Genomic DNA, 253,485 nt, shown 5'->3' with positions numbered 1-253,485 from the left:
ACCTTTTGAGAAGTCCAAACTAAAGCCACCGGAACTTATACTCAAAGTAGATAATATTATACCAGTGTGGAAAGTCGTGTTCGTCTAACAATAATATAACAATTTCGCATATAATTTTTTAAAATATAACAATTTTAAATCCCTAAATATTAATTTATAATTAATTTTTGTAGTTTAACATTTGTGACCATTTTATTTTCTACCGTATAGAATTCTATTAAATATGAAATATTAATTAAATTATTACTAAATTATTTTTTTTCTTAATTAATTAATTAATTATTTACGGTATAAAATCGGCCTATTTATTTCCAAAACAAATATTATATCTATTTTTTACTATTTTTTTTCAAATCTAATGTGATCGACGTGCTATTGATATAAATTAGAGAAATTTGCAAATATGGTCCTTAAACTATAGGATTATTGCCATTACACCACAAACATGTTATTCGAGAAATTACCCTCGATATTACAAATGATATATGTCATAAGAGTATAGATTACTATGGACCACAGTTCAAGCTCACCATTAATAGATGTTTGTTTTAAGTATCACTATCTGCGTCACAGTTTTAAAACGCGTCTACTAGGAAAGAGGTCTCCACTTCCACACACTTAGTAAGAAATGTTTTGTTCCCCTCTCCAACCGACGAGTGATCTCACAATATAATGGTATTAGAGTTAGACATCGGACGGTGTGCCTCACCAAGGGAGGTGGATTGTGAGATCTCATGTCGGTTGGAGAGGGGAACGAAGCATTCCTTATAAGGGTGTGAAAACCTCTCTCCGCATTTAAAACTTTGAGGCTGACGACAATACTTAATGTCACTACCCCAAAAGAAATTTAACCTCGAGTCGTGACTAACAATAATTATGACATGTAGTGTGCAAGCACGAGTTTCAAAGGGAATCATTATTTCAAAAATGAATCGTTTATTTTGTAAGGAAAACGTTTCGATACAAAGAAGATTTATGTGACTAGTTATAGACAAGGAAAGAAAACATGAAAGACAAAGTGTACTAATTAGTAAAACTAGACTGACGCCCCGGGACACGCTTCCTTTGTGACAATCCACATCGTTCAACGTGCCCACTCTTGACCCGACGCCTCACGTACCTGAAAAAGAAAGGTATAGCAAGAATGAGTATAAAATTATACTCAGTAAGCCACCTACTTGTAAGCTCTTATCGCACCCTAAACTTAACAAACAACCACGGGCCTTCCTTTGGCTCTAGAACATCTGGTTCTGGTCTTAGCTCATTAGGGCTTCCCCCTTGGGACTTGTCCCTCGGGGCTTCTTTGGTTCTTAGTCTTTTCATTTATACCCGTAGAGTTCCTCTTATGCTAACCTGTGTTGGACTGGTGCCCTGCGAGTGGCTACCTCGGCATGGCTATGAGATTACCTGGGTCTTACCTAGGAAGTGAGCTGCAACCCCCTAGTCCCATGCTAATCCCCTGTATTTGGGAGGGCTACCTCCCCTATCCCATCCAACTAAATGGTCAGTTATGATGTGGGTATCCCGTTTCCCATGCTAAAATAGCTATCGAGCAGTCGAGTCCTAATCAGGAACCCGCTAGTCCCCCATGAAGCTATAACACCATCCACACACAAGTAGCCTAAGGGTACTCTAGAGGTGGTTCGTATGTCGTGGTAGTTTCTTAGGCTCCTAGGGAAAGGTTGGGTCTACACTTACTGACTTGTCACTTTAACAACATATCTCTAGACTTTATCAATCCTTTGGGTCATGAAAATTAACTGAGTGTACACAACTACCATCCATCATCATTATACAAAATCCATGCAAAGTAAACATACATGCTCAACGAGGCGATAACATCCATCAACTCTCGGAGCGTAGAATTCACAAGTTCCCATCCTCCTTTCAGCATGAATTGAACATATATATATAGCGGAAGCTTAAAGTATAACAGCAATACTCAAATAATTCTCATAATATTTTACACAATACATCTTACTTTTAACAATCAAATACCTACATTCAATCACGAAAAGCTAAGACCTAAGATAATTAAACTAGCATGCATACATTCCAAGCGACTCCTACTAGGGGTGTACACCCAACCCGGAAACCAGAGAACCCAACCAGACCTAACCCAAAATATAAGGGTTGGGTTGGGTTCATTTTTTTTAACCCGATCTGATTTGGGTTGGGTTCGGGTACCAAAAGAAAATGATTGGGTCAACCCAGCCCAACCCGAAAATATTAAAAAAAAAATAATTAAAGTCCAAAGGCCCAAAGTCAAAGCCCAAGCTAAAGCCCAATAATTACTTGGGAAAGAAATTTCTCACTCCCTCTATGCTATGTGCTCGGAGTCCTTGTGAGTAAGCACTCTCCCTTGCGAGAATGACTATTATTTTAAATAAGTTATTTTAAATTTTTACCCAAATCTCATCCATTCCTCTTTGCAATTCATTTTGGTCTGCAATTCATTTTACTCTGCCATCCATTCCCTGCAATTCATTTTACTCTGCAATCCATTCTTCTGTCATTCATTTTACTCTGCAACCCATTCGTCTGCAATTCATTCCTCTGCCATCCATTCTTCTGCAATTCACTCTCCAATTCATTTTACTCTGCAATCCATTCCTCTACAATTCATTTTATTCTGCAATCCATTCCTCTGCAATTCATTTTACTCTACAATCCATTATTCTGCCATTCATTTTACTTTGCAACCCATTCCTCTGCAATTCATCATTATTCTGCCATTCATTTTACTTTGCAACCCATTCCTCTGCAATTCATTTTACTCTGTAATCCATTCCTCTGCCATTCATTTTACTCTGCAATTCATTCCTCTGCCATTCATTTGACTCTGCAATCCATTCATCCATTCCTCTCCCTACAATCCATTCCTCTCTCTACCTCTCTGCAATCCATTCCTCTCAGCCTCTCCACTCTCAGCCTCTCCACAAAATACAAATCTCTCTCGATACTTAGCGTGTTCTTTGTCTTGTTTCTTTCTCGTGCGCCGTCTTTCTCTTTTTAGTCTCCTTGAACGCTACAATGGGTAAGCTTTTTCTCTTTTTGTTATATCCCCTTGCAAAGACTGATTGTATATTTTAACCTTGATGCATTCTATGATAATTGTTCATATTGGGTTAAATGTTTGAATCATAATAGTTCTATTTTACTTTTTATAGATGGAAAACAATAGTGCAACTGTACGTGGAAATAGCTCTAGTAATTATAATGCATCGAAACCACCATTGGCTACACAATCTGAATTTAAGAAGAGAAACCCAGTAAATCAACCGTGTGGGATCACTTTACAAGATTAGAGAACAATAATAAGAGGTGCAAGTGCAACTATTTTTCTAAGGAGTATGCTTGTGATACTAATTATTGTGGAACTAGCACATTATGGAAGCACTTAAAAAATCAGTGTAGGAAGTACACATATAAGGTGGAGGACAAAGGACAAACCACTCTAAGTTTTCAACGTTCAATAGATGGAGAGGGTGGTAGTAATATTGTTACTTCATTGTTTAGTCAAACAAGATGTAGAGCAGCATGTGCCAAGATGATAATTATGGATGAATTATCATTTAAATTTGTAGAGAATGAGGGTTTCAAATTGTTTTGTAGTATTGCATGTCTTTAAGTTTGACCCTCCGTCAAGATTAGCCATTGCTAGAGATATATTTCAGCTCTATCTAGAAGAAAAAAAAAATTGAAAGATTTTTTAGTCAGTCATTCCAAGAGGGTTTGTCTTACCATTGACACATGGACTTCGTTGCAAAACATTAATTACATGGTAATCACTGCACATTCTATTGATTCAGAATGAAATTTGCATAAAAGAATTCTCAACTTTTGTCAAGTTGCTAACCACAAGGGAGAGACTATTGACAAGATTATTGAGAGTTGTTTATTGGAATGGAGAATCGATAAGGTTTTCTCTATCACAGTTGATAATGCAAGTTCAAATGATATAGCTATTTCATATATTATGAGAAGGCTTAGAAGTTGGAATTCACTTGTCTTACATGGAGAAATATTACACATGAGGTGTTGTGCTCACATAATTAATTTGATTGTGAATGAAGGGCTTAAAGAAATGCATGACTCCATTTCTAGTGTTCGCAATGCCGTGAGGTATGTTAGATCATCCCCAAGAGATTGATAAAATTTAAAGATCGTGTTAAACAAGAAAAAGTTAAATGCAAAGCACTTGTTTGTTTGGATGTGGCGACTCGATGGAATTCCACTTATTTGATGTTTGATCATGCCTTGAAATTTGAAAAAGCTTTCAAAGTATTAGAGAAGGAAGAATTAGATTAGGTTGATTACTTCAAAGAGGGGATCATGGAAACAAAAGAATAGGGCCACCAACCATTGATGATTGGAAAAATGTTGCACTGTTTGTAAAGTTTTTTTTGAAGGTTTTCTATGATGTCACTACGAAGATAAGTGGTTCTTTATATGTGACTTCTAATTCTTATTTTCATTAACTTTGGGGTATTCGAGAACTTTTAATTCAGTGGAATACAAATTTGAACTCTGTTTTAAGTAACATGAGTTCAAATATGAAAGTTAAGTATGACAAATATTGGGGCTCAGTGGAAAGAATTAATAAATTGATATTCATAGCAGTGGTACTCGATCCTCGTTACAAATTGGATTACATATCATTTTGCTTTTCGAATATTTATGAAGATGCTATGGCTAAAGTGATGGTGGATGACATAAAGAATTATTTAATTCGTTTGTATGATTACTACAAATTTTATGATAATGCTTAAGATCATCATCAATCTGAATCAAGACTCGCTTCTAAGTCCATGAGTATGGAGATGGACACAATTGATGAAGAGAATTTGAGTGGTTCAATATTAGTATTATCAAGATACAAAGAAGAAGAGAAGAGCAACATTCACTCGAGTTAAAGAAAGATGTGGATCGATATTTATCTGACCCTAGTGAAGAACTTGATGATAATTTTGATGTTTTGGCATGGTGGAAAGAAAATGAGTTTAAATATAGAGTTGTATCGAAAATTGCCCAAGATGTTTTGGTCGTTCCAGTGTCGATTGTATCTTCTGAATCAGCATTTAGTACGGGTGGGAGGATTCTTGATTCTTTTAGGAGTTCTTTGACACCTAAAATAGTGGAAGCTCTGATATGTACACAAAATTGGATCGGTAGAAAATCAGCATGGTTAGATATTCCTCAACAACTTGAAGATTTGGAGATTTGTTCTAAGATTGAGAGGTAACTCCAAACCTATTTATTGTCTATTTGTTAAGATGTATTCTATATTGTTATATCACAATTTATATTTTATTTTTCATATGATTTAAGACCTTCAAGTTCCAACGTCATATGCAAGAATAATTATTTTTCAATGTAAGTAAAATATTTGAAGTTACACTGTGCTTTATCCAAACAATCTTAAGACGGTACTAACTTTCAAGATGCTATTTTTCTTTTGTAGTTATTAAGAATGCAATACAGGGTTTGATAATTTTAAATTTTTAAGTATTTTGTTGAATTTTGTAACTTTGGAATTAATTCATTGAATATTCTTTACCTATTTATAAGTGAATTTTTAGGCATTTTGTTGAATAATTATATATTGTGAATGCAGATAATTTAATTAGATGTGGTAACTTTAGAATTGATTCATTGCATATTCTTTACATATTTATAGGTGATAATATGAATGCAACAGAGAGTTGATATTTTTGATCTACAACTTATGGGTAGTAATTGTTTTATCATTTTAGGTCATACAAATTAAATTCTTTTAAATTTTTTTGGACCAACCCGAACCCAACTCGAAATTTTTTTGGGTTGGGTTGGGAAATTTTTTGGGTCGGGTTGGGTCAAAAAAATCCTCCAACCCAACCCAACCCAACCCGGACCATGTACACCCTTAACTCCTACAAGTATTTCTTCCTAAAGTTTCGTGTGGTGACTTACTTGGATGATGCATGCCCTTACGCAGCGTTTCCACACAATTGGCGTATCGAAAGGTAGTGATTTTTCCTCAATTAGGTCCTATTTCATATAAAATAGGGTTAGGATTGGAATCGGGAGGAAAATAGAGAAAACAAAAGTCAAACGGGACGAAAACGGGCTTTACACGCGCTTCCACGCGCCGGGATAGAATCACTCATAGGTTCCACACGCGAGTGTCACGCGCCCAAGATTTTCTACAGCTGTGGGTCGTCGGTTCGATTCGGGTGGACCGCGGGTCGTGGCGGTTCGTTTTGCCGCGCGGGTACCGAGTCAGTCGAGGGACGCGGGTCGGGTTGCATGGTCGGGGACGCGTGTCGTTGGAAGGGTGGAGCCGCGTCTTCCCAGGCGACATCGACGCGTGTCTGATGGTTGTTGGCGCACGCGGTCCTCTTGCCAGTTGGCACGTGGTGCGTCGTTGGCTTCTCTCTCCTCCTAGCAGAAAAACAAGGTTTCCGATTAGTTTTCCGACGTTCTTCTCATTTTTCTATCTCTCAATTTTAATACAAAATGTAATGACTTTTTCAACAAAGTTTTAGATCATACTTCAACCTACATGCCAATACTTTTTTCTTAATTTTTACTTAATCATACGACGAGTTATGAGCGTCGGAAAGAAGTCCGATAACATCCTTACCGTTCTTGGAAAGGTTCTCAGATCTCGACGTTTCGTCCGATTTCCTCACAAAATCAGTGGCGGATCTTCCATAGATAAAGATAGTAAACTTTAACACTCTATTCCCAAACGAAAATCTCAGATCTGAAGAGTAACGTTCGAGATCTTACCTTGCGGATTTCTCTCGGATCTTGACGAAAAGGAGGAACCTTGATAAACGAGTCTTTCTTCTCTCCAAGAAGAAACTCTAGAGTGTAAGTCTTAGTAGAGGATGAATTTCGTTGGTGATTCTCTAACGAGGACTTCGACAATGCACTTTTCTCTCTCAAGTTTTCTCTCCACCTTCTTTCTCACGCTTTTCTCTTTTGCAGGTACTCTCTGGAGAATCCTCAAGACCCTTATAATAGGTTGAGGGGTAAAATGCCAATTTTGCCACTTTGACTTTGACCGACTTTATTTATTTATTTTTTTTTAGCGTTACAAACTCTCCCCTCCTTAGAAACTTTCGTCCCGAAAAGTTGGTATCTCTTGGAAGAGTTCGGGATAGGCTCTCCTTACATCATCTTCTTGTTCCCAGGTTGCCTCCTCGTTTCAATGGTTACCCCATGCGACTTTCACCAAGGGGATAACTTTGTTGCACAGTCGCCTAGTGTCTCTTGCCAGGATTCTACTAGGTCTTTCCTCGTAGGACAGATCTTCCCGAAGAGGAAGGGTTTCGTGTTCAATAACATAAGTAGGGTATGGGGTGTACCTTCGCAGCATAGACACGTGGAACATGTTGTGAACGGCAGCAAGGTTTGGTGGTAGAGCAATCCTCTAAGCCACAGCCCCAACTCTCTCTAAAATCTCGAAAGGGCCTATAAACCTTGGGCTTAACTTTTCCTTCTTTCCAAACCACAACACCCCCTCATAGGGGCTACCTTCAAGAACACATGGTCACCCACCTCGAACTCGAGGTCCCTTTTACGCAAATCTGCATAGCTCTTCTGTCGGCTCTATGCAGTGAGGATTCTTTGCTTAATTTTCTAAACTTGCGTTGGTGACCTGAACCAACTCTGGTCTCAGTAGTTGCTGCGTGCCTACTTCTTCCCAAAATACCGGTGTTCGACACCTACGCCCATACAGTGCCTCAAAAGGGGTCATTTAGATGATTGCTTGATAACTATTATTGTAAGCAAACTCTATCAGAGGTAGATGTTCGTCCCAGCACCCAGCGAAATCCATGACACAGGCTCACAACATATCTTCTAAGATTTGGTTCAGTCTTTCGATCTGTCCGTCTGTCTGAGGTTGAAATGTTGTACTAAACCTTAGCTGAGTTCCTAATACTTTTTGGAGGCTTTTCCAAAACTGAGAGGTGAACCTAGTGTCTCGATCAGATACTATGGACACCGGTATGCCATGCAGGCGTACTATCTCTTTGATATACAGCTGAGCCCACCGATCCACACGATAAGTGGTTTTGCTTAGGATGAAGCGAGTCATTTTGGTAAGTCTATCAACAACTACCCAGATTACGTTGAAGCTGTGCTTGGTCTTGGGCAAACCCGAGATAAAATCCATACACACTGCTTCCCATTTCCATTGAGGGACCTTTAAGGGTTGTAGCAGTCCTGCTAGGCGCTGTCTCGGGGCCTTCACCTGTTGACAGGTCAAGCATCGACTTATGAAATCTGCTATATCCTTCTTCATCCGTGGCCACAAATAACATCCCTTAAGATTCTGTTACATCTTTGTACTTCCAGGGTGGAACGTGTAAGAAGTATCGTGAGCTTCCATCATAATATCCTTCAACATTTTCTTGTCATGGGGAACACACAAGCGGTTTTTCCACAGCAGGCCCCCGTCTGAAGAGATAGAGTACCCTTCTGATCTTTTTGTCTCTGTCTGATTCCACACTTTCCCAAGGTGTTCATCAGACCTCTGAGCGTCAATAATTCGTTTTCGCAAGGTGGGTTGCATGGTCATCTGTGTTATCTGAGCAGTACCATTTTTAATTACAACATCGATTCCAACCCTCTAAATCTCATCCTGTATCTTTCCTACTTGGTGATCATCGCGGAAGTATGAACAACCTTTCTGCTCAATACATCCGCCACGATATTGGCCTTACCTGGATGGTACAGGATCTCAATGTCATAATTCTTTACTAGTTTCAACCATCTCCTCTGTGTAAATAGGTACCTGAGGCTCTTGTGATAAGTGAATACTTGGATTTTCTCTCCATACAGATAATGTTGCCATGTTTTTAGTGCAAACACCACTACTGCTAACTCGAGGTCATGAGTGGGATAATTTCGTTCATAATCCTTCAGTTGTCTATGTAACGACCCAAAATTTTCTACTTAATTTAAGGTCGCTACTGTATACGTACCATAAACATTGAATGCGGAAGACTTCATTTAAATTCCATAAAACATAACCTTTAACTTAAAACACAGCCATGGACTTACGTGTTTCGAAAAAATCTTTAAAGCGATACAACAAAAGGCCCGAAATAAAATAAATAAGCGTCTAAGTTTAAAACATCATATTCTATCCTAAGTCTAAGAAAATAAATACCACTATCCTATGCATGTGCCATGATCTCGAGTTGCGATGTCGTCGTCAGCCGTACAGGAATGCCTTGCCTTAACCTGAAAAATGTAGTAGCACATGGCTTGAGTATTTTAAGAAATACTCAGTAAGTGACCCCACTATTGGGGTTAAATGCAACAATCACATGCAATGAAATGATGGGATCTATCTTTCGTTTCGTTTCATTTCGTTTCGTTTTCTCTACAGTGCTGTCCTAACAGGTAATCATGGACGTGTACCATATACTCTACACACAACCCATACATGCGAGTATGGGCTCACCAGCTAGTTCGCACACCGCTGGGCCACTGTCCTTATCCGGTGGGCATACTCTGGGAGCCCCTCATGCCGGGACCCGTTAAAACTAGAACCGTCACGGCAGCGCTATGCAATGCATAACGATCGTTGTCCTGCCATTGGATGTACGCGTCCGTACCCTCGTGATGGGATCGGGGTATCCACCCAGATGCATGAACACACATAATGCATGAGGTCCCCCTATTTCTACATTTATCTTTAATGACCATAACCCCCTTGTCACGTTCCAGACTTCATGTCATTCTCATTTTCATTTCACATTTCATACACATTTCTATCGGGGTTATGGTTCCAGACAGTTTACCGTATTTCATGTCATACAATTCATGTTGTTCACGTTCACATGTTCCATACAAACATGTCATAATCATTCAAGGACCTCATATCGTTACATGCATTACACATCACATCAGACTAAAAGCATACATTCACGTTCACATAACTACGTACTTAAGCACAATAATCTAGCATACAATGTATCATATCATAAACAAGTCATAACGTAAACACTTCATAGTCATATCGTTCTCTAACTTACCATAGCCTTAACGTTCTTATACCTATCACAGACATATCATTACGTAACGTACCTTAGTCATATCGTTACAAGAACATACCCTAACGCTATCGTTCTATCAATATATCACAAACTTATCCCTTTCTACCCATAACCTAACCGTATTCTTTCATCAATCTCTCCTATCCATATCACTCCGGTATGTAACCTAACCTTAACGTTTCATGAACGTATCTTACTCCTATCGTTACATTTCGTTTTGTGCATCCTTCTCGTATCCTATCTCAAACATATCCTTGAGCACATCGTACCATAATTATTATCATACAAACCATATATTATAACATAACATAACATATAGGAAGCATATCGATCCACAGACAATTCACACATATTAATATATATGAAACGTGCAGAACCACAGGGCACGTGTCAACATCAAATATGACCATGCCGATAGTAAGGTCACTTACCTGGTTAGCTTAAGTCGTTGTCACGAATATATCTTTAATGAAAGTTCGATTCCGTCGTTATCCTTAATGAAAGTCCATTGAACTCCAAGTCAACCTATGTGAGCCCATGACATCAGTTTCGAGTTTGAATTTCTACAAAATTGTTTCTCTAATTTATATTGATCCATGTGTTATACTTCATGCGAACGTTAGTCTTTGCCTGAGTTAGGTCTGGAAATATTTATATATGTTTGTTATAGTATTATTTTTCATACAAACCATTTAATACTCTTTAACATTTTCCAGATAATTTCAATTATATTCACAATCTTCCCTCCCTATCTCTTACTCTATTTCATTTCTTTTAATTATCCCCTGTGTTTGAGCAAATATCTCTTACTGGAAAAACTAAATCTTAACCTTTTTTTGTGTTTGTTTTTGTTGGAGAGAAGAAATTATGATATGTTAAATTTGTTTAACCCTTTTTATTTTTGTTGGTTACCTTCTCTCAATTATTTTGGCCAATTTAATCGATTCTATTTTTTTTTCTGATCCTGACGATTTTCCTGACATAAATGGCTAAATAAAACTAAATAATTGGATGAAGAAAAGGAGATTTGAGATATAACTGACAAAGAAATCTTAAATCTCTCTCCCATGTAAATCTTGATCATCTCTCCAAACCCATTTACTTTTGATGCAGGCATTTCTGTTTTCTTCTTACATTTTTCATTTCTATTTCATTTTTTCAGGAACTGTCAGGTATATTGAGGAGAGATTATTGGGGAAAGTGACTGCAGTTAGTGGAGGGATGAGGGAATAATTATTTTTATTTACTTATTTATCAATTTATTATTTTTTTTTTTTACATAATAATAATTTTTTTTGTTTATAATAATTTTATTTATTTATTTTTGGGCTGTTACAGTCTAGAAACGTAAGCTATCACCTTACCTTTCTACATGAGCACGCACCCTACACCTTTTCCTGATGCATCGCTGTACACCACTAGATTCCCAGATCCATCTAGAACTGTGAGGACTGGTGCTGTCACCAACCTCTCCTTGAGTTCCTGGAAGCTCTGTTCGCAGGTTGATGTCCACACAAAAGGCTTGTCGTTCTTGGTTAACTGAGTTAGCGCCAAAGATATTTTGGAGAAATTCTGGACAAATCAAAGATATTTTGGAGAAATTCTGGACAAATCTTCTGTAATATCCAGCTAGTCCTAGAAAACTTCGTACTTCAGTGACTGTGGTCGGTCTCGGCCACTTCATCACTGCCTCTATCTTAGCTAGATCCACTGTGATTCCTCTGCTTGACACCACATGACCCAAACACGCTACCTCAGACAACCAAAACTCACACTTTGAAAACTTGGCGTACGGTTGTTGCGTTCTTAGTACGGTCAGAACTTTCCTCAAATACTCTTCATGCTCTGCTTCTGACTTAGAGTACACCAGAATGTCATCAATAAACACCATAACAAAAGTGTCTAACAATTTCTTAAACACCATGTTCATTAGCCCCATGAAGCGGGCTGGTGCATTGGTAAGTCCAAAGGACATGACGAGAAATTCATACTGTCCATAGCGACTTCTGAAAGCTGTTTTGGGTATATCTTCTTCTCTTATTCTCAATTGATGATATCCTGACTTCAAGTCAATTTTGGAGAATACCATAGCTCCCTGCAATTGATCAAACAAGTCGTCGATTCTCGAGAGGGGGTACTTATTCTTTATGGTGACCTTGTTCAGTTCTCTATAGTCTATACACAGACGCAGGGATCCATTCTTCTTCTTGACAAACAGAACAGGGGCTCCCTAGAGCGATACACTGGGTCATATGTGTTGTAAATTGTCATAAGTTTTTTTTAATTTAATTTAGTAATTAAAGTCATTCAAAATATAACCATTTTGATTAAATAAGAATATTAATTTGGTGGTTTAGTTTATAACCATTTTAATTAATATCTTATTTATTTCGGTTATAAATCCACATTTAGTATGCAACGTTTTTTTTTATATTCTACATGACTTATCCCTTTATAAAGGGTGTGCCTAGGAGGTTGAGGATATCGGGATTTAGGAGAGTTTTGTTAGGAGTTACTAGTTTGGACTTATGTAGTTGATATAGTTCTGGTTTAGGGAGTCCTATTTTTTTAGGACTGATTAGTCCTATTCTTTGAGACTTCAAGTTTCTTTCTGCTTATATTTTTAGGTTCAACCATGATTCTAAAGGCTATATAATGTCATGCTTAGAATTAATAAAAGAAGCACTTGAGATAAAAAAAAAAATATCTTGGTGTCTCTTTGTGTAATTCCGTTCATTGGTGTTGTGAGTACATTGGTGTTGTGAGTACATTTGTTCTGCTTTCGGCGCACAACAGTATGAAACCCTTATCTAATAGCTCCTGTAACTGTTCCTTCAATTCCCTGAGTTTTGCAGGTGCCATTCTGTAGGGTGCCTTGGAGATCGGCGCAGTTTCTGGTTCTAGGTCGATCCCGAAGTCAACTTCCCTAACTGGGGACAAACTTGTCAAATCCTTAAGGAAAACATCAATGAATCCCCTGACAATGTGTACTGACGAGACTGTCTGTTTATTTCTGCTGTCTAGGATCACACTGGCTAAAATGCATTTGCACCCCTGCGAATCATCTTTGTAGCCTTTAATGCAGTTACAACACCTAGGGTTATTTTGGAAGTGGCTCCCTTATATGTAAAACTATCCCCGGATGGGAGTCTGAGAGTAACTATTCGAGTTTTCCAATCTATTAGAGCGCGATTCTCGCCTAGCCAATTCATACCCAAAATGACATTGAAGTCTTGCATGCTTAATACTATTAAAGCAACTTCTATGACACGTCCCAACACTGTCATACTACCTCCCTTAACTCTATGAGTAGCCATTAATAACTCGTGAGCCGAGGTGAATAGTGATAGAATGGTCTCTAAAGGTTCTTTTTCTAGGTGCGCTAAGTCAACGAATTCCTCAGACCCAAACGAGTGTGTAGAACTCGAATCAAATAGTACAAAAGCCAAATGACCAAAAACGGGTAGTGTATCTATAACAACTGCGTCAGGCGCGTCGGCTTGCTTGCCTATGGTTGCATGGGCTACAGCTCGCCCTTGCTGCTGTTGGGTGTCATGGTCATGCCTGTCCAGGGCTTGTTGCCCATGGCCGCATGCCCATGACAAGCCAAACCCTTGTCATGTCTTTTCATTCTAGTGTTTTTCCCTTTGTAATTCTAGAGCGTATGACACCTCAAGAAAATCATGTCTAGGCCTGCCAGAACTAAAATGGCCCAGAATGTACAATAGGGGGATATGACTAGTCGTCAACTTCTCCCTACCCAAGGTTATATATGCTAAGCCGTTGTTATCTTTCTCTTGCTTGCTTATATAACGTCTCTTTCTAAAAATCTCTCTTTCCAAAATCTCTCTCTCCTCGTTTTCTAAAACCTTCTTTTAAAACCGAGGCTAGAGGCTCGACCGTACGTCGCTTGGCCGTAGGCGACGCAAGAACAAATTGGCTTAACTCACTTGTCGCTGGAAAGTGAGTGCCGCACAATCGCTAGTCCGCTGCCTTCGAAAGTGCGATTGTGTCAAGTGGTATCAGAGCTTTGTTAGCTCCGTAACGTCATACAGACTGAGATCATGTCGACGACAAAGTCGACACCCAAAGCACAAGCCGACCGGCTTACGCTAATAGAGGAGGAAATGCTGTTCCTTAAAGAAGTCCCTGACACCCTCCGTTTCCTGGAAACGCGGGTGACCGAACTGAGTGAGAAAGTCGTCCAAGTCGACGCAATGGGCAACCGCCTGGATGGGTTGCCAATCGCAGAACTGTTGTTTCGAGTGACCTCGCTCGAAGAAAGAGTTGCTCCTACGAGCAGCCCAAAACCTTCTGATAGTCCGGATAGCTCTGTCGCACACAAAGAGGGACGTGGCGAAGAGTTCGACGTACTACAAAACACAATGATGAGTTTGTTCAATGGATTGGCTGATGAATTCAGAACAACAGTCGACGACCTCCAAGAAAGGATGGCCGCCATGAGCACTCGAATTGAAGTTACCATGAAAGCCGTAGAAGGTGTCACGGCTGGACAAACTAATGCAGGATCCAACAAACTAAGGTTCCCAGACCCTAGAGCCTTCAAAGGGAATCGGGACGCCAAAGAGTTGGAGAACTTCATCTTTGACGTCGAACAGTACTTCAAGGCCACAACGGCTTGTACCGACGACAAGAAGGTGACTGTAGCCGCGATGTATCTCGTAGACGACGCCAAACTGTGGTGGCGTACAAAGGTGCAAGACATCGAGGATGGATTGTGCACCATCGACTCATGGGAGGACCTCAAGAGGGAATTGAGGGAACAATTCCTCCCCGAAAATGCGGGACACATAGCAATGGAGAAAATAGTAGCCCTGAAACACACTGGAAACATACGGGACTACGTCAGACAGTTCTCAACCCTGATGCTGGATATCAGGGGCATAGCAGAGAAGGACAAGGTGTTCTTCTTTATAAATGGCCTACAGCCGTGGGCCAAAACAAAGATACATGAGAATAGGGTCCAAACCCTAGCTGCCGCAATGGCCTGCGCCGAGAGACTTGTGGACTGTGGGAACGAAGCAGGATCCCAAAGAAGAGCGACACCAGCCCCAAACAACGGGGGCAAACCATACAGACCACCAGGCCATCGAAATGGAAGCCCCAACCGATCGAATAGATGGACGGATAGACCTCCTCAGAACAATCAAGCGGGGACATCTCGAGGGCCTTACCACCAAAAGAACCACCCAACGACGCCTTTGCAATGCATACTGTGCAAAGGGCCCCACAAGGTATCCTACTGTCCTCATCGAGCCTCTCTCACTGCACTCCAAGTGTCCATTCAAGAGAGCAATGAAGCAAGGGTCGAGACTTTGCTAGACAAGAAGGAAGATCACGACAACCCCCGAATGGGCGCACTCAAATTCTTGTCAGCCCTCCAACGGAAAGTCGAACCGAGGGAGATAATAGAGAAAGGGCTCATGTTTGTGGATGCCACAATAAACTCTCGATTGAGCAAGAGCACTTTGATAGACTCTGGAGCAACCCACAACTTCATTGCTGATCAAGAAGCCAGAAGATTGGGACTCACCATAGGAAAGGACCCGGGGAAAATGAAAGCTGTCAACTCCGAGGCCTTGCCTATTGTGGGAGTTTCCAAAGGAGTCCTCTTCAAAATAGGGAATTGGACTGGAGAACTAGACCTTGTCGTGGTTCGCATGGACGACTTCGACGTGGTACTTGGGATGGAGTTTCTCCTAGAACACAAGATCATCCCAATGCCATTGGCAAAATGCTTGGTGATCACCGACCGTAACCCCACAGTAATACCTGCAAGCATCAAGCAACCAGGTAATCTTCGAATGATCTCGGCCATGCAGCTAAAAAGGGGACTCTATCGAGAGGAACCTACATTCATGGCCATACCACTGATAGAAGAGGCAACCACCGAAGAGACTGTCCCAGAGGAAATCAAGGAAGTACTAGACAGCTATACCGACATCATGCCAGAGAGTCTACCACAAACACTACCACCTCGTCGAGGCATTGACCACGAAATCGAACTCCTCCCCGGGGTTAAGCCGCCAGCAAAGAACGCATATCGGATGGCTCCGCCCGAGCTAGCCGAATTGAGGAAACAACTAGACGAGTTGCTGAAGGCGGGATTCATTCGCCCGGCAAAGGCCCCTTATGGAGCCCCCGTACTATTCCAGAAGAAGAAGGATGGGACGTTGCGTCTGTGCATAGACTATAGAGCCTTAAACAAGGTGACAGTACGCAACAAATATCCTCTGCCGATAATATCCGACTTGTTCGACCAACTTCACGGGGCCAAGTACTTCACGAAGTTGGACTTACGATCAGGATATTATCAAGTACGTATTGCCGAAGGGGACGAACCCAAGACGACGTGCGTAACAAGATATGGGGCCTTCCAATTCCTAGTAATGCCCTTTGGCTTGACAAACGCCCCAGCTACGTTCTGCACGTTGATGAACCAGGTTTTCTACGAATACCTGGATCAGTTCGTCATAGTATACCTCGACGACATTGTTGTTTACAGCACAACCCTCGAGGAACACAAAGTGCACTTGAAGTTAGTGTTTGACAAGCTCCGGCAGAACCAGCTGTATGTGAAGAAGGAGAAATGTGCATTTGCACAAACATGCATCAACTTCCTTGGACATGTCGTCAGATGTGGACAAATCAGTATGGATAGCGACAAGATAAAAGCTATCCAAGAATGGAAGGTTCCTACTTCCGTATCTGAGTTGAGGTTCTTCTTAGGACTAGCCAACTACTATAGGCGGTTCGTCGAAGGGTTTTCACGACGAGCCGCCCCATTGACAGAGCTGTTGAAGAAAGACCACCCTTGGTCGTGGTCGAATGATTGTCAAATGGCCTTTGAAAATCTGAAAACAACCATGACGAGGGGTCCTGTCCTCGGGTTGGTTGACGTCACAAAGCCATTTGAAGTAGAAACCGATGCTTCCGACTTTGCTCTCGGTGGGGTCCTTATTCAAGAAGGCCACCCCATCACTTACGAAAGTCGAAAGATCAACGATGCCGAACGAAGATATACTGTCTCCGAGAAAGAAATGCTGGCTGTAGTCCATTGCCTTCGAGTCTGGAGACAAGCCCGGTGGCAGGAGTCGTTGGCTGAATTCGACTTCAAGTTCGAACACAAAGCGGGGAAGAGTAATCAAGCAGCCGACGCGCTGAGTTGGAAGGGCGAACATGCGGCCCTGTGCATGTTAGCCCATATTCATTCAAGTAAGATCGATGGATCGATGCGCGACATCATCAAGGAACATTTACACAAAGACCCATCGGCCAAAGCTGTTGTCGAACTAGCTAAGGCTGGAAAGACACGGCAGTTTTGGGTTGAGGGGGACCTTCTGATAACCAAAGGAAACAGATTGTACGTCCCAAGAACGGGGGAACTGAGGAAGAAGCTCATTCAGGAATGTCATGATACCTTATGGGCCGGACACCCGGGGTGGCAAAGAACATACGCCCTAATAAAGAAGGGGTACTTCTGGCCAAACATGCGAGACGACATCATGCAATACACCAAGACATGCCTCATCTGCCAACAGGATAAGGTCGAGAAAGCCAAAGTCTCTGGACTCTTGGAACCTCTACCTATACCAACAAGACCTCGGGAAAGTGTATCTCTGGACTTCATAACACACCTCCCAAAGGTCGGGGAATATGACGCCATCTTGGTTATTGTGGACCGGTTCTCAAAATATGCGACGTTCATCCCCACTCCCAAATTATGCTCAGCAGAACTCACAGCCCAACTGTTTTTCAAACACGTTGTAAAGTTATGGGGCATTCCGTCGAGCATCATCAGTGATAGGGATGGCAGATTCATTGGGACATTCTGGACTGAGTTATTCGCTTTCTTGGGAACAACCTTAAACATCTCCTCGAGTTATCACCCTCAAACCGATGGACAGACAGAACGGTTCAACTGCTTGCTCGAAGAATACTTACGTCACTTCGTCGACGCTCTTCAAAAGAACTGGATACAATTGTTAGATGTCGCCCAATTCTGCTTCAATTGTCAAACAAGCTCGTCTACAGGGAAGAGTCCCTTCGAAATTGTAAGTGGACGACAACCGGCCTTACCCCACATTATTGATCATCCTTATGCAGGAAAAAACCCTCAAGCTCACAACTTTACAAGAGAATGGAAGCAGACGACAGATATAGCCCGGGCATAGTTAAAGAAGGCTTCCAAGCATATGAAGAAATGGGCGGACAAGAAGCGTCGCCCCCTTCATTTCCGTGCAGGAGATCAAGTCCTTATCAAGCTGAGACCAGAACAGATCAGATTTCGTAGCCGAAAGGACCAGAGACTAGTTCGTAAATACGAAGGCCCGGTTGAAGTCCTTAAAAAGATTGGGGCTACCTCCTACCGAGTTGCACTACCCGCATGGATGAAAATCCACCCGTCATTCATGTGAGCAACTTGAAGCCCTATCACCCTGATCCAGACGACGATCATCGAAATGCAACCACAAGACCGAACATCGATCTGAAACAAAAAGAAACAAAGGAAGTGGAAGAGATCCTAGCCGACAGGATTAGGAAGATAGGAAGACCTGTACGGACGATTCGTGAATTCCTTGTCAAATGGAAGAATCTCCCTACAGAGGAAACAAGCTGGAAACGCGCCGAAGATCTGAACTCCGCCGCCACCCACATCGCAAGGTATGAAAGTAGTCGGTTGACAGGGACGTCAACCAATTAGGTGGGGGAGGATGTCACGGTCATGCCTGTCCAGGGCTTGTTGCCCATGGCCGCATGCCCATGACAAGCCAAACCCTTGTCATGTCTTTTCATTCTAGTGTTTTTCCCTTTGTAATTCTAGAGCGTATGACACCTCAAGAAAATCATGTCTAGGCCTGCCAGAACTAAAATGGCCCAGAATGTACTATAGGGGGATATGACTAGTCGTCAACTTCTCCCTACCCAAGGTTATATATGCTAAGCCGTTGTTATCTTTCTCTTGCTTGCTTATATAACGTCTCTTTCTAAAATCTCTCTCTCCTCATTTTCTAAAACCTTCTTTTAAAACCGAGGCTAGAGGCTCGACCGTACGTCGCTTGGCCGTAGGCGACGCAAGAACAAATTGGCTTAACTCACTTGTCGCTGGAAAGTGAGTGCCGCACAATCGCTAGTCCGCTGCCTTCGAAAGTGCGATTGTGTCATTGGGCACCCCGGCCCCTTTGATTCCTTATTGCAGGCCAGTTAGTGTTATCATCTCTCTTTTGAGGACAATTTGCTGCAAAGTGTCCCATTTGGCCACAATTATAGCATACATCAGTTCCCAGACGACATTCTCCCAGGTGAGACGCTAACACTTAGGACATTGATTTCTGTTTGGGGCTCTTCCGTGATTGGTAGTGCCACCTCAAGGTGGTCTGCCAGTCTTGGAATAGTTCCGGTTTATCTATTTCCCCTGAATTGCATTATGGGATTTTTAGGCTGACCCTAACTGTAAGTTTTCAGTACGAGGCACATCAATGAGGGTCGCCATCTTGAGGGCTGCTGATAATCTGTGGATGTCTGAGATGCCACATAGCCTCTAATGTTCTCCCTTAGACCGGAGATAAAACGTTTAGCCTTAAGCTCTTCCGTACTTACATATATAAGAGAGAATCTTGTCAATCTATTGAATTCCAAATCATAATCCTCCACAGATTGGTCACCCTACTTGAGTTCATGGAATGCTACCTGCAGCTTCATTCTAGCAGTGACTGGATAGTATTTGCAGAGGTAGGCCTCTTTGAACTGACACCAAGAAATAGACTCTCCAAGCGGTGCAATCATTTTTTTAGCACCTTCCACCAGAAATGAACCTCTCCTTTCAACATATACGTTCCGCAATGAACCTGATATTCTAGCGGACAGTTCATGTAAAAGAAGGCTGTTTTCATAGCCTCGAGCCAATTTTCTACTGCAATGGGATCTATTTTGCCATCTTCAAAGGAAGGCGGGTTTTGCCTCTGGAAGTCTTTCAGATAACGAGACTCTACAGTTATAGTCCCAGAGTCTTTGGTCCCTAGCAATGCTGTCTGTTGCATTGCTGCTTGTTGTATTGCTGTCTGTTTCAATGTTGTCTGTTGCATTGTTGCCTGATTAGTGACCAGTGTCAGCATCATCTGAGTCTAGTTTTCCATAGAGGTTAATATGAATGCGTGTAGTACATCTGTAGTGAGGTTAGTTGTTAGCTGACTAGGTGGAACCTCTACATTATTGGTGGGCACTGGTGGGACCGCCTTAGGAGGCGGAGCAGTAGAGTCTGCGTCGGGTAAGTCTTGAGTCATTGCTCTCTTTTGACTCATTCCTGACCTTGGTGCCCGTGGTATAGGACACTCGAACCATTGGGACATTTCATCAACCTCCTCTTGAGGTTCAGATACAGGTTGTTCTACCTCAGGTGACGGGACATCAGTGTCCTGAGCGACTCTTCTTCTTTCCCTTCTAGGTCCAGGACTAAGATAGGTTCTACATCTTTTTGGTGTTATTTAGCTACCACATTAGAAAATTTGCGGTTACAATTCATTCAAGGCTCAACCTCTAGGAGATGTGCAGTACAACACAAGAAAACAGTCATAAAAAATTCTCTACTTAACAACTTAGCTCTTAATTTCGCAATTAAAATTCGTGAGACTGTCTGGTCGCGAGCGGCACGTGATTGATGGGCGCGTCAAAGAGGATACGACTCTCTAACCTTAAGTGTCTATAGGACCTATGTCTTGGTGCTCTGATACCAAATTTGTCACAACCCCAAAAGAAATTTAACCTCGAGTCGTGACTAACAATGACTATGACGTGTAGTGTGCAAGCAAGAGTTTCAAATGGAAACATTATTTCATGAATCATTTATTTCGTAAGGAAAACGTTTCGATACAAAGAAGATTACAAGGAAAGAAAACATGAAAGACAAAGTGTACTAATTAGTAAAACTAGACTGACGCCCCGGGACACGCTTCCTTTGTGACAATCCACATCGTTCAACGCGCCCACTCTTGACCCGACGCCTCACGTACCTGAAAAAGAAAGGTATAGCAAGAATGAGTATAAAATTATACTCAGTAAGCCACCTACTTGTAAGCTCTTATCGCACCCTAAACTTAACAAACAACCACGGGCCTTCCTTTGGCTCTAGAACATCTGGTTCTGGTCTTAGCTCATTAGGGCTTCCCCCTTGGGACTTGTCCCTCGGGGCTTCTTTGGTTCTTAGTCTTTTCATTTATACCCGTAGAGTTCCTCTTATGCTAACCTGTGTTGGACTGGTGCCCTGCGAGTGGCTACCTCGGCATGGCTATGAGATTACCTAGGTCTTACCTAGGAAGTGAGTTGCAATCCCCTAGTCCCATGGTAATCCCCCTTGTATTTGGGAGGGCTACCTCCCTATCCCATCTAGCTAAATGGTCAATTACGACGTGGGTATCCCGTTCCCCATGCTAAAACGGCTGTCGAGCAGTCGAGTCCTGATCAGGAACCCGCTGGTCCCCTATGAAGTTATGACACCATCCACACACAAGTAGCCTAAGGGTACTCTAGAGGTGGTTTATATGTCGTGGTAGTTTCTTAAGCTCCTAGGGAAAGGTTGGGTCTACACTTACTGGTCACTTTAACCACATATCCCCAGACTTTATCAATCCTGTGGGTCATGAAAATTAACGGAGTGTACACAACTACCATCCATCATCATTATACAAAATTCGTGCAAAGTAAACATACATGCTCAACGGGGCGATAACATCCATCAACTCTCGGAGCGTAGAATTCACAAGTTCCCATCCTCCTTTCAGCATGAATTGAACATATATATAGCGGAAGCTTAAAGTATAACAGCAATACTCAAATAATTCTCATAATATTTCACACAATACATCTTACTTTTAACAATCAAATACCTACATTCAATCACGGAAAGCTACGACCTAAGATAATTAAACTAGCATGCATGCATTCCAAGCGACTCCTACAAGTATTTCTTCCTAAAGTTTCGTGTGGTGACTGACTTGGATGATGCGTGCCCTTACGCAGCGTTTCCACACAATTGGCGTATCGAAAGGTAGTGATTTTTCCTCAATTAAGTCCTATTTCATTTAATAGGGTTAGGATTGGAATCGGGAGGAAAATAGGGAAAACAGAAGTCGAACGGGACGAAAACAGGCTTACACGTGCTTCCACGCGCCAGCAACGTGCCGAGACGAAATCACTCGTAGGTTCCACGCGCGAGTGTCACGCGCCAAAGATTTTCTACAGCTGCGGGTCGTCAGTTCGGTTTGGGTGGACCGCAGGTTGTGGCGGTTCGTTTCGCCGCGCGGGTACCGGGTCAGCCGAGGGACGTGGGTCGGGTTGCGTGGCCGGGGACGCATGTCGCTGGAAGGCTGGAGCCGCATCTTCCCAGGTGGCGTTCGACGCATCTCCAGTGATCGTTGGCGCACGCAGTCCTCTTGCTGGTTGACACATGGCGTGTCGTCGACTTCTCTTCCTCCTTGCAGAAAAACAAAGTTTCCAATTAGTTTTTCGACGTTCTTCTCATTTTTCTATCTCTCTATCTATGTCCAAAACGTAATGACTTCTTCAACAAAGTTTTAGATCATACTTCAACCTACGTGCCAATATTTTTTTCTTGATTTTAACTTAATCATACGACGAGTTATGAGTGTCGGAAAGAAGTCCGATAACATCCTTACCGTTCTATGAAAGGTTCTCAAATCTTGACGTTTCGTCCGATCTCCTCACAAAATCAGTGGCGGAACTTCCCTAGATGAAGGTAGTAAACTTTAACACTCTATTCCCAAATGAAGATCTCAAATTTGAAGAGTAACGTTCGAGATCTTACCTTGCGGATTTCTCTCGAATCTTGACGAAAAGGAGGAACCTCGACAAAACGAATCTTTCTTCTCTCCAAGAAGAAACTCTAGAGTGTAAGTCTCGGTAGAGGATGAATTTCGTTGGTGATTCTCCGGCGATTCACTTTTCTCTCTCAAGTTTTCTCTCAATCTTCTTTCTTACACTTTTATCTTTTGCAGGTAGTGTGTGGAGAATCCTCAAGACCCCTATAATGGACTGAGGGGGTAAAATGCTTATTTTACCCTTTGACTTTAACCGACTTTTTGTTTTAGCCTTACACTTAAATAATATTTGTTAGCAGTAGACTTAGATTGTTACAATTACAGATTTAACCATATCTAAACTATAAAAGTTGTTACAATGACACCATTGAATTTTTTAAATTGATCATCGAGTCCCTCCAAACTTGTGAAATTGTTGCAATTAAATTTTTTAAATATGGTAAAAATAAAAGAATTACCGGCTCAACGATAGGATTATTATAATCAAATTCAATTTTTACATATATTTTTATTTATTTAGGTCAAAATATTCAAAATTGCAACAATTTTATACTTTAAAGGTTTTGATCATAACAATTCTTATGGTTCAAACAGAGTTTCTTACAAGTTAACTATGAGATTTTGATAAGCGCTAAAAATGCTAGATTTTGCAAAGCTAGAGGTATTTCTAAAATCCTTGCAAACGTTCACAAAGAAAGCTAAACATATTGATTCCAATCAAGAGCTGATTAGAAGATAAATGACTCTTAGATCGAACTTGGAATCTATGATGGTCACTTTTAGATTAGAAGACGACTCACTCCAGAATTAGCTTGATCATGGGTAATCCAATGAATCGATTTTAACAAGAAACATAACATGCAAAGGGTTTCAACCACAAGGTTTTTGTATTCCACCATTATTTTAAAATTGAGTATTACATGCTTCTAAATAGACCAAAAAAGATAATCCAGTTATAATGTAGTTCTAACTACTAACTACAAATTATTAATAAAGGCTATTAAATACAAATAGGAGAAAATAATAAGACCTAAAATAAAAAATTTCAAATCACTTTCCAATGTGAAGTGATATTTTGTTGCCACTCAATTCTTTTCTTTATTTGATACTTAAATCTTTATTTGCATTGCTTCTTGTAATGTCACCTTCATGTCCATGCAAAATAAATAATTTCCGACTATAATTTTGGTCTTACTTAAATAATGAGACTTCTCCGGTCCCTGTCAATCCCTGTTCCCGCCCAATCTTTCAATATGTCCGACTTTAAAGAAACTTTTTATCTTCAAGTTAATTTCCGTGGATTTTACTCGATTTAATGTCTTATTTTTTAAAAAATTTAAAAATTATATTATCAAATTTTGTATTATAATTTAGATATAAATTAATTTTATATTTTATTTATTAGGTAGGTAAAATGACTTTATCAAAAATAATAATTTACAACCATATATTTCAATTTCTATATATTAAAAAATAAAATGTATATCCACTATTTTTTAAAATAATAACAAACAATATATATATATATATATATATAAATTGTGAATTTACAGAAATGGACATTTTGCACAATTTACAGAAGTCAATTTCTTAGCGGCCTTGGAATGAACGATTCGAATGGGAATCAAATTTGATTCCACGCAAGGTAGAAGACGAAGACCATTTTGCAGAGAGAAGAACGGGGTGGAAGCCCTACCCCACAGCCGACATGAGCCTTCCACCATTACCATTCTTACAGGCCACCTTCTTCGATACATAGCTATCAATCCATTTCCGTTCTGCCATATCCACACCCAATTTAAGTTTCAAACGCCTTCTGTTAATGGGAAACGCCCATGGCCCCCGCAAGCATTTCAACCATGGGGTAAATTCCTCTCCATCTACTAACGCTCATTCTCCCTCCAATAAATATACCCCATCTGGATCAGCTCCTCCAATTTCGACCTCGACTGCCAAGATGGAGTCCTTGCCCTATGCCCTCGTTGATTCGAGTCTTCGTGCCCTTGCCGGTCAGGCTGAGGGATTTGGCCGCGCTGCCATTGGTGGTCTTCATGGTTCTGTTTATTGCGTTACTAATTTGGAAGGTGATGTTTTATTTATCCTGTTTTTTATTGAATTCGGCTGCTCTGTTGTGGAGTGTTTTGATTCAGGAATTGAGATGTTTTGTTCTTAATTTGAGTTAGAATGGTCATGATTTGTTTGCTTGTTCTTGATGTGGAGAAGTTTGGAAACTGATGGAAACAAGAGTTTTGTTAATCAATCCCTTTGGATGCATTTACTTTGATTGATTGTATGATTGATTAATATGATTGAGCTGTAGTAAACTTAAAGCTTCTAGCTCAAGTGCCACAAGAGGGGTAAAGCGCCTTAGTGTATCTAGTGGAGCTTGCTGCTTTTCATTTTGATAGGAATTGGTTTGTTTGTTTCTGCTTATGTTTACGTGAGATCCCATATCAATTGGAGAGAGGAACGAGAGCCTATGAGGATGCTGGACCTCGAAGGGAGTGGATTGTGAGATCCACATCGATTGGAGAGGGGAATGAGTGTCAGCAAGGACGCTGTGTCCCGAAGGAAGGTGGATTGTGAAATCCCACATCGGTTGGGAACGAAGTATTCTTTATAAGGGTGTGAAAACTTCTTTCTAGCAGACTCGCTCTGAAACCTTGAGAGGAATCTCGAAAGGGAAAACTCAAAGAGGATAATATCTGCTAGTGGTGGGCTTGAGCTGTTACCGTTTTTGTTTCCTTTCCGTTTTTTTTTTTTTTTTTTTTTTTGTATGTTTTGTTCAGTGAGTTGGGTTCTGTACCTTATTGAGTCGTATTGAAGGAATTTAACAATGCTTCTTTATTCCCTATACAATATTTCATTGAGGAGTCTCTAAACCTGTATTTTCTGTTTGTTGTAGACGATGGTCCGGGATCACTTAGGTTCGGATGTCGTATGAAAGAGCCTCTTTGGATTATCTTCGAAGTTTCGGGCACAATTCACTTGTCTTCGTATTTGAACGTGTCATCTTTTAAGACTGTAGATGGTCGTGGTCAAAGGATAAAGCTTACAGGAAAGGGATTGAGGCTGAAGGAATGTGAGCATGTGATTATTTGCAATTTGGAGTTTGAAGGTGGTAGAGGTCATGATATTGATGGAATTCAAATTAAACCGAATTCCCGCCACATATGGATAGACCGATGCAGCCTCCAAGACTACGACGACGGGTTGATTGATATCACCCGGGGAAGTACAGATATCACTATTTCTAGGTGAGACAAAGCTTCATCTAAGATCTTCCTTAATGCTCAAACAATCTGATATTGTGCTCGATTTCTTTGTCCATCGTGTATTTGTAGGTGTCGCTTCTCACGACACGACAAAACAATGCTAATTGGAGCCGATCCCTCTCACGTTGGCGACCGATGTATCCGTGTAACTATCCACCACTGTTTTTTCGATGGTACACGTCAACGACATCCACGTGTTCGATATGGTAAAGTACATCTTTACAATAATTACACCAGAAACTGGGGGATCTATGCTGTCTGTGCTAGTGTAGAATCACAGGTCTTTACACATCTCATCTTTTCCAAATACATTTTAGTTCAAACTACTCCAAAGATTAACCTTCTTTTCCATTTGAATCAGATACACTCTCAGTGCAACATATACGAAGCGGGTCAGAAAAAGGTGGCGTTCAAATATCTAACTGAGAAGGTAAATCTATTTGTTTTCGTGTTGCTAGTCAAATCGACACGTGATAAGATTAGATTAGGGAACTTGAGAGGTTACATTTTCGTGTTGCTAGTCAAATCGACACGTGATAAGATTAGATTAGGGAACGTAAATCTATCTCTCAATTTGTGGGATCTTACATTTTTATGCTTCTAAGCCCTTAGCTTCTAAAGTGATGTTCCTTCTTATCCATGATGAATTTTGCCCATGTGTTCGTCTACGACTATCCGTGCATTGATTTTACACGAGCCTAGTCGTTAGAATATTCTATGTCCCATGATAAAAATAGTTATTTCATCCATCGTCTATGTTACATTCGATCGTCTTACATGCAACTGTACTATGTGGATCAAGATTATGGTCGGGTTGGCCTTGACCAGTTGAGCATGCTCGGGTTGGCGTTCTTTATACATTGTAGTAATATGTTAAGCAAAATACCTATTGGGTCATTGGCCTGCCTCCCAAACGACAATATCTGACCCGGCTCCCCTAACTTTCATTCTACGATTATCGTCTTTCTGTCTGTCTATTTCCTGTCTGTCCGTGCTCGTTGTCTCTGTTTGTGTGTGTATCTTATTACCTGAATATTCCTTTTCAAAACACACTCAAAACCAAAATGCCAATAATTTATGTCAAACGAAACTGTAACCGCCCAAGCCCACTGCTAGAGATGTTGTCCCCTTTCGCTAAGCAAAATACCTATTGGGTCATTGGCCTGCCTCCCGAACGACAATATCTGACCCGGCTCCCCTAACTTTCATTCTACGATTATCGTCTTTCTGTCGTCTATTTCCTGTCTGTCCGTGCTCGTTGTCTCTGTTTGCATGTGCATCTTATTATTACTTGAATATTCCTTTTCAAAACACACTCAAAACCAAAATGCAAATAATTTATGTCGAACGAAACTGTAACTGCCCAAGCCCACTGCTAGAGATGTTGTCCCCTTTCGCTCATTACGTATCGCTGTCACTTCATAGTTTTAAAACGCGTCTACTAGGGAGAGGTTTCCAGAGATTTATAAAGAATATTTTGTTTTCCTCTCAAACCAACCTGGAATCTTACCGAAACAACCTTTACAAGTTGAAAGAAACCAAGGAAACGAACTGTACTGACCTGGAATCATGGTTTATATGTCTGATATGTGTGTTCAGGCAACAGACAAGGAAGAGCCGTCAAGTGGGTGCATATGGTCTGAGGGAGATTTATTTGTAAGTGGCACTCAAAGTGGGCTGCTGGCTGCCACCGCCGGACAAAGCATGTTTCATCCTTCAGATCATTACTCTGCTTGGACTGTGGAACCTCCCACCGATGCTCTGAAACAGATACTCCAACATTGTACTGGTTGCCAAAACATCCCTAGGCCCTGTGATCTGCCACTGGTACCTTAGTACATTATTGAAATCCTCTAAATTTAGTTATAGGTCCCTGAACTTGTATGGATTTTCTTTTTTTTATTCCAGTCCTTTGATGTTTTGAGATTTCTATTTAGTCCTTTTTTTTTTTTTTTTAGTTCCCGTGTAAAAACGTTGGGTTTAATGTTATTATTTATACTCGTTGTATTCGTGTTGTCACACTTTATGTTGGTGCTAAACGCCAAAATTGATAAAAAAAATTCTAGGGTTTCTCTATGAATTCAAGATCTTTAACATTTTTATTGATATTGATATTTCTGTCTAAACATGTCTAATCGTGATGCTTCGCTCTTTTCACTATCACTTAATATAATAGTTGATAAAATAAATGCTACTCTCCTCCTAGAACGAGCTTTTAAACTAAGCATTAATCTAATAGTCGAGCATTTATATCTCTCCTAATGATCAAGTTGTTCAAATCTAGCTTAACTTTATCTTCATTTTATACTAGACACTCGACTAGTGCTTGGAGTTTAAAAGTTTAAAAGCTCGACGCGTCGAATTGTGGTTTAAAAGCTCGTTCATCGGAAGCGTCGAATCGAATTATGACTAGTTTAAAAGCTTGACTATTACGTTCATGATAGAAAACCACAATTTGACACACTCCCTTATGCTTGACGCTTCACCTAGTAGCCCTAACCCTAATCTAACTCGGAGTTTGAACTGCTTTGTAGTCTCGTAGGGCGAGTGAATTGCATTAGTGTGATTTGGCTAGCTCAATGTTCAGCGAACAAATTACCTCCTTGCTATCTCAAAAAAAAAAGCAGACCCGGGCAAATTGCATCTTTGATGCCCTAAGAGGATGTTCGTTTTTTTTTTCTTTTTGTCCCTATGACCTCATGACAAATCCTTTGTATAAGTGTAAACAACATTTTGGCATCTCAAAATGAAAAAGTAGTCAATCAAGCATTAGTGAGTAATATTAGTTGTGGATGGTTCAATGTTCATGATGGAAAGTTGAGAAAAAAAATGAAAAAGGTTAAAATAATGAGTATGGTATGGCTATCAGCTATCAGCTATCAGCCATCAGCCATCAGCCATCAGCCGTCTAGATTATGTTTGTTGGGCAATGAATTTGGTTCAGTCTGTGGAAAAAAAAGGTACGATAAGTAATTATCTACATCCTCAGGGGTCAATCTAGCAATTACCTCCTGCCCCACCGGAAATCTGTGCGCATGGTAGAATTCTCGGTACATCGGCAACCAGCTTTTCGCTATCGCCAAGATTTCGAATCGAAGCTTCGGGTCCGGTATGATGCTTGATCTCTGTTTCCGGTATGCTTCTTTGAAAGTGGAACTGAAATTATCGTAAACCTCCGCCACTTCCGCCGTTGTAAGAGCGGCCATCGGATTTTCCGGCAGCGTCGAGATTACCTTTCCCCATGCCAAGCGCTCGTAGTTGTCGATGTACTGTTTTCCTTTCGCTTTGTGCTTCGCGATCCATTCGTCTCCGAGAAGATGATGGAGCTTGGAGCTTTGGACTTGCCAAACGATGAATCGGATATTGTTGGCTAAGAAGAGGTATGAGAGCGAAATGTCGTCGCACTGCCTTGCTTTGCTGTCGAGCTTACAGAGGAGGATGAAGATTATCCGCTCCATGTATGAAGAGACTAATGAAACTGGAGAACCGTCGGAATCTGGAGTATTGGAACAAGAATCGGCTGGAAGAGACGATTTCCACGGCGGCGGCCACCAAGAGAAAATTATGTTGAGAATCTCTCGGTACTCGGCTAGGAGAGAGAGGCAGTCCATCGATTGGAGAGCTAAGGTGTGTATTCCTCCGTCGACAGAAAGCGAATTGGAGGAGTCATTTTGTACGAACGATTCGTAATCTGAGAGCATTGTGGAAATTGATCCAGTAAGAACGCTGAGCGAGGCGATGGCTTGTGATCGAATTACTTCAGTAGATTCAAACGAAAAGATCGATTCGATCCTCTGCCAGTTCTCGATTATAGCAGTGAACATATCGAGTAAGTAGAACACATTCTTTTGCGATTTCTTGCTCTTCAAGATGACTTCCGGAAATGCAAATAGAAGCATAGCACCATCTTTGCACGCTTTAGTGAAACAAGATTCGCTAACGGATTCAGAAATTGCGAATACGAAATCGCACAATTCTCGTTCCGCATTGAAAATCGTTGTAACAGCAGCATTCACAGATTCTAACCACTTCTTGATTCTGAAATCGACTGCCTCCGAATCCATTTTACGGATTTGCGACGAAATTTTAACAATACCTAGACGATATATCGCTTCATCCACAACAGATTTGCGAACATTTCCGTATATTTCAGCACATTCTTTAGTATAACCAGACGAAATCATACACTCAGCTATAGCTCTCAGATCCGCCACAAGAACTCGATCTAAACTCGATTCTACATCCAACGGTTCGCGTTTCACGGAAAGAATCCGATAAAATTCAACCTGAAGTCGCTTCATAGCAATCTGCATCAAACTTTGAGAATATTCAAGTTTCTCAGAGGCCAAGAGATACATAACCTTCTGAAGTTCGTTCACACATCGAATGAATCGCAAACCTTCCTCCTTGCTTTGGTTAAACATCGACGCCACTTCAGCATAAGCTAACGACTCGATGCTCCATTTCGTGATAATTTCTGCAGCGGACTGCAAACTTCGATCAATCATCGATTCCGAAAATCTTTGACAAGGAATCACGGAGGCGTCTTCGGATGAAGACGAAGAATTAGAGCAAATAGGAGAGACCAAAGGCGAGAGCATCTTGGAACAAAGCCCGAAAAGCTTCTTTCCATGTCTCGTCATTCGAGATTTCTGAACCTCTTCGCCTCTGTTTGGGCACCGGGATTTGTCCGCCACTAAAGGGTACATAAATGTGTCTATATATATATATAATATATTATATTATTTATAATTATTTATTACATTTTCGTAATTATATTTTAAATGTTAATTTTTGTATTTTTCAATACATTTTTTAATTAGTCATTTAAAATCAAATTTTAACGTAATTATTAAATAATATTAATATTTTTACACTAAATATTTATTTTATTCAATAAATAAAAAAATATAAATATATTAAATAATTAAACCGTTATAAAAGAAAGTGGAAACGACGTCGTCGAAAAAGTGAAGTAATGAGCTTGAATTGTTCGGTTTAAAAGTCATGAGAGTCACATACTAAGTCAATTGAGATTGATTTTTATTTTATTTTATTTTATTATTTTTATAAAAAAGAAAAAAAAAAGTCAAATGAGACGACAAATTTGGAGAGTAAACGTATATATTTTTTAATAAATAAATATTTTGTGATAATAAAGAAAAAGTGGGAAGGAAAGTCAAGTCAAGAGAAAAATAAATGATTTAATTAATTCCAATAACAATTATTTTATTATAAGGTCGAATTATTCAAATAATGTGTCCCCATCCACTTAATATCTATACTTTTTATTTATAGCATAAAAATAAGTCAAAAAAGTCTTTATAAATAATATAATATATATTACATTACTAGTTTCTAACAATATGCACGTGAAATCCTTCCTTTTTTTTTTTTTAATTTTTAAAATACAAATTCATTTTTGTATTAAAAAATTAATTTTAAAATACAAAAAAAAAAGTGAGTTTTTAATTTTTTCCATAAATTGATGAATTTTTTAAAAAATATTTAATATATTTCACTTAATATCGTATAAAAAATTCAACGCTTTAAAAATATATTTAAATTTTTTTAAAGTTTACCCGAATTTTAAAATTTTTATGAAGTAGTCAATTTAATCGGTCTATTCGAATTTAGAATTGCGGGTCGTGCAATCGAATCAATTGTGGGCCCCGCTCCAAAATTCTTCCTTGTATTTTGTGTTTGAATTTCTTTAGGAAGAACAAAAACATTATTACTCAATTATTTTATATATATATTATATATTTGTCGAGATGGAAAACATATTTGTAGCACGATAAAATTATGGTCTCGGGATTTTTCCTTTATTCATTTGAAATGATAACGAACAATGTTTGTCATAAAAAAACTACTAATTTCACGTTTTAATATTTTTAATGAGATTACTTATAGTATGAGTATGAAAATAATTGACGTGCATCTAATGGATGAAATCACGACATATTTTTTTTCAAAATGGTTACAAAACGAGCCTTAAATTAGTAGTTTTATTATTATTATTATTATTATTATTAGTACTTTATCGTTTAATTAGTCAAAAGCTAGCCTTTGGCCTCATTGTATAGCTTACTGTTTAGTCTCACAAGTCGTTCACACATAAAAACCGTTTTAGTTAATGGAATAATATAGAATCAAAAGTCACTAATAAACTAAATATTTTAAAATTGACGTGACATTTTTTTAACGAAACAAGTTCAAGTAAGTCAATAGACTTGAAGTTACAAGTCTTTGAAGCATTTTGTTCGTTAACTCAAAAGGACTTTAACGGGAAAACAAATAAGCTAAGTGTGAACTCTAAAGATTCCATAAACCCTAAAATCACATAATTGGAAAAATTATTTACATTTTTTTCAATGCTCGGGTCGATAATTGAAATATCGACTTTTAGAATAGTAATTAATATCTTATCCATTGAGATGTACTTAAATTAAAAGAAGATTTCGAGAAAGGTGTTATTTAGGAAGTGATAACCTAAGTTTAGCTCGTGTGAACTCATTGACTTTTGTCATTAAGTGTTCCAATAAACTTAATGCTCTAGTCTTCATGTGATACTTAAATTTTGAAAGTAATAATGATGTTATTTATATATTTGAATATTTAAAGTTTTATTTTATTATATAAATAGATAATTAGAGTTTAAAAATACTTCTAAATTTTTAAAAATCTTTACGGATGAAAATTGTTAGTATTTTACTTCAAAAATATTATTTTTGAACGTAGATCTTTAAAAAATGCCCTTAAATTTTAAAAACAATTCATGAATATCTTTCAATTTTTTTAAAAAGTTAAAAAATATCCGTACCATTAATACTCATTTTAAAAAATATCTATGAAATCTTAAAAGTAACATTGAAAAATTTTACTTTTATAAAAGATGTTCAAAAAAATTATTATTTTAAATTATAGTTTTGAAAGTTTTAGTTTTGAAACTGTGGTCGGTAAAAATATTTTTGAAACAAAAGGTTAACTTTTTAAAAATATTTTAAAATTTTTTAAAAATTTAAAAATGTTATTAAAATTTTTAAAAATTGAAAGATATATATTTATTTTTAAGTAATATGTAAAGTTTAAAGTCATTTTTTATTAATTTATTATGTCTTAAAATTAAATGTCGGAGGATTTAATAACCTTGCTTTATGTTGTCCAAGACCACGTGGATGAAAAACTTAATTTAATGGGACCGTTGGATACGGTCGTGATGGGATTGGGTCTAAACGCCTGTGGCGGCAGACCCACATAATGGGAGTTAGAACGACGACGTAACGTAACAATACCACCGTTGGAATTGATGACGGGAGTCCACGTGGGTTGACATAAGCCGTTGAGATCAGGACTTATCATCTCTATTTTGGGGCCCACCTTCTTCATCTATTCATTGCCCTTTTCAGAAGGCCATTTACTTTCAACACATAATAAAAACCCCTTTCTAAGTGTCTTAATCTGAAATTCACAGCTTATGTATATATTAATTCTAAACAAAACTATTTAACTTATTTCGATATCAAATATTTCGATAATTGTACGTACTCTCGTTAAAAAAATATATATATTTATACAAAAATATCTGTTAATCTCATAGATAGTACCTACTCTCATCATCTGTATTATAAATATTACTTTAATGTTGTTACAGTCGATCATGTTCATGGTCCTGTGTGATAACTTCAATAATGGAGAAATTGGGAGTGAAGGACAAAGGTGAAGAAAAGATTCTCGACTTTATAGTCCAATCCTTTAGATTTGAATGTGTTGCATATCTTTCCTGACTCAAAAGCATAATAAAATGAAAGAAAAGAAAATAGACACATCGTATGAGTTTACTGTGAGAATAACGAACAAGAACGGAACACTATGTTAGTATAATTCTATTCTCATCAAATGATTGAAAGAAAAGAAAAGAGACCAAGATTACAGACCAATAAATGAATTAGTTGCTTTACCGGATGAAAGAAGAAAAGAGAAATGCAAGATGTATGAGAAGGAAACGAATAATTCTATGGTAGTTGATACGATTTTTCCGGTTTTGTTGTTCTTGAGTTTATGAACACTTTTGTTAACAAATGAGTGAGAAGTAAGGTCATCAATTCATTTTATTGAATCCTTCTTAAGAAATGAGTGATTAACTGACTAACACAACATTTCATCCACACGTTTCTTCCTCCAATGACCTTTAAAACATAAAAACAAAAAACTCTATATCACATCCTTCACTACTTCAGCTAAAACCTCATTTATCATCATCCTTTCAATTTCCTTACCTATCACATCAATTTCATCGCCTAAATTCTCCCAATCTGACTCCTCTACTACATCAAATCTAACTATTTGGATGTCAAGAAACTTACAGAGTCTGTTTTGGAGCTCATTTTTCATCCCCCACTTCGTTGCAATCTGAGTTTTTGAAGGCCTCACCCATGGGTGGGGGTCATTGAACTCTCGCCCAATCTCCAAGATTCCTGAGTTTATGCGGTCGAACAGCAGCCTCCTCTCCGACCGTGTCGTGGAGGAAGGACAGCTCTGTTTTATCTCAAGCTGCTCGAAAATCTTTGGATTGATAGGGCAATCGGATGAGGAGTATATAGTAGCTAATAACGCACCTGGGTTGGCAACATTGAGGCCAGAATCGGTCAAGATGTCGAGTAAATAAGAGAACTCCCAGTTATCTTTTGTTTTGCACGGACCCTTCTCATCATCCGGTAGCCCAGAAGATGGTTCTGTTGCATCTTCGTCACTGGATATGAGCATGTGTCCCTCGGTGAATGGTTCGGATTCCAATTTGAGTAGCTGAAGCTGCATTCGAAGGCCTAGAATCACGACGGGGAAATTAAGTTAGAAGGGTTTCAAAGAATTTGCAGAGAAAGAAAGATTCTTGTTGAAATCAAGATTATCAGGATATGTACTGTTCTTATGGAAGATGACAACCAGAAATGAAACTCCTATTTATATCATCATATTATAAAATTGAAAAATGAATGATTTTATTCGCTTACCCAACTGGCTCAAATTTTGATGCGATAATATATTAGGAAAATAAAAATAACGTGCAATGTCCGCCGTTAAAAGTTACATACGGATAATACGGTATAAATAGAAAATACCTTGGAGGTCGGCGCTGACGTTCTCGAAACATTCAGAAGATGATGAGAGATAATCTCCAAAAGCAGGTTCCAGAACTGAAACTGGACTCGGTTGATCAGCCTCCTTCGAACTTGGAGATTCAAGCACAGCTACAGATTTGTGTGAAGGCACTGGACTTTCTACTGATGGCCCTTCCTGAAAGATCATAAAATATTCAAAACTGGGAACACTAGATGAAATGCTTCAAAAAAACACATCTAGAATTGGGTTGCTCGAATGGGGTGTGTAAGGAATTACGACTCTCCACAATGGTATGGTATGATATGATATTGTCCATTTTGAGTTTAAACTCTCGTGGCAATACTTTGTACTTCCCCAAAAGGCCTCGTACTAATAGAGATGTATTTCTTACTAATAAATTCATGATCATTCTCTAAATTAGCCAATATAGCACTTAGTCCCAACAATCCTCGACGTGGGAGGAACCAATCAAATAGGCTATCTCATAAAAAACATATTATTCAAATACATTAGATAAAAGTATTCTATTTCACCATCTTCAGAGTATAAGAGCCTGAGATCCTACTATTTGGAAATGGAGCAACTGCCGCCTCACAACAGAATATAATATCGAAGCCATTAACTTGTAATTTGATGTTTTATCACATAAAAGAGGAGACTGCAGGTCAGTCAGCAAGTAATAATGACATAATGTAATTAACAGCTACAGAAGTAAAGACAAACCTCTTGTATTATATTGTCTTGGTCGTCAACACAAGAATTTCCAACTGTTGACATGTACTCCGATGACTCCAATTCCAACACAGGTGTTTCAGGGAACATCGTTGTGTAGACATCTCCAACATTCTCAATACTTTGAGATATTGGACTTCTATCATCGACATTGGAACAGGAGGCCCCAAACTCCGTGACAGTCATTTCATATGAACCATTGTCGAGAGAGTGATTGTTCATGCAATATGGGTTTACTTGAGTTTGCAGTAACATGTCATCACTTTCCATGAATGAAGGCAGCTGACACTCTGATGTTATCTTGCTGGGTGGTGATTTATGGCATGGTGGCCATTCCCTCTGATAAAAAATTCTTTTTACAGCCTCATTATTTTCCTGTTTACTCTCTTTTGAGATTAGATGCTTGTTGGTGCCCTTAGATCGGTGGACTGTTTTGGGGCTTCCAAATCCAGTTGATGAAGATGGAAGAGATTTCGACCTGCTTAATTGGCTACAGTCATCCTTCCAGCCATCATTGCTGCTTATGCCCAAAGGTTCAACCTCCCTATCAGATTGCTCATCATTAGAGAATTTATCTGTGAATCCCTCTGTAAGTTGTGCATCCGAATGTTGTGTAAGTGTAACTTCCTTATCAGTGGAAGCTAGCATGTCAGCCAGGGTGCTGCTTCTACAAATAGCTCCCTTATTCTCAGAGTTTCGAGAGGATCTCCACCTAGCAGTGAGTCTTTTCTTTGCCTCCCTACTGATAGAAGATTCTTTATGACGAGAAGATGATTTTGAATATCCCATATTCAAGTTTACAAAACTTTTTGAAGCAGCAGACCTCATCGCTGGTTCTTCTGCAGATTCATTTCCAGACAAGCTACAAGAACTCTCGTCCCCAGCATATCCTTGAAAACTGGAGCATGTTAAATTCACTGGGGGCGTACAAACTCCTTTTCTCATCTGCCGGGTTCTCCCATGAAGAATTTCTCTGGACTCTTTGTCATTGTGCCTAGATGCAACTTTCTTGTCTAGAGAGTTTTTCTTTCCCCTAAATTCCTTGTTTGTTCTTTCAACAGTTTTAAACTCCCCAAGATCTGAACATTCTTGAAAAGAATGAGAATGGTACATAATATTTCTAGCATTCTGCACTTTGCCTATGTTTGGTTTGAGAACAACAATTCTCGTAGGGAGATGTTCTAGTTCATCTTTCTTTTCCAAAATTTTTGAAGACTTTGAAGAATGACCGGAGAAAGAACTGTCCGAGTGGCTGGAATGACCGCCCCGCTGAGTGTAATGTGATTTACTACTATTCTTATGCGGAGTTCCCCTCTCTGAGTTGCCTCGAAGCACAGGATAGTCACCCTTCTTATTGTGCAATGACTCCATAGCAGTTAAGCAACCACGACAAGAATAGGAGTCGGCATCTTGCAGATCATGCATATGCCTAGCAAATAGTGAGCCTGGTTGATGTAGACATTTCAGTAGAAGATCTCGGTTTGACTCTAACGCATCAAGTGCATCATGAAATTCCCTCGAGTCATGTGACTTCTGATCAGTTGATAAGCGCTTAGCATCCAAGAACTTCTGCCGAATGAATGCCATTTCTGATTCAGTCAACTCAATTTTTGGGGTTCCTTGATCTGGGTTTCTACTCTGGTCTGTCTTTGAAGTTTCCAAGACCTCAAAAACATCCTTAAATTCTTGTTGATCCTTTGAGCTTCTCCTGGTCATTTGACCATCAAAATAAATGCCCCTCCTACCCACCTTCTCCTTTGATATACACCTCTGTGCATAGCCCTCTGATGAACATTTTTGTTGACTGTAAGCAGACCTCGGCATGCCATCAAGACCCATCAGTTTGGCGATAATGCCTGGCGACCTCTTTTTCATTTCAGTTTCTTTGGACATTTCATCTGCTAATAATTTCTTCACTGGAGCTCCAAACGCATCTTTAAAAGATCTCCGCCCCAGCTCGAGTGTGAACTATAAGAACAATTTCATTTCCGCATCATAATTCTTTACATCTCTTTGATATTTTCTAAAAATCATAATAAACTAGAAAATCCGCAAATCATGTAGAATATAAATAATATGTAACAACTGTACGCTGAAGGAATGAATAGAACTTGCATACCGGATCATCTTCAGTAACACCACTACTGCTCGAACCGGAATCAGAGCCCAATGTCGGTAAGTTTCTCTGTTTCTCACTCTTTCTACTCCCTGAAATTTAATCCTACAACTTTAGGGTGGGAATTCAATAACGGAGCAAAGTTAAACACAGCAGAAATTTTCAATAACAGAGACGCTTAGTTGATTAAACAACCAAGATCTATCGTCTAGTTGTTGGTTGTTAAGAAGAACATAGAGATTTAAGCGGACGATTGAGGAGAAGATATATTTGGAAAATTGTATTTATACAGCAAAAACAAACAGGCGTCTGGAAGTATCAAAACAGAAGAAAGAACGAAGGAAAAAGAAAAGGAAAAGTCGTGTAAATGAAAAATACGAACATAATTGGAACACGCCAAACCGAAAGAAAACGAAATAATCATGAACAGCACCGATCATACACATACCATTATAGAAAGTCATAAAGCAACTACAAAATTTGCTTTAACAGAACAGCGGGCGGAAACCAGGCTAAGGACCAACAAATTGCATCATATGAACTCCACGACAGCCAAAAAGTAAGATTCCGTCATATTCCTAATCTTTATCATCAAACAAATTGCTGATACCGATCTTTACAACAATAAATCCCCGTCGAAAGAAGAAACTGAGCCAAATTTAACAACTAAAGCTCATTCGTACAAACAAGTAGAATCTAATCTGTTCATTTCAACTCTTTCTAGGCAACCAAACAGAAGAGTACTCTTCACTCAGTGCAGTGAACAAATTCGAAACAATTTTCAGCCCAGATTGGCCAGGTAAATCACTTAAAAAACATTAACAAACACACAAGTTCATCTCTCCATCTATTTCACACAATTTTTCAACCAGCAAGAAATTTAAAAAAAAAAAATAATAATAATAACTAAATAAATAACCTGCTCGTAAACCACGGTTAACAGGAGAAAACCTCTCACCGGAGCTCCGATCAGCATTACTGGCAACCTTGTACCGCTTATGGCGAATCATCTCCATCTCCATCTCCAAAGACGTTCATGAAAACCAGAGCAAAGCTAGAGATCAAAAATGCAGGAAGCAAGCAAATAATCCATCGGTAGCCTTCAGTTGCAGGAGCATAAACAAGTGTAAGAAAAAAAAAAAATGGAAACAAGATCAAGATGCTGCGGATTTTTTAGAGAGAGAATCTTTTAGTTTTTTAGTTTTTGTTTTTTGGATCCGTCCAGACAAATTGAAGCGAGAGGGCATTGAATACGGATCCGTTGCAACTGCCGACGGAGTGGAAGCGGTGAAAATGGTGTGAGTTTTGAGAGAGAGAAACTAGGCGCGTGAAGAGAGAGAAAGAGAGGTGGCGGAATTTATATTTTTTTTGAACTTTCAAAACACTGATATACGGACAAAAGGACTCATATCTTCGCGGCCAACTCCTACTACCCTATTTCCACGTGTCAATCAATATTCAAAATATTTTATTAACTAATTAATTTTTTATTTTTTAAAATGAACCTATAAATATTACCATATATATACACACACACTTTATTTTCGAATTAGGTTGAGTTGGATTGTCGGGATATTAATTTTTTAAAATTATTTTAAAAAATATCTTTGAAAATTTTAATTGAATGAAACGATGTTGTTTATGCCCCGAAATACATATCTATTTAATAAAAAATATCGTAAGACTCAAATATTAAACATTCATAAGTCAAAATTCATCACGAACAACCGTGACATGTTAAATATTATTAAATTTCATAACAATTTAAAAAGTAATGTACGGTTGGATTTTGTTGTAAACCCTATTTTTCGAGTTGGTTGAGAGTTACTGTGAGATCCGTTAGACAGAGGAAACAAATCATTTTTTATAAGGGTATGGAAATCTCTCTCCAATAGACGCATTTCAAAATCATGAGGTTGACGGCGGTACGTAATGGGTTAAAGTGGATAATATTTACTAGCAGTAGGATTGAGTTGTTACAAATGTTATCAGAAACAGATATCGAGCGGTATGTCAACAAGGACGTTGGGCACTCAAGGGGTGCATTGTGAGATCCCACGTTAGTTGGAGAAGGAAACAAATCATTTCTTATAAGGGTGTGGAAACCTCTCCTTAACATACGCATTTCAAAATCGTGAGGTTGACGGCAGTACGTAATAGGCTAAAGTGGACAATATCTACTAGCAGTAGGGTTGAGTTGTTACAAATGTTATCAGAAACAGACACCGAGCGGTATGACCAACGAGGACGTTGGACCCCCTAGGGGGTGGATTGTGAGATCCCACATCAATTGGAGAGGGAAACAAATCATTCCTTATAAGGGTGTGGAAACCTCTTCTTAACATACGCATTTCAAAATCGTGAGGTTGACGGCAGTACGTAATAGGCTAAAGTGGACAATATCTATTAGCAGTAGGGTTGAGTTGTTACAAATGTTATCAGAAACAGACACCGAGCGGTATGACCAACGAGGACGTTGGACCCCCTAGGGGGTGGATTGTGAGATCCCACATCAATTGGAGAGGGAAACAAATCATTCCTTATAAGGGTGTGGAAACCTCTTCTTAACATACGCATTTCAAAATCGTGAGGTTGACGGCAGTACGTAATAGGCTAAAGTGGACAATATCTATTAGCAGTAGGGTTGAGTTGTTACAAATGTTATCAGAAACAGACACCGAGCGGTATGACCAACGAGGACGTTGGACCCCCTAGGGGGTGGATTGTGAGATCCCACATCAATTGGAGAGGGAAACAAATCATTCCTTATAAGGGTGTGGAAACCTCTTCTTAACATACGCATTTCAAAATCGTGAGGTTGACGGCAGTACGTAATAGGCTAAAGTGGACAATATCTACTAGCAGTAGAGTTGAGTTGTTACAAATGTTATCAGAAATAGACACCGAGCGGTATGACCAACGAGGACGTTGGACCCCCTAGGGGGTGGATTGTGAGATCCCACATCAACTAGAAATGGGAACGAAACATTCTTACAAGAGTGTGAAAAACCTCTTCCTAATAGACACGTTTCAAAATCTTAAGGCTGATATCGATACATAATGGTTTAAATCAGACAATATCTACGAACAGTAGGCTTGAACAGTTACAATTCCAACCTACAAATCCAACCAAAACATTCCGTTGTCAACAAATCCAGCTCAACCCAAATTGAAAAGAAAAAAAAAATCTAATTCAACCCAACTCTTTCAAATTGATTTGGATAACCCGAGTCGTTCGGGTAATTTGAACACCTATACTTTTACACGCCGACATATATATACATACATATATATATATATATATTTTCTTGGGGTATGAGCTCAAGTTTGGACAAAAGAAAGGGTATTATTGGTTGTAATGGAATCTTTAATTTTTGGAAGCATTGTGCTAGACCTCAAGCATGTCCTTATTTTGTCTCTTACCTTCCTTTATTTTTCTTATATTTATTAATATGTTGTATTTTTATTCGCTATACATTAATTTAATAATTAAAAAATTAGACACGGTGGATTTAAGTTACAGTGGTCATAGATTATATAATATCTTATAGGTTTCTCTCGTGACAATAGTTGACGTGCGCGCACTCACATATATAAATATATTATTAATAAGTAATAATAATGTGTTATCACTAGCATATTAAATTAATTAAGACATATATAATTAATCAAATACTAGTGTTCATATGATCCGATGACCTGACCAATCAAAACTACCCAACCCAAACCATCAAGGTTGGATTGAGTTAGATTTTTTTTTTTTTTTTTTCGGTTTGGGTTGGGTTGAATTTTTTAAAAATCGAAAATTCGAGTAGGTTTGCAGGTTGACTTTTTTTTTTTAATATTAATAATATTTGACTTTTACCACCAATGTTAGTAATATGTTGTAATTGACTTTGTGTTTTACCTGTTATAACTCAACTCAACTCTACCTTACTTTTGAAATTATTATGAATATTAAGAATATTTACGTTTATAATTGATGCTACTGATGTGTTGTAACCGACTTTTTTTTGTCGAGTCAACCCAACCATCTCGAAAATTATTAAGAATATTTGACGTTTATAACCGATGTCAGTGATGTGTTGTAACTGACTTTGTTTTTGTAAATATTTAATATTTGAGTTTTATGAGATTTTAGTTATTAATATAACATGGATGGTGAATAAGTCAGACAACTGAACCCAACCCAACCCAACCCAAAAATTAAGGATTTAACTGTGAATTCTATTCAGGTTGCTCGGGTCACCAACCTAACTAACTCAAAAAAAATTCAAATTGTTCCAAAAAAATTTCGGCAATTCAACGCCGGTACACAAATAAAAATACTTTTTTTTTTTTTTTATGGAAATTAATGGAAAAAAATAAAAATAATAATAAATAAGAGAGAATTCATGGAAGAATAAAGCCATCAATCATGGGTGAATATGATTAGAGTAGCACTTGATTGGGTTGGTAGCTTCATGTTTGCAAATTAAGCAAACATATCTAATATTGCAATAATTACTCTAAATTCACTTTTTTTTTTTTTTCAAACTATACGACTCGACTAGATCAAATTGATCTGAATTGCTCGAGTTTAACTTATAGTTGGTCGTATAGTTTGTTTATTCAATAATTTTAATCTCTAGTCAACTATAGAATTGTTCATATCACTCGAAGACTCGAACAACCCAGACCACTTGACCCAAATTGTAAAACTTGATTTGGGTTAGAGTTCTTTACGGGGTTGGGTTGAATATTTAAAAAATTGATAATTTGGTTTGGTTCGTGGATTGGAGCTTTTATGGTCTGGCCAACTTAACTAACTCGAAAATAGGGTTCACAACCTAACCCTAGTTTACGTGTAAGATTGTAATGAAAATTAAGAATGTTTGACGTTGTAACAGATACCAACCAACGATGCGTTGTGACTTATGAATGTTTGATATTTGAGTTTTATGAAATTTTAGTTATAAATCTGACATGTATGGTAAGAAAACTAAATTATTAATAACTCGACAACCCGATCCAACTCATCGAAATAAAGGGTTTGATTTTGAATTCGATTTGCATCATTCATTCACCAACCCAACCAATCCAAAATTTCGAGTTAATCAAAAACTTTTCCCCAATTCAATTCATGTACACACTTAATCAGCATCGGTTAAAGAGAAGAATAGAGCATTTCTTAAAATGCGACCCAAAATTTTCTACTTAATTTAAGGTCATTCCTGTATACGTACCATAAATATTAAATGCGGAAGATTCATAAAACATAACCTTTAACTTAAAACATAGTCATGGTCTTACTTGTTTCGAAAACGTCTTAAAAACGACACAACAAAAGACTAAATAAAATAAATAAGCGTTTAAGTAAAAAACATCCTATTCTAGCCTACGTCTAAGAAAATAAATACACTATCCTATGCATGTGTCATGGTCTCGAGTTGCGATGACGTCGTCAGCCGTACAGGAATGTGTTGCTTTACCTTGAAAAATGTAGTAGCACATGGCTTGAGTATTTAAAGAAATACTCGACCACACTATTGTGATTAAATGCAACAATCACATGCAATGAGATGATGAGACCTATCTTTCATTCTGTTTTTACTACGGTGCTGTCCTAACGGGTAATTTTGGACATGTATTATATACTCTACACACAACCCATACGTGCGAGTATGGGCTCACCAGCTAGTACGCACACCGCTGGGCCACTTTCCTTATCCGATGGGCATACTCTAGGAGCCCCTTAGGCCGGACACCCGCTAGAACTAGTAACAGTCATGGCAGCGCTATGCAAAGCATAACGATCGTTGTCCTGCCATTGGATGTACGCGTTCGTACCCTCGTGATGGGATAGGGGTATCCCCCAAATGCATGAGCACACATAATGCATGAGGTCCCAAAACTTTTCCATTTTCATTACCCTTTAATACAACCCCGCTAGCATTGTACATATCATATCATTTTTCATATCGTTTCAGATATCGTTAATCATTCATATCATATCGTTTCTCATTCTTCCGATCTCAAATCATACATAATTCTAACAGGGTTATATTTCATGCCATTTATCGTAATTTCATGTCATTCATATCATGTTGTATACACACAATTTAAGAGACCTAACATAACGTTCTATACTTTTAACATAACATTTCATCATATACACATCATACCATGACATATTGCATCACAATATATCATATCATAAACAAGTCATAACGTAAACACTTCGTAGCCATATCTTTTTCTAATTTATCATAGCCTTAACGTTCTTATACCTATCACAGACATATCATTACGTAAACGTACCTTAGTCATATCATCACAAGAACGTAACCTAACGCTATCGTTCTATCAATCCTAATGCTATCGTTCTATCAATCTATCACAAACTTGTCCCTTTCTACCCGTAACCTAACTGTATTCTTCCATCGATCTCTCTTATCCATATCACTCTAGTATATAACCAAACCTTCACGTTTCATGAACGTATTTTACTCCCATCGTTACATTTCGTTATGTGCATCCTTCTCGTATCCTATTTCAAACATATCCTTAACACATCGTACCGTAATTATTATCATACAATTCACATATTATAACATATACATAACATATAAGAAGCATATCGATCCACAGACAATTCACACATATCAATATATATGACACGTGCAGAACCACAGGGCACGTGTCAACATCAAATATAACCATGCCGATAGTAAGGCCACTTACCTGGCTAGCTTAAGTCGTTGTCACAAATATATCTTTAATGAAATTTTGATTCCGTCCTTTGAAATCCGAGTCAACCTATGTGAGCCTATGACATCAGTTTCAAGTTTGAAATCTACAAAATTATTTCTCTAATTTACATAGGTTCATTGTTAAACGTCTTGAAATGTTACATGTTATAATTATATTTTTATTAAAAATCTTATTTTCCATATTTACGGTGGTATAAAAAAGTAATACAGCTATTTAATTAGTCTGGCTTTACTTCTCTGTATTTACCTTTCTCTGTATTTAGTTTGTGGTTTTTAATTATCTTTTTTAATCTGTTTTGTCTTTTGATTCTGTTCTACAAGTCTTTCCTCAATCTTCCCTCCTCTATCTTTGTAATTATTTTCATTCTGTAAATAGATTTTCAATTCTGTAAACATTTTCAATTATGTAAACAAGATCTCTACTCCTATATTTATTTTCATAAACAAATATTATTGGCAAATTTTAATGAATGTTTGGCTACTATCATACAGATGTATAATCTGCCCACTAAAATTTTACTGATTCTAACCTTATTTCCTATAACTTCAAATGCTAACAAAAAAAAATCTAATTAATTGAACATGGATGATTATTACAGGATCGGGTAAAATATGGAAGAAGATTTTAACCTAAATTAATTTCTTATAACAATAAGAAAAAGGAAATTTGATGTAGAATTTTACTGTAATAACATACCAAAATCTCTCTAGGTAAATCTCATCCTATCTGCTTCGTCGGTTGAAACGCCATTTTACTTTTTCTCAGATCTGACATTTTTTCTGTTTATTTTTGTACGAACCGTGATATTGTGGAGTTGAGGAAGGAGGATGGCGTTGTGACGAGAGGTTAGTGGAGAGAGGTTGGTAAATTTATTTTTATTTTTATTTTTAAGTAATCTTTTTTAGTTATTTATTTATGAATTATTATTATTATTTTGATGTATATATATTTTTTATAATTATTTTTATTTGTTTATTTATTATTATTTTTTTATTTTATATATATTTTTTTTTGGCTATTACAATAAGACTCGTTTTAAATCTGTGAGGCTCACAACGATACGTACTAGGCTAAAGCAGACAATATCTACTAACCGTAAGCTTATGTTATTACATATATTCTCATTACTACTCCAAAATGTAATATACCGTTTAACGTTTTTTTTATCGACAATATATATTTTAACCAATAGAATAACAACAACGAACACCGACTTTTTACTTTTGCATAAAGGCATGAAAGGCAACAACCAATCTCCATAACAAGGAATTATTTAATATGTCATTAATTTTCATGTTGTCCCAATTTAATTCTATAATTTAAGAGACCTAAGTTGACTCATCTATTATTGCCTTTCAATTATCACCATCTTTAAATATACAAATAACTTTCAATTTTAAACATTATTTATATATAATATTTAATCACTTAATTCTAATATTTAAAGAAATAAAAACATTAACATGTCCATTAAAAAATAATTATTATAGAAGAATATAAATATTACGACAAAAATTAATATACAAATAAGTTTCAATTTCATCGGTGGGATAGAGAGTTCATGTTTGAACCGTGAATGAAAGAGAGAGTAGAGAGAGATTCCTCCGTATTAGCTCAATGAGAACAGAGATGGAGATTATATTTCGTGTTTCCCATTCCAATCCTTGACCCCGCCAAATGAGAATTAACGTTTGGGCGTTTTACATTTTACTTATAATTGTATCCATTAAAATTTGAATTAATTTAGACGGTCAATTTTAAATGCAATTATAAATGTTTAAATTTTAAATGGTACAATTATTAGTTCACTTTTTAATTCATCCAACTCCCAAAATGTAAAGAATATAAATTAATTTTTGTGTTAAATATTAATGTATTTTGTCATTGAATGGTAGATTTTTTTTTTTTTTCTTTTTCAATTTTCGGTTTGAAATTATTATTACAAAATTAAACCGTAATTAAGAAAAAATGAAATTTATTATTTATTTAATGCCTCTAATTTTCCCAACATCATTAAATTTTTAGAGTCGGAGAGCCGACATTAAGATTCTGGCTCTTAATTAAAAAAATTATTTTCTTTTAATCAACTTGATTAACTGTTATGTCTTCTCTTATAAGCAACCTAATCACATTATTATTATTTTACTTTTTAGTTTCTTTTAATTAAAGTTTATTCATATTATTGATAATTATTTTAGGTCCATTTATAATATTTTATTTTTATGAATTTCTTCCATTTTAATTTCTATTTCATCCTTTTATTTATATATATATATATATATATAGAATCCACGTTTTCAACTTCTTGTTAAAGCTTCGAACATTCGAACTTTAGATAATTGTTACTCTTAGATTACATGTCTTGTACCGATAAACAACAAAATTCTAATGGTTTGTGATTATCTTATTGCTTTGCTGTCGAGTACCTTTCTCGACCCCAAATAATATCTTAAAATCCTATTTAAATTTGTATTATTCCCTAGATAGAGGGTACATTGAGTAAGCAAGAGGAGACTCACTGAGCGTAAATACCTGTCCATTGCCTGAACATGTAGATTTTTAACTTATATGATATTAAAATAATTTAACTGGTCTAATTTCGTGTAGATTGAAAATGATGAATGAGATTGTGGTACTCCATTCACCACCGGTGTGGAAGGACGCTATCGAAATAAACAAAATGCTATAGCTAAATCATTGAATCCTGTATAACAAGTGAACTTTTTACCCCCAAATTCAAATCGAGATGAACCGAAAAGAAACATGTAATGAGTGAACTTTTTACCCCAAATTCAAATCGAGAGAATCTGAAAAGTAATTTAATATCTATACGTAACTAGAATCAATTGGGTCCCAAAAGTAATGTTCAACGTCGTAATAGTTACAACGATAAAAGAAAAGGAAGATTGGATTAAAACGAGTCAAAATCCAAAAATTATGTGTTTTTTTATGTGCCCTCTAATTATTGTATTAGGCAACTTTATTTTTGGTCACCTAGTTCCTAGAGAAGTATTAGTAGGAGGGAATCTAGAGTTGAGACCTTAGAACACAAAGCCAAGCATAATCTAATTGGGTCCCAAAAGCTTCTAGAATTATAATCCAAACCTAAAAGGATGAATGGGACCTTCTCTGTTCATGGAAACTTACCAAACCTAACCCCCTACCAGACTACAAATTATCTTCATATTTCTTAATCCTATCTTCTTCTTTGTAACAAAGAAGATTAGGAGTTAAACCGAACTGATCTTGACCGGTAGAGTTCATAGCTATAAGCTTTGTTCACTCCAATCGGTTGGAGAGGGGAATGAACCATTTCTTATAACCGTGAGACTGACGGCGATGCGTAATGGGCCAAAATGGACAATATCTGCTAGCGGTAGGCTTGGACTGTTACAAATGGTATCAGAGCCAGATACAATACAGTGTGCTAACGAGGATGCTGGACCCCTAAAGGGGGTGGATTGTGAGATCCCACATCGGTTGGAGAGAGGAACAAACCGTTCCTTATAAGGGTGTGGGAACATCTTTCTAATAGATGCGTTTTAAAACCATGAGACTGACGGCAATATGTAACAGGCTAAAGCGGACAATATATGCTAGCAGTGGGCTTGAACTGTTACATTTACACTCTATAGTTCTAACTTTACATCAGGCTTAATCTTCCCAAGAGCATTCGTGATGCTCAACAAGTCGAGGGTAAAGAATTGAGTACCTACCTTGACATGTTATAGACCAAAAACGAAAAGAAGATAGTCATCAAAGGCAATCCTACATGGATCTGGACTGGGTGTTAGACCTTAAAATCCAAAACTAAGGCATAGTTCTGAAGGTTCCTCCAGTGAGCCACGCCTGATATAAAGCAAACACAAATGTAATGAATACACTACTTTAAAGCATTTATCAACAAAATGGATCTTTAAGAACCGGCTTTGTTTCATCCAAATAAATACTTCTGGACTGTTCTTTTATAAATGCAGCATACTATTTGATTATATTGTATATACTGCCCGACAAATATAAAGTTCATATGATCAATATGATATCATTTCTAAGTATGTCTATAAGCATACCGAAAGCCTCAATTAATCCCATAAATGATAAAACTATCACCTACCTAATCTAACAACGATCAGATTTCAAAGATCACAATACTTTTATCATATATGTTAGATGAACACGACTCTACACAATGGTATGATATTGTCCACTTTGAGCATAAGCTCTTATGACTTTGCTTTTGGCTTCCCCAAAAGCCTACCAATGAAGATAGTATTCCTTGATTATAAACCTATGATCATTCCCTAAATTAGTCGAGGTGGGACTTTATCATGACTAGAACGTCATCGCAATTTGAATTCATAATCTTGAGACATTTGGATTTACAACTTGCTCTCTTTGACCTATTCACTAGACCAACTTATGTGGTTAAAAAAGCAGTGGCGAGTGCTTGATTACCATAAAAAACGATATCTATGGTAATCAAGCACTAGCCCACTACTCTGGCAGGGAGACCATTCACAAGCCTAATTCCAGCTCCAAGAGAAATCAGAGATTTCAATTTTTGTAGTACAACTAATTTGAGTGAGGATTCGAACCTTCAACTTGAGTAGGAGGAGTTGATGTAACGGTCCAAGCTCACCGCCCGCAGATATTGTCTCTTTGGATTTTCTTTTTCGGACTTTCCCTTAAGGTTTTTAAAACACGTCTCCTAGGGGTAGGTTTCCACACCCTTAGAAAGAATGCTTCGTTTTCCTGCCCAACCGATGTGGGATCTCACAATCCACCCCCTTTTGAGGCCATGTGTCCTCGCTGGCACTCATTCCATTCTCTGATCGATGTGGACCACCCAATCCACCCCCCTTTACGGCCTAGCATCCTTGTTGGCATACCGCCTCGTGCCCACCTCCTTCCGGGCTCAGTCTGGTACATCGCCCAATGTCTGGCTCTGATACCATTAGTAACAACTCAAGCCCACCGCTAACAAATATTGTCCTTTTTGGGCTTTCCCTTTCGGGCTTTCCGTCAAGGTTTTGAAAACGCGTCTACTAGTGAGAGGTTTCCACACCCTTATAAAGAATGTTTCGTTCTCCTCCCCAACCGATGTGAGAACTCATAGTTGATGTCTTGACTATTAAGTATGATGTCTTGACTATTAAGCTATGCCCATATAAGACCACCAGAGTAATTTGAATCCAAGAACTTAGAGAACTCCCTCAAACATCCCAAGGGCTGACTGAGGGCAAATGGCATCAAAATTTGAGCATAAGCCATCTTAGATTACAACTTATCCCCTTAACTACTACATACTGATTTACTAATCTCCTACCCCACCCCAAAATTCTAAGAATCCATACCCTACAAGGCATCTTACAAATGATCCCTTTTAACTAATACAGCACTAATCCCGAGATTCTTTAATATGTCAAAGAAAGCTTCAACAATCTTGATGCATGTTCATAGAAAGAATCTTTGTATGAAGAAATGAAAGAAACTCAGTTTCAGTGAGACTTTCAGGCATGCTGAACATAAGTATAATCAGTATTCCCCACAGGAGACTCGACTGAAAAATTCAGATTATCATAAAACTTGGACGAACTTTAGATATAAAACACCACCTTAATGAATGCCAAACCACTAAACAACTAACAAAAATGGATCTATTCATAACAGCAGAGAAAAGTGAGGAGAAGATTCATACAGAAGCAGCAGACCAGCACTCATCTCAGCTCTTCAAACCAGCTCCTTCCTTCTCTAATTTCTGACCAAAAAGCTTCGTTGCAAACACGTTTTCATCAAAGTACTCTCTGTAAGGATGATTCTTTGGAACAAGTCGCCTGAATTTCTCAAATTGTTTCTCAGCCTCCTCATTCTTCCTTAACAGAGAGTATATGATCCCCTGACACAGATATGGCCTAAAATCCCTTGGCTCTTCCCTCACAAGTTCTTGATAAGCTTTCAACGCATCAAAATAACTCCCTTCCATTACCTTAATTTGTGCTATCAAGAGCTTGAAATCCCTGATATCTGATTTCTTATTCTGCTTCTTACATTTCTCCATTGCCTGTTCGATCCTTTTAGCAACGCCCTTCAATGAATTGTCATTCAATTGCTCCGAAACCATTGCAAGGCCATGATAGGCCTCAACACGTAATGGGTCTTCCATTAAAATCTCCTCGAATTCACTTTTCGCCAATTCGAGCTCCCCCATATAGCTATGGAAATTGGCTCTCAGCAACGGCAACTCAAGTTCATTGGGCTCAATTTCAATCAAACGGTTTAGGGCTTCAATTGCTTCAGGCAATTTACCTGATTTTACATTCTCCTCAACGAGGGATCGAAGAGCTTCAACATCATTCGAATTATCCATCGGTTGCTCTTCCACAACGCTCTCATTTTCCTCATATGGATTCGATTCTTCAATAGACTCCGTCATTTCCGGCGCCACGGGAGCAGCAACGACAACAGCGCGCCGATGGTCGAAGCGAAGGAAGAAGAATGCAGCAGCGGCGACGGAGATGCAAGCGGTTCTGAGAAATCCAGAGAGAAGACCGTCATTCGTAGTCTCTGAAATTGAAGGCTTAGCGTTTCGACAGGTTTCGTCGGAGGTCGACGGAGAGGACGAGGCTTTAACAGACAATGACCTGAAAGACAAAGGAGAACGAAGCCGAGACGGCGGAGGAGACAGGAAGAAGAGAGAAGAAGAGGGATAGGAGAACGACGGAAGACGGTGGCTGAAGGAAAGATGTTGTTGAGAAGGAAGAGGACGGTGGTGAAATGTAGCAAGACCCTCCATGGCCGTAACCTCTGTGCGTTGCTGTGTGAAGAACCGGCGATTTTCAGGTCAATCTCGAGCCCGGAGGTTTGAAAGGCTTAGTTCTTTTTGCAAAAAGGCCCAAATTATAATCCATCCCTATTTGGGCTTTAAGCCCATATCAATTTTTCATAAGAGCTTTGCCAAAATAAGCAAATTCTAACCAACCTTTAACTAATTCTATTTATTGGTTTTTTTTATTTATTTTTTATTTTTTATTATCAACATATATTTTGAAAGTCCATTTATTTATTTTTGTATTTGTATTTGGTTACGGTTGGTATCAGAGCTACACCAGACAGTGTGCCACTGACTACGTGGGCTCCTAAGGAGGTAGATTGACAGATCTTACATCAGTTGAAGAGGGGGAACGAAACATTCCTCATAAGAATCTAGAAACTTCTCCTTAATATATGTGTTTTAAAATCATGATGGTGACGACGACATGTAACAAATTAGAGCCGACGATGGTTCCCTAAAACTAAATTATAAAATATCTGATATTAATTACAAATTACACAGGAAGAAAAAACAAAAAAGAAATTCCACTTATTAAATTATAAACTGCCACGTGTCACCTCTCACGAAGTCCCAATCAGCAAGCGACACCAATACATTCTTAAAAAGTTGCAGAACCACGTCACGTGTAGCCACGTGTCAGCCAACCAGCCAAAATATTAGTATCTTAAAATATCTTCATCCCCCCGTCTAAGTCGCCACTCGCGCTGTTCTATCTGCCTACGATCCCATAAGAACGACGTCGTACGTCGACGCTACTCCGCCGACCTGTCTAGTCACCTAGCGACCCAACGGCGTCGTATCGCCCAAACCCAGCAAGTTGAAACCCGACATGTCGGACGAAGAGTTCCCTTCCAACTTCCTCGTAGTACCGTCACGTCGTTTCTTCTCATACGCTTCGAAGAACTCCTTGTTCTCCTTCTCCAGTTCACTCCACACTGCACAACATTTTACAAAATCCTCAAAAAATAAAAAAAAAATAAAAAATTAAAAGAGTTGAAGTCCGTGCATGTCACGTGAACGAACCGGTGGAAGTGATGACCGGTTCGATATTTGCATGTTTCGAGAGAGCTTCCATGCACTCTTCCTTGGACATGTTGAAAAGAATGCTTATTTCGATCAGGTGGTGCACCTACACCGTAACAATCATAGACCCTCATCACAAATTTAATGAAACAATTGAAAAAAAAATAAAGAAAATAAAAAGATTACCGTGTGGATGTATGAAGCTGAGGGGTCGTCTTCCATGGAGGCTGTTTGGATGGAGAGAAAATGAGAGAAAGTGAAAGGGAAAATGTGTGAGAAAATGTTGTGAGATGAGAAAGTTGAGGGAAAGTATTTATATATATATATATATATATATATATATATATATATATATATATATATATATAAACTTTTTTATTTATTTATAAAATTTAACAACGTACTAAAAATAAAATAAAAATATGTGAACAAAATTACATTTTAACCTTAAAAAAAAAAAAAAGACGATTTGATTGAAGTTGCCCAGGTGGGGGACCACTGCCCACGTGGGAGGAGGGTGAGGATTGGTGGGGGAGCGGATTAGAAGAGATTGGTGGGAACCAAAATCTTACATTGCGTTTGTCGCTTACGTGTCCTTGTTCAAAGTCCACGTGACATGTGGGGCCGGATTGGTCCGAATCGGGTCCCACAAAGCCCTTTAGGGGTTTAGGCCCCCCTTTCGACCCGACCCCGATTGACCTCACCGTGGATTTTGCGGTGCCGTTCAAACTGCCAGCTCTGCCAACAGTCCGATCCGACGATCCTCCGCCGTTCTTTTCATGTGGGATCACGGATCCCCACTTGATTCATTTTCTATATATCGTATAAAAAAATATTATAGTTTTAGTTTACTTCTTTTTTTTTAATTAATTAATTAATTAATTATATATATATATATATATATATATATAAATTAATTTTTAGTAAAATAAAAAAAAAAAATCTTTTAAAATTATCATAACTTTATCTACCTTTATCTAATTTAAAAAAACTAATTTATAATATTTCTAATGAACTTTGATTTTTAAAAAATCAAAGGAATATGATACCGAAACCTAATTTGATAAATATTTAATTTTTAAAAATTGAATGTAAATATAAATGTTAGACCCACAAACTTCTACACTTGCGTTTGTCACTGTCTTTATTGACGTAATAATTTATTAAATTTAAAATTTTTAAAAAGTCCCCACAAAATATGAGGCACATAATCCAAAGTCGTTGAATTTTTTACCATTATTTTTCTCCTATGGTTCGAATTTTGTAATTTAAAAGATAATTATTTAAAATTATTATAAATATTAAGAAAATCCATAAGACAAATAATCTAAAAGGGCTAAACTCTTATTACCTAAATTTTATTAATTAGCCATGCAGTATTCTTGTCAACTTTCACAGATAAAGTTAACTTAACGAATTGATTCAAACCCAAAGCAGATTAGAAGGATGAATCACTGTTAGATCAAACTTGAAATCTATCATGATCACTTAGATCCCAAGACGATTCTCTCCAAAATTAGCTTCTCATAACTAATTTAATGAATCGATTTTAACATGAAACCAAGTTTGAAATAAACATAACACTCAAAAGGTTTTAAACAATATTTTTGTATTAAACCATGATTTTAAACTTAATATTAAAGTCTTTAAATAGGCCAAAATCATACAAATGATCGTTTATATATTTTATATATTTTTGTTTGGCTCGGGTCAACCCATGAACCCGAAACCGAACCAATTCAGTTCGGGTTCAGAAACAATGGACCCAACCCTACCCGAAATGTTAATCCAACCCAACCCAACCCTTATAGTTCGGGTTGGGTTGGTCCGGGTTGTTGGGTTATCGGGTTGAATGTACACCCCTACTCCTGAGAACGTAACAGCACAAGTACAAAAATTCTCCTATCTCAATTGATTATAAATCAGAGTATCTGATGATATAGCACAGTGAAAGAAGTAGATTACTTTGCTAAGTATGTCTAATAAAACTAACGCTGTATTGTCATAGCGACCCTTTTGACTAAATTCGGTGGCTATTGGATTCCACAAAACGATGTGGCGCTCGAGCATTTCGACGAACACGTGGAGAGCATCTTGAATCCTCTCCATTTCATATGGCTTCTTGACATCATCAAAAGCTCTTTGAGCTTACTCAAGGACACCCAATTTGAAGTGCAAAACTTAACCTCCAACGGTTTAGCAGGCTACCAATATTTGGGCCGACAATTTTTAAAGCCCAAATCGAGTCTATTAAATTTTGGGCCTATCCGTTTTGTACGGCCCAACTGAATTCTCAACGACGACTACTTTTCCCCGTTGCACATCCACCACAGCCACAGCACAACACTCCGGTTTGTCTGTTGCTTTGCTTCGGCTTTACAGCCATGGCCATGGCCGCCTCCATTTCTCTTCCACTTACCTCTCCATCTCCACGCTCTCTCGCCTCAATTCCTTCTCTCCGATCGTCTTTTTGCTCCACTCTTCAACTGGATTCCATAGGAAAGATTTCTGCTCGGAGAAGAAGCCCAAGGCTCTCTGTATCCGTGACTTCCGCTGGCCTTCATGTTACGGAGAAAGCGTCGTCGTTGTCTTTTCTGGAACGGAGAGAGAGTGGCTTCCTTCACTTTGTTAAGTACCACGGTCTTGGCAATGACTTCATCTTGGTAATGATTCTCTGAGTTTACTGTTAGACATGCTTTTTTGTTTTTATCCTGAAATTGGCAGTAGATGCATGTTGTTATCCATTTTATCTGTTGGAAATCGGAAATCGGAACTTGGTATCTGCCTCCAAGTGATGTTAATCATGGAAAACGATATGGAATTTTAATAAGAAACTAATTGGCAAATTTGTTCGATTGGAAATAGTTGAATTCACTCTCGGCTAATGAATCTGCATTTGGTTCTTAATCTGATATTGATTGGAAGTGAGCTTGAATAGGTTGATAATAGGGACTCCTCAGAGCCTAGGATCACTCCGGAGCAAGCTGTGAAGTTATGTGATCGGAACTTTGGGATCGGTGCTGACGGAGTTATCTTTGCTATGCCAGGCGTTAATGGTACTGATTATACCATGAGGATATTCAATTCCGATGGTAGTGAACCGGAGGTAGTTGCGTTTTCAGAAATAATTGTCTGTTATTGTTGTGTCACTATCAATTACGTCTGAGTTTGAGCTTTTTTCCCGCTTATATCATACAGATGTGTGGTAATGGAGTAAGATGCTTTGCCAGATTTATCGCGGAGCTTGAGAATTTACAGGGAAGGCATAGGTATGGTTTTGCTATTGTTTTATCTTGCTGAATTACAACGTTGGATTGTTCTTTCAAGACACGTTTCCGGCATTAATATTTCAAAGATGAACATTTGCCTTATATTCCTGATTCGGGGCTTTGAAACCTATTTTCTTTTGAAGTTGATATACAACTAATTAAATTATGATAGCTTAGATTTTATATTCATGTTTATGTTCGTATTAGAATTTCTGATGGAGATCACAGTTTTCTGTTCATACTCTCGCAGTTTCACTGTTCATACTGGAGCTGGTCTTATTATTCCAGAACTTCAGGATGATGGACAGGTATAGTTTGATTATGTTCATTTCATTCGGATATGCTAATCTGGCTTAAGAATAGTTTGTTTTACTTGTTTGATGAAAAATGTTCTAATTACAATCAACTTCTGTTTTAATTTAGAAGGTTAGGCGCATCTTCACCATTTTTTTCATTGCGAAATGCATCTGTGCTTTTACGATTCAGTGTCGATCCTAACGGACATGTAAATTCAGGTAAAAGTAGACATGGGTGAACCAATTCTTAAAGCATCAGATGTGCCTACTCGATTGGCACCAAATGCAGATGAATCTGTTGTAAAGTCAGACATAGAAGTAGATGGAGTAACGTGGAGTGTGACCTGTGTCAGTATGGGAAACCCCCATTGTGTAACTTTTGGCAACAAAATTGACCAGGTATTTATATGGAAGTACATTTTGCGACATTCCATTCAATCTTTTAAAGTTTCTTAAAGTTTCCAAGGTGGATTACTATGACTTGCCCATTTTTTGTTTTTCTATTCTCTTACTTAAATGTAATCACCTAGCAAGTTATATCTTGTGTATGTGGTGTATGTTGAGGATTGTTGGGAGATGAGTCGAGTCCCACATCGGCTAATTAAGGGGTTGATCATAGCCTATAAGTAAGGAATACATCTCCATTTGTACGAGGCCTTTTGGGAAAAGCAAAACCATGAGAGCTTATGCTCAAAGTGGATAATATCATACTATTATGGAGATCCGTGGTTCCTAATAGTGCAGTGGATTATATATGATAGGCTACACTCTAACATTAAGTAAGAATTTTTTTTGAGAACTTTGCAGGATCCATGAGTACATAAATTGCATTTGTCATAATGTAGTTGATGGATCGAGATGTCTTCACATTGTAATGTTAACTGTTAGAGCATTTGTGAACAAAGGAATACATTTAAATGAAGAAACAATACTAAGCCATGTGGAAAACTCTGGTGATGGCTAAGCTTCCTCGACATTTAAATCTTTTTCTTTCTTCCTTTGACCTAAAATTGCTTACAGCAGTTTAAACTATGTTCTGAGGGTAATGCAAATTTGTAGACTTGAGTATAGTCGTTTTGTTGGGTACAACTTTACCGTTCATTTACTATTTGGGCTTATTCTAGCATGGTCATGAACAGAATCTGCAGGTGGATGACATAAATTTAGCTGCAATTGGTCCAAAATTTGAGCATCATGAGATGTTTCCAGCACGAACAAATACAGGTTGGTTTCTTGACAAGTTTGGATTTTCAGCTTTTTCTGGTTGAGATATAAGCAAATGTGTTTCTTTTTTTCTAACCACTTAAGCGGTCTTCCCGTCCCTTTCTATGTACTTTTATGTTCACTGAGATGCACTTTTTTACACTGCTCATACTGCTTTTCTTCATGTCCACGACAGAATTTGTGCAAGTCTTCTCCAAATCACACCTTAAAATGCGTGTTTGGGAGCGTGGGGCAGGTTCGGATTCAACATAATTTAAGACAAATTAACGTTGTAAGCATACAAATAGTGAACATAACAAAACCTGCCGGCTATACTTCTCTGTGACACTACAGGCGCGACACTTGCTTGTGGAACCGGAGCCTGTGCAGTCGTTGTTGCAGCAGTGCTTGAGGGTCGTGCTGGGCGGGTAAGCAGACCATATTTAGCTTTCAAATACAACAGCAGTAATATTATATAGTTTCATCCAAAAAAACCTCACGTAACAGTCCAAGCCCACCGCTAGTAGATATTGTCATTTTCGGATTTTCCCTTCCAGACTTCCCCTCAAGGTTTTAAAACCGTCTGCTAGAGAGAGGTTTCGACACCCTTATAAAGAGTGTTTTGTTCCCCTCTCCAACTGATGTGCGATTTCACAATCCATCCCCTTCGGGGCCCAGCGTCCTTGTTGGCACTCGTTTCTCTCTCCAATCGATATGGGACCCCCCCAATCCACCTTCTTTGGGGCTCAGCGTCCTCGCTGGCACACCGCCTGGTGTCCACACCCCTTCGGGGTTCAGCCTCCTTGTTGGCATATCCCCTGGTGTCTAGCTCTGATACCATTTGTAATATTCCCAAGCCCACCGCTAGTCAGATATTGTCTTTTTGGGGTTTCCCTTTCGGGCTTCCCGTCTAGGCTTAAAAATACATTTGCTAGGGAGAGGTTTCCACACCCTTATAAAAAGTGTTTTGTTCCCCTCTCCAACCAACGTGGAATCTCACATCACAACTTGGTTATATAGACAGAAAAAACAAAAGGTCATCAAATTTCAATCCTCTCATCCCTTTAAATTTCCTAACGTTGGATTCAAATATCTCGACGCAGAATTGCACAGTTGATCTACCTGGAGGACCATTACAGATAGAGTGGAATGAGCAAAACAACCACGTATACATGACTGGACCAGCGGAAGTAGCGTTCTATGGATCGGTTCCCCTACAATAAATATCAACTTTTGCTGGTTCTTGATGCCTATCACCGCCACAAAGTATGAGCACAAAGCAATCGTCAAATTTTGGCTCCTTCAGCTCATCTCTTGCGATGATTGATAGGTACCATTCAACCAAAGTATGCACACATTATCTGTTCATTATGAATTCTAGCCGATTGTTAGGTGGAGAGGGAAGATTAATGAAATTAGGCTCTTCTAACTTGATTGAAAGCTATATTGTTTGATTAGTCTCTTCGAATTTAACATATTCCTAGTCCACTATTTGCTCGTGTTCGAATGCAAAGAGTTCTATGGTAGCCTTAAGAATATGTCAATAACATAACAAACTATGTTCATATTGACTACTCAATTATTATGTTGATTATGTTGAGCATGGGAAGATTCGAAACTGGTTTGGCCTCTTAGTTGAGGGGTATGACAATTACCGTTGAGCTATTTTTACTTTCGTTCTAACGTAATTAGTTAAAACGTATATTTTATTGTCGTATCTTCCCTCGGCAAATAGTTGTATTGTATCTGTGTATCGTTTTAGACTGATTGTGTTTTTCAAAGATGGATCAACTAATTCCTCAGCTGAGATGAATATATAATATTTTTTATATGTTTCTTGGATGCTTCCCATCTTTGATCAGCTAGCTTTATGCAAGTCAATGCTTGAACAATTGCCACCACCCACATTCAAAAGCTCAAAAGTGATTAGAAGTGATTGAGCCTTCTCAGGTGCTTCAGTTTTGGGCCCTCTTGAGACTACATTTTGACCTGCTTTCAATAGCCATCTATTTCGTGAACTCATTAATAATTTTACAGTTCATTGAAAGCATATGAAAAATCAAAATTGTATCGATTTTTATCTTAAGCTTTTAATAGTTTAGGAAGGATAATGTAACGACCTAGATCCACCGTTAGCCGATATTGTACTCTTTGGACTTCCCTTTTAGGCTTCTCCTTAAGGCTTTAAATCTGCTAGGGGAAGGTTTCTATTGCTAGTGGTAGGTTTCTACACCCTTATAAAGGGTCTTTTATTCTACTTCCGAACTAACATTGGACATCATAATCCACCCCCTTTGGGGCCAGCATTCTCGATGACACTCGTTCCTTTATCCAATTGATGTGGGACCGCTACCAAATTCACCCTCCTTTGGAGTCCAGTGTCCTTACTGGCACACCGCCTCGTGTCTACCCCCTTTAGGGAATAACGAGAAGGCTGGCACATCGTCTGGTGTCTGGCTCTGATACCATTTGTAACAACTCAGATCCACTACTAGCAGATATTGTCCTTTTTAGACTTTCCCTTTCCAGATCCACCACTAGCATATATGGTCCTTTTTAGACTTTCCTCCTTTTTAGACTTTCCTTTTCCAGATCCACCCCTAGCCGATATTATCCTTCTTAGACTTTCCCTTCCAGATCCACCACTAGCATATATTGTCCTTTTTAGACTTTCCTCCTTTTTAGACTTTCCCTTTCCAGATCCACCACTAGCATATATTGTCCTTTTTAGACTTTCCCTTTCCAGATCCACCCCTAGTAGATATTGTCCTCTTTAGACTTTCCCTTTCCAGATCCACCCCTTAGCAGATATTATCCTCTTTAGACTTTCCCTTTCGGGCTTCCCCTCAAGGCTTTAAAACACGTATGTTAGGATTTCCACACCCTCATAAAAGGTCTTTTGTTCTCCTCCTCAACCAATGTCGGACATCACAGATAATTATTTTTTCCTTACATTATACCATGTGGTTTTCATAGCATGAAAACGATCGAGTACTCCTCGGTTGTAAGTTGGGGTTAGTCGCCTCGATTTCGGTAAATTGTATACGTTAATATGAATATTAAAATTTTAGATTACTAAGATTTGCAAATGATGATTTGGTAAAAGTAGAAAGAAATTGTTGCAACAAATTTGAATGTTGATTCTTACATAAACACATGCTTTGAAAGATCACCCCACTTGAGAAGGTGGTTCCACCTTCTTCATTAAAATAAAAATAAGATAATTGATGGAGTTTTATTAAAATAAAAAATAATCACATATTTATTATACTTCACGTGTGAATTAAAATTCTGATTATTTTATATATTCCAAAATATCATTTGGCAGTGCCTTCTGAAACTCATTCACTTAGAATAATTAATCTTTAAAAAATTAAAAAATTAAAAAATTAAACAAATTGAGGAAAATTCAGAAAGTCAAATGGATTGTACTAAACCGTTGCCATTTTCAGCTCGCCATAACTGACTCACTCATTTCTACACACATTCATTCATATTACGTCATCTTTTTAAATTATTGGATAAGGATTGTTTTCAAAACAATAACTCTTTTCAAAAACAATTTTTGTCTAGAGTCGTGAGTTCCATTTAAGGTCAACCGTTGAGGTTGGAACCATGAGCAGACTGCTGGAAAGTCGGAGGGAGGTGAGGATGACGTCAAGTCATCATGCCCCTTATTATGCCTTGGGCAACACGTGTGCTACCACGGTCGGAACAAAGGGTTGGAGTCCCAGTAAGCTCACCCCAAGATGAGTGCTCTTCTATTCCAACTTTTTCAGAGTCTCCGATAACACAATCGAGACAACGATGGGTTCTTTGCCCCCACAGAGATAAAGTAACAAAAATTTTAAGAATTTAAGAGAAAGGTCACGTCGAGATGTTTATTATCACGATAAGTGTCAAGTTGTTCACAAGGACCAACTTGATTCTCTTCCAGTCCTAAATGAGGGAATCCTAAGAGAGCCGCCCACTCCAACTACCATACATATACCATCAATATTAGATTTGACTAACGGCTAATAAACATATATAAATCTTTAAATCTTAAAAATCCAATTAAAAAAAAGTGTTTTTATATATATTTAGATTTATAATTTAGAAAATAAAGGTGGAAATATATTTATAATCTTAATTTTAAATAAATAAAAAAAGCAAATAATTTTAAAAAAATAGTGTCCTTTTTCAATCACATGATCATATAGGACATAGTCCACCTTTTCCAAGCAAATTCCAGCAGCCAAAATAATAATTAAAAAAAAAAAAAAAAACATGAACAGCTTTGACTTTTCTTTAGTCAAACCAAACCAAACCCAGCTCAGAAATTCACCCTTTAAATACTTGCATAAATTTACAAGAATTAAATCTTAAATTCGCCATTTTTAAGTTCCCAATTCAAAACAGAGCTCTAAAAATCTTCATTCTTTCAAGCTCTTATTCACATGGCGGCTAAGAGAATCCGACAAGAATTTGAAGCCTCCGACATCGCCAAATCTTTAATGCTTCTTTCTCAGACATCCAACTCCAAAATTCCCGGACAAAACGCCGCCGTTTTCCAGTGCAAAACCTGCAACCGCCTCTTCTCTTCGTTTCAGGCTCTCGGCGGCCACCGTGCCAGCCACAAACGCCCACGAACGGCGGCTGACGAGCCCAAGGATGCGGCGGAATCAAAGAAAATGCACGAGTGTGGGCTGTGCGGGCAGGTGTTCTCTACCGGGCAGGCTCTCGGCGGGCATATGCGACGCCACCGGATGACGACGACGAACGGAGGTGGGTTTTCGGTGGTTCCGGCGGTGGAGAAGATTCCGGTGCTGAACAGGTCCGGGAGTATGGGAGTTAAGTGCTTGGATCTTAATTTGACGCCATTGGAGAACGACTTGAAGCTGTTATTTGGAAAAATGGCTCCAAGAGTTGATCTTGTTCTTTGATTCTAAGTTCTTATGTTTCTAAATTGTTTGATTTTTTTTATTTATTTATAATAATTACTCCTAGATTATTTTAAATTCTTTCCTAAGAAAATTTGGGTTTCTTCTCGTTTTTGCTTTCGATCCATATTTCCCTCTCGCTCTCGCTCCGTTTTCATCCTTTCCCTCGATATCTCTTTCGTTGAAAAAAAGGTTGATATCCCATAGCTCTACTTCAGATCTAAAGAAATTTTCAACTCGGATAAAAATTTCTGAATACCGACAATGGAGGGTCGTCAGAGGAAGCGTCGAAGAAGAGAGGGCGAGGAGAGAGTTGTCGAGGCCATCGTGGGTCGGATTCGGATTTTGAATCCTGGACATGTGACTAGACAATCACGTCATTTCATAACACGGTATCTGTTTTAACCTTTTAAATTGAACATGTAAGTACTCTATATAGAATGACTTATTCAACTCGGGTTTGTGTTTATCTCAATCATCTGATTACGATCTTCCCTTTAGCAACATTCATCGTCATCTTGTCCAAAACGAATCAAACAGTGAAAATTCATCGTCAACTTTCCATAAATTACATCTTTCTTAGCAACCCACCAACAAAAAAAACCCTCTCGATCTCGCTCTAGCTCCATCTTTTCCCTCGACATCTCTTTCTTCATCAATAATCGTCATGGACAATATTAAAAAGGTAGAGATCCCACGACTCTATTTCAAATCTAAAGAAAATTTCAGCTCTGAACAAAATTTCTAGATCCCAACAATGGAAGGGTAGTTGACAACGAGAGAGGGTTATCGGAGGAAGTGTCGAGAAAGAGAGAGCAAGGAGAGGGTTGTCAAAACCATCATGGGTCAATTTCGGATTCTAAATCCTGGACATATAACTAGACAATCACATCATTTCATAACACGGTATCTGTTCTAACCCTTTAAATCAAACACGTAAACACTCCATATTGAACGACTTATTCAACACGGGTTTGTGTTTATCTCAATCATTTAATTATCGATCTTCCTTTCAACAACATTCATCGTCATCTTTCCATAAACTACAACCTTCTTAGCGACCCACTAACGAAAAAAACCCTAATGTTCTAAAACTAAACCAAAAAAAAAAAAAAAAAAAAATGAAAATTTTGAAACAATTGTTACACTTAAAAAGAAATTAAAGGATGGAAAATAGTTTATGAGCTTATTTATGCCTTTCATTTACATTATTTTGGGTCATTGTTTATATCAATTGAATTAGATGCTTCAATTTCTTGGGTTTGTTTGGTGGGCAATTTGAGGTCTTCACTTGAGCCATTTCCATCTTTGTTTTTGCCCCAAACCACAAGGTATAGCCCTACAATTATCACACCAGCTCCAAGTACCCTACAAAAAATTATACAATTTTGGGTTAATTTAACGTCATATCAACCGACCCATCACTCAAGTAATCCCTATTTTAGGTCATTAATGGCTCTTTAGACCTAACCCAATTGTTCGAGTTCTAAATTTTTTCAATCTAAACAACTCTTATTAAATAATGAACTCAACCCAACTCAACTATAAAATATTGGGTCAAGCTGGTTTAGATTATTCGGTCATTTATTGTAATAGCCCAAGACCATTACTAGCAGATATTGTCCTCTTTGTGCTTTCCCTCTCGGGCTTTTCCACAAGATTTTTAAAACGTGAAGTTTCCACACCTTTATAAGAAATAAGGAATGTTTTATTCGTCTCTCGAAGTGGGATCTCACATTTATTTATTTATTTCAAGCACTGGTTCTTCGGTTCATTCCAAACTAATTTTAGGAAACCCACGAACCAACTTAGCCTAACCCTAGCCGTATAGGTTGGATTAGGTTGATTTAATTCGACGACCCACATAGTTTTTTGAACACCTTTATCTTTAACTAAACTATACGTGAACCTTTCACTTCAACTTAGTATGAACCCTCTTCAATTTAGATCTCTAAAATGATATGTTCGGGTTCGTTGATTAAACTCAACATCCAAATTCACTCGTGAGAGCAGATATTGGTAATGGGGTCGGATTATTATAACCTAATAACATAAATTTTTTAACGTAATCGTAAATGAAACTTCAACTTAAGTATGAACACTCTTGAGTTTAGATCTCTAAAATGATATGTTCGGGTTCGTAGATTAAACCCAACATCCAAATTCACTCGTGAGAACGGATATTGGTAACGGGGTCGGATTATTTTAACCTAATAACATAAATTTTTTAACGTAATCGTAAATGAATGATTGAAATTACCTTCCGAAGTAAAGACGCTCGCCGAGAATGAACGAACTCATAATGGCGACAATGACCATGCTCAATGGGCTAAAGGCAGTCACAAAGACAGGTCCTTTGTCTTTCATCACTATTCCTTGAATGTAATAAGCAAGTCCCGAACAGAATATTCCCTACAAAATTCCAATTTTTTTTTTTTTTTTTTTTAAATGAAATTAATTAAAATAAATAATTAAAATGAAATTAATTAAAATTAATAATTAAAATAAATAATTAAAATGAAATTAATTAAAATGAAAAATAATAATATTTGAGCTTAGTTTCTTACACTATAAACAGCGGCGAGCAGTTTAGTTCCCCAAGTAATGCTCCAAACGGCGGCATTTCCTCTTTCCATCACCAGCGCCAATACAGTGCCCTCCGCAGTGCCCAACAGGCAGATCCAAGCCGTGAGAGAAAGCTCAGCGGGGTAAGCTTTCAAAGTGATTGCCTGTAGAAATCTCAAATCATTGATCGATGTTTTTGGTTTTGTTTTATTGATGAAGAATCATGAATTTTTCTTTTCCTCGAAAGCGGTAGAAAAAGGTCTATTCTATCGCTGTTCTTTTTGTTAATCGTCACATGCTATTAAGCTGCGTGATATAAAGTTCGTGTAATTTGGGAAAAGGGGATTTATGAATTTGGAAAGGGCACCTGAAGAATCATGAAGCAGGCCCAGCTGAAACAGCCAATTGTGATCATAATTGAGCCTTTGATTGTGTGTTGAAGGCTGATATCACCTCTTTGTTGTTGTTGATGATCTGCTCTTTCGTTTACCCAAAATAGCTCTAAAATTGGACCCTTAATCAGTGTCATTATCATGGCTCCTCCTACTGTTGCTATGGTTCCCACTATCTTCGCTTGGCTTCTGATGCTTTTGATTTTAACCTTCTCAAGCCTGTAAAAGTATGTGGTTGATTTTTAGGAACTTGATTTCATGTTTTAGAGAGGGAACCAAAAATGGATGTGTTTATTGAATACCTGAGGATCCAAGCCATTACAAAGGTTATGGCAGGAAGAATATTGCACATGGCAGCTGCAAAAGTTGCTGTTGTGTACTTCATACCCAAGAAATATAAGTTCTGATCAATCACAGGCCTGCCAAAAAGGGGAAGATGTAAAAAATGTATTGTTCTTGGAGAGATTTTCAAGGAGAAATAGACCATTTTGGCAAAAGTGTTGGGGGTAGTACTCTAGCAAGCTGAGGACTATTAGCTTGGCAAAGACTGGAATTGTCATCTTTGGTCTGACCTTCCTGTGAAAAGAAAAACCTCAAATATTAAGGGTCACTTCATGCATGCATGTAAACTGTTTGATAAAATGTCAATGAAGGAATCTGAGTGGAAGAGAGGGGAAGTACTTGTCAAAAATCAATGCAAAAGGAGCTATAACAATTGTGGCAACTGCATGGCGATAAACAACAAGAACATAGTTGCTCATTCCTTGGTTGAGAGCTGCTTTAGACAGAATGTCCATTCCTGCGAGCCCAAACTGCAAGAACACCACAGACAGGAAAGGTTTGGCTGAGGCACACCATCGGCTTACTTGGATATTCATCCTTCTTCTAAAGGATGCTGAAGCTGCGAGAGAACAGGTGTGTTGGTACAATTCTTTAATGCCTCATATTGGTTCTGCTTTTATAGGAAGTAAAATGCATAAAGCATGACACCTCTTTTTTCTGAAAACTTTCAAGCTCATGGGAATCTATTAGGTATAAGAACATGATTATAATTGTAAACCCACTTCATCAATGCATGTTTAAGGGAAAAGAATAATGAGATTAAGAAACTAATGCTTAATTTGATAGTGCTTTCGATTATTCATTTATCTTTCTGTCATTGAGTGATTGATCTCATGCCGAATCACTCTCCTTGCTATGTAGCAAATGGGCTGGCCCCATAGTGGATAAAGCACCCACTTGCTAGAATTAATGTATGCACCAATTCAAATCAAATATTGCTTAGAATTTGATTTGTTTAATATTATGGTAAGAAACCGAGCTTTCATACAAAAATAAACTTTGTTTAGTGCTCTGTGCTTTCTGTGTGTGCTTTATACACAAACACACACACACATATACATAAAAAATTCTTTCCCCGAAGCATTTTTTCGCAACAAAGTGGAATAAGAACGAATTGAATTTTTCTTTTTAAGACTAATTTATTTTATTTTATTCAATTTTGAAAATGATTGTGTTTGCAACAAAATCATTCATCTAAATCAATGCACACAGCTGAATCTTGGTGCAGATTACTCTTTCAAGAATTTTTCTATGTCCTTCACATGTGTGAACTAAGTTTCCAGTTTTTTCAACCCATGCCAAGAAATAAACTTCCACCAGTATTCCTGTTTAGGGAAAACTCATAAAGTTTTCTTTTTGTTAAATTATACCATAAATGTTTGAATCTAATTGAATTATGCCTAATAGGACCATAAACTTAAAAAATATCGAATAAGTCAATGACATACAAAACAAACATAGAATAGAAAGTCCAACAACTTATTCGACACTAAATGATTGATCAAGGTGTTGGAGTCCTACTCTTGTATGGTCATGACTAACCCCACTCTCACTAATGCTCTAGTAGCTTTTGCTCATACTAAGACCAGCTCTGAGTGACCACAAGGACTAAAATATTAAGCTTTCCAAGTCTTGAAGGGTATCCTTAAACATCCCAACCTTATATCAGTTGAGCTTCCTCTTAAGGGTCTTTCTTTCTAGATAATTGGGAATAAACTTATCAACCATGATTAAAATTAGCACCTTTGATTTGTAGCTATATCAATGAGCTATTCCCAAGAAGCTGTGTTTATGCATGAACTTATATCTGATTTAACTATAGCTGCAGATATGAATTAAAGATTGAAATATGAAAGTAAATCATTTGGTGATCAAGTGGAATAAATATCTATGAGATATTTCTAACTAGAATATCTGTTAGGCCTTTTCTTTTCCTTCTCCTTCTCCTTCTCCTTCCCAATGCATTACTTGTTGGTATATAAAGCGATTAGATTTCACTACAATAGCCTATTGGTTTGCTTCAAAGTTTTCTCTTTCTTTCTTTATGAGATTGAAGCATTGTCTGTGGTACACTTTTTACGTTATTACCATTTCCTGCATGGGCTTTTTATTAGTAACATCATCTATCTCGTTTTCGCACCAGAGTTATTCGAATGGTGGAGGATAAGCTTTGAATACCCCACTTTGTGAAAAGCACGTTTCTTCCCCTTTTGAAATACAGAACTGCCAGCTTTGATTACAGGTTTATTTGATGTTGAATGGGAGTTCTTAGTGCCCAATGGTTTTTTATTTTAGATCTTTGTTTGCACACAATCTGTTGATTATATATAAAACTTTGTATCGTTTAGACACGAGTCCCATCAAGGAGAAACAGGTCTGAGTGTCTTTTTCATCACAATTTTGGCCAGAAACATGCCGAAGTGCAGTGTGTTTTTCTTGCACTCAAGACAACGTCCTTTTGATAAAGTAGTGTTGTTGGCAATAAAGGTTTTTGACCACAACTTTTGAATTACTTTCTCTTCGCTGAGGATACGTTTGCAATGGTTAAGGAAAAGAAAACCTTCCATCTTTTTTACTTTTTTTTTTTTTTTTCCTTTGCTCAGTTTTGATTTGGGGATTGGGGAAAATGCCAATTCTTTGGTCAATCCACCCCTTCCCCCTCCATTATTTCACCTTTATAGCTTTCTTTGATTTTGCTTTAATAATTCATGAGGCACTGACTAAGACGATTGATCTTAGCAAAGTAAATGGCTTGATATCATAAGGTCCAGACTTAAAAAAGACCCTTAAGATCAACCAATGTCCCTTAGTTTTTAAAGTTCTTGAGATGTATTCTCACGACCCTAAAAAGAATCTCACAAGGATCGTTTGGTTTAAGGTTTTGTTTATAATGTCTGGAAATAAGAAGTTTTAGAACTAGATGTCTGTGTGTTCAGGGGCATTTGGTTTAAAGTTTTATTTATGATGTCTAGGAATAAGAAGTCGTAAAATTAGATGTCATCTCACACCTCCCAAGATACACACATATATTTCAATTTATTATCATTTATTCTCTATTTCTTCTTCGAACTCCTTTGTGAACCATTTGGAATCTCCAAAAGTTACGTTCAAATGAAACCATGAACCAAACATTTCTTACAACTCCTCTGGTGAACTTTTGACTGTTAAATATTGTAAAGCGGTAATCATCATGTTTGGTTCCGTTCTATAAACATAGAAAGATCTTGGAATTTGAGAATGTAGCTGCTACTAAACTCTTTTGATACATGGATAAACTACTAGTTTCGAATCTTTTCTTACCTTCAATAGTATTCAAGTGTCAATCACATTGTCTAAGCTTTCTCGAATATTTTTCGAGGGTTAAAGCTTCAAATCAATTACCACGGAAAAAACTAAGTAACTGATTGAAAGTGTTGAGTCAATAAAAACTTGAGAAATCTCACTTTGCTGGTTTGTTTGATTGTGCTTTTGTGTTGGATCAACCACTACTTGTTACACAGATCCAATACCTTCATCTTTTATATATATATATATATATATATATATATATATATATATATAATCTATCTGTGTAGGAATCCATATCCAATCTGGAATCCATTAGAATCAAATACTTTTATAGATAATGGGGTCTTTTTTGGGTTCATGGACCCATCCGTAGGAAATGTAAATCTGATATGTTTTGCTCTATGATTTAACCTCTTACTCATGTCAGACACCATTTTCTCTCTCTAAATCAAGAGAGATAGTAGTGGATAAGTTAATGGTTTTTAGTGAGCTTCAAATTCTATTACATATGCCATTCTCTCTCTCTTTCTCTGTATATCTATCTTGTTAATGGCTGTATTTTCTCTCTCTAGAAAGAGTTGCAGGCTTTGGTTGGTGGAAGATGAGAATGAAATTCAGATCCCACAATTATGTGGAAGAGTTGGATAATAGTTTGATTCTTTGGAGTAATTCTTGTACTTCTCAGGTTATTCCGTAAATAGAATATAATTCTGATCAATCTATGACATTTCTTACATATATATATCTATATATGTATGTATGTATATATATATATATATAGATATAGATATATATATGTATGTATGTATATTCCTGTGGCTTCTATATCTTTAATTATTTGGGTTACTTCTGCAATTCTGGGTTGAAAGTCATTTTCATCCTTAAATTCTATAATTTGAAATCTATACCTTGTGGGAATGAATTGACTGTTGTATGGTTGTTGTATGGTTGATTGACGATTACTAGGGATTCTGACTTCATACAGGTAAGTTGTAGCCTACAATCTGAATTGAGGACGGGTTTTTGGAGTTAGCTCACCTTTGCGTAATCACGGCCCTTTGTCCAGACCATTGTAGCACGTGTGTTGCCAAGAATAAGGGGCATGATGACTTGACATCATCCTCACCTTCTTCCAGTTTATCACTTGTAGTCTTCTATTGATTGGTATTTTAACTTAGAATTTTTTATTAAAAAAATTAATTAGCATTAAGAAAAAAATAGTTAGAATTTTTTATTAAAAAAATTAATTAGCATTAAGAAAAAAATAGTTATTTACTTGTGAGTAATCAACTTCAATCCAATGAGACAAAGTTTAAAAGTATAAATTAACCAACTTTATTATCAATCTTTTAATTAAAAAATAGACAATTTCTTTCAAATTAAATTTATAAAGAATTATTTGGCTTAATAAAAACCCAATAAATACTAACCACAATAAAAATGCAATAAATTCCCATAAGTATAATCCTGTCACACAGAATAAACACCAAAAGCAGCCACTTTTCTCCCTCTTTACTTTATAAAACTTTAATTAACATTCAAATCTGTTAATTTAAAAATGTCAAAAAAAGTGCTTTTATAATTAACTATTGACTTAATTACAATTAAATTTTAAAAGTCTTCTTTATTTTATTTTATTTTATTTATTTATTCTTTTTCTTTCCATTTCCTATTCATCATACTAGCTAAAGGCGTTCAATTATGAACTTTTATTATAATTAGATATTTTTTAGGCTGAAAATTAAAAAGATTTAAAACACTCCACTTTAAAATTTTCTTAATTTTGAATGAGTACGGGTGTCCATTCAACCTTTTAAAGTTTGGACTTGCCCTATTCAATCATATTTGGATCTGACTCTTTGATACGCTCCAATAAAGTATAACTTTTTATATATTATATTCTTTATATGAAAAAAAAGTAAACTATGACTCAGTAAAAAAAAAAAAAAAAAAGAAGGAAATATGACCAAGTACAATTGTACACTACAAAAAAAAATTGGACATTTCGCTAAGACAAATTTGTAACGATCAAGTATGATCGCACACTACTTTCACACAATGCGCACAATCAGGCTCCGTGTGATTGTTGTATACAATGATAGGCCACAATTGTAGTGAAAAATACAATTGCACGATTGTATTATGCAATTGTGCAAGTCATACAATCGTATATCTTCCTTGATATAAAGTTACTTTGGTGAAATGATGGATTACTTTTTTTTTTATATTTTTTTTCCACGCGGGAAGTAAAAGTAATCTATTTAAATTCAGAGAAGTCCTAACTTTAGTTCAATTGGCTAAATTAAATTTCTTTTCGTATAACTTTTCTAGATCTATAAGTTAGAAGATAGTTTGTCCAACCCTTTGACATAAAAATATTTGCTAAGTAAGTGTAGACAAACGAAAATGAAGATGTTTATGATGGATAATCAATACTCAATGCATGGTGAGATGAGCTCGAAAATGGAAACGAAAAAGAACATAGAAAATAGATGAAGAAAATAGAGATAGAGAGGAAATAATTTTAGGCATTTGATGTATATTTTAGCTCACAATCACAAACAAAATATTCCATTTGGCACTCTCTCTCACACACACTAAATTTAATTTGTTGTTCTATTTTATTTTAATCCAAACGATTTTTGTTTTTTTTTTTTTTTTGTTTTTTTTTTTTTAATTTCAACGTGATTTTTTACAGCAGTTTTGTAAAATCAAAATATATAAATCCCTAGAATAAATAAAATAATGTTATTTATATCATATAAAATTTAAATTAATTTTCTTACAAAAATTTAGACATTAATATTACACTATGCACTATTGATATTGCAATTATTTTCAAAGTTACCGCAATCTCAAACTACGTCTTAGTCCATTTAAAGCTCTAACACAAGCCAAGGGTACCGCATATTCGCTGAGAATGGTTGTCATATGACCCGAGTCGAGACAGTTTTGATAAAACAAAGACATCCTAACATGCACATGCTAAGATATCTTGGTCGAGACATAATCTAATAGTGACATGTTCAAAAGTGTTCCTATTACTCCTTTTTAAAAAGAGATTCATATTCCAAAAGAGATTCATATTCAAGGAATAAAGAAAAAGATAGCAAATGTGTCAAAAAGTTCTATTAAAAATCTCAACATCGTACATCCCGACTTCACATTAGAGGTATTCCTAGTTAGAAACGTCGATTCAAATTTATTATAATAAAACTATAATTTTAGTCCTCACTGTCAATACTAATAAAGTTTTGATTCTATTGTCTCGTTGAAATTTAATTACAAGTTGAATAATGATCAACAAGAGCAAAAATCAATACATTTACAAACATATAAGAGCTAAAATGAAACAAAAGTACCACAAAGACATCAGAAACAGCAAAAGAGTATGCAAACTAAGTCATTAAAATAGCCTAAGTATGATTACTAGTTCAATCAAATTACTTCGGCTGGTTAAATAAATTACAAACCAGTGATTTCCTATTACAAAGTATAGTGATATGAAATTTCTGAACAGTTTTCCTGTACTTAATAAGTTCATGATATGTAATTACCAAATGATAATGTTTTAGGGATTCAGCAATCCATTATGAAGATGGCATTGATCCGATCCTTAAACGAATAAGAACAAAGCAATTTATATAAACAACAAAACATCATGATTGATTTGTGCATATGGGAAGAACTTAACCGGGTCCAGACAATTTATGCAGTGATTCCAGGCTATTCCAAAATGAGAAAGTGGGGGTGGGGTCAAGGGAAAACATGGATGTTATGCAATTGCAAGCAAGGGAAGGAAATTTTCTATGGAATTAGAAGAGATGGGACTTTAAATGGCACCTGGTGTGGTGATGTGGACCACTTCCATTTGCCGGCAATCATATGAGCTCGCTCATTTTATCCCATTTAGGCAAAGCTGCGAAAACAAACTTAAGCACAAGTATTGAACAAGGTTGCTAAAACATATCAATATCTGAACAAGAGAGAGAGGACAATCAAAGCAGCAGCTCATATTTAGTTCGGGCTTACTCGAGGTGTGTTTCTCACCAAGTGATCCAACAGATAATCACACCATAAAGAACGCCTTTCATTTCAATTTCCAAATATGGCAGCTATTTCTTTTCCACGCTGGGTCAAATAAGTTTCAATGAAGAACGAGGTAAAGAGTGTTTGTAAAAAATCAACTAATATATAATTAATTTCTCAAATAAGGATATCTGTCTGTTGTCATTCACACTCAGATTAGCACTAGTTGGGAAAAAAAATGATAATGAGAACTGATACAGGCAGCAGTGATATAGTTGTAACAGGACCGATCGATAGTTTCCACAAATGGTTCCTTAAGAGTGTACCGTAAGATCCCATCAACGCATCTTGCTTAAGAACCACAGCATGTCGATTTTTGAGCAGCTTGTGCAGCCCCTGCCCCCTGATCTGCTTGATTAATCTTGATTGTCTGAGGCTGCAACATCCAGAAGTAGAACTTAAATGTACTGTGCAAACTTACGTAATCATAAGGCACAACAAACTCATAAAAGTATCAGATGAAAGCAAAGTAATAACAATTTGTTAAAATATAAGAAAAATTGGCGGTTTCCAAGACAAATGAAACTCGATATCATAAGAAAGCTAAGTAAAAAAATGCAACTAGCGTGATACCTTTTTTATGTGGAAAACAATAATTAAACTAGTAGGATACTTTAGATTTTACATAAAAGTAGGTGTTGAATATCTCAATTACTTTTTCATTAGGCAAAAGATGTGAGATCCCACACGTCGGTGGGAGAGGGAAATGAAGCATTCCTTAATAAGGATGTGAAAACCTCTCCCTAACAGACGCATTTTAAAACCGTGAGGTTGACGGCGATACGTAATGGGCAAAAGCGGACAGTATCTGCTAGCGGTGGGCTTCGGCTATCACAAATGATATCAGAGAGACACCGAGCAGTGTGCTAGCAAGGACGTTGGGCCCCCATGGGGGGTGAATTGTAAGATATCACATCGGTTGGAGAGGAAACGAACCATTCCTTATAAGGGTGTAAAAGACCTCTTCCTAACAGACGTATTTAAAATCGTGAGACTGACCGCGATATGTAACGGGCAATATCTGCTAGCAGGGGCTATTACAATATATATATATATTTAGATTAGGCGACTACAATCATCTCCAAGTACTTTTAGATGAACAAGTTTCTTGTAATTTTTTCTCATTTAAGTTGAGGACTCTCCGTACACCTCCTCCAAAACCTTTTTTTGGATAGGAACCTCCTGGAAAGCTTTAAGCAACTTTTTTTCCACATTATTATGAATTTGTAATTAAAAAATTAAAAAAAATAATCAACAAACACTGTTGAACAATAATTTTAACTTCTTTTAAGCAAAAGGATTGGTAAAGAAGTATACTTGAGAATTGAGCCGACCTAGTAATTTAAATGACCATACCTCGGATTTTGAATCAGTATCAGCGAGTCTTTGTTTAATGTCCCTAGCTATTGAGAAGAAAACTTCTTCCACATTTAAGTTTGTCTTGGCACTCTGTAAAACATAAGATCTTTAGAATAGAATGTCCACAAGATATTATATAATAATTTTCCAAGCTAACAAGTGTAACATACTGTCTCAAAGAACTTGATGCCATATTCATCTGCAAGAGCTTGACCCTTTGAGGTGGGGACAGCCTGAAAGAATATTCTTGTCAAAAACATGTCAACTGACATGGAAAACACAGGCAGGAAGACAGAGAGAGAGAGAGAGAGAGAGAGAAGGCATACCCTTTTGCTCTCATCCATGTCAGCCTTGTTACCCACCAGTATTTTGTTAACATTGTCAGAAGCATGTTGTTCAATGTTACGAATCCAGTTTCTAATGTCTGCAGAAAGAAATCAGCTTAGTTCATAAAGCTTGGAGAAGCTTAGAAGATTCATCGTCTACAGAAGTTTTATCTCCAAAATATAACTCCAATACAAATACATACAGTGGCACTGAGAAAAGCATTTCGATCTTTTCAAATATCATGGTGAAGGCCAAAGGGATACAGGGAATCAGAGACTCGCAAAGAGATAGTCACTAAACCACAATAACATCTGAAGCTAAAAAAAGTAAGGAAAGAATATTACTGTTAAAGGAGGACTCATCCGTTACATCGTACACAAGCAAAATACCCATGGCTCCACGATAATAAGCTGCAGAGGATCAAGAAGTGAAGAAATAGTTAAACTTGGGGAAGAATCCAAAAATTGACCATACATTGTATGGATGGATTAATCTTAAACCAAAAGTTGCAAAAATGTAGCAACCAAGTCGTATCACTATAAATCTAAAAGTGGAAGCTCATAAAATGCACAAAATCATCACCGCAAAGTTAAATCCTTGAACTTATAATTATAGCAACTATGTTCCCTCAAGTTTATAGTCAAGAAAATTTTAAAACTTAAATATTAATTATGTAAATATTATTTTAAATTTTAGAACTAAAATATCATTGATAATTGGACAACAAGCTAAATCATATATAATGTGCAATATATACTTCAAAATAATTGTTAGTTTTACCACAACAAAAAGAAAATTGTAACAATAAAATATAGTTGATTAAGTAATTAACCAAGGTCCTATTCATTTTTTGGGTTGGCTCTAGCAGAGAGTATGGTTTACAGAATTGGCATCAATCATCAAAGAATGGCCAATAGAGATAAAGTAGGGCAGCCGTCCCACCACGCTCATATTGAGCAGACTTCTCAACCGCTCAAATGAAGAAAAATAATTGTACTTGAACCATTGAACTGGACTCTTACATGGACTAAGAAGCCTGCTTGAGATAAGGCAATGGTTACATTATGCGATTTCAGTAAAAAATATTGGACCAAGGCAAGACACATGCTATCAATGTTAAAGTTGAGGTGACACCAATATAACAATCTATAATTCAGTGGTGGTTTTGCAGTTTTCTCTTAAACTTTAAAATGCAAGTGTTCATCTACTATTTCGATGAAAATATAAATCAAATATTCATTTAACTTTTTTCTTCTTCTTCTTCTTTTTTTTTTTTTTTTTTTTTTTTTTTGTGGGTAAGAAATCAAACTTTCATTGAGAAAAATGAAAGAATATTTAAGGTCATGTGACAGTGGGATACTGAAAACTTAAATTTGATAGACAACAAGGAGGCAAGGTCTCAACATGCAACTAATTAAAATACCTAATAAGGATCCAGATTCAAGGGGGGTTTTCCCAAAGAATTCAATTGGAGTGGGAACTTGAACCCTAAACCTATAAGGGAGGTTTCTAATAACTCGACCAATTGAGCTACATAGTAGGTACAACAACAATAGATTTATTAAGCTTGATCATAAACTTAGATATACCAAACACTGACGAAAGATATTGAGATCTTTTATTCCAACCTAAGACAATTTCTAAAGAAAATATACGCATTCCTAGGTCACTACCCCAACAATATCACAACAACAGCACAAGATAATGAATTTAGCTTTCAGTTCTGACACTAACCAGTTGTAATTGTTCTAAATCGCTCCTGTCCAGCAGTATCCCAAATTTGCAACTTGATCCTTTTTCCATCCAGCTCTATGGTCCTTATCTTAAAATCAATGCTGTCGAAGAACGTTCAGCCTACTCAAATCAAGAACAATGTGGGAAAACCACGTACAAATAAAAGTTGTAGTTCAACAATCACCTACCCAATGGTTGTGATGAAACTTGTAGTAAATGAACCATCCGAGAAACGCAAAAGAAGGCAACTCTTCCCCACACCTACAAAGTTTATATAAGACATAACATGAAGAAAGACTCCATTCCAGACTTAAACATCAAAACTCGACACACATGGCGCTCTCAAAAAGAAATGGAAGCACGATGCAGATTCAAAAATATTAAAGCAGCATCATCACCGACCACCTTACATTATCAAACAAATTACAACATATTCTACATGTAATCTCACAGTAGCTATCTTATACAGAGCCAAGGTCCCTAACGAAGCCATAGAAAAATCCAGCAAAATACGAAGTCAACAAGAAATAAATTCCACGCATTCCAAGAAATGGCAGGCTCAACCAAGTTCTAATGCGCAGATTCCACCCTACATCTAAAAATCTAATCACAATGGAAATGTATTAAAAAAAACATAAATAACACAAATTGCAAGCCAAACTCGCAAAAACTAGCTCGAGGTATGATTAGGAACAACGAAATCAGGAAGATCAAATAGGAAATCGAAAAAAAAATGAAGAAAACGGAGAAAGAAATGGATTGATGAGGTGAAAGAGTGAAGAATTCACATACCACTATCACCGATCAGGAGGAGCTTTATGAGATAATCATAATCGGCTCGGGCCCTTGCAGGAGGAGCAGCCATCGATGGAAACAAAATCGGAAAAGGAGACTAGAAAACAAACCCTAGAGAGAAATAGTAGAACAACAAAAGTGAAAGATCACAAACCAGGAAACAAATCTAAGAACAGAAACCAAACAGAAAATTGATTTCGTTTTGTTTATATAATTTTTCCTTTTTTTGAAATTAAAATTACCGGATCGAAGGAGAATGGATGAATTTAAGATCTGAGAAAAAAAAATAATAATAATAAGAGAGAGAGAGAGTAGAGAGAGAGAGGAGGGAAATCGTCGCGTGTAACGCCAGCGCTGGACGGCCGTTGAAAATTTAGACCCGGTAAGGGTTTCTATGCGGACGGGTACATGTATTGTACGGTGAATCACGTTTTTCGACCGTTGGATTTGATTAATTTAACATCTCGGTTGATCCAACGGATGTTCGTGAGAAAACGTTAGAAAGGAATTTTAGACACGACGTCGTTTTCAAGTAGTTTCAACTTCAAATGTGAAAACTTTCATCACCATTGAGGATAACTTTTCTTTCTTTATTTATTGTTTAATTTCTTTTTAAAATAGTTTAATTTTATTCCATGATTCTTAAAATTTTAAAAATCTAATAAATTTTAGATAATATTTAAATTTTTAAAATTTAATTAATCTACCGAATATAAATATGAACAATAATTTCAATTTTGTTATCACATTAAGTGTATTTTAAAAAATTAAAAAAATAAATTCAAAAGCTACAAAAATTTAAAATTTGAGAAATTACGTTTATAATTTAATCAGCCGATGTGTTTATATTATTTGAAAATATTATTATTATTTTATATAAATAAATTACAATTTTATATGATTCTCACAAGTATTTCCTATAAATAAATAATTTTAAATATATATTTTACAATTAAATTTTTTTGTTCGATTTATTTAATCGTCTAAAATAAAATTATGTTTATCTCAAAATCTACTAAAATGAAAAAATGAAAAAGCATTCATATCAATGAAAATAAATGATATTATCTAAAAATAATATTAAATATTAAAATTATTATTATTATTATTCATAATATTAAATATTAAATATTCATAACCATGTTAAATTTGAAAATAATAATTATTATTATTTTAAATTAGGATTAAATAATTTAAATAAAAAAATATTTAATCGTGTGAAAATAGGATATTTAGAAACAAATTGTCATAATTAGCTTGATAACCATCTTTAAAATATTACTAAATTTTAATTTATATTGTGTTTAATTGGATGTAATTGAATATTTATTGATTTTTATTATTTTTTTCTTCCAATACTAATTATGCATAGAGAGAGTAAAGTAAGCAAAAAAAAATATATTATTTATTTATTTGAAATAAAATTATAAAATTTTACTTTTTTTCAATTAATTATTAATTAAAATTAATTTTATTAATCCGTTTGTCCTCGTTTCTGGGAAACAACCACGTTGTATACTTGTATGAGCAGAATAATAGTTTATGCCTAATAAATCACGGTCGCCGGTCAAAGTTACGGTCACCGGCGCTGAAGTTGACAGTGTCCAACCGCATTTGACGCGGATTCGAACCATTCCCATAACGCCGGCGTCGTGCCTTTTCAACATTACTCTATTTTCAAACTTACGCATCCATTACCCGGTCATCGTCTTCTGGAAGCTTCCACCAAAATGACACGATTTGGTAAGTTTTTTAATTAATCTTTTTTTTTATTAGTACATTTCCGTACTTTTTATTAAAATGACGATTTAGCTTTAAAATGCACACAGGTAACAAATATTGAGACATTGGGACTTCTGTATGTCTGTTAGGGAAAAGTTTTCACAGAGTGTTTTCGTTCTCCTGTCCAACCACCCTTCAGGGCCCAGTATCTTTGCTGACACTGTACCTTTCTCCGATCGATGTGGGACTCCACCAAATCCACTCCCTTCAAGACCCAGCGTCTTAACTGGCACACCGCCTGATGTCTACCTCTTTTCATTTTCCCTCAAGACTCCACCAAATTCACTCCCTTCAAGGCCCAGCGTCTTAACTGGCACACCGCCTTATCTCTACCTCTTTTCATTTTCCCTCAAGACTTTAAAACACATTTGTAATATTTATCTTAGTTATATATATATATATATATATAAGTGGGGTTAGGTAGGGTCGAGGTCGAGGTCGGAGACGAGACGTTGAATGTAATTTTTATCTCTAATTTTGTTTGGTTAGGAGAAATCTTTCTCTGTTCCGATTCCTTCATTTGATAACAATTTTTTTATAAGAGATATTAAATCGTGCATTTTTTTTTTTTCTCGTTCTCTATTTTATAATATATTAATTGAATTAAAGTATAATAAGAGAATCATGTTTTTTAAATGATTGCTTCATTCCTTCGTTATTAAAAGATATTCGCATTTTTTTAACAAATAGATACCCAAAACAACATATTATAAGATGATAGCGGTGGAAGAACATGCATTTAACTTTTTCTCTTCAAGAAAGCAAAATCATACATAATTTTTTAATATGAAACTATATCTTTAATAAACAACTCTAATAATTAAATAATGATTGTTTAGCTCAATTTCAATCATTATTCTAATAATTTTCATCATTTATAAATTTTAAAATTCGAAACTTATTTTGTTTTTTAAAAAACTAATAAAATATTAAAATAGTTATTAAACGTGTTTTTTAGAATCTTATTCCCGAGCTCTCTACCTCGAAAATGATAGTTCATAATACGTTTTATTTGTAAGAATATGAATCATTTTGTAGCCAACAACGAACACATTCTATCCCCACTCCTTCTTTCTTCAAAAGAATATGAAAGGCTTTGGCATATTCAATAACCTAAGTACATATGGTCGATGGGACCCTACATTGAACACTTTATGTAACAAAGTGTGAAGATTACTTTTCGAGTCTTAATGTACTAAAATTGAATTTTATAAGTCATATCGAAAAATCACTCTCATCTGAAGAGTAAATTATTTAATGAAATTGTCACAATATAATTACCTTTTAATAATCGTCAAATATAAATTAAAAAAACATATATCTGATTTGTAATAACTATCAGATAAAAAGTAATTTTTAAAAAAAAATTATTTGACCCACATGTATCAGTACGAAACTGGTAGCCAGGTGGAGATAGGGAAGCTTTCTTCATTCCCGTCTTAATTTTTAAAAACTCAAATTTCAATATTTAAAGTGAGGTGGAACAAGGATTTAGGCGAGGTCGAGAGCACGGGTGGGACAGGAATATAATTATTATTTTTAGACCGGGCCCATTTAACTAATGGTAAGAAATTTCTCTCCAATCGCTCACTTCTTTTCTATTTAAATGAAAATTTTTCATGTCGTACAGATCATCTATTAGCTACATTATATCGGTCTCGTGTAGTTATTTTTGTTTTGGCATCAAATGGATGACATCAAACATGTGGTTTGGTGAGGTGAGCTTAGGTTAGGTGCGTGAAGAGAAAGCAAATAATGCATCATTCAAAGCTACTAACAAGCTAGAGAGATCACCAAAGATGGGAGCATCAACACGCCAACTTATGCCTTTTCTACTCAAAATTCTCTCCCTCTTTCCAAACACGTGCTTTATTGAAATGATCGTTGTAGTCTACTTACAATGAATAATTTGTCTTCGAGACAACGTTTTATAATCGTAATTTGATTATTTATTAATTTTTCACGAGATTTTGAGAGTTTGTTCGTTCTTTTTATTGTAACCTTTATGTGAGATCCCATATCGATTGAAGAGAAGAACAAAACATTCTTTATAACGGTGTGTAAACCTCTAACTAGTAGAAGTATTTTAGAGGGGAAGGAGAAGCTCAAAGAGAACATTATCTAGACTTGGGCGGTTACAAATGGTATTAGAGTCAAACATCGAATTGTGTGTCAGTGAGGGCGCTGGGCTTCCGAGTGGGTGGATTATGAGATCCCACATCGGTGGAAGAGGGAAACGAAGGCCTATCTATGACAATATCTGCTAACTGTGAGTTTGGTCTGTTAGGAGAAGCTCTTGAAGGAAAGCCTGCTTGGGATGTTAGGGGAAAGCCCAAGCAATAACGGCTAGCTGTGAGATCCAACATAGCTTGTGAGCTTGGTTTCTTACGAGAAAGCCTATATATGACAATATCTGTTAGCTGCGAGCTTAGTCGGTTAGGAAAAGCTCTTGAAAGGAAAGCTTGCTTGGGCTGTTAGGGGAAATCTCAAGTAATATCTGCTAGCTGTGAGCTTAGTCTGTTAGGAGGGAAAGCCTGCTTGGGCTGTTAGGGGAAGCTATCAAAAGGAAATCCTATATAGAATAATATCTACTAGCGGTTAGCTCGGACTGTTAGGAAAATCTCTTGAAGGAAATGTCTGGGCTATTATAAAATAATATCGGGGCTGTTATAGGATAATATCGGCTAGCGATGAGCTTGAGCTTTCTTTGTCCATTATAATGATACTATCGCGTACAATATATCTCGAGACGATAAGACGGTGAGTTCGAAGATAAGAAATTGAACCTCTCACATTTCAATCATGATATAACGTTATAAACATTATGATTAACGATGCTAAAATCAACAAACTCCAAGTAAAGTAAAAACTATTTTACTCAATAATATCTCTCTTTACAACATTTCTTCCTAATTAATTTCACTTTATTCAACCTCTTTCACTTTACTCCAACTTTCACTATTTTATATTCATAACTAATCTCTTTTCAGCCTCCTTACATCAACACATTTCTTCTTATCAATCAAATGAATATTCTTTACTTGTTGCATGAATAACAAAATTATTTTTTTAATAAAAAAAATTAATTACAAATTTAGTTAAAATTTCAGAGTTCTATCGACCAGATTTCAAGATTTTAAAGTTGTTTGAATCAAATTAAAAATTTAATAACGACGCTTTAAAAAATTTATAGACTAAATAAATACAAATTTCGAACGTATAATTTAACTAAAAGATATGCTCAGAATGGTAAAGAAAAAAAAGTAATTTAACGATTTAAGACGTACTATCAATATTTAATTTTATTGTAAAAATAATTAAATTTATACCTAATTTGAATTTACTAATTCAAAGGCTGACTAATAGTTGCTTGTAATTAAAATATATAAAGAAAAAAAAAAGAAAAAAGAAAAAAAAGAATAATTCAGCGTAAAGAAAAAAAAAAAAAATTAAATTGAATTATTCTCATTTTAAAGCGGAGGAAACGTCAATTGTCGCCCAAACGAACAGCCGATTGCCATATATTATTTTATTTTATAAAAAGGATTAAAATTTAAGAGCATTATTTTTATAATTTTATAAAAATAATTTACATATTGAACTTTATTTATTTATCGAATTATTTTAATATTTTTTTAAAAAAATTAGATTATATAATAATAAGAAAGAATTAATAAATTTTTATTTGGTAGGTTTAATTTTAAAAATTGTATTTTAATTAATTCATTATTTTTTAATTGGGAAAACCGTAAAATAGAAAAATAAATAAATAAATAAAAAATCATGCTGCTTTATGAATTTTCAACCAAACACGTAATAATGACTCCTCACCGTATTGGCTTGGCAAACGGTAACGGTAACTGTAACTGTAACGGTAACGCCATTGGATCAAACGGAAGAAAAACTCCGTTTTCCCAGTGGGTCCCAGTGGGTCCCAGTGCTCTCACGAAACGAAACGACGCGTTTTGACTCACAACTAACTGTAGCTGGAACCAACAATAGTCTCGCTTCCCCGAATATCTGTTTTTAAATTATTTATAATTTTTTAAAATAAAATAATTCAATTTATTTTATTATTATTTTTACCAATTTCAATTTGTTAATGCGCGGAAGAAACTGGAGAATTTTCGCTTTTGTCTGCTCTGTTTTCTCTCCCTCTTCTTTGGTTTCCTTTAAATAGGTGTAAGAGGAGAGAGGGGGTAAGCATACAGCTACTCTCTTTGCTTTCTCTCGTGCAGGGCGTTTCTTGCTACTGCTTCCTTCACGCTCAATCTCTTTCATTGAGATCTGCGCTTCGGTTTTCGCCTTCCATTTGTCACTCTGAAGCTTTCAGGTTTGATTTCTCAGCTCTAGATCTTCGATCTCTCTGCCTTTTACCTTCGGTTTCTCTTGTTTGTTTCCGGTTTCTGCTTCGGCTATCTCTGTATAATGAGTTCTGAATCGCGTTTGTAGTATGCTGTCCGTTTGCTATTATCTGCCTCCTTGTTCTTGATCTTTGGAGTTACTGGAGCTATTAATGATTTTGTCGGTGGTTGAACTATATTGTGATTGATAGTCTGTTGTTTTATGAGATAAATCTGGCTTCATTCTGCTTTGTGTTGCATGACGGTGCTAGTATGGCAGATCCAGGAGATTGTTGTTTGTTTAGTTTCTTTTGCTCTAGTGAATTGCTCTAGTGAATTGCTATAGTGAATGCGTTGAAACGTTGATAACTGTTACTCTGCTTACATGGATACCTGAATAAAGAAGCAGAGATACTTGATTTAGAGAGAAACCGAGCAGATAGTTGAAATGAGTGAGAATGAATTCGTACGTGAATGTTTGACGAAATTTTTTCGTATCTGGATTCTGGAGGTTATGATATTGATATGGAAGGTTGTGGACGTAGTAGTCTAGTCAAGAAACACGCGGTATTTGGATCTATCATGTCAATTGGCACATGTGTTTTGTTAAACACCTCGGGAGTTGATGAAATTGTCGATGTTTTGGTTATTGTTCGATGACGACAGGCATGAAGATGCTTATTTATTTCTGATCTGAACCATCAGTTTCTGCATTTTGACCTGTGACAATGTGACTACGCATTCTGTGTTGCTTTTGAATGCCGCTGTCTTGATTTTTGTTTAGGTTCTTTTCACAATTATGGATCCTCATTTCTTTCTCGTAAAATTGCTAGATGATGTTGCAATAATCGTAATACTATACCTTCTTTTATGATTATGAATATGTTGATTGGTTGAATCTGATGAATCTGTGCAAAAAGGCTATTTATCTTTACTTTCCAACGTTGTTAAGGTTGATGAGCTTTTAGATAGTGTTTGATGTTAAATGTTTTAAACAGGCACATGAGACTATGTTTTCTTTTAGAGAGTTCCATGCATGTATTAAGGATTTAGCTTTTCCTTGCACAATTTCTTTCATATTCCACCAGTAATTCTTAAGTAAGTTCAGTCTAAACGTAAACTTGATGCATTTATCTGTTTCTGATAAGGTTTAGTATAAACTTGATTGGTAAATACTTGTTACAGTCTTGAGACATAAATTTATATATCTTGAACAAATTCCGTTTTCTGATAAAACTGGTCTGTTATACTGAATTTATTCATGATAAGTTTCATTATAAACTGGTTTGACAAAGAATTGGGCCATGAATAGTGTGCTTGGAAATGTATACTTTACAGAGTGTCTTAAGATACATCCTCAAATCTAAATTTCTTTTGAGAATGTACTAATTTGGTGCGTACAATTCCAGCCTGCTGATATGGCTCCTTCAAATGGAACGACAAACAATGCTCATCCTTCTCCACACCCACCACTGAATGAGAGAATTCTTTCTTCAATGACTAGGAGATCTGTTGCTGCACATCCTTGGCATGATCTTGAGATAGGTATGTTTTTTATTATACCTTTTTCTGGTGATTGAGGTTTTATAGTTGTTATAGTATACTAATAAACGAACTTCTAATTCTATTTCAGGACCTGGGGCTCCAAAGATTTTCAACTGTGTAAGGATGCTGATCTGAATAAAATAGTATCATATATGGTGTTTTTTGAATTGATTGTATTAGTATGTGATATAATTTCATGAGAGTGCCATGAGCCTTGAACAGTAACAACTTTGTAGTTGGTATATCAATGTTATTCAATTGGTGGATCAGTATTCTTAATTGGTTTCCTATTTTCTTCTTCTTATATTAACACTTTAGCAGCTTGACTTTCGAAGTTTCACGAATGTTTTAATGGTGAATCGATGCATAAGTTCAATCTTGATGATTTTTCATCATGCAGGTTATTGAGATAGGAAAAGGAAGCAAAGTGAAGTATGAACTTGACAAAAAAACTGGTCTAATCAAGGTAATAATAATAAGCTAATCACTTTTTATTCGTGATGGATTTTATCTGTGGCCAGTGAGATGAAGCGACTCATGTTTATTCAGGTTGATCGGATTCTTTACTCATCTGTTGTTTACCCACATAACTATGGCTTTATTCCTCGGACTCTTTGCGAGGACAATGACCCCATCGACGTCTTGGTCATCATGCAGGTAAACTTCAATTTCTTCAATTAAAGTAGCACTTATAATAACATGGGTGCACATTGTAACTGATGATGCTCTGAAATATTTCAGGAGCCAGTTCTTCCTGGTTGTTTTCTGAGGGCTAAAGCTATAGGCCTAATGCCTATGATTGACCAGGTAACTCTTCTCGAATAAATGTTATATTGTGTTCTTAAATAACAGAGAGGTCTAATAACAATTTAATGCAGGGTGAAAAAGATGACAAGATTATTGCTGTTTGTGCCGATGATCCCGAATACCGTCACTACAATGACATCAAGGATCTCCCACCACATCGATTGGCTGAGATTCGTCGTTTCTTCGAAGACTGTATCCTTAAACTAATTTGATAATTTTTAAAATCATCAGCGAGAACAAACTTAGAATGTTTTTTTTGAATCCTCATCTTGCATATTTCTCCTTGACTAAACTATTCAGACAAGAAGAATGAGAACAAGGAGGTCGCTGTGAATGACTTTCTGCCAGCCACCGATGCCTTAAAGGCCATCCACCACTCAATGTAAGCATTGCAAATATCTCTTGCCTTTTGTAATTTGGTAGTACCATTAGCATCCATAATTAGCATATCATACCATTGGTATGATGTTATCCACTTTGAGCCTAGGCTCTTGTGGATTTGTTTTGGGTTTCTCCATAAGACCTCGTACCAATGGAGATAGTATTCCTTACCTATAAACCCATGATCTTTTACTAAATTAGCCAATGTGGGACTCCCTCCCAACAATCCTCAACATAATAGCTTTATAATTCTAATAACCACGAGCGTTGATGGTCATTGTAACGTTCTTATTTATGCAGGAATCTCTATGCAGACTACATAGTGGAGAGCTTGAGGCGGTAGTCCTCTAAAAGATTTTCCTGTCCGTATGGTTTGTTCATATGCTATCATACTTGAATTTACAATATGTTTTGTTAATATGCCTATAAATGGTTGTATCAAGGATTGAATCAAAAATGTTACACAGCCATCATACTAGTGTTAGATCAATGGCTATATTTTTTTGTTTTTTGTTTTTATATAAAAAGCCCATTGTAATGACGTTGAATGTATTTTGAAGTGGTTCCATTTTCCAATATTTTTAAATTTTCTTATGATATTGGCTGTTGTTCTCTGACAAGTATTATTAATAACATGTGAAAGACACCTAAAATTTAGTACATTGAATCTAATTTGTTGAAGTTTCTTTTCGTGGAAAAAGGACCAATTCCTTTCAATGCTTTCCTCTCATCATGGACCAAAAATATCTAATTAACTGACCCTCAAATATCTCCTTCCAACATTTCTCTCTCATCATCCAACTCATGTTTTTATGCTCAATTTGAGTTTTCAAATTTTACTATTTCCTTGTGGAAATCTCTTCCTTAAAATGTTAGGGGAAGATTTCCTCAAAATATTTTTATTATTTTATTTGTAATTTAATTGTTATCTTCATAAAAATTAATAACCGTTATTAATGTAATCTTAAACAAAGGTTATTAATGTAATCTTAAACAGTATGTGGTTGACGTACAAGAAGATTGTATTCACAATTCAAGTAATAACCTAAAGAGTATATAGTATATGAATAATGTTGGGTGACTTATCCTGATAACACTATTAATACAGTCCATTCTGTAATCGTTACAAATGATTTGATCCAAATCGTTCATGTGGAGACATGTAAGTGGGGTATTGAAAATATTAATATTTCACATGATGATCATATACAACTAGATCTTAATCCTAAGTGAGTTATAAACTCCTGTCTGAGAGGGCTTGTCCTTTAATTTACATGAGGGTTTGTCCATTTAATTTACATGGGTGAGAATGACTATGTTCATCGATTCAATATGCCTACCATTTTGGGACTTGACCAAATAGGGACTTGGGAACATAATATCATGAGATAGAATTCATACTTTTCATACAAGGGAAGAAGATGAGATGTTCTCTTAAGTACTGACTTCGGGACTTAAACAATGGAGCATCACCCTCTCATTAGCCCGGGAGGGACTTGGTTTACGATTGGATCATAAATAAATTATTCATTAGAAAATCAGTGCCACCTAAAGTGAAAGAGGTAATTACAAGGTTAAAACGGACTTTTGACGCAACTGTAATTATGAACAACTCGTGAAGGATCAACTTTGATTATATCAATGGACATAACTTGTCTTGCCGTGCATAAGAGTGCAACTCTAGATCCATAGTGGAGTGACTTATAGTTAATGAATGGAAATTGATTAATTAAAGAGTTCAATTAATTAATTTTGTATTATTGGAGCTTATAATCTATAGGTACATCGTCCTTTTGCTAGTTCATAGTAAAGTTAAAAAGGTTCCATTTCTTTTGAATTTTTTTTGAAAGGTTCAAATTAATATTTAATATATTAGATATATTAAATGAAACATATATTTATTGTATTTCATACCATTAAAAATTAACGTATTTGATACATTAAATAAAAATATATTTAAAATTCAAATTAGTTAAATATATTAGGATAAAAAATATATTTAAAATTTAAATTAGTTAAATATATTATGATATTTTATAATATTTAAATATGATTTATATAAGATATAATATTTCAATGGGCTAACCAGAGAATTTTCGAAACTAGTTTCTCCGATCCCTTAAACTATTCTCTTTAGAGGCTCCACAAGAGATTCTCGAGACTATTCTTCTCCAATCCGTTAGAATTGTTAGGTTTTGACTAAGCCAGAAACATAAATCATTGAAGTTCTAAGTGATCATATTATTGAATAAGTTTTTAATAGCCTTACAACACAAATTTTGGAACCAAAAATTTGGAAACAAATCTAAAAAAATATTTAAACTACGTGAAAATACTCTAACTATCTTGAAACTATTCTTCTCCAATCTCTGGTTCCCAATACTTAAAAATGAAAACAGTTCTCAATAATACTTCACTTAGATAAAGAGTTCATCCCTTCCGCCCGAAATGCAAAGCCTAAATAGAACAATATCTGCTAGTGGTGGATTTGAGTTGTTACAAATGGTATTAGAGCCAGACAACGAGTGATATGTGAGCGAGTAGGCTGAGCCCCAAAGGGAATGGACACAAGGTGCCCCAAAGCAAAGTTGATTGAAACCTCTCCCCAAAAAAAAAAAAACTAAAAAATGACCATATGCTGATGGTGGGTTTGGATCGTTACAGATAAAAAAAAATTAATAGTTTTAGTGAATATTCTTTATTTTCTTGCTGAAAATGAAGGCAGAAATAGAAATAAAATGGTCCTAAAAACATGAAGAAAAGTCCAATCTAAGAACAGCAAAGAATATTTAAGAACGTGGGGATTTGAGGAAGTAAGGCCTTCTTGGGGGACTAGCTGCCCCTGGAGGGGGACGGCGGTTGCTCTTCTGCTTCAATTGCTGCTCTCTTCTCAGATCTCCTTGGAAGAAGAACTGGGTTGATGTTCGGAACCACCCCACCGAACGGGATCATCACCTCGCTGAAAAGCTTTGCGAGTTCCTCGTCGTTCCTCACCGCCAAAACAATGTGTCTCGGGCTGATCCTGTTCCTCTTGTTGTCCATGGCTGCATTTCCTGCCACTTCCAAAACCTATACCATAATTTAATCTAATGTATATCTCACTCAACCAAACCATATTCTAAAAAACCGTCCACCGCTAGAAGATATTGTCCTTCTAAAACTTTCCCTCAAAGTCATTAAAAAGAGGTTTCCACACCCTTTATAAGAATGTTTCATTCCCCTCTACAACCGACTTCTAGCACACTTAATCAATTTAACTACTGCTTTGTATTGCATGGAATGATAGAGAGGAAGGGTATTTATACTGATGATAGATAATCCTAAACTTTATCCGTATCTAAATCAATTTTTTAAATTTCCTCATATCTCTAAAATTTTATCTAAATCTTGTAAATTTATTCTTAAAATTTGAAATCGTTTTCCTAAATTTATTTCTAAAATTTTTAAACTATTTTCCTAACATAACATAGTTGGGCTTAGACTTGACCCTGTTGGACTAGTGATGATATTTTAACAGTGGGATGTCACAAGTGTGGATGAAAGTTTCACATTTGCTAATTTAGGGAATGATGAATGAATACTCTCTCGATTGGTACAAGCCCGCTAATTTAGGGAATTTAGGGAATGATGAATGAATACTCTCTCGATTGGTACAAGCCCGCTAATTTAGGGAATGATCATGGTTAAGGAATACTTTCTCGATTGGTACGAGCCATTTTGTGAAATCACAATATCATAATCGTTCCAACTTACTGAAAAATAAAAATCTAAAAAAAAAAAAAAAAAAAAAAAAAAAAAAAAGCTTGAAATTGGGAATTCTGTGTCCAAAAATAAAAAAAAGTGCAAGAAAATGAGAGAAAAAGAAGAATGCATTTACAATCCAAGAATTCAATCCATCAATAAAATCACCTTAAAAGAAACCCTAAATTAAGTGATAGAAATTCACCTCCGCAACAAGGTACTCAAGCACGGCAGCAAGGTAAATTGGAGCGCCGGTTCCGACCCGCTCAGAGTACAGGCCCTGTTTCAAGTACCGCCCGATTCTGCTGACCGGAAATTGGAGGCCGGCTCTCACGGAACGAGACACTGACTTCTTCTTGGAGGCGCCGCCGCCGCTTGTGCCGGCAGCGCCTTTCTTACCCTTTCCACGAGAGTCCATTGGTGAACACAAAAAAATATTTTCTCGGGAAACAAACAGAAAAAAAAAAGGTGAAAATTGGAGGGAAGTTAACGATGGGCTTTCAACGGTGATGACAGTTTGAAATGAAGTCAATAAAATGGGAAAGTGAACCACACGCGCTGTATTTATTTATTTGGAAAACCAACATTTTCCCGAACTTCGTACCTTTTATAAAATAAGATATGCATTAACAGTTGAATTATAATTTAAATCTAATTAATAAAACAAGTATGCAAATAATAATAATAATAATTAATGAAAAGCTCCTTTCCCCTCTTTCTGAATCCATACATATAACAAAAATTTACCCTTTCAGGCTCCTAAGGTATTGTCTCATGAAACTTATCTATACTACACTACCCATGGATGATGATGAACAATATGAAAAAATGACCAAAATCATATGAAGTTTCATATAGATTTTGCAACCAATCAATCAACCACACCAACCAATTGTCTTGTTTGTTCTGATACCAAATTCAGAGGTCTCAGCAGATTGAGGCTGTGGAGGAGGCGGCCTAGGCTCCCTGGGTTTGGCAGGATCAACAAAAATAACCCATCCATCCAGAAACTTGGCGTTCATTCCTTCTCTTGCTTTCTCAGCCTCTTCTATTGTACTGTACGTTACAAACCCGAACCCCTTTGATCTTCCCGTCGCCCTATCAGTTATAACTTTCGCTGTACAAATGTTGAGGCAATGTCAACATGGGGTACTCTGCAACAGATGTTCATGGAATTGTAAATTTGAGAGAGGGAGAGAGAGTTGGACCTTCTACAAGCTGACCGAAGGAAGTAAAGGCTTCCTGGAGCTTCTCATCTGTTGTTAATCTTGAAAGACCTGTGCATTTTATAAGAATGAAACCAATCCAAAACAGGTCAAACAGTTCATCATGGCTCAGCCACAAATCAAAACTTAGGCTGATGCAAGTTCATAAAGAATATTAGATTATGAAAAACATCATGTGGAGGTCATTCAATATCCAACCATAACAAGAAAATTTTCTAGTACTATAATTTTTAAACTACTTGTTTACCATAACAACAACATTTAAGAAAAGTGTAGACCCATGAAACATATCTAATATATCACTTAGTAATATTCAAATTGTGAAGAAAGGATAAGAACAGTTAGGATAGGAAACAAACTTCCACATTGGCTAAGGAAGAGAGTGGTCATGGATATATAAGGGAGGACAATTATTGTAACGGTCCAAGCCCACCGCTAGGGAGAAGTTTCGGGCATCGTCTCAAGGTTTTTAAAACACGCCTGCTAGGGAGAGGTTTCGGGTATCATCTCAAGGTTTTTAAAACGCGTCTGCTAGGGAGAGGTTTCCACACTCTTATAAAGAATGTTTCGTTCTCCTCCCCAACCGATGTGGGATTTCATAATCCACCCCCTTCGGGGTCTAGCATCCTCACTGGCACTCGTTCCCTCTTTCAATCGATGTGGGACCCCCCAATTCACCCCCCTTCAGGACCCAGCGTCCTTGCTCGCACACTGCCTCGTGTCCACCCCTCTTCAGGGCTTAACCTCCTTGTCGGCACATCGCCCAATATCTAGCTCTAATACCAAATGTAACAGTCAATATAGAATTGTTCCAAACAAAACACGTTTAACTTTGGAGTTTTTAAGATTGAGCCACCGAAAAGAAAGGTGCACCTTAGACCACTCGACCAAATTGTCTTATATGGGAGTGGAAACCTCTCCCTAATAGAGGCGTTTTAAAAACCTTAAGAGAAGGCCCAAAGAGAAAAATAAAGAGGACAATATTTGCTAGCAGTGGGCTTGAGCCGTTATAATTATCTTCATTGATATGAGTCATTTTGGAAAAGCCAAAAGTAGTGTGATGAGCGCTTATGTCCAACATGAACAATATCTTATCATTCTAGAGATGGAGGTTCACTACAGTACTAAGAAAAACCCCCTCTGAAAGAAGACAAAAAAATAGAAACCCAGAAATGAGAAGGTTCATCAATGCTTTTCTATGGGGTGGGGGGGAGGGAAAAAATTTTAGTACTCCATTGTACTGCAAGTTTTGTCAGCCAAATAGCAAACCTTCAAACGCAAAGCGCATATCGAGTCGCATAAACATGAATTAGCAAAGATTTCTTGGAACTTTCCAATGCAAGAATTGTTCGAGACATCAAGCAGGCACACAAATCTACGTATTTTATAGGTACAAATAAAATCGGAATACATTTCTAATTTCATTCGCCAAAACAAATCCCCCCACTTACTAAACAGCGAAGTAATTTCACAAGTTCATATAGGGAAAGAAGCTTCCTTCCACTTGAAGAGAAAGACCAGAAATAGAGTGCAAAGAATGGAACAGAACAGAGCATAATCGATTAACAATTACTCCATTTAGTGCTCCGACCGAAACTAATCGATCAAGTATAAGAGATAAAGGGGTAGCAGCAATCTCAGAAATTTCTCAGCATCCAAACAAAAATTAGACCCTAAAACCAAATTCCATATCATTCTCAATATCCAAATGGATGAAATTAACAAAATCAAAGGGGTAAAAAAAAGGCGTTACGAGCTGATTGTTTTTTTCTGCGAAACGTACCACTGATGAAGAGCTTAGGCGATGTGAGAGTTGAGCTGAGACGAAAAGAAGTCCACTGTGATCGGAGAACGGAAGAAGAAGAGGAAGATCCATTAAGAACGCGCCTCACAGTGGAGAAGAAAGCCATCTGATTTGATCGGCCGATGGGAAGAGCGAATAACCACACTACAACAGAGATGATATTCAGGGGTTAGGGTTTTTGGCCTCCCCCGGACACCACGTTCTTTTTATTTTAATAGTTTCCTTTTTTTTTTTTTTTCTTTTTTTCTTTTCTTTTTAATACAATATAAATTTTAAATTTTTATGCTCACCCACCATGTATGCTTGCATGTATATGTATGTATGTATGACACGCATCCATCACCCATTGTTGAAGCGTGTGTATGTACGTATGTATACGTATATATGGCATGCACCCATCACCCGACGGTAAAACCTATATGTGTATACGACACGCACCCATCGCCCGTCGTTGAAATCTGTATGTATATATGACTGCACTCATCACCTGTTGTTGAAGCCTCTCTCTCTCTCTACCGCTCATCCTTACTGTTAGTGCCTGCCACCACCGCCATTGCCCCAATCACTAGCACTTGCTGCCACTACAGACCTCCGATAATCATCGTCTTCCTCTATGTGGCCATTGCTACTACTTGTCTATGGAGATCACTACAACAATTATCTTCAACTAACATTGCAGCGACATGAGATCTCGTATCAGTGGGAAAGAAGCATTTCTTATAAGAGTGTTAAAATCTCTTCCTAATAAACGCATTTTAAAACCGTGAAGCTGACGACAAGACGTAACAGGCTAAAACGGACAATATTTGCTAGTTGTGAGCTTGGACTGTAAGATCTCACATCGGTTGGAGAGGGGAACAAAACATTTCTTATAAGGGTGTGTAATCTCTCACTAATAGACACGTTCCAAAACTGTGAGACTAACAGTGATACGTAACGGGCTAAACGGACAATATATTCTAGCGGTGGGCTTAGGTTGTTGCAAGTGACCTCGTCATTCTTAACATAAATGTTTTAATTTTAAACTAATTTTGTATTTAAAAAATGCATTAAAAAAAACAATTAGATTAAAGTAATGGAAGCCAAAAATAAAGATTGGGATTGGACTCAAAGTCAACAAAATTTAGCCAAAATTAATATAGTCAACGCCCAACAAATATCTAAACCGGCGCGTGAACCACAGCTCAACTGGCTCAGCCGCTCAATCGGCTCACATATATGACTTATGAAGTGAAAATTACTCAAAAAGGAACAAAAAAAGCGAAAATTACTCCAAAAGGAACAAGAAAGTGAAAATTACTCAAAAGGCCCAAATATATAATTTTATTAAAATATGAGCATGAAGTACCAGGGACTTAATTGCAAATTTGAAAATAAATTTCTAAATTGAATTAAATAATTCACCATTAATTAATTAATTAAGAATTTGTTTTGAGTTTATCCGGTTTGGGCTTTTGTTGAAGCCGAAGCTCATCATCGTTTTGTTTACACCAAAATACGACACGCTCCTCTGGCGGTACTTGAATCACTCACAGCCGCCGTAATTAACCCTCTCAACCACCGAATGTAACCCCCGAATTTTGTTCATCCATTCTTCAACTCCCTCTTCTTTTCATTCTCTCATCGCTCAACAAACATTTCTCTATCTCTATATCAATCGTCTTCTTCGATTTCTCTGTTCATTGTGATCTTCCGCAACCATCGAACGTCAAAAATGGTAACGCCTTGATTCATGTTTTTTTGTTTTCATTATTACATCGAATGTCAAATTGTTGAAAGTGCTGATGCAGATGGGTTTGTGTTCATGATTGTCTTGATTGTCCCGATTTTGAGAGGGGAAATGTGTTTGATCTGGAATCTGCTTGACTGGATTGTTTGAATATGTTTGGATTGGATTGGTTTATAAGTTTTGCTCTGGAATTTGTGTATATCTGATCTGGTTTGTGTTGGAATTGATTTTATGTGAAAGAAGTGTATGATTTAGTTTTATGATCTGTTGAACAAGAGAATTTCCAGCTACTTCGATCTCCTTAGTTCTTATCTAAATTCTCTTGTGATGGAAAGGGCCCAGTTAGTGTTTTAGTTCTTCCCTTATCTAAGATCCAATCTTCTCTTCAAAGTTTGAGAGATGTCACATTGGGTGTGGAACGAAATATTTCTGGTAAGGGTTTGGAAGCCTCTCTCTAGTAGACGCGATTTAAAATCGTGAGATTGACGACTATACATAACGGGCTAAAGCAGATAATATTTGTTAGCGGTGCGCTTGGGTTGTTATAAATGGTATCAGAGCCAGACACCAGGGGATGTGTCAGCGAGGACGTTAGGCCCCCAAGGGGGATTGTGAGATCCCACATTGGTTGTAGAGGGGAACGACACATTCCTTATAAGGGTGTGGAAGCCTTTCCTTAGTAGATGCGTTTCAAAATCGTGAGGCTGACAACGGTATGCAACGGGCCAAAGCGGACAATATCTGCTAGCGGTGTGCTTGGGCTTTACTAATGGTATCAGAGCTAGATGTTAGACGATGTGCCAACGAGAACGTTGGGCCCCCAAGGAGGGTGGATTGTGAGATCCCACATTGGTTGTAGAGGGGAACGAAACATTCCTGGTAAGAGTGTGGAAGCCTCTCCCTAGTAGACGCGTTTTAAAACTGTGAGGCTGACAATGGTACGCATCGGGCCAAAACGGACAATATTTGCTGGCGGTACGCTTGGGTTTTACTAATGGTATCAGAGCCAGACACCAAACGATGTATCAAGCGAGGACGCTGGGTCCTCAAGGGGGTGGATTGTGAGATCCCTCATCGGTTGGAGAGGGGAATGAAACATGTCTTTATTCATATCAAAATGTGTTGATATGAACACTCTTTACTCTTTTATGAATCTTACAGGCCAATGCAGCATCAGGAATGGCTGTGAATGATGAATGCAAGTTAAAATTCTTGGAGCTCAAGTCAAAAAGAACTCATCGTTTCATCGTCTTTAAGATCGAGGAGAAGCTGAAGCAAGTAGTCGTTGAGAAACTTGGCGGTCCTAGCCAAAGTTACGAGGATTTCGCTGCTAGTCTCCCTGCTGACGAGTGTCGTTATGCTGTTTATGATTTCGACTTTGTCACAGAAGAAAATTGCCAAAAAAGCAGGATTTTCTTCATTGCATGGTAACGTCGATTCTTTTATATCATCCAACAATCGAATACTTCATCTAATCGCGATTTACATCATTAAATGAAGGTCTCCTGATAATTCAAGGGTCAGAAGCAAGATGATATATGCAAGCTCCAAGGAAAGGTTCAAGAGAGAGCTCGATGGAATACAAGTAGAGCTGCAAGCAACTGATCCAACCGAGATGGGTCTCGACGTTATTCGAAGCCGTGCCAACTGAACACGAAACGTAAGCCTGCTAAAACTAATCGAAATGCTTAAAGTTTGAGTCATGGAAATCTTCTGTTCTACTTGAACAAGTATGCATCTGTGTGTCGTCTACCGTGTCGACACGGTATTCCTTTTAACGTGTCTTGAGTGATCGTCTAGAGAGTTCGATACCTATAAAGCTAATATATATGGAGTCTGTGAGGGATTATCTGAGACCATATGCTAATTTCTACTTGTTTTCTTCATGGCTTCTCATTTTATCCTCTCTTTTAAGTGCCAATTATGATTAGAAAGACCCATTGAGTTATGTTAGTATTGATTTTGGCTGCATTTGGGCTAAGTCTGAACTGAACTTGCTGTTGTAAAATCTTCTCAGCTGTGAGTAAGATCCTTGCCATGAGACGATAGAACTGCAGACCGACCGCGTTGCAAGTTCAGTCTCGAAACTTTTAGTCCTCCGAGCTACTTTTAGCCCCCATAACTTTTTTAAGGTCAAAAGTTAGTCCAAATAAGTACACTTAATTTAGTCGATTTGAGTTATATGGGTTAGGATCAAATTTAAACCAAGCTCGAATTCGAAGCTCAAATTCACCAAATTTCAAGTCCAATGGTTGGACCGTAAAGCTATGGCTTTTCTAGGCGGGCTGCTGTGTGACAAGACTATAGAGAAAGCGGCGCTTTCGTGTAATATGCTATGGTCTCAACGCCTTTACGAGGTAGTGATGAGTTTCACGCGCTCTAAGCCCGAGCCTCGCGCGGTTAGGAAGATTGGCCACAATTTGAGCGGTACCACCCACCCTACCCGCTTTTGTGTAACATGCTATGGTCTCGACGCCCTTACGAGGTAGTGATGAGTTTCGCGCTCTAAGCCCGACCCACGCGCGGTTAGAAGATTGGCCACAATTTGAGCGGAACCACCCACTCTATCCTACCACCTATAGGCGGCACATGAAAAGATTTATAAACAGAAAATTTTAAAACGGTAAAGATTAAATATGTACATATTTAGAGGCTATTATAAGATAAAATATGTACATATTTAGAGGCTAAATTTATAATTTATAATTTTCAACCGAGTTTGTTCTTAAAATTCTTAGATTTAAAATTGTTACATTTTTTTTTAATTAAATTTTGAGTTTAGTTTGTATAGTTTTTTTAATTAATTTGAATAGTAATTAAAATTTAGTGGTACTTAATAAATTTAAAATAATTAAATTAATTAATAGAAAAGTAATATAAATAGCCAAAAATGGGTGTAAATATGTAAAATCTTGATAGATAGGGACCAAATAGAAATTATATTAAAACCTATTTTATCCAAATATAAATACGGAATATTTGTCCGCAAAAAAAAAAAAAAAAAAGAAAAATCACATGGAAATGGTAGCAAATCTAGCAGTGTCCGGGAGAAGGGGTAGCTCAAGCTCGTGAATTCATCATCCAGCGTTATCGTCTTCATCGATTTCTATCACAGATTCCCACTGTCATCTTCTTCCAGATTCACTTCCATGTCGGCGGCGAAATCTTAAGGGACCTCCGACCTCTTCAAGATAACGGCGAACCTTCTCAAAATATTCCTGCACTCTAGGTGTTTGTCGAATTGCCCCAATGGCTTTTACTTGTGTAAAATGCTATCCATGGTCTCTTCCTCACTCTCCCCTCTCTTTTCCCTCTAAACCCATCTCGAATTCTTCCATTTTCTTTTCTAATTCAGTTTCTGACCAGCTCGCCTCATCATCCTCCTCGAATTCTTCTTCGTCTTCACCCAATGTTCATCATCTTCCACCAGATTTCACTCCCAAGCAGCTTATCGAGACCTTACGTCGCCAGACCGATGAGGTTTCGGCGCTTCGCGTCTTCAATTGGGCTTCAAAGCAGCGTAATTTCGTGCCCAGTTCATCGGTTTACGAGGAGATTCTTCGCAAGCTTGGAAAGGTAGGGTCGTTCGAGTACATGAGGCGCGTCTTGGAGGAGATGAAGCTTTCTGGTTGTGAGATTGATAGAGGTATTTTCTTGATTTTTGTTGAGAGTTATGCGAATTTTGAGCTGTATGATGAAGTTATGAACATTGTTAAAGTAATGGAGGATGAATATAGGATAAAGCCTGATACCCGTTTCTATAATGTACTGTTAAATGTTCTTGTGGATGCCAACAAGCTTAAACTTGTTGAATCTGCACATTCCAGCATGGTTAGAAGACGAATTAGGCACGATGTTACGACGTTTAACATTCTGATAAATGCCCTTTGCAAGGCTCATCAGATTAGGCCTGCCATTTTGATGATGGAAGAGATGCCAAGTTATGGCTTGTCTCCAGATGAGACCACATTCACAACTATAATGCAAGGATACATTGAGGAGGGGAATTTTGATGGTGCACTGAGAATTAAAGAACAGATGGTAGAATATGGGTGTTCTTGTACTGATGTCACTGTTAATGTCTTGATTAATGGGTTTTGCAAGCAGGGTAGAATTGATCAAGCCTTGAGTTTCATTCAAGAAGCTGTGAACGAAGGATTTTGTCCCGACCAGTTTACGTATAATACTCTCGTGAATGGTTTATGCAAGGTCGGGCATCCTAAGCATGCCATGGAAGTTGTAGATGCAATGCTTTTAGAAGGACTTGATCCAGATATATACACATATAACTCTCTGATTTCTGGACTGTGTAAGTTGGGTGAAATTGAGGAGGCAGTGAAACTTCTGGATCAGATGGTTTCGAGGGACTGCTCTCCGAACTCCGTCACGTATAATATTCTAATTAGCTCCTTATGTAAGGAGAATCGAGTCGAAGAGGCAACTGAAATAGCTCGTCTTCTTACAAGCAAGGGAATTTTACCTGATGTATGCACATTCAATTCCTTGATACAGGGTCTCTGTATGTCTAGCAGTCACAGGAATGCTATGGACCTTTTCGAGGAAATGAAGGGTAAAGGATGTCGACCTGACGAGTTTACGTACAATATGTTGATTGGCAGTCTTTGTTCGAGCGGGAAACTGGGGGAAGCTTTAAATCTGCTAAAAGAAATGGAGACGAGCGGCTGTGCTCGTAACGTAGTCATCTATAATACATTGATTGATGGGTTTTGTAAGAACAAGAGGATTGAAGAAGCAGAGGAGATATTTGATGAGATGGAACTTCAAGGCGTTTCAAGGGATTCAGTGACCTACAACATCCTTATTGATGGTCTTTGTAAAAGCAGGAGAGTGGAGGATGCTGCTCATTTGATGGATCAAATGATAATGGAGGGCTTGAAGCCTGATAAATTCACCTACAATTCACTTCTCACTCACTTTTGCAAGACCGGTGACATTAAAAAGGCTGCGGATATAGTTCAAACTATGGCCTTGAGTGGATGTGATCCCGATATCGTCACCTACGGGACCCTTATCGGTGGTCTCTGTAAGGCAGGAAGAGTTCAGGTTGCAAGTCGGCTTCTCCGATCGATTCAAATGAAAGGGATGGTTCTAACACCACAGGCCTATAATCCTGTTATCCAAGCATTGTTCAAACGGAACAGAACTCTTGAAGCCATGAGACTTTTCAGAGAGATGTCGGAGAAGGCTGCTCCCCCGGATGCAATAACGTATAAGATAGTTTATCGAGGTCTCTGCAATGGCGGAGGACCGATTGGAGAAGCCGTGGACTTCACGGTTGAAATGATCGAGAAAGGAAATATACCTGAAATCTCATCGTTTGTTATGTTGGCTGAAGGTCTCTGTACTTTAGGCATGGAGGATACACTTGTGAAGCTTGTTGATATGATAATGGAGAAAGCTAAATTCTTAGAGAGCGAGATCTCGACGATAAGGGGTTTCCTTAAAATCCGAAAGTTTCACGATGCATTGTCGACTCTTGGAGGTATCTTGGATGATTTGTATCCCAGAAAAGCTTATCGAGGAAGATGAAAATGATGCGTTCTTGTGTGTACGAACTAAGAGCAGGATGTTTCAGTGAATGTAATGAAAATCAGTAGAAGTTTTATAGGTCCATTTCTGCTGCTGAATACGCTAATCTTATCATCAGCAACCGGGTGAGTTCAAATTTAAATTTCTAACTTTTTAGTCGATGATATAAAGCTTTGATCATTTAAATTGTGTTTCGGCTGACTAACGACACTTTAGATGGTATGGCTCACTATAAGGCAAGGTGGGGATTTGGGTGGGGGTGGTGTGAAGGGAAGTATAATCCTTCTCCGGCCTTGTTTACCTAAGAAGAAAAATTTCTCTCTAGTCCCTCCATCATTCTCTATAGGAATTCTTTACTAGTTGTCAACTCCTCCCCTGATTTTGTATGACCATTTAACGGAATTACGTTTAGGCCTGTCAGACATGAATCGCCTCAAAATGTACTATAGGGGATGCAACTAGTTGTCAAATTCTCTCTACCCTATCCGCCCTAAAGTTATATATTATTTAAGTCATTATGTTGCCTTTTGTTTATAGTTATATAATGTTGCTTTCAAATCATCTTTCATTCTCAGAAAGTTATATGTTATTTAAGTCCTTGTGTTGTCTTTTGTTTATAATTATATAACGTTGCTTTCAAATCATTTTTCATTCTAAAAAAATTATATGTTATTTAACTCGTTGTGTTGTTTTTTGTTTATAGTTATATAACGTTGCTCTCAAATCATCATTCATTCTTACTTTCAAACTTGCTCTCGAAAATCTTTTTGTTCCCATTTTCTAAAACTTTATTCTCAAAACAGGGCTAGAGGCTTGGCTAGAGGCTTGAACATACGTTAGTAGGCGACACAAATCCAATTTGGCTTGACTTATTGAGTATTGGGAGTGAGTGTCGCACATTCGTAATGTTAACTATCAAGAAAAGTACGATGACAATTGGTATTATTAGGGTAGGTAGGGGTGTACATGGTTCGGATTGGATTGTGTTGAGGAATTTTTTTTTGGATCAACCAAAAGTTCGGGTTAGTTGAATGATTGGTAACCCAATCCAACCCAAAAATTTTCACAACCCAACTCCATCCAACTTTCTATTTTCGGGTTCAGAAAAATTAACCTAACTCAACCCTTAAAATTTGGGTTCGGGTTCAGAAAAATTAACCCAACTCAACTCTTAAAATTTGGGTTCGAGTTCAGAAAATTATCCCAACTCAACCCTTAAAATTTGGGTTCGAGTTCAGAAAAATTAACCCAACTTAACCCTTAAAATTTGGGTTGGATTGGGTTGGTCCGCGCTATTGGGTTGAATGTATACTCCTGTGGGGCAGGTCCCAACAAGATTTCTGCGCTATTGGGTTGAATGTACACTCCTACGACAGGTTCCAACAAGATTTCTAACTCATCTGTTAAATAGATATTTTTGTAAATAGTTAAAAAAAAATATTATTTTTTAGAGTGAAAACTAGTAATATTTGAGATTTAAGAGTGGTTATTAGGTTAACTAGAAAAGGATGTTGTTGAATTAGATGGATTGTTAAAAGCTTCATACAATAAATTACAAATTTACACCAAACTCCACCTAATTTCTTAATTAATTTCAACCTCATTATTGGTTATTTTTATTATTTAAAATATATATATTTAATAAAACTTGAAATGATTAAAAAAAAAAAAAATGGAGGATCAAATCCCCTACACACACATCTTCTCCATTTCAACCACCAATGGCGTCATCATCAAACCTCAGTCAAAACCTAATCCATCGTCTTTCCCCTTAATAATAATATTCTGCTCATCAATCAAACCACGCCCACTCCCCTTCCTCTTCTCCACATCTCAACTAACAAAATGCTCCGATTACTGTACCGTCGTCTCCGATCGCGGTGGCCGCTTCTTGTCTACTCCGCCTCCTGGACGATTCTCTTGACTCTCACCGTCGCCGCCGCCTCCTTCGCGCCCGAGCTCGCCTTCGCCTCCGCAATTTCTCCATCCTCGTCCTTTGCTTCACACTGCAAGACCGCTGGATTCGTTAGGGTTCCGATGGATTTTCCGGGAGACGTCGTCTGCGTTCCGGATAATCTGTTTAGAAAATCCGGAATTGATCTCATCGTGCCTCCTATTTTCGCCGCGGTTGTAGTAGCCGGGTCGGCTTGCTTTGTTCGGGCCTTGGGCCTTTGGGCCGACGATGACTCCCTCTGATGGGCCCATTCTAAACTGGGCCATATTTGTGCAGGCCCCTTCGGTATGAAAGCCCAACTTACTATAAATATATATATATATAATTGATGTCTTATTTATTGAGTTAAGTTAGATTGATAGCTTTTATGATATGTTGGGGTTCTTAAATTATACCATTTTTTAGCAAATTTGATAATTTAAAAGATTAATTTGTTCGGAAAACAATTTTTTCTTGTCTGGTGGGAACGATTTAGGCTTCTTTCAATAAACGTCTAGATATATATATATGAAAATTTAGTGTAACAATTATGATTTTTATACATTAATGGAAGCTCCTATGATTGAGAAAGACTGCTTATTCAATGCTGGAGTTTCTTCTTCTTGGTGTTGTTGAATTACTAGAATTGAAGATACTATTCCCCTGCTGGAGCTGCTCAATATGTCCCCGATCGGCCCCAACTCCGAGTGCTCTGCCGCCCGGTCTGCTAGTTTTGCCACCATGCTCAACGGAACCCGACCCTTCCCGACCACGATTAGGTCGAAACCGCCTTCCTTTCCGATCCCGACCACCCCTTCAACTATCGTGTTCGTGTCGGTGGCTTCCTTTTCTGTGTACTCAGCTGTTGCATCCCATTTGGCTCTGAATTCTGCTATTGCTGCTTCATCTAGCTCCTGTTTTTTTGCATTTATTTCAGAACATTAAATTTAATTAATATTTGGAAATTAAACATTAAATTGTTTTTTAAATGATTTAAAGAAAAGAAAAAAAAAAAGTACCTTTTCTTTTTCCCAGTTTATTGGAACAGTGGAGAAGCTATAACGACTGTCGCTGGATTTAGAATACATATGTCGCGAAATGACCTTACTACCCTCCACTCCATCCGACGGCGGCAACGCCCGAAACCTCACCACCGTGACCTTCACCGCCGGATGCTCCGCCATCCGTCCACCCAATTCCAGCGCCTCCCGGTCATCAGGACCACCGAAAAACATCACACAAATCCTCTGTGCCGCACCAACCACCGCTCCTAACCCCCGGTCCACAAGAACCGCCACCGAGCAAGGCGCACTCTTCAGCACCCGCTGGTTCACAACTCTCCACCCATGGCCCATATTCTCCTCCACGCCACTGGCCGTCCTCCAATTCCGATGAAACGGCAAAATGATCATCGCCACTCTCTTATCGTCCGCCACGCCGCAGATGTCCTCGTGCATTGTGGTCAAGGAAGAGACCGCTGTGGTGGGCCGGACCTTGACCCGGCCCAGCTGGCTGTAGGCCTGGAAAGCGGCGGCCATCTGGTCGTGCCACTCGCTGGCCTTGCGGAACCTGGCAAAGAATGGGAAGCCGTTCTTGCGGGCGCGTTGGGCCATTAGGATTGAGGAGGAACGCTCGGTGAGTTCGACGAGGTGCATGACGAAGAGTTTGAGGGACGAGGTTTTGGTGCTGCGAGTTGACTCGGTCAGGCTGATTAGGGCAGGTACGTTGCCTAAGCTGTGGAGGCAGGCTAGGATTGTTAGTGACTTGTCGTTGGTGGAGTTCCCGGCGGCCGAGAGGTGGCGGAGTTTGCGGTGGGTTCGGGTGGCGGCGGCGGCGGCGCGGGCTGGCTTGTAGACTGCCATCACGGTGGGGGTGGTGATGAATGTTGTGAATAGTGCCATTAACACTAATATGGCGAATACTTCATCGTTCAGAACCTATTTGTTTTGACACATCTTAATTTCATCAGATTTCTTATAAATATTATCAGCATTGACCCACTACACATGTTTCTTATAAATATTATCAGCATTGACCCACTACACATGACCATTAGTCTCAAATGTTCTAAAATGTGTCTACTAGGTAAAAGTTTTCACACACTTATAAAGAATGTTTTATTCTCATCTCCAACCAATATGGGATTTCATAATCCACCTCTCTTCGAGACTTAACGTTCTCGTTGGCACACCGCTCAGTGCCTAGCTCTGATACCAGTTGTAACAGTCCAAGCCTACCGTCAGTAGATATTGTCCGCTCTAAACTGTTACGTATCGCCATCAACCTCACAGTTTCAAAATACTATACATATATTCATATATTCCTTTAGCCTACCCCAAATAAGATTCTCATTCAATTTTGGATATTCCATTTTTTTTAACCCACTTGCTCTCTCCAAAGAGATTCTCACCCACAAATATATTCCTTCCGTGTTTACTGAGAATAAAAATAATTTCTCTATGAAAATTCGGATCCTTATGAATCTAACAGTGAATCCCAATCTGATTCTCACATAAATAAATGGAGAATTTCGTATGATAGAAATAGAAACATAATAAGGGACGAGGTCGTCCTATGGACCTATCTAATAATTATACTAAAGAATAAAATCAACCCGACCCAATTTATAACCGACCCATCACATTAAAAAAAAACATTTGTTCGTGAAAGGCGAATAAATAAAGCTTAACAAAGCCTCAATTGAGAACATGTATGTGTCCCATAGTGATATACTTTCATTTTCCTTACTTTATTAGGGCCAATGTTTCCTAGGACGATGTAACAGTTCCAAGACCAAACATGTCTTCTTTCAATGTCATCAAACGTTGTTCATACACACCCATTTTATATTTTATTATATTATAATAATTAAAATATTAAAATTGAAAAAAAAAAAAAGAAAAAGAAAAAAGAAAAAGAAAAAACCATTAGATTTTGTGCTTTATTGAGTAAACTGACCTTTTTCTCCTTCCCAATATTGAGCACGATGAGTTCCACCAAGCCTTTAGTGTTCATAAGCAATCCCAAAGCCATCGCCTCCCTCGCCGGCATTAAAAACGCCATCGCCGCCGCAAACGTCGCCAGAATCTTCCCTGCACACGCCGTGGAAATAACCAGCGCCAGCAGCCCCCATGATTTTCCGCCGTTGATCTTCGTCACATTCGTCTTCAACCCACTCGACGCAAAATACAGAGGAAGAAGAAGCCCCGACACGAAATCCTCAATCCTCTCAATCAATCTCTCCGCGAATCTCCCTTCCTTCGCCACCGTCAATCCAAACACAAAACCCCCAAAAATCGAATGAATTCCGATCAAATCCGTCACAAACCCACAAACCAACACTCCGATCAACGTCAAACAGACATACCCTTCCTCCACCGCGTCATCCTCGTACGAACACCGCCGTGCAACCCACTTCATTCCTGGTCGGACCACCGTCATCATGAAAACAACAAATCCAGCTCCAGAGAGTAGGACCCACACGGAAACTAACGAACTTCTCTGTACTGTAACAGAGTTATCGTTGCCCGTTAGAGCAATGGCGAGTGCGAGGAGAATCCAAGCAGCCATGTCGTTAAATGCGGCGGCTGCCATGGCAATCTCGCCGACTTCGGTGGTGAGAAGCTTAAGCTCCGCTAAAATGCGCGTCAGAACAGGAAAAGCAGTAATGGACAGAGCAACGCCGATGAACACAACAAATTGCCAGTACCCGACGTTATTGGCGCCGGCGACGGTTTTCCGAAGTACAAAGGCAACGCCGGTGCCGGAGAGGAAAGGAACGGAGATTCCAGTGACAGCGATTCCAAAAGCCCGCCGCCCACTACGGCGAACAGAGGACAAATCGAGTTCCAATCCAACCAAAAACAAAAAGAACAACAACCCAATACTAGCAACCGATTCAAGAATCGGAGTACTCCAATCCGGAAAAACCCAGTTCAAATAAGCTTGATTCCGACCAAAAACAGAGGGACCCAGAAGAATCCCGCCCTGAAATTCAAAAATCCTCCATTAACGGAGTCAAAAAGTTGCAGAATCAGAATCAGAACAGAGAAAATAAACTTACGAGGATTTCGGCGATGACTTTGGGCTGGCGGAGGGACTTGAGGACGGCGGCGAGGAGGCGGGTGAGGAGGAGAATCAAAACGGATTGAAGGATCAAGAGAGGGAAGGCGAAATTGAGTGGATTGTCGCCTTGCCAGACGCCGTTGGAGGCGGTTTTAATGGCGGTTATGTTCACACTCATCGTCGTCCTCCTCCTCTCTGCGAATCTTTACTGTTTATATTGGTTGGGAGTTTGGAACTAATTTTTGATCATTCCCTTGGAGTGCATTGATATAATTTATAGAACAACCTCAATCCCCAAATGCTTTCAATTTTAATTATATTTGGTTTTTTTTTTTAAATTTAAATCTATTAAATATTTTTTAAATTTAATTATCTAATTTTTTTTTATATATATAAATTGACTTTATATTTTATATATACACACATATAATTTAATAAAATTGTGCATTGTATTTTTTTAATAAATTGTATGTACGGTATGAAATTGATTCGATTCAGTAGATAAATGACATTAGGTCGAGTTTTTGGTTCGGTTGTTAATTTTTACCTTATTTTTTTTAATCAAATTATATAATTAAATTTTAATATTTTTAAAATTATAAGGCTAAATTAAATTTGTAATTTGGAACGATATGATAAGTAAATTTCCTCCAAATTACTAACTAATTTCAATTCTAGTTGACCTAATGTCAATCTGTTTCCAATTCTACCCTCCTCAATACAAGACATAATAAGGAAATATATAAATAAATAAGCAAATGAAATTATCCGAAATTAACTTAAATTTCATAAATTTTTTAAATAGAATAAAAGAATAAAAATTTCCATAGTCAAAGATAAAAGAGTGAATCTCCATATTTGTGTGTGTATTTATATATATATATATATATATATATATATATGCATAGAAAAGACATTAAAGTCAAAAGATATGATTGAAAATGCTCTCTTAATTTTTTTTATTCTCATATCCTATTTTTCAAAAAATAGGAAATTGAAAGACTCTTTGAAAAATGTATATTTTATGATTTTTTTAAAATAATTTATTAGTTTAAATATTAATGATAATATTAAAAAAAAATTGAGTTTAAGGTTGGTCGAGTCGTTATTTTTTTTTTCTAGTCTTTAATTTTATCGTGACCATTGGATTAATACTATCATTATAAAACTCAATGATTTGATTTTATATGTAATTATTAATCTAAAAATAAAAAATAAAAAAATAAAAACAAGATTTATTATTATTATTTTTTTAGATTCCAAATTAATTTATAATTATTAAAGTAAATATAAACCATAAATTCTAAACTCTATAAATTTTCCTCTAATGGTAAAAGTTTTTTTTTTTTTTTTTTTTTTTTTTTTTAGTTTCCAAATGTGAGGGAAGATGATGTGGTTAATAATTAGCCACGTGTACGTGGGGTAGAGCAAGGGAATTTTCTCTCTCACTTCCTTTTTCCACACTATTTGGACAAGCAGCTATCCTAAGATTAAGGATTATTTTTAAAATTTTATTTAATAAATATTTCTCAACATATTCCAAACTTTTAAAATGTAAATTAAATTTTAAATTTCATATTTAATAAGTCTCTAAATTTTAAAAAATGTAATATTCGATTAAATTCAAAATACAATAGATTCATAAATTATTTATTGTTTATATTATATTCCCAATATTAGTCTTAAAAAAAACTAATTTATCTAGGAGTTATGGAAATGACGGTAAAAATTTAATATTTAACTAAAAAACTACTATAAAATTAATGCGATAGAATATACAAATTAAATATTTTTGTTACAAGAATAGTAAAATAGTGGGTGGTATTAATTAGTCTTCGAAGACTATAGAACGGATGTACATACATCTCAGCATCTCGAGATGCTTGACGTCTTGTATTTTTAAGATGCCTAATACAAAAAAAACATTTAAGAATTTATGATGTCTTCGTGACCCACAAGTTTCTAAAACCACAATAGCCGTCTAACTTTATTTGCTTTTTTCTTTTTTGAATTAAAAGAAATTAGCATAAGAATCCTTTACTAAAAGAAAATTTACCAACTGTCATTATATTTATGTATTTTATTTACATAAAAAAAAGTTAAATTATATGGTATATATCTTAATTATTTTTCAACACTAATCCAAAGTGAAAAATTCCAATATAAAATACGATAAAATGATTTCCCTATATATATATATATATATATATATATATATATATATATATATATATATATATATATATATATATATATATATAATCCACAAATGAAAACTATTTTTTAAAAATATAAAGTATTTAAAGTTAAAATGAAAATAAATTTTAATATTAAATCTTTTATTAAAATACTCAAAGCAACATAAATCAATTGGTTTTACAAAATAACATATAAAATTAAATAAGCTAAATTGATAAAATAATAATAATAATAATAAATAGAGAAAAAAATGTAATAAAAATTAAAATTAGTTATGCTAAATTAAAATATAAATTATTTCAAATTAGATAAAGGCATTATTGAAATAATACATAATTTTAATATAGTCTCATATAAAAATCCTACCGAAGAGCAATATTTTTATTTTTTTTTTTCAAAACAAATCCAGTTTGATGATATGGAATCAACAAGGGGAAAGTATGGAACGGATTACCTTGATGATCAAAATCAAGAGTAAATAAAACTCGTGATTCGAATCATTCCACAAGAGGTTTGATCAATACTACTTGAATGACTCTACCATGCAAGTTCTAAACACAAGAATTTGCAAATAAAATTTAGCTATCAACACAGCTAAAAAATTAGAAAGTCTATTCTTTTTAATTCTAAAATGTAATGATCTCTAATCAAAGAAAAGAAGCCTCTACAACGTTAACCAACGCATAACTCCCAAATTAAATTAACTAGTAAATGAGAAATACTCATAACCTCCCTATTAAAATGGTTAGTTAATGGTGGAATATGGTAATCTAGTGGGTTACAATATAACCTTAAATCTTAGGTTAAATATGACAAACAAATATTTAAATTATAATTAAATAGTGCAGTGAATGAAATGTGCTTATTAGTCATCCTTTGACTTGTTCCAGAAATTTAGCTGAGTTCATTAAATGCGTCCCTCTTAAAGCTCAACTTTGCGCAACATATAAGGAGGTCTCCAACGTCTTATAGATTTTCCTTTGATGAGCTCACCATACTTGAATATAAGTGTACAAGGTTTATTGTAGCTTCTTGGCTCTCGTCCTTGTAATTGAACCTTGAGGTATGTAAATTCCCTGGCCGTGGTTGATATAACTTGATTTCCAAAGAAAAAATAAACGACCCAAAAAAGAAGAAAAATTAAGCTAATTAGAACCTAACTCATTAGATAAGACATTAATTATTATTTTAGAAGTCAAACATTCACATAATAATTAAATTTTTAAAAAATAAAATTAAAATAACGAGAATTTAGAGTAGAAAATTATGATCTCAATTTTCCAAAAAAAAAAAAAAAAAAAAAAGATTGATGGGTTTGATATTTTAATTAAAAAAGAGTTCAAATTTTATTTTAAAATTCTAATAATTGAGATGAAAATGTATAGAAATATACATAAATTACAGACAGTTGACTTTGAATCAAATTTGGAAATATTAAGGATGTATAAGTGCTGTCTATTTTCACTCTTAATTGGATCAACTTATTTGACTCCACTCACCAATCAAACTTACCAAGATACGCCTTTGACTTTTCAACGCCATGGCCCACTTAATGAATATATTCCATTCAGAAATTTGACCAAAAAACCATTTTTACAATTTATTTTTAGAACTATTTTGTATTATTAACTATAAATTTAATAAGCCATTATCGACAACAATACGGGTTTAAGATAAATAAATTAAAAAACATGGCGTCGCCCGGATTCGAACCGGAGTCCTTTCAGTGTGTTAGACTGACGTGATAACCAACTACACCACGACACCATTTTGTTTCTTTCAAATTTACTTTTAATTAATTATTATAATTATAAAATCATATTCAATTTTATTAAAAAGTACCTATTCGATCCATTAGTAAATTAATTTTTTATTTATTTTTCAATAATAACTCATTCTTTTTTACCCTAAACGGATTCATTCAAGCCATTGAATTAGGTAAAATCGACCTTAATTCTTGTTTATTCATTACTGTAAATGGATTGGTTCAAGCCATTGTAAATAAATATTATAATAATAATAATATATTCTATTTGAATTAGGTAAAACCGACCTTTTTTTTATTAAGTAAAAATTCAAAGTTTCAAACTGTTAGTCAAAATGATCGTATTTTTTTCAATATATCAATTTTGTGCTAATTTTATTTTATTTTATTTGGTAAAAAATAACTCGAATTTATGAATATTATACTTTATATTTAAATAATATAATATTAAAAAAAATCTACTTTTATTAATATTTAGATAATTGAATTAAATACAGCAACCTTCTAAATTTAATTTTACTAAACAGAAATAATGTATTTAGTTTTTAAATACTTTAAATTTTAAATTAATTAATTAATCAATTACCTTTCCAAAAATACTATTATTATTGGTTTAAATTATTTACTAAAGAAATTGATAAGAATAAGGACAAAATTAAAAATTACCCAACATTGGGCCAATTATTTAAAATAGTTTTGTACATCAGGTTGGGCTTGACCCAGTTGTATTTGGGTTCTTGAAAGCAGGCCCATTAAGATTTATGTGGGCCGAGCCTTTTCAGTCCTCTCTTTATAAACAAACAAGATCTGAGCGAAGAAATCTCCGTTTTCATTTGCGAAGAGAATCGAGACGAACGAACGCAGACAGTTGAAGGAAGATGAGGAAGTTCGATCCATGGCCGGTGTTTTTCAGGCGAGAGTGGAAGAGGAACTGGCCGTTCCTTGTTGGTTTCGCCGTAACTGGGGCCCTTATTACCAAGATGACCGCTGGACTTTCTGGTATGATGATCGATTTTTTCTCCTTCTTTATTATGCCTTTTTGTTTTTGGTTTGAATTCGATTCCTTTACTTCTATTTGTGTTGATCCTTTTGACGATTGATTTTCAGAGGAAGAGGTGAAGCAGTCTCCTTTCTACAAGAGGCACAATCGGTATTTTCTCGGAACCCTAATTTACATCCCACGCCCCGCACTTTTGATTTGCATATAAATGAAATCTAGTGTTCGATACAATTTCGATTTGTGGTTTTTGTCTGAAAAGTTATGAATCTATTAATGAGAATTGTACATTTTATTACTTGTGTTCTTTCTTTTTGAATCGGGGTTGTTTATATTTATTGACTTTGGTTGTGGTAAAGACTGGCATAGATTGTTTATGTGCATGTATTGCTTGCTGATTTCTCTTCGATGACCATCCAGATATGTCATCGTAGTTTCTTTCTTTGGGAGTATACTTTTTAATTTTCCCATTTGATTGGAAGTCGATTTTAGAGGAAGGCTAAAAATCCATCATACGTAATCCGAAATCATCTGTAGGAAGAAATGAAAAGAGGGTAACTCAATTTTGACAATAATCTGAAAGCTATTAGACTTATTACGCTTATTTCCTTTTCTTCACATATGTTCCAAAGTTTGTGGAATATATGCATTTTGCGTAGATGTTATTATACAAATCACGTCTCTTGGCTATGTTCATATTCCAGAAATTCGTAGTTGGGTATTGTTGATTTCACGGATGAGATATGTATTTGGTTTTCCAATTTCTCCTCTATCTTTTCCCCTTTATGGCGATTGTTGGTCTCTAGAACTTAGGAATGTGCTTGACAAGTTAATACTCTGGCTGCTGCAGGTGATATCTTAAAGGGGAATTGGTGCTACTTCAAAATGAGATGTTTTATTTGTTCTAAATAACAGATGCTGCGGTTAGTTTACAAGCCATATTTGAAGCAAGCTTTATCGGTACTTCTCAGTATGTATCAAACTTGAAAGATTTTGTGATGTTTACTTTTTATTTGTAGTTGAATTCCTTCTCGTAGCATCATTGGATTGAAAAATTTGAACATCTGGTTTACCTGCTGCTTTAATTCAAAATGGTTGAACTTGTTCACACCTTTTCTGATTAGTACTTCGTCGTCTTCGGGACTCTCTAACTCTCATCTTGACTAATCTCTTCGAACAACTTTTCCGAGTTTAGTTGTCTAGGAATTCATCAGATGCTAATATGTTTTGGTAGACACCCTCATAACTTTTATGATTCTAGAGTTCATTTCAAAGTTTTTACATAAAAATTTGGTTGAATTACACTGAATGAAAACAACAATTTAATTCTTTAACTTTAGTCCTTGTAACAATTAAATCTATATATGAAAAATGTTGTTAAATTTAATTAGATTTTGTTTACTTGATCATTCCTTAATGAGTGTACAGTCTAAAATAGAATTTCAAGTTAATGATAGATTTCAAACTTCATGACAAATGGTTGACCCACAGGATAAGAACAATCGATCGAGATATATATGTAGAATAATGTAGCATTAAAACCATACAAACTAAGCAGACCAAAGCATTGAACCTTCTGTTACAGTAAACATACAGTAAACAAACTGCGAAACTGGCTTTATAATATTGCAGGTCAAAGAAAAGAAGTTACTATATATAGAGAAAATTAATTAAGCTAAAACAACCTTAAAACATGTCTTGGTGGAAGTGTCGTCCTGAAACAGTTTGTGCCCTCTGCAGATGGAGATTTAATGTGTAATTTCTTACCTGCACAACAACAATTCCTACCAACATGAGAATTCGAAGCCTTAACCACAAACCCAAAATGATAACATTGACTAACTATTCTTATTCTGATTATAAGCTGCTGTACATTCAACCCTCTAATTGGATATGATAATTCTATGCAAGCCCCTCTTCAGACTAGAACGTGACCTTGAGTCGTGTCGTCTTAATTCAATTCGTTTATATGTTCTTTAAATGTATAAACGTATAGTAGAATCACTACTTCCATAACATAACAAAAATTGTGATTTTTGGGATAGCCAAGTTTGCAGTAAGTGAGGGCTTATATGGGTGAAGATATGATGATGGCAGGATGTAATAAGAGCTATGAATATACCTCTAAACTTTGAATTTGTTCTTGATACTGGCATAATACATGCTTTAACTGATGAACTTCTTTTGTCTTCTCTTCTTGCTCGAGATTGCGCTCGTGCTGAATCGCTACTGCTCTCTTTAAAATTTGGTTGTCATTTACCAAACTTTGGAAATGCTCCTTCAAAGATTCATGCTTTAACTGCAACAACATAGTGTGGGAAGAACATAAACTTTACCTTTCACACAACATCCAAAAAGAGAGTGAAAATTCAACTGGAAACCTTCTATTCTATAATACTACCTCCTCTGATTCTCTTGAATGAGCTGTTATGTCATGTTCAAAAGCTTCTAAAATCCTTGCAGCTCGAACTCTAGCATCATCGACATCCACCGCGCTCGCCATCTCCTGCACAAACATGTCCACCCATTTGCACCCATGCATTCCATTCCCTTCAGCAATGGCCGAACCGACACCTCTAGCTTCTTCGACCTTCTCGTGTGACATTTGACTGCCTGTTTTCAGAAGTCCCCCAGAAAATCTTTCTTTTAGAATAAGATATCCAAGCCAAGTATGTATTCGACTGCCTAATAATAACTTACATGTAGCTGTTCTCTCATCAGGAAGCGTTGAACAATTCAGAATTGGTGCAGAATCGACACCAGCATCATTATAATCATCGAAGGAACGTACCTATAGAACATAAATAGCATCTTTGATCATGTTATTGTGATTCAGACATAGGATAATCAAATCCTTCAAGACCTTAGCTTACAATTCCTATTGATATCAAACCATCATCTTAAAGGATCCAAAATAAGCTAGAAAAAGGGAATTCATCCAAACCAGAAATGAAAACGAACCTCTGCACCACCGAATCCAGGAAACATTTGAAGCAAAACCGAAGCAGAATCCTCAGGTCCAGAACCGAACTCCGATCGGGTCGAGGATCCGAAACTGGACCAACGAGACCTCTTAGCCGAAGAACAGGCCGTCGGAGAAGAAGATCCAAAGATCTCCTCAAACCCCACCCGCTTTCCACAGACTCCCGCCGACATGGCCTCCTCCTCTCTCTCTCTCTCTCTCTCCCAAAACCCTCCAAAATTTCCCTGAAAGCCGCTCTGTGGACCCAAAACAGAGATCGCCGGCGAAATCCTGAGGAATGAATCTGTCGGAAAAAGAAGCAACGGCGAAGAAAATTGTGGAGTTCCGTGGGGGAATGATAGGGTTTGATGAAGGAGTAGATCGAAAGAAGCGAAGGGTGAGGCAAGGTTTTGGCGTTTATAATGGGGTTTGGAATCTCTTCATATTTCAACCATTCAAGTTCACAGTCCCCCTGGATCCAAGAAAAAGATAAAAAGTATCTCTGCAAGAGACAGACAGTGGAGCGCCCAACATATCACAAAAATAATCAAAAAAAATTATAAAGTTAGGGGGTAACATTTAAAGGTGTTCTTTTTTTGTTTTGTCTTCGACTCACATATTTGAATCCTCTCAACTCGATCAAGACTTGATCTTACTTTTACGACTGTTTGTTGCAAGTTCGAACCTGTCTTGCTAACAAAAACGACATGAATCATCTCGATAGGTAGTTGAACTAAAAAAACAAGTCGGATTTGATTTAAGAATAATGTTTTTATTGAATCAATGTTTATTATATGAACTTACATATAGTAGCCTAGTAGTAGCATCTCTTGCCTTTGCTCAGACTATAAACTTTGTCTGATGGCTGCAAAGCAAATTCAGTATATCAATATAAATATATCATTTACAGTGATGAGCATTCACTTTTGTTGAGAGTTCTTGCAGGTTGATATGAACTGATGGATTCTCCAGTTTCAGCAGCTGATGAACTTCCTTCTCCATCGCCATTGTTTCTCTCATCAAACACTCCATACAAAACCCAATTGAACTCAAACAAAGTGTCATTTGCCCTCTCTGATTTGCTTCACCTTCTTCATTTGTGTAAGCTTTGGTCAGTATTTCATTTGCATGTTGGCAGAAAGAACCCATAATCTTCTCAACATCTTCTTCAACTAGAGCAAGAGCTCTGCATCCATCATTTGGAGTCATCTTCCCCATCTCCATTTCAGAACACTGGTTCTTGTTTGTGTTCTGTAATTCCTTCATCATGCTCAGTTTCTCCATGAAATTCAGTGAACATCCAACTTTTTTGCAGAAAGCATCCATGTCTTCACTTAAACTATCATGAACCTCCTTCCCAACAACCCCAGATCTATTAAGTTCTAAACAGAGAAGATTCATTTCATGCGGTAGAAAATGTAAGATATTCACTATTTTCTGCAGGGATTTCAGAAGATTATCATAGCAGCCACTTTGGAAAGGTGTGAACCAGAAATTAGGCTCAAACCTAGCTTCAGCAATGAACTTTTCTAATTGACTAACATGGGATTTCAGAGTTTTGTGATGTTCTATCAGTGAACTGAAATTGATGTCCTTTTGAGGAATAAGGATCACCCTTTTGATGTACTCTTGGAGAGCCTCCAAACTCCTTGAGAACTCTGTTTTAGCTAAAGTTGCTGCTCTTGTTGGGTTGAAGATAAGCTCCATTGTTAAGAAACAGATCAATCCAATGCAAGCTTCTGTGATTCTAGCATTAGCAAACTCAGATGGAATGCCATAGTTCTTCCTCCCAAGAACTAGCAATGCGCCTAATGCTGAGGAAGTCGCACCGGCTGGACCATACATTCTACTATGAACTAGAAAGCTGGAAAAAACAACCCAAGGGAGAAGAGGTAATAGCCATAAATACTCAAGTTTTCTCAAAATAAAACAGCACAGAACGCCATAGATTGACCCCATTGCTGTCCCTTGAGCTCGAGCGTTTGCAACAGTAAATACGGCTTGTCTCTCTGTTGCAAGGCTGATGGCAACCGTCAATCCTGACCAATACCCATTCGACTTTGTATAAGTCAGACCCAGAAACACGGCAAGCCCCAAAGTAACTGAGCATTTCAGCGCAAAACACAAACTCTGCTTTGTAGGCAAGATGTTCGACAAAATGCCCCAACGAGTATTTTCTGTACCGCCGTCTCTCAACTCGGTTACTTCTATCCCGTTGGCTTTCCGATCGATTTCCACATCGGAGACAAGATTCCGAGTGGTGGCGGCGGCGGTTGAGCCATAGTGAAGAAGTTCCATACAACGCAAGAAGAACGAAGGCGGAAGAATCTGAGGGGTAATGAGAGAAACGTTGAGAGGCGGAGGGGTTGAGAATGGCGGCTTCGTCTCCGGCGCGGTTGTGGCATTCGGAGGAAAGGAAATCTTGAAACTCTGTAGCTTTAAGGTGGCTTTGGGTTTGAGATCGTTGAGCGAATTGCAGAGTTCTTCGTCCATTGCTCCGATCGCAATGGAAGGGGAAGTTAAGGCGGCTTCCATTCCTCTCAGAGCAACCTCGAATCCTTCCAACTTTTCTGCAATCTCCTTCTGTTGCCGCTCCCAAATCATCCCTCCCTGCGTTCATGAGATTTGTTTAAGTTAATAATTTTACAATTTTCTTCAGAAATTTGAAATTAACATATAGAAATCAAACATCATACCAGATTTGGTTGGATGGATCGAAGCAGCTTAGTTCCGGTGGTGGATAGGGCCTTGGCTTCGGCCATTGACGCAGCCGCCTCTGCTTTGGTCTTGGCGCCGAACCCTTCCACCATGGCCCCCATCCTCTCGCACCCATTCTCACAATAAGCTCTACTAAGTTTCCTTATCTACACCCCCAAACAACAAATAAATATTTTAATTATACTTTTACGAAATGAAAATTATATAACCGAAAAGTTGAGTTGGTTTAGTTTTTTTTTACCGTTTGGGTATAGTTTTTTTTTTTACCGCTTGGGTAAGGTTGAATTAGTTAAAAAATTGAAAATAGGGTTATAATCCCACCCGTTTTTAAAATTATTATAAATATTAAGAATATTTGACGTTTGTAACCAATTTTAGTAATGCATAGTAAGTTGTGAATATTTAATATTTAAAATTCGAAATAGGTGAGATTTTAATTATTAATGTTAACATATATTATAAGAATTTGATATTTTAATTATTAATGTAACATATATTATAAGAATTTGATTTCAAGAAAATAAATACGGAAGTATAAGTATTTGATTTCAAGAAAATAAAGAATTAAAATGTATTTCGAAACAAATTATGAAAAATATTAATTAATGCATATATATATATATATATATATATATATAATATATTTTTTTTTTGTTTGACGTAAATAATCATTAATAGTATGTTTCAATTTAAGTTTTTAAAACTAAGTTAAATTAAATTATAAGAGTGGTCCTCAACTAAAAATGCTTATAAAAATATTTTTTTAGAAAAAATATAAAAATTAAACATAAAATTAAAATTTTGTAACATACAAATTTATAATTTATAATTAAATATATAAATATTCAGCATTTAAAAAACCAACACTATTTTTCAAAAGTCTTTGTCATAAAACCATTCATTTACAACCATTAATTTTGCAAAATATTTAATAAAACAAATCGTATTATTCACCATATACTTAGATTGAATGAATAATGTTTACTTCAAATAATTAATAATAATAATAATATGTTACGGTTTTTTGTTCTTATAAACAAAAATTTTGGTAATATATTTATGAAAATTTTAAATTTTTATTTTAACTAAAATTTTGATTTGCGATTATGATAAAGTTCGTTTTACCTGAAAGGAAGCGAGCCGAGGGTACGGCAACACCATAGCAACGACGGCGGCGAGAGCTCCGGCAGCCGTACTGGACGCAACACGAATTGGGTGCATAAAGAAACTCGTCTGACCGCCGTGAACCACCGTCCCAACGTACACAATCACCAGCTGTCCAAACGCGATTCGCTTAGTCAGCACATGGGTTCTCATCGGAAGCGCCACCACAAACGCACTAATTGCCACAGCCACCGCCGCAGACAACCCACCGGTGAACCGCTCCGGTCCGACCAAATACAAGCAAGGCACAGACAAAACCAACACTGACACCACCGCCCACATCACGTGCCACACACCCCTAACGGCGTCGCCAATAGAAACGGCGTCCGTTAGTACAATTGAAATAGTTGTGAAGTAAGAGAAAGCCGGAAATGACAGTAACTGCCTCACTGACGCCGGTCCGAACATCATGACCCCGCCAATTAAGCTACAAGCGAAAGCCGCTCGCAGAGCCGAGCCGAGCCGAATCCGCCACAGCACCGCCGTGGTCGTCACTGCCGCCGCCATTATTAGCGGTGTTTGTAGTAGGAGAAAAAGGTAGGGTGAGCTTGAGAGAAAAAAAAAAAAAAAACCTAAGGCAAATAAGAGAAGAAATGTGTATGATGGCAATATAATTTTTACTTGTAATTAATATATAAGGCAATGTTTGGTAGGAGGATGTGACAGTGGAGTACACATATATATAATATAATCGCATTCGAATATATTTACCATTTGAAAAAAAAAAAATGTAATATATGATTTCGGGCCCTACTTAGGGTTCCAAACTCGAGACGAACCCTTCGGGGGATTGTATAAAAAGAGAGACTAATCACACTTTAGCTCGATGTCACGTTACGTACCAGGTACTAACGAAGCATCATACTCGTGCAAGATTCCTTAATCAACGTGTACAGTGTCACAATCGCACTTGTGAACTTTTGTGATTGTGACACTGTACAGGTTGACACTTTACAGTAAACAACGTACTAAGCATTCACTCCCAATACTGAAGATAGTCAAGTCAATTTGGGATCGCGTCGCCTATGACTGAATAACATATATGCTGAAGGCTCTGGCTCTGTTTTGAGAAGAAGGTTTTAGAAAACGAGGCAGGGAGATTGTCGAAAGAGTGTTTGAAAGCAACCTTATATACAAACAAAAGTCAAGATAATGACTTAAATAACATATAACTTTTTGGGCAAGGAGAATGTGAAACTAGTCGCATCCACTTATAGACATTTTGAGGTGATTTAGGTTTGATAGCTTAGACGTGATTTCGCCAAACGGTCACACAATATCTATGTAGGAGGAGTTGACAATTGATCGCGTTCATTAGGAGGCATTTCAGGTATATCAAACATAGACATGATTATGTCGAAACGTCGTTGACTTCGAAAATACAATAAGAAAACTATACATCATGAAAGTAGTCGAGGAAAATAATAAAGTTATACAGGACAAGAGTTTTGGCATGCAACAGACATGCAGTCACGGGTAACACGATTTGGACAAGCATGACCGTGACACACAACTGTGTCGACAATTACCCATTTTCTAAGATTCTAGGATCATCAATACTGCGTTCGTATAGCTAATTCGTTAAATAGTTACCGATAAAACATAAAACGTAAAACGTAATAATCCAAATTTTGGTTCCTACGTAAGTTTCTATTAATTAAAGAGTCGATGTGATATTTTTGTTATTATTATTAATTTATTTTATTTTTTTCTCTTCTCTTTTTATCCTTTTATATCCTTTGATCCATGATTGTCATCGTCGTCATCATTGTTTGTCGTTGTTCGTTACCTTTTTTTCTTTTTCTTTTTTTCTTATTCTTATCTTTCCAATTTCTTCTTTCTCCCTTCTTCTCCGCATTTTTCCTTTTCATGCCCGGACAACAATTTCAGTCTCGATAAAAGGTTTTCCGTTACTTCTCCACTTGATTACGCTTCTTATATTAATTTTCATGTTACGTGAACGATTTTCCTCAATTTTGTACTTGATGACACATCTTCAATTCACTTTTTAGTGCTCGGAAGATTGTTTGTCTCGACCTTGTTGATTCATTTCCTCAATTACACTAAGTTCGTCCCTTTAATGTATTCATCCAAAATTAGGGTTTATCTTTGTCTCAGCCTCGGTCTCGACTTTTTTTCTTTATCTGGGTCCTTTAATATTGTATATATGACAAATGTTATTTTGTCTGTTCATCTAACTCTTGTTCTTTGTGGTTTGTTATCCTCTAATTACTTATGTGATGTCCCACATCGGTTGGGGAGGAGAACGAAATACCCTTTATAAGGGTGTGGAAACCTTTCATTTCCCCAGCAGACGCGTTTTAAAGCCTTGAGGGAAGCCCGAAAAGGATAATATCGGCTAGCGATGGGTCTGGGCCGTTACAACTTCTCCCTTGGATAAGGTTGATGTGACCCCAAAAAAATCTCGAGAACATTTCTTTATTCTTCAACCTTGTCTGCAATTTCACAAGCACTTCACCTTCAACGAGGAAGAGCTCACATTCTCTATGTTAAAAACAAATATTTAAACGAGAACTTTTGAGCGTTTCTTACGTTTTTCCTTACGAATTAGGTTAAAAATAAAACCCGATTGAATTGAATCAAGATGTCACTAGTCGAGAGAACGCATGACATGTGTCTCCTTAAAAAGTTGATTGCTCCTTTCAATGAGACCGACTGGAGGGGCAACCTTTGCCCCATGGGCGGAGGCCAATGAATTGCATTTGAGTTTCGACACATATTCTATTTTTTCAGCTTAGTTTTTCTATGTCGGTTTAAATTTTGTCATGCATTAGACTTCTTCTCGTAAATGTTGTCTTTGTATAATTTTTTTTTAATCGTTCAAACTGATAATATCGGCTATCGAAGGGATCAAATGAACCATTTTTTAAATTATATATCCCCTCTTTTATTCCACAGTCACAGTCAATTTATTAAATGTGGTCACTTATTGCTTCTTAGCCACAATATTCTAATCTCTTTAATAATTTAATTATAATTAAATATAATTTTCATACTTTTAAAATTTAGTTTATGTTTTTTTAGAAAATAATATTTCAAAAGAAACATTAAAAAATTTAAAAATAATCTACGACATTTTTTAAAACTCAACAGTATTTTTAGATAATATTTAAGGTTGGAAGATATTTTTTTAGATTTTTTAAAAATTTAATGATATAAATAAAAATTTGTTTTTTTCAAGGAAAAACACAAAATTTTTGTATTAAAAAAAGACTTATAGAAACTACCTATATATAATAATTAATATATTAGGAGCTTTTATGTCCGTTATTAATAATCTATGTTCACGAGACATAAGACCTAATTTAAGGATCGTCGTCAACCGTACTAAAATTAAATCCATACATTTAAAAAATAAAAAATAAAAATAAAATAAGTTAGAAAACATTATGGTAAAATAAATTCACTCATTATTATTATTATTATTATTTATTTTTGTTTTTTAATGAAACATGTGGCCATTAGAACATATTGTATAATTGGATTTGTTGGGGTTTTGAAATATTTTTTAATTCCCATACTATATGGTTTAGCTCAATATGTGCCCTCATCTAAGTAGCAATAAATTTTATCATTAAAATCCTTTCTTTTTTAATTAAAACTTACCATAATGTTTGGTTCTCTTTTCAACTCTCTTATTTTCAATTTATTACTATTTAATACTCTTCCTAATTATTAATATTAAAATAAGCATAATTAACCAATAATTAATATATATTCTTTTCTTTCACTTCAAAAGTTTAAACACCAAAATTTTATATTTAAATGGTTAACGTTGTTATTAATATTGCAATGTACACTTGTTTAGATGTGACTCCCGATTAAAGAAGAGGTACATGAATGAGTCATGATAACATTGTTGTATAAATTTGAAAAAAAATTAATGCGGGTTTTGATCTCTTCTTGGGTACGGTATACACAGGTTGGATTGGATTGGATTGGGTTGAAATAATTCAAATAATGTTGAATTATTTTTATTAAAAGTTAAAAAAAAAATACTTATAACAATATAATGAATATATATTATAAAATATTACAAGATTAAAACATTTAAACTTTATTTTAGAAAAATATCTTCATGGGTTGATCCAATTCCAACTATGCATTGAACATGGTTATTTTACAAACATTTAGATTATCTTAATTGCCAATCATTTATTGGATTAATTAAATGCTAATTCACCACTTGTGTTAGTTAAATATTTATGTGGAAGGTTATTTTTGTCCATTTATCTTTGGTCAAAATAATTGCCATTAGTACCATGCATTTATTATTTTTTAATAATAATATTTTTAATATATATATATATATACACACATGTATATGTATATTTCCACATGCATGATATATGTATATACATTATTTATTTATTTATTTATTTATTTATTACATAACATATTTATCTTGGAATTCAATTTCAACCGCCCAATTAAAACAAAATTAATTTTGGTCTATCCGTTCATGTTCCCTATGCATTAAAATATTTATGTAAAATTATGTGTAGTTAGCTTGATGTTACATTTTTAATTTTATAATTTCATTTGGTTTAGAAGCTAACATCAAATTTTATTAATAAATTATAATTTAAATCTAATGAATCGCTTATGTCATAATTTTCTACGGTCATATAAAAGTTAATTCATAAATCACAAACTGATATTTTCCGATAATTCATATGGAAAAATTTGACCCCATAATATCGGCTCTTTACTACGTAGTACTATAGTACGAATTTTTCACCGGTGACCTGGGTAAAAAAAAAACCGTCACTAATATATTTTATAAAAATTTAATGCATTTAAATAAAGTAGGGTAAGAAGCGTGTTAATCAAATATAGATTTATTTAAGCTAAGTGGTGTTGTTTGGAGAGTAAATACCCAAAATGCCCCCTAATGTTAGTTTTGATTAGTGGTATGGATTCAATGGATCTGAATTTGGAGGCCCACCTGCACCTGTGTCTGGCCCACTGTACTAAAAATTAATTTAATTTTGAGTAATATTGGTAACAACCTAAACATATGGAGACGAATAATCCCTCTACCCCAGGTAAAGGGTAAGGAGGAACACGTGGCAGATTTTGATTGATTATTTGCCAAGTGGCCTACTAGTGGCCGGTCAATTAATATCGTTCGGGAAAACTGACGGCTCTGATGCGTCCCTACCCATCAGGAGCTTGCCTTTGCGGCAATGGCGGAGAGCCAAGAGAATGATTCGTACACGTGTACTTGACGTGTCTTCTTTTCGTTGGTTTTCTGATTTGGAAGCCAATTATTGAGAATTTATGTCACAACAAGACAGAAAATAATAATAATAATAATAATAATAATAATAATAATTGAGTCCTAGATTTAGAAAATTGTTAATATCTATTATCTAATTTAACAAAATAATAATAATAATAATCATCATTTTCATAAATTCATTAACTTCAAATCTATAATATTTTATTATTATTTTTAAAAATTTCGATAAAAATATTATTATTTATTAGATCTTTAAAATAAAATTTTATTCATAATTGAATTTTAGAATAAAAATGGATATAATTTGATATTTTATTCTAGGAATAATTGAACTTTTTTAATAAAAATTGATATAATTTGAAAATACTACGAGATTTTTTTTTCTTAGTGAAATCAATTATTGAAATTTTTTAAAAGCAATGGACATTTGTTCTAAGGTTATAATTGTAAAATGTTATACGTCATTTCCATTTTTCATAATTTACTTCTTTCAAATCATCTTGGTTTCAAACACTTATATAACTTTAACAATATTTTCATATTTTAAAATTATTTAAGACCGTTAAACAAATCATATGATTTATTCTTTCTCGTCCTATATAAAATATAATATTACCAACGAACAAAATTAATTATTTTTTCTGAGTTAATTTAAGCATAATTTTGATGACCCTCATCATTTATAAATATTTTTAGAATAAGAATATTATTCTTTATTATAAATTTCATAAAGTATTAATTTTATAATCTTAGGTATGCAGCCTAATTTTAGCTTGAAATTCGTGGATGTCGATCCTAAACATAGCACGTGATTGCATCAAACCTGATAAGACTTTTACATCTATACAGAGTTTGAAATTCGAGTATTACAATTGTCCACTCACCATATATATATATATATTATTACACCGTAATTAAAAAAAAATTAGACTCCACATTTATTTGACTTCTAAATAGTGGAGCGTTTTTTTTTTTTTTTTTTTTTTTTTTTTTGTGCTGAAAAAAGTAACCACCCGTTATCGAATCATTAAATATCATTTTTTTTATTGAGGTATATTTTGGTTTAGATAAAAGCAATTATAAATTATTTGATGTTGCCCCAAAAATTGCAAAAAAAAAAATTGGGCATTTAAATTTTTAATTTTGTCCCGAATTACTTATAAATTTGAATAGGTTTAGAAATGTACTTAACATTTTTAAAATTAAAAAAATATATATATATATATTTTTTAATAAATTTATGATTTTGGAATGTGCCCAGTCCCCTATTTTATTATTATTATTTTTAAAATAGTAATAATATTGCATCAAATTCTCTTGGTGAGCTCAGTCATCACTACAACAATTAATTATTTTATTTATTTATTTATTATTATTATTTATTTTAATTGATTGATACCTTTATTATCCCTACAACAATCGGTGCTGTTTGGGATTCTTTAGCACCCAATCTTCCCTAAAATATCTTAAACTTAATATTTTATCAATCAATTATGTTGGCCCAATTTTCATGGGCCTTTGCCACCGAATGTAGCCCAGTTTCTGCGGCCCATTTATCAAACCCAATTAGTTGGAAGAAGAAGAAATTGTCACAAATGCCCCTATGGACTGTTGCCATTTCATTCTAATTCAGTATTTATGAGACATATCCTTTATGACCGTTGCATGACCTTAAGTTCTTTCCAATCTCGAAGAGAGTTGGATGTGTGATATTTCTCTACACACGACCCATGCACATGCACATAGACCCACTATGGAGACTCAACACGCTAACGCATCACCCAACGCCACAAAATGGGAAAGGTCTGCATGATATCATGACGAACATAAACATCGAAAATACGTATCTATACTAACATAACATAATGGGAAAGTATTTGGATGCACGTGACATACATAAATGCATCAAGTTCAAAGATGCATCATGCATATATAACCATCATCGTGTCTTTCATCTTACATCATCATAATTGTACGGTTTCACATGCCAAAACATAGCATGACATAGTTTTTCATTTTGTTCATATCAAGATATATTAGGACATCACATACATACATTACATGGTATTATACATCATCACATAACATACATAAATGCAACATAATATTATGGCGCATGCACCGACCATGAAATCTAAGTCAATATATGTGAGCCCATGACATAAATTTCAAGTTCAAACATTTGTGGTACATGGTTTCATTGTTTTTAAATTGTGTTTGGAAACATCTGTGTTACATGTTTTCATTGTTTCTTGTAACATGCTGTGTTACTTTTCATCTTGTCTTACAAACATGTCTAATTCTATCTAATCAAATAGACTACGACCATTATACATTTTGTTTCAAATATTTGAACATATTTAAAAAAAATTATTATAGAGTTGTGAATAAAAGATATATAATTTGTGGCTATTAATATTACAATTATTTTTTCATATACCAAATAAAAAAATACACTATGGAACCATCTAGATAATTTTAGATAATTAAAAAAAAAAAAAAAAACAATAAAATTGTAATTAAAAATGAGGGTGTCGGGGAAGGGTTTGTAAAATACACGGCGCGAGAGGGAAAGTGGGAAATCTGAAGTCTACGCCGACCTCGTCTGATAAAATCTGGCCGTCCATTCTCTCTTCAATCCAACGGTTCGGATAAGCCACAAGGATTCCGAACCTTCTGGAATTTTTTTTGAATTTTCTGGGTATATAATCATCTCATTGCCCTCTGCAACACTACTTCACATAACCTAGTTACGCCTCTCGTTCATTTCATCTTTCTTCCCAGATCTCCGCTTCTTCTTTCTTTGATCCACATTTATCTCTTCTTCCTAGCTACCAACGTAGCTGAACACCATAATGGCCGGCAAGGGAGAAGGTCCGGCTATCGGAATCGATCTCGGAACCACCTACTCTTGCGTTGGTGTCTGGCAACATGACCGTGTTGAGATCATTGCCAATGACCAGGGTAACAGGACTACTCCTTCCTATGTTGGATTCACCGACACCGAGCGTTTGATTGGTGATGCTGCTAAGAACCAGGTCGCCATGAACCCGATAAACACTGTCTTTGGTAAGATCCATCTCCTTCGCTTTCTTTGTTGTCGGATCTCGTCTCACCTCGAGTTTCGTTCAGTTTTTAACGACATTATTAGTTATTCTCTTTTTTTTGTTGCCTTCGGATTTAGAAATGTTGTTTTTGGTGAATGTGTTCTGGTTTTGTCTATGTTTTTGATTTGTAGATCTAGTTTTATTCTTCGAAGTTCTTTTAGATCTGAGTTTTGTATCGATAATTAATCCTGTTTCTTGTGGATCCGTTTTCAGTTATTGCATGATTTTGAAATGTGCCATGTATGTAATATAGCATTGATGATATAGACAGGACTTATTATTTATACCTAAAGAACTTGTGAGTAGCATGTAGCTGTATTGTTCGTCATTGTGCATTCTTTTATTGTTATAGCTTTGAATCTCGTATTATTGAACTTCGATTGGTCCCATCGTGGATAACCTTTGTGGTTCTCTTAATAACCTTTGTTGTCCATTGAGGAGTTCTGTACTTTAGTTCAATGTGATGGAAAATCATTTATTCATAGTGTCTTTTGGCATTGTCACGACAGTTCCTAACAGGTTCTTGTCCTCCTGCATTGGTGTTTTGTTTCATATTTACAAGATTAGACCGTTAGTTTTTGTCAATGTGTCTCTCCAATCGCATGGCATTTGTGAATTGGCAATCGTACTCTGTTTTTGTCATCGATTCTCTGTTTTTATGTGTTTCGAATTGAGTTGTTAACTAATTAATTATCTGATTGAATTTGGCGCAGACGCGAAGAGGTTGATCGGAAGAAGATTCAGCGACTCTTCAGTCCAGAGCGACATTAAGTTGTGGCCTTTCAAGGTCATCCCTGGCCCTGGTGACAAGCCCATGATTGTGGTTAACTACAAGGGCGAAGAGAAGCAGTTCGCTGCTGAAGAAATCTCTTCCATGGTTCTCATTAAGATGCGTGAGATTGCTGAAGCTTACCTTGGTTTCAACGTGAAGAATGCCGTGGTCACCGTTCCTGCTTATTTCAACGACTCCCAACGTCAGGCCACCAAGGATGCTGGTGTTATTGCTGGTCTCAATGTCATGAGAATCATCAATGAGCCCACGGCTGCTGCCATTGCCTATGGTCTTGACAAGAAGGCAACCAGTGTCGGGGAAAAGAACGTTTTGATTTTTGATCTTGGAGGTGGTACTTTTGATGTCTCTCTTCTCACCATTGAAGAGGGTATCTTTGAGGTGAAGGCCACTGCTGGAGATACTCACCTTGGTGGTGAAGATTTCGACAACAGATTGGTCAACCACTTTGTCCAGGAGTTCAAGAGGAAGCACAAGAAGGACATCAGTGGCAACCCAAGGGCTCTCAGAAGGTTGAGAACCTCGTGTGAGAGGGCTAAGAGGACTCTCTCATCCACTGCTCAGACCACCATTGAGATTGACTCCTTGTATGAAGGAATCGACTTCTACTCCACCATCACTCGTGCCAGATTCGAGGAATTGAACATGGATCTTTTCAGAAAGTGTATGGAACCCGTCGAGAAGTGTTTGCGGGATGCAAAGATGGACAAGAGCACCGTCCACGATGTTGTTCTTGTCGGTGGATCCACTAGGATTCCCAAGGTCCAACAGTTACTGCAGGATTTCTTCAATGGCAAAGAGCTTTGCAAGAGCATTAACCCCGATGAAGCTGTTGCCTATGGTGCCGCAGTTCAAGCTGCCATCTTGAGCGGTGAAGGCAATGAGAAGGTTCAAGATCTTCTTTTGTTGGATGTTACCCCACTCTCGCTTGGTTTGGAAACCGCCGGTGGTGTCATGACTGTCTTGATTCCAAGAAACACCACAATTCCCACCAAGAAGGAGCAGGTATTCTCTACCTACTCCGACAACCAGCCTGGTGTGTTGATCCAAGTATACGAAGGAGAAAGAACAAGGACCCGCGACAACAACTTGCTTGGAAAATTCGAGCTCTCCGGCATCCCTCCAGCTCCCAGAGGTGTACCTCAAATCACAGTGTGCTTCGATATCGATGCCAACGGTATCTTGAATGTGTCTGCGGAAGATAAGACCACCGGCCAAAAGAACAAGATCACAATCACCAACGACAAGGGACGACTCTCAAAGGAGGAGATCGAGAAGATGGTTCAAGAGGCAGAGAAGTACAAGTCGGAGGATGAGGAGCACAAGAAGAAGGTAGAAGCCAAAAACGCCTTGGAGAACTACGCATACAACATGAGGAACACAGTGAACGACGAGAAGATCGGCGCCAAGCTATCCCCAGCTGACAAGAAGAAGATCGAAGATGCCATCGAGCAATCCATCCAGTGGCTTGACGCCAACCAGCTGGCTGAGGCCGATGAGTTCGAAGACAAGATGAAGGAGTTGGAGAGCATCTGCAACCCAATCATCGCGAAGATGTACCAAGGCGCTGGAGCCGATATGGGCGGCGCTGGTGACGACAGCATCCCGACCGGCGCTAGCGGAGGTAGCGGTGCTGGTCCCAAGATCGAGGAAGTCGACTAAGCGAGTTCGACTGTAGTATTTGCAATGTCGGTCCTATCTCTTCACTTTTTTGTCATTTTGGAACCGTGGAATTTTGAATTATCACTTAGTGGCCCAACGAGTGTAAGCCACCGTTTACGGACTTTTTTTTTTTTTTTTTTTAATTTTTTTGGTCTCCCACTCTCTGTTGTTATAAAAGTTTCTTTGAAGACATTTTAGTGAGCGGTGGAAATTACTTCTAAGCCACAAAACTCCCTCAGCTTACTTTTGCAGATGTAGAATTATTATCAGGAGTTTTATTAAAGAGATAGTTTTGGGTTCCTTCTAGATTAGTAATTTAATATGGAGGTATGGTTTTCAAAGCTCCGTGTATAGAGTGTGGTGTTATTACACGCGGTTTCAGCTTGGAAATATACAATTGGAGATCAGAATTGTGGGAATGCTTATCTCAGCCGCCAACCTTGACTCTCTTCCTATGGAATATGACCAATTTAAAAGTTTTGTAACCCTTAAAATGAATATGATTTATCAAAAAAAAAAATCAAGTCAAGTGGGGTGGGTCAAATGAATAAATGGATAGAGTCCTATGCTCCAATTAGACGTTAAAACTATATTAATGCTTGATACGGGAATGACTTTTCTTATGGTTATTGATTTCTAAGTCCTAACTATTAGTTACTCTACATTATGGGGTAGAGGGGAATGTTTTTCCAAAATCAAAAGAGCGATTGGGTTGAAAAAAATAAAGGATTTCTAATCTCACACACCGATAAAAAGAAAAAAGACCAAAAAAAAATCAATCCGAGGATTTTAAATTTTATTGGATCGAATCAAATCTTCTTTATGGATTTTATCTTTAATTTATTCAATTTCAGTCAATTGAGTTGAATTTTCCATTAATTTAAATGTCAATTCTAGTGTTGATTTTTACACTTTATAGAAGTGATAAGTTGATCTGGTATTCGCTTTTACTACAAGTTCCCATGGAAAAAGAATCAATGAAGATAAGTATAAGTCGTCAGATTTGAATATTATGAACTAAGAAGATATATAAACTGTAAGAACACCAACCAAATCATCGACATAATCGTTTTCAATTACGGAAAAAATTTGGCTCTAATCAAACAACCAATGATATTTGTATAAATGACCAAAAAAAAAAAAAAAAAAAAACAAATATAAGTTCATATCAATTTCTAAATATGAGACATAAATTTAGTGAGCAAAGAATGACATAAGAAGCAAATACAAAAGTACATTATCAAAGAACACTAAAATGAAGCTTAGTTAGTAAACATTGAAGTGTGCCTACCTCACCTCCTCCAGTCACAACTGTTACTCATACAGATGACACATCTCAGGTTAACATAAGATCATTTCCTCCCAGGTGCGGCCGAAGGCAGACACGAACTTCATGTTCCTCAGGGCCGATGCGGAGCCTCGGCACCATAATCTCGAGCACAGATCCTGGACCGTCGTAGTATGCTTCTATATTAGCATCTTCAGGAATTCGAGTTGCTAGAGGGATCTCCCTTACAAATTCACCCGGGGGACAGTGTTCGGGGAATGGATCGGTGAGCTTGAATGTCCTATCATGTCTCTTGATGAACGGCATCCCCGACGTGCTCACACACGATACTTTTATGATCCCATGTGTCACAGTGTTCCTCCATGAAACTTTGACACTTTGAAGATCAACGAATGGTAAGCTGATGATGATCAAATAACCTTCTTCGTCCTCGTATATCGATTTAGCAGCTGTTACTGGTCCGTAAACATTCTTCATTACCCCGCTGAAATCGTTCAACCAATGTGGCTCATTCGGGTGGACTTCTATCTCGGAGATGCGATCGGTCGTGTGATTATTCACAGCCAAGTAGCAATCGTCGTCATTGCCATTCGAGAAGAAATCCTTCTTCCTCTTGCTGCTGACAGGCGATAAATCCATCCCGTCACAGTTTGCGTGGTTCGATGGCTGAGTTGACAAATTCAGTACAGATCCATTGAGCAGTTTTTTCGAATGAGAGTTCGAGGCGCTCTTAAGAGTCGGAGGCCTCTCGAGTTCAAAATCCGTGTTCGGAAGATTTCTCCATGAACTAAAGTCACTTGCCTCGGGAGGGATGGTGAAATTCAAATCCCTGCCTGTAAGCTCCACCCATCTCTTCCTATCTTCTTCATCAAGAACCATCAAATTCGGAGACGTAACAACCGTAACTCCATGAACACACTGAGGATTCGAGAGACCCCGATAGTGTTTCCGCTGCATTTTGTGAGATCGAACGAAACCTTTATCAACACTAAATGGAAAGGGGCGCTCACCTTGACGAGAATGACCGTTCATATAACTCCTAAGCTGCATTTTTCCCAATGCATTCTCAGGCCTCTCCTTAAACACCCACATATACATATTCTCCATATCATGTTGAACCATGAAAACATCCAAATTAAGATCAGACTTTTCAAACCCAGAAATCCCATTACTATCCCGGATAATCTTTGCCTTCGACTTATCGTTCATCACCGGCTTAACGTAGAAACTAAAGAAAAACCAAGCACCCCAAATACAATCAACACGCTTCACGCATTTCCGCCCAACTTTTGGGACACTAAGGAAGCTCTCTGTCTCGTAAACCTGTGAACCAAGTCCAACATCTAAAATGTCACATGGATCAGAGCTCCAAGGCTGCTGGGGCGGGCTACGCTCGGCAGACAGTGGAAGATTGATATCGGGTGGGCGGGGAAGAACGATTTGACGATTCATTTCCAAATCCAATTCATCATGAGAAGAAGCACTGGAATCCATAGACAAAAGTGTGGAAGGGTGATGACTCTCCATTGAAAGAGCTGTAAGTCGAGAGCCTCCCATTTCAACTCATCATCTCCATTGAATCTGATGGGTTAAATACAGCCATTCCCACAAACACACAATATCTTATAAACAGCTGTGGCGGCTTATATCAATCAATCAATCCCCACAGTATCTTCCCTCCATCAAAACCCTAAGATTTATCAATGAAATAACACAAACCTCACAAACTCACAAGAAATTTAACACAAAAACACAAAGAAACATAAACCATATCGAAAGAAAATTCCCAGAAAGTGGGAGAAGGAACAAAACAGAACAGAATAGAACAGAACAGAGTGAAGGAGGTGAATTATTATACAGAAAAAACACAAATCCCTAAATAAGAAAAAGATTTCACAGACGCTATAGAAACACAATATCTAGCCCTAATCCTAAAATCTCTTGATATCCCCCACACATAGGAGGAAAACATCGAATCAAACCCATCAAATCCTTCCAAATTCGTCAAAATTTCCAGAAATTAGCCCTGTTTTCCGTTTTCTCACATCGAAACAAACCGAGCCATATGAACAAATCAAGAAACAAAGTAATTCGTAGAGCTAGAGAAGAACAACCATTGAGTGAGGAAGAACACAAAATGGAATTGGATCTTCAATGAGAGTACCTTTTGGTAAGAACATCAGGGAATCGAGAAGACGAGTGACCTCCATAACAAAAAATGATGCAAGTCTTCATCAAATCATCATAAACCATCGCTCTAACAACCACCACTACAAGAACTGGTAATGAATTTTGTTCTTCGCCCTCAAGAACAAAAGGGGGGAAAGAAAAGGGAGAGGAAAAATTGATGGGAAAGTGAAGGTGTGTGAACAGAAGAAGAGAACAGAGGCGTGAAGGAGCATCTTATTATAAAGAGGGGCCTTCGCGGGTTAAGCCCTTCACTGGATGATACCCAAAACCAAAACGTTGTTGCCTCGCTGTTTGTTGACGGTCACGGTAACGGCGACGAAATGTCAAAACTTTCACATTCCAACACACGGCGTTATGTGTAATTCCATTTTCCTGTAGTTTTCAACCTTTTTGGATCTCACTCTATAATACACTCGCCCGCACCTGATTTTTCCCCATAGATTTTATTATTATTACTATATATTTCTGTTTTTAAAAATTAAATTATTTTTTTTTAACGTTTTCTAAAGCGTGTGGATGTTTAGAAATTATAATTTTAAGGTATTATCTTTTCTTTTTATTATATATTTTTTTAATTTCGTGAAATTGACATTTCATTTAAATAAATATACAATTAAAATTATGGCTTTTTTATTTTTATTTTTATTTTTTATTATTGAATTTGAATTTTTTTTAAATGGGCTCAAAGGTGATTTCGTGCTTTATTTATATATAAAACAATTAAAATATATATTTATATTTTTTTCCATTTCTTAAAAACTATTTAATTAAAATATCTTGCCAATTAAATTTTCAATATTTAAATATTTGTTTCTTATCTCTTCAAAAAGAGATGTATAGGTAGGGGCCTAGAGAGGGTTGTCTTATCCATGCTCCTAAAAAATCATTCATCATTTTTTTTTTATAATTAAAAAAATAACATTTTTTTTTTGTTTGTTCTTACACAAATAATATTGATAAATAAATTAAAAATAAATTAAAATAAAATAAAAACCAAACCCATAATTGAGATAGAATAATACTAAAACCCAAGAAAAAAAGTAAATTTTTATTTTTTTATTTTTTTATTTTTTTATTTTTTTATTGTTAACGATGGAACGACAGCAAGAACACGAAAATTTCTCCCTATTTTAAACTCATATTTAATTATTATTTTTATTAAAATAATGTTGCTTTTTAGCCTACCCATTCATGTGCCAACATGGGACAATGAAATAAGGGTTTTGAACATTCCTAGGTAGGTGCCCTCATATTTGAATGTGAGATATTTTTATTAATAAAATGATAAAAAGGGGAGGAAAATTAAATAAATAAATCACAAGTGGGACATATTGGGCCGGGTGTTAGATTGAATTTGGGCCTTGATTCTATTTTCAGCCCAATGGGTCAACAGGCCCAATGCAAAATCTGTATTAGTTCACGTATAGGATTTTTTTAATTAAATAATTGCAGAGTGAAAAAAATCCATTAAAATAGATTATTAGTTTGTTTGGTAATATTTAAAACTTGTAAGGCTTAAAATAAGCCAATTTTTTTTTTTATTATGATATATAATTTAAAATAAATAAATATTTTAAAAGCAGTTAATTGAAAATGGAGGTTGGATGCATTGGAAGTGAACTTGAAAAAAGGGGGAATAATTAAATATTTAAAGATAATTAGTGGCATAAAAACAAAATTAAAAGTACAAAAATATCTTAATTAATATTAGATATGTATAACTATACTTCCTTTTTGTTGGGAGTGGATCAAAAAGAACAAATATCTAATATACTAAAATAATATAATTTTTAAATAATAATTATTTTTTTAAATTAAATATAATATTCTCCTTTTACATTTAATTATTACAAGTAAATTAATCCATCATCGACCTTAATTCGTCATATTTCTATAATTAAAGTACTATGGATTATTTAATGATTTTTCATATATATATATATATATATATATATATAAATAAATAAATAAAAAGACAAAAGTAAAAATTTATCCTTTTTTATTATCTAATTTTGTTTAAATTATATTAAATGGGATATTAAGTTTAAAATTTGAGTTTAGTCCCCTATTTAATAACTTATTAGAAAGAAAACCCCCCAATATGTTGGATTCCTACTTATAGCCCAAGTCCAAAAGGCTATAGGATTTATGCATGGACGGATTGATTTGGATGGAATCATATCTTTTCCAACTCAAAATATCTCATTGGTACAGATTTTTTTATTATTATTATTATTATTATTTTTTTTTACTTTTTATTTCCCTTTTTTCTTTCTAAGACAGTGACCATTTATTTATTTATTATATATATATAAAAACTAAATTCTTCAAATTAGTAATTTATATTTCCATATGCTAAAAATAACTTTATTTCTTCCAAGTGGAAAATATTTTTTAAAACCCATGTTGGTCTTTGAATTGAAATAAAATAGAGTTTTTTTAGTGGCACGCTTTTAGCTTCAATGTGAACGTTTTAGCTTTTAAAAGCTAAGTAGGGAACAACAAGGGGGAGAAGGGAGTTTCGGGAACAAAGCCCTCAAATTTCAAAGTTAAGTATTAAGGGTTTTGAGGTGCAAGTCAAACCACTCCACGTTGGTCAAAAGAAAGAGGAAGACCTGATATGAAAACAGAGTCGTATGATAGGAGAGAGTATACTTTTGAACTCTGAGAGCGAGACTCCAAAAAAGTTCAAGAAACTATGAAGAACAGTAAACTCAATAGAGTTTGGACAAAACTATGATAGTGAATGAGAGTTTCTATATCTTTGATCCTTAAAGAAGACTTATTTAACGACGCTCGATCTATTTAAACCTTATGTTCTACAAACTCCATCTAAATTTTGAAAGAAAAAATAATTTTTAAATTTTATAAACTAAAATTCATCCATATAAATAAATATCGATTCATAAGGGTATTTTCGTCCGAAGCTAATTAAAAAAATTTTAAAAATTGGTTTAAACATTTTTATAATATCCAGTAGATTTAGGTAATAAGCTCTTCAAACTATTGGGCCAGAAGATGATTTTTTTTAGATATTTTTAGACAATTAATTGTATTAAATTTTACCTCAAATTCTTAATTTCACAAAAAAAATCACCTTAATTATATTTAATTTGGTGAGAAAATGATTTTTTTTTTAATTATTCGGTAGAAATTATAATAATTGTGTATATTTAAGGGTCTAATTTTTTAAGATAAAAATTGATACAATTAAATCGATTCTATTTCCTAAAACAATATTAAACAAATATTCAATAATTTACGTTTCATATATAAATACAAATTCAAAATATAATATACATATACATACATGATACATACATACATCTATGTATCATGTATGTATATTTATTCTTATATATATTATTATTTCATGTATGGCGGTGCCCATGTGGTGGAACGTACGACAAACAGCTTTTCATAATACGTCCATGCAAAAATTGAAAAATATATATATTTAGAATTTCATGTGGCCAAATTAATTTTTCTTCTAAATTATATAATACTAAAAAAAAAAAACATATTCATATCCTGTGATATAAGCCATATAAACATGAAAGGTGACATTTCAAGGGATAATTTAGTAATATCCATGGTCTAGAATTGTAAATAGTTTACCTCGTAACATTTCAAGGGATAATTTAGTCATTTTCATAGTCTAGAATTGTAAATTAAATTTACATTATAACATTTCAAGGAATAATTTTGTAATTTTCATAGTCTAGAAATGTGTAACATTGTAATTTTAATAGTCTAAAATTGTAAATTAAGTTTACATGGTAACATTTTAAGGGATAATTTAGTAATTTTCATAATCTAAGTTTACATTTCAAGGGATAATTTCATAATTTTCCGTCTAGAATGGTAAATTAAGTTTACATTATAACATTTCAAGGGATAATTTCGTAATTTTCGTAGTTTAGAATTGTAAATTAAGTTTACATTATAACATTTGAAGGGATAATTTAGTAATTTCCATAGTCTAGAATGGTAAATTAAGTTTACATTAGAACCTTTCCAGGGATAATTTAGTAATTTAAATTAAGTTTACATTAGAACATATCCTAATTTATTTAATCATAAACTAAATATTTTATAGTTAAAAAAATGCATAAATTAAAGAAAATAGAATGTTTGATTCTCTTTAATGAAACAAAGATCCATGAAATATTATTCCTTACAATAATTAGTCTATTTGAACAATTATTATTATTATTATTATTATTATTATTATTATTATTATATGGAAAAAAAAAAAAAACATCCACATGACCCATGTGTGATAAAGGTTCATTTGGTCGGGTCCATCTCCTTTTGTAAGAGCTTTGAAGCACTTTAATTTTGAGTTAAATTATTATTTTTGTCTATTTTAATTATTTTTTTTTTAAATTTAGTTCATATAATTAATTTTTCATTAAAACCCTAAAATGTAATGAAATTTTCTCTCTCCCCTCCCACCTCTTTCTCTCTCTAAAAAACCCATCAATTTTTTTGAAGAACAATGCCATTTCCATCAAATTTTGAAGAACAGGTAACCATTTCATTTCTTAATTTCTTCCCTACAAAATTTTATTAATTTAAGACTTGTTTTGGTTTTCAGACGGTGTCGCCGCCGCCGGCGCTGCCGCAAGGGCGGCCTGAGTCGATGACGGATCCGGCACGGCTGAAGTGCCCGAGATGTGAATCAAGAAACACCAAGTTTTGTTACTTCAACAACTATAGCCTGTCTCAACCCCGCCACTTCTGTAAGACCTGCCGCCGGTACTGGACCAGAGGCGGCGCTCTCAGAAGCGTCCCGGTAGGTGGTGGCTACCGCCGGAATAATAATAAAAGAACCAAAAGTGCGTCCAAATCTCCGGTTAACTCCCCATGCCAATCCTCTACTACTGCTGCAGCTGGTAATCATATCAACTCATGAAAAGCTTAATTCTTTTATTAAATCACCATTTCTATTTATTATTATTATTATTATTATTATTTTAATTTTAGGATATTTTTCACTTTTTAGACCAACTTTTTACCTCAATTTATTAAGATATTTTATATTTTTTTAGGAAAAATAAAATTATCCATTAAAAAATTTGAAAGGAATATATGTGTAGTGGATTTTTGGTTATTAACCCGATTTCTACAAAAATAAATAGATAATTTTATGGGGATGAAAAATGAAATAGGAGGTGGGGACAAGGACGGGAAGACTTTTTCATCTCTATCTCGCCCCGTGGACATCTCTAGGTATAATGACCTAAATTTTCTATTTAACCTAAGACCGGTACTGTACACATATCATGAACCTATGTAATTTCAACTAAGCCTAAATGGATAAAATTAGAGATCCCACATCAATTGGGGAGGAGAACGAGCATTTCTTATAAAGGTGTGGAACCTCTCACTAGCAAACTTGTTTTAACGACCTAAGCCCACCGCTAGCAGATATTGTCTTTCGGGTTTTCCCTCAAGGCTTTAAAATGCGTCTACTAGGGAAATGTTTCCACACCCTTAATTTTTCGTTCTCCTCCGCAATCAATGTGGGGTCTCTAATTTTATCGATGTAGCCTTAGTTGAAATTATGTAGGATCATGATATGTGTACAATACCGGTCTTAGGTTAAGTAGAAAATTTAGAGTCGTTACACCTAGAGATGTCCACGGGGCAAGATAGAGACGAAAAAGCCTTCATGTCCTTGTCCCCACCTCCTATTTCATTTTTCATCCCCACAAAATTATCTATTTGTTATTGTAGGAATCGGGTTCCCGACGATTATTAAAAACTTGAATATACCGTCTTTAATTTTCGAGAATAATCAGTCGAGATTTGAGCGTTTGATACTCGTTACATCGTTTTAACTAGTTAAACTATACTTGAAAACCGATGAACTAACATAGTTTTGAGCAGGAGAAGCAATGAGATTAAATTACAATGCGATTAGTACACAAAATGAAGGAGTCAAGGGTTCAAGTTATCCCATTGGGATGGCCAACTTTTTAGGGTTTGATCAACATCAATGGCAGCCACAACAGCTTCAGCTTCACCAATTGCAACCAGCTCGGTTGCTCGGAAATAATGTCGTCGAGGCATCGTCGAGCTATAACATGGTCGGGCAACAAAAGGTTAAGGAGGGGAAGCCATTGTGGGGAGTTGTTGCAGGAAGTGATCGCCATTGTTGGACAGCTTTTAATCCTTCATCTTCTTCCCATTCTTAAATATAAGAGAGTTTTATGCTTTTTTTTCTTTCTTAAGCTTAGATTTTATTTTTGTAAGCAAATTAGGGTTTCATGTTGAACAACTCTTTTTAGTAGTTTTTATAAGTGATGAGTGTTGTCTAAAATTTTTAATTTGGGAAAATAAAATATTCAATTTTATATTTACATTAAAGAAAAAAAAAACATTTTAATAAATAATTTCTATTTAAAAAATATAAAACATTCTAATAACTTTTAATAATATTTCACTGCGGAGAATATAATATAATATTCTTTTTAACATCATTTCTAAAAATTTAAATATAGTACGAGCACTTTATATTTATTTATTTATTAAGTAAATAAATATATAATACGGTAGTTTTATACCTTAGTTTCTATACATATTAGGGAATATAATCTCTGCTACTAACTCATTTTAGCTAATTGAAAGATTTTTTTTTTTTTTTGCTCCCTCTCTCGTTTTTTTTGTCTAAACTAGAATTTTCAATCCTGTTAGAGGTAGTTCCACACTGAATTCTAGCTCCAACCTCAATTCGTGGTTAAATGGGTAATTTAATATGATTGAAATTATTTGCATTAAAAATTAAAAAAGAAAAAAAAAATGGTCATTTGGCAAAAAATAATGCACCTGAAATTTATTTTCTTGGCTTCAGTGTTTTTTTTTTTTTTTTTTTTTTTTTTTTTTTTTTTGTAACTTAATTTATCTCTATTGGGTTAAAATTATGAGATGAATAAGATTAATGTAAACAAATCATATAAAAATTAATAAAAACAAATCATTTAGCCTTGTGAATTAAAATGATTTTAGGTGATTTTAAAGGCCTAAATTAAAGTTTTTTAAAATATAATTTAATCGAAAAAATATACTTTAAGAAAACTAAATTTAATATGAGAATTAAATTAAATCATTTAAAAGTACATATAGTAAAATAAAACACGCAAGAAGTATTTTTTAAAAAAAGTAAATAATAGAATGAATGAAATTGTAAAAAATAGTTTTGAATTTTTCTATTCATTTAAAATATAATCATATTTTTCAAAAGTTGCAAATTACTGTGGATAATATTATTTTTACACATTTTTTTTATAGAATAAAAAAATTATTAGAAACCATTCGTAAGCTGATTTTTCATTTAATTTTTACTAAGTAATTTTTTTAAAAGAGATTTTTGAAATAAATAATAGTTTTTAAGGGTTTTTCTTTTTTATATATATAATTTGGCTTTAAATAAAAAATAATGTGAATAAGTTTGGAAAAGAATGTAAATAAACGAATAAGAATGGGACACGTAAGAAAGTCAAAAAGAAGGAATTTGTGGGAAGAGAATGTCGGAAACTTTTCAGTGATATCGACGCGCCATAGTGGGTTGTGCTTTACACGCATCACAAAAGGAAAAGACAAAACTATCTTTTAACCCCACGCTCCATTCCACTGATTTGATCACACATGGCACGCGCTTTCATGCCATATCGATTTCAACACGTGGATAAATTCATAAATCATGATAATTAATCAATATTTCCCGATCTCTTATAAACATCTATTATTAAAGTAACAAAGAAGCTAATTTTCTGAGTCTGCCCATGATTACATAATTAACACAGTATCTTTCATTAGCCAATAGCTTCTTTTTATGCCAAGAAAATTGTAAAACGACGCCGTATCAGACTAATTAGAGCCTAAAACTCAACCCCTTGTTTGTATTCATTTCAGAAGAATCATTGTTCATTGAGCCTTTAAGAACCAAATGGGAAGAAGCCTGGTATCTGAATCAAGCACTTACATTAAAAGAACCATCTTTTGGAAGTCGACGTTTTCTCCGCTGCTGGCTTATCGTCTCTCCTGTTCTCGATTCCTTGCTTTAAAGATTCCAGCCTTTTCCTGCATGAAAATGGATGCAAGACAGCGGTTAACGTCGATACTTACCGAGTTACTGAAATCGGTTTAATTGGTAGTTAAAAATGTAGACGGAAGTGACACTGAGTGATGAAACAGAAGATCAAGATTACTTGGTGTCGGTGAGTCGACCGTGTAAACTCCATCTTTGACGGAATCCTTCGATGCCCTCAACTCCACTAGCAAGAATCAAATGTCTGCAGATCAAAAGGATATATGAGGGAAAGTTAGGGACGTGAAACAGAACACTATTGCAATCAAGTTACATAAGGGAAACGTGAACTCGACTAGAATCCATTCTATTAACTCACAAAACAGTAGGTAAAAAGGAGGAAGGATAAGGTATTCTCCTTGTAAAACTTTCTGTAGACAGTTTACAAAAATCCTCTTCAATTGGCTTGAATCAAGAAAGATGAGTAATTGCGAGAGAATTGATAACGAAACCCATCTAGCATCCAAGAACAAAACAAGATCCTCAATTTCTCATCCCAATCAAGGGTCAATCTTCAAAAGTAGGAGGGTTCGTTTCTAATCACCACATCCAATCTATATCCATAGCCATGTCGACCCATAAAAATTATCGACTTTGTTCTTGAGATAGTGACCCGAAAGATATGTAGCGAGGTATCCTTGAAAAAATTTCTTGATATATATAATCAACCTCGTAATCTTTAAGAAACGCAGGGGGAATTATTTTGGACCGAAGATCAACCAGTTTGACGAAACTAATGTATAAATTCAGCAAGAGGAAATAAAATCTACCACAAGATTCAGAATCGACAATAATGGTCGGTAATTGTAATTGCTGGAGAGTGCTAGCATACCTCTCCAATGACGTTACTTCTGATTCAAGTTGCGTAGCCCTTTCCTTTGCTGCATCTAGAGGCATTGATGACCCTAATTTTCTTTCGCTATCTTGAAGCCGTTGTCTTAGTTCTCTATCCTACAATTTATTTATGCAGTCAAATAATTAGGAAGGTGTCATTAAAGAAGCAAGGGAACAAAATATAATGGGAGATGAGGAATCAACCCAAAAGAATATCAAAGGGATTATGGAAAGTTTTTCCACAATTCTAGAAATAAGAACTGAGTTCTAGCTGTTTATTCAATTTAATGGATTCCCAGCACCCAGCAGCCCTCAACTGAACAATTCTAGAAATAAGAAAAGACTGGCATCTCAAATTTGAATTTCAATAAGTTTTAGTGTTACCCGTTTTTCGGCACACTGTCGATAAACAGCTATTTCATCTTGACAAAAAGGTTCGATATCATTGATTTGCAAGCCTATAAAGAAAAATTGGAAAGCAAGCTTAAATTCTATAAGAAGAGCTAATAAAAGATAATGACAACTACTAATAAAGAACAAAACTTACATAAAAAGAGATTCCTCAATATACCATCACATAAATCAACACCTTCAAGCACATGAGATGCTATTTCAGGTGGAATGATAGGTGATGGTGGCCCCATCATTAAATCATCACCAACCAAGATGGTTTCTTCCATGGTTGGTTGCGAGTCGACTGTAGCCAAAATGGTGAAGATTAGTCAACTATAGTCTGTTTCAGCTCAAACAAATTCAATTACCAAGTTAAACAATCTTTTGACTTCTATTTATACTTTTGCAAGTAACAAAAGAGGATTGGATATTTAATTAGACGTGCATAGGAAAATTAAGAAAAGTAAAAAACTTGAAAGAGGAGTCTAAAATCCAAAAAAGTTATTGTCCCAAAGCAGCTCATGAAATTGAATCACTTGGCTGCAATTGTTTGATCGAAAATGAAAACTTATGATTTTTTGGTTCAATATTTCCTTTTGCACTCGAACATGGGCAAAATCAAACAGCAAATGAGTCTCAAATACATATTGGATGAAAATCTAAAGGCAAACAAAGGGTCTCCAAATTTAAATTTTAATGTAGCTAGTAGTTTTGATCATGCTGCTGCCGTTGCTGGTGGATTTCTTTTGTATGTGACTGGATTCCGATCGGAACAAGGCTGACAGTGGCGAAGGAGGAAAAAGAAAACTTGGACAACATACAGAATCAACCTTTCTCAAATGGGATTGTTATTGTGCAACAATATTAAGGAAACATTCTCTAGGATAATAAACACATTGAAACCAACAACATATGTGTTCCTTATTATTTTTAGAAAGATAATATGTGAGATCCCACATCTGTTGGAGGGGGAACAAAGCATTCCTTATAAGGGTGTGAAAATCTCTCCCTAGTGGATGCGTTTTAAAACTTTGAGGGAAAACCTGGAAGGGAAAACTCAAAGAGGACAATATCTACTAGCGGTGGGCTTGGGTTGTTACAAATGGTATCAAAGTTAGACACCAGGCGGTGAGCCAACGAGGATGTTGGGCCCCCAAGGGGGGTGGATTATGAGATCCCACATCAGTTGGAGAGGAGAACGAAACATTTCTTATAAGGGTGTAGAAAACTCTCTCTAGTGAACACGTTTTAAAACCTTGAGGGGAAGCCCGGAAGGGAAAGCTCAAAGAGGACAATATCGGCTAGCGGTGAACTTGGGTTGTTACATACTACCTTTTTATTCCATTTACAACAGTGAATACATTATCTAACGGTCAACAAGAGATCGGGCCACTGAATTATGGGAGTAAACAAAAATGAGCATTCAGCACTATCCCAGCACAGACACTCACAGAAACAAAAGTTCAGAAAACAGAAGCAGAAAATGAAGTTGCTCAAGCAAACTCTTTACCAAAGAGAACAGTCACTAATTATTGATAGAGTACAATTGTCAACTTACCATCCATGATTGCTCTCCTGTTACTTCACCAACAAATGCAAGGTTTCAAATGTACGAAGACTTGAAGGCCCTAAATACAAAGAAGCAAACACTGAGACGAATTATTTAAATAGAAAGAAAAAAAAAAAAAGTTAAACAAGGGCATGGAACAATACTTCAACCATAAAACTAGGAATGCCTCAAAACATCTCTAAATTTCATTTAAGCTCATTCTAGAGCTAAAATTTTAAAACCCTCATAAATTAAACGTTGCCTGAAACTAATTAAACCCCAAAATCCGGCATGAGAAAAGAAGTAAACCATATAAGAAACCGAAAAATCTAATACTAGAATATATATTTAACAGTTCAATTCAGTAGAAAATGAGGCAATATGAGCTCCAAATCTCAGAATCAGCTACCGAAATAACACGGTGACTAACCAGATTCTGATCAGTTAAAAAAGGGGCTCATAAAAAGTTGAAGCAAACCTCTGAAGACCAAAACGCGACTGACCAAGAAAGTGAGGTACTATGAGTTACAATCCACAGAATCAGTTGCCGAAAGAACTCCGTTAATCACCAGATTCTGATGAGATAAAGATGAATCGAACCTGTTAAGTCTTGAAATCGGAGTGATCCACAAGACCAATCGGGCTCGCTTCAGCAGAGTAGATATAAGGAGGTCTTAAGGCGTCAATAAACGAGCGGTTTCGTGAGAGAGGCGGAGAGAAAAGGTGCAAGGTTCTGGCAATGGCGCTTCCAAGTTTGAAGAGAGTGGTGCAGATGTGTGCACCGCGGAGTTCTGCTAACGCTGAGAGATGGAGAGCAGTCCATTTTGGGCTTGGGCTGTCCTAAAGAGATTTGGGCTGGGCTGCAGAGAAAGAGGAAATAATAATCCCAAACTGCAACTGTAAGATAGATTTAGGTTAAGATTTTTCAATTTTGATTGAAGACAAAAATAATAATAATAATAGTAATAAATAAATAAATAAATAAATAAATACAAACCTTTACATACGTAAGAGTTCTCAATATAATTTATAAGTTTTATTCAGTTCCGAGTCAACCCGAGTTTTTTATCCTATGAACCCAAAACCGAACCAAGTCACTTCCGGTTAAGAAAACAACCTAACCCAACCTAACCCCTATAATTCGAGTTGGGTTGGTTTGGGTTGTCGGGTTGGATGTACACCCCTAATGGCAAGTGAGACTCTTTTCTCGAATTCTCAATTTTAAATGGGATTGGGGACGTGATTATATTCTTCATCCCCGTTTCTGTCCAATTCCCTGCCTTATTCTGTCTCTCTGCTGCATAATAAAAATATATTTTTAACACATATATTAAAAAAATAAATTAGTTAATTTTGAGATTCTAATAGTAATATTTAAAGTAATATTAAAATTTCAATTTTTAGAAACCATGGAGATATAATATTCTGCCTCCGTCATTTCTAAAAATTAAAATTTTAATATTACTTTAAATAAATAAATAAATATATATATTTATAAATATATTGATTTATTATGATTTTTTTAATAAAGATTATTTTGAAAAATGAAAAGCTTAAAATAATTATTTTTTTAAAGAGAATAATACACGAAAAAATTACCCGCGGGAACCCGATTCCCACAATTCATATGTGGAAAATTTCCACTCCGATTTCCATAAAAATAAACGAAAAATTTTACGGGATGAACAATGAAATAAATGACAGGGACATCTCTACTTCTCCAGCAACTAAGATTTTGGTGGATTTTCGGAGGAGAGGAAAGTATCTATATAATTTTTTTAATTAAATAAAGTTTATAATTTTTTTAATTAAATAAAGTTTATAATTTTTTTAATTATAAGAAATATGAATTGAATTCAATATATTTATGAAAGTTGGTTAGTGTAATGATGAAATAAAATTGGATACTTCTCCCAAAAGAGAATAGAAAGTCAGAAAATTGAGTAGATTTGTAGCAATCCTATGCCAAATTCTTAATAACACCAAAAATCTATTTAATAATTCCTAGCTCAAATATTTATTGTTATGTCATTTCACTCATGGATCATCGTCGATTTAGTTTATCTGTTCTAAACTTGTTTCTTATTCCATACATAATTAGGTCGAGTAATACGACGACAATGTTGATTTTACCATTCAAATACTTAGCAGCGAGCCTAACTTAACAGTAATTGATACACATTCTTCGATTGAATATGATATTCAAATTCTCATACTCAACACTAATATCTTGATAAAGCAAGATTGAAAACATCTCAATCGTCGAATTTAGCTCGTTTTCGTGATTTAAAAGCAAGATATTAAAGTAAAAGCCCGTTATTCTTTTCTTGTTGATATTTGTAAATCCTTTTATCCTTAAGGATTCAAAGTTTTAAGTATTGAATTGTTTTCCCACTTTTGAGTCAACTTTGCTATTCTATTCCACTTGACAAATATTTACTTGCAACCACCAAAAAGTGTATTATTCTTTTTTATTTTATTTTACTAATTAAAATTTTATTATTAAATTATCGATAATTAGCGTTTTGTATCAATTTAGTCTTAAATTTCGATCAATATAATAAAGTATTATTATAATTTATATATTCATATAATCGAGAATATTTGTATAATTTTGAAGATACAAATTTATGGGTTTGATGGAATGTATATAAACAATATTATAAATAAAATATTAAAAGTCGATATAAAGTAATATTTGGTCTTATATATTAAGTGTTTTAGCTATGCTTCACGTGTAGTAAGTATAAAGTAAAGTATAACACGATATTCACTTCTAGTTAAGTTTTAACCAATCTTTTGTCCATGGTTAGTTACGTAATGTTCTGAAAAGCGTTTGTTTATTGCAACTTAACATTCTAGAAGCGTCATTTAGTACTATATCTTTTTGTAACATAAATCTTAAGCTAACACTCTCTTGGTGGACAAGACTAACATATCATGCAGTGTCGAGACAAACATATTTAGTGATGTGGAATGGTTAGCTACTACTTGACTACATAAGAGTGCGAGACAGTGTGTTAGCTCATCCCGATTGAGCTAGATAATAGAAATTGTTCATTAGAGCAAGCATGACGACCACTAACTCTCTCTGGGTTGACGAGATTAACATATCATGTAGTATCAAGACTGACATGTTTGGTGATGTGGAATGGTCGAACAACTACTTGACTACATAAGAGTGTGAGATAGTGTGTTAGCTCATCCCGATCGAGATAGATAATAGAAATTGTTTATTAGAGTAAGCATGACGGTGGCTGAAATATCTGTAGGTGGAAAATCAAAATATTCCAATTATTATATATATATATATATATATATATATATATATATATATATATATATATATATATATATATATATATATAATCCTTACCGTAAAAGCTTAACTTCACCAACCAGCCTAATTCTTTTGAAACTTTAGAAAAAGAAAGAGAAAAAACAAAAACAAATTGAGATTAAATTAATAATTAATTAACTTTAATTTTGTCTTTTTTTTTGTTAATTAAATTACAAAAATACACGGCAGTCGGATTCGTTGGGGAATGGGTCAGATTCCGACACCAATGGTCATAAATTTCACACAATAAGGTCAAGCAGCCGAAGAAGGCCAACTCCTCCACGATTTTCTCCACAAGAAATTCCCCTTTCACATTCAGCGTTTACCAACAGCAAAGCCCAACTCCGGTCAGCCTCCGCAGGCGGTGGCGCGTGAATCAGTTGCTGGGTACTTCTTCTCCATGAACTGACGGCGTAACCCACCTGGAGAGCTGATGGGTCAAGGGCTGAGCTGCGGCGAACACCATGAAAATGGGCTGTTCCGAGCTGTGCAAAATGGGGATTCGGAGCTCGTTCTGACTATGCTGGAGGCTGATCCAACTATGTTGGAACTCACCACTCCTCGTACTAAAATGTCTGTTCTTCACATCGCTGCTGCTTATGGTCAGATCGAGGTGGGTCTTGATTCCTTCTCTTTTGTTCTTTCTTTTCTTGATTTGTGAATGATTATTTGGGCATTTGTTATCAGATTCTTAATATGCTCTTGGATCGGTCTGTGAATCCTGATGTGTTGAATCGCAATAAACAGGTAATGATTTCATCTAATCGCTAAGAACATTTAATCCATTTTGTTTGCACTTTGAATCTAATTTGATTTGGATTTGATGAACTTAGACCCCATTAATGCTGGCTACGATGAACGGGAAGATATCTTGTGTGCAGAGATTGATTGAAGCAGGAGCAAATGTTTGTGTCCTAATTTGTATGATTTATTGAATGTTCTTGGCGTATGCTTGTTTCAATTACATAACAATGTGTTTATTCATATGATATCAATAGATTTTGATGTTTGATTCTCTAAATCGACGAACCTGCCTGCATTATGCTGCTTATTTTGGCCACTCTGATTGCTTAGAAGCTATAATTTCTGCTGCTCATTCAGCTCCTGTTGCAGCTACTTGGTTAGTTCTTATCCCCATAGATCTTGATTTTTCGTGTTTTGATGCGTTATTTACCTTGAATTGGATGTCGTCGGCAGGGGGTTTATTAGATATGTGAATATTCGAGACGGAGGAGGTGCTACTCCGTTGCATATAGCTGCACGACAACGACAGCCACGGTGCATTCGGATACTTTTGGCGAATGGGGCTCTTGTTTGTGCTTCAACTTGTGCTTATGGGTAGATATTAAGCTGATTGTGATATTGATTGTGTTTGTATGAGCTGATCTTTCATGACAATTTGCAGCTATCCTGGGAGTTCGCCTCTTCATCTAGCTGCTCGAAGTGGTTCGTTAGAATGCGTTCGAGAATTGCTTGCGTGGGGAGCTGAAAGATTACAAGTGGATTCAGCTGGGTAAGCTCTAGCATGTTATATGAATCATGAACTTGTGGATCAAATATGATTATGAATACTCGATCTTAATTGCTCGAACTTGTTAATACATGTTTGTAGGAGAATACCTTACTCGATCGCTATGAAACGGAAGAATCGAGCGTGTGCAGCGTTACTGAATCCTTCAGCAGCAGAGCCTCTTGTTTGGCCATCAAAATTTAAATTCATCAATGAGCTAAATGAAGAGGCAAAAGCTCTGCTAGAGAGGGCCTTAGTGGAAGCAAACATGGAGAGGGAGAAGGCCATATTGAAGGAGAGTTCCTACTCATCTCCGTCTCCGTTACAATCCGATGTTGAGTTGGATGATGCAGAATCTGAGGTAATAACGGTTTTTCCGCTCGGACTTTCATGCTTTTGAGGTAATATCATTTAAGATCCCACCGCTAGAAAATATTGTCTTCTTTGGGATTTCCCTTTCGTGTTTCCTCTCATGGTTTTTAAAACGCGTCTGTTAGGGAGATGTTTTCACACCCTTATAAAGAATGTTTTGTTCTCCTCCCCATCCGACATGGGATTTCACAATCCACCCTCTTTCAGGGCTAGTGTCCTTGCTGACACTCGTTCCCTTCTCCAATCAGTGTGGGACCCCCAATCTACCCCTCTTCAGGGCCCAGCATCCCTTCGAGGCTTAGTCTCCTCGCTGAGCTGACACATTGCCCGGTGTCTGGCTTTGATACCATTTGTAACAATCCAAGCCCTCCGCTAGCAGATATTATTCTCTTTGGCCTTTCCTCTCAAGGTTTTTAAAATGCGTAAGCTAGGGAGATGGTTCCACACCCTTATAAAGAATGTTTCGTTCTTCTCCCCAACCGACGTGGGATTTCACAATGACTTTCATTGAGTGAAACATACTGATGTAGTTTCCTCAAACTGGACATATTCTGATTCTTATTTGCTCATCGAAACTTTCAAACTTTCAAAACTTTCAAACAGGGGTGCGACGTCGAGTTATGCTGCATATGCTTCGAACAGGCGTGTACTTTAGAGGTCCATCCATGTGGTCATCAAATGTGTGCCCATTGCACTCTAGCCTTATGCTGCTACAAGAAGCAAAACACCTCGAGCACTTGTCCCACCGCCCCGCTTTGCCCGTTTTGTCGAAGCAGCATTACTCAACTACTCGTGGCAAAGACCAAGGTGGCTGATAATCAAGAATCTGAAGTTAGTTCATCGAAACCAAGGCGGTCGAGGAAGTCGAATTTCAGTGAGGGTAGCAGTAGCTTCAAGAGCTTATCAGCTTTAGGTTCATTTGGGAAGATTGGTAGCCACAGTACAGGACGGTTTTCGGTTGAATGTGGCGAGGACGTCGATAAGAGTTTCTAAGTATAGCATCTTCCGCTCGGAATCTTCTTCGACAGTCAATGTAACAAAGTCTTGGATATGGTAGAATACCAATGGTTATGTTCACTACACGTATAAAATCTACTTGAACGTCTAAGAAGCACGGCGACAAGCGTTGTTCGTACGATTCTATCATCTTAAGTAAGTATAAGGTGGTCGAGTATGTCGTTACTGAGTCAGGTATGCTTGGTGAGTACTTTGTTATGTTTTTGAGTTGTAATAAAGCTTCATAAATTGGTCAATAATTAGCTGTTTCCTTTACCATAATATTTATTTTAGGTCCCTCAAAAATATTTCTTCCACTTTTCATTTTAGTCCCTAAATTCTTAAGAATTCAATAAGTGCCCTTTTTGACTTTTAAAATTCGAATTTTGTTTAAATATTTTTAGTTGTTATGTCACCTTCTTTGAATAATAATAATAATAAAAGTGTTGTTGTCATGTCATGAAAGTGAGCAAGTCAGATGATAATTTTTTAATACTTTTTAAATAAAAAATAACATTTTTAATAATTAATATGTTTATTTGAAGTTTCAGATTTTAAAAATACATGTTAATAATTATTGTTCTAATTATGTTATTTAAGAAACTAACCTCAAAAAGTAAATCATAATTATAAATATAGGTGTCATTATACCAATTTTTATTAATGACAACATTAACACATAGCGATGTCGCCTGTGGGAGGAGAACAAAACACTATTTATAAGTGTGTGAAAACCTTCCACGCGTTTTAAAGCATTGAGAGTAAGAAGTGCCCAGGAAGGGAAAGTTATTATGTAATAATTTAATTTATATTTTTTTTTAAAAAAAATCTATCAAAACTAAAGGTTAGTTTTTATTATTTAATGATTTAGATTTTTTTTAAAATTTATAAATATATTGGATCTTTAATTAATTTATTAATGGGTCGGGTAAGAAATCACACTAAATTTTAAAGTACCAAAAAAAAAAAAAAGAATTAAATTGTTATAAAAACATCTCTATCATCATTAAAATTTGGATGAAAAACATTATATTTTTATTAATATTTTTAACCTATAATTTTTAAAAAATAACTAAATTTGGATATCAAATGAATTTTAAGTATTTTTATTTAAATCGGCCAAATAATTATATTCCAAAGTCGTGCAAACATTATCCTTGTCGGATTAGCTCTTCCAACGACGTAGACGGCAAAAGTTGACCGCTATGAGTCAACTTTCTGAAAATATGTATATTAAAAAGAGGTCACAACTTTTCCTTTTTTTCATATGAAATATAAATTTATTTGATTTTTTTAAAAGTATATATACATATATATTGTTTTTAAAATTTGGTTATATAATGAAAATATAGATTCAATGTCGATGTCGAATCTATAAATGTTATTACCGTACTTATATACCAGATATAGTATATAAATGATAAAGAACGATTAAAAATTAAATATTCAAACAATCATTTAAACGTAAAACATCACAAATTTAATATTTTTAATTGGTTGAGGAAAGGATCAATCTTAGACTTAAATTACAAATGAAAAATCAAACTTAGTAAAAAGAAAATTATATGAAACATGTAAAATGTTGTTGATATTATTTATAATTAACTCAAACATTAGATTTCTTCAATCAATCATGTGAGAGATACACAATTTAAATAATGGAAGATTCAATATTTAAAAATTGACAATTATTTAAGTTTTTTTAATTTTAAAAAATTAAACTTAAAAATACTACTTCCCTTTTTAATCTACATTTTACCTATGATTCAAATCAAAATCAACCTAAAGTTTTGGAAAACTAGAAAATTTATTATCCTTCTCTTTAAAACAGGACATAAAAACTTTTATTTAGAAAGTTCTCTCAATCCCTCCCCTACTCCTAATTTAAACCGTCTATATTCACATTAACTTTTTTAGTAAACTTTTTGGGAGTGTACGAAATTTTGAATGTATCATTCTAAAGAAAATAGTACCTAACAATTACCTCGTTTGGCCTACATTTAGATTAACTTCAATTTTCATATTCCGAATTTAAATGAACAGAACCCACAAAGTAACACTCTCCATCCGAATATGCACAAAAAGAGAGAAGAAACGAAAATAACCAAACTAGAAAATGAAGGGTCCCAAGTACCTCACTTAAAGAGAGTGTTTCAGCTGGCCAACAAATTATTGGGACGTGGCCGCCCTTGCATCATTGCTCTCAGCTGGTTCCTCCGGCAATTACCGGCGGTTCTCCTCCTTTCCGCTTCCAGAAAGTGAGCCAGCGAGTGAGTTCTGGTGACGCTCACAGCGTCGGTGCTTAGTTTACAGCAAAGAGAAAACAACCATGGCTTGGACTTGAAGTCGTTCTTTCTGTATCCTCCTAAGCTGGTTTCTGTGCTTCCCACTCTTGATGATCTTCTCGAGAGCTCCACGATGTCAGAACCGCTTATTAGACTACCTCCACTGATGCTTTTAGCATGGAGGAATGACCCACTTGACTGCAATCAATCGGAACACAAAGCGGGAGAAGTTAAAAGACAAATTGTGACCATTTACAACACAAAAAGTGCAGAGAAAAGGGGAGAAGATTGTTGGGAGAGGGAGTCCTATATTCACAAATTTAGGGATGAGCATACATTTATTATAAGTAAGTAATACATTTACATTAATATGAGCCTTTTTGGGGAAGCGGACACTGTGGAGATTCGTAATTACTACAAAAAAAAAATAAGACGAACATACCTGAGAATCAAGATCTGAAGAGTCCGTGAAGGAGATCGGAGATCCAGTGGGCAAAGTGTTGAAGGAGATTGATCCGGAAAAGTCCCGGTTTTCCAGCAATCCAACTCTAGCATTTAGTAGTCTTAATCCCAAAGGCCACCCGTCGTCCTGGTTTAGAAATCAATTCAAACTTAAAAAAATTCAGCTCATTATTCAGAAGTATACAAAGTAAAGAAACTCGGAGACAGAGAGAGAGAGAGAGAGAGAGAGAGAGAGAGACCTGTTGAGCCATCAATACGCTGGACCTCCTAAGCGCTGGGCTGAGACCGAGGTGGTTGATTTGATATACTAGGAGACGCCAAAGGCGGTGGCTGCAGGCGAGGAAAATGTTAAGAAGAAAAACATTGAATTCAAATCATTAGAGAACAGACAGTAAGAAAGAGAGGGGTTGCCATTTGTTTCGAGCATTTTCTGATTGGCAGGGCAAAAGGGATGGTAGAAAAGACCACAATGAGACTACTTTCGTACTGCAGTGACATCAGAGGCCCACAAACTCGACAGAAGGCCAGGGCAACGTCTATTCCCTGTTTTCATATTATGAACTGGAATTTCAGTCACTTCATTAAGCTAGAGAACAGTGAGATATCCAATTACCCATATTCAGTCAATTCATATGAAGATGAACTGGAAGAAAATGGTAGAATTGAGATAAATTTAACATGGAGAAGATAATGTTTGGAATAAAAACCAAGTTCAGATTCGATGCTGAGAGAAAAAAAGCAGATAGAAAAGAACAGAAAAAAAATAACAAAAGGAAATCGATAGAATCGCCCAAAAAAAACTAAAGAAACTGAAATGACGTTTTTATCCTTAAAATCAATAAATATTAACGCCCACAAATTAATTTTTTTTTTATAAAATAAACAATGAAAATGGAGGGGACCTTTTTCTTTTTGGAAGTCTATTCCATGCTCCATGTTCATGTAAATGCAACTCCAAATGTCGACAAAAAGGGAAGTTTTACGGTAGATGGAGAGTCCAAAGCAAGTCTCGTATCCCAATGATTCTCCAATAGCAGGGACAGAGTACAACCATCAGCAATGGGCAGGCATCTCTCCTCGTCCGTCGTGGTGGCCGAGTAAAGAAAAGGTCAGTAGCATCAATCTGTGGTGTGGCACCCTGTAGCCTGCAAGCAGCAGACATGAGCAGAAGCATAGAGAATCAAAGGAATAGTAAACATCATACAAATATCGGATAAACTATGATAAGGACCTCAAATTAACACCTCATACACTACCAGCGGTCAGAGATTGAGCAAATCAAGAGAATAATTCTTTTGCCTTTTCCTTTTCACGTCTTTTATAAATGGTTCTTACCCTTTATCTTTCACTTTCTTGTTCGGTTTAAGCCCTGCAGTATGGGAAACTAGTATATCAAATCAATGGTGCGTATATTATCTGATTCCAAAGAAGAACTACTTTACAAGCTTGTTTATTTCGCCTCTTCTAATCATTTTATGGGTTGTAAAGACCTCGATCTTAACGCATTTCCAAGGAGGCATAAGCCTCTTATGGTCCAAAGAAGGTATAAGTCTTGAGGCTAAATGTTGGAATCATACTTTGAGCAAGTCCCAAAATACAAGCCTTAAAAGCCTTCTAAAACATTGATTAAAGAAACAACTGATGCTGCCACTTAGTTTTGTACATGTAGAAATGACTCTATAGAAAGATTCCATGAGACAATTATGCATATACAAACTTGATATCTAATGTAACTATAGCATTTAAAAGACAGAACACACAAAATCCACCATAAAGTAAAGTAATCCCTTTTACTAGTAATAGATTGCATTGCCCCCAACAAATGTCTTAACATTCCATATACAAAGAAATTTTAATATATAGTTTAAAAAGGAACAAATTAATATTATTCATTTAATCATTACACAAGACATAAAAACTTTCCAACTTAATAGGTTTATTGGGAGATGTAAACCTATGGTCAAACAAGGCATACCGTTAGGTTATGGAGAGTGCTGTAGTTTACTCAATTATATAGTAAAATTATATATAGTAAATGACATATAAAGTAATAGTCATATATAGTAAGTAATTGTGTATAGTAAAAAGTTATATCTAGTAAAACTACCTGCGATACATAATTATATATAATAGATGACTATACCTAATAAACTATATATAGTAAACCGAATTATATATATACCTTGTACATACTTAAACTCATCAATATAAAGTTGAAGCCAATATTCCTCTTTGCATTTACTCTTTATTCCTTACGTTTATTGCGTGTTGTTGTGTGGTCCTAACACATACCTGTCAATGCTAAATGGTAGAGTTTTATCTAAAGTTTATTTAGAAGGGAGCTTTAAGATGTAAGCTTCAAAACCCTTTTAAAACATTGATTGGAAAATCACCACTGATACTGCCACTTGATTTTATACAAATAGAAGTGACTTCTTGGAAAGATTCCATCAGACAATGCTACATAAACCAAACTTGACACCTGACGTAACTACTACATTTTTTTAAAAAATAACTTACCAAATCCACCATAAAGCAAAGTGGGCCCCTCCTGAAGGCTTCTCATCAAGCGAATAAAAAAATCACATATTTCAGCTTGTTGCATTCCGTGGTAGCCAGTTCACCAAAATCAGTTCTATTCTCATCAAGATAAATTCATTAAAAAAGGTCACTATGTGGAGTCTTTTTTTATCTAATTTGGCTCCACGTTTGTCATGTAGAGTTTTTTACAAATCGAAATGCGACAAGTTATGTTCATCAAGTAATTTGAATTAACTGTGTATACGGCTCTAAAGACTGATCATATTTATGGCTCCCAAGTTAATCAGGTCTCTCCAAAACTAAAGAGGTGCAAAAAGATCATAACCATCAGACTAGCTAATCCTAAAATTACTAACTATTGTATTACTCCAACTATAACTCACTACCCATATGAATGTTGTTACCCTCTTAAAAGCCATCTAAGTCCCAGAATTAGTATCTCCTTTTCTATTCTAATAATTTGAAAAGTAAATAAAATTTTATGCTTTGGTATTCAATCCCCGTTCTACTTCACAAATTCTCACAGAGAATGATCACAAAGAGCAATAGTATTATTCAATCAGTGATCAAAGATGATAGAAGTTATATATACTTCTGGGTTCTATCAACAAAACAGTAATACAACTAATTAAACCTTATATCATAAGTCTTAACCACCTCAGTTTACCTAACTCTAGCAGAACTTTAGTCATAAACAGCCAGAAAGTTAAAACAGATCTCTCTGGAATTTTTATGCTGGCTTGAAAAGAAGGGGGGAAATCTACCATGCTAAACACTCATACAAGAATGATCTTTCCATGCGAGAATATCTTTTCTCTCATGCCAATGCAGAACTCTCAAAGTACAAATAATTTTAGGACAACTAAAAAATTACTTAACAAAATGATCATACAATAAGGCCCAGTTCAATTTTACTTGACAAAGTTTGGTTCATTTTCTTTAAGGATCATACTCATAGTAAAATGTTATCGGTTCATCAAAATAGCGCTAAAATGTTAATGATAATTGTTCTTCTTCATGTAATGAATGTATGACATTAACATGTAAAAATGGCAATCCAGAAGCGTCAGAAGGGGAAAGCAAGGTACCAGTATTGCGCCTTCTGATACCTTCAAAGGGCGTGGCCACAGGTAGCCTCAGAGATGCGTGCCGTCGCATGCTATCCTTCTACTTGACCGCAAATCTCCGCGGAGCCCTCCGAATCAGTCCTCTCGGCCGATAATTACAATCCAGCACGGATTTTGTGCTTTGATAGAGTCCCTGGTAGAGAAATGCGTTTCCAGATTTTGCAAGGAAAATTATGTGCGTTATTAAATGGCCAGGGGATTTCAAGATTGGGATGAAGAATTCATCTCAGACCGAGAGAGGGCCCTTTGTATGACTACAAAATGCAAATAAACAGAAACAAGCCTCCGATCTTCTTTATCTCTATCCAGTTTTGTACATTCCTACATTTGTTAGTTAATATTTCAATTTCAGTTCATAATTCGAACAGTACCAACGCAGTCTGCTCAAATTTTTGAAACGGAGTAGAGAATTTAACATCTCCTTCTTCATCATTTTCTGTGAGATTATCAGAGTCATTACCGAGATTAACAGTATTAATTTTCCCCTTTCCGACCGTCGAATCATCCATCAACATCCTCAATTCAGCGACGGGCCACTCAAAATCCCTAACCTCTCTCTTTACCGTCATCTTAGGAACCTTCTGCGCACGACTGATCTTCGAAGAAACCGCAGAGAGAAGAACCGGATCCAAGTAATCTTCGAGTTTCCTCTTCCTGCTCGCAGTTTCTCCTTCTTTTGCTTCTCGTTTACGATAAAGCCCCATGGCATTCGCCTCGAACTGCGATGAATTTCGACCTTGAACATCTTTGCCGCGAGAAAACCTGGAAATAAACATGAGAAATTCTAGAAGTTCAGGTCTCAAGGAGATTAAAAAACATTACTAGTGAAATTAATGGAGAAATAAGTAGAATATCGAGATTGACGGCGTCGGAGGTGGAGAGTGAATCGACGACGGTCGAAGCAGCCGTCTCTGTATGTCTTCAACGGTGGCGCGAGGACTAAAACCTCCATCTCCTCCTCCGCCGACCTCCATTTTTCCTTCCCGCCAAAATTTATCTCACTGTTCCTTTTGTTTTGAAAGCACTAACTAATTGCTTGTTCTTCAAGCGATCAGATGCAACGAAATAATAAAAATAAAAATTAAAAATTAAAGTAACTATCTTTTTTTTTTTTTTTTTTTTTTTTTTTTTTTTTTTTTTTTTTCTTTTTTTTTTTTAAGTAAAAAGTTTAAATCTAAAATGATAATTGATATCTCAAAAATAGACTTAAAATTTTCATTTTTATTTTCAAACTATTAAAATAATATTTGTTTATTTTTGTTACGAAATTTTTAATCCTCACTTTTACAAAAAAAAAAAAAAAAAAAAGAAAAAAAAAGAAAAAAAGAAAAAAAAATTAGTGTTCAAGATTGGACAGATTTATGGATTCTCTATGGACAATTTTTCCTCACCTTTTTATATATTTTTTTGAATATTGATTTATAACAAAATTTTAATGGATACTCTCTTTTCACTCTCTTACAATACCTCGCTGCTGCAACAAGAATCAGTGTATACTTCGTCCACATTTCGTCCAATCAATGAAGGTCTCCATTGTTTCCAGGAGTGGTAGAGAAAATCATCGCTGCCGGCCTTCAGATCGATGATTCGGTGAGCTTCTCGTTCTTTGTTATTGTAGTCGGAAGCTCTCCAGGTTAATGAGATTATGCGGACTTTGTTGTGTTTCTTTACATGGAGCCTGTTGTTCTGATGTATCTTTGTGCGATAGAGCCGAAAATCGGAATCTAACTGTTTTATTGCTTCTTTATTTCTGAATTTGTGTCTACTTAATTTACTTCTGTATGAAGATTTGTAGACTACGGTGAAAGACTTGCAGGAGACCATTCATCAGCGACGCAAGTCTTGACTCCACTATTTTTGTTTCTGTCATCAGTTTCTGGTTGATTAAGCTTTAGATTTAGCGATTCTGCTACAATCATTGATTTTATCGACTGCTTGCTCTGTCATATTGAAAATCCATCTCAATAGGAATGATAACGGAAGTTCTAGTGCAGCAAGGTCTTACTATTCATAATTACGCGTTCGATGAGATAAAAAGGAGTTTAGTTCTAACTTCTGATCATGTGTCGCAGTAGCTTTCTATTGTCTTTCTGGATTGCTAAAGCATGAATTGATTGATACAATACTAGCTGGCAATTCCTCATGTATTTTGTTATATCTTTCAATTTTCCCACTTAATCTCTTCCTAACACGATAAACGAGAGATTAATGTCTCCCAAACTCAGCAAACTGATTGTCTTCTTATATTTTCCCATTCAGCAGGAAGAAAATACTGTTCCTCTAGACAGCGTCTTACCCTGTCTGCCAAACCAGGGTCAAAAGAGTCCTATTGTTCTAATCTCAAGCAAGAAACTCCAAGATTACTGCGATGACCATCACATTTAAGGACGTTGGTCCGTGTTGAAGGATCACTGGTAGATACATATATGAATAGATATATGTGTTGAAGAGACACCTGTAGATACATGTGTTGAAGGGACACCAGTAGATACATGTGTTGAAGGGACACCTGTAGATACATGTGTGGAAGGATCACTTGTACATGTATAAGGACATGTATGAATATAGTAGGTTTATTAGTTCCTAATTAATTAAAGGCATGACTTTTGGATAATGAATGGCACTTAGGAATGTCCCAAATTACCTATATATATGTTATTGGTATTCGTGGAAGATGTAAAAAATCAATTAAGCATAGTTATACAAAGTTATCTTTTTCTAAAAAATTCTACCAAATTTCTCTGTTGTCACCAACCGTCTCCAAGTTTCTTATAGAACGCTCTTGGAGTATTTGGGGCCACTCGTTATCTCTATCCCACCCAGTCTAAGTTTTTTTTTTTTGACTAAATAGAGGAGCGTCATACCTACCCTGTTCAGACGTATGCCATGTACTATTATTTCCTCCATTAGTCTAAGCGGATCATGTAGAACTTCTTGTTCATAGGCTTAGTCATACAGCTTCACCCTTGTCAAGTGTCTTCCGTAACTACACGTATCATTGGAGTTTTGGAGCTCTCATAGCGTACTACATAAACCACCCACTTTACACCCTGGTGTATGACCGCCAAATGAAGATTGGTTTTGGATTTTGATTACTCTGTCAAATCTTTAACTTATATCACCATCTCATATTGAAGAGTCTTAGAGACCGTAGTGGAAAGGGAGGCTACAAAATTCCACGTGGGTTTCCTTTCCTTTCATGTTGTAACTTATGCCAACTACACAACTGAGATTCACCAATGGCTGGGATTCAATATCGCAACACAAACTGTTGCTGGTTATATTTTTGTAATGGTGGCTACCTACATTATGAGTAAATGGGCAATTGCAGAACACCGCTGCTTGGAAAAGGTAATTACTACATCTCTTGTCTGTTCATGTAAAATACACTGCCCCCACTTATATCTTGAAAGGTTTTGACTGTAATTTTATGCTTGAGCCCTTAATTTTGCAGTAGTACAGTTGGTCGTTAGTTGAAGACTAGATCAAGCTGATTTTAATTTTGAAGTAGCTGATCCTTATCTGTGCTTTCCTTCGGCTTCTTATCACGATCTGTGCTTTCTAATCAATCTCGCATGTTTTTAACGCTTCAAAAATTTAAAATAAATTTTTGTCTATAAAAGTGGTTCTGGCTGTATCTACAGTTTTTGTTCTTCCCATGTACTCTAATGCTGCATTCTGCAGTTTTTCAATGGGAAGGAATGGAGGCCGAAGTATCCAAGAAGATTGGTATTCTACCTCCACGTCTCTGAAAATAAAAAGCCTTCACATGGGGAAGAAAATAATCATAAATCTGCAGTTGTAACTCAAGGCAACATAGCTGCGGTGTTATTTATTACGTTTCCAGAGATGATTTAAGGTTTGTCCATCAGCTCTCTTTTCATATGCTGTAATGTTTAGATCTAAAAAAACACATAATTTGACTACTTGAGTAGAAACATTGATCTGCTGCAACAAGATTAATCTTTTTGCTTCTACATTTGCATTCCATCAAATTATATCAAAATTGTCAAGACTTTTTGACGGTTTCAGAAATCACTGAATTAGAATTTGGAAACGATGCCAATTAGATAATTGCAGGAGATAGTGACGTTATTTCCTACTCTTATTACTGTAAAAAAAGCAGAACACCAGTAGGCTAATAGCTGCCTCTCTGGTTAAACCTATTTTAAGACTGAATTGCCTGAATTAATCCATAGCTATCACCATTCTGGTGGTATGTACAAAAACCTATTGTAATAATGTTGAATAAGAAAAGTTGTTCGCAGGTAGGGTACTTTTACATTAGTTTCTGAAGTTCACGTGATCTATGTAACAATAATCTACAAAAACAGGAGCTTTATTCTCTGAAACAACCTTCCAGCAGCTTGTATTTTAGTCCTATATGGTGAGAACTTTATCCTAGAACTCAATACACTAGAAGAGTTCCAACATGGTAATACTAGAAGCAAATTCCCAATCCTAAGTAGAACACCATGGAATTTGTTTTATGATCAACCAAGCAATCCTATGTAGTTTGCCAGAAATTAGTCTGTCGTCCAATCCTACGTGGCAGTCCAAAATTTTGATAGACCCTTATTTCACCTCCCAACCCAGCTGTCACAATGACCAATCCCCATGCAGTAGCTGGGACAGCATGGTGGCCATGGCTGCTTCCAGCATCAAACCAGGACCAAGAGGAAGGCCAGGGCGAAGCTGATGGGTTGTTGTTGATGCTAGCAGAAGAAGAAATAGAAGGCGAATCGCCATACCTGATAGAGGCTGAAGGTGATGGACTGAGTGCTTCACCAGTTCTCGACTCCGACCGAGCAACTTGAGCTTGCTGTCTCTGCTGCTGCTGCTGCTGCTGCTCCTCATCTGGAGGAGGTGAGGTACTATTGTTGTATTTCTTTGGTAAAGGTGGCAATAGTTTCTTAGGGTTTACAAATGAGCCGTTTTCTTCTCGAGTTGGTGAGCTGCAGGCTGAAGGTGGCTGCGATTGGCCTCGTTTTGAATGTCGTTTGGAGTACATTTGCACCAATGGCGGTTTACCGCTTATCATTCCAGGCCATGCGATTGCTACAGAAACATCTCTACAAGGGAAGTGTTCATGACCTCTGGTTGCTATCAAACCTTTCTTTCCAGAATTTGGATTTCGTGGATTTCTTGGCTCCTCTCTCTTCCATACAAAAACTTGAGAATCTTCACTTGCACATATCACATATTTCCCATCTTGATTGAATGATGCTGTAAGTTGGCTGCTTGTATTTCGGAAACCTGATATCCGATGTCAGTTCTATCAATCAATTTCTAAAATTTAGAACAACAAATTAGGAAGAAAACAATAAAGTTTTATTTATTTGTTTGTTTGTAACATATGGCAATTGACCTTCCTTCTTCTCTACTGCTTTTAGGTGGACATGGAGAGTTTTCTTACCTTTGAATTTGTGATTTACTTCGGTGCCTTCCAAGATCCGAATTCGAGAATCAGCAGAAGTAACCAGCACTTCAGTAGGGCTACCTGGAACAAACTGTTAAGTTACCAAGTTATTACACCATAATTGAATTCACTTAGCAAAGTTAACAATGAAGGCTAGAAGAACAAAGGATTACTTGGAAACCAGTGATCTTTTTTCCAGTAGACTTCTTTTTGCTTAGAAAATCAACCTGGTTCTTTTGTTCTAACTTGGAATCTATACTTCAAAGTAAGTTAAATTAAACAATATAAATCATCGTGATTATAGTAAATCGGTTGGAATTTAATATAGAGATGTGCATGAAACTGTACCCTCTATGCTGTACATTCGACAGCTCCCTTTATGTGAACCTATTATAGCACCCTGCAGATCAGACAAAAGCATTCATGTTCATCATCTCTTGAATTGATCAAACAAAAGCTCACAACTTTTTTTGTTTGGCCTTTTTAAGAGTCAGATGTTCTCAAATGATTGATGCGTATTTGGTAAAAGAGGCAGAATGTTACGAAACAAAACCAAAGATTTGATGCAAATGGAGAATGAGACACCAACCTGGCCATCAGGCGTATAGCAAGCGGCGGTGACCATTTCATGAAGATCAGTCCAATCGACGACATATCGATCAGGTATGTTCCATATCCTCACCTTTGCATCAAGTGCTCCACTGATAAAATAGTTATCATCTACTGGGTTGAATTGAACGCAGGTCACTGTAAAAAATAATAATAACTAAATGTTTTTTCCACAAAAATAATATAAATAATAATAATATAAATAATAATAATAAAGCATCGTACAAGTGAGAAACAGAATGAGCTACCAAAGACAAGCTAGTGAAATTCTTACCATAATCGTTGTGGGCAAACATCTTTAAGCAGATTTTGGTTTCCATATCCCATAGCCTTACGGTTTTGTCCATTGAAGATGAAAGCAGGAGCTAAAATTCCATCAACATCAAGGTTTTTAGTTCTCAAACATTACCTACTAATACCACCCTGGTTTTTGTAATTTTGGCTAATTCACCCATTAATTCTGTCATAAACTCAAATTTTACACTCATTTATGTTTTTATTAAAGGTATAATAAATTCACAATTTAATAACTTTTTCAAAACAAACTTTTAACTTCACTGTTTTTATTCTAAAATCTAACTAATTTTTCATCCTATGAGAAAATCTATTTTGATTGTCTTAAGAACAAAAACTTATATAAACTAAATATTGCAGTGCCTTTCTAAATTTAAAGTTACAATTTTATCTAATTTTGAGTTATGATGCTATGAAAATAAAAGATTTTTAAGTAAAAATAAATATAGAACTCTGATAACAATAATTGGGAAGTTTACATAGAATTATATTTGCTTGGCTTGTGTGAACCTGAATATTTGTTTGATTCAAAAGTATTTTAGAATCTAAAATATTTCTCTGAGAGTTTTCTGGAGAAAACATATAACATTTTTAGTAAACAAGCCTATTTTATATTTAGTATTCGAACAGAAGCTTTTAACTTTCCATCTTCATATTTAATAAGTTTATTTTATTTTATTTTAAATTAAATCTCCATGCTTTGTAAAACTATTTATTTTAGTATAATAAAAGATTAAGAATAATAAAGATTATAATTCAATTATAATCATTATCTTAAAATTAGATCAAATTCAATTTTAATTTTGAAAGAAAAAAGAGAGAGAGAGAGGAAGAGAAGTTACCTGAGAATTAGAAGACCAAGAGAGATCCAGAACATCGTCTTGATGACCAGTGAAAGTGGAGAGTGGTTTGTCCGAAAGCGAGAACACAGTTTCAGGAACATGAACGTAATCAGGAATCACAGTCCCTTTCCTGCTCCCAGAAAGCCCTTTCCCTTTCTTCCTCTTCTCAGACGGCAACGCCGAAGCCTCTCCAATGGCAGGTCTTTCAGGCGAAGGACAATACAAAGGATGAAGCGGCGTCATACTTGCTTCTTCGTTGGGTTTCATCGACATCACCTCGCATTCCTGCACTTCCCATATATGAATTACTCTATCCTCACCCGCACTCGCCAGCAACCGCGCGTCAGAACTGAATTTCATCACCCAAATTGAGCCCTCGTGCGCCTCAATTTCCTGGCAGAAATGCAGCGCCGAAAGCTCCTTGTACGATCTCCCGCTCTGTCTCACTTTCACCCACTGATCTGACGACGGCGGCGTCGAAGTCGAATTCCGAGGCGGAGAATGACACGACGACGACGCGTTCCTGCTAGGTCTTGTCTCTAGCGATGCTTGAGGTATTTCTCTATCCTTTTCCCCGATTAAACCTGTCATGGAGCCTTTGATGTTCTTCAATAGAGCCGCTCCTCTTCTCTTGCTCATTCTCAAGCTCTTCGATAGATACGAATTCATGTTGATTTTCCTATCGCCGAACTGTCCGTTCATTCTTGATACGTTCTCTCTTCGCATCAATTCCTTCACCACCGGTGAGTATCCAACGCATTTCTCGAATTCCTCCATTGTAAGTTGCTTTCCTGTTTGGAGATCGCTGAGTCGATTCCACATTCCGTCTTGATCGTATTCATTCACGATGAACTCCTTCCCTGTATCCAGATTCTTGATTACGAAAACTGCACCGCTCGATTGTCCGCATTCGTTCGACGAAACTGTGATCGCATCAGGATAGTTGCGGATCCGAGCACTCGACGCCATGATCGTTGAGTAAGTTCTCCTGAGGCTCTGCCTCGGGACGTTTTTGATTAGGTCGTCATTCCGTTCCCTGGAAATCGTGAATGTGCCTCTTTCTCCATGAGATCGCGAGCGGACGAGCACGATCGGCAATGGCGTTTCCGGTGGTTCCTGCTTCTGATCCACATTTTCAGGAGATACGACAGTCGTCGTTTCCGGTTGAGAAATTTCGACGTTCGCGAGTAATTTCCTCGAAATCTCCCGCTGGAGTACCTTACTCTGGATCCTCTGAAACTGTTTACCACTATTCAATCCCATTCCTTCCAGCAATCTCTTGCGACGTTCCTTAATCGAACCTGGTGTCGCCATCCAAATGTCGTACTCCGGCGTCATCTGTGAAGTCATCGAGAAGGCTCTGAACTCTTCGTGTTTGGCGGTGGAGACGACGGAGGCAAACGACATTCGACTGTCTTCGAAATCGTCGTCGTCGGAAGATGAAGCCAAATCCTCCGGCATGGCGCACGACATTCGCTCCATGGACTCGAAAAAACGGTCGTCCTCGTCGTCGTCGCGGAGACCATCCCAGTTCATCGTCATGGTCTTCTTGCGCTCCATTTTCGCAGCCTGTGGAGAGGGAAGAAAACTGGAAAGGGGAAGAAGAAAAGAAGAAGGAAATTGTTGAACTCGCAATTGACCTTTTTTTTATTATTATTATTATCATTAATTTTAATTTTAATTTTTCATTATTTATTTTCCATTTTCTTTTCTAATCTGCTTTTCTTAATTTTGCTTTTGCTTTTCCTTTCAATACCGAAAGAGGAAGAAAAGTGGAAGAGAGGAAATCAAGGGTTCGTTTACCGTTATAATTTTATTTGGAGGATACCGAAACGGTCAACGGTCAACGGTATTTATTACATCTCTGCACGTCTGGTGCTTACTGCTCTCCATGTTTTCATTTTTTCCTTTATTTTTTTTATTTTCTTAGTATCCAAATTTGGTTTTTTTTTTTTTTTTGTAAATATTTTTGAAAAAAAAAAAAAAATCATTCGTTCTAGAAACATTAAGAATATTCATTATAGTATCTGAATTTTAAAAAATAAACAATAATTTTGGTCTTCCATATAGCTTTGCTACCAAACATTTTGGGTGGGGTGAGTGAAGAAGTCACCAAACAAAGCCTTGACCGACTTGACTTTGGGCACGCTCAGTTTATTGAAGGTCAAATTTTCACTTGTTGCAATAGTTCTCTGTGGTCAGTGTCAGTTTGGCCTCAAAATCAACTCCAATTGATCGATGTTCACTTATATTCTATTTTCATCGATTAACATGTATAGGTTCATTAGTTTTTAGTTCGACAACAATATTTAAGAGGGGGAGATTCAAATATCTAACCTCTCGATCAATAGTATTTGCCAATTATTATTGAGTCAAACTCGCTTTGACCATAACATAAATTAAAGGCTTGTATCTCCAAAAGTAAGTAATTTTTGGAAGCATTGTTTTTCAAGCTATCCCCACATAAGAGTTAAGCAGCTTGAATCGCTCCATAGCTGCTAGTGTGGTTATGAACAAAACTTTGATAGGCGAGAGGTGTAAGCACCGCGAGGTGTGAAGCGATCTCGTACTAAACAAAACGACTTTTACTTTCCATAACCAAAATGCAAGAAAGTCAACCTATTCCTACAATTGCGAGCAGTCTCGCTTCCTCTTTAGTTGCCCCCCCTACTTGCTCATTCGAAATGACTACTACAAGCAAGTAGCTCCTCTCCCTATCGGGGCTTATGCACTCCAGAACTTTCTTATGTTATGAGGTTTCAAAGACCGGATTTAGCTACCAACCCTAGTAAGCAAGTGAAAAACCTTACTCCCATTTCTCTAATAATCTGGTCCGCTTTGAAGCTCCAACCTATACCAGAGACCTTGGCCTAGCTTACTAAGCGCTGGTTCCAGATCGGCCAAGCAACCCCGGGGGTAGAAATAGTGAAAGAAAGATAAAGGGAAGAAGTGGGGTGGAGGAATTGGTCGACTCATCAGGCCTATGACCTGAAGACTGCAGGTTTGAATCTTGTCCCCACCTAATCACTTGAGATGAAGTTTTTGTATCGGTAGTACTTGACAAGGAGGAAATAATGTCTTTCTTATTTCGACCTTTCTTTCCAAGCAGAACAGGCAAAAAACAGGATAGGTGTCGTGGCATTCATTTCTCTTTTTAACCAGTATGCTGCTGGTGTCTTTTTACACGAGATGTCATACATAGCTTTGTTTGATTGGGAAAGAGTACGACAAAATTTTCACCTTTCTATTTCAGTAGTGGTTTGTGTCGTAATTCTACTTGACTTTCTTTGAGAAAATGGAAGCTTCATGTGTCAGGCCAAAGAATGTGCGGTCTCGAAGGCTCAAAATCTAGCATCGGCTAGCAGGTCGACGGTAGCTCCAACTCATCGCAATCCTGCAACCCTGCAAGGCGGAAATTTCCCAAGAAGATCTATGGATTGAATTGGAACTACCTCTGATGCTCGACCATGAATGACGGCTGTAACTTAAAGATCGACTCTACTTTCATTGAGTTGGAAAAAATGATGAAGCAGTTGACTTGTTGACTTTAAGGATCTTATCGAAAAACAAAGTCAAGTAGAAAAAAAGAGGGAACTCAGGATATAGTCGGCAAAATCTTTTGTCGAATTAAAACAAGGGAGTATATGTTTTATCCATACGGAGAGAAACTAAAAGAGGGTACCTTAGACACATATTATCGACAAATCGATATTAGCCAAAGTACTCCTTATACACAGATTCAAATAGCAATTCAAAATTTCGATCTCTTTCTTTAATGTTTGTTGCTTTTTCAATCTCGAAAGAAGGACAACATTTTTTAAAGAAAGTGTTAGTTGGTATTTTCAAACCAGGCCACCGCCTTTTTCTGAAACATTTTGCGCCCGAAAATGAGGGATATGTAATATGCCTATTCTGCGAAATGCTATTGATTTTAGGAGGACGATAGATCACATTATTTTCTGCGTAAGAAATAGTCGAATGAAATGCAAATCGGAAGAAAATAGTAACAATGAGAGGCGGTGAGATACAATGTTAATGTTGTATTTGTCTTAGTTTACCAACCAACGAGAGCTTTCAAAACCAGCTAAGAAGAAAAAAAAAAAAAGAAAGTAACGTACCTTACTACTATACTAGAAGTTAAGATTTTTTTTTTTTTTGACTTTGAAGAGGGAAGAAGAGAGTAATAAAATTTGAAGAGGGAAGAAGAGAGTAAAAAAAAAAAAAAAAAAAAAAAAAAAAAATAATAATAATAATAATAATGATGATGGATAAGTTAGTCAAAATAATGGATTCTCTTTGGGAGACGGAGTCCATTCATGGGCTCAATTCTTCAATCTGATTTAGGTGAGAACTGTGCCTTCCTTGATCTTATTTTAGTGTTCTTACGAACATTAATAAGAGACAAAACTGTGATAAATTTGACAAACTACACGAAAGGCATACCACAGCTCCTGAACTTTTGCAGTCGAGCATATTCAATCCTGAACCTTTTCTTTTCCTCTATTCCCTTCACTGATTGAACGAGGTAAATTGTAAGGCCCACGTTTTGGGCCCACGACCCAATAAAAAAATAAAAAAAATAATAAATAAATAAATAAATAAAACGTAGGGTTCAATAGGAGGAAACCCATTACCCACCGCCACCCTTCCTTCTCTTTTCTTTTGTTTGGTTTCACATTTCCCCCTTCAGCCACGACCCCGCAACCGATTGTTTCCACACCGTTCCGCGCCCTCCCCATATCAGAAAACATCCGCCCAACACCACATCGCCGCCGCCGCAAGGGAACGACATTGTCGTTGCCAAAACCGACCTCAAGAGGGTTAAACGTAGAAAAGGTTCAACGCCTACGTAGGAGGAAGGCTCAATTCGAGGGGTGTCGGATCGTCGTTGATTAGGAAAGGCCAAGAACGCAGCTCCTCAGGTAAGGGACTCGCCTGTAACGTTTTGTTTTTTTGAAAACGGGTCAAACAGAATCGTCTGTGGCTGGGTAATCCGTTGCCAGGAACAATCTAATCTCTGTGTGTAATATTATGCAACCTAGTTGACATGTATCTTGATTTCTATGTATTCTGATTGTCGTATGTTCTGATTGTTGTATATTTTGACTGTCGTATATTCTGATTGTCGTATATTCTGATGGTTGTGTAATTAAATGGTTGTGAAATCGGATGGTTGTGTAATCAGAATGTTGTGTATTCGGATCGTAGAGTAATATGGTTAGGTTGGCAGTCTGACGATATGTGTCTATTGCCGACATAATGTGCTTGTAGGTAGCCATGAGTAAGGATTGTGGTAATAGTTACTCGCTGTGTGATTCGGGTAACTAGTCACTACTAGTCACCTTTGGGGTGATTCTAGAAAAGACTATCCAGTAATGGTTACACGCTGTGTGTATCGGGTAACCAGCCATTGATAGTCAATGGGAGGAAATAAGGAGGTGAGGTCTTCGTGGTAATGGTTACACGCTGTGTGTTTCGGGTAACCAACTAGTAACTACTTTAAGGATTGAAAGTGGCGTTGAGGTGGTGGTGGCAATAATCACCTGTTGCGTGTTTTGGCTGATCGCCTTATGACGATTCATATGTTGACCCCAATAGGGAGTTCCTTACTGAGTATTTTTATACTCACCCTGTTTTTTTAAAATGATTTTTCAGGCGAAGCTGTGGCACGGAGGTGACGAGTAGGACGCCAAAGTCAGTCACGGGGCGATTCAAGAATTTTTATGTTTTTCTTGTAGTTTCATTTTTGTGGGAGAGACGTTTTCGCTCTTTTGTATTAATTTAAACCATGCTGTGGATGCCTAGTTTGTGGGAACTAGGCGGCCAACATCAGACTTTCCTTCATTTAAATTTTCTCTTTGTTTTAAATAGTTTTAGGCGGCATTGTTTTGCTAAATTTTAAAGGGGTACTCCGCACGTTATTTTTAATAAAATTATGCATGATTTTCATCATTTTTCCAAATAAATCGCATTATCTTTCATAATGGCCCTGACTGTTACCGTCAGGATAAGTCGAGTCGTTACATAAAACATATTCTTTCTCTTGAACCTATTTATTCTCAAACTGTAAACAAGGTTATTATGTGTCTTGCAGCTTCACTCCTCTCCCCCGTGCTAATTCACATCTTTTTGCACCAACTCGATATTCAAACCAATTCCTTTATGCAAATAGAAGAGGGTGTAGGCTACGTTTGGTATGCTGATGACATGATTTTTGCTATCAAAAGGGGAGGAAATTCTGAGGCAGTATATTAGAGGGTTAAAGAGCTCCTTAAAATGACCCTGAAAAACCTAAAAGAGGCCGAAACATCTATAGAACTAATATGAGGAAGACCCCACAAAATCCTAGTTTGAGGTCTGGTCGCATCAATCAGCTCGCTTGGGATCATGTCTTCTTAGGGCTCCCTTGAAACGCTGGAGGAAGAAATTTACTGTCGAACCCTTGAAGCAACAAGCGAGAATGGACAAGAAAAAGAACCTTTCCACTTTCCTACTAACGCTTTTCTCTTTAATCAAAATCCATTCGTGTAGCCTTTGCTTTTTGTTATTCTTATCCGTACAGTGAACAAGAAAGAATCAACTATTTGAAGAACCTTACCCAGGTTAGAGTAAATGAGTTTTTTAAAGCCTATAGACATAAGATTCTCAATGCCAATCACAGAACTAACTGGAATGGATCCTACATCCTCGTAAGTAATATTATTATTATTATTTTTTGTTAGTGAAACTATAGCGAAAGTAGAATGTTACTGAATTGACTCAAATTTCGGCGGCTCCGAGGTGATTCTTTCTGGTATCCATCCTCTCTCATACTACTTTAAAGTTGGAGGATTTAGTTCAAGCTAGTCTCTTATGGTGAAGATATCTATATTTTTTAAGACCGTATGAAAGAACATTTAGTAATTATCTAAGAATATATCTATGCTATAATGGTTGCATCTAACATTTTCTCATAGTGTAGATAAGCCCGAAGCTAAGAAAACTACGCTATTCAAAGCAATCTGCCCAAGGCTAGTCGAGTCTAATGCTAGGCTAGGTGATTCCTCTCTATCAATAACCAAAGCTTAATCCAGAGAAAGAGCTCACTATACCACCAGGTTGCCACATATGCTTATGAAACAATAACAGTTTATTCCGAGCTCCTGTCACCCAGTGCAGTAATAGTACGGACTTTCTTCCAGCCTTTCTCTTGCTTCATTGTTATTTAGACAATGCCGGAATTGACTTACTTGGTATTGGTAGCCTACCCTGCTTTTGACCGACCAACCCTCCTTGTTTGAGGGAAGATTCAAATTCATGTAAAAAAAAAAAAAAAGCAATCCCGAGATCTTCCAATTTGGAATAATAAATAGGTGTGACCTTTTATCCCATCTTGATAGCCGGGGCTAACCCTCTCGGAGCATGTCTCAGCAATAATTCTAGAAAGAGGGATATTGGCGCATCTTCACTAGGTGCCTTTCAAAAGTTCCTTTAGGTCTTAGTAAGAGTATTCATTCCTCAAATTCGGATGTATTTTGTAACCCTATACAAAGAAAGCTAAAGCTGGATATCATGTCCCGTAGAGATAGGACTCGAAAGATTGTCCCATGTGAATATGAATATAAAAAATGAACTTGAAATAATCCTCCTTTTCTAACTGTTCTGGCTAAGAAAGGGATCGGTGAGGGAACTAAACTAGCTTATTTGCTGTCTAGCCTTAGAACTAGCTATTGATCTATATGAACGACAAGAAATTAGTAGCTTCAAAAGGGACATAGATTACTAGTAAATAACAGAGACTTTCTTTATCCTTTATCCCTTGTCTAGAAAGGGTACTGGCTCGAAGACAGAAGCACTCGAACGTGATTCACTTATAACATTTTTCCCTTACCTGTAAGTAAGCACATTGGTGCAAAGGGGTTACTCCGAAAGGAGACGGAGTGACTCGCTAGAAAGGAACTGTCCTTTCCTTACTCTGTCGATGGTATACCTGAGATGACAGTCTTTCTCCTTGGCTTGTACTCGAGATCCGATGTTCGAAAGACAACCAATCATTTTTCAGTAACCATTTTAAGTGGGAGTTTAGATATATGTTCAAAGGAGGGAGTCTATTAGCAGAGCGTCGATAATCGGGTTCTTGCCTTTCATTTTGACTCGAGCATTTTCATCCCTTGCATTGGTTTGAATTTCGCACTATCTGGTCACTGGTTTGAAGTGAGTGCTCCGTGAGTGTATGACGAACCTAATGTTCTTATTTACTTGTTGGACAGGTTTATGCCATTTATCAATCACAATAAAGCGCGATTTCATGCTCGCAAAGAGACCCGACATTTATCGTCGCTTGAATTTCTGTAGGATTCTTCTTCTTTTAGAGTGGATTTTTTAAGTTTATAGAATATGGAATCCCTGGCCAATAAATAGTTTGCTAACCACTCAGAGCTCTTTTGCAGTTAAGGATATCAACTAGTAGGTTGGTTGGCTCTTCGATTAGGACTTTAAGTAACTCTGTTTGGACCATCAGGTTTGACTCCTAGCTCTTTTCTTTGCTAGTGAATGGAGGAAGGAATGCTAGTTTGGTTGGTGGAGATGGATCCCGAAAAACTAAACTAATGAACATAAATCCCATTCATAGAAGTCAATCTGAGTGGTTCCCTCCCGTACGAAAAGTAGCATCCGTGGATGAAAGAGTGGACGAGCTCCCTTTCAATTACATCGTGTTGGCCGATAACTCTCAGGTATCCACTCATGGATGGTAGTTGACTGATTGGAGTTTGTGGAACAATCTCATCCTTTCTAATACTTGTGGAGAATCCACACTAGTAAGAAATAGCTTTAGTTGTTGATGCAAATGACCTATTAACTTTGGAAACCATTGTGATGCCTAGCAACACAACTGAGGTCCTTCATGTCTGTAATATTATTATGACATAGGCTGATATGAATCCAACAACTAATCACTTCCATGTACCCGAATGAACAATTACAAGAAGCAATATAAGAAGATTCAAGTATCAAATCAAGAAAATAATGGAGTGGCTGACATTGAAAAGTGATTAGAAGACTTGCCATTGGTAGTTCAAGTACCAATTAAGACAATTTATTAATACCTTATTTTCTTCAATTTATATTTAATAGCATTTATTAATAGTTTGTATAAATGTCTTATTTTCTTCCATTTGTGTTTAATAGCATTTATTAGTGATTTGTAGTTGGTGGATGAACCTCATTATGTTAGAGTTATCTTTTGGGCCTATTTAAAGGCATGTAATATTCATGTTTGGATGAATTGTTGAATACAAAAAAAACCTTTGTGTTTTCTTTTTCAAACCTTGCTTTAGGTTTGATGTTTAAACCGATTCATTGAATTAGTTTTGATCAAGCTAATTCTGGAGTGAATTGTCTTGGTATCTAAGAGTGACCATCAAATATTCCAAGTTCGATCTAAGAGTCATTCATCTTCTAACCAGCTCTTGATTGGAATCAATCCGTTAAGTTAGCTTTCTCTGTGAACGTTTTGCAAAGATTCTAGAAGGACCTTTAGCTTTGCAAATTCCAGCATTGTAGGCGCTTATCACAGGTAGAAGACTAAAAGCAATAGGATGTTCTAACAGGTCTTTCTTCTTTCCCAAATAGATTGTTTGCTGGGGCGGGTCGCAAGATGTGGCTTTTTCCTTCCCTGCTGTCTGTTCGGTGTTGTCTCTTCTTCCTCTTCCTTCCTTTTGTTAAGCAAGTCCTGCTCCGTCCAAAGCTTCTGGTAAAGAATAACATTCAAGGTCCAATGGCAAGGATTGAATGAGGGAAGGATTGATTCACAGGTCTAGCTGCACTAGACCGGTATCGATTCATCTATAGTTAGTAGCAAAAGCTCTTCCTTCTTCTTATCTTTCTTCTTCCATGTCTTCCTTCTCTGACATTCCAGCTTTTTCTATTTTCTTTGTTTACAAAAGAACGCTTTTTATAAGCTCTTATTAATATTAAGCCAAGTCAGTCCTTTTTTTTTTTTTTTTTTTTTTGCAGCTTAGTAAGAAGTACTGACAGGTTCATTCTAAGTGGTAGTAGCATATGTGATAGTGGAACTAGCCGTCTCAGTCTTTGTTCAAGTTCAAATAGGCCCAGTCTTTGCTCGAGTCCAATCCCTTGTTGTCATAGATCGGAGGAATGCCCTTCTTTCCTTTAGTTTGAGTTTGTCACAACCCGATTTTCGACACTTCGAAAATCAGACCGTGTCCCAAAAGACGAAATAAAAAACAAACAGAAAGAAAAGAAAAGAAAACAAGAGTAAAAGATAAAAGATAAAAAAATATCATTGAATTTATTCAAGGTATGACTATCTTTACATGCATCACAAGTCCGAAGCTCTTGAAAAGTTCAGAGTATAAAACTGAGGTTGAGAATCTATTAGGTAAAACTATTAAAACAATTCGATTAGATCGAGGTGGAGACTATATGGACTTAAGATATCAGGACTATATGATAGAACATGGAATAACGTCTCAACTCTCAGCCCCTGGTATACCTCAACAGAACAGTGTATTAGAAAGGAGACATAGAACTCTGTTAGACATAGTTCGGTTTATGATGAGTTTTGCTCAATTACCTGATTCGTTTTGGGGATATGCAGTGGAGACTGCTACATACATTTTGAACATGGTTCCTTCTAAGAGTGTTTCAGAAACACCGTATGAGTTATGGAGAGGGCGTAAAGGTAGTGTCACAGCCCAAAATTTGAATCTCGAAATCAAGGGCTGGACCAACAGACTATGAATGAAATCTTGTAAAAGAAAATAGAGAAGACGAGATTACAAAATCTTTAGCAATTATGTAAAAGGTTTGAAATCCGAAACAAGGTGTTCAAGTATGAAAAGTATGTAAACGGTTTACAAAACAATGCATGACAGATCTAAAAAAAAATATGCACAGACTCCTAGATGCCCTGGGACACTCCTCTGTGGCATTAAGATTCAGCATGCATTCCTGCCTCGATCCATGGCATCACTCACCTGAAAAAAAAGAATAGAAAGGAATGAGCATAAAAATACTCAGTTAAGCAGCCTACTTGTAGGCTCTTTTCGCATCCTTATCTTGATAGGTATCCATGGTCTTTCTCGGATTTCTAAAGCGAGTGATCTAAGCTGCAACTCTCTTTTCTGTATCTTAGGAGGCTTGCCCATCTTAAGCAGTGAAATGATCAGTGTCCTGAGGTGAGACGCGACCTCATAAGTAAATCTGAGGGGATCGTATGGCTGGATCTGAATACATGACTCTCTCTGAACATCATCCGTGGAGGTTAGCTGATGACCCTCACACGGGACCATACATCCACTAAATTTGGGGTGCGACCCCCTGTGTGCCGGTCAGCTACTGAGTCATACTATATAGCTCCACGTCCCCCGCTCAGGGACGGGTTTCTACGGCCCAGGAGTCCTGTTCAAAAGACCCCTTAGCTATCACTACTAGGTCTGGGCACCTGTCACACTTCCCTATCCAAATCTGTCAAGCTCAACGATCTCCGTACCGGAGCTCTGTCTCGATGGTACGGTATCGGAGGAGAGAGGGAAGTGGGGGTTCTGATGATACTATCTACACTGCTCAACTCTAGCGGGCTACCTACAGTTCCCGTGGTGACCTATTATTCTTTCTAGGGTGGAACTTGGTGACTTAGACTTGGATTCATGTATCTCTAGGATTCTCGTGCCTGGTCTCACAAACCTATCGGGTTTGAAATTCTGGGCTCTGGATCCGCCGATAATCATTTTGCAGGTCTAATTGCACGGTATTCTAGAGGTCCCCCAATCTAGGGTCTCATCTAGCCTACTTAGTCACAAACACCCCAATCTAAGCTCATAATGTCTTCCTATTCATCAAGAAAGATAACACAAGAAATCATCATGCATAAGAGTTAACACATAGCAGTTCATGCAATATTAACAAACATGCTCAACGGGAAGATAACGTCCATCTTTACCCGGAGCACAAATTTCACAAGTTTCCCATCCTCCTTATGCATACATACTTTATCAGAATCTCAATCAAACAGATTTAATAAACATTTCATATCTAGCTTTCCTTAATCATTTCATTTTCGTAGTTTCCATACTAATATACTAGGTCTGGCTAGCTAAGTTAATGGGTGGTAGCATGCATGCTCGTTGACGCGTGCCTACAAGTACTACTCATGGGAATCCAATGCTTACTTACTTGGTTGACGCGTGCCTTCCCGAGTTCGAGTTTTCTTGATGGAATGGATTTCAACAATTATGGAGTTTCCTTGACAGGTCCTAATACACATAATAATAGGGTCAGCATCAAAATTGGGTCGGAAAACAAGCAAACAGAGACCGAATAGAAAAAAAAATAGTGTCTCACGCGCCTACACGCGCCCTCGAGGTTTCTACGCGCGCGTGCCCACGTGCGGCTTCCCGGGCAGACGCAGGTTAGAGGCGTCGAGTTGGGGCGGTTCGCGTGCGGTGCCGGGTCGGGCCGGCCGGATCCGCGTGCCTGACACGTGTCCGCTGTTGGGTGAGGACGCGCCTCACTAGTTGGTGATCGACACGTGTCGATCACCGGCTCTGCCGCTCTCCTCCGCACACTGACCGATGTGTGACGGCGTCTCCTCCCTCTCTCCTGCGTTTTTTTTTCAATTTTCCAGTCCTCTTTCACGTTTCGATCTATTTTCTTCCGATTTTTTATCTTCCAATCTGTAATCCGATTCAACAAATTTTCTTCACAAACCTTGTAGATCTCATATCCTACTCCTTCGAAACAATTTTCTTATATTTTTCTGATAATCACAGATCTCAATATTTGAGTTGGAATTTGGAGAAAAACACGAGTTCTTACCGAAGATCACGTTTTCTTGAAACTCCGATTCGAACGCCAATCTTGGCCGCCTTCACTCCGAAACTTAACCAGATATTACTGTTAGGGTAAAAATCCAAGGATCAACACAAAACGTCGCTAACACACGAAAACCTTGATGACTTCTCGCTCTAGACATTCGTGGACTAACCTTGACGAGATAGGAAGGTGCGATTCGTGAGAGCACCTTGCCTCGGACTGTTGATGGTTTAGATTGGGGACTCGGATCTCCGACGTCGGTTCTGATCCAATCTCCTCCTCCTACCTCAAAAACCCTAATCTTCTTTCTCTCTTCTTTCTCCTCTTTCTCTCCCCTCTTCTTTCTCTTTTCAGATTATGACCCAATCAAATCAGACCCCTCAAGTAATAATAGGGCAAAATGACTAGTTTGCCCCTATTGTGACCTTTTTTTTTCTTCTTTTAAAAAAAAAAAAAACTTGGGCGCTACAGGTAGTTTACGTCACTTCAGGATTTGGGGATGCCCAGCACGTGTTGTTGCAAAACCCCAATAAATTAGAACGTCGTTCAAAATTATGTCTATTTGTCAGATACCCCAAAGAGACGAAAGGTGGTTTGTTTTATGACCCTCAAGAAAATAGAGTATTTGTATCAACAAAGGCTACATTCTTAGAGGAAGACCACATAAGAAATCATTAAGTGAGATTTCTAAAGAAGCTACTAATAAAACAAGAGTTGTTAATCAGGCTGGTCCTTCAACAAGAGTTGTTGATGGAGCTAGCACTTCTGGTCAATCACATCATTCTCAAGAGTTGAGAATGCTTCGACGTAGTGAGAGGGTTATAACTCAACCCGATCGTTACTTGGGTTTGGCAGAAACACAGGTCATCATACCTGATGATGGCGTTGAGGATCCATTGACCTATAAATAGGCAATGAATGATGAAGATACAGATCAGTGGATCAAAGCCATGAATCTTGAAATGGAGTCGATGTACTTCAATTTAGTCTGGGAACTTGTAGATCAACTAGATGGAGTAAAACCTATTGGTTGCAAATGGATCTATAAAAGGAAACGAGACCAAACCGGTAAGGAACAGACATTTAAAGCTCGACTTGTAGCAAAGGGTTATACCCAAAGAGAGGGGGTGGACTATGAAGAAACCTTCTCTCCTGTTGCTATGCTTAAATCGATTAGAATACTCTTGTCCATTTCCACATTTTATGATTATGAAATTTGGCAAATGGATGTTAAGACTGCCTTTCTAAACGGCAATCTTAAAGAGAGTAGTATCCATATGGCTCAACCAGAGGGGTTCATTGAACAGGATTACGAGCAAAGGATTTGCAAGCTTAAAAGATCCATTTATGGGTTGAAGCAAGCTTCTCGATCCTGGAATATAAAGTTTGATACTGCGATCAAATCTTATGGCTTTAAACAGAATGTTGACGAACCTTGTGTTTATAAAGAGATAGTCAACTCTACAGTAGCTTTCATGTTGTTGTACATTGACGATATCCTACTCACTGGGAATGATGTGGGATTTCTGACTAACATTAAGCATTGACTAGCGACACAATTCCAAATAAAGATTTGAGAGAGGCTCATTTTGTTCTTGGAATCCAAATTGTTCGAAATTGCAAGAACAAAACACTAGCATTGTCTCAGGCATCGTACATCGACAAAATGTTGGTTCGATATAAGATGTAGGACTCAAAGAAAGGATTATTACCTTTCAGGCACAGAGTTCTTTTGTCGAAGGAACAAAGTCCTACGACACCTCAAGAAGTTGAGGATATGAGACTGTAATACCCGAAGAAAGAGAAATAGAAATAGAAAAAGAAAAAAAAAATAGGAAAAGTCGAGAGAGGGGCAAATAGGTAAGTTTGCCCCTCCAACCACTAAAGGGGTCCAAATGAAACTCTATCAAGAGTCCTGCAAAAGAAAAATAGTGAGAGAAAGGCGTTAGAGAGAACCTAGAAAGAGAAGGAAGAATGAACGGCCGGAAGACTCACCAAAAACTACTGTTGGCGTCTACTCCAGTTAAGATCATGATGCAAGGAGCCTTTATTGGAAGGGAAAAGAGAATGTGGGTGGCCGGAGTCCCATTTTCCATCAAGAAATCAGAAAAACCCGCGAGGTAAGATCTTGAATGTTTTCTCACATCTACAGTTTTCCTTTGTGACTCAAGATCTGAAATCTTGATATATTCATTTAGGAACAACTCTCTACAAGATCTTTGAAGCAGTTTGGCTCAAACCTCGATCCGAAGGCAGAAACCTGAGAATCGTCCAAGAACGGTGAGTGAACTTCCAACGCTCTTAACTCGTCCAGTAGTCAAGCAAAAATTAAAAAAAAAAGGGCAGCCGGCGAGTGGCGGAGGGCGGCGTGACAGGCTATCGGCTGGAGCAACGCAGCTCCAACGAGGCAACGACACGTGTCGCCTGCAAAGCCAAGCCGAGCTGGATCGGACCGGTCGACCCGCGACTACGTAGGGGCTGCCGCGCGTGCGGCCTGCGATTGGCGCACGTCCACGCGCGTGGTCAGCGCACTGCTGGCGCGTGAGCGCGCGTGAAACAATCGTTTTGGCCCGTTTGCCCTCTGTTTGCCCGATTTTTGTCCCGGTTCCAGTTCTAATACTGTTTTTACGTGAATAGGGACCTAATTTAAAGAAATCAGTATTTTTGGACACCTCACGGGCAAAGAAACGCTAGCAAAAAGGCACGCGTCAGCCAGGTAAGTCACCACCCGGTATTTAGGAAGAAATACTTGTAGGATTCGCTTAGATTACATGCATGCTAGTAGTTTTGTTTCAGATTAGCTCTCCATGTAAATTATTAGTCAGACTAATTGTTATGATTGTATTGGGTGAATTACATGAGTGTTGCTGTGTGCTTTAAGCTTCCGCCGTATTTATGCATGCGTTTAATTTATGTTAGAATTGTGTATTCCGCGTTCCGGGTGCTTGATGGATGAATTCGCCCCATTGAGCGTGAACTTCGTGCTCTGGGTGCCTAATGGAGTTCATCGCCCCGTTGAGCCGGTATGCCTAGTTTGCATGAATTACATACTATGATGTTAGAAGACGGTTGCATGCACACTCTGTTAATTGCTAGGGCACATTTCTATGATAAGCTTAAGGGATTACTGTTAGGAGCGATATGTCGCTCTAGCCAGACTTAATTTTCCCCTAGGAACTTAACGGTTTACCACGGCAACAAGGTACCCCAGGAGTGTTCATAGATTGCTAGCGTGAGAACGGTATCTATAACTTCGTGGGAGGACCAAGGGTCCCTGATTAGTCCTTACTGCTCTTAGCTATTTCGCATGGGAAATGTGTCCCCACGTCGTACAGCCCATTAGCTGCATGGGAACGGGTTGGGTCACGCCCCCCATAGGGGGATTATATGGGCGTAGGGGTATATTTAGCACACCCCTAGGCTAGATACCTTGTAGTCCCAGATAGCTATGTAGAGGTAGCACCTCATAGAGAGATACCGACCATATTAGTTTGGCGTAAGGAACCTCTAGGCGTTTAATGGAAGGACGATGAACCGGTGAAACCCAAGGGGCAAGCTCCAAGGGACTAAGACCAGAACTAGATGTCCTAGATTTAAAGAGAAGTCCGTGGAAATCTGTTAAGCTTAGGATGCGATGATAGCCTACAAGTAGGTGGCTTACTGAGTATAATTTTTATACTCATTCCTTTCTACTTTTTTTTTTCAGGTACAGGTCGAGGTGGAGGAGCATTCGAGAGCTGTGCAGTCACATAGGGGGTCATTCCAGAGCATCAGTCCCTTGTCGGTCTTTTAGAGTCTTTTGTATTTTTCTTCATAATTGTATTTCCCGTTCGAAATATTTGATTTTAATTTTGTATTAATTTTGGTGTCGATGACTCTTTTTCTTGTTTTAAATTTTATCAAATTTTCATCTCCTATTTTATCTTCTTTTTAATTCCATTTGTTTTCGCTTTCATCTTTTTAGTCACGATTCGGTTTTTCGAAGCCTAAAAAATTGGATCGTGACAGAGACATATTCCCTATGCATCAGCAGTCGGTAGTTTGATGTATGCCATGCTATGTACTCAACCCAACATATGCTATGCTGTGGAAATTGTCAGCAGATATCAGTTCAATCTGGGACGTGCTCATTGGACTGCCGTTAAGAATATCCTCAAGTATCTTAGGAGAACGAGAGATTATATGCATTAATGTATGGCACTAAGGATCTGATCCTTACAGGGTACACGATTCAGATTTTTAGACCAATGTAGATTCGAGGAAATCGACATCAGGATTTGTCTTCACTCTGAACGGAGGAGCAATAATATGGAGAAGCATAAAGCAAGGTTGCATTGCTGATTCCACCATGGAGGCTGAGTATGTTGTTGCTTGTCAAGCAGTGAAAGAATCTGTATGGCTTAGGAAGTTCTTAACTGATTTGAAAGTCGTTCCAAATATGCATCTTCCCGTCACACTTTATTGTGATAACAGTGGAGCAGTTGCAAATTCAAAAGAACCAAGAAGCCATAAGCGAGGAAAACATATTGAGTGCAAATATCATCTCATAAGGGAAATTGTGCAACGAGGAGATGTGATCGTCACATAGATAGCTTCAGAGCACAACATTGCTGATCCATTTACAAAGCCCCTCACGGCTAAAGTGTTTGAAGGGCAACTAGTGAGTCTAGGACTACGAGTTATGTAATGTAGGCCAAGTGGGAGATAAGGCATGAGTATGTGATACCCTAATTTATTGTATTTATGTATTTATCTCTACTCAACGTTATAAATCCCCACTAGAGTTTTAGTCCAAGTGGGAGTTTGTTGGGTTTAATGTTCTAAAACTCATAGTTTGTAAACAAAAACATATTCTATTTTCAATAAAGTTATTATTGATGTTTATTCAGTAAAGATTGTTATTGAATAAAGTGAATTTTACGATTATTAATCTAAATCCAATAAACTAAGAACACCCTGACTATAGTATGATTACTTAAACTATATGTAGAAACATAAGAGTGGATCAAGTTCAAGTATATAGTCAAAATGATCTATAGTACAGGGATAAGGCTGAGTACCTTATCCTGGGGACACTATGGATGCGGCCCACTTTTGTATATGATATAAACAATGTGATCACTAAATTGTACATACGGAGACATGTGAGTGGGGGCATCCTATGCAATGAGTATTGCATAAGATCGGACCATGAAGAAAATCACTCTCACTTTATAATGTCGTTTACTGTTGAGACTGATTTTTTTTTTCATTCATTCGATGACCTAGGTAACTCGATCTTAATCCTGAGCTAACTATGAACTCCTGTTTATTCGAAATTATCCTTAGATTTGCATGGGTGAGAGTGGCTCGAGTTCGCCAACTCAACAGGCCTCCCATTTCAGGGGTAATACTGGGTGAATGGCTGGGGACGTGGGATGCAAAATGGAATTCACTCCTACCCGCTTTTAGGGATAGAAGAGAGGTAGTTCCCTTAAGTAGATTCCAGGACTTGTACAAGGGGCCCCACCCTCTCATTGGCATGAGAGGAATTCGGTTTACTGGTTGGACCACAAACCAATTGTTCATTAGAGGATCAGTGGGACATACGGAACAAGAAAGTAACTTCAGGGGTAAAACGGTAAATTGACCCACCTCAAGTTACGAAAAACCTATGAAGGATCGACTTACTAATCATATGGACCGAAATATATCTATAGTGAGGGGAGTGCAACTACTAGGCTATAATGGAATGTCCTAGTAGTTAGTTAACGAATGTTGGTTAACAAGGTTAATGAGTTTAGGCGGTTAATCTCGGATCGTTGGAGCCAATGATCTATAGGTCCATTAGGTCCCCCTGCTAGCTCATATCGGACTAAACCATAGAACAGTGTGATGAGTGAGTTCGAAGTGTTCGAAATCAAAGTAGAGAATATGCGCTACATATATACTATATATTTAACCGCATTTTTGTTTTATTTACGAATTAAATAAAAAGAGAGAATCAGAGATATTTATATATTTTAATCAAATATGTGTCGGAATTGATAGGTATTGACATTTGAATTAATGTGAAATATTTATTAAATAGTTTAATTAATCATTTAATATTACTCAAATTAATTGTTGAATGAAAATGAAGAAAGTCAAAATGTTGACTTCACTTAATGGAAAAATCCATGTTTGAGTTGGTGGATTTTGAGTGTCAAAATTTGGTTTAACCAAACTTGCATGCTTGCCAAATAAACCCCACAAATTTGAGTGGAATTTTGAGTGTTAAAATTTGGTTAACTCAAACTTGCATGCTTGACACATAATCCCACACATTTGAGTAAAATTTTGAGTGTCAAAATTTGGTAATCTCAAATTTGCATGAACATGCAAATATGACTCTATAAATAGAGTGATCGAGGTAAATGGAACTTCTTCCTTGAAAAAACCTTGAGAAAAACTCTCACAAACTCTCTCTTCATATATACTAAATCCCTCCTGATAAGGCAACCCTAATCCTCAGCCCAACGATCCAAGCTTTTGTTAAAGCAAGAACCCTTGAATCAAAGTAATTAACACCTCCTTATACGAAATTTGGATAAACCAAGAGATATGATTAGAATTAGATTACCTCTTATGATCGAAGATCTAGAAGCAAGATTTGGAAACCTTGTTCTAAATTGAGTCACTCCACGATCGAACTTGATCAAGGCTTGATTGAATGGCTCGGGTGCAATTCTACCATAAGAATTGCTTGAAAAATAGAGATGGCAAATATGATGCTCGGATTTCTAAGGGAAACGTCTCAATTTGAGATCTGAATTACATTCATCCATAAATCTGAATTTTACATAACATATTGTGGGTATTTATAGTCTCCCGACAAAAGATGTTTGTGGACGAGATTTATTCCTGATCCCCTTTAATCTCCACAAAAGAATAAGTCAAATTGACCATTTGACTTTTACATAATTTATGAAATAAAAAATAGTTCTTTCTAACCAATGTTGATGTGCTTGAGTGGCTAATGCAACAGGTTCGAAATCAATTGAGCTCTCTGCACGTAGGTTTGAATTTTGTTGTTGATATTTTTGAATTGACACCGTGATTCTTATCATCTTCCCCCTCATCTTCTTGGCAATAGGTCCATCATCACCAATCTTTTATAGAGCATTTAGGAATACAAAACATACTTTTCTTAATTAAAAATTTATGAAACATATAATAATCATCCATCGCTTTTTTTTTTTTTTTTTTTTTTGCAAGAAAAAATGCATAAATAGTTCTGAAGTCCTAGTCATCGGTATATAATTATGTAGTAGGCTAAATCCAAGAATTTTTGTAGTAAGAGAAGTAAAGAGATCGTACCTTTTAGATAACACATGAGCTACCATATTATTCTTAACTTGCTTATACTTGATGACATACGAAAATGTTTTAATAAATTCCACCCACTTTGCATGTCTACGGTTCAGTTTGCTTTGACCCTTCGCATACTTCAAGTTTTCATGATCAAAGTGGATCACAATTTCTCTAGGCCATAAGTAGTGTTGCGGCACATGCAATATATGAACTACAAACAATTCTTTATCATAGGTAGGGTATTTCAATGTTGCCCCATTTAGTTTTTCACTAAAATACACTAACGGCTTTCCATCTTGAATTAAAACAACACTTATGACCAAACCACATGCATCACATCCAATTTCAAAACTTTTATAAAAGCTAGGCAAAACAAATAATGATGCATTGCTTAATTTCTTCATAAGCAAATTGAAGGCATTCTCTTGCATTTCTCCCCATTTAAAAACAACATTCTTTTTCACTAAGTCATTCAATAGTTCAGTTATGGTTCTAAAATCATTTATAAATCTCTTGTAGAGGTTTGCTAACTCATGACAACTACGAACTTGACGTGCACTTTTTGGTGTTGGCAAATCTATAATGCCCTTAAGGATATCTACCTACGGTTCATGTCCTAGATGACCTCCAAATGTTATGAAACTCTACATTAGATCTTATTGTATGATGATTGATGAGGTGGTGAAGTTTTAAAGCCACTGGAACTCGTTAAGTAACAAAACCAAGAATTAGGGGTAAAATGACCATAATGCCCCTAAGGAAGACTACCTATGGGTTAAGCCCTAAATGACCTCCCAACATTATGAAATATTGTATGAATCTTTATCTCATGATGTTGTATAAGGTAATGAAGTTTGGGAGTCATTGGGAAACGTTAGATAGCGAAACCAAGATATAGAGAAAAATGTACATCACGATCCACATGACTTTACCTCCTAGGATGAGTAACGAGGTACCCATGAAATAAGAGATTCCCATAGGTACCCTTGGTTGCTAATAAGATTCTAAGTGCACAAGGTTCCGTTGGACTATTCCGAAGAAGAACCTTTAGGTTCCAAGCTTGACTCAAGACGTTATGCATAAACCTAGGATCCCCAAGAATACAAGGAAACACCTAGGTTAATGTAGATGGTATATTTAACAAGTTGCTAGGATCCATGCCCGGAGTAACCATTATCTCCCATCACGAAGTGTACCACGAGATTCCTATTCCTCTTCAGGTGAGATGCCCTGCTATATGTACCACGAGCAGGTTGTCATGATGGACTTATTATTTTCACCACCTAAATGAGATGCCCTGCAACACGATATGCTAGCAGGATGCCACGTTTGTGGTAATGTCACCTATGCACTCATGGGGAGAAAACTAAAGGTTACTTTGAAAGTGTTTTCAGGACTAAAACACAATATATGACATGACAACCTCTAAGGATTAGTTCCTGAAAACGAAACAAGAAGTCATATCCTAGCTCAAGGTCTAAATATGCTCCAAATCACCAACCATGTCCTATAAGGTTTATTTTATTTGACACGAGGATAACCTCAAGATTTCAACTTGGTTGGAGCAAGTTTGGAATATAAGCCAAGATGGAACTTAAGGAAACGCCTAAAGAAAACATGTCAAGATTCAAGACCCTTCTAGAACCCTCTAAGGAGCCCATTATGAACTTATGACTTTCTAGAATAACTCATGCTAGTTATTACGATGGGTTTATATGATCACAAATGTATATAACAACTTATGCCTCAAGAAAATAAGAATCTTAGAAACTTATAAGATTAAGAATCAAGAACAAGCTATACAACCATCAAGACAAGAAGAATGCTAGGTACCACTCAAACATAAGGGACCAAAGTCCTCAAGACTCAAAATTCAAAAATGCTAGGTATTACTCATGTCTAATTGTGGCCCATAACTTCCACCATGCGGTGCTTTCTAAGGAGCCTTTTTCCTCTTCTAGGTGGGATGCCCTACACCGTGTTTCCTTTGCAGGATGTCATGTTTGGCCTCATTCCCCTCACCTAGATGAAATGCCCTGTGCCATGTTATGATTTGCAGGATGCTATGTTCATGTATGCACCGATCACGCGACCTATATGGTCTATGTTAGATTATGTGACCTTTATGGTCTATGCCATGTAAATGCATGCATCGATCACGTGACCTTTATGGTCTATGCCATGTTCATGCATGTATCGATCACGTGACCTTTATGGTCTATCATGGGGAGAACCTATGGCCACGAGCAAGAAGAGAGTAAGTTACCCTAGCCATGAATTAAGAATCTCCTAAGACCTCCCACGGTACATCATGTGTATGACTTAGACTACGCTGCTTGGAATTTAAGAAGCCTTGAGCGTAGGTTTTAAGACTGTGTCGCTTGGAATGTATGAAGCCTCGGGCACAGGTTGACAAGTTTATGTCTAGTACCGTAAATCTTAAGGGGAGTGTCTTGGAGAGCGAATTAAGAAACATAACAAGAACTTACGACAAGAAAAAGAACAAGAAAACAAAAAGTGTGGTACCGTAGCAAAGGACACGATTAAGAGCCTACAAGTAGGCTGCTTACTGAGTTTTGTACTCATTCCTTTTTCTCCATTTTTTTCAGGAAATAAGAAGCTGGTCGAGGTCGGGAGCGGACTCTGGGCTGACTCGATGACTCTAAAAAGACGGGTAAATTTTTCAACAAAATAAAACAACCAAATTGATCAGCAAATACATTTGCAGAACTCAAAGGTACAAGAGTAGTTTTTTTACCATCTTTTACAAAAGAATACCTATTCAAATAGCCATCATACATAACCCTCCTGTCAAATTGCCATGGTCGGCCAAGCAATATGTCTCCAGCATGCATTGGTAACACATCACAAAGAACTTCATCTTTTGTCATGACCCGATTTTCGAGGCTTCGAAAAACCAAATCGTGACTAAAAAGGTGAAATCGAAAACAAACAAAAAGAAAAGAAAATAAAAAGAAGAGTGAACTAAAAAGATGAAAATCAAATAAAATTAAAATATTTAAAAAGAGGATTTAAGTTTATAAAAAGGAAATAAAATACAAATATAAAAGTAATTCGCAAAAGACTCCAAAAGACCAAAAATGGACTGACGCTCCGGAACGACCCCCTCTGTGACCGCACAGCTCTCGAACACTCCTCCACCTCGACCGGCACCTGACAAAAAAAGTAGAAAGAAATGAGTATAAAAATTATACTCAGTAAGCCACCTACTTGTAGGCTCTCTTCGCATCTTAGTTTAACAGAATTCCCACGGTTTCCTACTTCGGTTCTAGGACATCTGATTCTAATCTTAGTCCCTTGGGGCTTGCCTCTTGGGTTTCACCAGTTCGTCGTCCTTTCATTAAACGCCTAAAGGTTCCTTACGCCAAGCTAATGTGGTCAGTATCTCTCTATGAGGTGCTACCTGTACATGGCTATCTGGGACTACATGGTATCTAGCCTAGGGGTGTGCTGAATACCCCTACGCCCATATAGTCCCCCTATGGGGGGCGCAACCCAACCCGTTCCCATGCAGCTAATGGGCTGTACGACGTGGGGACACATTTCCCATGCGAAATGGCTAAGAGCAGTAAGGACTAGTCAGGGACCCTTGGTCCTCCCATGAAGCTATAGATACCGTTCTCACGCTAGCAATCTATGAACACTCTGAGGTACCTTCTTGCCGTGGTAAACCGTTAAGTTCCTAGGAGAAAATTAAATCTGGCTGGAGCGACATATCGCTCCTAACAATAATTCCCTAAGCTTATCATAGAAATGGGCCCTAGCAATTAACAGAGTGTGCATGCAATCGTCTTCTAACATCATACTATATAATTCATGCAAACTAGGCATACCGGCTCAACGAGGCGATGACCTCCATCAAGAACCCAGAGCACGAAGTTCGCGCTCAATGGGGCGAATGCGTCCATCAAGCACCCGGAACACGGAATACACAATTCCAACATAAATTAAATGCATGCATACCTACAGCAGAAGCATGAAGCATACAGTAACACTCATGTAATTCACCCAATACAATCATATCAAATACTCTGACTAACAATTTACATGGAGAGCTAATCTGAAGTAAAACTACTAGCATGCATGCAATCCAAGCGAATCCTACCAGTATTTCTTCCTAAATACCAGGTGTTGATTTACCTGGTTGACGCGTGCCCTGTTTGCTAGCGTTTCTTTGCCTGTGAGGTGTCCAAAAATACTGATTTCTTTAAATTAGGTCCCTATTCACATAAAAACAGTATTAGAACTCGAACCGGGACAAAAAATCGGGCAAACAGAAAGCAATCAGGCCAAATTGGCCGTTCCACGCGAGCTCATGCGCCAGCAGTGTTGAGTTATGGAGTCTGCTCCCTGTATTTATAGCTTGGTCAATGGCTATATCCGGTAAAGCTATATTTGGTAAAGCCATATATGGTGAAGCTATATCCGGTAAAGCTATATATGGTACATAGCTATATATAGTAGATGGTTAAATCTGGTAAAGCTATATTTAGTAGACTGAACCATATATATATCCCGTCCAGTAAAGCTTTGAAATGTACATACCTGAAGTCATCAATAAAAAAAAAATCCTTTTAGCCAGAGTTCTCCTTGCAATTCTCTCTATCCTTTTCTTTGTGATCATCTAGATCGAGCGTGTGCGTTGTTGTGCGATCCTAACAACTGGTATCAGAGCAAGGCAAAATTCACCACAATCTGTGAAGATGGAAAGTTCAAAGATTGGAATTGAGAAGTTCGATGGATCCGATTTCGGTTTCTGGAAGATGCAGATTGAAGATTATCTGTACTAGAAAGATCTTCACGAACCTCTGTTGGGGGTGAAGCCGGATACCATGACCACGGAATAGTGGAAGCTCAAGGATCGACAAGCCTTAGGGATGATCCGGTTGACGCTATCCAGAAACGTGGCGTTTAACATCATCAAGAAGAAGACAACGTCAGATCTGATGAAGGCGCTGTCAAATATGTATGAAAAACCGTCGGCTATGAACAAGGTGTATTTGATGCATAGATTGTTCAATCTACAGATGTCTAAAGGTGGACGTGTTGCAGATCATATAAATGAATTCAATATGATCATAAGTCAACTGGGTTCGGTGGAAATTAATTTCGAAGATGAAATTAAAGCGTTGATTTTGATGTCATCCTTACCCGAGTCATGGGATACTGTTGTTGCCGCAATCAGCAGTTCCCGAGGATCTGATAAACTAAAGTTTGATGAAATTCGAGATGTAGTTCTCAGCGAAAGTATTCGCAAACGAGAAACTGGAGATTCATCAGGCAATGCTCTCTGTGTTGATCGAAGGGGAAGAAGCAAATCAAAGAGCTCAAACAAACATGGGCGTTCAAAATCAAAGAACCGGGGAAAATCTCCAAACAAACCCAACGTAACGTGTTGGAGCTGTGGGGGAAAAGGACACATTCGGACAGATTGTACAAAGCTAAAGAAGAAGCAGAATCATAAATCTGAAGATGATGATGATTCTATATACACAACAGAAGATGCTGAGGACGTTTTAATCCTTAGTGTGGATAGCCCAGCTGAATCCTGGATTTTGGATTCAGGTGCATCGTTCCATTCGTCTCCAAGTAAGGAATTGTTTCGAAATTTCAAATCAGGAAATTTCGGGAAGGTGTATCTGGCCGACAATAAAACCTTGGAGATTGAAGGAAAGGGAGATGTCTCCATACAAACTCCAGCAGGAAATCAATGGACATTACAAGATGTCAGATACATTCCTAGTCTCAAGAAGAACCTGATCTCTATTGGTCAGTTGGATAGCACAGGCTATGCAGCAGAGTTTGGAAAGAGTTCCTGGAAGATTGTGAAGGGCGCCATGGTTGTTGCGCGTGGCACAAAATCCGGAACCTTATACACTACTGCAGAGTGTATAAACATGACTGCTGCTGCTGAGAGTGCTTCCAATTCAAGTCTATGGCACAATAGACTTGGACATATGAGCGTCAAAGGAATGAAGATGCTGACTACGAAAGGAGCTTTAGAAGGCTTAAAATCTGTTGATATGGGTCTTTGTGAGAGCTGCGTTATGGGCAAACAGAAACGAGTTAGTTTCACAAAGGCTGCCAGAGAACCGAAGAAAGTGTGGTTGGAAATGGTCCATACAGACGTCTGGGGACCATCTCCAGTTTCATCACTTGGTGGATCAAGGTACTACGTCACCTTCATCGATGACTTCAGCAGGAAGGTATGGGTTTACTTTCTGAAACACAAGTCAGATGTGTTTACCACCTTCAAGAAGTGGAAAGCTGAAGTTGAAACTCAAACCGGCTTGAAGATCAAATGCCTGAGGTTTGACAATGGAGGAGAGTACAACAAATCAGAGTTTATAACATTTTGTGCAGCTGAGGGAATTAGATTAATAAGAACAATTCCCGGTAACGCAAGACAAAATGGTATTGCAGAAAGGATGAACAGAACCTTGAATGAGCGAGCAAGAAGCATGAGAATTCATTCTGGATTGCCAAAGACATTCTGGGCTGATGCTGTGAACACAGCAGCATATTTGATTAATAGAGGGCCGTTAGTACCCTTGAAGTTCAAATTGCCCGAAGAAGTATGGACAGGAAAAGAACTCAAGTACTCTCACTTGAGAACCTTTGGCTGTACTGCGTATGTTCATGTTGATCCGGAGAAGAGAGATAAGCTTGATGCTAAGGCTGTGAAATGCTACTTCATAGGCTATGGCTCTGACATGTTCGGGTATAGGTTTTGGGATGAGAAAAATATGAAGATCCTAAGACACTGTGATGTGATCTTTGATGAAAATGTCATGTACATGGACAGAGAGAAGATAAACTCTGAGACTACGAAGCAAGTGGGAGTTGAATTTGAGTGGCAAGAAAATTCACACAGTGATGGTACAACAGAAGCTCAAGAAATTCCTGATCCTATTGCTGAAGAACCAGACGTGGCTGATCCTATTGCTGAAGAACCAGACGTGGAGCAAGTTGCACCTGAGGAGGTGTTGAGAAGATCATCCAGAACTACCAGAGCACCAGATAGATATTCAACCTCATTACATTATCTGTTGCTGACTAACGAAGGAGAACCAGAGTCCTTTGATGAGGCCCTACAAGTGGAAGATTCAACTAAGTGGGAGCAAGCCATGGATGATGAGATGAGTTCACTTGAAAGGAACAATACGTGGGTGCTGACTGAGTTGCCTATAGGAAAGAGAGCTCTGTTGAACAAATGGGTGTTCAAAATCAAGGTTGAACCAGATGGCAGAAGGAGGTTTAAGGCTCGGTTAGTAGTTAAAGGATATTCACAAAGAAAAGGCATTGATTATGCTGAGATCTTTTCTCCAGTTGTGAAATTAACTACTATCCGAATTCTACTGAGTATTGTTGCATCGGAGAATTTGCACCTTGAGCAAATGGATGTAAAAATGGCATTTTTACATGGAGATCTAGATGAGGAGATCTATATGCAACAACCCAAAGAATTTGCAGCTCCAAGCAAGGAGCACATGGTGTGTAAGCTCAATAAGAGCTTGTATGGACTGAAACAAGCACCGAGACAATGGTACAAGAAGTTTGACTCCTTCATGAGCAAGAGTGGTTTCCACAGAAGTGAAAAGGATCCGTGTTGCTACCTCAAGAAATACACTGATTCTTATGTGTTTCTACTCCTGTATGTGGATGATATACTAATTGCTGGATCAAGTATGAGGGAGATAAACCACTTGAAGGCAAGCTTGTCTTCAGTATTTGAGATGAAAGATTTAGGTGCAGCGAAGCAGATCTTTGGGATGAGGATTTCTCGAGATAGATCTGCTGGCACATTAAATCTATCCCAAGAGCAGTACATTGAGAAGGTGTTGTCCAAATTCAAGATGAATAATGCTAAACCCAGGACTACCCCCTTGGCAAATCATATTAAATTGTCAAAGGGGCAATCTCCCAAGACAGTTGAGGAACGTGAGCACATGGCATCAGTTCCGTACGCTTCTGCAGTTGGGAGTTTGATGTATGCTATGGTCTGCACTAGACCTGACATAACACATGCAGTGGGAGTTGTTAGCAAGTACATGGCAAATCCAGGGAAGGAACATTGGCAAGCTGTGAAGTGGCTTCTGAGATATCTGAGAGGTACATCCAATACTACACTTTGTTATGGCAATGGCAAAGTAGTTCTGCAAGGTTTTGTGGATGCTGATCTGAGTGGAGATGTAGACTCCAGCAAGAGCACATCTGGGTATATCTACACTATAGATGGAACAGCAGTGAGTTGGATGTCCAAGCTTCAGAAATGCGTTGCTCTTTCATCTACTGAAGCTGAGTACGTGGCCATAGCTGAAGCTGGAAAGGAGATGATATGGATGACAGACTATCTAGAAGAATTAGGCCGGAAGTAGTGCAAGAAGATCTTTTATACAGATAGTCAGAGTGCCATACAGTTGGTGAAAAACCCAGTCTATCATTCAAGGACAAAACACATTAGAAGACGGTACCATTTCACTCGCAGGTTAGTGGAAGAAGGCGATATGTGTTTGGAGAAGATAGAGGGTGCAAAGAATCCAGCAGACATGTTGACAAAATGTGTTGATGTTGGAAAATTAAAGCTATGCAAAGCCCTAATTGGTATGGTGTAGGATCAGTCTCCAAGTGGGAGAATTGTTGAGTTATGGAGTCTGCTCCCTGTATTTATAGCTTGGTCAATGGCTATATCCGTTAAAGCTATATTTGGTAAAGCCATATATGGTGAAGCTATATCCGGTAAAGCTATATATGGTACATAGCTATATATAGTAGATGGTTAAATCTGGTAAAGCTATATTTAGTAGACTGAACCATATATATATCCCGTCCAGTAAAGCTTTGAAATGTACTTTCTATTCTCTGTACTCTCTCTTGTTGTACATACCTGAAGTCATCAATAAAAAAAAATCCTTTTAGCCAGAGTTCTCCTTGCAATTCTCTCTATCCTTTTCTTTGTGATCATCTAGATCGAGCGTGTGCATTGTTGTGCGATCCTAACAAGCAGTGCGCTGGGAGTGCGTGGTCACGCGCACAGGAAGGTGCTAGTCGCAGGCTGCACGCGCGCCCACTTCCGCGTAGTCGCGGGTCGGGCGGTCCAGTCGGCTCGGCTCGCGTATGCGGTTCGGCCAGGCTTGCAGGCGGCACGTGTCGACGCCTCGTTGGAGCTGCGTTGCTCCAGCCGATGGTTGACGCGTGTCCGATGCCTGTCGACGCCCTCCGCCGCTCGCCGGTCGCCCCTTTTTTTTCTTCTTTCTTCTCTGTCCTCTGAAAACTGAAACACAGTCCCCTTTTCCGATTTTCATATCTTTTGATCTGTAGATTGGATTGATATGATTCCTTCGGCAAAGTTCTAGATCGTGTTACAAGCTTCGTCCTAGTATTTTTTTTGTAATTTTTTGCTTGACTACTAGACGAGTTAAGAGCGTCAGAAGTTCACTCACCGTTCTCGGACGATTCTCGAACTTTCGCCTTCAGGTTGAGATCTCGGCCAAACTTCTTCACAGATCATGCATAGAGTTGTTCCTAGATGAATATATTAAGATTTCAAATCTTGATTCACAAAGGAAAACCGTAGATCTGAGAAAATGTTCAAGATCCTTACCTTGCGGGTTTTCCGATTTCTTGATGAAAAATGGGACTCCGGCCACCCACATTCTCTTTTCCCTTCCAAGAAAGTCTCTCTACATCATGATCTTCACCTTCTTGCATCATGATCTTCACCGGAATAGACTCCGACGGTAGTTTTCGGTGAGTCTTCCGGCGGTTCATCCCTTATCCTCTCTCTAGGTTCTCTCTACCCCTTTCTCTCACTATTTCTCTTTTGCAAGACTCTAGATGGGGTTTCATTTGGACCCCTATTTGCCCCTCTCTCGACTTTTCCTATTTTTTTTTTCTATTTCTATTTCTATTTCTCTTTCTTCGGGTATTACATCTTTATATTTTCTCAAAGTAAAAGATATTAAAACTTGGGAAATTACCTTCATTGTTCCACTATCATTGAGCCATTTTGGAGCTTGTAAGGTTTAGGATGATCTTGAATTGAAATTTACAACCTTTTGATCAACATAGTACTCACTACATTGGTGCAACTTCCACTATCAATGATAAGACTACAAGCAGTCCCCTTGACTAAACACCGCGTGTGAAATAGGTTGTCTCTTTGATCATCAACATCATTCTCCGTAACTTGAGTTTTAAGAAGTCTTCTTGTAATAAGTGCGAAATGAATACCATCTTCCAATTTCTCCTCATTCTTCCAGACTTCTTCAACTAGATCATTGATCTCCCCGCCATTTTTCTCATCTTGTTTCATGATTGTACAAACAGTAGTTTTATATGCTTAGGACCTCACACACTCAACTCACTGATTTTACACTCAGGAACACTCGTGTTTAACACACAAAGGTAGGCTATTTGGGAAAGTGACTAATTTCTTATCAAGGTAGGTAATATGGATAAAGAAATTATGATAGTAGCGAGCTATTCAAGACAATCAAGACAAGGTAATTATGTAGTAACAACAAAATAAAACAAGAAATGAACAAATAAATAAGGGACAAAGATATTTTTGGATATAATTGAACACTAAAAAAAATGAATTCCAAAGAGAATGGTCGTGAAGATCAAACACAACAATTCCACATTTATATGCTTTAGGGAAAAATGAGAATTGAAATTTATTTGATCTTCAAATAAACGTGCAAATGATCTAATGATAAGGATTTATTAAGAACAATATGATAAGGACTTTTTTTTTTGTTTTTTTCTTTCAAGATCTAAATATGATCTTTAACAGGACACTAAGAACAAAGTAGAAAGATAATGAAGAACGATGGAAATGGTAGTAAGAAAATAAATGACAGATTTAAAGAGACGATAAACAACAGCGGAAATTAAAGATAAAATCAATTCTAGAGTCGGCCACAAAGATGCAACCTACGCTCTCATACCAAATTGATAGGACAACTCTAATTCTCAGCCCAACGATCCAAGCTTTTGTTGAAGCAAGAACCCTTGAATCAAAGTAATTAACAACTCCTTATACAAAATTTGGATCAAACAAGAGATAAGGCTAGAATTAGATTACTTCTTATGATCGAAGATTTAGAAACAAGATTTGGAAACCTTGTTTTAAATTGAGTCACTCCACAATCGAACTTGATAAAGCTAGAATTAGATTACCTCTTATGATCGAAGATCAAGAAGCAAGATTTGGAAACCTTGTTCTAAATTGAGTCACTCCACAATCGAACTTGATCAAGACTTGATTGAATGGCTCGGGTGCAATTCTACCACAAGAATTGTTTGAAACTTAGAAATGGCAAATATGATACTCGAATTTCTAAGAAAAACGTCTCAATTTGAGATCTGAATTACATTCATCCACAAATCTGAATTTTACATAACATATTGTGGGTATTTATAGTCTCTCGACAAAAGAGGTTTGTGGACGGGGTTTATTCCCAATCCCCTTTAATCTCCACAAAAGAATAAGTCAAATTGACCATTTGACTTTTACCTAATTTATTAAATTAAAAATAGTTTTTTTTAAACAAATGTTGATGTGCTTGAGGGGCTAATGCAACAAATTCAAAATCAATTGAGCTCTCTACACGTGACATTTTTTTAATCTTCTTGTCAATAGGTCCATTTGGAACACCGTGATTCTTATCATCTTCCCTCTCATCTTCTTGGCAATAGGCCCATTTGGAACACCGTGGTTCTTATCAATAGACCTCTTGAATCTTCTTAACCTTGCTTCTTGTAATCGGTCCTTCGGGTACATGCAAAGGGTCAGCAGTTGAATTCATATCATCCTCCCTTTCTTTAAAAGGATTTGTCCCCAAATCAAGATATCTGAGATCTAGCTTGTATGCATTGTCAATAGGCCAACGGGAAACTAAGAAAGAGAGATGTGCCTAAAGTGGCATGCAATTGATCCGCTCTAGTACTTGAAAATGACCATCTCCTCTTGGTAGAAGTTTAGACTTTCTCTTGAATTGGAAACCTTTCTTTTTGTAGATGAACCCAAACCCAGTCACCTTGTTTAAAAACCAATTTCTTTCTTCCTTAGTTCTTGCGCGTGACTAGTTTTTAATTTTTGTTTTCAATTCTTTCTTTTATGTCTTTGAATTTTTTTTTTATTTTTTTTTATGTATTCGGCTTTTGAAGAAGCTGTGTCATTAGCATACATATTAGGTGGCAAAGGCGATAAATCTAGAGGAATTAAAGGATTAAATCCATACACAACCTCAAAAGGTGAACACTGAGTGGTGCTATGTATTGCTCTCTTGTATGCAAATTCCACAAAAGGTAGAGCCTCTTCCCAAGACTTAAGATTTTTAGAAATTAGTGACCTAAGTAAGGCTCCTAATGTTCTATTAACGACCTCAGTTTGTCCATTGGTTTGGGGGTGACATGTGGTAGAAAATAGAAGCTTAGTTCTCAACTTTCCCCACAAAACCTTCCAAAAATGGCTTAAAAATTTTACATCACTGTCACTAACAATGGTTTTGGGAATATCATGCAATCTAACCACTTTCTTAAAGAATAGATTAGCTATGTTGGTAGCCTCATCTGTTTTGTTACATGGAATGAAATGTGCCATCTTACTAAACCTATCAACCACCACAAAAATTCTATCATGGTGTCTTCTAGTCTTTGGTAATCCTAGAACAAAATTCATGCTAAAGACAACCCATGGTTCACTAGGAACATTTAAAGGTGTGAAAGACCATGTGGTTGTTGGTGTAAATATAACAAATGCGGAAGCAATTTGGATCTTAGGCACTCTTGGAACATCAATTATAGTAAATAACTAGCATGTTCATAAGTATTAAAACTCAAGGTGTTTGAGTACTAACCTTTTGTAGTTCAAATTCCTTTTTCCACACAAACCAGATTCAAACCACCACTAGTGATAAGATAAGGAATCAATACAAGGGGAATAAGATTCAGATTACCTTGTTGATCGAATATCTCAAGATAAGAACATTGTTTGAGATTCGAATCACTCCACAAGCAAGATCGATCATGTCTAGCTTGAATGATTCTTGCTGATCAAATATCTTAACGCAAGAACACTTGATTGAGATTCGAATCACTCCACAAGCAAGATTGATCATGTCGAGCTTGAATGATTCTACATGCAACCTAAACTACATAGAATTGCAAAGAAACTTAGCCATTGGCTAAAAAAGAGCACAAATGCTTCTTTAATAATATTTTCCAAGTCTACCTAAAAATACAACATATGACTTTATATATAGCCTCAAAATGAAACTATTAAAGGGATTCCAAGACTTGTAACATTCATACTTAATGGCCATAATTAACCATTATGTAATTGTAACCCAAAGTAAATAAATAGTCTTAAAATACATTAATGAAATACAATAACTCTAAATTGTAATCCACCCAAAATTTATAACATGGAACTTCATTCTTCTTCAATGTAGCATGAATTGAAATATCTTTTGATAATTTCAACAGTATTTTCTTCACATCTGCGTTGAAGCATATATTATGATTGATGTCTCTTGGTTCATATCAACTAGTGTCTTCTTCACTATTCTCCAACCTTAGAACGGGATTTGTGGAATCCGGTGAGTGATTAAATTTAGAAGGGATTTAGTATATATGACGAGAGAGTTTGTGAGAGTTCTTCTAAAGTTTTTTCAAGAAGTCTTGATATGATAAGGAATCAACTACAAGGAGGGTAAGATTCGGATTACCTTGTTGATCGAATATCTCAAGGCAAGAACACTTGTTTGAAATTCGAATCACTCCACAAGCAAGATCGATAATGTCTAGCTTGAATGATTCTTGTTGATCAAATATCTCAACGCAAGAACACTTGTTTGAGTTTCGAATCACTCCACAAGCAAGATTGATCATGTCGAGCTTGAATGATTCTACATGCAACATAAATTACATAGAATTGCAAAGAAACTTAGCCATTGGCTAAAGAAAGCACAAATGCTCCTTTTGTATATATTTTCCAAGTCTACTTTACAAATACAACATACATGGCTTTATTATAACCTCAAAATGAAATTATTAAAGGCATTCCAAGAGTTGTAACATTCATACTTAATGACCATAATTAACCATTATGTAATTGTAACCTAAAGTAAATCAAAACTCTTAAACTACATTAATGAAATACAATAACTCTAAATTGTAATCCACCCAAAATTTATCGCATGAAACTTCATTCTTCTTCAATGTAGCATGAATTGAAATATCTTTTGATAATTTCAACAATATTTTCTTCACATCTTCATTGAAGCATATTGCATGATTGATGTCTCTTGGTTCATATCAAGTCTTATGTACCTTGATCACTCTATTTATAGAGTCATATTTGCATGTTCAAGCAAATTTGAGATCACCAAATTTTGACACTCAAAATTTCACTCAAATGTTTGGGATTATGCGGCAAGCATGCAAGTTTGAGTTAACCAAATTTTGACACTCAAAATTGTACTAAAATTTGTGGGGTTTATTTGCCAAGCATGCAAGTTTGGTTAAACCAAATTTTGACACCTCAAAATTTCAGTAACTCAAACATGGATTTTTCCATTAAGTGAAGTCAACATTTTGACTTTCTTCATTTTAATTCAACAATTAATTTGAATAATAATTTCAAATTAGAGTAATATTAAATGATTAATTAAACTATTTAAGTAATATTTCACATTAATTCAAATGTCAATCCCAATCAATTCTGACACATATTTGATTAAAATATTTAAATCTTATTTAAATATCTCCGATTCTCTCTTTTTGTTTAATTCGTAAATAAAACAAAAATGCTGTTTGGTATATCGTATATATGTACCGTATATTCCCTAATTTGATTTCGAACACTTCGAATTCACTCGTTACACTGTTCTATGGTCTAGTCCGATATGAGCTAGCAGAGGGACCTAATGGACCTATAGATCATGGGCTCCAACGATCCAAGATTAACCGGCTAAACGCATTAACCTTGTTAACCAACATTCGTTAACTACTAGGACACTCCACTATAGCCTAGTAGTTGCACTCCCCTCACTATAGATATATTTCTGTCCATTTGACGTAACCATGATTAGTAAGTCGATCCTTCATAGGTTGTTCGTAACTAGAGCTGGATCAATTTACCGTTTTACCCCTGAAGTTACTTCTTGTTCCTTATGTCTCACTGATCCTCTAATGAACAATTGGTTTCTGGTCCAACCAGTAAACCGAATCCTCTCAGGCCAATGAGAGGGTGGGGCCCCTTGTTCAAGACCTGGAGTCAATACTTAAGGGAACTACCTCTCTTCTATCCCTAAAAGTGGGTAGGAGTGAATTCCATTTTGCACCTCACGTCCCCAGCCATTCACCCAGTCTTACCCCTAAAATGGGAGGCCTATTGAGTCGGCGAACTTGAGCCACTCTCACCCATGCAAATCTAAGGATAATTCTGAATAAATAGGAGTTCATGGTTAGCTCAGGATTAAGATCGAGTTACCTAGGTCATAGAATGAAAAGAAAATCAGTCTCAACAATAAACAACATTATAAAGTGAGAGTGATTTTCTTCATGGTCCGATCTTGTGGGGACTCACATGTCTCCACATGTACAATTTAGTGATCACAATGTTTATGTCATATACAAAAGTGGGCCGCATCCATAATGTTCCCAGGATAAGGTACTCAGTCTTATCCCTGTACTAAGATCATTTTGACTATATACTTGAACTTGATCCACTCTTATGTCTCTACAAATAGTTCAAGTAATCATACTATATTCAGAGTGTTCTTAGTTTATTGCATTTAGATTAATAATCGTAAAATTCACTTTATTCAATAATACTCTTTACTGAATAAACATCAATAATAACTTTATTCAAAATAGAATATGTTTTTGTTTACAAACTATGAGTTTTAGGACATGAAACCCAATAAACTCCTACTTTGACTAAAACTCTAGTGGAGTTTTATAACGTTGAGTAGAGAGAAAGACATAAATACAATAAACTAGGGCATCACATACTCAAGCCTTTTCTCCCACTTGCCCTAGATTACATAACTCGTAGTCCTAAACTCACTAGGTGCCCTTCAAACACTTTAGCCGTGAGGGGCTTTGTAAATGGATCAGCAATGTTGTGCTCTGAAGCTATCTGTGTGAAGATCACATCTCCTCGTTGCACAATCTCCCTTATGAGATGATATTTGCGCGCAATATGTTTTCCTCGCTTATGGGTTCTTGGTTCTTTTGAATTTGCAACTGCTCCACTGTTATCACAATAAAGAGTGATGGGAAGATGCATATTTGGGACGACTTCCAAATTAGTTAAGAACTTCCTAAGCCATACAGATTCTTTCGCTACTTGACAAGCAGCAACATACTCAGCCTCCATGGTCGAATTAGCAATACAACCTTGCTTTATGCTTCTCCATATTATTGCTCCTCCATTCAGAGTGAAGACAGATCCTGATGTCGATTTTCTTGAATCTACATCGATCTGAAAATCGGAGTCAGTGTACCCTGTAAGGATCAGATCCTTAGCGCCACACATTAGCTTATAATCTCTTGTTCTCCTAAGATACTTGAGGATATTCTTAGCGGCAGTCCAATGAGCACGTCCCAGATTGGACTGATACCTGCTGACAATTCCCACAACATAGCATTTGTCGAGTCAGTTACATAGCATGACATACATTAGACTACCGACTGCTGATGCATAGGGAATATGTCTCATATCCTCAATTTCTTGAGGTGTCTTAGGACTTTGTTCCTTCGACAAAGAACTTCGTGCCTGAAAGGTAATAATACTTTCTTTGAGTCCTACATCTTATATCGACCAACATTTTGTCGATGTACGATGCCTGAGACAATGCTAGTGTTTTGTTCTTGCGATTCCGAACAATTTGGATTCCAAGAACAAACTGAGCCTCTCCCAAATCTTTCATATGGAATTGTGTCGCTAGCCAATGCTTAATGTCAGTCAGAAATCCCACATCATTCCTAATGAGTAGGATATCGTCAACGTACAACACCAAAAAAGCTACTGTAGAGTTGACTATCCCTTTTGTAAACACAAGGTTCGTCAACATTATGTTTAAAGCCATAAGATTTGATCGCAGTATCAAACTTTATATTCCAGGATCAAGATGCTTGCTTCAACCCATAAATGGATCTTTTAAGCTTGCAAACCCTTTGCTCGTGATCCTGTTCAATGAACCCCTCTAGTTGAGCCATATAGATACTCTCTTCAAGATTGCCGTTCAGAAAGGCTGTCTTAACATCCATTTGCCAAATTTCATAATCATAAAATGTCGCAATGGACAAGAGTATTCTAATCGATTTAAGCATACCAACAGGAGATAAGGTTTCTTCATAGTCCACCCTTTCTCTTTGGGTATAACCCTTTGCTATAAGTCGAGCTTTAAAGGTCCGTACCTTACTGGTTTTGGTCTCGTTTTCTTTTATAGATCCATTTGCAACCAATAGGTTTTACCCCATCTGGTTGATCTACAAGTTCCAAGACTGAATTGAAGTACATCGACTCCATTTCAAGATTCATGGCTTTAATCCACTGATCTCTATCTTCATCATTCATTGCCTGTTTATAGGTCAATGGATCTTGTTAGGATCGCACAACAACGCACACACTCGATCTAGATGAACACAAAGAATAGGATAGAGAAAATTGCAAGGAGAACTCTGGCTAAAAGGATTTGTATTGATGAGTATGTATAAGAGAGAATACAAAGAATAGAAAAAGTACCTTTCAAATCTCTACCGGACGGGATATATATATAGTTCAGTTTACTATATATAGCTTTACCAGATTTAACCATCTACTATATATAGTTATTTACCATATATAGCTTTATCGGATATAGCTTTACCAAATATAGGTTTACCGGATATAACCGTCGACCAAGCTATAAATAAGAGAGCAGACTCCATAACCTAACAATTCTCCCACTTGGAGACTGATCCAGTCAACTAAGAATTTCATTCTCAAACGATCACTACACCATACCAATTAAGACTTTGCATAACCTTAATTTTCCAACATCAACACATTTTGTCAACATGTTTGCTGGATTCTTTGCACCCTCTATCTTCTCCAAACACATATCGCCTTTCTTCCACTAACCTGCGAGTGAAATGGTATCGCCTTCTGATGTGTTTTGTCTTTGAATGATAGACTGAGTTTTTCATCAATTGTATGACACTCTGACTATCTATATAAAGGATCTTCTTGCACTGCTTCCTGCCTAATTTTTCTAGATAGTCTGTCATCCATATCATCTCCTTTCCAGCTTCAGCTATTGCCACGTACTCAGCTTCAGTAGATGAAAGAGCAGCGCATTTCTGAAGCTTGGACATCCAACTCACTGTTGTCCATCTATAGTGTATGATAAGCGCCTACAATGCTAGAATTTGTAAATCTAGAGGTTCTTCTAGAATCCTTGCAAAACGTTCACAGAGAGCTAACTTAAATGATTGATTCCAACCAAGAGCTGGTTAGAAGATGAATGACTCTTAGATCGAACTTGGAATCTATGATGGTCACTCTTAGATACCAAGACAATTCACTCTAGAATTAGCTTGATCAAAACTAACTCAATGAACAAGTTTAAACATCAAATCTAAAGCAAAGCTTGAAAAAGAATAACACCAAAAGGGTATCAAGAAAACACAAAGGTTGTCTTTATTCAACAATTCATTCAAACATGAATATTACATGCCTATAAATAGGCCCAAAAGATAACCCTAACATAATAAGGTTCAGCCACCAACTACAAATCACTAATAAATGCTATTAAATATAAATTGAAGAAAATAAGGCATTCATAAAAACTACTAATAAATGCTATTAGTATATCATCCACATACAGGAGTAGAAACACATAAGAATCAGTGTATTTCTTGAGGTAGCAACACTGATCCTTTTCACTCTTGTCGAAACCACTCTTGCACATGAAGGAGTCAAACTTCTTGTACCATTGTCTCGGTGCTTGTTTCAGTCTATATAAGCTCTTATTGAGCTTACACACCATGTGCTCCTTGCCTGGAGCTGTAAACCCTTCTGGTTGTTGCATATAGATCTCATCATCTAGATCTCCATGTAAAAACGTCGTTTTTACATCCATTTGCTCAAGGTGCAAATTCTCCGATGCAACAATACTCAGCAGAATTCGGATAGTAGTTAATTTCACAACTGGAGAAAAGATCTCAGCATAATTAATGCATTTTCTTTGTGAATATCCTTTAGCTACTAACCGAGCCTTAAACCTCCTTCTGCCATCTGATTCAACCTTGATTCTGAACACCCATTTGTTCAACAGAGCTATCTTTCCTGTAGGCAACTCAGTCAGCACCCACGTATTATTCTTTTCAAGTGAGCTCATCTCATCATCCATTGCTTGCTCCCACTTGGTTGAATCTTCCACTTGTAAGACCTCATCAAAGGACTCTAGTTCTCCTCCATTAGTCAGCAACAAATAATGTAATGAGGCTACATATCTATCTGGTGCTCTGATAGTTCTGGATGATCTCCTCAACACCTGCTCAGGTGTAACTTGCTTCACGTCTGGTTCTTCAGCAGTAGGATCAGGAGTTTCTTGAGCTTCTATTGTAACATCACTGCGTGAATTTTTCTGCCACTAAAGTTCAACTTCCACTTGCTTCGTAGTCTCAGAGTTTATCTTCTCTCTGTCCTTGTACATGACATTTTCATCAAAAGTCACATCGTAGTGTCTAAAGATTTTTATATTTTTCTCATCCCAAAATCTGTACCTGAACATGTCAGAGCCATAGCCTATGAAGTAGCATTTCACAGCCTTAGCATCAAGTTTATCTCTCTTCTCTAGATCAACATGAACATGTACAACCAAAAGTTCTCAAGTGAGAGTACTTAAGTTCTTTTCCTGTCCATACTTCTTCGAGCAATTTGAACATCAAGGGTACTAACGGCCCTCTATTAATCAAATATGTTGCTGTGTTCACAGCATCAGCCTAGAATGTCTTTGGTAGTCCAGAATGAATTCTCATGCTTCTTGCTCGCTCATTCAATGTTCTGTTCATCCTTTCTGCAATACTATTTTGTCTTGCCTTACCGGAAATTGTTCTTATTAATCTAATTTCCTCAGCTGCACAAAATGTTCTAAACTCTGATTTGTTGCACTCTCCTCCATTGTCAGACCTCAGGCATTTGATCTTCAAGCCGGTCTGATTTTCAACTTCAGCTTTCCACTTCTTGAAGGTGGTAAACACATCTGACTTGTGTTTCAGAAAGTAAACCCCTACCTTCCTGCTGAAGTCATTGATGAAGGTGACGTAGTACCTTGATCCACCAAGTGATGAAACTAGAGATGGTCCCCAGACGTCTGTATGGACCATTTCCAACCGCACTTTCTTCGGTTCTCTAGCAGCCTTTGTGAAACTAAGGCGTTTCTGTTTGCCCATAACACAGTTCTCACAAAGACCCATATCAACAGATTTTAAGCTTTCTAAAGCTTCTTTCGCAGTCAGCATCTTCATTCCTTTGATGCTCATATGTCCAAGTCTATTGTGCCATAGACTTGAATTGGAAGCACTCTCAGCAGCAGTAGTCATGTTTATACACTCTGCAGTAGTGTATAAGGTTCCGGATTTTGTGTCACGTGCAACAACCATGGCGCCCTTCACAATCTTCCACGAACTCTTTCCAAACTCTGCTGCATAGCCTGTGCTATCCAACTGACCAATAGAGATCAGGTTCTTCTTGAGACCATGACATCTTGTAATGTCCACTGATATCCTGCTGGAGTTTGTATGGAGACATGATATGAATTCAACAACTGATCACTTCCATGTACCCGAACGAGCAATTACAAGAAGATTCAAGTATCAAATCAAGAAAATAATGGAGTGGCTGACATTGAAAAGTGATTAGAAGACTGTCATTGGTAGTTGAACTACCAATTAAGACAATTTATGAATGCCTTATTTTCTTTAATTTGTATTTAATAGCATTTATTAATAGTTTATATGAATGCCTTATTTTCTTCCATTTGTATTTAATAACATTTATTAGTGATTTGTAGTTGGTGGTTGAACTTTATTATGTTAGGGTTATCTTTTGGACCAATTTAAAGACATGTAATATTCATGTTTGGATGAATTGTTAAATACAGACAAAACCTTTGTGTTTTCTTGATACCCTTTTGGTGTTATTCTTTTTCAAACCTTGCTTTAAGTTTGATGTTTAAACCGATTCATTGAATTAGTTTTGATCAAGCTAATTCTGGAGTGAATTGTCTTGGTATCTAAGAGTGCCCATCATAGATTCCAAGTTCGATCTAAGAGTCATTCATCTTCTAACCAGCTCTTGGTTGGAATCAATCCGTTAAGTTAGCTTTCTTTGTGAACGTTTTGCAAGGAGTCTAGAAAGGCCTCTAGCTTTGCAAAAATCTAGTATTGTTGGCGATTATCAACACATCTCCCTTCCCTTCAATCTCCAAGGTTTTGTTGTCGGCAAGATACACCTTCCCGAAATTTCCTGATTTGAAATTTCGAAATAATTCCTTACTTGGAGACGAATGGAACGATGCACCTGAATCCAAAATCCAGGAATCAGCTTGGCTGTCCACACTAAGGATTAAAACGTCCTCAGTATCTTCTGTTGTATATATAGAATCATCATCATCTTCAGATTTATGATTCTGCTTCTTCTTCAGTTTTGTACAATCTGTTCGAAAGTATCCTTTTCCCCCACAGCTCCAACACGTTACGTTGGGTTTGTTTGGAGATTTTTCCCTGTTCTTTGATTTTGATCGCCCATGTTTTTTTGAGCTCTTTGATTTACTTCTTCCCCTTCGATCAACACTAAGAGCATTACCTGATGAATCTCCAGTTTCTCGTTTGCGAATACTTTCGCTGAGAACTACATCTTGAATTTCATCAAAGTTCAGTTTATCAGATCCTCGGGAACTGCTGACTGCGGCAACAACAGTATTCCATGACTCGGGTAAAGATGACATCAAAATCAACGCTTTAATTTCATCTTCGAAATTAATTTTCACCGAACTCAGTTGACTTACGACCATATTGAATTCATTTATATGATCAACAACAGATCCACCTTCAGACATCTATACAATCTCCGCATCAAATACACCTTGTTCATAGTTGACGGTTTTTCATACATATTTGACAGCGCCTTCAATAGATCTGACGTTGTCTTCTCCTTGATAATGTTGAACGCCACATTTCTGGATAGCGTCAACCGGATTAGCCTCAAGGCTTGTCGATCCTTGAGCTTCCACTGTTCTGTGGTCATGGTATCCAGCTTCACCCCCAACAGGGGTTCGTGAAGATCTTTCTGGTACAGATAATCTTCAATCTGCATCTTCCAGAAACCGAAATCGGATCCATCGAACTTCTCAATTCCAATCTTTGAACTTTCCATCTTCATAGATCGTGGTGAATTTTGTCTAGCTCTGATACCAGGTTAGGATCGCACAACAACACACACACTCGATCTAGATGAACACAAAGAACAGGATAGAGAAAATTGCAAGGAGAACTCTAGCTAAAAGGATTTGTATTGATGAGTATGTACAAGAGAGAATACAAAGAATAGAAAAAGTACCTTTCCAAAGCTCTACCGGACGGGATATATATATAGTTCAGTTTACTATATATAGTTTTACCAAATTTAACCATCTACTATTGCTATTTACTATATATAGCTTTACCAGATTTAACCATCTACTATATATAGCTATTTACCATATATAGGTTTATCGGATATAGCTTTACCAATATAGCTTTACCGGATATAACTGTTGACCAAACTATAAATAAGACAGCAGACTCCATAACCTAACAATTCTCCCACTTGGAGACTGATCCAGTCAACCAAGAATTTCATTCTCATAACCTAACAGATCCTCAACGCCATCATTAGGTATGATGACCTGTGTTTCTGCCACACCCAACTAACGGTCGGGTTGAGTTATAACCCTCCCACTACGTTGAGGAATTCTCAACTCTTGAGAAGGATGTGATTGACCAAGAAGTGCCAGCTTCATCAACAACTCTTGTTGAAGAACCAACCTGATTAACAACTCTTGTTATTTATCAGTAGTTTCTTTAGAAATCTCACTTAATACTAGTTTGCTGCGAGGATGATGATTTCTTACGTGGTCTTCCTCTAAGAATGTAGCGTTTGTTGATACAAACACTCTATTTTCTTGAGGGTCATAAAACAAACCACCTTTCGTCTCTTTGGGATATCCTACGAATAGACATAATCTTGAACAATGTTCTAATTTCCTGGGGCTTTGCAACAACACATGTGCTGGGCATCCCCAAATCCTGAAGTGACGTAAACTACCTTTACGCCCTCTCCATAACTAATAAGGTATTTTTGAAACACTCTTAGAAGGAACCATGTTCAAAATGTATGTAGCAGTCTCCACTGCATATCCCAAAACGAATCAGGTAATTGAGCGAAACTCATCATAGACCGAACCATGTCTAATAGAGTTCTATTTCTCCTTTCTGATATATCATTCTGTTGAGGTATACCAGGGGCTGAGAGTTGAGACGTTATTCCATGTTTTATCATATAGTTCTGAAATCCTAAGTCCATATACTCTCCACCTCGATCTGATCGAAGTATTTTAATAGCTTTACCTAATAGATTCTGAACCTCAGTCTTATACTCTCTGAACTTTTCAAGAGCTTCATACTTGTGATGCATTAGGTAAAGATAGCCATACCTTGAATAATCATCAATAAAACTGATGAAATATTCATACCCTCCTCGTGCTTTGACATTCATTGGACCACAGAGATCTGTATGCACGAGTTCTAAGGTTTCTACTGCTCTATAACTTTTTTCAAAAAACGATCGTTTAGTCATTTTACCCTCGAGACAAGATTCACATGGAGGTAAAGAGTTGTCTTCTAACTCATTTAGAAGTCCTCTTTTAACCAATCTCTCAATCCTATTGAGATTAATGTGGCCTAGTCTTAAGTGCCAAAGATAGGTATTAGGAGAAATATTTTGCCGTTTATTTTGAGTTTCAGCTGTTTTAAACATCTCAGTATTTAAAATAGCTTTTGTTTTGCTCGGTTTTAATATATATAAGTTATTTTTTAGTTTTGTAGAACAAATATGAATACCTCTTTTGCAAATGAACACTTCATTGATTTCAAAAGATACTTTATACAATTGTTCTAATAAATAAGAGATAGATATTATATTTCTTTTCATTCCAGGAACAAAAAGTACATTATCTATATAATGAATCTATCTCCAAAAAACAACTTTAAATTTCCTACTGATCTTGCTGAGACAACCTCTCCTATTCCAACCTTGAGTGTTATCTCGCCGTCCGCAAGCATTCTCGAGGAGCTAGTTTCCTTGAAAAAAGAACAAATATGATTAGTGGCCCCTGAATCTAGTATCCAAGTTGAGTTATCATACTCTACTAAACACATTTCTACAACTAGTAAATCATATTTACCTTATTGTGTCTTTTTGACTTTCTTCTCTACAAGGTATTTTGGGCAGTTTCTCTTCCAGTGCCCATTTTCGTTGCAATGGAAACATTTTCCTTTATCTGCTTTTTGAACCTTGTGTTTGCGTTAAGTAAATCTTATTTTTCCCTTACCCTTCTTCTTTATCAAAACATTTTTAGAAGTTGAAGGACCAGACTTATTTTTAGAGGACGATCCTCGTAGTAATTTCTTAGAGACAGCAACATTTGCTTCTCCTGTTTGTCCCTTGTTCGTTAAGAGGGACTGATAAGTCTGTAGCTCATTGAGAAGAGCAGTCAAGTTATATTCTATCTTGTTCATCATTGCATTTGTGCGGAACTTGAAGAAGCTCTTCGGAAGAGACTCCATGATAAAACTGACTTGACTCTGCTACATTGAAATGGATCATCATGTCTAGGACATGTTCTTTAATGAAGGTCCCTTCTTTCATACGGCAGTTCTAAACGTATTTTATGGCGTCATGTCTAAGGGAGAAGGATGGTTGTCCAAACATCCCTTTCAGAGATTCCATAATCTCTTTAGCAGTACCCATAATATCGTGTTTCTTAGCCAAAATATCAGATATGCTGGCTAAAATGTACACTCGGGCTTTGTCATTCGCCTTTGTCCATCTGTCATATGCATTCCGAACTATTCGGTTTGCATTTGAGCTAGGTTTGGAGGACATTCCTTAGTTAAAACAAACCTTAAATCATCAATTATAAGTATTTTGTGTAGGTTTGATTTTCAAGTTGCGTAATTGTCGCCATTTAATTTCTTAAAAGCAAGTAATTGTACTATTGAGTTTGTCATGCTGTGATATAAAGAAAATTCTATTAGTGATTTGACTTAATCCTGTTTAATCCAATCAAGTTTAGCAAATGTAATAATGTACCAAAAAATTATTAATTTGCAACGATACTTTAGTGAGTTAGAGCAACTGCTACCGAGGGGCAGTCAATCACTCCTTCACTAAACCAAGATATTCATGACTTAAACACTAATCCCAGAATAACTCTTATTCCTATAGTGTTTTAGTTATCGCTATTTTGGTCAAGAATATACTAACTCTTAGTAATTCTTCGTAAGTGTGACCAGCCATTTTCAGACCTCAGAGATCGGTCCCAACAATGTTATCGAATGAAAAAACCAAAGTTGGGAATGGACCTAAGAAATCCTATCCATTTCTGGAGTTTGCGTTGTTTCGACTCCCATGTTATGACCCTCTGAATGGGTAGTTTCTCTAGGGCAACATGCAGTCCGAACATGAGAATCTCACGATGCAATCTAGTGGTGGAGACCATAGGACGTGTTGATATACTTCCTTCTCCCACTTACTATAAATACTTTCTCTATTCACCTTGTTATTGACTCATGCAAATACCTTCCGAATGGAGGCCGCTCCCAGGGCGACACGAGGCTGAGCATGAATCTCACGGTGTGAATTTTTCAGAGAGCGTAAAAAGAAAATGATGTATCTCATATATCTTTTTCCTCCAACTAAGTATTTTAGACGGTTGGGTATACTCATTACTTAGGTATATTCCGGCTAATTAAATATAACTTAAGTCTAGGTGATTTTTCTAAAACTTACATCACTCAAGCATGCTCATAAAACTGGGCTAACTAAGCTCAAGTACTGGTACGATGTCTAGGTAGTAGGTGTTCTGTAAACCGTCAACTTAAGTACCTCCGGCCTTAGACAAGATCGTGCCAGGTGAGCTTTCTTGTAACCGCAATTTTACAAGATATCGACCTATTTTAAATATTAAAATTGATCGTGCTTGGTTCTTAACCCTAAGTGAGCATGCACTTATATTTATTATAGATTTTAACGTCTATCTCATTTTATGACGTTGAAAATAACATATGATATGTATCTAACATGCTTTATATGACAATTATATAATCATTCATTCCATGCAATAATATAACAATTTATATTTATCACTCATGGAACCCTAAACATGCATTCTATACATTATAACACTTATAACATACTTGTAATGCATGAAACATGCTTAGCCTATAGTGGGATTTTAAATCTATATGGCATACTTTATGCATATACATTTTCTATTTAATTAAAACATACATTCATAGTGCATAATTAATTAAGCGCACTAAAGTGGACTGGTTTTGGCATTTTAAAGCAAGCAATTAACTAAATTATTACATTAATAATTTAAAAATAACGTGAACCGCTCCCGAGGATCACGAACTGGTCGAATCAACCCTTAAAAATGTTGAACCGGACCCCAACCAGCAGAAAAAACACCCAAACTGCCTCTTCCATCTTCTTCTTTGGTTCAACTTGCTTTTGTTTTCCTTATCAATCAATTACACCCTAAAATGGACTCTAATGACTCCATAAAAATTACAGACTTTTCTTCACTCATTAAAGCCCATACACATTAGGCCAATTACAATAATTGTATCAAAAGGAAGCATAAAAAAAAAAATGCCAAAACCATAAACATCTACTTTAGCAACCACAAAATTCATTCATGAAATGGTATCTACCATGCTCAAATTAATGTAAATAAAATGCTTAAACTTGGCTCTGATACCAATTGATGGTGTTAATATAACACATGCGGAAGCAATTTGGATCTTAGGCACTCTTAGAACATCAATTATAGTAAATAACTAGCATGTTCATAAATTAAAACTCAAGGTATTTGAGTACTAACCTTTTGTAGTTCAAATTTCTTTTTCCTCACGATTCGGTTTCGAACCACCACTATGTCTTCTCCACTATTATCCGGCCTTAGAACAGGATTTGTGGAATCCGGTGAGTGACTAAACTTGGAAGGAATTTAGTATATATGAAGAGAGTTTGTGAGAGTTTTTCTCAAGATTTTTCCAAGGAAGAAGTTCCATGTACCTTGATCACTCTATTTATAGTCATATTTGCATGTTCATGCAAATTTGAGATCACCAAATTTTGATACTCAAAATCTTACTCAAATGTTTGAGATTATGTGGCAAGCATACAAGTTTGAGTAACCAAATTTTGACACTCAAAATTTCACTCAAATTTGTGGGGTTTATTTTCCAAGCATGCAAAAATGGTTAAACCAAATTTTGACACCTTAAAATTCCACTAACTCAAACATGGATTTTTCCATGAAGTGAAGTCAACATTTTGACTTTCTTCATTTTAATTCAACAATTAATTTGAATAATTAATTTCAAATTAAAGTAATATTAAAAGATTAATTAAACTATTTAATTAATATTTAACATTAATTCAAATGCCAATCCCAATCAATTCCGACATATATTTGATTAAAATATTTAAATCTTATTGAAATATCTCCGATTTTCTCTTTTTGTTTAATTCATAAATAAAACAAAAATGCGGTTAAATATATCGTATATATTTAGAGTGTATTCTCTAATTTGAATTCGAACACTTCGAACTCACTCGTCACACTGTTCTATGGTTTAGTCCGATATGAGCTAGCAGAGGGACCTAATGAACCTACATTTCGTGGGCTCCAACGATCCGAGATTAACCGGCTAAACCCATTAACCTTGTTAACCAACATTCGTTAACTACTTGGACACTCCACTATAGCCTAGTAGTTGCACTCCCCTCACTATAGATACATTTATGTCAACTTGATATAACCATGATTAGTAAGTTGATCCTTCAAAGGTTGTTCGTAACTAGAGCTGGGTCAATTTACCATTTTACCCCTAAAGTTACTTCTTGTTCCTTATGTCTCACTGATCCTCGAATGAACAATTAGTATGTGGTCCAACCAGTAAACCGAATCTCTCTCAAGCCAATGAGAGGGTGGGACCCCTTGTTCAAGACCTAGAGTCAGTACTTAAGGGAACTACCTCTCTTTTATCCTTAAAAGTGGGTAGGAGTGAATTCCATCCTACACCCCACGTCCCCAACCATTCATCTAGTCTTACCCCTGAAATGGGAGGCCTATTGAGTCAGCGAACTTGAGCCACTCTCACCCATGTAAATCTAAGGATAATTCCGAATAAACAGGAGTTCATGGTTAGCTCAGGATTAAGATCGAGTTACCTAGGTCATAGAATGAAAAGAAAATCAGTCTCAACAGTAAACAACATTATAAAGTGAGAGTGATTTTCTTCATGGTCTGATCTTATGCAATACTCATTGCATAGGATGCCCCCACTCACATGTCTCCGCATGTACAATTTAGTGATCACATTGTTTATGTCATATACAAAAGTGGGCCGCATCCATAGTGTCCCTAGGATAAGGTACCCAGCTTTATCCTTGTACTATAGATCATTTTGACTATATACTTGAACTTAATCCACTCTTATTGACTATATACTTGAACTTGATCCACTCTTATGTCTCTATATATAGTTCAAGTAATCATACTATAGTCAGAGTGTTCTTAGTTTATTGCATTTAGATTAATAATCGTAAAATTCACTTTATTCAATAACAATCATTACTGAATAAACATCAAATAATAACTTTATTGAAAATAGAATATGTTTTTGTTTACAAACTATTAGTAAGGACATAAAACTCAACAGTGGTTGTGCTTAAAATCGAAACCCTACTTCGTAAACCCTAATATGGGACATTTGAAGTACGTGCTAATAAAACCGAGTCACAATCGACGTTTTTCGACACTTTTGTGTGGAATGATTAGGATTGATGATTTAGAATAGAATGTCGAAGAAACAGAGTGTAAAACACAGTACAAGAGTGCTTAAAATCGAAACCCTAATTCGAAACCAGAATCTTGGACGTTTGAAGTACATGCTAAAAAACTGAGAAACAGTCAACGTTTTTCGAAATTTCTTTGGGTAATGATCAGACATAATGAATTAGAATAGAATTTCGAAGAAACGGAGTGCATAAAACAGTAAAAGAGTGCTTAAAATCAAACTCTAATTCGAAAACCCTAATTTGGGAAGGTTGTAGTACGTGCTAAAAAAACTAAGTCACGGTCGACGATTTTTGAAAGTTTCGAGGCAAATGATTAGAATTAAATTTGGAAGAAACGAAGTGTAAAAAACAGTAAAAGAGTACTTAAAATCGAAACCCTAATTCAAAAACCCTAATATGGGACGTTTGAAGTACGTCTAATAAAACCGAGTCACGGTCGATGTTTTCGAAACTTTTGGGTGGAATTATTAGGATTGATGATTTAGAATAGACGTTTGAAGTACATGCTAAAAAAATAGAGTCACGGTCAATGTTTTTCAAAATTTCTGTGGGTAATGATCAGGCATAATGATTTAGAATAGAATTTTGAAGAAACGGACTGCATAAAAAAGTAAAAGAGTGCTTAAAATCGAATCCTAATCTAGGACGTTTGAAGTACATGCTAAAAAAATTGAGTCACGGTCGACGTTTTTTGAAACTTTCGTGGCGAATGATTAGGCTTGATGATTTAGAATAGAATGTCGAAGAAACGGAGTGTAAAAAACAGTAAAAGAGTCCTTAAAATCGAAACCCTAATTCGAAAATCCTAATCTGGGACGTATAAAGTACGTGCTAATAAAACCAAATCACGGTCGACGTTTTTCGAAACTTTTGGGTGGAATGATTAGGATTGATGATTTGGAATAAAATGTCAAAGAAAAAGAGTGTAAGAATCAATAAACGAGTGCTTAAAATCGAAAACCTAATTTGGAAACCCGAATTTGGAATGTTTGAAGTACATGCTAAAAAAACCGAGTCACGGTCAATGTTTTTCGAAATTACTGTGGGTAATGATTAGGCATAATGAATTAGAATAGAATTTCTAAGAAACATTGTGCATAAAACAGTAAAGAGTGCTTAAAATTGAACTCTAATTCGGAAACCCTAATCTGGGACGTATGAAGTACGTGCTAATAAAACTGAGTCACGGTCGACGTTTTTTGAAACTTTTGTGGCGAATGATTAGGCTTGATGATTTAGAATAGAATGTCGAAGAAACGGTGTGTAAAAAACAGTAAAAGAGTCCTTAAAATCGAAACCCTAATTCGAAAATCCTAATCTGGGACGTATGAAGTACGTGCTAATAAAAGCAAATCACGGTCGACGTTTTTCGAAACTTTTGGGTGGAATGATTAGGATTGATGATTTGGAATAAAATGTCAAAGAAAAAGAGTGTAAGAATCAATAAACGAGTGCTTAAAATCGAAAACCTAATTTGGAAACCCGAATCTGGGACGTTTGAAGTACATGCTAAAAAAACCGAGTCACGGTCAATGTTTTTCGAAATTTCTATGGGTAATGATTAGGCATAATGAATTAGAATAGAATTTCTAAGAAACGGAGTGCATAAAACAGTAAAGAGTGCTTAAAATCGAACTCTAATTCGGAAATCCTAATCTGGGATGTATGAAGTACGTGCTAATAAAACCGAGTCACGGTCGACATTTTTTGGAACTTTCGTGGCGAATGATTAGGCTTAATGATTTAGAATAGAATGTCGAAGAAACGGAGTGTAAAAAACAGTAAAAGAGTCCTTAAAATCGAAACCTTAATTCGAAAACCCTAATCTGGGACGTATGAAGTACGTGCTAATAAAAGCAAATCACGGTCGACGTTTTTCGAAACTTTTGTGTGGAATGATTAGGATTGATGATTTGGAATAAAATATCAAAGAAAAAGAGTGTAAAAATCAATAAACGAGTGCTTAAAATCGGAAACCTACTTCGGAACCCGAATCTGGGACGTTTGAAGTACATGATAAAAAAACCGAGTCACGGTCAATGTTTTTTGAAATTTTTGGGGGTAATGATTAGGCATAATGAATTAGAATAGAATTTCTAAGAAACAAAGTGCATAAAACAGTAAAAGAGTGCTTAAAATCGAACTCTAATTCAGAGACCCTCATCCGGGACGTATGAAGTACGTGCTAATAAAACCGAGTCATGGTCGACATTTTTCGAAACTTTTGAGTGGAATGATTAGGCTTGAAGATTTAGAATAGAATGTAGAACAAACGGAGTGTAAAAAATAGTAAAAGAGTGCTTAAAATTGAAACCCTAATTCGAAAACCCGAATCTAGGACGTTTGAAGTACATGCTAAAAAAACCGAAACACAGTACAATATTTTTCAAAATTTCTGTGGGTAATAATCAGGAATAATGAATTAGCATAGAATTTCGAAGAAACGGAGTGCATAAAACAGTCAAAGAGTGCTTAAAATCAAACCTTAATTCGAAAACCATAATCTGGGACGTTTGAAATACGTGCTAAAAAAATTGAGTCACGATCGACGTTTTCCAAAATTTCTATGGGGAATTGATATGAAAATCAACCCAAGGGAAAGTATGGAACGGAATACCTTGATGATCAAGATCAAGAGTAAAGAAAACTCGTTTCTGAACTCGTGATTCGAATCACTCCACAAGAGGTTTGATCAATACCACTTGAATGACTCTACATGCAAGTTCTAAACACAAGAATTTGCAAAGAAAGTTTAGCTCTCAACAAAGCTAAAATAGAAATTATATTCTTAATTCGAAAATCTGATGTCTAATCAAAGAAAAGAAAGCTTTATATAGCCTTTACAACCTTAACCTATGTGATACATAGCTCTCAAATTAAATAGATTAGTAAATGAGAAATACCCATAACCTCCATATTAAAATGGCTAGTTAATGGTGGAATATAGTAACCTATCTGGGTTACAATATAAGCTTAACTCCTATATTTAAAACTAGCCTAAATATGACAAACAAATAGTTAAAGTAGAATTAAATAATGCAATTAATAAAATGTGCTTATTAATCATCCTTGGACTAGTTTCATAAATTCAGCGGAGTTCATTAAATGCAACTTAAAGTTCATTTAATTCATCTCTTTTTTGAAGCTCAACTTTGCATAACATATAAGGGAGGTCTCCAACGTCATCTAGAATTTTCTTTGATGAGCTCACCATAGCTTGAATATAACTGTCTAAGGTTTGTTGTAGCTTCTTGGCTCTCATCCTTGTAATTGGACCTTGAGGTATGGAAATTCCTTGGTCGTGGTTCATATCATTTTCCCCCTCTTGAGAAGGATTCATCCTCGAATCCAAGCCATCACCTACATCAAAAGGACTCAAATCAACAACATTAAAAGCTGCACTAACACCGTACTTACATTGTAAATCAATTTTATAAGCATTGTCGTTGATGCGCTGAAGAACTTGAAAAGGTCCATCTCCTCGTGGTAAAAGCTTAGATTTTCTTTGAGTAGGAAATATTTCTTTTCGGAAATACACCCAAACCCAATCTCCTGGCTTGAAGATGACAATCTTACGTCCTTTATTAATTCGGGTGGCAACCTTGGAATTTTGTTTCTCAATTTGTTGTTTTACTTGCTGCAGTTTATGAACAAACTCAACCTTGGCATTTGCATCAAAATTCACAAACTCTTTCGACGGTATAGGTAACAAGTCAATGGGGGTTAAAGGATTAAAGCCATAAACAATTTCAAAAGGTGTGCATTTAGTAGTGCTATGAACAACCCTATTATATGCAAATTCTATAAATGGCAAACAATCCTCCCAAGTTGATATGAACAAAGAGACACCAATCATACAATATGCTTCAATGAAGATGTGAAGAAAATGTTGTTGAAATTATCAAAAGATATTTCAATTCATGCCACATTGAAGAAGAATGAAGTTTCATGTGATAAATTTTGGGTGGATTACAATTTAGAGTTATTGTATTTCATTAATGTAGTTTAAGAGTTTTTATTTACCTTAGGTTACAATTACATAATGGTTAATTATGGTCATTAAGTATGAATGTTACAACTCTTGGAATGCCTTTAATAGTTTCATTTTGAGGCTATTATAAAGCCATGTATGTTGTATTTGTAAGCAGACTTGGAAAATATAGTAAAAGAAGCATTTGTGCTTTGCTCTAGCCAATGGCTAAGTTTCTTTGCAATTCTATGTAGTTTAGGTTGCATGTAGAATCATTCAAGCTCGACATGATCAATCTTGCTTGTGGAGTGATTCGAATCTCAAACAAGTGTTTGAGATATTTGATCAACAAGAATCATTCAAGCTAGACATGATCGATCTTGCTTGTGGAGTGATTCGAATCTCAATCAAGTGTTCTTGCCTTGAGATATTTGTTCAACAAGGTAATCCGAATCTTACTCCCCTTGTAGTGATTCTCAATCAAGTGTTCTTGCCTTTATCGACACCCTAATTTGGAAACCATAATCTGTGACGTTTGAAGTACATGCTAAAAAAACCGAGTCACGGTCGACGTTTTTCGAAATTTCTATGGGTAATGATTAGCCATAATGAATTAGAATAGAATTTATAAGAAACAGTATGCATAAAACATAAAAGAGTGCTTAAAATCGAACCTTCATTCGGAAACCCTATTATGTAATGTTTGAAGTACATGCTAAAAAAACCGAGTCACGGTCAACATGTTTCAAAATTTCTGTGGGTAATGACCAGGCATAATGAATTAGAATAGAATTTTGTAGAAATGGAGTGCATAAAACAGTAAAAGTGCTTAAAATCAAACTCTAATTCGAAAACCCTAATCTGTGACGTTTAAGTAAATGCTAAAAAAACCGAGTCACGGTCAACGTTTTTCGAAATTTCTGTTGGTAATTATCAAGCATAATGAATGAGAATAGGATTTCGTAGAAACGGAGTGCATAAAACATTAAAAGTGTTGATATGAACCAAGAGACATCAATTATACAATATGCTTCAATGAAGATATGAAGAAAATATTGTTGAAATTATCAAAAGATATTTCAATTCATGACAAATTGAAGAGGAATGAAGTTTCATGTTATAAATTTTGGGTGGATTACAATTTAGAGTGATTGTATTTCATTAATGTATTTTAAGAGTTTTTATTTACCCTAGGTTACAATTACATAATGGTTAATTATGGCCATTAAGTATGGATGTTACAACTCTTGGAATGCCTTTAATAGTTTCATTTTGAGGCTATATAAAGCCATGTATGTTGTATTTGTAAAAAGACTTGGAAAATATAGTAAAAGGAGCATTTGTGCTTTTCTTTAGCCAATGGCTAAGTTTCTTTGCAATTCTATGTAGTTTAGGTTGCATGTAGAATCATTCAAGCTCGACATGATCAATCTTGCTTGTGGAGTGATTCGAATCTCAAACAAGTGTTTGAGATATTTGATCAACAAGAATCATTCAAGCTAGACATGATCGATCTTGCTTGTGGAGTGATTCGAATCTCAATCAAGTGTTCTTGCCTTGAGATATTCGATCAACAAGGTAATCCGAATCTTATTCCCCTTGTAGTTGATTCCTTATCTTATCAAGTGTGCTTAAAATCGAACTCTAATTCAAAAACCCTAATATGTCATGTTTGAAGTACATGCTAAAAAAACCGAGTCACGGTCGATGTTTTTCAAAATTTCTGTGGGTAATGATCTGGCATAATTAATTAGAATAGAATTTCGTAGAAACGGAGTGCATAAAACAGTAAATGTAACGACCCTAAATTTCCACATATCTAGAGTCACCACTAACGTCTCATGCTCATCTCTAATGCAGAATAAAAATCAAAGCATGCTCATCTTTATTAGCGGAAAAATTTAAAATTTCAAATACATTAAAACATTGGAAAACACTGCCGGACTTACGTGTTTCAAACATCGTGCTGGAGTTCAAAAAGATAAAATAAAACGATTACAAATTAATTAATATAAATGAATGAAATGCAAACGCCCTATCCTAACCAAGACTAGGAATTAAATATGCAACTATCCTATGCACGCGCCACAATCTCTAATCACGATGCCACCGTCAACCGTACATGGGAGCCTTGCCTTTACCTGAAAAACAATATGGCACACGGCCTGAGTATTTTGAAGAAATACTCAGTAAGTGACCCCACTATAGGGGCCATGCTAATGCAAACACATGCAATCATGAATAGGGACCTATCTCTAATCATCTTAGGGGTGGCCTCCAGTCTCGGACAAATTGGATGTGTAGTACTTCCCAACACACGACTCACACGTGCGAATGTGAGTCCCCAGGGCGCTCGCCACCCCCTGGACCCTCTGGTCAAGCTAATCTGTAGCGACGTCCGGAGGTCAGCGGAACCCCATAGTGTCATGCGCCTCATGAACACCCTCATCTGTGTGCTTTCGCACCTGTGCGCATTCGCGCTCATCATAAGGCGCGCGTCCGCACTCATCATCTCTAGGGGAAGTAGCCCTATGCTTATGAACATACAAAATGCATGAGGTCCCTCTAAATCCATCGTAATGTCTCTTCTGACACAACCCTCTAGTCTCATCTCTTTGTTACTCTAGGTAACGCATACTCGTGGATATTTATATTAATATCATTTTCATGCTCTTAGGGTTGTGTCCTACGTCGATCTAACGACATGATGCAATATGGTACTCATCATCATCTAGCATGCTCAATATGGAAAACATCATCATATTAAGGTAAAAATCATGCAATCATCATGCTCATCATAATGCCACAACGTGTGTCAAACATATCAAGCGTCACTCAACAAAATATGTATATACTGGCACATATCATCAAGCATCATATAATTTAGTAAGGCCACTTACTTGGTTGGCCTTGGCCGAAGTACTCCTTAAATAGCTAAACGTAAGCTCCCGTTCCGTGAGAGCTGCTTCCTACGTCGCCGGGGTTTGTTCCCTATCACACCGTTCACCACTTTCCGTTAGTATTTCACAATTAATTTACCTATAATTTAATAAATGTGAAATACGGCTCTAAAACGGCCTCGGATACCTTTATCGGGGCCGAAAATAGGTCCGGGAGGGTCGAAACAGTGGAAACCGAGCTGAAAATAGGTGAGCCAAGCCGAACAGCCGCTGGAGCCGCCGGAGTGTCACCGGAGGGAGCCCGAGCCATTTGCGCCGAGCCGAGCCGATGGACTGCCTGCGCCGCTGTGTGATACGTGGCAACAGCAGAGAAAGCCACGTCGGGCAGTAGTGTCGGGTCGAAGCGCGGGTTGCAGTTCGATTCGGGTCGTGGTTCAGGTCGCGGGCTGTGGAAGGCTACTGGGCCAAGACTAATCGTTGGGCCTCGGCTTACTGGGTTGGGCCGCAAGTGTTTGGTTTGCAGGCCGGCTCAATTGGACCGTGGGTCTAGTCTAGGTTGGTTCAATTGAACCATAGCTTCTGGGCCAGTTTGAGGTTTGGGCCGCTGTAGTTGGGCTGGGCCGAAGGCAGAGGCCAAGGGAGGAACGGGCTGGCTCTCCCGGGTTCTGGGTTCGGATTGACCCGGATCCGTGGATCTCGTCTTCCTTACCCGACTTCGGTCGATTTTCTGGCGAGCTTTCTCTCTCCTTCTCGCGGCGTTTCCGATGCCGATTTCGGTCCTCTTCCTTCCCTTTTCCTCTTTGTTCGGCGTCCTTCTTTCCTTTTTGGGAGTTTTGCGGCCTAAAATCTCCTAAAAGCCACAGATCTAAGAATCGATTAAGAAACCTAATTTTCTGACCTCGGTTACCGACGACGACGCTTACGAAATAACACAAAACGCACCCTGAGTTATTGTGCTTTCGTTAGGGATCCCTCTTATGGTGGTAACAGGTCATTTGGTGTCGGTTTGAGGGTGGTTTGAGGGCTCATCGGAGAAACTGGACACTCGCCGAAGTTTGTCCGAAATCTCTCTCTCTCTCTCTCTCTTAAAATTTTCTCTCTTTTCTCCCTTTGCAGGTGTTCTGAAGATGCTGGGCTGAGGGTGGGCGTGCTGTGGCCGCCGTTTCGCGTGGGTTCCGCGAAACTCGGCGGTCGCCGGAAAACTCGGCGGGTTTTCCGGCGACTGAGTTTTTTTTTTTTTTTTTTTCTTTCTTTCCGGGGTTGTTACAGTAAAAGTGTGCTTAAAATCGAACTCTAATTCGGAAACCCTAATTTGTGACATTTGAAGTACATGCTAAAAAAACCAAGTCACAATCAACGTTTTTCGAAATTTCTGTGGGTACTGATTAGCCATAATGAATTAGAATAGAATTTCTAAGAAACAGTGTGCATAAAACAATAAAAGAGTGCTTAAAATCGAACCTTCATTCGGAAACCCTAATATGTGATGTTTGAAGTACATGCTAAAAAAACCGAGTCACGGTCAACGTTTTTAAGAAACGTTAGAATAGAATTTCTAATGTTTTTAAGAGACGTTAGAAAAGAGTGCTTAAAATCGAACTCTAATTCGGAAACCCTAATCAATGACGTTTTAAGTACATGCTAAACAAACCGAGTCACGGTCAACGTTTTTCGAAATTTCTGTGGGTAATGATCAGGCATAATGAAATAGAATAGAATTTCTAAGAAACAGTGTGCATAAAACAATAAAAGAGTGCTTAAAATCAAACTCTAATTCGGAAACCCTAATATGTGACGTTTGCGTGCTAAAAAAACCGAGTCACGGTGAACGTTTTTTGAAATTTCTGGGGGTAATGATTAGGAATAATGAATTAGAATAGAATTTCGTAGAAATGGAGTGCATAAAACAGTAAAAGAGTGCTTAAAATCGAAACCCTAATTCAAAAACCCTAATCTGTGACGTTTCAAGTACATGCTAAAAATACCGAGTCACGGTTAACGTTTTTCGAAATTTCTTTTAGTAATGATCAAGCATAATGAATTAGAATAGAATTTCGTAGAAACGGAGTGCATAAAAAGTTAAAGAGTGCTTAAAATCGAACTCTAATTCGGAAAACCTAATATGTGACGTTTGAAGTACGTGCTAAAAAAATCGAGTCACGGTCAACGTTTTTCGAAATTTCTGTGGGTAATGAGAATTCATAATGAATTACAATAGAATTTGTAGAAACGGAGTGCATAAAACAGTAAAATTGTGCTTGAAATCGAACTCTAATTAAAAACTCCTAATATATGACGTTTGAAGTACATGCTAAATATATCGAGTCACGGTCAATGTTTTTCAAAATTTTTGTTGGTAATGATCAAGCATAATTGAATTAGAATAGAATTTCGTAGAAACGAAGTGTATAAAACAGTAAAAGTGTGCTTAAAAACGAACTCTAATTCGGAAACCCTAATATGTGACGTTTGAAGTACGTGCTAAAAAAATCGAGTTACGGTCAACGTTTTTCGAAATTTCTATGGGTAATGATAAGGCATAATGAATTATAATAGAATTTTTAAGAAACAGTGTGCATAAAACAATAAAAGAGTGCTTAAAATCGAAGTAACGGAGTGCATAAAAAAGTAAAAGAGTGATTAAAATCGAACCCTAATTTGGTTCGTTTGAAGTACTTGCTAAAAAAACTGTGTCACGATCGAGGTTTTTCAAAACTGTCGTAGCAAATGATTGGGCTTGATGATTTAGAATAGAATGTTGAAGAAATGGAGTGCATAAAACAATAAAAGTGTGCTTACAATCGAAACCCTAATTCGGAAACCCTAATCTGTGACGTTTGAATTACATGCTAAAAAAATCGAGTCACGGTCAACGTTTTTCGAAATTTCTGTTGGTAATGATCAGGCATAATGAATTAGAATAGAATTTCTAAGAAACAGTGTGCATAAAACAATAAAAGAGTGCTTAAAATCAAACATTCATTTGGAAACCCTAATATGTGACGTTTGAAGTACGTGTTAAAAAAACCGAGTCACGGTAAACGTTTTTTAAAATTTCTGTGGGTAATGATCAAGCATAATGAATTATAATAGAATTTCGTAGAAACGGAGTGCATAAAACAGTACAAGTGTGCTTAAAATCAAACTCTAATTCGGAAACCCTAATATGTGACATTTGAAGTACGTGCTAAAAAAACCGAATCACGGTCAACGTTTTTTTGAAATTTCTGTGGGTAATGATCAGGCATAATTAATTAAAATAGAATTTCGTAGAAACGGAGGGCATAAAACAGTAAAAGTGTGCTTAAAATCGAAACCCTAATCTGTGACGTTTGAAGTACATGCTAAAAAAACCGAGTTACGGTCAACGTTTTTCGAAATTTCTATGGGTAATGATCAGACATAATGAATTAGAATAGAATTTCTAAGAAACAGTGTGCATAAAACAATAAAAGAGTGCTTAAAATCGAACTCTAATTCGGAAACCCTAATATGTGATGTTTGAGGTACGTGCTTAAAATGCGGAGTCACGGTCAACGTTTTTCAAAATTTCTGTTAGTGATCAAGCATAATGAACTAGAATAGAATTTCGTAGAGACGGAGTGCATAAATAGTCAAAGAGTTCTTAAAATCACACTTTAATTCGGAATTCCTAATAAGTGATATTTGAGGTACGTACTAAAAACACCGAGTCACGGTCGACGTTTTTCAAAACTTTTGTGGGGAACGATAATAGATAATGATTTAGACTACTATTTCGAAGAAACGGAGTGCATAAAACAGTAAAAGAGTGATTAAAATCGAACCCTTATCTGGGATGTTTGAAGTACTCGCAATAAAAACTGTGTCACGATCCAGTTTTTTTGAAACTTTCGTTGCGAAGGATTAGGCTTGATGATTTAGAATAGAATGTCGAAGAAACAGAGCGTAAAAAACTTTAAAAGAGTGCTTAAAATCGAAACCCTAATTCGGAAACCCTAATCTGTGACGTTTGAAGTACATGCTAAAAAAACCTAGTCACGGTCAACGTTTTTGAAAATTCCTGTGGGTAATGATCAGCCATAATGAATTAGAATAGAATTTCTAAGAAACAGTGTGCATAAAACAATAAAAGAGTGCTTAAAATCGAACCTTCATTCGGAAACCCTAGTATGTGACGTTTTTTGTACGTGCTAAAAAAACTGAGTCACGGTCAACGTTTTTCGAAATTTCTGTGGGTAATAATCAGGCATAATGAATTAGAATAGAATTTTGTAGAAACGGAGTGCATAAAAAGTTAAAGAGTGCTTAAAATCACACTCTATTCGGAAACCCTAATATGTGATGTTTGAGGTACGTGCTAAAAAAACGGAGTCACGGTCAACGTTTTTCAAAATTTCTGTTCGTAATGATCAAGCATAATGAATTAGAATAGAATTTCGTAGAAACGGAGTGCGTACAAGTCAAAGAGTGCTTAAAATCACACTCTAATTCGGAAACCCTAATATGTGATGTTTGAGGTACGTGTTAAAAAAATAGACTCACGGTCAACGTTTTTCAAAACTTTTATGGGGAATGATTAGGGATAATGATTTAGAATACGATTTCGAAGAAACGGAGTGCATAAAACAGTAAAAGAGTGATTAAAATCGAACCCTAACCTGGGACGTTTGAAGTACTTGCTAAAAAAATTGTGTCACGATCTTGGTTTTTAGAAACTTTCGTTGCGAATGATTAGACTTGATGATTTAGAATAGAATGTCGAAGAAACGGAGCGTAAAAAACAGTAAAAGATTGCTTAAAATCGAAACCCTAATTCGGAAACCCTAATCTCTGACATTTGAATTACATGCTAAAAAAACCGAGTCACGGTCAACGTTTTTCGAAATTTCTGTGGGTATGATGATCAACCATAACGAATTAGAATAGAATTTCTAAGAAACAGTGTGCATAAAACAATAAAAGAGTGCTTAAAATAACACTCTAATTCTTTAACCCTAATATGTGATGTTTGAGGTATGTGCTTAAAAAACCGAGTCACGGTCGACGTTTTTCAAAACTTTTTTGCGGAATGATGAGGGATAATGATTTAGAATACAATTTCGAAGAAATGGAGCGTAAAAAATAGTAAAAGAGTGCTTAAAATCGAAATCCTAATTTGGAAACCCTAATCTGTGACGTTTGAATTACATGCTAAAAAATCTGTGTCACAATATTGGTTTTTTGAAACTTTCGTTGCGAATGATTGGGCTTGATGGTTTAGAATAGAATGTCGTACAAAACGGACCGGAAAAAGCCAGTAAAAGAGTGCTTAAAATCGAAACCTTAATTCGAAAACCCTAATATCTGACGTTTGAGGTACGTGCTAAAAAAATCGAGTCACGGTCAACATTTTTCGAAATTTAAGTGGGTAATGATCAGCCATAATGAATGAGAATAGAATTTCTAAGAAACGGTGTGCATAAAACAATAAAAGAGTGCTTAAAATCGAACCTTCATTCGAAAACCCTAATATGTGACGTTTGAGGTACGTGCTAAAAAAATCAAGTCACGGTCAACGTTTTTCGAAATCTCTATGGGTAATGATCAGGCATAATGAATTAGAATAGAATTTCGTAGCAACGGAGTGCATAAAAATATAAAGAGTGCTTAAAATCACACTCTATTCGGAAACCCTAATATGTGATGTTTGAGGTACGTGCTAAAAAAACGGAGTCACGGTCAACGTTTTTAAAAATTTCTGTTAGTAATGATCAAGCACAATGAATTAGAATAGAATTTCGTAGAAACGGAGTGCATAAAAAGTCAAAGAGTGCTTAAAATCACACTCTAATTCGGATACCCTAATATGTGATGTTTGAGGTACGTGCTAAAAACACCGAGTCACAGTCGACGTTTTTCAAAACTTTTGTGGGTAATGATCAGGGATAATTATTTAGAACACAATTTTGAAGAAACGGAGTGCATAAAACAGTAAAAGAGTGATTAAAATCGGACCCTACTCTGGGATGTTGGAAGTACTTGCTAAAAAAACTTTGTCACGATCGAGGTTTTTAGAAACTTTCGTTGCGAATGATTGGGCTTGATGATTTAGAATAGAATGTTGAAGAAACGGAGTGCATAAAACAATAAAAGTGTGCTTAGAATCGAAACCCTAATTCGAAAACCCTAATCTGTGACGTTTGAAGTACATGCTAAAAAAACCGAGTCACAGTCATTGTTTTTCGAAATTTCTGTGGGTAATGATCAGCCATAATGAATTAGAATAGTATTTCTAAGAAACGGTGTGCGTAAAACAATAAAAGAGTGCTTAAAATCGATCCTTCATTCGGAAACCCTAATATGTGACGTTTGAGGTACGTGCTAAAAAAACTGAGTCACGGTCAATGTTTTTCGAAATTTCTGTGGGTAATGATCAGGCATAATTAATTAGAATTTAATTTCGTACAAACGGAGTGCATAAAAAGTTAAAGAGTGCTTAAAATCACACTCTATTCGGAAACCCTAATATGAGATGTTTGAGGTACGTGCTAAAAAAACCGAGTCATGGTCAACGTTTTTCAAAATTTCTGTTAGTAATGATCAAGCACAATGAATTAGAATAGAATTTCGTAGAAACGGAGTGCATAAAGAGTCAAAGAGTGCTTAAAATCACACTCTAATTCGGAAACACTAATATGTGATGTTTGAGGTACGTGCTTAAAACACCGAGTCACGATCGACGTTTTTCAAAACTTTTGTGGGGAATGATCAGGGATAATGATATAGAATACAATTTCGAAGAAACGGAGTGCGTAAAACAGTAAAAGAGTGATTAAAATCGAACCCTACTCTAGGACGTTGGAAGTACTTGCTAAAAAAACTTTGTCACGATCGAGGTTTTTAGAAACTTTCGTTGCGAATGATTGGGCTTGATGATTTAGAATAGAATGTTGAAGAAACGGAGTGCATAAAACAATAAAAGTGTGCTTAAAATCGAAACCCTAATTCGAAAACCCTAATCTGTGACGTTTGAAGTACATGCTAAAAAAATCGAGTCACGGTCAATGGTTTTCGAAATTTCTGTGGGTAATGATCAGCCATAATGAATTAGAATAGTATTTCTAAGAAACAGTGTGCAGAAAACAATAAAAGAGTGCTTAAAATCGATCCTTCCTTCGGAAACCCTAATATGTGACGTTTGAGGTACGTGCTAAAAAAACTGAGTCACGGTCAACGTTTTTCGAAATTTCTGTGGGTAATGATCAGGCATAATTAATTAGAATTGAATTTCGTAGAAACGGAGTGCATAAAAAGTTAAAGAGTGCTTAAAATCACACTGAAACCCTAATATGTGATGTTTGAGGTACGTGCTAAAAAAACCGAGTCACGGTCAACGTTTTTCAAAATTTCTGTTAGTAATGATCAAGCACAATGAATTAGAATAGAATTTCGTAGAAACGGAGTGCATAAAGAGTCAAAGAGTGCTTAAAATCACACTCTAATTCGGAAACACTAATATGAGATGTTTGAGGTACGTGCTTAAAACACCGAGTCACGATCGACGTTTTTCAAAACTTTTGTGGGGAATGATCAGGGGTAATGATTTAGAATACAATTTCGAAGAAACGGAGTGCGTAAAACAGTAAAAGAGTGATTAAAATCGAACCCTACTCTAGGACGTTGGAAGTACTTGCTAAAAAAACTTTGTCACGATCGAGGTTTTTAGAAACTTTCGTTGCGAATGAATGGGCTTGATGATTTAGAATAGAATGTTGAAGAAACGGAGTGCATAAAACAATAAAAGTGTGCTTAAAATCGAAACCCTAATTCGAAAACCCTAATCTGTGACGTTTGAAGTACATGCTAAAAAAACCGAGTCACGGTCAATGGTTTTTGAAATTTCTGTGGGTAATGATCAGCCATAATGAATTAGAATAGTATTTCTAAGAAACAGTGTGCATAAAACAATAAAAGAGTGCTTAAAATCGATCCTTCATTCGGAAACCCTAATATGTGACGTTTGAGGTACGTGCAGAAAAAATTGAGTCACGGTCAACATTTTATGAAATATCAGTGGGTAATGATCAGGCATAATGAATTAGAATTGAATTTCGTAGAAACGGAGTGCATAAAAAGTTAAAGAGTGCTTAAATTCACACTTTATTCGGAAAACCTAATATGTGATGTTTGAGGTACGTGCTAAAAAAACCGAGTCACGTTCAACGTTTTTCAAAATTTCTGTTAGTAATGATCAAGCATAATGAATTAGAATAGAATTTCGTAGAAACGGAGTGCATAAAAAGTCAAAGAGTGCTTAAAATGGGACCCTACTCTGGCACGTTGGAAGTACTTGCTAAATTTTTTTTGTCACGATCGAGGTTTGTAGAAACTTTCGTTGCGAATTATTGGGCTTGATGATTTAGAATAGAATGTTGAAGAAACGGAGTGCATAAAACAATAAAAGTGTGCATAAAATCAATTCCCTAATTTGGAAACCCTAATCTGTGACGTTTGAAGTACAAGCTAAAAAAATCGAGTCACGGTCAACGTTTTTCGAAATTTCTGTGGGTAATGATCAGGCATAATTAATTAGAATAGAATTTCGTAGAAACGGAGTGCATAAAAAGTTAAAGAGTGCTTAAAATCACACTCTATTCAGAAACCCTAATACTGTGATGTTTGAGGTACGTGCTAAAAAAACGGAGTCACGGTCAACGTTTTTCAAAATTTCTGCTACTAATGATCAAGCACAATGAATTAGAATAGAATTTCGTAGAAACGGAGTGCATAAAAAGTCAAAGAGTGCTTAAAATCACACTATAATTCGGAAACACTAATATGTGATGTTTGAGGTACATGCTTAAAACACCGAGTCACGGTCGACGTTTTTCAAAACTTTTGTGGGGAATGATCAGGGATAATGATTTAGAATACAATTTCGAAGAAACGGAGTGAATAAAACAGTAAAAGAGTGATTAAAATCGAACCCTACTCTGGGACGTTCGAAGTACTTGCGAAAAAAACTTTGCCACGATCGAGGTTTTTAGAAACTTTCGTTGCGAATGATTGGGCTTGATGATTTAGAATAGAATGTTGAAGAAACGGAGTGCATAAAAAAATAAAAGTGTGCTTAAAATCGAAACCCTAATTCGGAAACCCTAGCCTGTGACGTTTGAAGTACATGCTAAAAAAACAAAGTCACGGTCAACGTTTTTCGAAATTTCTGTGGGAAATGATTAGCCATAATGAATTAGAATATTATTTCTAAGAAACAGTGTGCAACAATAAAAGAGTGCTTAAAATTGATCCTTCATTTGGAAAACCCTAATATGTGACGTTTGAGGTACTTGCTAAAAAAACTGAGTCATGGTCAACTTTTTTCGAAATTTCTGTGGGTAATGATCAGGCATAATTAATTAGAATTGAATTTCGTAGAAACGGAGTGCATAAAAAGTTAAAGAGTGCTTAAAATCACACTCTATTCGGAAACCCTAATATGTGATGTTTGAGGTACGTGCTAAAAAAACCGAGTCACGGTCAACGTTTTTCTAAATTTCTGTTAGTAATGATCAAGCATTATGAAATATAATAGAATTTCGTAGAAACGGAGTGCATAAAAAGTCAAAGAGTGCTTAAAATCACACTCTAATTTGGAAACCCTAATATGTGATGTTTGAGGTACGTGCTAAAAAAACCAAGTCACGGTCAACGTTTTTCAAAATCTCTGTTAGTAATGATCAAGCATAATGAATTAGAATAGAATTTCATAGAAACGGAGTGCATAAAAAGTCAAAGAGTGCTTAAAATCACACTCTATTCGGAAACCCTAATATGTGATGTTTGAGGTACGTGCTAAAAAAAACGGAGTCACGGTCAACGTTTTTCAAAATTTCTGTTAGTAATGATCAAGCACAATGAATTAGAATAGAATTTCATAGAAACGGAGTGCATAAAAAGTCAAAGAGTGCTTAAAATCACACTCTAATTCGTAAACACTAATATGTGATGTTTGATGTACTTGCTTAAAACACCGAGTCACTGTCGACGTTTTTCAAAACTTTTGTGGGGAATGATCAGGGATAATGATTTAGAATACAATTTCGAAGAAACAGAGTGCATAAAACAGTAAAAGAGTGATTAAAATCTAACCCTACTCTGGGACGTTGGAAGTACTTGCTAAAAAAACTTTGTCACAATCGAGGTTTTAAGAAACTTTCGTTGCGAAGAATTGGGCTTGTTGATTTAGAATAGAATGTTGAAGAAACGGAGTGCATAAAACAATAAAAGTGTGCTTCAAATCGAAACCCTAATTCGGAAACCCTAATCTGTGACGTTTGAAGTACATGCTAAAAAAACCGAGTCACGGTCAACGTTTGTCAAAATTTCTGTGTGTAATGATCAGCCATAATGAATTAGAATAGTATTTCTAAGAAACAGTGTGCATAAAACAATAAAAGAGTACTTAAAATCGATCCTTCATTCGGAAACCCTAATATGTGACGTTTGAGGTACGTGCTAAAAAAACCGAGTCACGGTCAACGTTTTTCGAAATTTCTGTGGTTAATGATCAGGCATAATTAATTAGAATTGAATTTCATAGAAACGGAGTGCATAAAAAGTTAAAGAGTGCTTAAATTCACACTCTATTCGAAAACCCTAATATGTGACGTTTGAGGTACGTGCTAAAAAAACCGAGTCACGATCAACGTTTTTAAAAATTTCTATTAGTAATGATCAAGCATAATGAATTAGAATAGAATTTCGTAGAAACGGAGTGCATAAAAAGTCAAAGAGTGCTTAAAATCACACTCTATTTGGAACCCTAATATGTGATGTTTGAGGTACGTGCTAAAAAAAACGGAGTCACGGTCAACGTTTTTCAAAATTTCTATGAGTAATGATCAAGCACAATGAATTAGAATAGATCTTCGTAGAAACGGAGTGCATAAAAAGTCAAAGAGTGCTTAAAATCACACTCTATTCGGAAACCCTAATATGTGATGTTTGAGGTACGTGCTAAAAAAAACGGAGTCACGATCAACGTTTTTCAAAATTTCTGTGAGTAATGATCAAGCACAATGAATTAGAATAGATCTTCGTAGAAACGGAGTGCATAAAAAGTCAAAGAGTGCTTAAAATCACACTCTAATTCGGAAACACTAATATGTGATGTTTGATGTACGTGCTTAAAACACCGAGTCACGGTCGACGTTTTTCAAAAATTTTGTGGGGAATGATCGGGATAAGTATTTAGAATACAATTTCGAAGAAACGGAGTGCATAAAACAGTAAAAGAGTGATTAAAATCGAACCCTACTCTGGGACGTTGGAAGTACTTGCTAAAAAAACTTTGTCACGATCGAGTTTTAAGAAACATTCGTTGCGAAGTATTGGTTTTGTTGATTTAGAATAGAATGTTGAAGAAACGGAGTGCATAAAACAATAAAAGTGTGCTTCAAATCGAAACCCTAATTTGAAAACCCTAATCTGTGACGTTTGAAGTACATGCTAAAAAAACCGAGTCACGATCAACGTTTGTCAAAATTTCTGTGTGTAATGATCAGCCATAATGAATTAGAATAGTATTTCTAAGAAACAGTGTGCATAAAACAATAAAAGAGTACTTAAAATCGATCCTTCATTCGAAAACCCTAATATGTGACGTTTGAGGTACGTGCTAAAAAAACCGAGTCACGGTCAACGTTTTTCTAAATTTCTGTGGTTAATGATCAGGCATAATTAATTAGAATTGAATTTCATAGAAACGGAGTGCATAAAAAGTTAAAGAGTTCTTCCATTCACACTCTATTCGAAAACCCTAATATGTGACGTTTGAGGTACGTGCTAAAAAAACCGAGTCACGATAAACGTTTTTAAAAATTTCTGTTAGTAATGATCAAGCATAATGAATTAGAATAGAATTTCGTAGAAACGGAGTGCATAAAAAGTCCAAGAGTGCTTAAAATCACACTCTATTTGGAACCCTAATATGTGATGTTTGAGGTACGTGCTAATAAAACGGAGTCACGGTCAACGTTTTTCAAAATTTCTATTAGTAATGATCAAGCACAATGAATTAGAATAGAATTTCGTAGAAACGGAGTGCATAAAAAGTCAAAGAGTGCTTAAAATCACACTCTAATTCGGAAACACTAATATGTGATGTTTGAGGTACGTGCTTAAAACACCGAGTCACGGTCGACGTTTTTCAAAACTTTTGTGACGAATGATCAGGCATAATGATTTAGAATATAATTTCGAAGAAACGGAGTGCATAAAACAGTAAAAGAGTGATTAAAATCAAACCCTACTCTAGGACGTTGGAAGTACTTGCTAAAAAAACTTTGTCACGATCAAGGTTTTTAGAAACTTTCGTTGCGAATGATTGGGCTTGATAATTTAGAATAGAATGTTGAAGAAGCGGAGTGCATAAAACAATAAAAGTGTGCTTCAAATCGAAACCCTAATTCGGAAACCCTAATCTGTGACGTTTGAAGTACATGCTAAAAAAACCGAGTCACGGTCAACGTTTTTCAAAATTTCTGTGGGTAATGATCAGCCATAATGAATTAGAATAGAATTTCTAAGAAACAGTGTGCATAAAACAATAAAAGAGTGTTTAAAATCGATCCTTCATTCGAAACCCCTAATATGTGACGTTTGAGGTACGTGCTAAAAAAACCGAGTCACGGTCAACGATTTTTAAAATTTCTGTGGGTAATGATCAGGCATAATTTATTAGAACTAAATTTTGTAGAAACGGACTGCATAAAAAGTTAAAGAGTGCTTAAATTCACACTCTATTCGGAAACCCTAATATGTGATGTTTGAGGTACGTGCTAAAAAATTCGAGTCACGGTCAACGTTTTTCAAAATTTCTGTTAGTAATGATCAAGCATAATGAATTAGAATAGAATTTCGTTGAAACGGAGTGCATAAAAAGTCAAAGAGTGCTTAAAATCACACTCTAATTCGGAAACCCTAATATGTGATGTTTGAGGTACGTGCTAAAAAAACCAAGTCACGGTCAACGTTTTTCAAAATCTCTGTTAGTAATGATCAAGCATAATGAATTAGAATAGAATTTCGTAGAAACGGAGTGCATAAAAAGTCAAAGAGTGCTTAAAATCACACTCTATTCGGAAACCCTAATATGTGATATTTGAGGTACGTGCTAAAAAAAACGGAGTCACGGTCAACGTTTTTCAAAATTTCTGTGAGTAATGATCAAGCACAATGAATTAGAATAGATCTCCGTAGAAACGGAGCGCATAAAAAGTCAAAGAGTGCTTAAAATCACACTCTAATTCGGAAACACTAATATGTGATGTTTGATGTACGTGCTTAAAACAACGAGTCACGGTCGACGTTTTTCAAAACTTTTGTGGGGAATGATCAGGGATAATTATTTAGAATACAATTTCGAAGAAACGGAGTGCATAAAACAGTAAAAGAGTGATTAAAATCGAACCCTACTCTGGGACGTTGGAAGTACTTGCTAAAAAAACTTTGTCACGATCGAGGTTTTAAGAAACTTTCGTTGCGAAGTATTGGGCTTGTTGATTTAGAATAGAATGTTGAAGAAACGGAGTGCATAAAACAATAAAAGTGTGCTTCAAATCGAAACCCTAATTCAGAAACCCTAATCTGTGACGTTTGAAGTACATGCTAAAAAAACCGAGTCACGGTCAACGTTTGTCAAAATTTCTGTGTGTAATGATCAGCCATAATGAATTAGAATAGTATTTCTAAGAAACAGTGTGCATAAAACAATAAAAGAGTACTTAAAATCGATCCTTCATTCGGAAACCCTAATATGTGACGTTTGAGGTACGTGCTAAAAAAACCGAGTCACGATCAACGTTTTTTGAAATTTCTGTGGGTAATGATCAGGCATAATTAATTAGAACTAAATTTCGTAGAAACGGACTGCATAAAAAGTTAAAGAGTGCTTAAATACACACTCTATTCGGAAACCCTAATATGTGATGTTTGAGGTACGTGCTAAAAAAACCGAGTCACGGTCAACGTTTTTCAAAATTTCTGTTAGTAACGATCAAGCATAATGAATTAGAATAGAATTTCGTTGAAACGGAGTGCATAAAAAGTCAAAGAGTGCTTAAATCACACTCTAATTCGGAAACCCTAATATGTGATGTTTGAGGTACGTTCTAAAAAAAACGGAGTCACGGTCAACGTTTTTCAATATTTCTGTTAGTAATGATCAAGGACAATGAATTAGAATAGAATTTCGTAGAAACGGAGTGCATAAAAAGTCAAAGAGTGCTTAAAATCACTCTAATTCGGAAACACTAATATGTGATGTTTGAGGTACGTGCTTAAAACACCGAGTCACGGTCGACGTTTTTCAATACTTTTGTGGGGAATGATCAGGGATAATGATTTAGAATACAATTTCGAAGAAACGGAGTGCATAAAACAGTAAAAGAGTGATTAAAATCGAACCCTACTCTGGGACGTTAGAAGTACTTGCTAAAAAAACTTTGTCACGATCGAGGTTTTTAGAAACTTTCGTTGCGAATGATTGGGCTTGATGATTTAGAATAGAGTGTTGAAGAAACGAAGTGCATAAAACAATAAAAGTGTGCTTAAAATTGAAACCCTAATTCGAAAACCCTAATGTGTGACGTTTGAAGTACATGCTAAAAAAACCTAGTCACGGTCAACGTTTCTCAAAATTTCTGTGTGTAATGATCAGCCATAATGAATTAGAATAGTATTTCTATGAAACAGTGTGCTTAAAACAATAAAAGAGTACTTAAAATCGATCCTTCATTCGGAAACCCTAATAAGTGACGTTTGAGGTACGTGCTAAAAAAACCGAGTCACGGTCAACATTTTTCGAAATTTCTGTGGTTAATGATCAGGCATAATTAATTAGAATTGAATTTCATAGAAACGGAGTGCATAAAAAGTTAAAGAGTGCTTAAATTCACACTCTATTCGAAAACCCTAATATGTGACGTTTGAGGTACGTGCTAAAAAAACCGAGTCACGATCAACGTTTTTAAAAATTTCTGTTAGTAATGATCAAGCATAATGAATTAGAATAGAATTTCGTTGAAACGGAGTGCATAAAAAGTCAAAGAGTGCTTAAAATCACACTCTAATTCGGAAACACTAATATGTGATGTTTGATGTACGTGCTTAAAACAACGAGTCACGGTCGACGTTTTTCAAAACTTTTTTGGGGAATGATCAGGGATAATGATTTAGAATACAATTTCGAAGAAACGGAGTGCATAAAACAGTAAAAGAGTAATTAAAATCGAACCCTACTCTGGGACGTTAGAAGTACTTGCTAAAAAAACTTTGTCACGATCGAGGTTTTAAGAAACTTTCGTTGCGAAGTATTGGACTTGTTGATTTAGAATAGAATGTTGAAGAAACGGAGTGCATAAAACAATAAAAGTGTGCTTCAAATCGAAACCCTAATTCGGAAACCCTAATCTGTGACGTTTGAAGTACATGCTAAAAAAACCGAGTCACGGTCAACGTTTGTCAAAATTTCTGTGTGTAATGATCAGCCATAATGAATTAGAATAGTATTTCTATGAAACAGTGTGCTTAAAACAATAAAAGAGTACTTAAAATCGATCCTTCATTCGGAAACCCTAATATGTGACGTTTGAGGTACGTGCTAAAAAAACCGAGTCACGGTCAACATTTTTCGAAATTTCTGTGGTTAATGATCAGGCATAATTAATTAGAATTGAATTTCATAGAAACGGAGTGCATAAAAAGTTAAAGAGTGCTTAAATTCACACTCTATTCGAAAACCCTAATATGTGACGTTTGAGGTACGTGCTAAAAAAACCGAGTCACGATCAACGTTTTTAAAAATTTCTGTTAGTAATGATCAAGCATAATGAATTAGAATAGAATTTCGTAGAAACGGAGTGCATAAAAAGTCCAAGAGTGCTTAAAATCACACTCTATTCGGAACCCTAATATGTGATGTTTGAGGTACGTGCTAAAAAAACGGAGTCACGGTCAACGTTTTTCAAAATTTCTGTTAGTAATGATCAAGCACAATGAATTAGAATAGAATTTCGTAGAAACGGAGTGCATAAAAAGTCAAAGAGTGCTTAAAATCACACTCTAATCGGAAACACTAATATGTGATGTTTGAGGTACGTGCTTAAAACACCGAGTCACGGTCGACGTGTTTCAAAACTTTTGTGGGGAATGATCAGGAATAATGATTTAGAATACAATTTCGAAGAAACGGAGTGCATAAAACAGTAAAAGAGTGATTAAAATCAAACCCTACTCTAGGACGTTGGAAGTACTTGCTAAAAAAACTTTGTCACGGTCGAGGTTTTTAGAAACTTTCGTTGCGAATGATTGGGCTTGATGATTTAGAATAGAATGTTGAAGAAACGGAGTGCATAAAACAATAAAAGTGTGCATAAAATCAATTCCCTAATTCGAAAACCCTAATCTGTGACGTTTGAAGTACATGCTAAAAAAACCGAGTCACGGTCAACGTTTTCCAAAATTTCTGTGGGTAATGATTTGCCATAATGAATTAGAATAGTATTTCTAAGAAACAGTGTGCATAAAACAATAAAAGAGTGCTTAAAATCGATCCTTCATTCGGAAACCCTAATATGTGACGTTTGAGGTACGTGCTAAAAAAACCGAGTCACGGTCAATGTTTTTTGAAATTTCTGTGGGTAATGATCAGGCATAATTAATTAGAATTGAATTTCGTAGAAACGGAGTGCATAAAAAGTTAAAGAGTGCTTAAATTCACACTCTATTCGGAAACCCTAATAAGTGATGTTTGAGGTAAGTGCTAAAAAAACCGAGTCACGGTCAACGTTTTTCTAAATTTCTGTTAGTAATAATCAAGCATTATGAAATAGAATAGAATTTCGTAGAAACGGAGTGCATAAAAAGTCAAAGAGTGCTTAAAATCACACTCTAATTCGGAAACCCTAATATGTGATGTTTGAGGTACGTGCTAAAAAAACAAAGTCACGGTCAACGTTTTTCAAAATCTCTGTTAGTAATGATCAAGCATAATGAATTAGAATACAATTGTGTAGAAACGGAGTGCATAAAAAGTCAAAGAATGCTTAAAATCACACTCTATTAGGAAACCCTAATATGTGATGTTTGAGGTACGTACTAAAAAAAACGGAGTCACGATCAACGTTTTTCAAAATTTCTGTTAGTAATGATCAAGCACAATGAATTAGAATAGAATTTCGTAGAAACGGAGTGCATAAAAAGTCAAAGAGTGCTGAAAATCACACTCTAATTCGGAAACACTAATATGTGATTTTTGATGTACGTGCTTAAAACACCAAGTCACGGTCGACGTTTTTCAAAACTTTTGTGGGGAATGATCAGGGATAATGATTTAGAATACAATTTCGAAGAAACGGAGTGCATAAAACAGTAAAAGAGTGATTAAAATCGAACCCTACTCTGGGACGTTAGAAGTACTTGCTAAAAAAACTTTGTCACGATCGAGGTTTTTAGAAACTTTCGTTGCGAATGATTGGGCTTGATGATTTAGAATAGAGTGTTGAAGAAACGAAGTGCATAAAACAATAAAAGTGTGCTTAAAATTGAAACCCTAATTCGAAAACCCTAATGTGTGATGTTTGAAGTACATGCTAAAAAAACCTAGTCACGGTCAATGTTTTTCGAAATTTCTGTGGGTAATGATCAGCCATAATGAATTAGAATAGTATTTCTGAGAAACAGTGTGCATAAAACAATAAAAGAGTGCTTAAAATCGATCCTTCATTCGGAAACCCTAATATGTGACGTTTGAGGTACGTGCTAAAAAAACCGAGTCACGATCAACGTTTTTAAAAATTTCTGTTAGTAATGATCAAGCATAATGAATTAGAATAGAATTTCGTAGAAACGGAGTGCATAAAAAGTCCAAGAGTGCTTAAAATCACACTCTATTCGGAACCCTAATATGTGATGTTTGAGGTACGTGCTAAAAACACGGAGTCACGGTCAACGTTTTTCAAAATTTCTGTTAGTAATGATCAAGCACAATGAATTAGAATAGAATTTCGTAGAAACGGAGTGCATAAAAAGTCAAAGAGTGCTTAAAATCACACTCTAATCGGAAACACTAATATGTGATGTTTGAGGTACGTGCTTAAAACACCGAGTCACGGTTGACGTTTTTCAAAACTTTTGTGGGTAATGATTAGGGATAATTATTTAGAACACAATTTTGTAGAAACGGAGTGCATAAAATAGTAAAAGAGTGATTAAAATCGGACCCTACTCTGGGACGTTGGAAGTTCTTGCTAAAAAAACTTTGTCACGATCGAGGTTTTTAGAAACTTTCGTTGCGAATGATTGGGCTTGATGATTTAGAATAGAATGTTGAAAAAACGGAGTGCATAAAACAATAAAAGTGTGCATAAAATCGATTCTCTAATTCGGAAACCCTAATCTGTGACGTTTGAAGTACATGCTAAAAAAATCGAGTCACGGTCAACTTTTTTCGAAATTTCTGTGGGTAATGATCAGGCATAATTAATTAGAATAGAATTTCGTAGAAACGGAGTGCATAAAAGTTAAAGAGTGCTTAAAATCACACTCTATTCGGAAACCCTAATATGTGATGTTTGAGGTACGTGCTAAAAAAATGGAGTCACGGTCAACGTTTTTCAAAATTACTGTTAGTAATGATCAAGCACAATGAATTAGAATACAATTTCGGAAACACTAATATGTGATGTTTGATGTACGTGCTGAAAACACCGAGTCACAGTCGACGTTTTTCAAAACTTTTGTGTGGAATGATCAGGGATAATGATTTAGAATACAATTTCGAAGAAACGGAGTGCATAAAACAGTAAAAGAGTGATTAAAATCGAACCCTAATCTGTGACGTTTGAAGTACATGCTAAAAAAATCGAGTCACGGTCAACGTTTTTCGAAATTTTTGTGGGTAATGATTAGCCATAATGAATTAGAATAGTATTTCAAAGAAACAGTGTGCATAAAACAATAAAAGAGTGCTTAAAATCGATCCTTCATTCGGAAACCCTAATATCTAACGTTTGAGGTACGTGATAAAAAAACCGAGTCACGGTCAACGTTTTTCAAAATTTCTGTGGGTCATTATCTGCCATAATGAATTAGAATAGTATTTCTAAGAAACAGTGTGCATAAAACAATAAAAGAGTGCTTAAAATCGATCCTTCATTCGGAAACCCTAATATCTGACGTTTGAGGTACGTGCTAAAAAAACCGAGTCACGGTCAACGTTTTTCGAAATTTCTGTGGGTAATGATCAGGCATAATTAATTAGAATTGAATTTCGTAGAAACAGAGTGCATAAAAAGTTAAAGAGTGCTTAAATTCACACTCTATTCAGATACACTAATATGTGATGTTTGAGGTACGTGCTAAAAAAACCGAGTCACGGTCAACGTTTTTCAAAATTTCTGTTAGTAATGATCAAGCATAATGAATTAGAATAGAATTTCATTGAAACGGAGTGCATAAAAAGTCAAAGAGTGCTTAAAATCACACTCTAATTCGGAAACCCTAATATGTGATGTTTGAGGTACATGCTAAAAACACCGAGTCACGGTCGGCGTTTTTCAAAACTTTTGTGGGTAATGATTAGGGATAATTATTTAGAACACAAATTTGTAGAAACGGAGTGCATAAAACAGTAAAAGAGTGATTAAAATCGGATCCAACTCTGGGACGTTGGAAGTTCTTGCTAAAAAAACTTTGTCACGATCGAGGTTTTTAGAAACTTTCGTTGTGAATGATTGGGCTTGATGATTTAGAATAGAATGTTGAAGAAACGAAGTGCATAAAACAATAAAAGTGTGCTTAAAATCGAAACCCTAATTCGAAAACCCTAATCTGTGACGTTTGAAGTACATGCTAAAAAAACCGAGTCACGGTCAACGTTTTTCGAAACTTCTGTGGTTAATGATCAGCCATAATGAATTAGAATAGTATTTCTAAGAAACAGTGTGCATAAAACAATAAAAGAGTGCTTAAAATCGATCCTTCATTCGGAAACCCTAATATCTGACGTTTGAGGTACGTGCTAAAAAAACCGAGTCACGGTCAACGTTTTTCGAAATTTCTGTGGATAATGATCAGGCATAATTAATTAGAATTGAATTTTGTAGAAACGGAGTGCATAAAAAGTTAAAGAGTGCTTAAATTCACACTCTATTCGGAAACCCTAATATTTGATGTTTGAGGTACATGATAAAAAAACCGAGTCACGGTCAACGTTTTTCAAAATTCTTGTTAGTAATGATCAAGCATAATGAATTAGAATAGAATTTCGTTGAAACGGAGTGCATAAAAAGTAAAAGAGTGCTTAAAATCACACTCTAATTCGGAAACCCTAATATGTGATGTTTGAGGTACGTGCTAAAAACACCGAGTCACGGTCGGCGTTTTTCAAAACTTTTGTGGGTAATGATTAGGGATAATTATTTAGAACACAATTTTGTAGAAACGGAGTGCATAAAACAGTAAAAGAGTGATTAAAATCGGATCCTACTCTGGGACGTTGGAAGTTCTTGCTAAAAAAACTTTGTCAAGATCGAGGTTTTTAGAAACTTTCGTTGCGAATGATTGGGCTTGATGATTTAGAATAGAATGTTGAAGAAACGAAGTGCATAAAACAATTAAAGTGTGCTTAAAATCGAAACCCTAATTCGGAAACCCTAATCTGTGACGTTTGAAGTACATGCTAAAAAAACCGAGTCACGGTCAACGTTTTTCGAAATCTCTGTGGGTAATGATCAGCCATAATGAATTAGAATAGTATTTCTAAGAAACAGTGTGCTTAAAACAATAACAGAGTGCTTAAAATCGATCCTTCATTCGGAAACCCTAATATCTGACGTTTGAGGTACGTGCTAAAAAAACCAAGTCACGGTCAACGTTTTTCGAAATTTCTGTGGATAATGATCAGGCATAATTAATTAGAATTGAATTTCGTAGAAACGGAGTGCATAAAAAGTTAAAGAGTGCTTAAATTCACACTCTATTCGGAAACCCTAATATTTGATGTTTGAGGTACATGATAAAAAAACCGAGTCACGGTTAACGTTTTTCAAAATTCTTGTTAGTAATGATCAAGCATAATGAATTAGAATAGAATTTCGTTGAAACGGAGTGCATAAAAAGTCAAAGAGTGCTTAAAATCACACTCTAATTCGGAAACCCTAATATGTGATGTTTGAGGTACGTGCTAAAAACACCGAGTCACGGTCGGCGTTTTTCAAAACTTTTGTGGGTAATGATTAGGGATAATTATTTAGAACACAATTTTGTAGAAACGGAGTGCATAAAACAGTAAAAGAGTGATTAAAATCGGATCCTACTCTGGGACGTTGGAAGTTCTTGCTAAAAAAACTTTGTCAAGATCGAGGTTTTTAGAAACTTTCGTTGCGAATGATTGGGCTTGATGATTTAGAATAGAATGTTGAAGAAACGAAGTGCATAAAACAATTAAAGTGTGCTTAAAATCGAAACCCTAATTCGGAAACCCTAATCTGTGACGTTTGAAGTACATGCTAAAAAAACCGAGTCACGGTCAACGTTTTTCGAAATTTCTGTGGGTAATGATCAGCCATAATGAATTAGAATAGTATTTCTAAGAAACAGTGTGCTTAAAACAATAACAGAGTGCTTAAAATCGATCCTTCATTCGGAAACCCTAATATCTGACGTTTGAGGTACGTGCTAAAAAAACCGAGTCACGGTCAACGTTTTTCGAAATTTCTGTGGATAATGATCAGGCATAATTAATTAGAATTGAATTTCGTAGAAACGGAGTGCATAAAAAGTTAAAGAGTGCTTAAATTCACACTCTATTCGGAAACCCTAATATTTGATGTTTGAGGTACGTGCTAAAAAAACCGAGTCACGGTCAACGTTTTTCGAAATTTCTGTGGGTAATGATCAGGCATAATTAATTAGAATTGAATTTCGTAGAAACAGAGTGCATAAAAAGTTAAAGAGTGCTTAAATTCACACTCTATTCGGAAACCCTAATATTTGATGTTTAAGGTACATGCTAAAAAAACCGAGTCACGGTCAACGTTTTTCAAAATTTTTGTTAGTAATGATCAAGCATAATGAATTAGAATAGAATTTCGTTGAAACAGAGTGCATAAAAAGTCAAAGAGTGCTTAAAATCACACTCTAATTTGGAAACCCTAATATGTGATGTTTGAGGTACGTGCTAAAAACACCGAGTCACGGTCGGCGTTTTTCAAAACTTTTGTGGGTAATGATTAGGGATAATTATTTAGAACGCAATTTTGTAGAAACGGAGTGCATAAAATAGTAAAAGAGTGATTAAAATCGGACCCTACTCTGGGATGTTGGAAGTACTTGCTAAAAAAACTTTGTCACGATCGAGGTTTTTAGAAACATTCGTTACGAATGATTGGGCTTGATGATTTAGAATAGAATGTTGAAGAAACGGAGTGCATAAAACAATAAAAGTGTGCATAAAATCAATTCCCTAATTCGGAAACCCTAATCTGTGACGTTTGAAGTACATGCTAAAAAAACCGAGTCACGGTCAACGATTTTCAAAATTTCTGTGGGTAATGATCTGCCATAATGAATTAGAATAGTATTTCTAAGAAACAGTGTGAATAAAACAATAAAAGAGTGCTTAAAATCGATCCTTCATTCGGAAACCCTAATATCTGACGTTTGAGGTACGTGCTAAAAAAACCGAGTCACGGTCAACGTTTTTCGAAATTTCTGTGGATAATGATTAGGCATAATTAATTAGAATTGAATTTCGTAGAAACGGAGTGCATAAAAAGTTAAAGAGTGCTTAAATTCACACTCTATTCGGAAACCCTAATATTTGATGTTTGAGGTACATGCTAAAAAAACCGAGTCACGGTCAACATTTTTCAAAATTTTTGTTAGTAATGATCAAGCATAATGAATTAGAATAGAATTTCGTAGAAACGGAGTTCATAAAAAGTCAAAGAGTGCTTAAAATCACACTCTAATTCGGATACCCTAATATGTGATGTTTGAGGGTAATGATCAGGGATAATTATTTAGAATACAATTTCGAAGAAACGGAGTGCATAAAACAGTAAAAGAGTGATTAAAATCGGACCCAACTCTGGGACGTTGGAAGTACTTGCTAAAAAAACTTTGTCACGATCGAGGTTTTTAGCAACTTTCGTTGCGAATGATTGGGCTTGATGATTTAGAATAGAATGTTGAAGAAACGGAGTGCATAAAACAATAAAAGTGTGCTTAAAATCAAAACCCTAATCTGTGACGTTTGAAGTACATGCTAAAAAAACCGAGTCACGGTCAACGTTTTTCGAAATCTCTGTGGGTAATGATCAGCCATAATGAATTAGAATAGTATTTCTAAGAAACAGTGTGCTTAAAACAATAACAGAGTGCTTAAAATCGATCCTTCATTCGGAAACCCTAATATCTGACGTTTGAGGTACGTGCTAAAAAAACCAAGTCACGGTCAACGTTTTTCGAAATTTCTGTGGATAATGATCAGGCATAATTAATTAGAATTGAATTTCGTAGAAACGGAGTGCATAAAAAGTTAAAGAGTGCTTAAATTCACACTCTATTCGGAAACCCTAATATTTGATGTTTAAGGTACATGCTAAAAAAACCGAGTCACGGTCAACGTTTTTCAAAATTTTTGTTAGTAATGATCAAGCATAATGAATTAGAATAGAATTTCGTTGAAACGGAGTGCATAAAAAGTCAAAGAGTGCTTAAAATCACACTCTAATTCGGAAACCCTAATATGTGATGTTTGAGGTACGTGCTAAAAACACCGAGTCACGGTCGGCGTTTTTCAAAACTTTTGTGGGTAATGATTAGGGATAATTATTTAGAACACAATTTTGTAGAAACGGAGTGCATAAAATAGTAAAAGAGTGATTAAAATCGGACCCTACTCTGGGATGTTGGAAGTACTTGCTAAAAAAACTTTGTCACGATCGAGGTTTTTAGAAACTTTCGTTACGAATGATTGGGCTTGATGATTTAGAATAGAATGTTGAAGAAACGGAGTGCATAAAACAATAAAATTGTGCATAAAATCAATTCCCTAATTCGGAAACCCTAATCTGTGACGTTTGAAGTACATGCTAAAAAAACCGAGTCACGGTCAACGATTTTCAAAATTTCTGTGGGTAATGATCTGCCATAATGAATTAGAATAGTATTTCTAAGAAACAGTGTGAATAAAACAATAAAAGAGTGCTTAAAATCGATCCTTCATTCGGAAACCCTAATATCTGACGTTTGAGGTACGTGCTAAAAAAACCGAGTCACGGTCAACGTTTTTCGAAATTTCTGTGGATAATGATTAGGCATAATTAATTAAAATTGAATTTCGTAGAAACGGAGTGCATAAAAAGTTAAAGAGTGCTTAAATTCACACTCTATTCGGAAACCCTAATATTTGATGTTTGAGGTACATGCTAAAAAAACCGAGTCACGGTCAACATTTTTCAAAATTTTTGTTAGTAATGATCAAGCATAATGAATTAGAATAGAATTTCGTAGAAACGGAGTTCATAAAAAGTCAAAGAGTGCTTAAAATCACACTCTAATTCGGATACCCTAATATGTGATGTTTGAGGGTAATGATCAGGGATAATTATTTAGAATACAATTTCGAAGAAACGGAGTGCATAAAACAGTAAAAGAGTGATTAAAATCGGACCCAACTCTAGGACGTTGGAAGTACTTGCTAAAAAAACTTTGTCACGATCGAGGTTTTTAGCAACTTTCGTTGCGAATGATTGGGCTTGATGATTTAGAATAGAATGTTGAAGAAACGGAGTGCATAAAACAATAAAAGTGTGCTTAAAATCAAAACCCTAATCTGTGACGTTTGAAGTACATACTAAAAAAATCGAGTCACGGTCAACGTTTTCCGAAATTTTTGTGGGTAATGATCAGCCATATTGAATTAGAACAGTACTTTTAAGAAACAGTGTGCATAAAACAATAAAAGAGTGCTTAAAATCGATACTTCATTCGGAAACCCTAATATCTGACGTTTGAGGTACGTGCTAAAAAAACCGAGTCACGGTCAACGTTTTTCAAAATTTCTGTTAGTAATGATCAAGCACAATGAATTAGAATAGAATTTCGTAGAAACGGAGTGCATAAAAAGTCAAAGAGTGCTTAAAATCACACTCTAATTCGGAAACACTAATATGTGATGTTTGAGGTACGTGCTTAAAACAACGAGTCACGGTCGGCATTTTTCAAAACTTTTGTGGGTAATGATTAGGGATAATTATTTAGAACACAATTTTGTAGAAACGGAGTGCATGAAACAGTAAAAGAGTGATTAAAATCGGATCCTACTCTGGGACGTTGGAAGTTCTTGCTAAAAAAACTTTGTCACGATCGAGGTTTTTAGAAACTTTCGTTGCGAATGATTGGGCTTGATGATTTAGAATAGAATGTAGAAGAAACGGAGTGCATAAAACAATAAAAGTGTGCATAAAATCAATTCCCTAATTCGGAAACCCTAATCTGTGACGTTTGAAGTAAATGCTAAAAAAAACCGAGTCACGGTCAACGTTTTTCGAAATTTCTGTGGGTAATGATCTGCCATAATGAATTAGAATAGTATTTCTAAGAAACAGTGTGCATAAAACAATAAAAGAGTGCTTAAAATCGATCCTTCATTCGGAAACCCTAATATCTGACGTTTGAGGTACGTGCTAAAAAAATCGAGTCACGGTCAACGTTTTTCGAAATTTCTGTGGATAATGATCAGGCATAATTAATTAGAATTGAATTTCGTAGAAACGGAGTGCATAAAAAGTTAAAGAGTGCTTAAATTCACACTCTATTCGGAAACCCTAATATTTGATGTTTGAGGTACATGCTAAAAAAACCGAGTCACGGTCAACGTTTTTCAAAATTTTTGTTAGTAATGATCAAGCATAATGAATTAGAATAGAATTTCGTTGAAACAGAGTGCATAAAAAGTCAAAGAGTGCTTAAAATCACACTCTAATTCGGAAACCCTAATATGTGATGTTTGAGGTACGTGCTAAAAACACCGAGTCACGGTCGGCGTTTTTCAAAACTTTTGTGGGTAATGATTAGGGATAATTATTTAGAACACAATTTTGTAGAAACGGAGTGCATAAAACAGTAAAAGAGTGATTAAAATCGGACCCTACTCTGGGACGTTGGAAGTTCTTGCTAAAAAAACTTTGTCACGATCGAGGTTTTTAGAAACTTTCATTGCGAATGATTGGGCTTGATGATTTAGAATAGAATGTTGAAGAAACGAAGTGCATAAACAATAAAAGTGTGCTTAAAATCGAAACCCTAATTCGGAAACCCTAATCTGTGACGTTTGAAGTACATGCTAAAAAAACCGAGTCACGATCAACGTTTTTCGAAATTTCTGTGGGTAATGATCAGCCATAATGAATTAGAATAGTATTTCTAAGAAACAGTGTGCATAAAACAATAAAAGAGTGCTTAAAATCGATCCTTCATTCGGAAACCCTAATATCTGACGTTTGAGGTACGTGCTAAAAAAACAGAGTCACGGTCAACGTTTTTCGAAATTTCTGTGGATAATGATCAGGCATAATTAATTAGAATTGAATTTCGTAGAAACGGAGTGCATAAAAAGTTAAAGAGTGCTTAAATTCACACTCTATTCGGAAACCCTAATATTTGATGTTTGAGGTACGTGCTAAAAAAACCGAGTCACGGTCAACGTTTTTCGAAATTTCTGTGGGTAATGATCAGGCATAATTAATTAGAATTGAATTTCGTAGAAACAGAGTGCATAAAAAGTTAAAGAGTGCTTAAATTCACACTCTATTCAGATACACTAATATTTGATGTTTGAGGTACGTGCTAAAAAAACCGAGTCACGGTCAACGTTTTTCAAAATTTCTGTTAGTAATGATCAAGCATAATGAATTAGAATAGAATTTCATTGAAACGGAGTGCATAAAAAGTCAAAGAGTGCTTAAAATCACACTCTAATTCGGAAACCCTAATATGTGATGTTTGAGGTACGTGCTAAAAACACCGAGTCACGGTCGGCGTTTTTCAAAACTTTTGTGGGTAATGATTAGGGATAATTATTTAGAACACAAATTTGTAGAAACGGAGTGCATAAAACAGTAAAAGAGTGATTAAAATCGGATCCTACTCTGGGACGTTGGAAGTTCTTGCTAAAAAAACTTTGTCACGATCGAGGTTTTTAGAAACTTTCGTTGTGAATGATTGGGCTTGATGATTTAGAATAGAATGTTGAAGAAACGAAGTGCATAAAACAATAAAAGTGTGCTTAAAATCGAAACCCTAATTCGAAAACCCTAATCTGTGACGTTTGAAGTACATGCTAAAAAAACCGAGTCACGGTCAACGTTTTTCGAAACTTCTGTGGTTAATGATCAGCCATAATGAATTAGAATAGTATTTCTAAGAAACAGTGTGCATAAAACAATAAAAGAGTGCTTAAAATCGATCCTTCATTCGGAAACCCTAATATCTGACGTTTGAGGTACGTGCTAAAAAAACCGAGTCACGGTCAACGTTTTTCGAAATTTCTGTGGATAATGATCAGGCATAATTAATTAGAATTGAATTTTGTAGAAACGGAGTGCATAAAAAGTTAAAGAGTGCTTAAATTCACACTCTATTCGGAAACCCTAATATTTGATGTTTGAGGTACATGATAAAAAAACCGAGTCACGGTCAACGTTTTTCAAAATTCTTGTTAGTAATGATCAAGCATAATGAATTAGAATAGAATTTCGTTGAAACGGAGTGCATAAAAAGTAAAAGAGTGCTTAAAATCACACTCTAATTCGGAAACCCTAATATGTGATGTTTGAGGTACGTGCTAAAAACACCGAGTCACGGTCGGCGTTTTTCAAAACTTTTGTTGGTAATGATTAGGGATAATTATTTAGAACACAATTTTGTAGAAACGGAGTGCATAAAACAGTAAAAGAGTGATTAAAATCGGACCCTACTCTGGGACGTTGGAAGTTCTTGCTAAAAAAACTTTGTCACGATCGAGGTTTTTAGAAACTTTCATTGCGAATGATTGGGCTTGATGATTTAGAATAGAATGTTGAAGAAACGAAGTGCATAAACAATAAAAGTGTGCTTAAAATCGAAACCCTAATTTGGAAACCCTAATCTGTGACGTTTGAAGTACATGCTAAAAAAACCGAGTCACGATCAACGTTTTTCGAAATTTCTGTGGGTAATGATCTGCCATAATGAATTAGAATAGTATTTCTAAGAAACAGTGTGAATAAAACAATAAAAGAGTGCTTAAAATCGATCCTTCATTCGGAAACCCTAATATCTGACGTTTGAGGTACGTGCTAAAAAAACCGAGTCACGGTCAACGTTTTTCGAAATTTCTGTGGATAATGATTAGGCATAATTAATTAGAATTGAATTTCGTAGAAACGGAGTGCATAAAAAGTTAAAGAGTGCTTAAATTCACACTCTATTCGGAAACCCTAATATTTGATGTTTGAGGTACATGCTAAAAAAACCGAGTCACGGTCAACATTTTTCAAAATTTTTGTTAGTAATGATCAAGCATAATGAATTAGAATAGAATTTCGTAGAAACGGAGTTCATAAAAAGTCAAAGAGTGCTTAAAATCACACTCTAATTCGGATACCCTAATATGTGCTGTTTGAGGGTAATGATCAGGGATAATTATTTAGAATACAATTTCGAAGAAACGGAGTGCATAAAACAGTAAAAGAGTGATTAAAATCGGACCCAACTCTGGGACGTTGGAAGTACTTGCTAAAAAAACTTTGTCACGATCGAGGTTTTTAGCAACTTTCGTTGCGAATGATTGGGCTTGATGATTTAGAATAGAATGTTGAAGAAACGGAGTGCATAAAACAATAAAAGTGTGTTTAAAATCAAAACCCTAATCTGTGACGTTTGAAGTACATACTAAAAAAATCGAGTCACGGTCAACGTTTTCCGAAATTTTTGTGGGTAATGATCAGCCATATTGAATTAGAATAGTACTTTTAAGAAACAGTGTGCATAAAACAATAAAAGAGTGCTTAAAATCGATACTTCATTCGGAAACCCTAATATCTGACGTTTGAGGTACGTGCTAAAAAAACCGAGTCACGGTCAACGTTTTTCAAAATTTCTGTTAGTAATGATCAAGCACAATGAATTAGAATAGAATTTCGTAGAAACGGAGTGCATAAAAAGTCAAAGAGTGCTTAAAATCACACTCTAATTCGGAAACACTAATATGTGAGGTTTGAGGTACGTGCTTAAAACACCGAGTCACGGTCGGCATTTTTCAAAACTTTTGTGGGTAATGATTAGGGATAATTATTTAGAACACAATTTTGTAGAAACGGAGTGCATAAAACAGTAAAAGAGTGATTAAAATCGGATCCTACTCTAGGACGTTGGAAGTTCTTGCTAAAAAAACTTTGTCACGATCGAGGTTTTTAGAAACTTTCGTTGCGAATGATTGGGCTTGATGATTTAGAATAGAATGTTGAAGAAACGGAGTGCATAAAACAATAAAAGTGTGCATAAAATCAATTCCCTAATTCGGAAACCCTAATCTGTGACGTTTGAAGTAAATGCTAAAAAAAACCGAGTCACGGTCAACGTTTTTCAAAATTTCTGTGGGTAATGATCTGCCATAATGAATTAGAATAGTATTTCTAAGAAACAGTGTGCATAAAACAATAAAAGAGTGCTTAAAATCGATCCTTCATTCGGAAACCCTAATATCTGACGTTTGAGGTACGTGCTAAAAAAACCGAGTCACGGTCAACGTTTTTCGAAATTTCTGTGGATAATGATCAGGCATAATTAATTAGAATTGAATTTCGTAGAAACGGAGTGCATAAAAAGTTAAAGAGTGCTTAAATTCACACTCTATTCGGAAACCCTAATATTTGATGTTTGAGGTACATGCTAAAAAAACCGAGTCACGGTCAACGTTTTTCAAAATTTTTGTTAGTAATGATCAAGCATAATGAATTAGAATAGAATTTCGTTGAAACGGAGTGCATAAAAAGTCAAAGAGTGCTTAAAATCACACTCTAATTCGGAAACCCTAATATGTGATGTTTGAGGTACGTGCTAAAAACACCGAGTCACGGTCGGCGTTTTTCAAAACTTTTGTGGGTAATGATTAGGGATAATTATTTAGAACACAATTTTGTAGAAACGGAGTGCATAAAACAGTAAAAGAGTGATTAAAATCGGACCCTACTCTGGGACGTTGGAAGTTCTTGCTAAAAAAACTTTGTCACGATCGAGGTTTTTAGAAACTTTCATTGCGAATGATTGGGCTTGATGATTTAGAATAGAATGTTGAAGAAACGAAGTGCATAAACAATAAAAGTGTGCTTAAAATCGAAACCCTAATTTGGAAACCCTAATCTGTGACGTTTGAAGTACATGCTAAAAAAACCGAGTCACGATCAACGTTTTTCGAAATTTCTGTGGGTAATGATCAGCCATAATGAATTAGAATAGTATTTCTAAGAAACAGTGTGCATAAAACAATAAAAGAGTGCTTAAAATCGATCCTTCATTCGGAAACCCTAATATCTGACGTTTGAGGTACGTGCTAAAAAAACCGAGTCACGGTCAACGTTTTTCGAAATTTCTGTGGATAATGATCAGGCATAATTAATTAGAATTGAATTTCGTAGAAATGGAGTGCATAAAAAGTTAAAGAGTGCTTAAATTCACACTCTATTCGGAAACCCTAATATTTGATGTTGGAGGTACATGCTAAAAAAACCGAGTCACGGTCAACGTTTTTCAAAATTTATGTTAGTAATGATCAAGCATAATGAATTACAATAGAATTTCGTAGAAACGGAGTTCATAAAAAGTCAAAGAGTGCTTAAAATCACACTCTAATTCGGATACCCTAATATGTGATGTTTGAGGTACGTGCTAAAAACATCGAGTCACGGTCGACGTTTTTCAAAATTTTTGATGGTAATGATCAGGGATAATTATTTAGAACACAATTTCGAAGAAACGGAGTGCATAAAACAGTAAAAGAGTGATTAAAATCGGACCCTACTCTGGGACGTTCAGAAGTACTTGCTAAACAAACTTTGTCACGATCGAGGTTTTTAGAAACTTTCGTTGCGAATGATTGGGTTTGATGATTTAGAATAGAATGTTGAAGAAACGGAGTGCATAAAACAATAAAAGTGTGCTTAAAATCGAAACCCTAATCTGTGACGTTTGAAGTACATGCTAAAAAAATCGAGTCACGGTCAACGTTTTTCGAAATTTTTGTGGGTAATGATCACCCATAATGAATTAGAATAGTATTTCTAAGAAACAGTGTGCATAAAACAATAAAAGAGTGCTTAAAATCGATCCATCATTCGGAAACCCTAATATCTGACGTTTGAGGTACGTGCTAAAAAAACCGAGTCACGGTCAACGTTTTTCAAAATTTCTGTTAGTAATGATCAAGCATAATGAATTAGAATAGAATTTCGTAGAAACGGAGTGCATAAAAAGTCAAAGAGTGCTTAAAATCACACTCTAATTCGGAAACACTAATATGTGATGTTTGAGGTACGTGCTTAAAACACCGAGTCACGGTCGACGTTTTTACAAACTTTTGTGGGGAATGTTCAGGGATAATGATTTAGAATACAATTTCGAAGAAACGGAGTGCATCAAATAGTAAAAGAGTGCTTAAAATCGAATCCTAATCTGGGATGTTTGAAGTACGTTCTAAAAAAATTGAGTCACGGTCAAGGTTTTTTGAAACTTTCGTAGCGAATGATTAGGATTGATGATTTAGAATAGAATGTCGAAGAAACGGAGCGTAACAACCAGTAAAAGAGTGGTTAAAATCGAAACCCTTGTTTGGAAACCCTAATCTGTGACGTTTGAAGTACATGCTAAAAAAACCGAGTTACGGTCAACGTTTTTCGAAATTTCTGTGGGCAATGATCAGCCATAATGAATTAGAATAGAATTTCGTTGAAACGGAGTGCATAAAACGGTAAAAGTGTGCTTAAAATCGAACTCTAATTCGGAAACCCTAATATGTGAAGATTGAAGTACGTGCTTACAAAATCGACTCACGGTCGACGTTTTTACAAACTTTTGTGGGGAATGATCAGGGATAATGATTTAGAATACAATTTCGAAGAAACGGAGTGCATCAAAATGTAAAAGAGTGATTAAAATCGAACCCTAATCTGGGACGTTTGAAGTACGTTCTAAGAAAATTGAGTCACGGACGAGGTTTTTTGAAACTTTCGTAGCGAATGATTAGGCTTGATTATTTAGAATAGAATGTCGAAGAAACGGAGCGTAACAACCAGTAAAAGAGTGCTTAAAATCGAAACCCTTATTCGGAAACCCTAATCTGTGACGTTTGAAGTACATGCTAAAAAAACCGAGTCACGGTCAACGTTTTTTGAAATTTCTGTGGGTAATGATCAGGCATAATGAATTAGAATAGAATTTCGTAGAAACGGAGTGCATAAAACGGTAAAAGTGTGCTTAAAATCGAACTCTAATTCGGAAATCCTAATATGTGAAGTTTGAAGTACGTGCTTACAAAATCGACTCACGGTCGATGTTTTTACAACATTTTGTGGGGAATGATCAGGGATAATGATTTACAATAGAATATCGAAGAAACGGAGTGCATCAAAAAGTAAAAGAGTGATTAAAATCGATCCCTAATCTGGGACGTTTGAAGTACGTGCTAAAAAAATTGAAACACGGTCAAGGTTTTTTGAAACATTCGTTGCGAATGATTAGCCTTGATGATTTAGAATAGAATGTCGAAGAAACGGAGCGTAAAAACCAGTAAAAGAGTGCTTAAAATCGAAACCCTTATTCGAAAACCCTAATCTGTGACGTTTGAAGTACATGCTAAAAAAACCGAGTCACGGTCAACGTTTTTCGAAATTTCTGTGGGTAATGATCAGGCATAATGAATTAGAATAGAATTTCGTAGAAACGGAGTGCATAAAACGGTAAAAGTGTGCTTAAAATCGAACTCTAATTCGGAAATCCTAATATGTGAAGTTTGAAGTACGTGCTTAAAAAATCGACTCACGGTCGACGTTTTTACAAACTTTTGTGGGTAATGATCAGGGATAATGATTTAGAATACAATTTCGAAGAAACGGAGTGCATCAAACAGTAAAAGAGTGATTAAAATCGATCCCTAATCTGGGACGTTGAAGTACGTGCTAAAAAAATTGAATCACGGTCAAGGTTTTTTGAAACTTTCGTTGCGAATGATTAGGCTTGATGATTTAGAATAGAATGTCAAAGAAACGGAGCGTAAAAACAAGTAAAAGAGTGCTTAAAATCGAAACCCTTATTCGGAAACCCTAATATGTGACGTTTGAAGTACATGCTACAAAAACCGAGTAACGGTCAACGTTTTTCGAAATTTCTGTGGATAATGATGAGGTATAATGATTTAGAATACAATTTCGAAGAAACGGAGTGCAAAAAACAGTAAAAGGGTGATTTAAATCGAACCCTAATCTGGGATGTTTGAAGTACGTTCTAAAAAAATTGAGTCACGGTCGAGGTTTTTTGAAACTTTCGTAGCGAATGATTAGGATTGATGATTTATAATAGAATGTCGAAGAAACGGAGCGTAACAACCAGTAAAAGAGTGGTTAAAATCGAAACCCTTGTTTGGAAACCCTAATCTGTGACGTTTGAAGTACATGCTAAAAAAACCGAGTTACGGTCAACGTTTTTCGAAATTTCTGTGGGCAATGATCAGCCATAATGAATTAGAATAGAATTTCGTTGAAACGGAGTGCATAAAACGGTAAAAGTGTGCTTAAAATCGAACTCTAATTCGGAAACCCTAATATGTGAAGATTGAAGTACGTGCTTACAAAATCGACTCACGGTCGACGTTTTTACAAACTTTTGTGGGGAATGATCAGGGATAATGATTTAGAATACAATTTCGAAGAAACGGAGTGCATCAAACAGTAAAAGAGTGATTAAAATCGAACCCTAATCTGGGACGTTTGAAGTACGTTCTAAGAAAATTGAGTCACGGTCGAGGTTTTTTGAAACTTTCGTAGCGAATGATTAGGCTTGATTATTTAGAATAGAATGTCGAAGAAACGGAGCGTAACAACCAGTAAAAGAGTGCTTAAAATCGAAACCCTTATTCGGAAACCCTAATCTGTGACGAT

General features: G+C 36.4%; 27 protein-coding genes, 1 long non-coding RNA gene, 1 other non-coding gene and 1 pseudogene across 36 annotated transcripts; 13 read left to right on the top strand and 17 right to left on the bottom strand.

Moving 5' to 3' along the window:
- Nucleotides 1–24,511: 24,511 nt before the first annotated feature.
- On the top strand, nucleotides 24,512–28,267 carry LOC111781987 (putative pectate lyase 4). Its single transcript, XM_023662741.2, has 5 exons — nucleotides 24,512–24,996; nucleotides 25,818–26,169; nucleotides 26,257–26,467; nucleotides 26,549–26,617; nucleotides 27,787–28,267. Exons 1-5 carry the CDS (start codon nucleotides 24,735–24,737, stop codon nucleotides 28,021–28,023), a joined length of 1,131 nt encoding a protein of 376 aa, XP_023518509.2. The 5' UTR covers nucleotides 24,512–24,734; the 3' UTR covers nucleotides 28,024–28,267.
- A 682-nt stretch (nucleotides 28,268–28,949) lies between these two features.
- Nucleotides 28,950–30,908, bottom strand: LOC111781196 (exocyst complex component EXO70H1). Of its 2 annotated transcripts, none has more exons than XM_023661664.2 (2): nucleotides 29,196–30,908; nucleotides 28,950–29,132 (listed from the first exon to the last, which is right to left on the bottom strand). In XM_023661664.2, exons 1-2 carry the CDS (start codon nucleotides 30,894–30,896, stop codon nucleotides 29,088–29,090), a joined length of 1,746 nt encoding a protein of 581 aa, XP_023517432.2. In that variant the 5' UTR covers nucleotides 30,897–30,908; the 3' UTR covers nucleotides 28,950–29,087. The 2 variants fall into 2 exon arrangements, with proteins under 2 accessions (XP_023517432.2, XP_023517433.2); XM_023661665.2 differs by having other exon boundaries at nucleotides 29,208–30,908.
- Nucleotides 30,909–34,273: 3,365 nt separating this feature from the next.
- Nucleotides 34,274–39,502, bottom strand: LOC111782140 (uncharacterized). Of its 2 annotated transcripts, none has more exons than XM_023662939.2 (5): nucleotides 39,075–39,502; nucleotides 38,159–38,247; nucleotides 36,031–38,007; nucleotides 35,307–35,481; nucleotides 34,274–35,012 (listed from the first exon to the last, which is right to left on the bottom strand). In XM_023662939.2, exons 1-5 carry the CDS (start codon nucleotides 39,175–39,177, stop codon nucleotides 34,402–34,404), a joined length of 2,955 nt encoding a protein of 984 aa, XP_023518707.2. In that variant the 5' UTR covers nucleotides 39,178–39,502; the 3' UTR covers nucleotides 34,274–34,401. The 2 variants fall into 2 exon arrangements, with proteins under 2 accessions (XP_023518707.2, XP_023518708.2); XM_023662940.2 differs by having other exon boundaries at nucleotides 39,114–39,502.
- Nucleotides 39,503–47,716: 8,214 nt separating this feature from the next.
- Nucleotides 47,717–51,771, bottom strand: LOC111780931 (protein SLOW GREEN 1, chloroplastic). The gene is made up of 3 exons (XM_023661293.2): nucleotides 50,607–51,771; nucleotides 48,061–48,757; nucleotides 47,717–48,013 (listed from the first exon to the last, which is right to left on the bottom strand). Exon 1 carries the CDS (start codon nucleotides 51,699–51,701, stop codon nucleotides 50,631–50,633), a length of 1,071 nt encoding a protein of 356 aa, XP_023517061.2. The 5' UTR covers nucleotides 51,702–51,771; the 3' UTR covers nucleotides 47,717–48,013; nucleotides 48,061–48,757; nucleotides 50,607–50,630.
- A 333-nt stretch (nucleotides 51,772–52,104) lies between these two features.
- On the bottom strand, nucleotides 52,105–53,085 carry LOC111781985 (uncharacterized). The gene is made up of 3 exons (XM_023662739.2): nucleotides 52,950–53,085; nucleotides 52,764–52,869; nucleotides 52,105–52,675 (listed from the first exon to the last, which is right to left on the bottom strand). Exons 1-3 carry the CDS (start codon nucleotides 52,983–52,985, stop codon nucleotides 52,518–52,520), a joined length of 300 nt encoding a protein of 99 aa, XP_023518507.2. The 5' UTR covers nucleotides 52,986–53,085; the 3' UTR covers nucleotides 52,105–52,517.
- A 2,002-nt stretch (nucleotides 53,086–55,087) lies between these two features.
- Nucleotides 55,088–59,150, top strand: LOC111781601 (diaminopimelate epimerase, chloroplastic). The gene is made up of 9 exons (XM_023662287.2): nucleotides 55,088–55,426; nucleotides 55,702–55,869; nucleotides 55,962–56,032; nucleotides 56,283–56,340; nucleotides 56,548–56,727; nucleotides 57,468–57,552; nucleotides 57,728–57,787; nucleotides 57,886–57,959; nucleotides 58,635–59,150. The coding sequence occupies exons 1-9, from the start codon at nucleotides 55,148–55,150 to the stop codon at nucleotides 58,752–58,754; spliced, it is 1,095 nt and encodes a 364-aa protein (XP_023518055.2). The 5' UTR covers nucleotides 55,088–55,147; the 3' UTR covers nucleotides 58,755–59,150.
- A 2,654-nt stretch (nucleotides 59,151–61,804) lies between these two features.
- On the top strand, nucleotides 61,805–63,051 carry LOC111781498 (zinc finger protein ZAT11-like). The gene has a single exon (XM_023662130.2). It carries the CDS (start codon nucleotides 61,971–61,973, stop codon nucleotides 62,454–62,456), a length of 486 nt encoding a protein of 161 aa, XP_023517898.1. The 5' UTR covers nucleotides 61,805–61,970; the 3' UTR covers nucleotides 62,457–63,051.
- Nucleotides 63,052–63,375: 324 nt separating this feature from the next.
- Nucleotides 63,376–66,288, bottom strand: LOC111781497 (WAT1-related protein At2g37460). The gene is made up of 7 exons (XM_023662129.2): nucleotides 66,092–66,288; nucleotides 65,924–65,986; nucleotides 65,713–65,829; nucleotides 65,386–65,629; nucleotides 65,021–65,182; nucleotides 64,714–64,865; nucleotides 63,376–63,821 (listed from the first exon to the last, which is right to left on the bottom strand). The coding sequence occupies exons 1-7, from the start codon at nucleotides 66,286–66,288 to the stop codon at nucleotides 63,662–63,664; spliced, it is 1,095 nt and encodes a 364-aa protein (XP_023517897.2). The 3' UTR covers nucleotides 63,376–63,661.
- LOC147786690 (uncharacterized) lies at nucleotides 65,036–66,530 on the top strand. Its single transcript, XR_015414496.1, has 2 exons — nucleotides 65,036–65,161; nucleotides 65,678–66,530. It is a non-coding gene; the product is annotated as an uncharacterized LOC147786690 (long non-coding RNA).
- A 6,682-nt stretch (nucleotides 66,531–73,212) lies between these two features.
- LOC111782257 (ras-related protein RABE1a) lies at nucleotides 73,213–77,577 on the bottom strand. The gene is made up of 8 exons (XM_023663096.2): nucleotides 77,342–77,577; nucleotides 76,738–76,810; nucleotides 76,550–76,650; nucleotides 75,160–75,225; nucleotides 74,815–74,912; nucleotides 74,659–74,721; nucleotides 74,486–74,578; nucleotides 73,213–73,505 (listed from the first exon to the last, which is right to left on the bottom strand). The coding sequence occupies exons 1-8, from the start codon at nucleotides 77,412–77,414 to the stop codon at nucleotides 73,422–73,424; spliced, it is 651 nt and encodes a 216-aa protein (XP_023518864.1). The 5' UTR covers nucleotides 77,415–77,577; the 3' UTR covers nucleotides 73,213–73,421.
- A 5,677-nt stretch (nucleotides 77,578–83,254) lies between these two features.
- LOC111781007 (soluble inorganic pyrophosphatase 1) lies at nucleotides 83,255–86,780 on the top strand. Its single transcript, XM_023661402.2, has 9 exons — nucleotides 83,255–83,459; nucleotides 84,879–85,014; nucleotides 85,103–85,131; nucleotides 85,415–85,480; nucleotides 85,564–85,671; nucleotides 85,756–85,821; nucleotides 85,893–86,013; nucleotides 86,122–86,203; nucleotides 86,503–86,780. Exons 2-9 carry the CDS (start codon nucleotides 84,888–84,890, stop codon nucleotides 86,543–86,545), a joined length of 642 nt encoding a protein of 213 aa, XP_023517170.1. The 5' UTR covers nucleotides 83,255–83,459; nucleotides 84,879–84,887; the 3' UTR covers nucleotides 86,546–86,780.
- Nucleotides 86,781–88,897: 2,117 nt separating this feature from the next.
- Nucleotides 88,898–90,480, bottom strand: LOC111781006 (putative histone H2A.2). Its single transcript, XM_023661401.2, has 2 exons — nucleotides 90,149–90,480; nucleotides 88,898–89,271 (listed from the first exon to the last, which is right to left on the bottom strand). Exons 1-2 carry the CDS (start codon nucleotides 90,359–90,361, stop codon nucleotides 89,035–89,037), a joined length of 450 nt encoding a protein of 149 aa, XP_023517169.2. The 5' UTR covers nucleotides 90,362–90,480; the 3' UTR covers nucleotides 88,898–89,034.
- Nucleotides 90,481–90,613: 133 nt separating this feature from the next.
- On the bottom strand, nucleotides 90,614–93,175 carry LOC111781004 (RNA-binding (RRM/RBD/RNP motifs) family protein). The gene is made up of 3 exons (XM_023661399.2): nucleotides 92,953–93,175; nucleotides 91,152–91,220; nucleotides 90,614–91,060 (listed from the first exon to the last, which is right to left on the bottom strand). The coding sequence occupies exons 1-3, from the start codon at nucleotides 93,077–93,079 to the stop codon at nucleotides 90,819–90,821; spliced, it is 438 nt and encodes a 145-aa protein (XP_023517167.1). The 5' UTR covers nucleotides 93,080–93,175; the 3' UTR covers nucleotides 90,614–90,818.
- Nucleotides 93,176–94,423: 1,248 nt separating this feature from the next.
- On the top strand, nucleotides 94,424–96,588 carry LOC111781005 (actin-depolymerizing factor 1). Its single transcript, XM_023661400.2, has 3 exons — nucleotides 94,424–94,690; nucleotides 95,864–96,129; nucleotides 96,203–96,588. The coding sequence occupies exons 1-3, from the start codon at nucleotides 94,688–94,690 to the stop codon at nucleotides 96,351–96,353; spliced, it is 420 nt and encodes a 139-aa protein (XP_023517168.1). The 5' UTR covers nucleotides 94,424–94,687; the 3' UTR covers nucleotides 96,354–96,588.
- A 1,094-nt stretch (nucleotides 96,589–97,682) lies between these two features.
- On the top strand, nucleotides 97,683–100,350 carry MEE40 (Pentatricopeptide repeat (PPR) superfamily protein). The gene has a single exon (XM_087119827.1). The coding sequence runs from the start codon at nucleotides 97,952–97,954 to the stop codon at nucleotides 100,250–100,252; it is 2,301 nt and encodes a 766-aa protein (XP_086975953.1). The 5' UTR covers nucleotides 97,683–97,951; the 3' UTR covers nucleotides 100,253–100,350.
- Nucleotides 100,351–101,887: 1,537 nt separating this feature from the next.
- On the top strand, nucleotides 101,888–102,970 carry LOC111781002 (forkhead box protein G1). The gene is made up of 2 exons (XM_023661396.2): nucleotides 101,888–102,491; nucleotides 102,830–102,970. Exon 1 carries the CDS (start codon nucleotides 102,098–102,100, stop codon nucleotides 102,446–102,448), a length of 351 nt encoding a protein of 116 aa, XP_023517164.2. The 5' UTR covers nucleotides 101,888–102,097; the 3' UTR covers nucleotides 102,449–102,491; nucleotides 102,830–102,970.
- On the bottom strand, nucleotides 102,694–106,524 carry LOC111781001 (cation/H(+) antiporter 20). The gene is made up of 4 exons (XM_023661395.2): nucleotides 106,249–106,524; nucleotides 105,144–106,172; nucleotides 103,205–104,122; nucleotides 102,694–103,099 (listed from the first exon to the last, which is right to left on the bottom strand). Exons 1-4 carry the CDS (start codon nucleotides 106,426–106,428, stop codon nucleotides 102,743–102,745), a joined length of 2,484 nt encoding a protein of 827 aa, XP_023517163.2. The 5' UTR covers nucleotides 106,429–106,524; the 3' UTR covers nucleotides 102,694–102,742.
- A 3,617-nt stretch (nucleotides 106,525–110,141) lies between these two features.
- Nucleotides 110,142–110,216, bottom strand: TRNAV-AAC (transfer RNA valine (anticodon AAC)). The gene has a single exon. It is a non-coding gene; the product is annotated as a tRNA-Val (tRNA).
- An 816-nt stretch (nucleotides 110,217–111,032) lies between these two features.
- LOC111781491 (ATP synthase small subunit 6, mitochondrial) lies at nucleotides 111,033–112,319 on the top strand. Its single transcript, XM_023662115.2, has 3 exons — nucleotides 111,033–111,213; nucleotides 111,322–111,364; nucleotides 112,062–112,319. Exons 1-3 carry the CDS (start codon nucleotides 111,093–111,095, stop codon nucleotides 112,063–112,065), a joined length of 168 nt encoding a protein of 55 aa, XP_023517883.1. The 5' UTR covers nucleotides 111,033–111,092; the 3' UTR covers nucleotides 112,066–112,319.
- Nucleotides 112,320–112,704: 385 nt separating this feature from the next.
- LOC111781490 (uncharacterized) lies at nucleotides 112,705–114,650 on the bottom strand. Its single transcript, XM_023662114.2, has 5 exons — nucleotides 114,173–114,650; nucleotides 113,912–114,002; nucleotides 113,613–113,824; nucleotides 113,334–113,510; nucleotides 112,705–112,978 (listed from the first exon to the last, which is right to left on the bottom strand). The coding sequence occupies exons 1-5, from the start codon at nucleotides 114,365–114,367 to the stop codon at nucleotides 112,898–112,900; spliced, it is 756 nt and encodes a 251-aa protein (XP_023517882.2). The 5' UTR covers nucleotides 114,368–114,650; the 3' UTR covers nucleotides 112,705–112,897.
- A 91-nt stretch (nucleotides 114,651–114,741) lies between these two features.
- On the bottom strand, nucleotides 114,742–118,641 carry LOC111781489 (uncharacterized). 2 transcript variants are annotated; one of them, XR_015414467.1, is made up of 4 exons: nucleotides 118,017–118,641; nucleotides 116,870–117,037; nucleotides 114,978–116,783; nucleotides 114,742–114,866 (listed from the first exon to the last, which is right to left on the bottom strand). XR_015414467.1 is itself a non-coding variant. In XM_023662113.2 (3 exons), the coding sequence occupies exons 1-3, from the start codon at nucleotides 118,560–118,562 to the stop codon at nucleotides 115,074–115,076; spliced, it is 2,424 nt and encodes an 807-aa protein (XP_023517881.2). In that variant the 5' UTR covers nucleotides 118,563–118,641; the 3' UTR covers nucleotides 114,925–115,073. The 2 variants fall into 2 exon arrangements, 1 of the variants encoding a protein (XP_023517881.2); XM_023662113.2 differs by lacking the exon at nucleotides 114,742–114,866 and having other exon boundaries at nucleotides 114,925–116,783.
- A 7,406-nt stretch (nucleotides 118,642–126,047) lies between these two features.
- Nucleotides 126,048–129,180, top strand: LOC111781472 (heat shock cognate 70 kDa protein 2). Its single transcript, XM_023662082.2, has 2 exons — nucleotides 126,048–126,390; nucleotides 127,142–129,180. The coding sequence occupies exons 1-2, from the start codon at nucleotides 126,177–126,179 to the stop codon at nucleotides 128,878–128,880; spliced, it is 1,953 nt and encodes a 650-aa protein (XP_023517850.2). The 5' UTR covers nucleotides 126,048–126,176; the 3' UTR covers nucleotides 128,881–129,180.
- An 848-nt stretch (nucleotides 129,181–130,028) lies between these two features.
- LOC111781402 (uncharacterized) lies at nucleotides 130,029–132,554 on the bottom strand. The gene is made up of 2 exons (XM_023661963.2): nucleotides 132,333–132,554; nucleotides 130,029–131,858 (listed from the first exon to the last, which is right to left on the bottom strand). The coding sequence occupies exon 2, from the start codon at nucleotides 131,723–131,725 to the stop codon at nucleotides 130,217–130,219; it is 1,509 nt and encodes a 502-aa protein (XP_023517731.1). The 5' UTR covers nucleotides 131,726–131,858; nucleotides 132,333–132,554; the 3' UTR covers nucleotides 130,029–130,216.
- A 4,198-nt stretch (nucleotides 132,555–136,752) lies between these two features.
- LOC111780995 (dof zinc finger protein DOF3.2) lies at nucleotides 136,753–138,686 on the top strand. Its single transcript, XM_023661387.2, has 3 exons — nucleotides 136,753–136,889; nucleotides 136,959–137,256; nucleotides 138,254–138,686. The coding sequence occupies exons 1-3, from the start codon at nucleotides 136,860–136,862 to the stop codon at nucleotides 138,559–138,561; spliced, it is 636 nt and encodes a 211-aa protein (XP_023517155.2). The 5' UTR covers nucleotides 136,753–136,859; the 3' UTR covers nucleotides 138,562–138,686.
- Nucleotides 138,687–140,073: 1,387 nt separating this feature from the next.
- LOC111780996 (uncharacterized) lies at nucleotides 140,074–144,018 on the bottom strand. 2 transcript variants are annotated; one of them, XM_023661390.2, is made up of 7 exons: nucleotides 143,708–144,018; nucleotides 143,239–143,308; nucleotides 141,835–141,984; nucleotides 141,672–141,745; nucleotides 141,286–141,404; nucleotides 140,575–140,658; nucleotides 140,074–140,446 (listed from the first exon to the last, which is right to left on the bottom strand). In XM_023661390.2, the coding sequence occupies exons 2-7, from the start codon at nucleotides 143,243–143,245 to the stop codon at nucleotides 140,350–140,352; spliced, it is 531 nt and encodes a 176-aa protein (XP_023517158.1). In that variant the 5' UTR covers nucleotides 143,246–143,308; nucleotides 143,708–144,018; the 3' UTR covers nucleotides 140,074–140,349. The 2 variants fall into 2 exon arrangements, with proteins under 2 accessions (XP_023517158.1, XP_023517156.1); XM_023661388.2 differs by having other exon boundaries at nucleotides 143,830–144,018.
- A 2,772-nt stretch (nucleotides 144,019–146,790) lies between these two features.
- LOC111781771 (putative E3 ubiquitin-protein ligase XBAT31) lies at nucleotides 146,791–149,764 on the top strand. Its single transcript, XM_023662464.2, has 8 exons — nucleotides 146,791–147,182; nucleotides 147,257–147,316; nucleotides 147,403–147,474; nucleotides 147,568–147,689; nucleotides 147,767–147,907; nucleotides 147,975–148,082; nucleotides 148,182–148,440; nucleotides 149,055–149,764. Exons 1-8 carry the CDS (start codon nucleotides 147,003–147,005, stop codon nucleotides 149,442–149,444), a joined length of 1,332 nt encoding a protein of 443 aa, XP_023518232.1. The 5' UTR covers nucleotides 146,791–147,002; the 3' UTR covers nucleotides 149,445–149,764.
- Nucleotides 149,765–151,446: 1,682 nt separating this feature from the next.
- LOC111781890 (uncharacterized) lies at nucleotides 151,447–152,897 on the bottom strand. 3 transcript variants are annotated; one of them, XM_087119919.1, is made up of 4 exons: nucleotides 152,674–152,897; nucleotides 152,434–152,524; nucleotides 152,175–152,321; nucleotides 151,447–151,930 (listed from the first exon to the last, which is right to left on the bottom strand). In XM_087119919.1, exons 1-4 carry the CDS (start codon nucleotides 152,745–152,747, stop codon nucleotides 151,601–151,603), a joined length of 642 nt encoding a protein of 213 aa, XP_086976045.1. In that variant the 5' UTR covers nucleotides 152,748–152,897; the 3' UTR covers nucleotides 151,447–151,600. The 3 variants fall into 3 exon arrangements, with proteins under 3 accessions (XP_086976045.1, XP_086976046.1, XP_023518387.2); XM_087119920.1 differs by having other exon boundaries at nucleotides 152,682–152,886; XM_023662619.2 differs by having other exon boundaries at nucleotides 152,606–152,744.
- Nucleotides 152,898–155,798: 2,901 nt separating this feature from the next.
- On the bottom strand, nucleotides 155,799–156,900 carry LOC111782239 (uncharacterized). The gene is made up of 2 exons (XM_023663072.2): nucleotides 156,727–156,900; nucleotides 155,799–156,624 (listed from the first exon to the last, which is right to left on the bottom strand). Exons 1-2 carry the CDS (start codon nucleotides 156,834–156,836, stop codon nucleotides 156,216–156,218), a joined length of 519 nt encoding a protein of 172 aa, XP_023518840.1. The 5' UTR covers nucleotides 156,837–156,900; the 3' UTR covers nucleotides 155,799–156,215.
- A 1,690-nt stretch (nucleotides 156,901–158,590) lies between these two features.
- On the top strand, nucleotides 158,591–160,590 carry LOC111781650 (very-long-chain enoyl-CoA reductase pseudogene; annotated as a pseudogene). Its single transcript, XR_015414535.1, has 3 exons — nucleotides 158,591–159,213; nucleotides 159,547–159,721; nucleotides 160,459–160,590. The product of XR_015414535.1 is annotated as a very-long-chain enoyl-CoA reductase pseudogene (transcript).
- On the bottom strand, nucleotides 159,929–164,744 carry LOC111781241 (uncharacterized). The gene is made up of 7 exons (XM_023661723.2): nucleotides 163,027–164,744; nucleotides 162,165–162,255; nucleotides 161,871–162,028; nucleotides 161,630–161,681; nucleotides 161,455–161,534; nucleotides 161,279–161,372; nucleotides 159,929–161,118 (listed from the first exon to the last, which is right to left on the bottom strand). Exons 1-7 carry the CDS (start codon nucleotides 164,584–164,586, stop codon nucleotides 160,370–160,372), a joined length of 2,784 nt encoding a protein of 927 aa, XP_023517491.2. The 5' UTR covers nucleotides 164,587–164,744; the 3' UTR covers nucleotides 159,929–160,369.
- Nucleotides 164,745–253,485: the final 88,741 nt, after the last annotated feature.

Source organism: Cucurbita pepo, chromosome 19 (genome assembly GCF_057944985.1).
Source record: "Cucurbita pepo subsp. pepo isolate OVF chromosome 19, ASM5794498v1, whole genome shotgun sequence".
Classification (NCBI taxonomy): domain Eukaryota; kingdom Viridiplantae; phylum Streptophyta; class Magnoliopsida; order Cucurbitales; family Cucurbitaceae; genus Cucurbita; species Cucurbita pepo.
This window is presented reverse-complemented; position numbering and strand designations above follow the sequence as displayed.

What these genes read in the sequence shown, in the direction of transcription:
- LOC111781890 (XM_087119919.1), bottom strand. Translation starts at nt 152,747, where the DNA reads ATGAAAACAGGGAATAGACGTTGCCCTGGCCTTCTGTCGAGTTTGTGG. An exon ending in GCGTATTGATGGCTCAACAG is followed by an intron (nt 152,322 to 152,433) that starts GTCTCTCTCTCT and finishes TTTCTAAACCAG; the next exon opens with GACGACGGGTGGCCTTTGGG. An exon ending in CTTCAGATCTTGATTCTCAG is followed by an intron (nt 151,931 to 152,174) that starts GTATGTTCGTCT and finishes GATTGATTGCAG; the next exon opens with TCAAGTGGGTCATTCCTCCA.
- LOC111782239 (XM_023663072.2), bottom strand. Translation starts at nt 156,836, where the DNA reads ATGGAGGTCGGCGGAGGAGGAGATGGAGGTTTTAGTCCTCGCGCCACC. An exon ending in CACTCTCCACCTCCGACGCC is followed by an intron (nt 156,625 to 156,726) that starts GTCAATCTCGAT and finishes GTTTATTTCCAG; the next exon opens with GTTTTCTCGCGGCAAAGATG.
- LOC111781002 (XM_023661396.2), top strand. Translation starts at nt 102,098, where the DNA reads ATGCTCCGATTACTGTACCGTCGTCTCCGATCGCGGTGGCCGCTTCTT.
- LOC111781497 (XM_023662129.2), bottom strand. Translation starts at nt 66,288, where the DNA reads ATGAATATCCAAGTAAGCCGATGGTGTGCCTCAGCCAAACCTTTCCTG. An exon ending in ATAGTCCTCAGCTTGCTAGA is followed by an intron (nt 65,830 to 65,923) that starts GTACTACCCCCA and finishes CCTTTTTGGCAG; the next exon opens with GCCTGTGATTGATCAGAACT. An exon ending in CCTGCTTCATGATTCTTCAG is followed by an intron (nt 65,183 to 65,385) that starts GTGCCCTTTCCA and finishes AGATTTCTACAG; the next exon opens with GCAATCACTTTGAAAGCTTA.
- LOC111781006 (XM_023661401.2), bottom strand. Translation starts at nt 90,361, where the DNA reads ATGGACTCTCGTGGAAAGGGTAAGAAAGGCGCTGCCGGCACAAGCGGC. An exon ending in TTGAGTACCTTGTTGCGGAG is followed by an intron (nt 89,272 to 90,148) that starts GTGAATTTCTAT and finishes ATTATGGTATAG; the next exon opens with GTTTTGGAAGTGGCAGGAAA.
- LOC111781985 (XM_023662739.2), bottom strand. Translation starts at nt 52,985, where the DNA reads ATGGAAGACGACCCCTCAGCTTCATACATCCACACG. An exon ending in CAGCTTCATACATCCACACG is followed by an intron (nt 52,870 to 52,949) that starts GTAATCTTTTTA and finishes GTTACGGTGTAG; the next exon opens with GTGCACCACCTGATCGAAAT. An exon ending in ACCGGTCATCACTTCCACCG is followed by an intron (nt 52,676 to 52,763) that starts GTTCGTTCACGT and finishes AATGTTGTGCAG; the next exon opens with TGTGGAGTGAACTGGAGAAG.
- MEE40 (XM_087119827.1), top strand. Translation starts at nt 97,952, where the DNA reads ATGGCTTTTACTTGTGTAAAATGCTATCCATGGTCTCTTCCTCACTCT.
- LOC111781489 (XM_023662113.2), bottom strand. Translation starts at nt 118,562, where the DNA reads ATGGCGGCGGCAGTGACGACCACGGCGGTGCTGTGGCGGATTCGGCTC. An exon ending in CTCGGCTCGCTTCCTTTCAG is followed by an intron (nt 117,038 to 118,016) that starts GTAAAACGAACT and finishes TTGGGGGTGTAG; the next exon opens with ATAAGGAAACTTAGTAGAGC. An exon ending in GATCCATCCAACCAAATCTG is followed by an intron (nt 116,784 to 116,869) that starts GTATGATGTTTG and finishes TCATGAACGCAG; the next exon opens with GGAGGGATGATTTGGGAGCG.
- LOC111781241 (XM_023661723.2), bottom strand. Translation starts at nt 164,586, where the DNA reads ATGGAGCGCAAGAAGACCATGACGATGAACTGGGATGGTCTCCGCGAC. An exon ending in GCTATACGCCTGATGGCCAG is followed by an intron (nt 161,682 to 161,870) that starts GTTGGTGTCTCA and finishes TCTGATCTGCAG; the next exon opens with GGTGCTATAATAGGTTCACA. An exon ending in AGTAAATCACAAATTCAAAG is followed by an intron (nt 161,119 to 161,278) that starts GTAAGAAAACTC and finishes ATCGGATATCAG; the next exon opens with GTTTCCGAAATACAAGCAGC.
- LOC111781402 (XM_023661963.2), bottom strand. Translation starts at nt 131,725, where the DNA reads ATGGGAGGCTCTCGACTTACAGCTCTTTCAATGGAGAGTCATCACCCT.
- LOC111781472 (XM_023662082.2), top strand. Translation starts at nt 126,177, where the DNA reads ATGGCCGGCAAGGGAGAAGGTCCGGCTATCGGAATCGATCTCGGAACC. An exon ending in CCCGATAAACACTGTCTTTG is followed by an intron (nt 126,391 to 127,141) that starts GTAAGATCCATC and finishes AATTTGGCGCAG; the next exon opens with ACGCGAAGAGGTTGATCGGA.
- LOC111781490 (XM_023662114.2), bottom strand. Translation starts at nt 114,367, where the DNA reads ATGTCGGCGGGAGTCTGTGGAAAGCGGGTGGGGTTTGAGGAGATCTTT. An exon ending in CTGGATTCGGTGGTGCAGAG is followed by an intron (nt 114,003 to 114,172) that starts GTTCGTTTTCAT and finishes TATGTTCTATAG; the next exon opens with GTACGTTCCTTCGATGATTA. An exon ending in ATTCAAGAGAATCAGAGGAG is followed by an intron (nt 113,511 to 113,612) that starts GTAGTATTATAG and finishes ATGTTGTTGCAG; the next exon opens with TTAAAGCATGAATCTTTGAA.
- LOC111781004 (XM_023661399.2), bottom strand. Translation starts at nt 93,079, where the DNA reads ATGGCTTTCTTCTCCACTGTGAGGCGCGTTCTTAATGGATCTTCCTCT. An exon ending in GCCTAAGCTCTTCATCAGTG is followed by an intron (nt 91,221 to 92,952) that starts GTACGTTTCGCA and finishes TAAAATGCACAG; the next exon opens with GTCTTTCAAGATTAACAACA. An exon ending in CTTCGGTCAGCTTGTAGAAG is followed by an intron (nt 91,061 to 91,151) that starts GTCCAACTCTCT and finishes ACATTTGTACAG; the next exon opens with CGAAAGTTATAACTGATAGG.
- LOC111780996 (XM_023661390.2), bottom strand. An exon ending in GAAGTAACGTCATTGGAGAG is followed by an intron (nt 140,659 to 141,285) that starts GTATGCTAGCAC and finishes TTTGATCTGCAG; the next exon opens with ACATTTGATTCTTGCTAGTG. An exon ending in GGTCGACTCACCGACACCAA is followed by an intron (nt 140,447 to 140,574) that starts GTAATCTTGATC and finishes ATTTTCATGCAG; the next exon opens with GAAAAGGCTGGAATCTTTAA.
- LOC111781196 (XM_023661664.2), bottom strand. Translation starts at nt 30,896, where the DNA reads ATGTACCCTTTAGTGGCGGACAAATCCCGGTGCCCAAACAGAGGCGAA. An exon ending in GATTTCCGGTGGGGCAGGAG is followed by an intron (nt 29,133 to 29,195) that starts GTAATTGCTAGA and finishes TTTTTTCCACAG; the next exon opens with ACTGAACCAAATTCATTGCC.
- LOC111781601 (XM_023662287.2), top strand. Translation starts at nt 55,148, where the DNA reads ATGGCCATGGCCGCCTCCATTTCTCTTCCACTTACCTCTCCATCTCCA. An exon ending in AATTTACAGGGAAGGCATAG is followed by an intron (nt 56,033 to 56,282) that starts GTATGGTTTTGC and finishes ATACTCTCGCAG; the next exon opens with TTTCACTGTTCATACTGGAG. An exon ending in TTGGCAACAAAATTGACCAG is followed by an intron (nt 56,728 to 57,467) that starts GTATTTATATGG and finishes GGTCATGAACAG; the next exon opens with AATCTGCAGGTGGATGACAT.
- LOC111781001 (XM_023661395.2), bottom strand. Translation starts at nt 106,428, where the DNA reads ATGAGTGTGAACATAACCGCCATTAAAACCGCCTCCAACGGCGTCTGG. An exon ending in AAGTCATCGCCGAAATCCTC is followed by an intron (nt 106,173 to 106,248) that starts GTAAGTTTATTT and finishes TTTGAATTTCAG; the next exon opens with GGCGGGATTCTTCTGGGTCC. An exon ending in ATATTGGGAAGGAGAAAAAG is followed by an intron (nt 104,123 to 105,143) that starts GTCAGTTTACTC and finishes CAAAACAAATAG; the next exon opens with GTTCTGAACGATGAAGTATT.
- LOC111782140 (XM_023662939.2), bottom strand. Translation starts at nt 39,177, where the DNA reads ATGGAGATGGAGATGATTCGCCATAAGCGGTACAAGGTTGCCAGTAAT. An exon ending in AAGACAATATAATACAAGAG is followed by an intron (nt 35,482 to 36,030) that starts GTTTGTCTTTAC and finishes ATGATCTTTCAG; the next exon opens with GAAGGGCCATCAGTAGAAAG. An exon ending in CGTCAGCGCCGACCTCCAAG is followed by an intron (nt 35,013 to 35,306) that starts GTATTTTCTATT and finishes TCGTGATTCTAG; the next exon opens with GCCTTCGAATGCAGCTTCAG.
- LOC111781987 (XM_023662741.2), top strand. Translation starts at nt 24,735, where the DNA reads ATGGGAAACGCCCATGGCCCCCGCAAGCATTTCAACCATGGGGTAAAT. An exon ending in TTGCGTTACTAATTTGGAAG is followed by an intron (nt 24,997 to 25,817) that starts GTGATGTTTTAT and finishes TGTTTGTTGTAG; the next exon opens with ACGATGGTCCGGGATCACTT. An exon ending in TCAAATATCTAACTGAGAAG is followed by an intron (nt 26,618 to 27,786) that starts GTAAATCTATTT and finishes ATGTGTGTTCAG; the next exon opens with GCAACAGACAAGGAAGAGCC.
- LOC111781491 (XM_023662115.2), top strand. Translation starts at nt 111,093, where the DNA reads ATGAGGAAGTTCGATCCATGGCCGGTGTTTTTCAGGCGAGAGTGGAAG. An exon ending in GATGACCGCTGGACTTTCTG is followed by an intron (nt 111,214 to 111,321) that starts GTATGATGATCG and finishes ATTGATTTTCAG; the next exon opens with AGGAAGAGGTGAAGCAGTCT.
- LOC111781771 (XM_023662464.2), top strand. Translation starts at nt 147,003, where the DNA reads ATGGGTCAAGGGCTGAGCTGCGGCGAACACCATGAAAATGGGCTGTTC. An exon ending in CTGCTTATGGTCAGATCGAG is followed by an intron (nt 147,183 to 147,256) that starts GTGGGTCTTGAT and finishes ATTTGTTATCAG; the next exon opens with ATTCTTAATATGCTCTTGGA. An exon ending in TGATTGAAGCAGGAGCAAAT is followed by an intron (nt 147,475 to 147,567) that starts GTTTGTGTCCTA and finishes TGATATCAATAG; the next exon opens with ATTTTGATGTTTGATTCTCT.
- LOC111781005 (XM_023661400.2), top strand. An exon ending in AGGATTTTCTTCATTGCATG is followed by an intron (nt 96,130 to 96,202) that starts GTAACGTCGATT and finishes CATTAAATGAAG; the next exon opens with GTCTCCTGATAATTCAAGGG.
- LOC111781007 (XM_023661402.2), top strand. Translation starts at nt 84,888, where the DNA reads ATGGCTCCTTCAAATGGAACGACAAACAATGCTCATCCTTCTCCACAC. An exon ending in TTGGCATGATCTTGAGATAG is followed by an intron (nt 85,015 to 85,102) that starts GTATGTTTTTTA and finishes ATTCTATTTCAG; the next exon opens with GACCTGGGGCTCCAAAGATT. An exon ending in TCGTCGTTTCTTCGAAGACT is followed by an intron (nt 86,014 to 86,121) that starts GTATCCTTAAAC and finishes TAAACTATTCAG; the next exon opens with ACAAGAAGAATGAGAACAAG.
- LOC111781498 (XM_023662130.2), top strand. Translation starts at nt 61,971, where the DNA reads ATGGCGGCTAAGAGAATCCGACAAGAATTTGAAGCCTCCGACATCGCC.
- LOC111780995 (XM_023661387.2), top strand. Translation starts at nt 136,860, where the DNA reads ATGCCATTTCCATCAAATTTTGAAGAACAG. An exon ending in CATCAAATTTTGAAGAACAG is followed by an intron (nt 136,890 to 136,958) that starts GTAACCATTTCA and finishes TTTGGTTTTCAG; the next exon opens with ACGGTGTCGCCGCCGCCGGC. An exon ending in CTCTACTACTGCTGCAGCTG is followed by an intron (nt 137,257 to 138,253) that starts GTAATCATATCA and finishes AGTTTTGAGCAG; the next exon opens with GAGAAGCAATGAGATTAAAT.
- LOC111780931 (XM_023661293.2), bottom strand. Translation starts at nt 51,701, where the DNA reads ATGGAGGGTCTTGCTACATTTCACCACCGTCCTCTTCCTTCTCAACAA.
- LOC111782257 (XM_023663096.2), bottom strand. Translation starts at nt 77,414, where the DNA reads ATGGCTGCTCCTCCTGCAAGGGCCCGAGCCGATTATGATTATCTCATA. An exon ending in AGTTTCATCACAACCATTGG is followed by an intron (nt 76,651 to 76,737) that starts GTAGGTGATTGT and finishes GTTCTTCGACAG; the next exon opens with CATTGATTTTAAGATAAGGA. An exon ending in ATACTGATTCAAAATCCGAG is followed by an intron (nt 73,506 to 74,485) that starts GTATGGTCATTT and finishes TGGATGTTGCAG; the next exon opens with CCTCAGACAATCAAGATTAA.